General features: G+C 41.0%; 35 protein-coding genes, 13 long non-coding RNA genes and 4 pseudogenes across 137 annotated transcripts; 23 read left to right on the top strand and 29 right to left on the bottom strand.

The window, feature by feature from the left end:
• Positions 1-4,598: 4,598 nt before the first annotated feature.
• Positions 4,599-8,314, top strand: LOC116925065 (annotated as a pseudogene).
• Positions 8,315-8,459: 145 nt separating this feature from the next.
• On the top strand, positions 8,460-15,039 carry LOC116925062 (phosphatidylinositol 4-phosphate 3-kinase C2 domain-containing subunit alpha). Its single transcript, XM_045175644.1, is given in 14 exon segments — positions 8,460-9,776; positions 9,845-10,405; positions 10,408-10,527; positions 10,529-11,111; positions 11,184-11,455; positions 11,516-11,961; positions 12,029-12,342; positions 12,408-12,484; positions 12,550-12,684; positions 12,765-13,127; positions 13,197-13,514; positions 13,613-14,042; positions 14,116-14,387; positions 14,460-15,039. Coding segments are annotated over 14 exon segments (5,151 nt in total). The 5' UTR covers positions 8,460-8,645; the 3' UTR covers positions 14,589-15,039.
• Positions 15,040-16,361: 1,322 nt separating this feature from the next.
• LOC116925788 (SRSF protein kinase 3) lies at positions 16,362-31,756 on the top strand. 5 transcript variants are annotated; one of them, XM_045175648.1, is made up of 14 exons: positions 16,362-16,520; positions 16,664-16,796; positions 25,804-25,904; positions 26,273-26,381; positions 26,512-26,794; positions 26,887-27,049; positions 27,393-27,548; positions 28,235-28,330; positions 28,419-28,544; positions 28,613-28,746; positions 28,817-28,924; positions 28,998-29,160; positions 29,239-29,522; positions 29,617-31,756. In XM_045175648.1, exons 1-14 carry the CDS (start codon positions 16,487-16,489, stop codon positions 29,725-29,727), a joined length of 2,001 nt encoding a protein of 666 aa, XP_045031583.1. In that variant the 5' UTR covers positions 16,362-16,486; the 3' UTR covers positions 29,728-31,756. The 5 variants fall into 5 exon arrangements, 4 of the variants coding, with proteins under 4 accessions (XP_045031583.1, XP_045031582.1, XP_045031580.1 ...); XR_006648508.1 differs by lacking the exons at positions 16,362-16,520; positions 16,664-16,796 and adding an exon at positions 19,133-20,727 and having other exon boundaries at positions 29,617-29,839; positions 29,906-31,756; XM_045175647.1 differs by lacking the exons at positions 16,362-16,520; positions 16,664-16,796 and adding an exon at positions 16,860-18,272.
• A 1,777-nt stretch (positions 31,757-33,533) lies between these two features.
• LOC123466392 lies at positions 33,534-36,676 on the bottom strand (annotated as a pseudogene).
• A 91-nt stretch (positions 36,677-36,767) lies between these two features.
• On the bottom strand, positions 36,768-39,902 carry LOC116924309 (facilitated trehalose transporter Tret1-2 homolog). Its single transcript, XM_032930835.2, has 8 exons — positions 39,713-39,902; positions 39,366-39,424; positions 39,203-39,282; positions 38,845-39,068; positions 38,600-38,764; positions 38,398-38,483; positions 38,000-38,279; positions 36,768-37,928 (listed from the first exon to the last, which is right to left on the bottom strand). Exons 1-8 carry the CDS (start codon positions 39,785-39,787, stop codon positions 37,344-37,346), a joined length of 1,554 nt encoding a protein of 517 aa, XP_032786726.2. The 5' UTR covers positions 39,788-39,902; the 3' UTR covers positions 36,768-37,343.
• Positions 39,903-40,809: 907 nt separating this feature from the next.
• On the bottom strand, positions 40,810-67,848 carry LOC116924288. Its single transcript, XM_032930809.2, has 18 exons — positions 67,443-67,848; positions 60,229-60,489; positions 59,899-60,157; positions 58,953-59,352; positions 47,283-47,438; positions 47,085-47,167; positions 46,688-46,947; positions 45,145-45,332; positions 45,026-45,064; positions 44,549-44,604; positions 43,813-44,142; positions 43,392-43,694; positions 43,236-43,331; positions 42,584-42,691; positions 42,402-42,518; positions 41,851-42,321; positions 41,529-41,780; positions 40,810-41,462 (listed from the first exon to the last, which is right to left on the bottom strand). The coding sequence occupies exons 2-18, from the start codon at positions 60,477-60,479 to the stop codon at positions 41,307-41,309; spliced, it is 3,525 nt and encodes a 1,174-aa protein (XP_032786700.2). The 5' UTR covers positions 60,480-60,489; positions 67,443-67,848; the 3' UTR covers positions 40,810-41,306.
• Positions 67,849-69,795: 1,947 nt separating this feature from the next.
• On the bottom strand, positions 69,796-71,538 carry LOC116924304. Its single transcript, XM_032930832.2, has 3 exons — positions 71,418-71,538; positions 70,556-70,757; positions 69,796-70,045 (listed from the first exon to the last, which is right to left on the bottom strand). Exons 2-3 carry the CDS (start codon positions 70,743-70,745, stop codon positions 69,918-69,920), a joined length of 318 nt encoding a protein of 105 aa, XP_032786723.2. The 5' UTR covers positions 70,746-70,757; positions 71,418-71,538; the 3' UTR covers positions 69,796-69,917.
• Positions 71,539-71,551: 13 nt separating this feature from the next.
• On the top strand, positions 71,552-74,037 carry LOC116924293 (probable splicing factor, arginine/serine-rich 7). The gene is made up of 10 exons (XM_032930820.2): positions 71,552-71,692; positions 71,758-71,867; positions 71,933-72,069; positions 72,132-72,229; positions 72,301-72,456; positions 72,515-72,690; positions 72,771-72,919; positions 72,981-73,341; positions 73,416-73,707; positions 73,829-74,037. The coding sequence occupies exons 1-10, from the start codon at positions 71,645-71,647 to the stop codon at positions 73,937-73,939; spliced, it is 1,638 nt and encodes a 545-aa protein (XP_032786711.1). The 5' UTR covers positions 71,552-71,644; the 3' UTR covers positions 73,940-74,037.
• A 413-nt stretch (positions 74,038-74,450) lies between these two features.
• Positions 74,451-77,044, bottom strand: LOC116924418 (mRNA-decapping enzyme 1B). 2 transcript variants are annotated; one of them, XM_045174843.1, is made up of 8 exons: positions 76,845-77,044; positions 76,670-76,710; positions 76,041-76,168; positions 75,806-75,978; positions 75,441-75,728; positions 75,214-75,348; positions 74,904-75,149; positions 74,451-74,798 (listed from the first exon to the last, which is right to left on the bottom strand). In XM_045174843.1, the coding sequence occupies exons 1-8, from the start codon at positions 76,971-76,973 to the stop codon at positions 74,745-74,747; spliced, it is 1,194 nt and encodes a 397-aa protein (XP_045030778.1). In that variant the 5' UTR covers positions 76,974-77,044; the 3' UTR covers positions 74,451-74,744. The 2 variants fall into 2 exon arrangements, with proteins under 2 accessions (XP_045030778.1, XP_032786833.1); XM_032930942.2 differs by having other exon boundaries at positions 74,451-74,822; positions 76,845-77,042.
• A 209-nt stretch (positions 77,045-77,253) lies between these two features.
• On the top strand, positions 77,254-92,591 carry LOC116924285 (muscle calcium channel subunit alpha-1). 2 transcript variants are annotated; one of them, XM_045174840.1, is made up of 39 exons: positions 77,254-77,412; positions 78,450-78,756; positions 78,894-78,999; positions 79,964-80,103; positions 80,197-80,303; positions 80,699-80,851; positions 80,929-81,125; positions 82,229-82,332; positions 82,556-82,722; positions 82,789-82,897; positions 82,993-83,138; positions 83,193-83,266; positions 83,332-83,483; positions 84,022-84,229; positions 84,357-84,477; positions 84,549-84,855; positions 84,933-85,012; positions 85,694-85,907; positions 87,151-87,280; positions 87,349-87,515; positions 87,603-87,690; positions 87,756-87,863; positions 87,948-88,000; positions 88,072-88,218; positions 88,297-88,498; positions 88,564-88,773; positions 88,847-88,906; positions 88,969-89,052; positions 89,121-89,309; positions 89,392-89,536; positions 89,620-89,735; positions 89,793-90,017; positions 90,086-90,290; positions 90,373-90,620; positions 90,692-90,787; positions 90,849-90,997; positions 91,413-91,708; positions 91,862-91,908; positions 91,969-92,591. In XM_045174840.1, the coding sequence occupies exons 2-39, from the start codon at positions 78,461-78,463 to the stop codon at positions 92,245-92,247; spliced, it is 5,925 nt and encodes a 1,974-aa protein (XP_045030775.1). In that variant the 5' UTR covers positions 77,254-77,412; positions 78,450-78,460; the 3' UTR covers positions 92,248-92,591. The 2 variants fall into 2 exon arrangements, with proteins under 2 accessions (XP_045030775.1, XP_045030776.1); XM_045174841.1 differs by lacking the exon at positions 85,694-85,907 and adding an exon at positions 85,252-85,435.
• A 183-nt stretch (positions 92,592-92,774) lies between these two features.
• LOC123473680 lies at positions 92,775-93,215 on the bottom strand. Its single transcript, XR_006647806.1, has 2 exons — positions 93,074-93,215; positions 92,775-92,960 (listed from the first exon to the last, which is right to left on the bottom strand). It is a non-coding gene; the product is annotated as an uncharacterized LOC123473680 (long non-coding RNA).
• On the top strand, positions 93,105-95,791 carry LOC116924297 (probable ATP-dependent RNA helicase DDX20). Of its 2 annotated transcripts, XR_006647800.1 has the most exons (8): positions 93,105-93,389; positions 93,463-93,537; positions 93,596-93,769; positions 93,830-94,031; positions 94,091-94,372; positions 94,446-94,587; positions 94,647-95,368; positions 95,655-95,791. XR_006647800.1 is itself a non-coding variant. In XM_032930824.2 (7 exons), exons 1-7 carry the CDS (start codon positions 93,254-93,256, stop codon positions 95,301-95,303), a joined length of 1,668 nt encoding a protein of 555 aa, XP_032786715.2. In that variant the 5' UTR covers positions 93,105-93,253; the 3' UTR covers positions 95,304-95,459. The 2 variants fall into 2 exon arrangements, 1 of the variants encoding a protein (XP_032786715.2); XM_032930824.2 differs by lacking the exon at positions 95,655-95,791 and having other exon boundaries at positions 94,647-95,459.
• Positions 95,792-95,862: 71 nt separating this feature from the next.
• Positions 95,863-100,127, top strand: LOC116924295 (uncharacterized peptidase C1-like protein F26E4.3). 2 transcript variants are annotated; one of them, XM_032930822.2, is made up of 10 exons: positions 95,863-96,000; positions 97,803-98,084; positions 98,154-98,217; positions 98,443-98,650; positions 98,731-98,843; positions 98,910-99,092; positions 99,155-99,368; positions 99,488-99,518; positions 99,582-99,733; positions 99,799-100,127. In XM_032930822.2, the coding sequence occupies exons 2-10, from the start codon at positions 97,817-97,819 to the stop codon at positions 99,928-99,930; spliced, it is 1,365 nt and encodes a 454-aa protein (XP_032786713.1). In that variant the 5' UTR covers positions 95,863-96,000; positions 97,803-97,816; the 3' UTR covers positions 99,931-100,127. The 2 variants fall into 2 exon arrangements, with proteins under 2 accessions (XP_032786713.1, XP_032786712.1); XM_032930821.2 differs by lacking the exon at positions 95,863-96,000 and adding an exon at positions 96,998-97,019.
• LOC116924290 (nuclear pore complex protein Nup107) lies at positions 99,960-105,312 on the bottom strand. The gene is made up of 7 exons (XM_032930813.2): positions 104,971-105,312; positions 104,895-104,905; positions 102,422-103,186; positions 102,019-102,364; positions 101,609-101,960; positions 101,086-101,554; positions 99,960-101,019 (listed from the first exon to the last, which is right to left on the bottom strand). The coding sequence occupies exons 1-7, from the start codon at positions 105,212-105,214 to the stop codon at positions 100,216-100,218; spliced, it is 2,991 nt and encodes a 996-aa protein (XP_032786704.2). The 5' UTR covers positions 105,215-105,312; the 3' UTR covers positions 99,960-100,215.
• Positions 103,322-104,763, top strand: LOC116924299 (BRCA2 and CDKN1A-interacting protein). 2 transcript variants are annotated; one of them, XM_045174844.1, is made up of 5 exons: positions 103,322-103,840; positions 103,901-103,999; positions 104,083-104,246; positions 104,326-104,494; positions 104,542-104,763. In XM_045174844.1, the coding sequence occupies exons 1-5, from the start codon at positions 103,556-103,558 to the stop codon at positions 104,578-104,580; spliced, it is 756 nt and encodes a 251-aa protein (XP_045030779.1). In that variant the 5' UTR covers positions 103,322-103,555; the 3' UTR covers positions 104,581-104,763. The 2 variants fall into 2 exon arrangements, with proteins under 2 accessions (XP_045030779.1, XP_032786718.2); XM_032930827.2 differs by having other exon boundaries at positions 103,324-103,840; positions 104,565-104,763.
• Positions 105,313-105,961: 649 nt separating the features above from the next.
• LOC116924302 (SRR1-like protein) lies at positions 105,962-107,269 on the bottom strand. The gene is made up of 3 exons (XM_032930830.2): positions 106,927-107,269; positions 106,730-106,847; positions 105,962-106,666 (listed from the first exon to the last, which is right to left on the bottom strand). The coding sequence occupies exons 1-3, from the start codon at positions 106,943-106,945 to the stop codon at positions 105,997-105,999; spliced, it is 807 nt and encodes a 268-aa protein (XP_032786721.2). The 5' UTR covers positions 106,946-107,269; the 3' UTR covers positions 105,962-105,996.
• A 907-nt stretch (positions 107,270-108,176) lies between these two features.
• LOC116924296 (ADP-ribosylation factor GTPase-activating protein 1) lies at positions 108,177-110,614 on the top strand. The gene is made up of 9 exons (XM_032930823.2): positions 108,177-108,387; positions 108,475-108,866; positions 108,921-109,097; positions 109,174-109,193; positions 109,260-109,342; positions 109,420-109,530; positions 109,712-109,771; positions 109,868-110,013; positions 110,070-110,614. The coding sequence occupies exons 1-9, from the start codon at positions 108,328-108,330 to the stop codon at positions 110,401-110,403; spliced, it is 1,383 nt and encodes a 460-aa protein (XP_032786714.2). The 5' UTR covers positions 108,177-108,327; the 3' UTR covers positions 110,404-110,614.
• LOC116924303 (inosine triphosphate pyrophosphatase) lies at positions 110,574-111,588 on the bottom strand. Its single transcript, XM_032930831.2, has 4 exons — positions 111,372-111,588; positions 111,135-111,288; positions 110,837-111,036; positions 110,574-110,770 (listed from the first exon to the last, which is right to left on the bottom strand). Exons 1-4 carry the CDS (start codon positions 111,459-111,461, stop codon positions 110,615-110,617), a joined length of 600 nt encoding a protein of 199 aa, XP_032786722.1. The 5' UTR covers positions 111,462-111,588; the 3' UTR covers positions 110,574-110,614.
• Positions 111,589-112,158: 570 nt separating this feature from the next.
• On the top strand, positions 112,159-113,762 carry LOC116924300 (probable tRNA N6-adenosine threonylcarbamoyltransferase). Its single transcript, XM_032930828.2, has 7 exons — positions 112,159-112,362; positions 112,419-112,498; positions 112,585-112,726; positions 112,797-113,170; positions 113,246-113,318; positions 113,378-113,433; positions 113,506-113,762. Exons 1-7 carry the CDS (start codon positions 112,248-112,250, stop codon positions 113,668-113,670), a joined length of 1,005 nt encoding a protein of 334 aa, XP_032786719.1. The 5' UTR covers positions 112,159-112,247; the 3' UTR covers positions 113,671-113,762.
• Positions 113,713-115,392, bottom strand: LOC123466520. Of its 5 annotated transcripts, none has more exons than XR_006647803.1 (4): positions 114,910-115,392; positions 114,693-114,844; positions 114,336-114,629; positions 113,713-114,239 (listed from the first exon to the last, which is right to left on the bottom strand). It is a non-coding gene; the product is annotated as an uncharacterized LOC123466520 (long non-coding RNA). The 5 variants fall into 5 exon arrangements; XR_006647804.1 differs by having other exon boundaries at positions 113,713-114,135; XR_006647805.1 differs by having other exon boundaries at positions 113,713-114,132.
• A 907-nt stretch (positions 115,393-116,299) lies between these two features.
• LOC116915642 (transcription termination factor, mitochondrial) lies at positions 116,300-118,072 on the top strand. Of its 3 annotated transcripts, none has more exons than XM_045174838.1 (7): positions 116,300-116,620; positions 116,688-116,882; positions 116,951-117,135; positions 117,202-117,298; positions 117,357-117,507; positions 117,569-117,780; positions 117,861-118,072. In XM_045174838.1, the coding sequence occupies exons 1-7, from the start codon at positions 116,578-116,580 to the stop codon at positions 118,040-118,042; spliced, it is 1,065 nt and encodes a 354-aa protein (XP_045030773.1). In that variant the 5' UTR covers positions 116,300-116,577; the 3' UTR covers positions 118,043-118,072. The 3 variants fall into 3 exon arrangements, with proteins under 3 accessions (XP_045030773.1, XP_045030772.1, XP_032776672.1); XM_045174837.1 differs by having other exon boundaries at positions 116,303-116,620; positions 116,683-116,882; XM_032920781.2 differs by having other exon boundaries at positions 116,306-116,620; positions 116,683-116,882; positions 117,599-117,780.
• LOC116915672 (MKRN2 opposite strand protein) lies at positions 117,583-119,520 on the bottom strand. 2 transcript variants are annotated; one of them, XM_032920819.2, is made up of 5 exons: positions 119,315-119,514; positions 119,019-119,228; positions 118,811-118,885; positions 118,464-118,682; positions 117,583-118,364 (listed from the first exon to the last, which is right to left on the bottom strand). In XM_032920819.2, exons 2-5 carry the CDS (start codon positions 119,180-119,182, stop codon positions 118,145-118,147), a joined length of 678 nt encoding a protein of 225 aa, XP_032776710.2. In that variant the 5' UTR covers positions 119,183-119,228; positions 119,315-119,514; the 3' UTR covers positions 117,583-118,144. The 2 variants fall into 2 exon arrangements, with proteins under 2 accessions (XP_032776710.2, XP_032776712.2); XM_032920821.2 differs by having other exon boundaries at positions 118,115-118,300; positions 119,019-119,520.
• Positions 119,521-119,579: 59 nt separating this feature from the next.
• On the top strand, positions 119,580-122,148 carry LOC116915676 (tetraspanin-31). Of its 2 annotated transcripts, XR_004390183.2 has the most exons (7): positions 119,580-119,728; positions 120,164-120,295; positions 120,368-120,535; positions 120,597-120,677; positions 120,747-120,965; positions 121,423-121,616; positions 121,833-122,148. XR_004390183.2 is itself a non-coding variant. In XM_032920827.2 (6 exons), the coding sequence occupies exons 2-6, from the start codon at positions 120,236-120,238 to the stop codon at positions 121,896-121,898; spliced, it is 594 nt and encodes a 197-aa protein (XP_032776718.2). In that variant the 5' UTR covers positions 119,583-119,728; positions 120,164-120,235; the 3' UTR covers positions 121,899-122,148. The 2 variants fall into 2 exon arrangements, 1 of the variants encoding a protein (XP_032776718.2); XM_032920827.2 differs by lacking the exon at positions 121,423-121,616 and having other exon boundaries at positions 119,583-119,728.
• On the bottom strand, positions 122,119-123,990 carry LOC116915658 (zinc finger protein 830). The gene is made up of 3 exons (XM_045174839.1): positions 123,851-123,990; positions 122,577-123,699; positions 122,119-122,518 (listed from the first exon to the last, which is right to left on the bottom strand). The coding sequence occupies exons 2-3, from the start codon at positions 123,168-123,170 to the stop codon at positions 122,195-122,197; spliced, it is 918 nt and encodes a 305-aa protein (XP_045030774.1). The 5' UTR covers positions 123,171-123,699; positions 123,851-123,990; the 3' UTR covers positions 122,119-122,194.
• Positions 123,991-128,664: 4,674 nt separating this feature from the next.
• On the top strand, positions 128,665-131,651 carry LOC123473679. The gene is made up of 4 exons (XR_006647798.1): positions 128,665-128,801; positions 128,904-131,208; positions 131,276-131,423; positions 131,527-131,651. It is a non-coding gene; the product is annotated as an uncharacterized LOC123473679 (long non-coding RNA).
• LOC116924298 (protein hairy) lies at positions 130,974-133,397 on the bottom strand. Its single transcript, XM_032930826.2, has 3 exons — positions 132,483-133,397; positions 132,311-132,412; positions 130,974-132,155 (listed from the first exon to the last, which is right to left on the bottom strand). The coding sequence occupies exons 1-3, from the start codon at positions 132,552-132,554 to the stop codon at positions 131,226-131,228; spliced, it is 1,104 nt and encodes a 367-aa protein (XP_032786717.2). The 5' UTR covers positions 132,555-133,397; the 3' UTR covers positions 130,974-131,225.
• A 407-nt stretch (positions 133,398-133,804) lies between these two features.
• On the top strand, positions 133,805-135,682 carry LOC116924301 (zinc transporter ZIP1). Its single transcript, XM_032930829.2, has 4 exons — positions 133,805-134,324; positions 134,417-134,641; positions 134,709-134,938; positions 135,099-135,682. Exons 1-4 carry the CDS (start codon positions 134,197-134,199, stop codon positions 135,503-135,505), a joined length of 990 nt encoding a protein of 329 aa, XP_032786720.1. The 5' UTR covers positions 133,805-134,196; the 3' UTR covers positions 135,506-135,682.
• A 159-nt stretch (positions 135,683-135,841) lies between these two features.
• LOC116924292 (ubiquilin-1) lies at positions 135,842-138,687 on the top strand. Of its 2 annotated transcripts, none has more exons than XM_032930819.2 (10): positions 135,842-136,079; positions 136,179-136,464; positions 136,527-136,717; positions 136,777-136,956; positions 137,025-137,161; positions 137,250-137,506; positions 137,572-137,743; positions 137,818-137,965; positions 138,038-138,182; positions 138,247-138,687. In XM_032930819.2, exons 1-10 carry the CDS (start codon positions 135,981-135,983, stop codon positions 138,315-138,317), a joined length of 1,686 nt encoding a protein of 561 aa, XP_032786710.2. In that variant the 5' UTR covers positions 135,842-135,980; the 3' UTR covers positions 138,318-138,687. The 2 variants fall into 2 exon arrangements, with proteins under 2 accessions (XP_032786710.2, XP_032786709.2); XM_032930818.2 differs by having other exon boundaries at positions 137,025-137,182.
• A 3-nt stretch (positions 138,688-138,690) lies between these two features.
• Positions 138,691-143,638, bottom strand: LOC116924291 (cytoplasmic dynein 1 intermediate chain). 2 transcript variants are annotated; one of them, XM_045174835.1, is made up of 17 exons: positions 143,478-143,638; positions 143,114-143,220; positions 142,961-143,051; positions 142,790-142,889; positions 142,615-142,724; positions 142,417-142,449; positions 142,180-142,200; positions 141,648-141,695; positions 140,931-141,053; positions 140,641-140,869; positions 140,443-140,581; positions 140,133-140,366; positions 139,826-140,063; positions 139,599-139,759; positions 139,388-139,528; positions 139,198-139,323; positions 138,691-139,126 (listed from the first exon to the last, which is right to left on the bottom strand). In XM_045174835.1, the coding sequence occupies exons 2-17, from the start codon at positions 143,210-143,212 to the stop codon at positions 138,884-138,886; spliced, it is 2,136 nt and encodes a 711-aa protein (XP_045030770.1). In that variant the 5' UTR covers positions 143,213-143,220; positions 143,478-143,638; the 3' UTR covers positions 138,691-138,883. The 2 variants fall into 2 exon arrangements, with proteins under 2 accessions (XP_045030770.1, XP_045030771.1); XM_045174836.1 differs by lacking the exons at positions 141,648-141,695; positions 142,417-142,449.
• A 12,867-nt stretch (positions 143,639-156,505) lies between these two features.
• LOC116924287 (protein TANC2) lies at positions 156,506-174,871 on the top strand. 3 transcript variants are annotated; one of them, XM_032930808.2, is made up of 18 exons: positions 156,506-157,400; positions 166,705-167,115; positions 168,189-168,473; positions 169,131-169,223; positions 169,304-169,732; positions 169,809-169,967; positions 170,089-170,199; positions 170,311-170,750; positions 170,841-171,059; positions 171,125-171,318; positions 171,400-172,255; positions 172,339-172,920; positions 173,002-173,173; positions 173,286-173,467; positions 173,555-173,724; positions 173,793-173,997; positions 174,061-174,161; positions 174,242-174,871. In XM_032930808.2, exons 1-18 carry the CDS (start codon positions 157,328-157,330, stop codon positions 174,468-174,470), a joined length of 4,911 nt encoding a protein of 1,636 aa, XP_032786699.2. In that variant the 5' UTR covers positions 156,506-157,327; the 3' UTR covers positions 174,471-174,871. The 3 variants fall into 3 exon arrangements, with proteins under 3 accessions (XP_032786699.2, XP_045030768.1, XP_045030769.1); XM_045174833.1 differs by having other exon boundaries at positions 168,189-168,478; positions 169,133-169,223; XM_045174834.1 differs by lacking the exon at positions 156,506-157,400 and adding an exon at positions 162,944-163,072 and having other exon boundaries at positions 168,189-168,478; positions 169,133-169,223.
• Positions 174,872-175,435: 564 nt separating this feature from the next.
• LOC116924289 (exportin-6) lies at positions 175,436-180,251 on the bottom strand. The gene is made up of 17 exons (XM_032930810.2): positions 180,067-180,251; positions 179,800-180,003; positions 179,597-179,716; positions 179,296-179,539; positions 178,927-179,232; positions 178,665-178,839; positions 178,218-178,581; positions 177,862-178,148; positions 177,674-177,796; positions 177,290-177,611; positions 176,871-177,216; positions 176,619-176,793; positions 176,445-176,556; positions 176,294-176,375; positions 176,045-176,229; positions 175,748-175,978; positions 175,436-175,647 (listed from the first exon to the last, which is right to left on the bottom strand). The coding sequence occupies exons 1-17, from the start codon at positions 180,067-180,069 to the stop codon at positions 175,549-175,551; spliced, it is 3,378 nt and encodes a 1,125-aa protein (XP_032786701.2). The 5' UTR covers positions 180,070-180,251; the 3' UTR covers positions 175,436-175,548.
• Positions 180,252-180,865: 614 nt separating this feature from the next.
• LOC116924306 lies at positions 180,866-191,295 on the top strand. Of its 50 annotated transcripts, none has more exons than XR_006647795.1 (10): positions 180,867-181,686; positions 182,031-182,155; positions 182,434-182,479; positions 182,705-182,747; positions 182,812-183,482; positions 183,547-185,864; positions 188,041-188,421; positions 188,500-188,646; positions 188,733-188,933; positions 189,003-191,295. It is a non-coding gene; the product is annotated as an uncharacterized LOC116924306 (long non-coding RNA). The 50 variants fall into 50 exon arrangements; XR_006647789.1 differs by having other exon boundaries at positions 182,031-182,811; positions 182,991-183,114; positions 183,173-183,204; positions 183,275-183,482; XR_006647794.1 differs by having other exon boundaries at positions 180,866-181,686; positions 182,031-182,479; positions 182,705-182,811; positions 182,991-183,482.
• A 517-nt stretch (positions 191,296-191,812) lies between these two features.
• On the bottom strand, positions 191,813-193,860 carry LOC123466422 (annotated as a pseudogene).
• A 19-nt stretch (positions 193,861-193,879) lies between these two features.
• On the bottom strand, positions 193,880-195,939 carry LOC123473681. Of its 8 annotated transcripts, none has more exons than XR_006647818.1 (7): positions 195,646-195,938; positions 195,213-195,429; positions 194,981-195,122; positions 194,812-194,920; positions 194,658-194,724; positions 194,341-194,448; positions 193,880-193,973 (listed from the first exon to the last, which is right to left on the bottom strand). It is a non-coding gene; the product is annotated as an uncharacterized LOC123473681 (long non-coding RNA). The 8 variants fall into 8 exon arrangements; XR_006647823.1 differs by lacking the exon at positions 193,880-193,973 and adding an exon at positions 194,036-194,244 and having other exon boundaries at positions 195,227-195,429; XR_006647819.1 differs by having other exon boundaries at positions 194,812-195,122; positions 195,227-195,429; positions 195,646-195,939.
• A 2,892-nt stretch (positions 195,940-198,831) lies between these two features.
• LOC116925557 lies at positions 198,832-201,763 on the bottom strand. Of its 3 annotated transcripts, XM_045174932.1 has the most exons (4): positions 201,667-201,763; positions 201,477-201,538; positions 199,296-201,396; positions 198,832-199,110 (listed from the first exon to the last, which is right to left on the bottom strand). In XM_045174932.1, the coding sequence occupies exon 3, from the start codon at positions 201,378-201,380 to the stop codon at positions 199,329-199,331; it is 2,052 nt and encodes a 683-aa protein (XP_045030867.1). In that variant the 5' UTR covers positions 201,381-201,396; positions 201,477-201,538; positions 201,667-201,763; the 3' UTR covers positions 198,832-199,110; positions 199,296-199,328. The 3 variants fall into 3 exon arrangements, with proteins under 3 accessions (XP_045030867.1, XP_045030868.1, XP_045030866.1); XM_045174933.1 differs by lacking the exon at positions 201,667-201,763 and having other exon boundaries at positions 199,296-201,351; positions 201,477-201,616; XM_045174931.1 differs by lacking the exon at positions 201,667-201,763 and having other exon boundaries at positions 199,296-201,393; positions 201,477-201,582.
• A 172-nt stretch (positions 201,764-201,935) lies between these two features.
• On the top strand, positions 201,936-202,470 carry LOC123473700. The gene is made up of 2 exons (XR_006647937.1): positions 201,936-202,066; positions 202,127-202,470. It is a non-coding gene; the product is annotated as an uncharacterized LOC123473700 (long non-coding RNA).
• A 2,864-nt stretch (positions 202,471-205,334) lies between these two features.
• LOC123473755 lies at positions 205,335-207,381 on the bottom strand (annotated as a pseudogene).
• Positions 207,382-207,400: 19 nt separating this feature from the next.
• Positions 207,401-209,461, bottom strand: LOC116925631. 3 transcript variants are annotated; one of them, XR_004395551.2, is made up of 6 exons: positions 209,170-209,461; positions 208,751-208,953; positions 208,504-208,645; positions 208,181-208,443; positions 207,864-207,971; positions 207,401-207,767 (listed from the first exon to the last, which is right to left on the bottom strand). It is a non-coding gene; the product is annotated as an uncharacterized LOC116925631 (long non-coding RNA). The 3 variants fall into 3 exon arrangements; XR_004395552.2 differs by lacking the exon at positions 207,401-207,767 and having other exon boundaries at positions 207,781-207,971; positions 208,335-208,443; positions 209,170-209,458; XR_004395553.2 differs by lacking the exons at positions 207,401-207,767; positions 208,181-208,443 and having other exon boundaries at positions 207,781-207,971; positions 209,170-209,457.
• Positions 209,462-210,115: 654 nt separating this feature from the next.
• Positions 210,116-211,190, bottom strand: LOC116925653. 3 transcript variants are annotated; one of them, XR_004395650.2, is made up of 4 exons: positions 211,054-211,171; positions 210,863-210,990; positions 210,449-210,792; positions 210,116-210,365 (listed from the first exon to the last, which is right to left on the bottom strand). It is a non-coding gene; the product is annotated as an uncharacterized LOC116925653 (long non-coding RNA). The 3 variants fall into 3 exon arrangements; XR_006647936.1 differs by having other exon boundaries at positions 210,863-210,985; positions 211,054-211,132; XR_004395651.2 differs by having other exon boundaries at positions 210,449-210,795; positions 210,863-211,190.
• A 773-nt stretch (positions 211,191-211,963) lies between these two features.
• Positions 211,964-212,497, bottom strand: LOC123473743. Its single transcript, XR_006648045.1, has 2 exons — positions 212,365-212,497; positions 211,964-212,277 (listed from the first exon to the last, which is right to left on the bottom strand). It is a non-coding gene; the product is annotated as an uncharacterized LOC123473743 (long non-coding RNA).
• On the top strand, positions 212,207-212,866 carry LOC123473742. Its single transcript, XR_006648044.1, has 3 exons — positions 212,207-212,341; positions 212,402-212,591; positions 212,687-212,866. It is a non-coding gene; the product is annotated as an uncharacterized LOC123473742 (long non-coding RNA).
• Positions 212,867-212,998: 132 nt separating this feature from the next.
• Positions 212,999-213,616, bottom strand: LOC123473744. 2 transcript variants are annotated; one of them, XR_006648047.1, is made up of 3 exons: positions 213,464-213,598; positions 213,252-213,406; positions 212,999-213,193 (listed from the first exon to the last, which is right to left on the bottom strand). It is a non-coding gene; the product is annotated as an uncharacterized LOC123473744 (long non-coding RNA). The 2 variants fall into 2 exon arrangements; XR_006648046.1 differs by lacking the exon at positions 212,999-213,193 and having other exon boundaries at positions 213,260-213,406; positions 213,464-213,616.
• Positions 213,617-213,758: 142 nt separating this feature from the next.
• LOC123473709 lies at positions 213,759-214,879 on the top strand. 4 transcript variants are annotated; one of them, XM_045174962.1, is made up of 4 exons: positions 213,759-214,019; positions 214,077-214,226; positions 214,295-214,387; positions 214,525-214,879. In XM_045174962.1, exons 1-4 carry the CDS (start codon positions 213,906-213,908, stop codon positions 214,525-214,527), a joined length of 360 nt encoding a protein of 119 aa, XP_045030897.1. In that variant the 5' UTR covers positions 213,759-213,905; the 3' UTR covers positions 214,528-214,879. The 4 variants fall into 4 exon arrangements, 3 of the variants coding, with proteins under 3 accessions (XP_045030897.1, XP_045030896.1, XP_045030895.1); XR_006647960.1 differs by having other exon boundaries at positions 213,762-214,019; positions 214,295-214,459; XM_045174961.1 differs by having other exon boundaries at positions 213,768-214,019; positions 214,282-214,387.
• Positions 214,880-218,162: 3,283 nt separating this feature from the next.
• On the bottom strand, positions 218,163-218,847 carry LOC116925622 (probable pterin-4-alpha-carbinolamine dehydratase). Its single transcript, XM_032932369.2, has 3 exons — positions 218,662-218,847; positions 218,460-218,585; positions 218,163-218,392 (listed from the first exon to the last, which is right to left on the bottom strand). The coding sequence occupies exons 1-3, from the start codon at positions 218,752-218,754 to the stop codon at positions 218,219-218,221; spliced, it is 393 nt and encodes a 130-aa protein (XP_032788260.1). The 5' UTR covers positions 218,755-218,847; the 3' UTR covers positions 218,163-218,218.
• Positions 218,848-219,384: 537 nt separating this feature from the next.
• Positions 219,385-228,617, bottom strand: LOC116925549 (solute carrier organic anion transporter family member 74D). Its single transcript, XM_032932263.2, has 12 exons — positions 228,167-228,617; positions 227,553-227,911; positions 222,604-223,491; positions 222,351-222,512; positions 222,139-222,279; positions 221,718-222,074; positions 221,501-221,626; positions 221,368-221,434; positions 221,145-221,301; positions 220,855-221,074; positions 220,646-220,774; positions 219,385-220,582 (listed from the first exon to the last, which is right to left on the bottom strand). Exons 2-12 carry the CDS (start codon positions 227,569-227,571, stop codon positions 220,419-220,421), a joined length of 2,430 nt encoding a protein of 809 aa, XP_032788154.2. The 5' UTR covers positions 227,572-227,911; positions 228,167-228,617; the 3' UTR covers positions 219,385-220,418.
• A 1,340-nt stretch (positions 228,618-229,957) lies between these two features.
• On the top strand, positions 229,958-232,344 carry LOC116924283 (FAD-dependent oxidoreductase domain-containing protein 1). Its single transcript, XM_032930801.2, has 8 exons — positions 229,958-230,807; positions 230,875-230,988; positions 231,078-231,147; positions 231,203-231,298; positions 231,363-231,508; positions 231,623-231,709; positions 231,774-231,927; positions 232,050-232,344. Exons 1-8 carry the CDS (start codon positions 230,146-230,148, stop codon positions 232,302-232,304), a joined length of 1,584 nt encoding a protein of 527 aa, XP_032786692.2. The 5' UTR covers positions 229,958-230,145; the 3' UTR covers positions 232,305-232,344.
• Positions 232,345-232,671: 327 nt separating this feature from the next.
• Positions 232,672-235,822, bottom strand: LOC116924968 (intraflagellar transport protein 56). 2 transcript variants are annotated; one of them, XR_004395267.2, is made up of 16 exons: positions 235,676-235,822; positions 235,485-235,618; positions 235,320-235,350; positions 235,036-235,239; positions 234,743-234,941; positions 234,471-234,640; positions 234,251-234,403; positions 234,030-234,140; positions 233,887-233,962; positions 233,754-233,800; positions 233,615-233,689; positions 233,440-233,548; positions 233,302-233,373; positions 233,069-233,237; positions 232,825-232,990; positions 232,672-232,753 (listed from the first exon to the last, which is right to left on the bottom strand). XR_004395267.2 is itself a non-coding variant. In XM_032931596.2 (15 exons), exons 1-15 carry the CDS (start codon positions 235,676-235,678, stop codon positions 232,879-232,881), a joined length of 1,665 nt encoding a protein of 554 aa, XP_032787487.1. In that variant the 5' UTR covers positions 235,679-235,822; the 3' UTR covers positions 232,672-232,878. The 2 variants fall into 2 exon arrangements, 1 of the variants encoding a protein (XP_032787487.1); XM_032931596.2 differs by having other exon boundaries at positions 232,672-232,990.
• Positions 235,823-237,627: 1,805 nt separating this feature from the next.
• On the bottom strand, positions 237,628-238,692 carry LOC116924969 (calcium load-activated calcium channel). The gene is made up of 5 exons (XM_032931598.2): positions 238,452-238,692; positions 238,310-238,387; positions 238,062-238,236; positions 237,863-237,985; positions 237,628-237,802 (listed from the first exon to the last, which is right to left on the bottom strand). Exons 1-5 carry the CDS (start codon positions 238,510-238,512, stop codon positions 237,688-237,690), a joined length of 552 nt encoding a protein of 183 aa, XP_032787489.1. The 5' UTR covers positions 238,513-238,692; the 3' UTR covers positions 237,628-237,687.
• Positions 238,693-238,798: 106 nt separating this feature from the next.
• On the bottom strand, positions 238,799-240,067 carry LOC116924972. Its single transcript, XR_004395268.2, has 3 exons — positions 239,834-240,067; positions 239,519-239,770; positions 238,799-239,404 (listed from the first exon to the last, which is right to left on the bottom strand). It is a non-coding gene; the product is annotated as an uncharacterized LOC116924972 (long non-coding RNA).
• A 2,109-nt stretch (positions 240,068-242,176) lies between these two features.
• LOC116924973 lies at positions 242,177-244,788 on the bottom strand. Of its 2 annotated transcripts, none has more exons than XR_004395269.2 (2): positions 244,651-244,788; positions 242,177-242,525 (listed from the first exon to the last, which is right to left on the bottom strand). It is a non-coding gene; the product is annotated as an uncharacterized LOC116924973 (long non-coding RNA). The 2 variants fall into 2 exon arrangements; XR_006648163.1 differs by having other exon boundaries at positions 242,177-242,548; positions 244,651-244,778.
• LOC116924970 lies at positions 243,050-245,320 on the top strand. Its single transcript, XM_032931599.2, has 2 exons — positions 243,050-245,047; positions 245,181-245,320. The coding sequence occupies exons 1-2, from the start codon at positions 244,596-244,598 to the stop codon at positions 245,236-245,238; spliced, it is 510 nt and encodes a 169-aa protein (XP_032787490.2). The 5' UTR covers positions 243,050-244,595; the 3' UTR covers positions 245,239-245,320.
• Positions 245,321-246,684: 1,364 nt separating this feature from the next.
• Positions 246,685-266,049, top strand: LOC116924967. The gene is given in 20 exon segments (XM_032931594.2): positions 246,685-247,981; positions 252,902-253,005; positions 254,124-254,314; positions 254,316-254,336; positions 254,793-255,018; positions 255,699-256,292; positions 256,389-256,682; positions 256,759-256,974; positions 257,062-257,336; positions 257,409-257,542; positions 257,957-258,127; positions 258,272-258,474; positions 259,310-259,345; positions 260,021-260,183; positions 260,566-260,830; positions 261,101-261,178; positions 263,928-264,090; positions 264,168-264,289; positions 264,365-264,534; positions 264,956-266,049. Coding segments are annotated over 20 exon segments (4,578 nt in total). The 5' UTR covers positions 246,685-246,965; the 3' UTR covers positions 265,092-266,049.
• Positions 266,050-266,268: the final 219 nt, after the last annotated feature.

Raw genomic sequence — 266,268 nt, 5'->3', positions numbered from 1 at the left:
GAATTGAGAGACGGCCAGATTGTCCCTAATTTCCTGTACGTGCTCTATGTTCTTCACCATTGATGAAATAGAAAACACCGAGAATCAATATCGTAATAATAATAAAAACAGACAACAGTTTTTGTTTTTGTTCAGCATCCCCAAACTAACCAAATATCAAGGACATTAGACGTTCACATGGAGGCTTAACCAGAAGTCATCTTGTCTATTCAGTGATAAATACACAAGATACTCCCAAGCTTCAACCTCAGTACGTAAACGACTTTTGCCGCCATCTATCTGAATTAGTTCAAAGAAAATTTTTATTTTTTGATCTCATAAAACAAGAAAAAGTCAGAGAATAAATCCAAATGAGTCACCCCAACTACCGTTTGAAGAACAAATCCATACTGAAACTGACCGAATGTCGTGGATGTCATGTCGTTTACGTAAGAGCCCAGCCCAGGAATCACCTCGTAACTCAGTGATGATTTAGGCATTAATGGAATACATAAAGCTGCAACTCCATGAACGCTTCCATCATCACATCGAAACAAGATACTCCCAAAGCTTCAAGCCCAAACGTTAAACGACTTTTCATCCATTCCATACGATCAGCTCAGGTAGATTTGCACTTCAAACGGGTAGTTAAAAAAAAATGAACACATTTGTTTTGTTTTTGAAAGTCATACATTAACTGCATGTGGAGGGTGAAAAATGTGAGATATGCGGGATTTATTTGGGGGATGGCCGCGGATCTCTCCCGTTAACGAGAAGGTCGAAAGCTTTTCGGCAGTCGTTTATTCGGCCTGAGAGTTGTAGTTTCTCATCACGTGACATCGGGCGTCTGACGGAGACGAAGAATTCAGTCTCGGAACTTCGCATTTTTAGATGACGGAGTTGCCTTAAGTCGACGTTAGAACACTCGATCGTCACCGGCAGACCTTCGATAACTTCTTGTGCGGCAGCTCGACGTTTTGCGGGACTCCCTCCTGATATTTTCAAGTTGTAAAATTGGAGAGAATTTTGGTTTTGGACTAAGGTCATCATGACTCCGTGAGTCTCCTCCAGGCGTCTGACATTTTCACCTCCTCGTCCCACAATACGACCGTAGTTTCTGTAATGAATGTCCAAGAGTACCAATTTATCCGCACTTTGCAATTGCGGAATTTCTCCAGAAACAATGGTGAAACTGGCAGCTGGTTTAGCTGTGGCAGCCTTCTCCTTCTCAGGAGCGACAGTTGGCGCAGCAGTTGGCGCAGCCTTCGCTTGGGGTCGAGCTGGCGGATGAACCGATGTTTGGCCTTCGGACAGGTTGACTGTGTAACCTTCGATCGGCTTTTGTTTATATCTGTAATCAGCTGACTGGAAAACAACTGGTGGTTGTACATCAGCAGCAGGTTGTCGTGCAGGTCTGACATCAGCGGCAGGTTGTCGTGCAGGTCTGACATCAGTGGCAGGTTGTCGTGCAGGTCTGACATCAGCGGCAGGTTGTCGGGCAGGTCTAACATCAGCGGCAGGTTGACCTGGGGGCCTTTTGCCGGACAGCGGAGGAAATTGTGATGGAGAAATAACGTCCATCACAGTTTCGTAAATCGATACCAACTCCGCTGGAGTCTTGTCCTTTTCGGGTGCACGTTCCTCCTTTTTTGCTGCTGCTTCAGCCTGAAGTTTGGCCTTTTTCTTTCTAGACGAAACCTCCCGAAATTCTGTAAGTCTCTCACTTTCATCGACTGATTGTTTCCCTTCATCGGCAGACGCTCCTTGGATTTCTTTGGCAGCGGCAAGGGGTGCAAGGTCAACGATGCCACATCCAACGTCTTTTTTTCCAGCCTCAGGAAGTGATGGAAGATCATCAGTGTCGCACGAAACGTCTCGACTTTTAGGCTTCACAAGTTGAGGGAAATCGTCCGTGCAGCATCCAACATCTATTCCTTTGGCCTTCACGGGCTGAGGAAGGTCCTCCGTGTCGCATCCAACATCTCGGGTCTTCACTTCAGATTTACGCTGAACCTGTTTGGCCGATTTTCGCAATTGTTTCAATTCCGCGTCTTTCAAAGCCAAAAGGGCGTCTTTGCCTTCAGTGATCGTCTTCATTTGCGACTCAGCAGCGATCAAACGGTTCTGACATTGTTCCAACTCGGCAATGGTTTCCTTCGCATTCACGAGTTCTACCTTGACAGACTCCATTTCGCACTTGATGGTTTGAGTGTCTTTGATCAGTCGCTCCTTCGCGTCCTCGAGTTCTACCTTGACAGACTCCATTTCACACTTGAAGGTTTGCGTTTCTTTGATCAGTCGCTCCTTCGCGTCCTCCAGTTCTAACTTGACTGTTTCCATTTCGCACTTGATGGTTTGCGTGTCTTCGATCATTCGTTCCTTCTCATCATCGGGTTGTGAAAAGCGATACCAACCGTTCCAGGACGAGTTAAGTCCATTTGCGGCCGGACAACGCTAGGAAGAAAGATTTGTGAACGCCTCGATTTTCGCAACAGAAGCTTCGAGCCGCCAGATCGCTTGTCACACACAGGATCGCGCGCGCGACGACTAGTTTGCCATCCCAACCTAAAACGTTGCATCTGTTGGGTTGGTCAGTTCCAAGTCAACGATTCGATTGTCGTATCGTCTTGAAATTTCATGGTTTCAATCTCCTGCGGATGATTTCATCGACCTTTCCCGTTAGCCCGCAAGCCAGATGGTATTTGATTCAAAGATGCCAAGATCCCACGCGAGTTTGTCGGCCTTTCGTCCGATACCCCAACGCGGTGCGCCATTGAAGTTGGTCTTTAAATCAAAATCTCTTCCATCAGTTCTCTCGGGGCTTTTAATCTGGGTTTCAAACGCGTCGTCCGTTTGTTGGGATGCGCAACGTTCTGGGTTACCACCGGCGTTGGTTCCGTGTTCTCCTCGGACACGTCAACAGCCTCGGTGTCGGTAGACCCGTTCTGGGTTCTGTCCTGTAATGACGCGGAGAAGATCTAGGAGATACATCATCCAGTGGAGGAAAGCAAAGTACTTGAAAAATATTCCATTTTAAAGTTTGGGAAGTTGAGATTTGATTGAGTTCGATGAAGAATATTCAAGATCAATTGGGGATTGATAATGAATATGGAAGATTCTGAAACTCTGTTGGATTAATTGGGAATATCGGTTTGGGCTTTATTTATTGAAGCACGTTGACGGCTGGTTGCGGCCCTTCAAATTCCTCGTTAACTTCAAGTTTGAAAAATATTTTCGAGTTAAATCCTTTTGTAATTGGTTTTAATTAAAGTTTATGTTTTAACAAACATTTTTCAAATGATTTGAAATTACTATAAGTTGAGGGAAATATTTTATTTTGAATTTAAAAGATGATCTTGTTTTCACTGCGCATCCCACTCCTACATCCGTGTGACGGATAATAAACGATGCGCGGACTCATTCATTTTGGCATTACTGCATGGAAAATTTAATGTTTCCTTAAATATTTTTTTTTATAATGTTTGTATATGTTTGTTTGTTTTTTACACTCATTAACTTGATCATAGAGCCAAAAGCCATGAACATTATTTTTTATGTCACATTATTCATATGGCACTTGACAACTAATTATAGATTTGTTGTTAAGGGGTCATTGGAAGTCATTGAAGTATGGACTAGAAATGAGCTAATTCTAACGCGTTTATTAAAAAATAAATGCATAGATTTAAAGTGTGCCGTATGGACCTAAAACTTGCTTTATACTGCTGGCTGTTTGATTATGGCGAGCTGTTACGCTGAACGGCTAATAATCGTCTAGACGCAAGAGGGGAAGTGGGCGTTGTCGTGCATCTCGAAACCAAAGAATATTCCTAAAACCGCGGTGTGACCCGTAAGAACCGCGGTGTGACTCAACAAACCGCGGAAACCGCGGTGCGATCGGTTCCCAAAAATTGATAAACCGAACCGCACCGGTTTGGCCTTTTTAAAAAAAGGAACCGCGCGGTTCGGCCAAAATCGTACCCGATCGTCGCGGGGCCGAGCCCTAACTGCTCAACAATCTATAGCTGTGTCGTTATCAGCCTACAAAAACGCCCACAGCCGCATCCCCTGTTGCCGAAGGCCAGCCCCACCCCCTCCCATCCCCACTTTTCAAGCCAGAGGGTCGAAACTACTTCAGAAAGTTCCACATTCCATGTCACTTCCGCGGTTTAAAATTTTTGATCGTCAGTCTGTTTTGTTTTCCTTGCCATCATGCTTGCCATCCGTGGTGATGACTTATTGTCGTGCAGGTATTCAAAAAATAAAAAGTTGTTAATTTAAAAATTATATGTATTGATGCCTTAATTTCAATTAATTATTTTTTTCTTTTAGGCATGTACAACAATTACAAATGTGGACAGGGAACCATAATCGACTGAATGGTCGATTGAAATCGTACCCTCCATTAAGGTTTGGATTACTGGTTGCTTTAGTTAACTTGAATATCTAGTTATTAATCAATTTATTCTCAAAATTAGGTAACTTTAAGTGATAAAACAGTGAGCTCTTTTTTGCTCGTGACTTATATCAACATTCTACATCCACTCCTCATTCTATCACAATCAGTTGGTCACGAAGAAATCAACATTCAAATTCACTTTTTTACACTTTGAGTGGTGATGTGGGCTACGACTTCTATCTGTAAGCCTGTTTGACTTTAGTGAAGTCGAGTTTAGTTGAATGTCAAGTTATTAATCATTGTGATCAGTACCAGGCAACTACAAGTTATACCACAAAGGATTCCCTCGACTCAAAGGTCTCATGACGGATAAAAAGGGATCCACTTCTCATTCTAACACCCACATGGAAATTCAGAATTGTCTGTTTTCCTTGTAAGCATTATTGCTTTTGTTTGTCAATATAAAGTTATTAATCGTTGTGTTTGAATAACAGGCAACAGCAAGCTATACAACAGTGTGGACTCCACTTGGTCGTGGCTGAGATCAACACGGTAGATCAACTTCTCTATATAACACCCTCAGTGGTGATCTTGACTTCACAGTCATCTGTACCCTCCGTAAGCGTTATTATGGTTTCAATCGGTTTTAATGAATAGAAATTGTAATTTTTTTCAATGATTGGAAAACATGGATGAAACAGTGAACTTTGATAATTTTCACATCTATCTAGTATTTCCACTTCCATCCCAACGCCATCCCAGTTACTTTTGATTTTCTTATCTCTCCGTAAGCATCACTTGCTTTAGAATAGTTGAATGCAAAGTTTTTATTCATTGTGATTCAATTCAAGGCAACCACAAGAAACAACAGAATCCTTCTTTCGATTAAGACTTACATCAAAATTCTGTATCCATTCCATCTCTGTTATTTACAATTGTCTCTCTCTCCGAAGCATTATTTGCTTTATTTTAGTTGAAAACAAGTTTTTAGACATTTTGGTAAAAACAAATATTGTTTCAATTTTCGAATTTATTGTAGGAATACAAACAAATCTACAACCTATTTACTCAAGTCAATACCTTCCTCTTTGTGGTTTGTTGCAAACAATGACTTTTCGAATCGTACCCGAAATCTTTCCTCAGTCCGAAAACCGCAAAAAAACCTTTACGACAAACGTTGTCAAAAAGTACTAGATACATGTATGAAACTATATTTAACTAACACAATCACAATGATTAATAACTTTTTATTTAACTACCCTAAAAGCAAACAGCTTACAGATAGAAGGAGAAGTCGAGCCCACATCACCATAATTGAGTTAGAATAGTGGATGAGAATGTAAGTCACGACAAAAAGAGCTCCCTGTTTTATCACTTGAAGTTACCTAATTTTGAAATAAATTGATTAATAACTAGATAACAAGTTAACTAAAACAACCAGTAATCCAAACCTAATGGAGGGTACACATTCAATCGACCATTTAGGTTGTTAATGGTGTCCTGTCCACATTTGTAGTTGTTGTACATGCCTATAAGAAAAATATTATTAATGAAATTAGGCACATCAAAACACATCATTTTTATTATATTAATAACTTTAATTTCTTATGACAACTTGCCTTTGTGGAGTGATGTTTGGTAATTGAAAAATGGTAGGAATAGCATTTTAATAAGTCTTTAGTATTCTCATTAACAAATTTCGCTCGAAATGCAACTACAAATTCTCAAGTTATGGTAACCTTAAAATATTTAAAAAACCCGACAAAACTGTACTGAGAATGCCTTGAGCCACGTTTCCACAACATTCTCATCTTTAGGCCACGAAAAAAATGTAACTAGATTTCTTCCACAAAGTTTGAACTATGCAAAATCTACACACACATACACTTTGGCATTGTATTAAAGGAAATAAAATTACATTAAAAAAAACTTACTTAGCCATGCCCAAATACGACCATATATGACGTTAGCTTAAGGCTGCAAGGCAAACAGACTGACGATCAAAAAATTTTAAACCGCGGAAAGATACATGGAATGTGGAACTTTCAAGTAGTTTACGACCCTCTGCTAAAAAGTAGGGATGGAAGGGTAGGGGCTAGGAACCATTCGGCAACAGGGAGATAGCGAGCTGATGGGCCGTTATTTCAGTAGGCCATGGTCGTTATTAAGAAGGCATGTGTTCTTTTTCCTGCAAACCACAATGGGCTTCTTGGCAATGGCAAAAAGTGGGGTCAATTAACTATTTTTTAGTTGAATGTTAGGAAAACGCTAGAATTTTGAAATAATTTACACAAATTGGGAAAAGGCTAAACGACCCTAAACTTAAAATTGAACATGCTCTAAAAATATGACCCTAGCAATTTATTTTGAAACAAAGCTGGCTTCCAATGACGAGAAAATTCGTAAACCTTCACTGAAGAGATTAAGGAGATGAATTGCAGCACGATCAGCAGTCTCAAGTGGTATTTAGACACAGGGCTTCAAGCAGTAAAATTCTATTTTTAACCTAAATAGTTGAAAACTCACATTTAGCTTTTACCGATGGTGAACTTAATATGGAATGGTCTGTTCTTCTGTATGTGGATGTCAGATAAACCATTGATACAAGAGGATTAAGCTGAAACCATTTCAGAGCTTGTCTATTCCTCCGTTGATGGCATGACATGTCTGAAATTCATCACCACTGTACTGAAAACCATATGGCTCAGGATTGGTCTGGCATTGACACCTGGAGAATGGATAAGTTTTTAATGGTTAGTGATGGTAGGTTACCATTATTTGATGCCAATTTTATTATACAATTTTTATGCAGTTTGTGAGAAGGATTATTTGGCAGAGCCTACAGTATCTGGCAAAAGGTGGTTGGAAGGAAGAAGAAGTAGATGCCTACTCCAGAATGCTATCAGATGTAATCATCAATGTGAATGAAAGCACAGCTATATTAAATGTCCCCATTGGCCTTATTCAGCTTCATATAACAAACTTATTTCCTGAAGAGTTAGCCAAGGTAATGATAGTTGGTAATAATGTATATGCAACTATGCATGAATACCTTGTATGATTTCTGTATCTGCTTAGGCTGGAGGAGAAGATTTGAACTCTTCAACTATTTCAAAGATGTTTGAACCGTTTGCCATTATATGCCTTGCCACCAGCAATGACAATGGACTGAAAAAGGATGTCCACCAGCATAATTTTACTTACTTGATCAAGCAGAGTGACAAAAGCATTGGAGTATGAGAAAGTTGGTCTTGATAAAGAAGCTATATCATCTCTATGAGTGATGCTAAAGCTAAAAGGAAAAAAGCAAAGGAATCAAAAGAAAATCATGTAGTTGTCCAAAAGGAGCAAAATGAAGATAAGGAAGAGGAAATAGATGAAGGAGAAGATGAAAATGAGGAAGCTGTTTGTGAAGACATGGAGATGGAGGAATCAAATTTTGGTTGGGGGGCTAAGGATCCTAGAGCTGGTGGTGTCAAGTACCTCAAATCAAACCAAATTACAACCAAATAGCCATCTTGCTTTTCCAATTGGCATCAGAGAGACGTCAGTACGAGCTAAGAACCGGAAATCCATTTACGATATTGTTAAAAAGTTGGAAAACCGTTTTTCGTTTCGTATCAAACTGCTTAACCTCTCCTGATGTTTGTGTACAGGTTTCGTGATTGAGCAAGCGGAATATATCCTTTGGCTGTTAATTTCCCAACCGTTGGGCTCGGTCTGACACCTAGATATATGAAATCAGCCGCAAAAGAGTTCATCAGGGATCAACTATGCATGACTGAACAGAGGAACGCGGACAGGATAGAGATGAAAAATCGTCGAAATGTTATGTGTATGTTTGTGCATTGAAATGAACTAAGCAGGCAAATGGAAGTTACCGTAACTGTATTTTGCTAATCGAACATAAGTACACGATGTTATAAGGACTGTAAACTAACTTAACCGACGATGCACTTCGTTGTCTCATCGGGTCGGAGAAAAAATGCCGACCCGATCGTACCTTTTCCGGGGCGGGTCGGGGTCGATACCAGCGCTGGCGCCTGCCAATGATTTGCTATTAGGTCCACTGCAACGTCCAGGCAATGCGGCTATTTTTATTCCCACTTGACAGTTAAAGTGTGTATACTGTATAAGATTTTTAAGTGTCTTGGAAACAGACAACCCTATCAGTATTTTTAAGCTTTGCTATGCAGCAGAATCTACCCTATTCATCGAATGTATTGGCATGATATTTTAACCTAGTATTCTTCGTTTGTTATCAAACATGGATAGTTGTCACAAACTGCCAATTGATGAGGCCGAACGTCGATTTCAACTAGATTTGGAGAAAGCTAAAGCTTTGTCTTTGGAAACAGCTGCATTGGACAAATTCAGGCAAGAAAAGCTAAAAGAGTCGGCCACAGTCCCTCGTACCAGTCGAGAACCCAGTCCTGTCTATGCCACAGTTGGAGCAAAAAGTGTTAGTTCTTCTCGGAGTCCATCAATGGAATCATCTTCTCCCAGAGTTCAGATCAAACCCAGACCAAGACCTGGTGGCTCCAATTCCCAAAGTTTGGGACTGGTTCCTCCACCAATCCCCAGAAGGCAACTGTCACAATCCCCAATTTCAAATGATCTGATTAATCTGATGTCACCAGTCAGGGCCACATCCTCAGATCCTGAAGACTCATTTCTTTTTCAAGAACTAGATTTGGCCTTTCCAAACTTGAATGGGCCACCAAACAGATCCAGTCGTCATGCAGTCTTCATACCCAATAATCGTACATCATTTCAAAATATGCCTCCACATCTGATTAAGCCGTTACCAACAAGTCCAATACTCCCTCCACCTGTGCCCCCAACACCTAAGCTCAACACAGTCACAAGGGGACCTGTTTCATTTGACGAAAGCATCCTCAATCGGAATCTTATTGACCTAGCAGTCGAATCCACTCATCCTCGCTACAGCATCCTTCGCGCTTTTGACCCTCTGCTCAATTCCAACCCTCTACCCGAGCAGTCGGTGACTCCCGTTGCTTGTAGCACTTCTTCAACAGAAAAGAATAAGACAGACGACTTTTTTCTCGATCAAGATTATGACCCGTTTGACTATTTTCTCGGCTTGAGCCAGAGATCATTTGAAGATCCATCTACGGTTCACGCCAGTAGCATTCCCGAAACCATCTACGAAGTGCTGACGAAAGAGCAATCGCCTGTCAAACCAACCACGACGTCAAATAAAAGACAGTCTATTGTTCCACCAGCACATAAAAATAAGGATACCTCACTAAAGGTAATAGTGACGGGAGTTGACACCGGTGCCGGAGACTTGGGACTGGTCACGTTTGTCAACCTAGTTCGTGAAGTTCGAACCCGTTTCAGATATGATGAAACCGAAACCAATGCAGGTTACGTGGTAAGAGGATGCCTTGTTTTTTTTGGGGGTAACGCTTCTGTTATTTACTGTTTGCTGTTGATTTACAGACTAGTCCAATGGTGGCTTCAAGTTACACCGAATCCATATCGGTTAAATTGGCGGTACATTTATCAATGGACCATCCAATAATCAACTTCACATGTGATATTAGCAGTCAGGTGAATCACGTAATCAGCCACGTTGTTTGTGAGTTGGGTGCCACTAGCCAACTCAAACCGGAAGAATATGCGCTAAAAGTTTGGGGCATGGCTGAATTTTTATTGCCTAATTCGTGCCTTTGCGACTACGAATACGTCCACCATTGTATCAAGCTGGAGAAGGATGTGTTATTGTGTTTGCTCCACGTTGATGAAGTGCCCAAACCTTTGTTACGTACTGCTGAGGACGACATCAAGGATGTCCAAATCCAGGTTGAAGATCTATTGTCGAGACAACCAGCTGATGCACTCACTCACGCTTCGATCGCCGTTCTCATTGATACGATACACGGAGAGATCGACCGTCTCTTAGCAAACGTTAGCCAGACACAACCTAAAGGCTTGCTTCAATCTGTCAAAGGTAAAGCTAATTATTTTTTCAACGCTCCGTCAGTTTTCAATAATAAAGTTACGTCTTATTGTTTTGTTTTTTTCCCTTTTCAGCTCTCTGCTCGTTGCTAGGCTGTATTGAAACCATAGACTTGACAATGGCCTTAGACAACATTGTATTCACTTGTAACAACTCTAACACAAAAGGGTTCCAATCGGGCCGAAATCGTCGGTGAAGACGGCCCTTATTCCATGGTTGTTCTCCCTGGTCAAAATCGTTTGCGAACGAATTGCCTGGAACTCATCGTTGCCATTCGTAAACTTATGAGTGCTTACACTTACGCCTTCCGTGTTAATTTTGCTCTGCCGCCTGCGCCTGGTTCCGTCAAAATTTACGAATCGTCTGGAGTTCTAGACTGCGTCGGCTTCCGCGTAGGGGCGCTGCACCGGTTGGAATCCACCTGGAATTTCGACACGTATGAAGTGAGGATCGAGCTTTTACACGGCGTTACATCGGTCGGTCGTAGCCAATTAGTATTCGGTACAGCCAGTTCCAGGACAGCCGTTTTCTTCCCGAACCGGATCGTCTTTGACGAAGTGATTAGTTTCAGTAGCGTGGCAATTTGTACTCTGCCCCGCGAATCTCGCCTTGTTCTTACCGTCTATGGCCGAAGGAAAAGGGCGGATGGTGATCCAGGAAATGGATCAGAAGCCGAGCACGTCGAACTTGGATGGACGGCGCAGAATTTTTTCCGTTACGGTGATCCAAATTGGACTCTGGAACAAGGTGCAGCTATCTTTTAACTGGCTCAGTTAGTTTTTCTTGCTCTTATTTACGAAATCCGGTTCAATGGTATAGGTAATCGCCTTCTTCCTTTATGGCCTCCAGCTTCGGATAAACGCTCAGGCTACGTACCCACAGCCGGACGCCATCCTCGTGGTCATCTAACCCCATTGCTTAGCATAGAAATGCCTGATTTGGATGATGCCGACATCCAATTTCCTCAAGTTGATCCCATCCCGATTGGCGAACTTCGTGATTTTAGCGCTTTAGATGATAATACGCAACGCTCTCTTATGGATATCATCCAAAGTGGATCTTTTGCAAAGATGGATCTCTATCAACGCGAGGTACACCCATACATTTCCATATTATATATTAATATTGCCATAACACATTTTTGCCTTCAGCTTTTATGGGAGAAACGCCATTATTTGACGGAAGAACCTGCAGCATTGACTAAGGTGCTTCAGGTGGCCCAGTCGTGGGACTGGGAAAGTCTGTCAGACCTTTATGGCCTACTGCAATCATGGAAAGCCTTGACGCCCCTTGAAGCGCTCCAGCTACTTTTACCCTGCTTTCCTGACATTGAAGTCCGTCGTTACGCTGTGGAATGGCTTCGCCCCATCTTATCAGATGAGCTGGTCGATTACCTGCCGCAGCTGGTAGAGGCGCTAAAGCTAGAACCTTTCGATCATTCACCGCTTATGGTGTTTCTTCTCGAGAGATCATTAAGTTCACCTCAAGTGGCACATTCTCTTTACTGGCTCCTTGTCCAGCAGCTTCCTGGACCCAGTCCTCAGAATTCTGACTTCGCCGAAGCCTATTTTGAGGGCGCTGATCCACGGTATTCTGGGTAATTGAGTTTAACTGTTCTTATTGCATTCACCGTTTTTCAATGCTTGTTTGATTGACTTTTACAGCAGATTACAGTTGTTGTTGCGTTCAGTTCTGGCGACATGTGGAGCCGCCTTACGCCATAGATTCCTCAGTGAGCAGATGCTTGTTCAGCAACTTGATTCGTGCGCCGATGTAGTTAAATCTACCAAAGAGTCGCAACGCCTCAGCACTCTGCTTCGCGAACTAGAGCCAATTCACTTTTCACTTGGGAACAATCCCACCTCTCTTCCTATCGGTCCCAGTCTCCAGGTTAACGGACTGGAAGTCCGTCAATGTTCGTATTTTCCATCCAACACGCTTCCACTTAAGTTAGCTTTCCATTCGGCAGAGCCTGAAGGTGATTTTTAAAAAATGTATTTTTAGGCCGTTGACCGTTTGATTTCTTATTGTTTTTATTATCAGTGAATGAGAATTCTCTTGTCAGTGCAATGTACAAAGTTGGCGATGATCTGCGTCAAGATATGCTCACCCTCCAGATGGTACATTAATTGCTATTGAAATTATTAGCTCGGAACGAAAGATTTATGGAGCATTTATTTGTCAGGTGCGCATTATGGACAAATTATGGCGGAAGGATGGCCTTGATCTGAAAATGGTCACCTTCAGTTGCGTTCCCACCGGACCTAGGCGAGGGTTTGTCGAGCTTGTTACCGGCGCTGAAACTCTGAGGCGGATTCAAGTCAGTTTTTGGTTTCCTTTTGACCTTCATCACTTTCTGTCTGCCTATTATTTCCGTTGCTGTTTTTAAAATCATCGTAGATCGAACATGGACTAACGGGCTCGTTCAAGGATAGACCAATCGCCGATTGGCTGGCCAAGCATAACCCTTCACCGCTCGAATACGAGAGAGCCGTGCACAATTTCACGGCTTCCTGCGCCGGCTATAGCGTGGCCACCTACGTTTTCGGCGTTTGTGATCGACATAATGATAATATTATGGTCAAATCCACGGGCCACCTTTTCCATATTGATTTCGGGAAATTCCTCGGTGATGCACAGATGTTTGGTAATTTCAAACGGGACCGTACACCATTCGTTTTGACTTCTGACATGGCTTATGTCATCAACGGTGGTGACAAACCATCCCAAAAATTCCAACACTTTGTCGATTTATGTTGTCAGGTATGAATTGTGTTCCGTCCGTTACGCTTCAGCCAACTCATATCACCATTCAATGTTTTATTTTATTAGGCTTTTAATATAGTCCGGCAGCACAGCAATTCCTTACTTCACTTACTGGCGTTGATGGCCACCTCAAATATTCCGGGCGTCAATGCCGATGCCATTAGCTTCGTCCAGAAAGCATTGCTTCCAGACAAATCCAAGGCGGAGGCGGCGGCCGTTTTTTCACGCATGATTGAGGACTCTCTCCGCTCTTGGTTCACCCAATTTAATTTCTTCCTACACAATCTGGCCCAGCTGCGTTTTCATGGAGACCATAATGACGACCGACTTTTATCGTTTGTTCCGAAGACCTTCACTCTCGCCACCGATGGTCGAATAATTGAGGTTGTACTCGATGCACGATGCACCACATTTTTTTAAATTCTGGTATTGTTGTCCGTCGAATAACCATTGGGCTTTTTCGCCTATAAATCTAATTACAGGCGCGAGTGGTCGGCTTTCAAAAGCGCTATGATTCGGAAAAGTACTACGTTTTCATCGTCAGCCTTCGACGTGAAAAACAATCAGAAAATATGTATTTGTTCCGCACGCATCGGGAGTTTTCTGAACTCCATCAAAAACTGTGTCTCCGCTTTCCATTGGTTTCCAGCCGCATTTTGAGCTTGTCGAAAGGCGTCTATCTAGGTCGTAGTTCAGTCAAGGCTGTAGCCGAGAAGAGACGCACCGAACTGGACCAGTTTCTCACCAGTTTATTTCAGTTAGCCCCGGAAATCTGTCACTGCGATCTAATCTACACTTTCTTCCATCCGCTGTTGCGCGACCAGGACGAAGAGGCCAATGTTTATGTCACCAAGTGGCGCAACAAGTCGTCTTCGAGTCGCAGTGTCTCCAACGCCAATGGTCACGTACAAGGTTTAGCGATGTTTGATTCACGGCTCCTCTCTTGTCTTATTTTTTTTTTGAAAATCATTTTGCGTCTTTGTAGGCGAGTTGAAACTATCGATCCAGTATACGAGAGGCGAATTGCATGTCATGATCCAGCATGGTCGCGGTTTAGTAGGTGGCAACGCGGCAACTTCAGTCAACAATGCCGCAGCCGAGTTGCCATGCCCTTATGTCAAGACGTACCTATTGCCAGACATGCATAAGATCACCAAGCGTAAAACGCGCGTCATTCGCCGCAATATTCACCCCACGTTTATGGAAATGTTGGTGTACCGTATGCCACTTGAGAGTATACAGAAGCGCCTTTTGCAGGTAATAGAACGAGAACCATAAAATAAGCAAACGCTTTTTTTTAGCATGACTCTTCCCTTCTTTGCTTCTAAGGTGTCCGTTTGGAGTTACGACCGAGTTCAGGAGAACCAGTTCCTCGGTGCGGTCAATATCCCCCTCGAGTCGCTCAGTCTTACCGAAGAGCATGTTGCCTGGTATCCGCTGGGTCATCTTCACATGTGACAGACAGAAAACGAAAATCAAATTTTCTAGCTATAAATATTTGACGACCTGGTGGGCCGACTATTCCTGCTGCTTCTTCTGGGTGTTATTTCTCCGCTTGTTTCTATCTCATTAACAAGAAGAAAAAAATTGCGAGCCACCAAACTCAAAACATATTCACCGTAAAAAAACAAAAGAAAACAAAAAATATCTAATCCTTTTTCATTTTCTTTTCTTTTTTTTTTAAACTTCTAATGTATTTTTAAGGGTTGTGCAGTTCTGAATCGTATCTGCACTTTTTAGAACCAAAATTCTCCGCCGTTCCGTTCTTGCAATGAATTTGATAAAGATGTCTAGTTGTATTTTTCCCTCCTTTAGCGAAATCCTCGGAATCCTTCAACCCCCTGCTCTCCAAAAATAAAATTGGAATCCATGTCTAAAATAAAATACAACACAATAATTTAAAATGTTAGCGCTGCTTGTCATTATTTGATTTTGTTTCAGTTTCGGTTCTCTCTCTCTCTCTCACGTATCTCTCCGCATAAAGAAACGCTATTGAATTCTTGATTCCTATTGATCCAGAGGCAATAGCAGAAACGAGCTGGAACAGTTATGATCTCTCGTATGGTGGAGGAAAATTGGGTATCCCACCAATCTAATCGGCGTCGTGTTTCTCTGCCTCTTCGTTTTTGTCTCGATGTAGTAATTCTTTTTACGTTTCCACCAAGTATTTTGGCAGCCAGCGGTGGGTTAATGGAAGGGACAGTCGAAGCGCAGGGTGGGGGTCTGTCCCTACTCGATCGTGTCGCTATGCGTTAGACGTTTTCACGTGCACAGTATCCAAGGCACAAAATGGATTGCCCTCGTTCCCCGGTGGATTTTCCATCTGCCATAAATCTACTACGGTACTCTGAAAGGCTATAGTATCTGAGGCAATCCCCTTCACATATAGTACGACTAATTGAAAGGGCTTCTTCTACATCTGTTGAGAGACTTGTGTGTGGGTGAGCGTATAGGGCGAACTGCCTAAAAAGGGTCGAGGAATGGCGATTTCTATAAGGAATTGTTACCGAGTTGGAAGGCAGGCTGGAAAGCCCCACAAGGCCATGTAAGTGAGGCCTTTCCTCCACGGTATTCTGCCTTTGACAAAAGTTTGTGTGGGGGTCGCATTTTATGTTTCGTCTTACTACCCGCTTCTACATTATCGATGACGACTGGTGATCATTCGAACTCTAAATCCCAAACAAATGAAATGCCCTATTTTTTTGTGTCCTACTCGGTACAGATCAAATCTGAAAGAAATGTGTAAAACACCACTTCCAGTAAAGCCATAAACGCAGTGTCAGTCTGTAAGGCACTGGGCATGCTTAGTACTCAGTACTTTCATTTTGATATATCAAGTTCAGTACCTCTAACTCTTTTGTACTTATGTTCCTCTTCCTTGAACTTCGTCAAGTAATACGACTTTTGTAAGTGCTTTGCCAGTTGTCACTTTATAGCAATATCTAAGAGTACATTAATGAAAATACATTCCTGCTGTTTTTGGCTTCTCTTCCCATGGACCTCAACTGTCTGCAAATAGTTGTAGCAACTGTTTAGAGGGCCGGGAAATAACCCTAAATCCTGCTTTAAGCCATATTAAGATTTCTTTTTTTGTGTGACACCGTCAAGACAAATATATTCTGAACTACCAAACTACAATAAAACGAAAGAAACGTCGAGGATCCCTAAACTGATCGCACGTCTGCTTTCCCGCTGCATGATAAATTGATAATAAAGCGAGTTCAGAAAACCCAAATTCAAATAGCATACCATTTGGCAACGCAGCTATCAGTTGTTTCCCCATCGAATATGGCCGTCGATTGTTGCTCATTGTAAGCGTCCCAAACTCGTCCGGGTTCCAAATTTTTAAAACAAACATGAGCTCAATCAAGAGTGATACCAACCGAAGAGGTAAGTGCTCCCGTTTTCGGTGTACTTTTTATAATATTATAGTTTTACACCTCACAACTATATTCTTATTACCCTATTTTTTATTTCATGCCCTACCCTGGCTCGCTCACGCCTCAACGTGCTGTTTCTGTGTGATGAAACAGTGCTAGCTATCCAGGCAAAGAAGAAAAGATATAAAAACTCTAATAAAGGCAAGGGACGACCCAGAGAAAAGGAAACAAGAGAAGAAGACTCCACAAAGAAGGACAAGCGACCATCGGCAAAACCAACACCAAGGTGAGTCTTATCTGTCACATTTACAGGCAGGATGCTTTTCCGTTTGGTTAATCATTTGTCCGGGCTCCAAATTGTAAAAGCTATTCAGTTTTTCTGAAAGTAAAGGTTTAAGTTGAGGATTGCTGCAAGTAGTTGCACAGTCTCTAAGCTCTTTCTTGCAGCACAATTTGGTTCTTTTGTGTTGTCCATCTTCTCTAACCAAAAGTGGGTTTTAGTGGTGGTTGTAATTGACACTTGTGTCTTGATCTTTCCACTCGTGCCTACCCTTTATCAAATCAACCTTTGGAATAGAAGGGTATACGTCACGCTTATTCCATGCGTGTCAATAGGGCAACGTCAGAGGGTCACGCAGCAAGTTTTCTATCGTTGTTTCTTTTTCGACGTTTGTGGCAGACGATTTTTGTCTTTCTAGATCCTCTCGTGCTCGAATTGAAGTTTGATTTGTCGTCTCAAACCTTGAACGTTCTTATGTTGTGAGCTCCAAACTCTCACTTCCTTCTTTGTTCTGCATTGGTTGGGTTCATTTCACAAGTGGCTTCTTCAGTTTGACAATCTATTTTTTTCAGCTTCGCCATTGATTTTTCCAGAATTCTGATCGCGATGTTTAGGGGGAATGGATATTCTGTTAATTTTTCTGTGATAGAATTTGCTCCAAGTACGTTTGACCTTGGTCATCTCTGTAGTGGTCGATGTGAAATCGATATGCGTTGGAGCCCCAATTCGCGCCTAAACAAGGTAGACATGTTCCAATGCAAACTCATCTTTGACGTTGATCTGGCGACATGACTTGACGGTTGCTCAACGACCTTAGCATCAGCAGTTGCATTACCTAGCTCTGGTTTCGACAACGGGAGTGATAACACTTCAGAATCCCAATTTCTTCACAACAGTTTAACTTTTAACTAGTTTCTCCATTTAGCTAACAGCTTAAAGGAGGGGCGGTTGATTATTTTCTTGATCCTTGAAAGTCCGTGGGGTTCAGATTGCCGAAGGGGGCTAGGGAAAAAGAAAAGCAGCCTGGAGCTTTTGTGTTTTTTTTCCTTCTCTAAAGTATATCGTGTGTGTGTGTGTGTGTGTGTGTGTGAATGCTTAGGTTCACGTGACCGGCACATGGTATCTCACACCGTAGGGGAACATTGACTGTGGCGGAGTGCATTCCATCTATCTCAGATGGATGGTGTAGCTTTGGAATTGTGTACTTCGTAGGAACACATTATTTCGGTTTCTCTGTGTTTGGAATCGTGAGCGTTGCCCTTTAATGGATCAGTGGATCCTTTCGTGGGTACCCGGCACCGTTTGGGCTCTTTTGGTACCAGTCGCCACCTGCGCGATCCTCATCTACGCCATCGAGAGAGATGGTAATATTGGTGGAGAGTTTCGTCATTCCATTCGCAAAGAACGCAATCGCCAATTCGTCACCTCATCGTCGTTTATCGTCGTCGTTGAAGAAATCGTCACTGACGAGTGCGACGCCAAGTAAGTTTTCATTGTGTTACGTTTGGTCGTCTAGGCAACTACAATAATAACGATGCGGCTGTCATAGCGCAGAGATAAAAACAAAAAAAGAGACAAAGACGGCAAGACTTTGTAGAGATTTTTCGACGGCATCATCGTCCACGTAGCACGTACATATCGAGATTAAGAGGGGTCTACCATCATGAGACCCGCCCAACTCGCAACGTCTACACCCTCCGTATGTGTGGTATTGATTGTCCCGGATCAAGGAAAAAGTTTTTCTACCAGCGTTAGTTCCCACACACATACACACACTCACACGACATGGCAGCGTAGCGAAAGAGAAAAGAAAGAAACGTGTAGCGATTGTTGCAAATCCACAAAAGTTTTCACTTCAATTTTCCGGGTCGAAATATCTTTGAGCGGAAATCCTCTTTACCCGAGTGACGATGTTCATTCAAGTGGATCACAAAAATAAAAATAAATACGGCGATGCAGAGTTCATTTAAACAAACCTTTTGATTCTTTTTTTTCCCTTCACGCCTTTTTTCAATATTTGTTTTGTTAAAAAAACTTTGAGTTTTCTTCCCTCGTTGGCTACTGGACAACCCCCTCCCCCACTATTCCCTCGACTGACATTGGCCGTTGCTACGTTATTACTGTTGGTCCTTCGTTATTGATTTGCTACCTTGCTGTGTGCTCGGCCTGTAGTCGATCCCGCTGGAGTAAGGTGTGCTGGAGTAACGGGCGTTAGAGAGAGAGAGAGACGGAGGGAAGGAGCGCGTCAGGTCAGAGCGCACCCCTGCCCCACCCTCAAGGGGTTTGGCTACCATCCGTGCAAGAGCGTAAAGTCGGGAAGGAGCGGTTGCTCTCAGTCGCGTTCCGAGGTAGCCGTTCGTCAGTCGTGTGTGTTTTCGAGTGCAGTTGTGGCACTCTGGTCCGCTCAGATGCGTATTTTGGGTGATTGATTTTCTTTCTTTCGGTTACCGTGAAACCATTTTTGTTTTTGTTGATCCATCGATATGGATGAGTTTTCCGCTATGCCACCGTCCGATCGGTTCGGCGCTTCGTCGACATCGTCCTCTCCGGCCGACATGCATCGTCCCCGTCGTCATCTGCCGTCTCCGGCCTTGGCGCAAGCAACGTCCTTACTCAGACTGACGCAGACTTATGGCGGTAGTTTTGATATTTGCGACTTGAGCGTATTGCATTTGTCACTGACGAGTTCGCCGTCAGCACCTGTCGTATCTTCGACCGTTCTCCATCCATCGGGTCTTATCGGAGTGGCTGGCCGTAAGCTGCCCGTGCCGCGACGAGCTCATCCCGCCGATCACCACAGCAAATTGTCATCGCCGGGGCATCACATGAGTCAAAGCGATTTGATGATGGCGAGCGTTGCAGATGCCATGGATGAGATGGATGCGCTCATTCGTCCCTCGTCAGGATCGGCCTCTATCGGAACCAGCGGTGCAAGCGTTCGCGATTCGCCGAAACTTTCGTTGTCGAGGAAGTTGCCGGTGCCACCCGTATCCGCTGCGACCAAAGTTATCAACCAATCACGCCGCCTTTTGCCACGACCGTTGTCGTGCGACGTGCCCTGTGTTAGCGATGCCGATGTCGCTGCTGGACTCCAGCCGTCCGCCTACCTGCCGACTAGTCAGAGAGCAAGGAGCTCGCAACTGTGCCGACCCTTTTCCTTCGACTACTCTTCCGGCGCCGAGGCCGAACTGGAAGAGGCCGCTCTACTTTATCAGCCGCAACCGCAACAGGGGACGGCCGGGAGCGATCCCAGTCTTTTGTATTTCGAAACGCAGAATCGTCGTACTCTGAACCGTCAGTCCAGCACCACGTCTTGTCCTGCGTTGGTCCGTCCTTGCGCGTTGTCGCCACGCTCTCCAAAGTACCGAACGGATGCGTCCTCGTTCAACGGGAGTGTCAGTGGCGGAAGTAGCATCAACACGACCCCTAGTCCTTTGCCTCTTTTGCATCCATCCTTGTCCACGACCGATCCACCTGCCTACGTCCCAACCGCAGCCCCTGTGCCTTTCTCTAACCCATCACACCACACCGCCTTACCTTTATCGATTGTATCCAGTCAAGCGGTCGGGACAGCTGGAATAATCCCACCTCGTCCTTATTTGTGGCCGGCCACTCACGAGAATCCATCGTTAATGATTCCTTCGACCGGTTCGGCCTTTCGTGCCCCGCCACTCGCCTCTCAATACAGACAGGCTTCGTTGTCTCTCCCGCCAAGCGGACTTGATCCGACGTTCGATACCGCCACCGCGGCCACCACTTCTAGCATTGCTACAACAACAACATTGGCTATGCGTCGCCACCGTTTCCATCACGACGTCGGTGACGAAGGCGGTTCCTTTTGCGGGCCGTTTGGTGAATTTTCGCATTACCGATTGGACATGCAACGTCCGTCGCGCTCTCGTCAGCCTGTCCGCAATAGCACCATCTTGGCGGCCAGGTAATTTCAATGATTGCCTCCGATTCCTTTTTCTTTTCCCCCTCCAATGTTCAAAGGAAATTGAACACACACACACATAAAATCGAAAAAAAGAAAAAAACTCTTTGAGAATATGTAGCAGAGGCAATCGATCTAATCTGCATGGCATGTTAAGGTTTGGGTAGACTAAGAAATTGAAGGAGAGGACATCATCTTTATTTTTTGTTGCCTCAATCTCGCTGGGGGGGGAGGGGGACGAGATAGACCTGAATCGACCGACGGGCACAAAGACGTGGCTCAGAGCGGAAAAGGGGTTGCGTCTGTGTCAAGTTTCTTTCTCTTTCGGTTTCCAACTAGCAAAAAAACAAAATTTTCTAGCAACCTTTTGAATGATTGAAATAAGACTTGCTTGTGTGCGTGTGTGATATGCCTTTCCGGCCTCCCTTTCGTGATAAAAGTTCAATGAGGAGAGTTGGGATGTCGTTTGTCATTAGTTTCTTTGATGTCTTTCTTGCGCTCTTTCCGCTCGACGTGGACGCGGACGTGTGTAACGACAGCTGCATAGTAAGACTGCGAAAACGAGACGAGATCGATGGATAATGCATCAGCTAGAATAGTTGCAGCATTGGCCTGTCCCGCCTAATAGGGTCTTATTAATGGATGCTGATAATTGGGTGTGATGGACGAGTATGAACAACGTGCTCATCCTCGTCGGCGGTGAGTTGTATTTGTTAACCATGGCCTCGCACTTGAAAAGCCAAGATGCGAGATTGCAAAAGGCTCTTCCGTCGTTGTTGGCCAATTTTTGTGCGTGTTGACCTATCGGTGGACCTCACCCTGCGCCAACATGTTTTCTAAAGATTGATTATTTTCTTGTTGTTCTTTCGGGAGGAAAGTATCGAACGTAGAGCTCGAGTTCGTGTTTCTCGTAATTTTTCTTTCTTTTTTTGTGTATCCATTTTTGCCTGCCAACTCGATATCGTAGGGATTTGTGCTCCAGAAGTACGATCGACAGACCGGGTTGCTCGTGGTACTGCTGAAAGGCGAAGGGATCAGGAAAGGAGGGTATCGAAACTTTTGATTACGTATCGTGTTTCCTTGCTAGATGTTTTGGCGTGCACGATAACATCAACCCCCTACGCGACCAGGAGACATGCCCGGTTTTTTCTATTTTTTGTTTTGTTTTTTCTTTCTATTTATTCTCTGTGTTCGCTGTTTGTTCTCGCGAGTTTCTTTGTCTCCTGGACGGCTCCAGAGCCGCGATCAAATTGGACGGAAAGAGAGACGGGCTCAAAGCGGGAAGGAGATGAAATGACAATAGTGCTGTCAAAACAGATGGCCAACTTCTTTGCCTCCACCCCACGTTCAGTCATTCGCACTGGAGTACCTTAGTGGTTAGTTTCATGGTGGAACGCGATGTTGGTCCTAGCGTCAAACCTCTTGGGTCGGATGTTATGAAAACGATAAGCGAGTTCCTCATTAAGAAGCGAATGTCTCTCTATTCAGCTCGATAGAGTGGCTCGTCAACGTGACTAATCTCATGCGAGAAGCACGTCGTCGCTCCTCTTTGCCCCTCCGCCTTAGGCTCTCTGATACACCTTTTTTTGCTTTCAATGTTTGCGTCTTCGTTCATCCTCTTTTTTTCCATGGGTGAACGAGTGGAATTGAGTAATAATGTCGAGCATTTTTTTTTTCTTTGTTTCTTTATTCATCTTTTTTTCTTCATTTGTCGTTATCTTGTTTGTTTCTAGGGAAAAATGGGAAAGGTTTGCCTAATTTTTTTGTATTTTTCTTTCCTAATACTCTGCCGTCAGTCTTGGCTTTGCTTTTCTACATGTTGATGAACCGGAAAGCTCCCTAGACCCATTCCGGGATTCTTCTCGTTGTTCCACTAGCCTTCTATGCGTGCTGTTTATTGTTTGTTTGTTTTTGTTTTTTTCTTTGTTTATAGCATCCGAATTCCGGCCGGATATGCTACATCTCTGGGGTGTTATTTCTTTTTCTTTGTTGTCTCATATCTATTTGTGCTTTTGGGCCAATATTCATAAATTATTTGTCGTGCGTCATCGTAGTGTGCTGCTTATAGATGAGAGACGATGATACCAAGCCAAACTATACACGCCCTCCGTAACCCCTTCCACACACACGCACAAAAAAAGCGATCATCAGCGAGTGGCAAATTAAGGATAGATTTTTTTTTTTTTTTTTAGGAAAAATAGGCCCCAGCTGCGTATGTTGTTTGCAATCGATTAGTCCTGTCTCAAAACAGAGTCGAAAGAATGAATCGAATCGGAAAGATTGACAAAACGGTGTTGGATTTGTGTAATCGATTTGGATGGCCAAATCGATACAAGTGTGTCTTGAGGAGTTGTTGGGGCTGAATGGGGTGGTGGGGTAGAGAAGTTGGCTGGATTGATTGATACGCCATGCGAGCAGACGAGACGCAAAAAGGGTGCTCGGCCGCTGCCAAGCCGGGCCAATTCGGAAATAGCCACCGCCTTGTCCTTGAGATCTTTTTTTGCGCTGTCCCTTTGCGTTTATTTTGGAACGTTGGGGGCTAGCCTTTAGAATGAGGCGGCCTACATTCATTGCAAGCTTCCCATTTGCTCCCCCCCTACTCTCTCCTTCAAGCGAAACGCACGAGCGTCCAAAACAGTAGGAGAGCGATCGTGGCGATGCTGCTGGCATTGCAGCGCTAGTCTTCCGTTTTCCCTCCGTGAATTCACAACGCTGTCCGTCGTCTTACAACTCCGCCTTCTCTGACCTCCTCCAGCCCCGTTTCTCTAATCAAATTTTTTTTTTTGTATTGTCATTTATTTTTGGAATACGACTGTCGCCAAAAGAAAACAAAACACGAATGGAGTGGCTCGGAATTGTGAGGCGTTAGTCATTTTCGTGTGCGTGCGTGCGATTGAGTTTCGTGGACGATGAGAGACGATACGGCGGCGTCAATGTGCACCTGTCCCATCGACGCTTTTAATGATACGAGTATGGCCGAGACGGATCCACTTCCGCCTTGGCTGCTGTCAGAGCGGACGGAATCGTTGGCCTCTTTTACGCCAGTGGATCGTTGGCCGATCAGTCAGAGCCAGCGCGAGTGTTGGTGGACAAGTCGGTCTGGTAGCGTGAAACTCATTTGGTTACTCGACGAAGGAGGCGGAGAAGGAGGACAAGTTGAAAGGCCGGCCAAAATCGAGAAGCCAGATTCGGTGATTGTGGCTGCCCGTCCGCTTGTGGCCGCCATGTTGACAATGATTTTCGCTTACTTCATGATTCGTAATCTGATGGGGTGGCATCGTAGTTTACCGACGGACGGCCGTCATGGCCGGATGGCCACCAGCGGTGGCTTGCGACTCTATCGCCGACGATGGCGCGACGACGGAGACTGGATCGATTATTTCGCCGATGATTCGGATTCTTTTGACGCCATGGTCGTCGAAAACGATTACGATCGACTATTCATTGGACCCGTGAGTTTGCCCGCTCGTAAAGCGGCACTTTGCGCCGTCACGTATCAGGAAGAATTGGAAGAAGAAGGCGGAGACAACGTGTCGATGCAACTCTACGATGCGACTTCGCTCTCTTCCGATGGTTGGTCCTCGTCTTGTTCTGGCGAATCATTGGCCGTAACCGGGCAAGAACCTCCGCTCCACCATACGCTTTTGATCTGTTCGCCGTTGACTGCCTGTTATATCGGTCGGCCTGACGGAAGTAACGCGAGCGACGGAGAAGAAAATGAATTTGAATTTCAATCGATTTCGAGCGGCCCATCGTTCGCAACGGCCCCGTCATCCATGTCGTTTTCATTTGACGACGCAGTGTCTGATTGTTCAGTGGAATTCGACACTGCCAGCAGCGGGTGAGTTGTCCCTTCCGTCGGCCCGTCCCATCGCTCCATTTAGAATTCCAAACGAATCGATCCGTAGGCCATCGTTCGAGTCGGCATGTTGTGCTGGCTTTTCTCTGAGTGGGGTGGGTGTACACACGTCCTGATGGTAGAGCGATGATGCGTCAAAGGAACGCCTATTTTTCCCGTCAAACGCAACACACACACGACACACACGAAGAAATATCTACATGTTTAGATGTTTTTTTGCGCACACACTGCTATTTGTATCGATTTGTGCAACGCTTTTAGTTGACAACGTCCTCTGTAGATTTTATGTTGTTGACGCCGTGAAGTGCTGGTTGTTTGCTCGATTGTGTAAGGTCCCGTTTTTGTTGACGACAATCTCACCTGAGGTTGCTGGAGCGATAGCTGCCATTGCGCTTTGTTCGCCGTGCAAGTACCGACCACGGGCAGCAAGTTGATGTGGAAGGTAAAGAAAGCGTACATTCAGGTTATCGATTCACGAAAATTGTTTAAAGAGGCGGACATAGGCGAGTAGAATGCAGCATGGAAGAGACGAAAATAAGGCTAATAGAATTATCGAGTAATGCGCAGAACCTCAGCCACGGTCCCCACCAGTGTATTATCGTATGTGTCTGACGAAGTGGCCCCCCGATTGAGTATTTTATATTTGGTTTGGTATTTGACGTTTTTGAGAGAAAATGTATTTGTAAGGCCGAGTATTTTAAAATGAAGTAGTTAATTTTTTATATACTAATTTTTTATCAAATTAGATGCACTGGCTCCCACCGATAATGAACTCTTAAAATTTTTAGATAAAGTCTTTGAAAATCCCGATTTTTGCTAGTTTTCAGTATCTTTTCCGAATTTCTTTTTGCCATACAGCAACGACCTTCGCATACTGTTCGCCATAGCAACTCAATGTACAGCAGATTACAGAACGGCGACGCACGTGATTCTAGAAAATGGAATACTGTTCAATTTTCTACAAAGCGGGAACCCTGTTAGCGAGTTTGTCGAATCGCCGAATCGATAAGCGTATCCTTTTCGTTTTGCTGACTGTACGGCCAATCACGAAAAGCTGATGAGGTGACCGTCTGATATGTGATTAAACGATCTCTCTCCCGTGACGCCCTTATCTCGTTGGGCTGAGCGTCAAACCGCAAAGTTGATATTGGGTCACCAAGGGTTTGCATGATTTCTCTTGCGATACTCTTGATTTATTTATTTTGTTTCTTTCGTTGTAGGCACGATGTCAAAGGATCCATTTCTGAAACGCTTGATGAAGATGAGGAGATCCTGGGCTCTGATGATGACGAACAAGAAGATCCTAGGGATTACACCAAAGGTACAGTAGAAAGAGAGATTTCAACACACAAAAAAAAAGCAAGTAAAGACTAGAAAGCTTTATTCAGCTTCTCAATGCTTAGCATCGTACAGTGTGCCCAGCTGGTTAGTTGGTAGAACATTATCGATCAGTATCATTGACTTTTCTTTCCCCTTCCAAAGCCCCCCATCACCCATATATCCTTTCTGTTTGTTTCGATGATCCTACCTGATCCACCTCCCAAGTTTTACCGATGCTATCCCCATTGATTTTTGTTTTGTTTTTGTTCTCCTACTGCGAATGCCCCATTCGATCCGTTTTCAACTCTCCTCGTCTGTGTTGTCGTTGTCGTTACTTAGTTTTTTTACCCCCTTTCGTTTCTTTTCCAGGTGGTTACCATCCAGTGAAGATCGGCGATCTCTTCCATAATCGATACCATGTCGTGCGCAAGTTGGGCTGGGGCCATTTCTCCACTGTCTGGCTCTGCTGGGATTTAGTGTCAGTTCTTATTTTACGATCAGTCTTTTTTAAGTTTCATTTTGTTTTTCTTGTACAGACAATGTCTGCGCAAACTCCTCATAATTTTCACGGCGTGAACTCTTCCTTGTTTTTTTATTGTTTTGTGCAGGGCGAAACGGTTTGTAGCACTCAAGGTGGTCAAGAGCGCGTCGCATTACACGGAAACAGCTCTGGACGAGATCAAGTTGCTTCGTTGCGTTCGAGAGAGCGATGAAACGGACCGCAAACGGGAGAAAACGGTTCAACTACTCGACGATTTTAAGATCAGCGGCATTAATGGCACGCACGTCTGTATGGTCTTCGAAGTGCTCGGCCACAACCTCCTGAAGCTCATAATACGGAGTCAATACCAAGGCATTCCTCTGCTCAACGTCAAGACCATCATCCGCCAGGTTTGGTTTGAGCAATAAAATGATATTGAGAGTCGGAACGATTTACCGTTTTTATTCTTGTTTTTTTTTTTCCTTCCTCCCCGCATGTTTAGGTCCTTGAAGGTTTAGATTATTTGCATACCAAGTGTCGCATCATTCACACAGACATCAAGCCTGAAAATATATTGATTTGCGTCGATGAGCCATTCATCCGGAAGTTGGCAGCTGATGCCACCCAATGGCATAAGATGGGCATGAAACTTCCCGGATCTTTAGGTATTACTATCTGTTGTTATTATCATACTTTGGAATGAAACGTACAAGTTTGTTCTTCTTTCTTATTTAATTCTCTTGTCGTCTTGCAAACGAAACGTGCCGATCTCATTTGGCTGAGATGTCGAATGGTTCATTATGTCGCTGACTTTCTTGTTCTCGTTATATTCGTTCTTTGTCTCTCTCTCTCTCGTCTTAAGCCTTTGATTTCTTTTGTTCCTCTCCAAGTCGAGAGCAGACGCCTGTTGGAGAGACAGAAAGGAAGCGAAGAGGATGTGGGGGATTTCATTGTCCCATTGCTGTTCCTTGCCGTCTTTTAATTCCGTGTCGCTTCTTTCTATTGCAGTGAGCACAGCGCCGAAAGAACTTCAGTCTCCCAGCACGACCAACATGTCGAAAAGCAAGAAGAAAAAGATGAAGAAAAAAGCCAAAAAGAAGGCGGAATTGCTGGAAAAACAGCTTCAACAACTTGAGGAGCTGGAAGAGAATCTCCAGATCAACGGTACTCGTGAACTCCTTTGTCGATTCAAATAACTTTCCATCTTGTCTGTGCACGACGATAATGGGCAAGTGCCGGAATTGTGAGGCGAGGCGATGACTAGTAATGAAATGCGAGTGAGTTATGGCTATCATTAGCATTGGCACAATGAAACTGGAGAATGTGCGATGGCGGCAGCTGTCGTTTCTAGTCCTGGTGTTACTCACATATTCATTGTCTTTGTCTAGAAACGAATGAGTTGTTGAGAGAAAAGAAAAGTTGAGGTTGGAAATTTATTATTGACGGTACAAATTCAGGAGAAAAATGGCCTGATCCGCCTTTATAGCCGAAACGCATCAGCGGCTGCACGCGACACACATCGATCTCTTCGAGGTCTTTGTGCGTCGCGTGATTCCGCGTTTGTGCGCATCGCGGAACAGAGCCACTCTTAAAAGAGGGGCGCACCATCTCTAGAATATTTACATTTCATTTGCAATTCATATTTGTCGCATTATCACTATATCTCTCTGCCGAGTTTCCTCGTGTCAACTCCCTAAAGCAATGAAAGAGGCTGCAATCGACTTGTTGACGGAAATACTTAACAATATTTATTATTATTCTAATTTTTTTATTTAATTTCTTTTTTTTGGTTTTTTTTTGCTGTCATCGTCATTGATATGATCCGTGGGTGGATTGCGCAATAATTGCAGGATGTAAAGATGAAAAGGAAAAGAACGGAACGAGCTTCCAGGCTGCAGATGAAGCATGCGCGGCAAATCCCACTCTCAGGAACGGTGGAACAAACAGTAAAAAAGCGAATTGCATTTTATTCCGTGCACTTTGGAGATGATTTCATCGTGTGTTGTTTTTCTCTCTCTCTCTTTTCTCTCTTAGATGTGGAACACCGCAAGAGTTTCGCAGAAATGACTGAGGCCCAAGTTCATCCAGCTTCGTCCGCCTCTGCACCGGAGGGCTTTCTCAATCCACAAGATAATCCTAATGGCAACGAGAACTCGACCGGTAGTACGCGATATCATTTTGTTTGCGATTTTAAAAACTGTAACCGTTTTGGATTTCTCCTCCACAAGGTGAGAGCAGTATGCGCCGCACGTCTTCTGTTCCAGATCAGCGATCATTGTTGGATAAAAGACCAGATCCTGTCCGCGAAGTCTGGCCCGATATGTTGGTGAAAATTGCGGATTTGGGCAACGCTTGTTGGGTGGTAAGTCAGTCCCCTTAACGGGCACTTGCTTGCATTTAATTAATCATGTGCAATTTTCTCCGTTGAATAGCATCATCACTTTACCGAAGACATTCAGACGAGGCAATATCGCTGTCTGGAAGTTCTGCTCGGTGCTGGGTACGGAACTCCGGCCGATATCTGGAGCACGGCTTGCATGGTATGTCGCATGTTTCATTTTGCCGTCTTCTATGTTCGTTTCAAAAGTGACTTCTTTCGTGGTTAACATAAAGGCCTTCGAGCTCGCCACCGGTGACTATCTGTTCGAGCCTCATTCTGGTGAGGATTATTCGAGAGACGAGGACCATTTGGCTCATATTATCGAATTGTTGGGCGATATTCCAAAACACATTGCGGCTTCGGGAAAATATTCTCGCGTCTTTTTTAATAAAAAGGGTAATTGATATTTTTATGGCCCTTATCGAGATAGGAATCTTGGAAGTTATTTTTACTTTATTTCCCCCCCTGAAACAGGAGAGCTGAGACACATCACAAAACTGAAGCCTTGGGGTCTGTTTGAGGTGCTAACGGAGAAATATGAATGGGATGTCCAACAAGCGCGCGATTTTGCCGAATTTCTTCATCCCATGTTGGCGTTTGATCCCAACCAGCGAGCCACGGCAGCCGAATGCCTGCTCCATCCGTGGCTGACGGGTGTACCGCTTGACGGCCATCAGCAACAGTTGCAAGCCGAACGTCGTCAATGTCTGTCCTTCGTCCACCAACCGACCGAAGAAGTTGGTGATTTGGACGAAGAGGTACAGTACTTCTTTGTCTATATATTTTATAATTTTTTTAATTGCTTTCACTTTCCTGATTAATGACTTAATTTGTCGATCGTTTTATGATTAGGAGGATGACGACGAAGACGATGATGACGATGAAGATGACGACGATGATGATGAGGATGATGATGACGAGCCTGATGCAGAAAAACCTCGACAGGTCGTTGTTCCTTCATGACACTCTTTCGATTTGATTGGCATTTCGTCGCTCACTTTGATCAACCGCTCGACCACTTCACCATCATCAAACACTTCTTCCCCTCACACGAACATATACACTCATGAAACACGTAAATAATCATGTCCTTTTCCCAAAACTTCCCTCCCAATTACCTTTTTTTTTTTTTTTTTTATAGTCCATCTTTCTTCCTATTCGTTGGCTGCGTGTATTCCATCTTCCTGTCATTGAATCATGCCCGAGCAGTAAAAATCATATCCATTTGGTGAGAAAACAAGCAACAGCTCCCTCCACCATCGTTCCCCTTTTTTTTTTTTTTTTTCTCGGTTTTCAAACCAAATCAAATTTAAACTTTTATTTATTATTATTTTCTTGTCATAATTTGAAAAGTGAACGAAAAAGGCCATCGTAATGGAATTCCTTCACTTTAAATATCATCCATCCAGCAATCGCTAGGTCATATTCAGAAGAGAAGGAAACAACAATAACACAAACGGTTAAGTTAGCCCATAACGAGGAATTTCATTCCGTTTCGGGATGCATTTGCAAATTAATTGATATGCCGCCTCTTTTATCTTGATTTTTTTCCCACATCTTTGAGCCGTCGTTGTCTGATGTCATTTTTAATTTATTTTCTCTAAGTTGAAAAGAAGTAATGTGCGCGTTCACTCTCCTACTTAAGAGTTTGAGATCGGTGTCGCACGGGTCTTGGAGAAAACGAAAGATGCGATGATGCCGCCATCGCCCACTGAATTTAAATTATTCTTTGAATGTCGTCCCGACATTCCAGACTGCGTGACGGTATTTAAAACGTCAAGACGTATCTTGAAGTTCATCGTCATTTGTTCCCCCTTTTTTCTTTCTTTTTTTTTTGTTTGGCTTTGTTAATGAGCAAATTTGAAGATGTACGGAACTTGAGTACGAAAGATGGGTGACTGCGTAGCACTCATCTGTCTTGACAGGAGACAGAATGGAATTGGTACCTTATGTGATACGCCGTTGTCGAGGTTTAAGTCCTTTTTTTTCCCTCCCTTTTTGTCACTAGAATGTCTTTTATTTTGAAAATCTCCTTTTGCGGGAGGGGAGGGAAAGGGGGTTAGGGTTTCAAGTGTTGATGGAAGCTCCCAGGGCAATATATATCTCACTGAAATGGCTAATTTTTTTGTTTTCCTTTTTTTTTTTTTATTATTATTAATATTATTTCTTTTTTTTTATTAACGTTGGTGCGTGGTCTGTTGCACTCTATAATGGTGAAAACAAAAAAACACACAAAAAAAAAGAGGAAAAGCAGGCTACAAATAGGTAACTGGATTGCACGGTTCGATTAGTAGATTGACTTGCTCGCTCTCTTTGTACACCACCACAATCCTTAACTCTCTCCTCTTCTCTCTCTCACCCCCTCTCCCCCGTCCTCACCCGAACATTTATTATCCATTCTTCGAATTAAAAGTCAATTGTAGCCCCTGATAGAAGACAAAAAGAAGACGAAGAAGAAGGATATTGTTATCTTCCGAGTGCAATTCTACGGTTCTCTCTTGTATCTGTCCTTTCTGACGCAACCTATCGCCTCCCTCTCAGAATTCTGTCACATTTATTATGATTTCTATTTTTTCGATAATAGAAAATTTTGATCAGGAGAAGCAGATGGACAATTATTGGAATGAGAAGACGTTCAGCTGCGTCTCGTTTTGCGTTTTTTGTATGTATGGTCAGTTAACCCCTCAACCTTTATAATCGTCAGTCGCGGATAACGTCATCAACCCTTTCAAGAAAAAGTAACGAAAAACAAAGATAAAATAAACTCCCATGTTTATCTTCTTTTGTTGGCTTTTCGTAATTCTGTTGGATGGCCGAGACGTTGTTCTCATGTTTGTCCCTGATTGTTGAAGAAATGACACCCTTCTGTGTACCACCGTGTCCGTCTCTCCTCTCTCCCTCCACCGCAATGGACGACATCGACGATATACACATCTCAAATATTTTACAAGAGAAAAATAAATCGAGAGAAATAAAATGAACAAATAAATCATCGGTTTGGTTATCGTCTGCTTTCTCCAGCAAGCATTTTCTTTTGGTTCATTTAAACGAAAAATACTTGGAAGAATTTTAAATCTCATGGAAATCGATTATAATAAATCGAAAATCGCCCGACTTTTTGAATGTATGAATGCGAAGACAGAGAATATAACAGCGATAAAATAATCAAATGCTTTTTAGGTAGACTACAACTTTACCTACGTACAGCAATGTGTAAGAGCAGTAGATTTAAGATAATATCAGTTGTAGCTCAGTGGTAGAGCATTGACTGTATTAAGCTAAAGGTAGTGGGTTCGATCCCCAAGCAGCACATGGTAAGAGAATGAATACTTAGCTAGAAAATTTCAAAAAAGGCAATGTATATTCATACATCTGGAGTAAGTAAATGAAATTAGAACTAAAATCTGCAACGAAATTTAAATGAAGTTCCTGCATGAAATGAAGAAACGCAAAATTAATATTTTTAAGTATTTGTATTGTTTAAGTAGCAGTAAGTAGTTTAAAGCAGTGTCTCCGCTTGCCAGACACTGCCTGAATTGAATTTGAATCCCCGGGGAGATTACCCGGGGCGTGGCTAAGAGAAGCCGGAAGAGGATGGAAGGTATCGGACAAGTTTTTACGTGAGCGATTAACCGTTAATTCGGATTTGTGGGTAGCCTCTTCGCCCTCCAATGATATCATAGAACTTGAGGACCCCCACGTCCCCTTTCCGGACAGCGCACTCACAACCTTTGCTGCTGATCACAGTAGGGGCATGACCCCCTACGGGCTTATCATAAGTCAAGGGGAAACGGGGCCACAGAAAAGAAGGGAGCCCAGATATACACTTCAATTTATAAAAATAACTTATTTTATCTTCGAGATGAATCATCGACTAAAGGTTAGCGTTCTTCGAAATTTCCACATGCGCTTCCAACTGTTTTCATTTTAAAATTTCGTTTAACTTGATGCCTCTTTTGATTCAGTATGATTATTAACCTATATAAAGGAAACTAAACATGGATCAATATAAAAAAGTGTTTCTATCAATTTGTATTTTCAATAGGTAATTCAATAGTATTACCTCTCATTCTGGGGAACTCTCGACATCGTGCAACTGAAAGTGCTAAACCTCATGCAAAACACCCGATCCAATTGATATACTAGTACGTACCGCGCTATTCACGGAAGCATGGTTTAACAGTTTTCAGCGCCTCTTGTGGAGATAGATGTCATTCTATGAAATGCCATCTGTCAGTACCGTTACGCAGCGTCCAAAGCTGTTAATTTAAGTTAAAAAAAAAAAAAAAGGTTTAACTACGAGTAAAGAAACACTAAATTAACAAATGGCAAAAAGGGTATATAGGATGTCCATAACCTGTTTTTCCCATTGCACATTCGTACATTTCGCGGACTATGCTTGTGATGAGGATAAAGGATTAATTTTCGTTCGGAAACGCTTCAAATGGATGGCTTCGGATGGCGACCACACATTGAATTTCTTGGTGTCTCTTAATTGCTTCTTACATTAGGTCTATACCTAAGGTTATGAAAAATTAGAACTCACGAAAAGATATAAAGAAAAAATTTTACCAGGCATCCTCAGCCTCCAGTCGTTCAAAAGATGTAAAGATGTTAAGGCATTCCTCTAACTAAAGGAACAGCTTTTTGGCATTTACCCTTTTCTGTGACGACGCGTTTTCGTCATCGTAGCTAACTCCTTAACAGCAGGGTCCTATTCGCAAGGTAGTAACTTTTTGATGTCAATTTGAATAATAAAGGAAAAATTATTACCTAGGAATATCGAAGTTACCGGCAAGCGTAATTGGCTTTCCATTTTTCTTCATTTTTCCAAGTCTCGAATTTCCGCTCAAGTTGACGAGTTGGCGAAGCTTTTACAACAGAATCTATCCTTCGAACTCCAAACTAGGAAGTTTGAAGCCGTTTTCGTATGGCATATCGCCATCTTCGGTGTCCATTTTACTTTCACCGACGGTAGATTTTTAGACGATATATCTGTGATAACATCCGATGACAGTCCTGACAGAACCTGGTAATCTGACGTTTTTAGATAACGTTTTATACGTGTCACTTGGTATCGGTATAATTGATCACGATCCATTCCTTCGCGAGCCCCTTGAAACATGAAGCGAACATCGATTATGCAACCGTGGCCGTAACTATTCCTTGTTTTCTCTTCTTTTTACGCACAAGTACACGGTTGAAGGACACCGGCTACAATTGTGTGATAGGCTGGAATTCCGCAGAGCTTAGATAAGGCTTCAATCTAAACTGGGATTGTACCCATTTCTGTACAAAAATCACTCGATAGCTCATAGCCTTCTGCACAGAGTCTAAGGAGTCGGATAAAACCCAATTGGTCTTTCTTTTTTAGACTAGCATGAGCAGCGATAATTATAAAATCGAGTCAAAGATAACCGGGACCTTGTTGCATTCCGGATACGCCAAGGTCGACTTCAACATACCATGAAAGGGTTCTACTTTTATAGAATCGTTCGGTTTATGATAATTTTCCCAACGTTCACGTGCTACTTCCTGAAAAAGACAAGCAAGTTATAAAGATAAACGATTTGAACGAAAGGTACCATGGGAAACAATAAGCTACCGCATCTGAACGTCCCTCAGCGTCCTGAGTTGAATGTAAGGCTTCTTCAAAATCCGATTCAAACCTTGGTATAAACCGTCAATTATCCTTGAGGTGGGTAATTACTGCGAATCATATTGCTGGTATTCTGAAAAATGCGGCCGAATTTATAAATGTTTTATTGATAAGATAAAAACCTCGTTTTTTTAATGCAAGTAAACAGCATACCTTGAATTTCTGGGAGTGAATGCATGGTGTTGGCTAGACCCACAATGCTTTTAAGCGGTGTTTGAGACATTTTGCAATTTCAGGTTGATTGCCTAGTGGATTCTCCGCACAATATCGCTCTTCCAAAAAGTACCGTTGAATGGGTGGAGTATTTGACATGAACTAAAACGTCAGACATTACTACTAACGTAGATTTAAGTTATAAACGATTTAGCCTACTTGCAACACGTCTTACTTGCAATAGGTCGTTCATAAAACAAGTTTAGGCCAGATTTTGAGCACATGAAGAACTGGTCGAACGGAACGGAAACTTGAAGAACCTCCATCGTAATGGCGACTAAATAATTTAAAAGAATGGAAGAAAAAAAAACGAAAGTTATTTCAACGCAATATAATGTGTGAACTTAAGTTCTTACGGTGAGGAATAAGATGCCCCTCTAGTTGACCTGTAATATGATAAAGTGCAGCACCAATTGGCGGAATATACTTTATATCCGTAAACGTCTAATACTACCGATTTAAATATGGTGTCTTTCGCGTCGATGTTCCAATCTCATTTTGTCTTACAGCACCCAAAGTTTGGTTTTCTATAAGATTAAGTTCCTGGATTGATTGCTTTTTCATAGGTTATTCTTCTTAAGCTTGATTGCTTGATTTCAAGCACAGGTGTATGTTGGTACTTTCAGGAATTTCAATGTCACGAAAGAACTTTTACAACAGTTTCTGATACAAAATACATTTAGCTATTTGGTGAACTGATTTTAGAAATAAAACTTCTTTCATTTTACCATGAGTATCTCTTTGAAAAATTTTTCAGCATGTGTTTTAACAGTCTCAGCTCTCAAGATATTGGCCAATTTAAGCTCTGTCGAGTAGATTTCCACCCACACATAACTGGTCAGCATTCCATGATCTGCAGTCTAAAAATATAAAAAATGAACATTAATTTCGATAGTTTTTTAACTAACCAGAAATACCTTTCAAGCTATTGGTTCCTGCCCAGGAGCAAATTGGTACCACTGGACTAGTACCTTTCTTACTGGTTTAGGTAGTGAAGCAAAATCAATCTTCTGTCAAATGCTGTTTCATTTCCATGGTAGGCCTATTTCTATTTTTAAAAAAATTAAATATTCAAATAAACTGACAAAATTTTATAAACTTTCTCTTCATAACCTTTTAGAAGGCCTGAATGTCCTAATTTCTTTGATGACAAAAAAGATCTCCATTATTTTGCAGATCTTATTAATCCCACCCAACATAGTTTTTCTACAGATTGAAACAATGGAGGTCAAGAACACACTTGAAAAATTCAAAAAAATTAAGTATCTTCTCCTACCAAGTATCATTCATCACCCAGAATTTAGTCTGTCAAGTCTATGATCAGACTACACTACATACATACTACATTGATACTATCCAATTGCCCTGCAGCAGTAGTTTCTTAAGCCATGTTTGTAAAAAAAAAAAATTTATTAACTTAACAGTTTTACATGTTAGCTATCCTATGGCTATATGTGTTGCTGAAATTTTAATTTCAATTTTCAAAAGATAAAGCCATGCCATAATTAATAAAACATTTAAAAGATAAAATAAAACAGAACAGGTCCATTAATTTTTAGAATGACTGGTCTCTGACATACATTCTAAGGCCAATTCAAGGACATGACTTTCGGTAGGAAATCTATATTAATCTATCAACAAATCCCCTTTACCGTACACAGCTTGGCCAAGGTTTGGCCAACATATCCAATCACAACCTTTATACATAACACCACAGACTACGAAAGTACGAAGTAGTCTGTGATAACACAATGTCAGAAGCGTTGTACGAATATGTTCAACTAACCATCAGCAGGCATCTAAGTTTTCCCCTTAGAAAAGAAATTCGATTTTAAACTATCGCACTATGGCACGATCGACTCAAAGTCGAAGCAGTTCTTTTTCTGTCAAAGCGATTGGAGCAAGGCCGTGAATTTTCCTTCAGAATGTGTGGTGTTGGTGGTGCGTCACCTAGCAACAAACTGCTAAAAACGCGCTTTTAAAAAGGCGCTTCGTTCTCCAGATCATTTACAATATAACTCTTTTTTTCTCAAATTCTGCACACTTGTTACTTGTTAGTTCAATGAAACTACCTATCATAGTCAAAATTGAACTTTGATTCCACAACCATTACTCTGCCAAAACACATATATATGTTTTAAAAAATTTATTGAAGTATGCAAGAACCACAGTATGCAGCAAAATTTATTTAAATAAGAATGAAAGCGTAAAAATTACTCCTTCGAAAAGAAAATAATTAATAATATCATTGACCACTGGGATTAACAAACGAGAATCTGGTGTCAATGGGGAAATTTGTCATTAACTTCAAATAGAATTTAATGACATAAAACCAGAGTCATAGACCCCATATGGGATCTATGACCATGGCAAAACTAATGGGAGTTAACGTCAACTAAACGGAAAATGTTCGTGACATTTCATTTAAATTTAAAGGGGGCATTTGAAAGAAATGTACTGTCAATTACAAAATATTGGCTTTAAAAATGGCTTAAAATTCACAGTTTTGGTCTGAATTTTAGCCTAAGCTCCTCAAATTTGGCGTAACAATCCACAAATTTGGCTCAAGATCCACGAACATGGTGTAAAATTTCTCGTTTTAGCTTAAGATTCAAACTGATTCTTGGCTGGGACTTTTGAAACAGTTGCCAACCCCCGAACATAGCTTTTAGTCTAGTGAGCGATATGGGATATGGTGGATTTCTTCCTAAATTGAATCAATTTTGCAGTTTGGCTTTGGATCGTGCACTTGAGAATCCTCTTCGGAGCCATCGAGTTTGTCAGCAGACGACGTTATTTCATTTACTGACGGCTGACCAAAAATTTCGTTGATTTCTTCCAATGTCTTGCCTTTAGTTTCCGGCAAAAAAAATGCAACAAATAAAACGGCTACCAGACTCCAAGCCGCATAGATACCGTAAACACAGCTCAGTCCCAAAGATGCTGACATCTCAGGAAAAGTTTGTACCACAATGAAAGTGCAGGCCAGGCTGAAAGCTGACGAGATGGTACCCAGTCGATGACGGTATTCCAGTGGAAACACTTCGCCCATTATAAGTGGAGGTACAGCGCCGAAACCGATGGAATATGCAATCATGAAAGAGATGAGGCAAAGTAGAGGAATCCAGCCCAATGACGAAATGTCAAACGACTCCGCCCCGGTACTTTTATCGACTTCAAATAGCTCTTCCCATGCATTTTTCACATAAATAAAAGCACTCAAACCACCAAGCGAGACTGCCATAAGAACTCCTGAAACCATGAGCAATACACGACGTCCGAATCGGTCCACCTGTGCAAAGTAAAACGATAAACATCAGTTGCTAGGGTGCTTAATAAAAATGACGTAACAGCAATACCTACCAATAAAACTGAAAGCCCTGTAAAAACCACTTGCACGACGCCAATTATAATGCTGGATAAAAAACGATCAAGGCTGCTGCCAGCATCCTGGAAAACACTGGCCGAATAAAAGAGAATGGCGGTTATGCCGCTGGACTGTTGGAAGAACATGAGTGCCATTGTAATTAGCAGAGGCTTCATCAAATGACCGCTAGTCAGGATCTTAGCATAGCTGGAATTGTTCAACTGCGAGCTGGCGTTGGTTTTGATACGCTGAAATTCCACTTCAATATTTGTGTACCTGGAAAATAACATTACACGTTTTAAGAGCGTCATAACCAACTCCAGGTAAACGGAGACAACAAGTCTTTTGATGTTGTCCTTGGGTTTTTCCACTCAATGAAAGAGAAACGACTTACTTGCCACGAAGTCGATGAAGGGCGTCCTTGGCTTGAGTTTCGTGATTCCGTGAAAAGAGCCAGGGGGGTGTTTCTGGCATTAACATCTGCACAAAAAAAACGTTGAAAAAAGAATTTAGAATGAGACCAAAAAGGAAGGGCGTCAATACAAGCTCGTTGCGTTTAATAACAAAATGATATATTTTCAGCAAAAGATACTTACCATTGTGACACCCAAAACAATTGGCAGGGATCCAATGAGGAAGCACATAATGTGCCATTCGACAACAGCTCCAATAATGTAGGCGATTAAGATACCAATCGAAATAAAAGTGGACGTAAAAGAGCCCAATGCTCCGCGCACCCTAGGCGAAGAACATTCGCTCACCTTTAATTAGGCCGATAAGATTTTTTGAATTACAAATTTTATGGAAAGGAAGATTTTAAAAAAAATATATATATGATTACGTAAATCTGGGAAGGGAGCATGGAAGCTCCGATCATCAAGCCGGTGGCGATACGACCAACGAAGAGAAGTATTGTTGAATTGATGTAATAAGATAATCCCATTAGATAAAATCCCACGATGTAGGGTATCGAGATGGTGGCCAACGTGAGGCGTCGGCCGTACATTTCCATCGGAAATGCAATCAACACGCTGCCGAAAATGGCGCACAGTGGTGGCATGGAAGCTAATAAAGATTTTCGGAAAATAATCAGGCAAAGTAAAGTGAAATAACGGAACAATGGAATTCTAAAAATAGCTCAGCCTTAAGGCAAAACATGGTTTTAAATATACTATATAATTGTAGGTATTGATCCTTACTTAACCAGACAGCTTCTTCTTGTTCTAGATATAGCGTTTCATTATTCTGTACTGTCAGTTGCGGGATAGCTGACGAACTCCTAAACACAATTAAACGCCAATTTGTAACGATGCACGACGAGGAAAAATGAAATAAATGAAACTAGAAAATGAAGATTTATACCATCCACGAACAAGACCGGCACATAACATGGCCCAAGAAGCAGACGTGGCGCACATAATCTGAATGGCAAAAGAGACAAAAGAATGAAAAAAAACATCGCCTTATATGGAAATACGATTAACACATGTTCTTTTCTTTACGCACGGCGTGCAAATTCTTTTCCCTTTCATCAACCCACGTTTCCCTTTAATTTTATATCAAGGGTTTTTCCCAACCAAAAGCGAAGAGCAGGTGTTAATTTGTGCTTTTAGCAAAATTCAATTTAAATTTCACAGAGAATGTTTGATAAAGGTTTGTCTTGTTGTACACCACATGTTGAATTAAATATTTAAAAAAAAAAAACTTACCTGTGGAGCTACTTTTGGCCAGTTCTTGAACGGCGGTAGGTTCTTTTTAGTCTTCGCGATTGCCATGTCATCCATGGTTAAAAATAGCTGAAGTAAATTGGCGTACCACTTTTGCACTGTTCTCGAAGCTGGAGGAAAGCGGAATGATGTTTCAACGGCCACAGACGGTCTCTTTTACCACCTCTGGGGACTCTTATGTTGCACAGAGTACATTGGCGAAATACGCTGGATTTCCCACCTTTCTCTTTATTGCCGTTGCCGCATTACCGACCATGACCGCATAAACGAGTCACGAACTAGTTCTTTAAAACAGGAAATCGCTTAACGAAAATGTCCATTGCCATCAAGGATAACCTTACATCTTACTTTCAACTTGAATAGGAAATGTCAATGTGCAGATTCGTATCTAACCGGGAGGCCACCTTGTAAGTACTTAGTATTAGTTGAAGGACGAACACAAAGGAAATTTTAGAAAAATCTGCATTAATGGTTAGAAGATAGATTGTTACTAGATGGTGGCGCAAGTTCTCCATAAGGTTACGCAAGTAAAACTGATTCACTTGAGGACGGAAATTTCCGATTGTAAAGGGGGCCAAAGGGTACCGTATATGGTACGCCATGGTACGGAACACGGAACTCAATTTGACCCACTTTTTCATAGACAACCATAGTAATTGGGCAACAACAATTTTATTTGGAATCAACCTTCGAATTGCGTTAGAACAGGTTCGTTTTCATCGAATTCCGGGCTCCCCTTTTTTTTCCCGAATTTCCTCTTTTGCTGAAACCTCGATATATAGACAAACAATGCGTGAATTCGATTGAAATTTAAATTAGGATCACGAAACGAGATTTGTTTTTTTTTACGTTACGAGTTTTGAGAGCAAACTACTATTCTATTTGAAATCAGCGTTCGGAGAATTGTATACGAGATTCAGCGAGAGGCCATGCCTTCCTTAACATTAAACTTTAAATTCAAATCTTATGTTTATGATGATCTAATGAAACACGAAAACAGGAAATGTCAAAGAATGTTGGCAGGATAAAAAGTATATATATTTGTGCAAGGTAAACTGGTATAATAGTCGAACAGAATATCTTTGTAATATATTTATATTTATAAACAGTAAAGTAATAGAAAACAAAGAGATAACATCAACAAAAATCAGATGATAACGAAAATGGAGGGTATGAGAAGGTCAACTTAAGTTGTAAGAATCCGATGAATGTGAATGGATGACAGATTTCAATGTTTCTTTATTTTAACAAGAGGACAGGTAAAATGGGTAACAATAGAATTAAAAACAAAACAAAAAGTTGTCTTTAAAATTTTTTTTTCTTTTTCAATAAAACGAAAAGAGAAAGACAGACAAACATTGATGATTGGACAACTAAGAGCAGCATCTCTCTGATTCTTTGTTACATTCTCCAGTAGAATCACATTCAAGTGTAGGAATATTTATGTATTTCTATATAATATAACGGTGATGGATCCATTGAGTGAAGATGGAAGAGTAAACCTTTGGTGGGTGACAGTTTCCGATAAATTGGAGGAGAACGATGAGAAGAAGAAGAAGAAGAAAGGATAGTCTTTTCAAAACTTGGATGGCGCTGCGTTCGGCGACACTGCGTGCTGTGGAATAGTTGACGGAGACTGCGACAACGTCCTTCCTTGAGCTCGAAACACGGTCGTCTGTAACGTCCGCTTCCAATGGTCCTGAGTTTCTCTGATCTTCAACAGCCACGTTTGCTGGCAATTTCAAACGCCAAAAATCATAAATCGGGAACAACATTGGACCAAACGCGTTGGCTGTACCTTGACTTGTTCAGAGCTGGCCTGGAACGTATGGACGCCGATAATTTGCTGAAAGCGATTGAGACTTATAATGACGAAGCCGTTTTCTAATTTGGCAGCAGCCGCTTCGTGGACGTTGATCTCGTGCAGGAAGAAACGATCCAAAGACAAGGGTTGCTTGTAAACAATGTAGCGCCAACAACCCGACGGGTCTGACGTTAAGCAACTGCGACTACTGCACGGAGCTGTCCAGTTCTCACTCAACGATGATTTCTAGAAAGATAACATAAACGCACGATTATTTAGAATTTGAAAAAAAAACGAAAGGAAGGAAAGCGCGGACCTTCTTGCCGAGGCCCTTCTTTTTGCGCGTGATGAGGAGCATATCGTCAAAGAGGATGACGTGCATATCGATTGGTCGCCCCGTGTCCAGTAAGCTGAGTGGACCTTCCAACACGATCTGACGGCGAGGAGATACGATCAATCTTTCGCAAGGCTGTTTGGCTAGCGGTGTCTTGAGGAATTCGGGCACCACCACTTTGGGTTCAATGTCGAGCACACTGGGCCAGACGAGACTGCGCTGTATCTCGAGCAAGCGCTCGAAATTCTTGAGCCATTTCATTTTGTCGTCTAATTCTCGGAGACTGGCTTCCTCTTTATCCAGGATCTTTAATATGGCCTCTTTCTCCAGCACGTCTTCTGTCCGCGATTCAATTTCGCGCAGCAGCAGCGGCACTTTCATGATGTGCTGGACGGGGGCCACCAACAGATCCGTCAGTTGCAGTTTCTTACATCTCGGATCTCTGTTGCACCACTGAAATGAATACGCTACTACCGTTACTTTGTCTGATTCAATCTGATGTTTTTTTTGTTTTTAACTTTTTTTGCGTTTACCTTTTCAAATTCGCAAAATTCCATGTGCCTCCGAAGAGTTTCCAAGTAATTCAAGGCGTTTATATAATTGAGTGCGTATCGATGATAGGCTTGTGATAGAACGTGAGCTTTGGAACTCTGTCAATCGGGATTTTGAACAAAAAAATAATTAAATCTATGAAAGAAATTCAATGGGAAAATACCTTTTGAAACAGTTTGGTGAGGATGTGCGTCGTTTTCGTGTCACCACCTCCTGGCTGTGCGTGATGCAGCAACAAACTGATGAATTCTTTGCAGAAACTATACGTCACCTGTTGGATAGAGTCATTCATTTATGAGCGATTTTCAATATCAAAAATTCAGGAAGGCTATCGAGTCGGGGCGTGGAGGGACCCGAAAACCTCCAATTCTGACAAGTCGAGAATGGTAGACGAGATTGCATCGTGCAACCACATTCGTCTGGCTTTAAGCGCGTGATTCGCGTTGCAGTCCAACGAACGAGCCGAACGAACAAGTTTTCGTGAGAACCGTTCGTGATTCGCTGCCTGTACGTTCAACAAAGAGTACGCAGACCAATTGCAGTGATTTGCGTTCTCTTCGATTGAAATCAAAACTGAAATTGTTTCAGTGAAGACGAGCCGTGCGGAGTAAAAGGCAACTAATTCATTTGAGATACACGGAGTACGGCTCATTGCACGGCAACATGCAAAACGTACAGCCTTTACCCACGATGATATGGAAATTTCGCAAATCGCAATAATTAAGGCGATTACGACATACTCCAATTTCAAAGATGGCAGCACGGGAAATGGCAAAGACTTGATTAATGAAACATGATGGGAAAGCCAAACTTACACAGCACAATTCATCCAGGTTGCCGAAAAGCAACTCGGGTTCGGCAAACATGGCGTATCCTTCCACCTGGATCTTTTTGAGCGGGTCCATGTACACCTAAAAGATAACATTCCAAACTGTCGTGATGCCTTTAACTATTTTTGAAAGGTCGTTTACGTTTTTGAGGACCATAAGGTGGTCGTAAAGGAAAGCGCATTCGCTCTGGAAGAGATCCCAAAGTGCCTCTCTTCCCCTGAGTTCGCATTTCTGGCCGGAAGTGGGCGCGCAAGGCGGTGGCTGTTCGAAGGAGAAAGTAATTTCGCTGACGTTGGCCGTCGTGATGTGGACGTCCTTTTCTTCAGCCGTTTGCGTAATCTCTTCGACGGGAAGAACCTCTTGGATCACCGATCTACGATCGAGGCAACGCTCGCTCATCGTTCTCACTAATCCGAACCTCGCCCTCTTCTCTTGCGTCCATTCCTAATTGCAGAATCAAATGATTTTTCAGGAAACCTCAGGCCACATGGTGGAAATCATAAAGAAAGCAAAACAAACATCAAAGAATCTTTAGAGGAAAAGAGACAATTCGAGGAAGGACCTTGATTCGGGACGAGTAATCTTGATGAGTAGCCTGACGGACCAACACATTACGCGTGGGTTGGGTCGTTGACGTGCCGCCCGGAAACTGGATGATTGGTGCCCTTCCGGCGACTGGCGATGTGGCCGCCTCTTCAGTTGTCGAAGTCAGCGTCGATTTCGTGGCTTTATTGAGAGTTTTTTGCTGTTGGACGGTGGTGAGGAAGTCCGTCCAGCAGAGGCCTCTGTAGCGGGACAGCTGATCGTCGAAAAAATTGGACGGCTGCAGACAAGTCAATACCTCTTCAAGGCCGGAGAGACTCTCGGATTTAGTGCGGCCCGACCTGTCGAACTTGTTCCAAAAAAAATAATTTTTTTTTTGATTTCGTCGATATCAATTATGGCATTCTATTGGCCTCGCCGAGTTTTTGTGTGTCGCAAATCATTCAATTATGCGCATACAACATCCCGTGGAACTACGCACGAGTGCGTCTCTCGCAGCGCGATCGATCGGCCGTTCAATATTACACAGAGATCAAATAAAATCAAATAACAAAAAAATCCTGCTGGATGAAAAGGGCAGTGTGTGTGTTCGATATGCGCCCCATCGATTGCGATAGTCGTCCACTACGCAGCGGCAACAGATATATCATCGACGGACCAACTACAATGGGAAAAATTGCGCTCTTTTCGCGTGTGTCTTTCGCTTTTGTTTTGCAAACAAAAACAGAATGCCACGGGAGATATGTACTACTTACCAATTTGAGCAAGGACCAGCTGTTTTTTTGTTTGCGGGCCGCGCTGGAAGCAGCATCTGTCAAATCCCGAATACAATTCAAAAACACATACACAAAAAAGAGGCGATTGGATTAGAAAGACGCGCTCCAAACACGCTATATACTGTACATGTACGTACACACACACACACACACACGAAAATCGTTCAAACAGGCGGAATGCTATGGCGAGCAACAGACGCGAGTAAAAACATAAAAAGAAATAAATACGAAATCATTTGTTTTTCAACTGAGCCAAATGCGTCACAGGACATTCCGGAGCGCGTTGGCGTCGTATATGGGGGGCGTTAGATACTATTGATTTAATAACGATTTATCATCGACTGGCCGCAGCGCTTAGTTCTTAACTGAAACTTGCACATGAAAAATATTAAAAAAAAAAAACAATTTCTAAAAAAGGAGGGCAGCTGGACGTGTTTATGCTGCCCGTATAGTTACCCGTATCTCCGGCGAGGCTCTGAGTCGATCCGTCCCAATCTGCAACGAGGGAAAAGAAATGAATTTCAAAGACAAAAACAAAACATCGGATAGAATATAGGATTGGAGAAATGACTTACCCAGAACACTGTTACGCTGAGTGAGCACTTTGCTGTAGACGAGCAGATCTCCCGGGCAGATCTGCATGGGCGGAATGACGACGAAGGAGCTGCGTCTCTGGTGCGTCCGCGAATTGCCCGAACTTCCGGAACCGCACGAGCCTCCGCCCACGCTTCCGCTGCAATTGCCATCGTTCTCCGTGCAACTGCTTTTCAACGTGAAACGGTATACGCAATCGAACAATAGATACATGCCACTTCGTAACGTGATTTCATTGTTTCATTCACACGTAGACTACGCGAATCATTGGCGAAAAATTGCGCTAAAATAGGCTAATAATGGGACGAACGTAATCGAGAAGCGCGAGACACGGATGCTGGCAAATAGAGCAAGACGGGACGAAATCAATGGCTGCGCTCACGAGAGGTGGGACAAGTCAGGCGGAACCCATCGTCATGACAACGTTTTATGTGCCATTGGTGTGCAGTCGTAGCCAGTGAATATTGCACGTAATAAATCCCGAATTAGGGGCAGCCGCTTTTGCCGAACTTGTCCCCCCCCAACTTTTGTTTGCTTTCATCGGCAGAAAAAACAGTTTGGCACCACGAGTCCTGGCTACGTTTTTTCAAAAAAGATTTGCATGGACAACGGTCCAGCGTACACCCCAAAATGAATTTTCACTTGACATAAATCCCATCCTTGTGCTGAAACTGGACAGAAATGCAAAGATTGAAACGTCTTATTTTCAATTTCCCAATTTCGGCCGTTTGATCATGAAAAGCCGTGCGCCTCGGCCATTGAAGATGAAAGTCTATCGCGAAATCATTATTTTTTTTTCATGAACCAGCCACTCACTGCGAAGGATATAACAAGCGGCAGACAAAGAAGGCAAAAGGTAGAAAGGGGCGGCAGGTATACACAGTATTTATTTTGATATATACCTTAGGCAGTGGAGAGAAAGAAGACGGATTGTCCCCACGCATGATGCTTTGATCCCCGATGATCACTCGCCCAGGCAATCAAACCCACACAAGATGCTGCCTCTCTCTCTTTTCCGTCCTTCATCTCTACTCGCTCTTCTTGCAAGGAGTGCTAGAGTCTAGATCCTTCACAAGCTGATATTAGAGGAGCACCTTTGCGGGGTGCCCCATTTCTTCTTTATTCCCTTCTCATCCTTATAACCCGCAACGTACTGTACATATAAAACGACCGAGGCTTTCTTTATTTTTTATAGCCCTGTGAGCTTATCGAAGCTAGTGCTCTTTTCTATACTAGAGTGGATTGGATCCGATGCCGTCTGCTTGGCAAATGTTGAAGGATGTCTTTCTCGAAATCCCCAAGCGCAAAATTGTGTTGCTTCTAAGCGGGTTCGTAAATGATCGTGCGGCCAATGTTTCATCGTTTCTCGCTGATAACAATTTTTGAAAATCAATTGCCTCACCTATATTTCCTATGAATCGTTAAATAGCGTACGCGAACCGGCCAAGAGTCATGCACAGCCAAATGCCAACATCGATAGGAAAAATTGAAAGGTTCATTTTTTTAAATAAATGTGTGTGTGACCTGGTTGATGTTTCTTTGTCGGCGCTGTGCTCCGTGTCTTCGCTACTGTCCATGTTGTAAGGTGGAATTTTGGGTGGGACGAGCGCCCGTCGACGTGTAAGTACCGAAGCGGGAGGTTCAGTTTCTTCATCGTCGGCAGCAGTCGTTGTCATCGAACGCCGGCAGCCGCTCCCGATACTCCCGGCCATGCTACCACTGCCGTCCGGCGGCTGGTGATGGCAGTTGCCTGAAAGGGATTGTCCAGGAAACAATTCGTGTTCCTTTTTTTTTTCGACCATCGACGAGAAAATGTCCATTTGTGCGTGAAAACAAGACAACAACAAAAAATAAATAAATGCACGTTAAGGAGAACAAAATCGATGAGGATCGTTATGTCGTAAACAGCTGAGTTTGTTACATCGTCTTGGACGTTGGGTGATGGTAAATTGATGTAGGGTGGGTTGATGGACTCTCGGCTGCCATCTCGTCCACGGACTCTTCCTATTGTCCCCCCCCCCAAAAAAAAAAAACGAAAAAAAAACGAAAACGAGACAAAACAGAACGGCCATGAAAGATTGCTGATTCAACAAAACGATATTGCAGATGGATATGTTACCTCCAGAGACTATTTTGAGCCGATTGCTGTCGTGGATAGACAGGCTCGATTGATTGCTGCAAAAATGACAGGGCGGATCTGCGTCTGGATAGTGTAGGTCGCTCAAGTGCTCGATCCTTGTCATCTCAGGTCCGGATTTCAGCTGATCTTCCAATACTGTCGTTCGATATTCATCGTTTTATCAGACGCCATTTGCAACACGATCGGGGGGGAAACACGTAAAATCAAATTCCATCGGTAGGCGGGCACACACACAAAAAGAAAATGCAAAAACGATAGAGTGCTTTGTTCAAAGGCAGAGTTTGAAGCGAACGACAAAAGCTTGAAAACCTTCGAAAGGTACACACGTACATCTAATTGCATATAGGCCGCGTAGAGCCAGCGCAGATAAACCAGTTTTCACATTCGCTTTGTTTTCAATCAAAAGAGCAAGAATCAAATAAGAAAAATAAAAAGCATAGAGAAGGGGAGCATCTGAAATCCTTGGAGCTCTTTAATGTGCACCGCGCCGGCCAAGATATACGTCAACATCAAAGGGAATTGCCTTGCCCCCCTCTCTCTGTTTCACCCTTCACGTACGTATATAGATATATAGGCAATTCCCCGTGTTTATATATCTGCAATGGTCGTCTTCTTCAGAGTCCCATCACCAGCATCAAAATACACTGGGACTCATATTATCGATCGTTTTCCAGCATTCGACCAATGGCGACCGGCATCCTAACCTGATTTGCCTCATCGTCCACTACAATGTGTACTACATAACTATCGAACCAGAAACGAAAAACAGCTGATAGTGTTTTGAACGATAAGCCTTTTACACGTACGCTAATATTATTACAGTCCATACTTTTACATCATCGTCCCTCCTACATTAGTACGTTTCTCTATACCTGCGCTTCGTTGCTGATTGGTAACACGAAACTTTTTCCTTACGGTCCCCCCACCCCCTTTTTATTTAATACTGTATATGGACAACCGTAGAAAAAGAAAAAAAAAATCGAGCTGATCTGATTGTCATCGTCTCTTATTGATCGACCATAGCACCCAAAAAAAAAAGAGGAAGGATGTGGAGATGCTCAGAAAATCAAATCGCATTGTCCCTTGTCTAATAAGAGGGAAAACGAGTCGATACAATCTTATTGCATATGTGGGAGTCGTGTCGTTTACGTCAGCCAACGGATAGCGATGGTTAATGGCGAGCATCAAACAAAAGAGCGACAAGCCCACGAAAAATTCGTATCCTGTTGTGGATAGACGGACATCGTCGTCAATAAGACGCAGATAAATTCGAATGGGCAAAAGCCAAGATGATTGTCATTTGTGTCTCTACTTGGTGTGACAAGAACTGATGAGGTTAGATGCCAAATAACCTGATGGCACACGATCCGCGAGGGAATGAAAGCCAATCAAAATGTAGAATCAACTTGATGTTGTGTTTTTTTTTTCATCTTCTTTGAATTGAGTCAGTTTGTGGGACGGGTGACAATGGCAGTGGCGATCAATCAGAAAGTTGGCGTGCACATATCTACGGAATCTTTTTGTGCCCGACTCCATTTACTGCGTAGAGTATGTAGAACATACAATCAAATAAGAGGTACTGGATCGAGAAATGGCGGAGCAACACTCGCTCGAGCGGTGATTGATTTTAAAGTCAACTTTTGTTTCCGCTTAAGGCCTACAAAACTTGTTCTTCCTATTGTGTATTTTATACGAGCAACAACAATAGCTCGGATAGGAAACAAAGGGGGTTAAATAATGAATGCCAATACAACGAGTCAATGTAAGAGCAACGACGTACGCGTAAAATTAGCATAGATCGGTGTGTGGTACCGCGTAACTAGACAGCCGCCGTGGGTAGCACAAACGAGCTGTCGCCTGAGTAACTGAGAGAATCTTTCGCGCACTTCTTACCGAGTCTAACGTTTCACATTTCTTGGTTGGCTCAACGCAAAAAAAAAAAAATTGTGAGCTGGCAACGAAGAACAAATGAATATCCAAACATGTTTTTTTTTAAACATGATGAAAATGACAATTGACCGCTTACACCGCGGATTCAATAACGAACAAATGAAACGAAAAATGCTTCGCATTGAGCAGGAGGGAGAGCATTCCATAAGCTTAGCGCTAATGGCCGCGTAATGACTATACGCACAGTTTCTTTGCTTTTAAGAACATTACCGCGAATAGGTTGTTGCGTGGCGTCTGTCGGATGATGAACGCAAACAAGCTGTTGCTTCCAACCGATGGACGATCTGCCGCTACCACCACTACCGCAAGAACTGTGATCATTATCCGTTGTGTTGAGCATCGTCAACGGATGATGCTCCTACCGGCTGCAAGTAGATGGAACGATACGCATCCGTATGCGACACACCAAATGCATATACTTGTTTTTGTTTTCTATCAAAGATATCACCACTGGTAATTGAACAAGTCGATGGAAGGGACAAACAAAACGACGTCGCTGTGGATCTAAAAAAAAAATCGAATCTCTTTGGCGATGCGCGGAAGAATTAAAGTAGGGAATGATTTGAAAATGCGTTGTGCATGTGCAGATTTAATTTAAAAAAAATGGTGGCAACGTAGACCCAAAAGATTTGGCACGTGAAAAGTAACGAGAGGGGAAAGGAGGACTGGGATTGTGCGGATGCAAAACCTCATCTGAAATAGCAGCGCTATGGAGAGGCTTATAGAGACAGGCCAATAGGAATGCTGCGTCGCTGTTACGGCGCCAGAAGCGCAGCCCGACACACAAAAGCAGCGCCGTTTAATAGCTGCGCGTTTCTTCGTCGGGAGCTCTCTCTTTCCGTGTCTTCTTATTGGCACCATCACGCAGACTCCAACCGAGAAGAAAAGAAACGAGCTATTCGCGTGCAAGTCCCTCTCTTATGTGTGCATCCCAAGCATGTACTACTTGTTATGTTTGCCGCGCTATTTCTCTTTTTTTTACAAACTTTCGTGGCAGACAGAATGAGTGAAGCAGCATCTTTGAGGTTAATGGGCAACACGCACATCCATCGAAATCGGCTACTGTTATCGGAGAAAAGTTGCACCAATTCAAAGCCCTTGATGAATTTCCTTAATAGAAGAGGATCGGGTTATTATTTAAAATCAAGCGTCGCTTTAATAAAGACGTGGTCTTTGTGAACGTCTTATGGCCGTCATCAACACACGACAGCGCTTCTTGATTGATTTCCTTTTTTAACGTGCTCTACGTTAGTATTCCCTTGTTGGTTGTGCGTGACCTGGAGGACATTTTGAAAGAGAAAAAAACCCTAAAAAAAGAATTGACGATTTGATGACGTATATATATCTGTTGTACGCTGCCAAATGAATCCTGTCCCCGGTGGGTAATATCCTCGTTTATAATGACTTAACGATGATCGGGTCACAAAGGATATCGCCCGTGTCTGTCGTTTCCATCAAAACATGTGGACGCGGTTTTCATGCAGATGCGGTGCACGAGAACAGCCAGTCGCTTAGCAACGGCTCAGTCATACTACTAATGGAAACTCGAAATGAGTGTTGCAACTACATCTGCGTACGTCAAGGCACGGCAGATATTCGGAAATGAATTACAATTGCCCATGCCCGTCTCTATAATGGGCCACTATTGGAAGCAAAACAGGGACGCGTCGCATTGACGTCGACGTATTGTTTCCGTCTCATTTACTATGGGCAAGCAAAAGTATTGTGCATTGACATTGTCGCTTTCAATCACATGAAAAGGCCGTTGAGACAAATGATGTACCGCAAAGAGCAAGGCCCCACTATCTTTGCGTGTAGACCCACGCCACGATCGGGGGGGAAAGAAGTGCCGTTAGTTTATGGAGAAGGACGAGGGCCTGACAACAAGTCAACAAAAAAAAAGCCACAACTCTCCTGTATAGACCAATAAAACAAAACAAGACAGCAACGCGCAAACATTCGTACGTACGCTGAAACAAGGTCTAGCCTTTGATACGCGTCGAATATAAATACAAATTTCGATCGTGAGAACGTCACGCGGGATGAATCCATCGGTCACAATCACTCGCAGCGGGCCGATAGCGATTGCGCGCAGGCAGCCACTTGGCTCGCCAGATACACTGTTGTAAAAATGCGCTTGTTTCATCAGCGAAAAGAATTGGTGCAAATTAAAAAATAAAAAGGGAAAAGAAACGGCCGTGTGATGGCATCGAGCCATATCATTATCCAGTTCAATAGCTACACGAGACAGCGCGTGAGTCGAATGGAACGGTAGAAATGCTGTACGCTGCTCTTTGGCATGGCGTCAAAGACAAAAGGCTTTCATTTTATTTATTCCGTCAGGGCAGTATGTATCTGTGCACCAGTGAATCAAGACGATGAGCAGCTGGTCGGGGGTGGAGAAAAGAAGGGCGTGTGCAACGGCGCAGTATATCCACTACGTAGATATATATACACACACACACGCTGCTACATAGACAGCTAAGCAGAATGCATCCGAAGACGTCTTGATGGCTGTCGATGGTCTATTAAAGGCTTATACGAGTAGCGCAAACGGAATGAGTATAAGCTACAAAGGGGAGCTGCCGCTGGAAATCACCAGTGAACGGTAAACAGGACGAATAGGGTAAGCCAAAAAAAAATTTATAAAGAAGAATGCACTTTACGAGCTCGGATCGATATGTATACAATAAGAAGAGAGACAACAAACGAGCAGGGGATGAATGCAATTTTTTTTTGGCCGGCTCGATCCACTCGGATGCGCACGACCGTATTATGCACGGGCGGGTCCGACCAAACGGAACGCGGAGCAGCGTCCTTTTTATTGACTGTTAGCTAATGTAGACGCGTCTACAACGTTTCAAAAATCATCAATTAGCCTCTACAACTAATTTAGAACGGAATACACATCAGAGAGACGCGACGGGCTGGATGTCGCTCTCATCCAACAGCGTCTACCTTGTCGACCTTTACGTAATTTTTCCTGATTTTCCTTCCCTACTGGAGCGGCGGAACTCTATGGAATTCTGATCTTCTCATAAAAGAAGAGGAAAAAAAGGGAAATTGCTGTCGTCTCAAATGGCCACACGTGGACTCGAAAAAAAAAAAACAAGAGGTGCAGTCAAACAATTTTTCCTGAGCGAGTCTCTCTGATCTGTTCTGCCTATTATACACGTCGAAAATAAGAAGAGATCCACATTTGTCTATAGTTTTTGGTTTTTGTCCTGTTTCGTGCTCGGCCTATAATCCACTGACAAGAGGGCCTTTTGGCCTCCTTGTTCATTAGATTACACTCCGCCTACGAAAACCCCTGGATCCATTTTCGTGCTCCCCTTTTCCATTTCATTTTCCAACTTATATCTCGCACCGAAATTCCAAAAACAAGAAAACACAAATCCTTTTTTCAATATGAAAAAAACAAACAAAATTGGTCGACGTCATCGTCGATATACCTCTCTCCAGGTAGGCGAGTCCGCTACTCGATGGCTCGATTAGCCTCAAAGAGGCAGGCTCCGGTGAGACGCTTTCCGATCGCAAACGAGGCTGTAATAACAAGGATGCTTGTCCCGCGTGATGATGTTGGTAGTGATGCTGTTGCAGGTGGCGGGATCCTTCGATGCCATCGACGACGAGGAACGATTCACCGACAAACGATCCGAAATCCGACGGATAGTCTGACATCTGGCGTGAAGGCAAAGAGATCCAGTCTTGACTGCCACTTCTGCCGCTTGATCCGGCCTGCATCCGGACAGGTGAGCGACGACATAAACGCGACAGCCGTGAAACAGATGACGAGGCCGGACTCTTTGGGAGGGGGAGGGAGGCATTTTGATTTTGCGTCGAAGAGTTTTGTGCAGATGGGCGAAATCCATTCGCAACAAAAGAGGTGGAATGAAATGAGATTTCAAATTGCGTGTTTTTGACGTTGCTAACAAACTAACATTCGTCACATTCCAGAATAATTAAAATATGATACGTTTGCGTCCTATTTATGTTTCTAATCAAACACAATAAATAATCAAAGTTTGTAAAGTAAAAGGACTAACTCGTAGCGTCAACTGTCTACGTTTTCCCTTTTTTAAAAAATCCCTCCCTTTATCTAAAGAAAGCACGTGACATTTTTATTCCATGAGAAACGTTGAAGTCGATGCGTCGCTGTGGAAATGCCGCCCTTGATTAATAATGATGTAGCAGTTGGCCATAGTCGACTGCCCGCCAAGTCTGCAGACAATCATCTGATTGCAACATTTCTATTGATTTGTTCTAAATCATAGAATTTTCTTGACAGCTCCGCCCCCCTGTACACAACGGCAGTATTTCACTCTGAAAATGATTTTACTCGTGTCGCCTCGCTTTTCGTGTCGTAAAACACGGCGGACCATTCTTTTTTGCCGCTGCCCTTTCATTCGTTTTCATTGGTCACTGATGAAACGTATTCGACTGCAGACGAAAAAGATCCAACAGCAAATTGAACGGTTACATCTAACACGCATCACATAAATACAATTCATCTAAAGCCTATTGTAGCAGCTACGTAAGGAAAGCGTTCAAACTGATTGCATGGACCGCGCAACAACTTCAAGGCTCCCCTTCGTTTTGACATATCGCCCCCTCTGCATATTAGTTTTAATCCCATACGAACCCAATGATCATCTCTGCCTGCCCCCATCAATTCAAGTGAGGGAAAAACAAGAGTCGTAGAGGTGTGCAAGACTCACTCAACGATTATAGTGGGACATCCCTGCGTCTCATCGGACGGAAGAAAACAAGAAAAACATTGAAATAAAGCGCAGACCTCGATGCTGTTTTGTTGGCGGACGGTGCAGCCGGTAGCGGCCAGTGAATTACGGGCCGATTGGGTCTGCCGCGGTGTCGGTACTTCCAAACTGGACTGGTGCTGGGGCGACCACGAGCGTCGGGTCGTCACTCTCGGACCCCCCATTAAACTGCTAGCATTCAATCCCAATAAAGGACTCAGAGTCAGTCCCGAAATGGTGGTGGAAAGAGAACGAGCAGGAGACGGAAGAGCGGCATTCATCCGCCGATTCGAATTGGGACTGGTGGTCGTACTCGTCTGACTACTCGCGCTCTTTTCAGGCCGGTTTAATATCGGCGACAATGGTTTGCCTGCACTTGGACGTTGATCCATTGTCCGATGCGTTTTCTTCGTGAACGAGATCGACGGCTGGATGGCGCTGATTTTCGGCTGATGAAACGAATCGATTTTCGTGTTCACTACAATCGATGCAATCCGACACCGCACAACGGCACGAACGGCCACGCTTTCCGGTGTCAACACAAAATATAAGGAAGGAGCGAAAACAAAGTCTACGAGTGTCGTCTCCCGCGTGAAAAAGAACAACGAAAAACGAGAGGATGCTCGTTAATCACTACTCTTCAGGGCAGTCCAGCAATAACGGCCCGTGCGAACATTACCGGGACCGATGTTTGTCGATGCAATCCACATGTCGGTCGTCACCGTTAGAGCGAGGCAAGTCCAAGTGGCATGCCGACGTTTTGCTCTATACAAACGACAGTTGCGATGACACGAACGCGTTACGTACAAATGCGAAATGTAGGCAGCACTGCCTTCGTCAAACGAGCCCTTCAACAGGAGAACGGCCGTTGATGATGAACTCCACTAGACGATTCGTTTCCTGTTTCTGTGCATCGCTACCGTCTCCCTATCACTTGCTACTCTTTTCCCTTCCGCCAGTTGAGTAGTATTACGTGTGAGCTCACGGGTCGCTGTCGCTAGAGAGGCTAAGAAATGGAGACAGCCAGAGAGAAACAGCGTGGTGTACTCTCCAATCAATACGGAAAAGAACGCGAAGAGAGGTGGGAGGAGAGATGGATGTAGGCTACACACAGGAGGAGCAGCAGCAGCAGCAGCTCGCTATGTATATATATACAGGGAGAGAGAGAGAGAGGTCCAAGTGGGTGGATGAAGGTGGGAGTCTTTGTGTGTGTGTGCATAGGTCTTTTACATTATATATATACATAGGAAGCCTTATTTATATTTATATCCTCGGTATATGAAACTTGGGGGGTTCTCACTCCTTTCTCTGTTTCTATTCTTCCTCTCTATGTGACAACAAAGCTCCTTTTATTTTTTCAAATATTTTACAATACCCTATGCGTCTATATTGCCTGTATTTTAGACGACGCTCTCTTTGAAATTTCAACGATTTCCCTTATGACAAAGAAGAAGAATACGATAGTCCAAACGATTTTGGATTCGCTTTGATTATTCTCACTCGATATGGGGCAACGTTCAGTGCGATTCTGTTTGGCTACCGAGCGTGACATGACGCAATCAACGTTGACAACTGATGCAATGGATTCGACAACCTCCTGGGGATCACTTTAAGACATTGGCCGTGTTTAAGTGCGTTCAAATAAATTGAGAAACGAGTGAACTGGTAGATGCTGATGAGGTCTAATATTTACTGCGCGTAAGCCACGCGCAAGAAAATGTTTCAACGCTGTGACAAGCCCCGATTCATTTCTCAAACTCTATACATCGATTTGGTCTGACAACTTTGAAAATAGATTAGAAAATAACCAAAACTTGGATTTCTTTCTTCGTTCGCTATATCGCGTCTTTTAACGGCGCAATTCATTTGTCTTTATCGACGACCTATTCTGATATAATGCACATTATACGTATATAGCCCCCTATCGTTTATGAATGTGTACGGCGGTCTGGCGATTCTTAACGAGGCGCGACGTTTCAATTTTCCTTTAGTTACCTTTTTATTTTAAAATTCGGAGTGTCTCTAATAAATCGAGGATATAAAGCCCACACATATATCGGTTGGAAGGTAAAGGCGTGGGGAGGAAACGAATGAAAATGAAAGAAGGAAGTGCGATGGACGAAGGGGCAATCGCTAGATAGAAGGAGCCACACGCCGTCCCGCCGTACAAATGGATCGACACCGCCCACCCATAACGTCCTTATTTTTCGTGACCACCCCCCGTTGAGCAGACTGGACGATTCACACGCACAGATCGCACACAATTCACGAAATGATGCCAACAAGTGAACGGCAACGTATTCTAAGAAAAACAGCACAGCAAGGCTTTCTTTGTTTCGCGTATTTCTTCTAAACACACGATGGATCGATAGACATCACTTGTCACTCGAAGATTTTCTCGTATTTCACTCACTGATGTTCTTCGGCGTGTAAGAGAACCAATAGTTTTGCGAATAAAAATAAAGAGAGGGAAGAAAATTGATATGAGATGACTCACTAGAATACACTGCCTGAGGGATCAAGCTTGTTTGAGCTCTTCAAATGTATCCCGAACGAGTCCAGTCAAGCCGACTCCCGGTTTGATTCTTGTCCCGATATGTTCTTCTTCACAGAGTCGTATCCCTCTCTCTTTAACATCCACTGTCGCTCGCTTTTCTTGCTCTACACGATGGCAGCTGGATGCTGCGCATTGACGACCTAGCCTCTTTTTATCCCGAAATCGTTGCATCACTCTTCCAGACTAACTACGTCCGGTATTTTTAAACCAAACAAAAAAGTGAAACTGAGTCACTTAATTATTATTTAAGATTCTATGGTGCAATCAGATAGATGCATATCGGACTGGAGGAGTTGCCAAGAGCGTGCGTTCAAGGGTATTTTTCGTTCTAAGTACATAGAGGCATCACAGCAGCCATCAGTATGCCGAATGAATAATAGACTGATGGGTGAGGCATGCTGTTCTTGTCAGGATTGTGATGGGTTATTGAGGTGGGAGGCTCCGTCGAAACGAGCCTCCCTCTGGTCGTGAGACTATTTGATACGCTAGACGGTAACGTATAGATGGCTGCTGACGTCGTCAATGTCTACACAAAAGCCAAAGAGGCGTCAACGGGGAAACAAAAACAAAACGCTATTCCATCGAAATTGCAGACTATCCGATTTTGTTTTTTTTTCAAATAGCCGGAGGATGTCGGCAATCGGAGAAAAAGTTGCACGCCTTCAAACAGCACGCAAAAGTTCACAAAGGAGTCGAAAACGCACTCAAAACGGGCATCATTAGTGCGGCATTGCCGGCCATATTTTTCTTTTCAAAATAAAACTTTTACAAATTAAAAAAAACCCCTTTCAATGATGCTACATCCAGAAAGATGATCCAATAACAGCCTCAACAACAAAAATTAATAATAAAAAAAAAACAACACACGAGCCGGAAGGCATTTTCCCGGAGCCCGCAACTGGGAAAGAGATACATCGAGAGCAGCAACACATGTTCCATCTAAACGCTGATGATATATGTGGTATTGATTCCGCCGGTGTAGGCTTACAGACTAGGGGGGGACCCTTGATGGAGCTCAGCCGGAATCACGAAGACTCGCCATGCTCCAGGCGCAGAAAGGTAAAGAAAACGGATGGGATTTTCGTGTGTGTGTGTGGGAGTCACGCGGCCCACCAGCACATGGGCCTGTGGCTCCCTGTCGTACATCAATAAAGAGGGATTTCTATCCTTACTTTTTACTTTCGAAAGGGAGGAGTAGCGTCTTGGGAGTCGAAACTTTTCTTCTTGTTTTGTTGTGTCAAAAGATGTTGGCCAAAAGACCATCAGTTGGCACAACAAAAGAGTTTTTGTGTTGGACCATCGCGAGTACAGAGCGCAGCTTGTCGACACTCTTTTCATTTATATAGTTACATCTAATGTATTTGTTGTAACCCCTTTTCAATAGTTCCACAAAAAAAAAGCGTCGATGGACGAGCGTCGAAGAATTAAAAAGAGTTTGAAAGCGCGAAGAAAAAGTCCCTTTCCGCAAGTTCTGATGATATCGATTTTGAAAGGGAAATAAAAAAATTTGATTTCTAGGAAAAAGAAAATGGAGGAGTGAGTGGGAGTCGATGCTTCTTCTTTTGGGGGGGGAGGCGGAGAGAACAGGTAATAACTTGGCAAACGCAACCAGTTTTACATGCGAGATATCTTCAATTGGGGAGAGGCAACCGATCTTTTAGCGCGTTACATACGTTCGTGGATTCGTCAATAAGAAATTAGCTACCGACCGGAAGTCGAATCGATAAGAGGGGAAAGCTTCAAATTTGCCACTTTTTTTTCCCCCGTCTTGAATGCGTCAATGATGCAAATAGAAAATAAAAGGGAAGGAACGTGAAAAAAGAAATGCCATTGGAAGCAAAAAAGGTTTTCCGGAAGGATCGGAAGTTTGTGTCGTAAACTTAAGCAAAGGACTTGTCAAAGACCTTTAGAGGCAATTTTCACCCAAGTTGCCATCACATGATATTGTTATTATTCTCCTAAGTTGAAAACTTTCACGTAAAGCCCGGTCGTAAAGGTTTTAACAACCAAGTAAAAAAAAATGTTGCCCCAATCCTATCAGCGAGCATAAAAAGCCTGTAGTGTCTATTTCCTTTCTTTTTCCATCATCCGGAAGCGTGTGGGTGTGCACAACACTATCAATGTATCGCGCGGGGGGGAGGGGGAAATAATAAATAAATAAATAAGTAAGCAAATAAAAACATTTCTTTTCTGTTTAACGCATTGTGCCATCTAGCGGTCCGCAATGTAACTAAGATCAACAAAAAATACGACATTTTTAGCGTTACTACTGCTAAGATAGCCGGAAAACCATTGGAGAGCAGTCTCGTGCAGAAAATAAAGCACAAAGCTACAGAAATCAAATAATAAAAAAAATAATAATAATAACTTAAGGTGGGCACTTACGTTCGACGAAAGATGGCGGGTTAGTCTGCTGGAGTAGATGCTGATTGGCTGACGAAGCCTCGACGGAGCTCCAAGCGAACAGGGTCGATGTTTTCAAAGCCGCTTCCAGCCCACGCTGGATGGCGTGCTGGGTAGAATGGTTGCTCTCCACCGAACTGCTGCGCGATTGCTGAGAGCCGGACGGCGATTCGTCGTAAGAACACGAGGCCGAATTGGCTTTTTTGCGACGAAAGAGCCGACGGCGACGTTCTGCCGCCGCATCCCGTCCAGGTAAGCTTTCATCGGTCACCCGATGTCGTTCTTGATGTTGATGATGCGGCGGAAGGATCCTCGACGTGCCTAACAAATCCAGTGATTTGGATTTGAAGCTGGTCAGGACTCCACGTCGATTCCAGTTCACCTGTTTGATTAAAATTCAGATGGTATTACTCAATCGATCGTAGTTCATCAAGTGGCAACGAGTATCTCACTGTAAGACACTAAAAAAAAGGAAAGGACTATGTTACATGATCCACTCTCTTCCATCGATCCCACTGAAATTCGATGTGTCTCGGGAAGAGATGGTTCAGATACACGTGGATATTTGATTACCTTGGAGCCACTAGTATGCACGCCAATGATTGACGCTTTCAGAATAACGACTGCTCAGCTGAGCGAACACAAAGGATCTGGGTGGTGGTCAAGGGGGTTGTACGAAAATCGGAGGGTGAGCAAACATTTGCAGGTGGGCAATGAACAAAAAGGGGGTGAAAGGGTGTTGCTCAACTCCCATCGGAGTTGGGCAAGATCGGACAAAGTTAAACAAGAGTCTGGAAGATTCCAGACAATGTGGATCTTTGTTTTTCATCTCTCCCATATTCCAAGTATGTCTTTCTCCCAAACACACAGATTGAATTGAGATGTATACAGTAAGACTTGGAAAAATGGAATAAAACGATATCCCTACTTTACTGCTGTTGTAGAGATAGGAAGGTTCGACGACGAGATCGGCCTGAAAATCGTCCGACATTTGGCGGACCTGTTGGGCGCCGGAAGAGGCAGTGGCTGCGGCCAGGGAAGCTGCTGACGCAACTGCAGACGAGATGGCGCAACTGTCGACTGGATGTCCAGCCGTGGGTGTACCTGGCCGACTGCAATGACTTCGCGGATTAGTCATCATCCACGAGACGGAAGACGGCCGCTTCTCGTTCGATTTAATTGACGTCCTTTGTTATTAGCAATCGATCCGCTATTAATTCATAATGTCATCATCTAAAAGCGGCTCTTTAGTTGTCACCTGGATGGAGAAGGACTTTTGCTTCCGGCTGGTGTAGGCACGTCCGAGGATTGCGGTCTTAACGAAGCTACAGCATCGCTTCCGAGAGCCGTTGTTTCAGGCAGAAATTGGTGGTGGTGATGCGACTGCCATCTAGTGGCAGATATCAGTTGTGACGCTGACATGGAAGACGACGTGCCCGTACGACTGTCGGCGAAGCGCTGCCTTAACGATTTGGCCCGGCTGATGACCTCGTGCTGTCTGTAATCCATTCCTCGGAACCTTTTTGAAACCGAGACGACCAGAACTATTAGTCAGATTGAATTTCCTTGACTCAGGAAGCGGAACGAGCTTCCTTGTCGGCAGATGTTGCATATTGACTGATGTTCCAGTACCTCCAGAGTGGTAACACAACAGACACTTTCGTGCGAACGTGTCAATTACAGAATAGTAAAGAAAAATAGAAAACAAGTATCTCCCCCTTGGCCAAAACTTAGCGATTGCAGAAAAGATTGAGAGAGTGCACAATTAGTGAGCGCGTTTAATTACACGCTCGCTTCCTTGCGTGTAAATACATACAGCAGTGCCGAGACCCTGCTCACAAACTTCCCGGTTCTCCCGGGCAACAGGCTTTTTGCATCCTCATTATGATATAATAGTGGGGGAAAAAAAACGAAAACAAAACAAATGCTAAATTAAAAACACTAAAAACAAAAATGAATTAGTCTGTCTTTCTTTTTTTAAGAAGAAATAATTGATACAGCAATTGGGAAAATGAAAAAAAGATGGAGACGTTTCTCAGGCCAATGCTCTGACTGAAATCCGATCGCTAATTCAAATTAAAAATTTGGTTATTGTATACAGTCGCTGTTTTAAATTGTTTTTTCATTGGTTTGGCAGAAGACGGATGAAATTCCATATCGAGACGATGTAAAGAAGCTGATAAGTTTTAATTATTCCCTCATTTTCGCATCGAAAATCGTTTAAAATTGCAATTCTTTCATCTCTTCGATTGCGTATTGATTCAATGCAGAGAGTTCCTTTTTAGGATCCGACTGAAAATATTGATAAACAATAATGCATTGAGTGAAAGAAAAACGTGAACTAAACTCGAATTCCAGAGGCTTTCAATTCCGGGAGCTTCGCGGGAAACTCTTGGCGTGAATCGTTAAGAGTGTCGCAGTATTGGCAAAAGTTGAAGAACAAAAATAAAATGCCACTGACGTACGACAGATCAGTTTAAATCGTTCCAGGACTGGGAAGCACAAGGGCTTGTGCATCCCTAGATTTATTCCACTTGTTCCCAACCGTTTAGTTATATACATTCTGCGGCAACCCAGCACGAATCATCGCCTGTGTCTTGAAATATGCACGCAAACGTGGGCGTGCCGTTCTTGTGAGCCACTTGTGGGCAACACGAATCCGTCAACGATGATCAATAGCAAATCAAAAAACAATAACTCATTTTTCTAATGGTAATATGGACCCATTTCGACGATACGTCTGAATTCCACCTAAGCAAAACAAAAAATGTAGACATATACACATGGAAAACAAATAAACAGAAGACAAGGAACAACAATAACAAAATCGAAAAAAAAAAATGATGGAAAAACGCATTCTTTCAATCAATCAGCGATGGGACGTGGATGATTGTACACACAGCAGCTTTATAGGCCATATTGGTTTTCGATTGGGTTTCCCGACAGCCCACATTTCTTGTTGGATGCCTCCTCCGCGTTTCAAATTTTTATACTGCCTACATCAGCTCTGATTTGAGTGGATATTTTTGGGGTGAGGGGGTGGGCACTATTTTATTCGATGTTTTGGAGTAGCTATAAACGACGTATTGCATCCGAATGAAACACTTTGGATAATGATCAGTTATGATAAATAAATGTTGTAGGCGTTGCTGGAGGTTAAACGTCAAACATAAACTGGAAACGCGGTAATTTTAGCTATTGCGGTTTATAGGCTTCCCATCCTAACCGAAAGTAATTGATTGACCGTTCGACTTGGGACTTGCCAGGTATACAAGAAAACTATAGAAAATAAAAAAGAGGGGACGTTGAATTGAAGAAGCCTCATCTGATTTCTCTTTGGCTTACGTAGTAGCCAACTATAACGCCAAAGTTCTTTTAAATTGTGTTGTTTAAATCTCCATCAGCCGTTGCTATATAGTATATTGAACAGCTACGATTTCTTTTTCATCGTATAAGTATAGAAAGGCTGTATATATAAGCTTTATCCAAGACTGTTGAAATGGTCAACAGGATTGCAACGCGTGTATATTGAACAAATATACAGTATACGCACAGTATATATAATATAAATACAAATAGATGTATCCAAACGCGAGTATAAGCACCGCGTGCTGTAGGGCAAGTCAACCGGATGTTCTCTCGGGACAAAAACGTCAGAGCATATATCTCATCTTTGGTGCAGCATAACGCTCTGCGAAACATTTGCATCCTCGAGTCTAAAATAACTCTACCACCGAAATTCTCGGGAAATCTATAAGACGGTATTTATGATAAGAAAATGAAATCATATCGGGTTTCCCTTGCTTTTCTCTGAAGTATATAAACTGTCACCGAAGATGGCTGCCTAATCAATTTATAAAAACTGGCCAACTTTATACGTGTCCTTAACAATGAAGCAAAACTGTCTGCGCGATTGAATACATAGCGAAATACGAGAGAGTAAATTGTGGTATTCAGCTAAGCGTCTTTTTGTCGCTGCTACGATTTCCAAGGAGGACAATCAAATTATAATGAGATATAGCCTATCATCAGGTGTCGCTTTCTCATGAATCCGCCAGTTACGTATTATACAGAATGGAAGATACATAAATAATAAATAAAGGGGATGGTCTTGATGCATATTATTGGCCGGATAACTCATCTACATCTGCGATAAAAACTAAAAGTACAAGATTGAAAAAAGGACGACTGTACATATAAAGACAGTGAAACTATCAGAAAATGCACGCGTATACATAAAATCGTTCAACTCCATTACTGATATATAATCCACTGCAGCTCGTCCGTAATGAGACCGTCTTATTTCGAGCTCGACAAGATTCGCGCTTCTAGCTGATTTCGAAAGGGCGCTGGGAATGTTAGACAGCAGGCAAATGCACGTATATACATGTTAGCACTTATTGTAACTTGTATAGAAAGACTACATCTATGTGCGAGAAATTACGAAAGACGCTAAATGATTAGCCTATATACTGTGCTGCGCGAACAGCATCGTTATATATCGATCCGGCAAGGTCTACAAAAGTCGATTTTCTATTCTTTTTTTTTTTTCATAAAAAAAAATATGCACCGTGTTTAATACGGGCAAAACACAGTAGTCGTGCTGACATTATTCAAGCAAAAAAAAATGGGAGTATAAAGAACCAAACGAAAATGTTTGACTTTTACCGTATTACATCTGACAATATTCGTCTGTGTGTTTCACTCTGCTGTGTATAGCAAATGCTTTTAACGTCTATATACGTAAAAATAAACGTTTTTTAAATTCTTTTTCCCAGGTCCTTTTTATTTTTTTGTTTCTCTTTTCTTTTGTACAGCGGCGAAAAAAATGCACAGACATTGATGCACTTCCATCTTTCACGCACTTCAATCTATACGGCGAGTTTAATCATCTCTTTCTTTTAGCTTCCTGCCTTTTTTTTCTTGTCCTTTTCATCTTTCGGGGCTGTTTCTCCGTTTCACGTGAGCAATGTAATAATAGCGGAAAAGGGAACTCGTTCATCTTTCACGGCGCAGTAAACTAAATCATTCCCATCTCTTGGTGGATCCCTTTCACAAACCAAACTCCGAGGTCTATATCTACGTTCATAAATGCGTACATTCAGCAATAAATACAGTATAGACGAACACGTATAGAATGTAGTTTGACACGACGAACCTTATATAACGTTACGATACTTCCATTTCTATATATTTGCTGAAAATAAACAATGTTCATCATCTACCATTTCCTGAAGATCTTTATATATCGATTTGAAAGAAACCTCTTCAAAAGAGGATAGATATAGCTTAAAAGCAAAGCTATTATGTAACTAGTTGGACGAGAAAGAACACTAGAGAGTTATGTTGTTTTCTTCTGTTTTCGAGGGAGAATCGAATAGCCGAGAAGATGACGGCCAACAACTGCAGCACACGGTGAACGCTCCAAAGAGGATCGGCCCCAGAAAAGAGAGTGCAAGTCGGTATGGCCATTAAGGAACCCTCTTCTCCGGAAAAAAACAAAAAAACAAAAAGAAGAGAAAGGACTGTACGTTAGTATAGCTTAGAATCTGCTCCATATCTAAAGATAAGTCTATATCGCATTGGAGTTTTTTTTCTCCCTCCCTCTCGACGATGGAGTGACGGCGCCCAGTCGAGCGTTTCCGTGCATGGGCACGTACTACACCACAAAGAAGGAAGAAAAACAAATAGACACTAAGCAAAAGACAGGCAGAGTTAGAAAGAAAAGGCTTATTTGTACGGTACATGAAGAGAGAACGAAATCCTAAACCAGCTTACTTATGTAGACTATATATATATCGATCAATTTTTTCGTCCGTTATATTATGTTATAGCATTATGTATCAATGGAAAAGTTTGGGTCGTCATACATACACAGGCCTAATGGGTGTACATAGAGAGTGCTTTCGCATCGGTGAGCCTTTAACTCTAAGAAAAAGAGAAACGATATGATTTTGAAAAATGTTAAAGGTGAGGTCGCCATGACGTTGTCAATAACTTGGTGGCGAAGAAGACACGAACTACTTTGTGCAGCTTTGCATGTTATAACTGTTTTATCCTTATTCGAGAGCTGCTACTCCATTGTGGAGCTGGAATGGCAAAACGAAATGAAGATTAAAAAAAAAAAATGGTTTGATTGGATTTCTGTTTCTCGATCCCATCCATCTGTACAAATATGGAACGTCAATCCATCAAACAGGAAAACGCCCTGGCTATCTGCTTCTTGTTGTAATAAAAATATCCCATATCAAATATGTAAAGAAAGATCAAATAAGAGAGAGCGAAAAAAAAATGCATCTGGCGAAAGCAGATCAAACTCAAAATTGATTTACGGTCGCTGGTATATTCCAATCTGTTTGAAAATCGCCATAAAAAACCCTAAAAATCAGCACACGTTCGTGATCACTATATGATCTCTTTTTCAACTACACCATTCCCCCCTCGGGAGATTCCCCCCCACCCCTTTTTGGCAGATATACTTCAATCTTCTTTCGTATTGATAGAAAAAAGCTGATCATCACCTCCCAATCCCTTCACCTTTGGCGATCGCGCACGCCCACGCGCTAATTCAAATGGCTATATACGGCTTCTATGACACGCTTTTGCTCCATCTTGTGCGCACATGTTGATTCGTGACAAACTACCCCCCTCCAAAAAGAAAAAAGTAAACCATGTTTTGTTTTTGCAAATCGGTTGTCAATGGGCCTGCGTTGCGAGGCCAAGTTGGTAACGGGGGCAAGGGCGCAATAAAAAAAAATTGCTATTTTTAAACGCGATGACGACGAGTATACCGTGAGCAAAAAAGAGGCGTATAAATGAACGCATAATACACGCAACGTTTTTCTAAGGCAAGCGATTCATCAAATAAAAGGACAAGTGGGAAAGGGGCCCAGATTGCGTCACATGAAAGGCTTTTCTCTTCTACTATGCTTTTGTGTTGTTTTCTTTCATCGCGGATGTCTATAAATGTTTACCCGGCCCTCAAGTGCGGAGCAAAGCAAAAGGTAGGCGGTGTGTGTGTGTGTGTGTCTATAAACAATGGGATAAAAGACGGAGCGGGGTGTGTTGTGTGCGTGAACGGTGGCGCATTCCAATAAAAGTGGGAGACTCCGCACGAAAAATATAAAAAAAACTGGGTCGACCCCGTTTATAATAATCACCCTTTCTCCACACATCGTCAGTGTACAACAGTGTGTGTATTTGCGCTGTTGTTTGGCTTGCGGCCGTCTAAGACGTATCGTTCCTCTTTTTTTTTTTTTTTTCGAAGGAGTTGAACGTCTAAATTTAGCCAACAGGAGCCAAAAGAAGAGGACGAGAGAGAAAAAAAGGGCGAAGGCCCCCGTCCTATTCAACTGTACCGTGCCACCTGCCAATCCTCTGGTCCGCTCGTCTTATCAAAATGCTTTTCGTTATATATGTAGAATAAACAGCACGCGCTCGCTATATACGCCATCAAATTATTACTTGGCGAGCAACGCCTTTTGTGTCCTCGACTCTATTCCTTACCCTTCTACTTTACTTTAGCCTCTTCTTCTTGAGTTGAGGCAAATATCTAATTAAAACAAAAGAAGAAGAAAAAAAAAACACAACAGGGTCGAGATATATATAGAAGGCCTACATAAAGTGGCCATCGGGCCTGCTATCTACTTACGTCAACTAATATGCCCTTCGGAAAACGCACGTGCGTAGACTCCGGGAGCCATTCGGTCCACTTTCGTGCAAAAAAAACAACAACAAAGAAACAGACACATCAAAAGATGGTCCTGTTTCGTTTCTATGAAAATAATTCGTGAGACATGGACCAACAGATCCTCTTAAAATGATGAACATTAATAGCAATCGTATATGCCGAAGGGCAAGGGACAAGCTTTTCTTCCCGTCAAGGCGTGCGTGTTGGTTTATTGTTACGTAATGGGTTGTGTTACGACACTTGAGTGCGCGCATAAAGTTCATTTCTCCGACTGTATAGTGCCGAATAAACATTATAAAAGTTTGAGTCCCGCCTTCAACTTGGTTATTAGCCAGTAAAGTGGTACCAGCGGCAACGTGTTTTGATTTATGCATCTGTTGCCGGCCCTTTTTTCGGTTCTACCTCACTGCCAACCAACAAAGTACGCAGAGTGCAAAGAGACGCTTGTTTTCCGGCAACTACGGACACTCATCAGAAATACATTTGAGTCGATTTATTTAGCGCGTGGGTTGACGTAAAAGATCGCGCAACTTTCACGTCTGTCGGAGTTTACCTGGCGTCTCGTTTCGCCCATTTTTTGTTGTTGAAAAGAAATTTTTTAAAAAGGGACAATTTGATTTGCGATGGCGTTCGTGGCTCCATAATCAATACATCAGCGAAAGAAGGGAGGTTTCAATACACCTTTACAACTATATTGTGAGTGGATAAGAATTGACGGGCTCATCTCTTATTCAACGCTGTTGGTGATATTCAAAGAAAGGTTTATTTTGTGCTATTGTAACCTGTTAGCTGGGAGAAGTTGCGATGGCAGAAAAATTAATCAGTCCGAAAGAGTTGTGTTCAACCGGATGAAAATTGTGCTGCGTGTGTGTGTGTGGATCCGATTCGATGTCTTCAACTAATAGCGAACTTCCACATTGAAACGATTTCAACCAAAGTAAAGTTCTAATCGCGCCACTAGCAATGACTCACGTTCTATCTGGTGTTTTCACTTACAGACTTAGTATGTCTAATTGAAAAGTTGGCGTTCAGAGTGACCACGAGTTCGCGTATAAAATAGCACTTCACCTCTATTTGTAAGTGGCGGAGAACGCACGGAAGAGGCTTCACTAGACGACAACGTCCTCGACAAACGGAAGACGAGTCACGACTGAAGGCGCCAAAAGCTCGGCACTACGAGGTGTATGAACACAACTGGCAACGGCAGCTAGCGCAAGAGCAGCACGATGAGAGGAGCTTCAAAAAGGGCAAAGAAACAAAACAATTTTAAGATGCACACTACGAGACACGACTGGTAAGTATTACATGTGTTCCTTTCTTGTTTTTTCTTTATCGTCTGGTCTGTTGAACTTGGCCGTTGGCTTTGGTGCGTAACAATTGCACACGAACCCTATTATAGAACGTGATGGAAAGCCGTCCCGCAATTGCGAATGCGACCACTTTAGATTTCCACACTCAGGTATAGGAGATGTATATACGAGAGTGGGTCACGTGCTGTGAGGGGAGGGCATCAAATATTGATCCATCTTATATGAATTTGACATGCCCTTTGATTTTACATCAATTCGTAGTTTGAAACCTATAGACATCGTCTGGCTAAATCCAAAAAAAGAATTTGAATTAATCTTTTGATTTATTCACAGGGGAAGAGTCTTGCTGCTGCCAGTGGATGGGAATAAATTTCTTTCGCCCAATTCATTCTTGCGATATCGAATTTTTTAGTTGAAAAAAGAAAACTGGCGAGATCAAGTATAAGAAAACAGGAGATAAAGTAAAAAAAAAAAAGAACTGTGTAGAGATTATGGTTCATTTCACGATTTAAAACAGCAGCAAATCCTGAGTTCTACGGTACATGCTGCATGCTAGAAAAAAAAAATGCTGATTTATTCAAAAGCGTGTGGATCAAGTCACAATCGAAACCCGAAACACTACATTCATCTTTTGTTTTTCCTATTTTGAATGGTGAATGCTACGCACACAAGCAGCGGGCATTACTTCGCCACCAGACCAAAGAAAATAATAAAAAGATAAAGAATATTATTAGGTTAGCAACGTTCTTTTAAAGAGCAGATGTCGTCCTTTGCATACCAAACTGAGCAACATTAGTCATGTGGAACGGAATTCTCTCGATTTTTCTCCCCTACTTGTGTTTAGCTATTTGCTTCGCCCATCTGCATTGTAAGACGATAAAAAAAAAATTAAAACTACAAGTTTTATGCCTCAGGCCCGGTCATCTGAAGTCAATTAAAGGAAATGTGTTAAAATTAGGAACAAAGCAACAAGGTATATGTTTAGTTGCTGAAACCCTTAACGCATTACGTATAACCAGTACCTCCATTAGTGGCACCTGGACGCTGCCACCCAACATTCACATCGCAAGAGGCTTTCCAATTACAGATCAGATATCATTACCGGCATCGGCTAGCACCACTCACCTTCGACGCTTCGTAATGATGTACTACAGTGGTCTAATTCTAGTTAATTACATTAAAAGGAGTCAATAAGAGTGACGGTGGTCTCAGCCTTCAGGATGTACGCGTAGAGCATCAAGTACACAAACAGAGACGACGAGAACGCGTCGCTGACGTGATTGGAACTTTCGGAAGCAACAAGATACCTGCTTTTCCCGTAAACTTTTCTTGATACCGTGGACCCTATTGTTTACAAAGGAATTGTTGATTTCAATTAAAAGTTGTTTCGTTAGTTTGGCATGTCGAAACATTGCAAACTTTTGCGACGAGTGGAACCCCTTTCAAGCCACCTGTCAGCAACATGATTCAATCGATTTTAAAGACCAAAACGAATGGGCACAGTGGCGGGGAGGGTGACGCAGAATATAGGACAAAAACCGGCAGTCGCCCATCTTTATGAGCTTTCCTGTTTCAAAGTTAGTTTTTCACGTTGTTGTAGAAAAGGATATAAAAGTTACTCGGGAATCGACTTGGATTTTTAAGACCCCGCGTTCTATAGCGAGACCGCCCCGTTCAACATTTACTTAACAGAAGGCACGGTTGCTTTTGTAGTCCTATCAATCTATCACGTTGGCATGGTGCCTAGACACGCTTCCGGTAAACGTCACGAATCGTCGTCCTTACACTTGTCCACCTTCAACGAACTCAGCCAGTAGACATAATAGGCAGTTAAATGTGTTATTTAAACGTTACTCACGTCAAGTAGCTCTACCTGTGAGATGAACAGTTCTGTAGATGGCTTCAGTGTTGAAGATGTTTCAAGAAAATAGTTTGAAATGATTTGTGTTAATGGTGATGTTGAGTTTTCGCGACGACAGCAGCGCAGGCGCTCTCTTCCACTTGCAGCATGTTGTATTTCCATAGATTTTCCAGCATTAGTTTGGCGCTTTCCCAGCGCAGTTGTTTTGCTTCGTCTGAGAAAAAGAACAAAAGATATGAATTAATAAATAAACGAAATTAACCTTTTCTCTCGTAGGAAAGTTACGGGTCATCTATTCTTTTCTTTACTCAAAGCCCCATAATGGCTTTGCATCTTATAAAAGATACCTTTAGCTCATACTGTCAGACATCAAAGGAAGAAGCTGCAAGTTGAGCAGCTATGGTTTGTCTTTTGTTTCAAGACAATTGCCATTCGATCATTGATCTTGGTATATGTATACGTAGCCGTAGTCTGAAGATGTGCAGTCGGATTCTAAATCCAATTAAGGCAAGGCGAATCAAAAGTTTTCTGATGCTCTATCGCTGCAGAAAAGCTTTGTATCTGACATTCGACTTGTCCTCGACGCCAATTTTCTCATCATGGGGAGTGGGCTCACACGAGTGAACATAAAGAACTTTGTAACGATCACAGTGTGTCTTATAGGGGCTGCTACACCTTTACGTCTGTTAATCTATTTAACGATTCAATCAACTATTTTTATTACCAGCCATCTTCTTCATGTCGACCCCAACAGTTTTCATCATCTTCTTTTTGGCCTCCAGGGAAGTTATCTTCCCATCAATGTCAAAGCAGCAATCGATCTTGGCGATGGGATATGGCTTATTATCATTGCAATCGGTTCCCGCAAAGATAATACCATTCTTCTTCTTTCCAGCATCCATAATGGCAGACATTAATTTAAAAACCTAAAATGAATGCAACATTTATTCATATTCATCTCAATGTCTATTATTGGAATGCATTATACTGATGTCATCTCCTCGTTGGTTTCATATTTTATCTTATGGTGTTTTAGCTGCACAAATGGGTAACACCCAAGAGAGCAAATTACAAGCTACCTTAGCAACATGTGTATAATCTTTCTGACCCTTGGCATACAGAATCTCAAGTAATAATCTTTTATTACAAAAGATTATATTTTAACTACACCTGGGGTATTAGGGGAGAGACCTTAATGACAGAGGGCCAACAAAGGATGTTCAGTCAGGAAATGAAAAGTCAGATATAATGATGAAAATATGAATATATCAAGATTCTGGTGGGCAACCACCAGCATATCCTAGCAACCAAAAGTAGTTTCACGTTACTATGCCCACGTAGAACATCGATCGATTCCCTTAAACTAGGCATCAATTGTTGAATTATTATTTGTTCCTTCAAAATCAAACATAACAAATAACTGGACAAACCACCATGAGAAACTGTCTACGGTGCTATCTATAGACCGAGAAGCTCTCAGAAAGTATGTCATTGTGGCGTATTATTAAAAGCCAAAAAACAATACTTAATTCTTCCAAAAAACTAAAATTATTTGCACAGACTAGAAAGATATACCACGAACTTACTTGAAGTTGTCTAAAGTCAACGAAAAAAGGCTAAATACAAATTTCGTGGTAGAAACAGCTCGATTTGTACGAATTATCAATCGATGTTCACTAATCACTATCGATCTTCATTTGTACCGGCCGGCGTTTGGGAAAGTTGTTGGCAACGTTGTACTTTTAGCGTCAAAATGGAACTCGACGGAAAATAATATTAACGAGGACATATTCCGTCCGTAAAAAAAAAAAAAATGACTGGAAGTACCAGCAGTAACAGTAGCAACAATGATGGTTATGCAGTAAGTACAGTATTTTAGGTATTACTTCGGAAACACTTGACTTCATATTCTAATATACGATTCAGGATAAGATTGTTCAGGTGGCAAATGTCGCCCCTCAGGCCAACAAAGAGCAGATGCAAACATTATTTGGAATAATTGGGAAGATCGAAGATCTCAGACTTTACCCAACTTTGTAAGTAGAGTTTTATTTTGTACACATTTTACTCATGACTGAGTTGTATTGGGAAATCCTTATAGACGGGACTTAAGCGCTCCAGTTCAGCTTCGTATATGTTTTGTGAAATATGCAGATCCTAATGATGTGCCAGTAGCACTTCATTTGAGCAATACAGTTTTTATTGACAGAGCTGTAAGTGTGACTCTTTACCATGGAAGTAAGTCTGATACCATTCATTTAAATATTTATAGCTTTATTTCTATTTTCCACCATTTCCAGATGAACTTCCCGATGAAGCAAAAGGTGTAGAAATTCTGAACTCATCAAGTGGTTTTGGGTCAAGTGAGCCTAAGCTTCCGGCTACTCTTACTAATCAGGTTCATTCTCAATATTTGGGTTTTCCATGTGTTTGTATAACAGTATTGTCTTCTGGATTCCCCTTAAATAGATTGAAGGCAACCCACCTCATCAAGTTATTCGTACTCTGGATCCAAGATTATCCATTCACAATTTGCCAAATTACCCCTTACTACCTGCCTCGACAGATAGCCGACGGTTGGAGGAGATTCGTCGAACCGTTGTCGCCATCAACCTAGACCCTTCGGTAAAACTGGTTATCCTGAAGTCAATTTATTTTTTTTAAATAATCGCTTTTGAATTAGCGTTCAGCCAAACAAGTCATCGACTTCTTTTCTTCTGCCGGTGAAGTCAAATATTTCCGACTTTGCACGAAGCAAGGGGATGATATCCAGTACGCAATGATAGAATTCGTTGAACAAGAATCTGTTGTCCCTGCCTTGAAACTAAACAACAAACAGTTTGGGGACAACATCATAAAGTAATTGTTGCAACAACAACTAAAATCATAATAATTAAAAAATCGAGATCGAAGCATTGATACTATTTCTTGTTTCGTAGAGTTCATCATTCCACACAGTCTATTATAAAACCCGTGCAGCAAACGAAATCCAATGAAGCTGCTCAGAAAGAAATAGAAGAAGCCGTCAACCGTGTTAAGGAGGCCCAACAGTTGATTCCCGTTCCCTTGTCTCAAGAAGACGTAACTGGTACTAGAATTTTATGGCACTTCATTTACAATTATAATCGTAATAATTTATTCCTAACTAGAAAAAGAGAAGGAAAAAGAAAAGGTTATTATGGAAGTCGAAAAGGAAAAGCCGAAAATTGTTGAAAAAGAGAAGGAAAAAGTAAAAGAGAAAGAAAAGGAAAAGGAAAAAGAGAAGAGTTCAAAGCGAAGTCGCACACGTAGCAAAAGCCGTTCTCGATCAAGGCACCGGTCATCTTCCCGCTCACGACGTCGTCGCTCGCGCTCTAAATCGCGGGAGCGTAGGAAGAGATCTCGCTCACGTTCACGTAGGCGGACACGCTCACGATCAAAATCAAAAGAACGACGAAAGAGATCACGCAGCCGAGAGAAGAAACGATCCCGAAGCCGCGATCGTCGTCGCCGTAGCCGTTCTCGTTCACGGTATTGCAATAAACAAAATATTATTGCCTTTGGGTGAACATGATGGCTCATTGTATAAAAAATATTTTCGGTAGTTCAAGGAAGGAGAAGAGTCCACGTCCGACAAGGGAGCGTCGTGAACGGTCACCGAAGGAAAGGACAAAAGACAAGGATAGAGACAAATCCCATAAGGACAAAGACAAGGATAGGGACAGAGACAAGGAGAAAACACGCGACAAGGACAAGAGTCGGGACAAAGACAAGAAAGATCGTGAAAAGAAGGAAAAGAAAAGAGACAAGAAGGAAAAAGAGCGAGAACGTGAAAAGGAGAGAGAAAGGAAACCGAAAAGTCCAGCTAGCAAAGAAGATTCATCCACCGACGAAAAAGTAAATGATTTGCATTGATTTAAGCTCATTCAGAACGGCAATGAGTCGGGTCGTTCCGAAAGTCCTTCAAGAAATCCGCATACCAAACATTACAAAAATTTTCTTGTTTCGATTTTTCTAGGAAATCAGTGAACGTAACAGTGCTCGACGATCTACTCCTCCATCACCTCCACCATCGAAAAGTAAGAGTCGACGTCGCTCAAAATCGGGTAGTCGAGGCCGCTCGCGCTAAGTAGGGCGCACTTCATGTCTTTTTTTTTTAAATGAGATAAATAACCTCTTTGTCTAGAATCCATTTGGAATTTCATCAATAAACTCATTCAACCCTTAGTTGAACTATGGTTAGAAGCATTACCAGGTGCGAGTCCGCGAAAAATCGCTCCTTGGGACGTAGTAAAAAAAGAATACATTAAACCAAAAATTTTATGAGGATTACCACTGCGCAATGTTTAAAATAATCGTGCATGGAGGGTTGAAGTATTGCTTTCTCTTGTTGTTCCACTTCCATAAGTCTGGATCCTACTTTCTGCGTAAAACAATTCCAAAACACTTAAGCAAGCATATTTAATTAGTCGACTTAAACGGTTTAATGTTGTCATAGTGAAGGAATGTCACGTAGCCGAAATTTATAAACGGGAAAAAAAGTTCCCTAGGGCGCTTTGATTTGTTAAGCTACTAGTTCTAAATTTGAGTAGCTTTGTTATCATTAACGAGCGAGAAAGTTCAGACGATAGGACACAAAGTAGTTGATAACTACTCCTTGCAGTTTGGAGCATTTCAGTGTATTGACATTTATCTGCGTCGCACATTGACGGCGCTCGCTCAAAGCAACGTCATGTTTGTCCGTAAAAAGAAAGATCACAGCTCTTTCGACACGGAAAGAGAGGAGGAGATGGAGAGTGAATTTTGGTGGATTGGAGATGAGGTTCAGGAACACAAATTTGTTGGTTCTATGTTTAGTGTACGGTAGGGCAGCAAAAGCAAATGCCACTTGGACATCGGCGCCAATATTTCTGGTGGTAAATCTCTCATTTGTATCAGTTACCGGTTTTCAAACTCTGTTTCAACGATTGAACATACGCGTCGTGGAGCTGGGTGATGAAATTTGAATCGTTCTAGTGATCAAATATTAGCCCTTTAATGTCTGCTTTTGAAGATGCATTTCAATACTTTACTTTTATTTATTTTATGTTTACCTTGAGGAGGTAGTTGAAAGCTTGCATGAGCTGAGCTTTAGTTAATGGCGTGATCTCGTTATCTACTAGATAGGGATGGTGCGATTCCTCTCGGGACTGGAAGGCTGGGCGTTGAACTGGTGTCTGTACGCGCACTGTTTCCACTGGTTGTTCACTGGTTCCAGACGCTGACGTAAACATCATGGGAGACATCAAAGCTACTGACTGTAAGCCCGTGTGACGAGGAGGGGTACCACTGGTGTTTTTCTGAGATGAGGTACAGCTAGGCATAATATTTTGACGTTCACAAGTGCTACTGACTTATCATTACCTGCATGACTTCAGCAATATGAGGATGGGTAAGGACCGCCGAGTTTTTTGATAATCCACCCGGTTTGATTGGGACAGATGGATGCATTGGTGCCGCATGCGGCAAAGGATGCTCTCCAGTCCCATTGGCTTTCAACTATTTTGAAAGAAAAAAAAAAAAAATGCACTTTATTTATTTAATTATTTTTTTTTTCGTAACATACTTATTTAAGTTAATTTTCTGCTTACCTTTTCTTTTCCTCGTAATTCTCTCTCCAGGCTCTGAGCTGTATGCAACTCTGCGTTTGGAAGGGGTGGTGGTGGGACACCCGTAGGAGTCCCAGCCGACATAAGCCGTTCAAAAAGAGATCCACAATGATGAAGGGGCATCTGCGTGGACTGATGAATCGGTTCCATTCCGAACAAGTCTGCTACGCTAAGTAGGGTAGATTGGGAGTTACCGCCATTGGACGTCGGACGCAGGGCGGTAGGACGGACTACATCAACGCTGTTGGAGGCGGACATTGGCTTTCCTTTCTTTAGGAACAACAAAAAAACGACCAAATTAATATCCAGTGCAGATTTTCTACCATAAATATAAAATGCTTCACAACCTGTTCATACTCCTGTCCCGCTTTTGTAAGCAACGACATGATATCAACATTAGATTTTTCCTGAACAAGATTGGGCCGGCGTCTTTCGGTCTCTTCTTTAACTAGCGCTTCCAATTTTTGGGCTATTCGAGTACATTCTGATTCCTCATAAAACCACACTCCTGTGATCGACACTGGATAAAAATAATTAATTAATAAATGCAACCTTCCAGTTAGGAAGAGAAACTGTACATACATTTGGCATTTTTGTATAAGAGGAAAGGTGCTTGGAGTTGGATCTCCAAGTCTCTGGTGATCGGTTCCACGAGATTTTCCGTGCTCAGGCGATTCATGACAACAAAGCCATGCCTTGGATCCCCTGACCTAAAAAATAAATTTTCCAGAATCAGCAATAGATAGCGTAGCTATGCAAGAGCAAAAACAGTGTAGTTCCAGGTTAAAAATAGAACAAAAAGTATCTGGGACTATTAGGGCTGGGGAAAAGGCCCCAACTGCCAGATTTTCAGTTCCACATTTCCTTTGGCTGGCTAGTTTACAGCTGTGAGGTTATGCACAAAGAAAATATTAAAGTGAGTTGCAATGCAATGACTAAGGAATTACACTGAAGTTAAGAAATGCTTAAGTTTGGGTGCGAGAAATTGGCTTTACAATTTTAGTTGCTCAACCACAAAAATGTTTAGAATCCGAATGAACACCAGTAAAGTGAAAAATGTGGGCAATTATAACAACAAAGTTTTGTTCTGAAAGTTAAAACTCATCTATGATCCACATATCAAGACAAGTGCGAAAAACATTCGTAACAGCTAAGAGGATTGTTGTGACAACCTTAGGATTTGTCACAGCAACAAAAACAAAGAAACAAACCTTGCATAGAGGAATAAGGTGCCTTCGACATCGGTTTTCTCCTATAGTACAAAGGTAAGAATGTTATCATTCACACAACGAAGCTGTAGACATAACTTAACCGGTGTTTTTGCATTATGCGTAACCGTATAGGGTAGGTATGACAGGAAGTGGTGACAAAGAAAACCCATCTTACCCATTCGTTGGATTGAGAATTGAATTTATAAATAGCAACTTGAGTTCCGGTTTCGACAATTTCCACTGCGTAGGGGTCTACCCGTTTTAAGGCAGCCAGATTAACGCGAGTGTCTGCACCGTCGGCCATCTTAAACTTGTTTTTTAAATTTTATTTCTGGAAACACCACTACGAACGAACCAAAGGCATGCTTTAGCAGCACCCTTTGATTGCACTATAATCAATTGTCTATCTTATTCGCATTATAAATCAGCAAAATTATTTATCATTTAAACTTTTATTTTAAATTCTCTCACGAATTATGAAACCTAAATACGTAAAGTTAAAAAGATTTAATTTTTTATCTAGTTTGATTTGACTAGCAGAGTGTTCGCTTACCCATCCCTTTACGAGATCGCACTACTGCACTAGTCGAATGGTTGGCGGGCTCTCGCGCGGGCGTGAAAGTCTATAGTTCCTAAACAATCTACAATGTGCTTGAAAATCTGAACATTCAACAAACACTCAGGCCAAAGTTTCTTCACGAATGGCTCGCAAACTTCAAAGTCAATCTTATATCTACATATAAGTCAGTATTCGTTTTTTCTGCCAAATTTCCTCACATAGCTACACTGTGTGTTAATTATAGCGAGGGGTAAGCCGGTTTTTCCGCCAAAATTGCATGGCCATGTTGTCGAGCACGTTTTTAGATCGCTGAACATCTGATCAAAATTCTTTCTTTGGCGGCTGTAAACGGTTTTCCGTGCTGAAAATGTTTTCTCTCTATAGTAATATGGCCTTTGTTGCTGCTTCATTAAGTTGTTCATCGATCTTTATCGTGTGTGTCTCATTCTTTTAGTAAAAGGAAGACAAAAGATGCAAAATGAACAATCGCTGCCTAAGCAAAAAGAGATCTTCTAAGAAGAAAGTAGATCCCCCACATTTCGTCAATACGTTGCCATCAGTCAAATTTATTCGATTGTGTTTAACTGTCTTGGGTGGGGGGCTTTCATATTGTTGAAGAGACGAGGGTGGGGGAATCGAACAAGTCGTCAACTGCTGAAGCCAGGCGTGACTAGCGTCAATAACGTTTCATGCGCTTCGTTCCATTCGTCGTAAAATAAGGATGTCGGTGGTAGAATACAATATCCTTTTTCTTCGTCTGTTTCGCCCGATTCATCCTATAAAGATCGTGATCTGTGTTGAAAAACTACATATACAGAGTCCAGTGCCTTAATCGATATAGAAATCTTTAGCTGCTTGTTTTCAGCGTTTTGTTTGTTTTTGTTGTCACATGTTCTCACCACGAACCGGAATGAGCTGGATGAGGTGACTTATTCTACGTATTAAAAAATTTATCAACGTGAAGTGAATTTCCCCCACTGAATTCCGTGCTGTATTGCAATACGGTTTACACACCGGCTGGGAAAAACCTGTACCGTATACGTATTTGTTAAAGTAATGGAATATCGATCCTCTGGTTGGAGCGTGTTGTGTCTACCTTCGTTGGAAGGGCAAACAAACCGATGAATTACTAATTGGCAACATATTCTGACGCCGAGTCCATGCCATTCCATCTGCTATTTGTTTAATTCTTCCTGACATGTTGCATTTTGTTTGTTGCAGAGCCGTAGATCATGATGGAGAGTCAAAATGGGTTGGCTACGTCTCCGGAGACCGCGGTTGTGTCTGCAACTCCCGCCGCCGCGGCTTCAGGCATTGCCGCCCCAGTGACAGCACCACCAACTACTGGCGGGCCGGCGAAAAGTCTGGCAGAAGCCGAGGCTGCCGCCGCCGCTGCCGCTGCTGCTGCCAAAAGAAAAGCCATGAGTCGAAGAGGAAAACCTCCTCCAGAACGACCGCAACGAGCTCTCTTTTGCCTATCGCTCACCAACCCGGTGCGAAAACTCTGCATCAGCGTCGTAGAGTGGAAATATCCTTTTGATTATTAATAACGAGCTCGTTAACTTTGAGCTCGAATACTTTCGGTTTCTTCTGTTTCTTTTTTTTTTTTTTAGCATTAAGTTATTGTATTGGCTATAATATCCTTAACCCATTGTCGTTGTGCACACCGTTCGAGTATTTGATCCTGTTGACCATCTTCGCCAATTGCGTTGCCTTGGCCGTCTACACGCCGTATCCCAACGGGGACTCTAACATTACCAATGCTTATTTGGTGAGTACAGTTGCCCTTGCTCGACTGACGTTTTTCACTTGGCTGCGCGTAAAAATGTTGGTTTCAAATTGCTGGCGACGCCTCCCTTTTGGCCTTGTTTTGGCATTTGTCTCGCAATGTTTGCGCTCGAGAAAGAGAACAAATTTTTTTACCTCCCCCAAAAAAAGAAAGGGGAATGAAAAAATTCCCTGGCGATAGACGCATTGTTGTGCAAAATCGAGTTAGTACCAAACTCGTCTATAGATTGATTCTTAACCGATCGAATTATTGATTTTTTCACGCCCCCTCCCGTTTTTTTTGTTCCGTTAGTGGTCGAAGAGCACCGCCGTTTTTGTGTGTCCCATTAGCTTACGTTTTAATGCGTTAACCTTAGTCGGATGACGACATCTTTTGTTGTTGTTTGACACAAGGTGGCATATTTCTCTACAAATTCCAGATGAAGAATGGCTAAAGTTTTCGATGTCTGATGATCGATTATATCAACCTGTTGGTTGATATCGATCCAGCGTCTAAAACATTACCCTTCGACTACTTGTAGCATTCTGAAAATCAAGTGGCAAACTCACGACTTTGTTCCAAAGTTGTGACAATGGCGTTCCTCTGTCGGTTTGAAATCTCCCTTCTACTAATGCAAAATTGGCTAGGATCTCGCGAGCGAGTACCAGCCTCGCTTGTGATATGTTACTCTATTTGTCGGGTCTCTATTTTATTTAAAATAATCGAATGGAGAATGGCGAATCGATAGAATGTACGGGGGCAGCTGGTGGGGTGGAGTTGGGAGGCAGGGAATTCTTCGGATCGATACGGCGTGTCTTTCTAACCGCTTTTATCTTCCACCTCGGTCGGAAGTTCTCCGTTCTTGTCATCATTCATTCGCCCGATGAAAAGACGGTCTCAATGGATGTCTTTTTTCTTTTTCGCTTTTCTACTTCATTTCAATCATTCTGTACATTTTTGGTGACAGGAAAAAGTGGAATATGTCTTCTTGGTTATTTTCACCATTGAATGCGTTATGAAAATCATCGCCTATGGTTTCGTCGCACACAGCGGGGCCTACCTACGCAATACGTGGAATTTTCTCGATTTCACCATTGTCGTCATTGGGTATTGACACACTGTTCCTATCCTCCTTCTGTCTGTGCAAACACATGTCTACTTGATTAAACTGTTTTTTTTTGCTCCAATTTTTTTAAATAGCGCCGTGAGCACGGCACTGTCTACCATGATGAAAGACGGCTTCGACGTCAAAGCTTTGCGAGCCTTTCGAGTTTTGCGACCTCTGCGTCTAGTCTCCGGTGTTCCTAGTAAGTGTCTGTCGTAATCGATTTTTTTTTCCCTTCTGCTTTCTCGGACTTGTACACCATGTGCGGAGCGAGATGTATGTGCAGGATGCGTGTGTATATATAAATAGACAGGAAGTTGGGGGTAAGTGGAGAATGGCATCTCTCAAAAGAAGAGGATGCGAGAAGGAGTTTGACGGCTCGTCAATGCGGAAACTTTTTGTATCTCTTTAAACATGAGAAGTTTCCCGCTTCTTCGACAAATCTATCCCTGGAGGCTTGTTCTCTGAACAGCTGGCTATAAATTACAGCATGCTCTAACGGCATTCTTGTTGAAAGAAGAACAAAATAGGATTTTCTTTCATTCCGACCTTCTGATGGTGAATAGAATACAGTTTAATCTCTTTCCTTTTGAATAGGTTTGCAAGTGGTGTTGAATTCCATATTGAAAGCGATGGTGCCACTTCTTCACATTGCTCTGCTGGTCATTTTTGTCATCATCATTTACGCCATCATCGGTTTGGAATTGTTTTCTGGCAAACTACACACAACTTGCTACGATCCCGAAACTGGTGAGACTATACTTATCAATCATGCACGTAAATGTTGTCATTTTTTGTGTGTGTTTTTTTTTTTACGACCCGAAAAGGTGACATGATGAAAGATCCTCATCCGTGCTCTAATTCGAGCGAGGTGGGATTCGATTGTGCCACGATTGGAATGGTCTGTCTTCCGGACTGGGAAGGACCCAACGATGGCATTACTAATTTCGACAATTTTGGACTGGCCATGCTCACCGTGTTCCAGTGCGTCACACTCGAAGGCTGGACGGATGTCTTGTACCAAGTAAGTTTTGGTCACGTGCCATTTACCCTTCCTTGTGCTTTGCCATGCACACACACACACGAAGAAAAGGGGGGGAAAGAATCGTAGATATAATCTCGCATTTCATCGGAAGAAAAAACACTCTTTAGGTTCCGAATTTCAGTCCTAATAAACTAAAGAAAAGCGGAGATCCTTTTTCAAACAAACTCGTTTTTCGACGGTATGAACGAAACCCTTGCGAAAGGCTCTTGTGCAGGGAAAACTTTTCCGTAAAACGTGTTGATACACATGCATGGTTTCATAATTGACTCGCTTCGCCTCGCCGTTTCAAAGATCTACTACGTATTTCTCTCTCGTAAAGCATCACGAAAGCGCATTGCCGTTGTGGCTAACGATTTGGTGCAAGCCTTTTCAGAGTCATTAGTGTATTTGCCACTGTGTGAAGGCGATATTGACGTGCCGATGACATAATGAAAGCTAAAAGCTGCCAACTAGTCGGGGTCAAATGACAATGGTTGAGAATCTCTTGAGCTCGTGATCGTTCAAGCGAAATGGTCTTTAATCTCGTGAACTCGGTAATTGACACGAGTGAAGGATCGTTGTTTCAGCTCGTTTGTCCGCGTCCATCTGGTGACCGGCTCCTCTATACAGTCCTATCGATCGCTTCGTAAGCCTCTTATTTTATTTTATTTTTTTGTCTCCTCAGTTCAAGAGAAAGCAGGGGCTGGTTACACGCATTACATTGTATATACAAGAGCTAAAGAGTCACGAAATTTTTGTTTTCAATGCTTGTTTGTAGGTTAAAGCAAGCCTGGTTGTTTGTTTTAGTGGATCGAGGCCAAGTGCTTTGCTCGCTAGTAGGTGGACGGTACTAGAGACCATCGTTTGTTTTTCCCCTCGGACAGATTTTTGAGACTAGAATCATTGAGGACCGAAAGCTCGTTATCTTCGTGCAGACGGCGTGCGGTTGTGCCCTAACAACTAAGATATCGAATATCGATTCTGCGATCACTCTAATACCTTATTATGTTCTTTGGTGGTTTAATATGTTGACTATTAACCAATCCGCGGGCCTATCGATCGCATCTTAACATCGTCTTTTCATTTTATGTTCTTTCTTAAAGATAGAAGATGCGATGGGCAATTCCTGGCAATGGATCTACTTCATCTCGATGGTTATTATTGGTGCCTTCTTCGTGATGAACTTGATTCTCGGTGTCCTCAGCGGGTACGTAAACATGACGACATTGATGATTTGATTCGGTTCTATCCCCCTTGACTTGGGATTATACCATCACACATTCTTTGCCTTGTCTTATCCGTACCACTCTGATTCGCGATTGCCTAGTCGGCCATTCAATCCCAATTATAAGGAAGACACCGTACAGCCGCCTAAATGATATTGTCAATGACAGCGGCTTGAAAATGTTTGTATTTCTCATTTGCTTTAGAGAGTTTTCAAAAGAAAGAGAAAAAGCCAAAGCTCGCGGTGACTTTCACAAGTTGCGCGAGAAACAGCAAATCGAGGAAGATTTGCGAGGTTATCTAGATTGGATTACCCAAGCGGAAGATATCGAGCCGGAAGGGGAGGACCGGCAACACGACGAATCCAAGCACGGTATTACAGTAGTAGCTGTCATAAAGATGTCATCTTACGCTTCATTGCTCCATTTGGTTTTTTAAGCTAAAAACAAACGAGAGCAGGATAATAGTGTCGACAAGACGGAGGAAAGCAGCAACGCTGACACTTCGCAGGATTCGTGGTGGACGCAGAAAAAGCGAAACTGGGAACGGTATACTGTTTGCTCACTGAAGCTTGACAGCGTCTTACGTCATTCCTTATCCTCTTCTGTTTTTGTTTGTTTATTCCATCCCCCTACTTGAACAGGAGCAATCGTCGTATGCGTCGAGCTTGTCGCAAAGCTGTCAAATCTCAGGCTTTTTACTGGCTCATCATTATTTTGGTGTTTCTGAACACTGGAGTACTGGCCACGGAGCACTACCAACAACCCGAATGGCTGGATTTCTTCCAAGGTAACATTTGCATTGACATTGTTTTGCAAATCTAAACGTCACGTGTCTCGACAGATGTGACCAACATCTTTTTCATCGTGCTCTTTGCCTTTGAAATGTTGCTGAAGATGTACAGCTTGGGATTTCAAGTAAGATGGGAAATCACGGAGAAATGTTTTTTCTTGCCAATGAAGACATTTGCATTCGAATTCAGGGCTACTTTGTTTCTCTGTTCAACCGGTTTGATTGCTTCGTCGTCATCAGTAGTATCGTCGAGGTGGTTCTTACCAAAACGGATCTGATGCCCCCGTTGGGCGTGTCCGTGTTGCGTTGCGTCCGTCTCCTCAGAGTTTTCAAAGTGACCAAGTAAGACTCTGAATTATCACGAAACAATGTGCACGGTTTTCCTGCATGATTATTGGAATTTGTAAAAAAATTGATTGTTTGGCATGATTCACTCTGTCCTCCCCATCGACGGACGGCTCCAACCAAACAGGTATTGGTTTTCACTGGGCAATTTGGTGCGAAGTCTGTTCAACGCCGTCAGGTCTATCGTCTCGCTCCTGTGCGTCCTTTTTCTCTTTATATTCATCTTCGCACTGCTTGGAACACAGCTTTTCGGTGGCCGGTTCGAGCCCGGTCGCCGTAGTAATTTCGATTCACCCTGGGATGCCTATCTGACCGTTTCCCAGGTACCGAGCCTAGTAGTAGTAGGTAGAGGTAGTTTAAAAACATATTTTTCGTGTCGTAGCTTTATAATATTGGCTTTTCTTTCCCGCTGATCCTCCGTGAGATGCTTTAGACTAACGTAGTGGCTGCGTGTTGAAGATTGCGATTAGCAAAGGTGATGTCGTCTATAAGGGATTAATCTTAATTGAATGGTGGGCCGGTATTAATAACGCAGGTATTGGCGCTCACTTTCCAACTTGGTGGCGTCGCTGCTCAACTCGATCCAATCAATCGCCTCTCTCTTATTGCTCCTCTTCCTCTTCATGGTCATCTTTGCCCTGCTGGGTATGCAAGTCTTTGGCGGCAAATTCAACTTTGAAAATCAAGAATTGCCGAGAAGCAATTTCGATTCATTCTGGCAGAGTTTACTAACTGTCTTTCAGGTAACATGATGGGATGGCCAGTTTTTGTCCTTCTTTAGCTTATTTTTCTTGGTGATGGTTTATACTTTCCCGCATTTTCCACGCTCTTCTCTAACAAATGAGCTGATGTTTTTGGCCATGTTTCAAGATTTTGACGGGCGAGGATTGGAACGTTGTTATGTACGATGGCATCAAGGCATACGGTGGCGTCTCATCCTTGGGCATTCTCGCTTGCATCTACTTCATTATCCTCTTCATCTGCGGCAATTGTGAGTTGTGCTAGTCTGTTGAATTCGAACTTTGAACCAACTCTTCGTTTTTCTTACTTGAATTTCGGCAGACATTCTTTTGAACGTCTTTTTGGCCATCGCCGTCGACAACTTGGCTGACGCGGAATCGTTGACTGCCATCGAAAAAGAAGAAGCAGACCAAGCTGGAGCAAAAGCGGAAGCTGAAGCTGACTTAGATAAATCGGCGACCAGCGATTCGGCTACGAAAGACGGTGACGATCGAAGTCAAGAAGAGTTGGACGAGGAAGAAGAGGACAACATGGACGATAACGGCAAAGAAGGTGATGGCGATGATAACGCCCAAGCGGATGGTAACCATGGCGACATATCGGAGCGGAAACGATCTTCAAAAAAGAAGTCAGTTTCTCCTTTTCTTTCGTCCATGTGGTATAGTCAATTCGATTAAATCACGTCGGTACGATCCGTCTCTATAGAAAGTCAGACGGTGGTTCTACCAGGATTGAAATTGAACAGGATTACGACGACGAAGGCACAGAGGACGCCAGTAAAGACGGTAAAAAAAAAAAATTACACGCTGAATGCTTACCTAGACGGTAGGTCTCCCCATCGTTCTTTGCAAAATGTGGAGGTTGCCGAATTTCTGATTAAAGCAAAAGTTAACCGATGGCAACTTTGGGGAGACGTACCGACTGAGGAATATAAAGGGGGTAGTAGTGACACAGATTAGAAACGCAATGAGTATGATTGGACACAATGGGCACGGTTGGTGTGGACTGTGGAATGCCAACGTAGAAGAGGAGCCGAGAACGAGCGATGGAGACGGACGTGATGGAACCGATGAGCTAACGGTGAACACTAACGTGCAAATAACGGCCCGACCTCATCGGCGGCCGTCTCCTGGGTTTGACGAATCACCCACATTGATCAAGCCCATCCCGAGAGGGTCGAGCTTCTTCGTATTCTCGCACACCAACAGGTTAGCGCAGTTCGCCAACGGCCAAACTAATCCGATTTCTTTTTCTTTTTTTTTTTTTTTCTTTTCCTTTCCGTGTGTGTGTGTGTTCGTGACGTCCGCCAAAACCCTTCCGCCATTTTTTTTTTTTTTTCAAAATTATTATTCCAACTCCCCTGCCACCCTTTTGTACATATTTTCCTTTACGCACACCATCTCTGCTCTTTGTTTCTCTATCTCTGCCCCCCTCTCCCCCAACTGCTGTAAATTGGCTTTAAGCAGACGAGGGCTTGGGTGACGATCAAGGATCTTATGATGATGATAATAACGGAGAAGAGGAGGAAGCCGAAGTCGGAGAGGAGGAGGAGGAAGAAGAGGATGAAGACGGGCAGCCGGGGACGTTGCGTCCGCGACGCGCGTCTGCCGCCGCCCGCTCCAACAAAATCATTCCCATACCCCCATACACTTCCTTCTTCATACTCTCCCACTCCAACAGGTAGCCCCCGAATTTCGCCAACTCTATCACTTATTAATCAGACAATCATTTTGCATTTTCCTTCCAAATGCTCTTCTTTTCTAAATTTTGTTTTTAATTATTTTTTTTTTCATGTTTATTTTTTGGGGTACTGTCACATTTTGCTGTTTTTGTTTGCACGTAATTTTTTTTTCAATGCCGCCAGTTTGGCCGCACAGAAATCGCACCGTTCGCAAAAGATATCGATGGATATAAGCCCTCGCTGCTTCCACCACCCCTTTTTGTTTGTTTGAAAATTCATGTGTGAATGTGTTCGTCTGTCCATCTTCTCCTCCAAAAGAAACCCGCTCCCTCCCGCCCGCCTATTGTGCTTCACGGTTGGTTGTTGAGTGAATGGACAGGACCCGACGACCCACACGCATTCCACCAACAGTATCGGCACAATCGATTTATCGGAAATATGATCGATTTTGAATCAAGCTTCTCCCGCCATTAGCCAATTAGCCTATTCCTCGTAGAGAAAAGTATTTTTGGGATTACTACATGTATTTAGAGCAGAATGATTCGCAGCCTATAGTCGTTCTTAGCATGATTGATGTCCTGTAATCTTATTGGTGCACCACTCTTACGTCAGTTCATTGGGTGCGTTCGCGTGATCAACTGTCGGCAGATCGCACCAACAGACTTAGTGGGGTTCTCCCGTAAATGTTGCGGGCTTCTTGCGCTTTTCGTGTATACCTTTCTTAGGCGGCGTTTGATGACATCATCCGCTTTAAAAATGCGTTATTAGTTATTCGTGAATTTTGTTTTTCGGTACGCGGTTGCTAGATGTCAATTGTATGAAAACACGCCAAAAAGGGAAAGCTTTCTAGAGCGTGCCTTATGTATTTTTGATTGACTGTTGCCGTGGATATCGCTGCCGCAGGCGTCTTCAACAGAACAATAATATATGTGCAATCTATTACCTAGTATATCTCGGTGTGGCAGCATACAAGTAAAAGAAGTTGCTTGACGCACGTTAGCGACAGTTTCCTGGACAACGGGATCTTTTATAAAATATGAAATGGGTTTGGTTAAGAAAATCTATTGAACTTTCAGATTGCTACACTATGTCTATAGTTGCACTGCTAGAATGTTTCCAATTCATGGGTATATAGGATATGTACAGCATGTGAGCCAGCTGATCCAATCGATTTTTCAATTTCTGAAACCCGGATCGTCTAATCTTTGACTGTTTTTGGTCTCTTTCCAAATAAATGTGAAGGTTCCGAGTGTTCTGTCACTGGTTTTGCAACCACAACTACTTTGGGAACATAATCCTCGCCTGTATTCTTATTTCATCGGCTATGTTGGCCGCAGAGGATCCACTCAGCGCTGATACGGATCGCAACAAGGTTTCTCTTGTTACTTATTTTTGCCTACGGTTTGTCCACCTATTATCGATTTTCTCTTTTTGTTGCAGATTTTGAATCATTTTGATTACTTCTTTACAACTGTCTTTACTATTGAAATTGCCTTGAAAGTCATCGCGTACGGATTGGTTTTCCACAAGGGAGCCTTTTGTCGATCGGCTTTCAATCTTCTTGATTTATTGGTCGTTTGTGTGTCGCTAATCTCTTTCGGATTCAGGTAATTTCGTCATGCATAATTTTCCATTTCGGCCTGTGGCCTACTGTCGTTTGGTTTTCCATTTGTACCGCCATTTTTTAAAAATAGCTCTGGAGCTATTTCCGTCGTTAAGATTCTTCGAGTACTTCGCGTGCTAAGGCCTTTGCGTGCCATCAACCGAGCTAAAGGACTTAAAGTAATTCGGTTTTTAACAAGCCTGTTACCGATCTTGTTCATTTATTTTTAAATTAATGATTGCAGCATGTCGTCCAGTGCGTCATTGTCGCTGTGAAAACCATCGGTAACATCATGCTGGTCACGTGCCTTCTCGAGTTCATGTTCGCTGTCATCGGTGTTCAACTCTTCAAAGTATTACGTTGTTTAAAAAAATAAAATTGTTTGGACTCTAGCCCAAAATGATTTGCAACATGATAACGTGATTTATGCTGACAGGGCAAGTTTTTTAAGTGCAACGATCCATCGAAAATGACCAGGGACGACTGCATGTAAGTTCGATTTCGTTTCAATCTATTTATTGCCAAAGGGTTGTTGAGATATTGAACCGATTTATTTGCAGAGGGACGTTTATCCAATACGAGGACGATGATATTGAACGTCCAGTCGTATCAAACAGAACGTGGGAAAACAATGACTTTCATTTCGACGACGTTGGTAAAGCCATGCTGACATTATTCACAGTATCAACGTTCGAAGGATGGCCGGGGTAATTGAAAGTTCTGAATTTATTGGATTTTTTTTTAACCCTTTTTAAAACCGACATTTCCTCCGCAATATCTGTCAGTTTGTTGTACGTGTCTATCGACTCGCACACAGAGGATATGGGTCCGATGCACAACTACCGGCCAATGATCGCCTGCTTCTATTTTATCTACATTATTATCATCGCCTTTTTCATGGTCAATATCTTCGTCGGTTTCGTTATCGTTACTTTCCAGAACGAGGGAGAACAGGAATATCGAAACTGCGAATTGGATAAAAATCAGGTTTTGCTCATATTAAACTGGAAGTATCTATTTTGTATTATTATTGGATTTATCTTTTGATGCAGCGAAACTGTATAGAATTTGCATTGAAAGCTAAGCCCTTCCGGCGCTATATCCCCAAACAGCGATTTCAGTACAAAGTCTGGTGGATGGTGACGTCGCAGCCCTTCGAGTATGTCATTTTCACGTTGATCATTACCAATACGATTACGCTCGGAATGAAATTTTACGGCCAACCGGAGGTGTATACACAGGCTCTGGACGTTTTGAATATGGTAATTATTGGTTCATAACAAATGTGTTTCCCATAATTTACATAAAGTTTTTTTTTATTATTTTAACATTTAGATATTCACGAGCGTCTTTGCCTTGGAATTTGTTTTAAAATTGGCTGCATTTCGATTCAAGGTAAGATCTGAAAAAAAATTCTTAACTATTCTTTACCATAGTTTGTTCTTTTCTTCCTGCAGAATTATTTTAGCGATCCTTGGAACGTATTCGATTTTGTTATTGTCCTGGGAAGTTTCATCGACATTGTCTACTCCCAGTTAAATGTAAGCAAAACCAAATTTTGTGCCTTGGCTCACGTCCGTTTCGATTTATATGCAACTTATTTCTTTAGCCTGATTCCAATCTCATCTCCATCAATTTCTTCCGCCTTTTCCGTGTCATGCGATTGGTCAAACTACTCAGCCGCGGTGAGGGAATCCGTACGCTTCTTTGGACGTTTATGAAATCTTTCCAGGCTTTGCCCTACGTTGCCCTATTGATCGTGATGTTATTTTTCATCTACGCCGTCATTGGCATGCAGGTAGCTGTAAACCACAGACGAAAAAGAATTACATTTGAGAATTCTTTATTTTATTTTATTTTTTTCGTCATAAATTTTTAAGGTTTTCGGCAAGATTGCCCTGGACAACGATACAGCTATACACCGAAACAACAATTTTCAAACATTTCCGCAAGCTGTCCTTGTCCTTTTCCGGTCAGCTACGGGAGAGGCCTGGCAGGATGTTATGCTCGGTTGTTCATCACAGAGTGAGTTGAATTGCCTTCTACAATTTTAAACGAGTTAACGACCCATTTTCCCCCCTTTTTTTTTCTCGTAAAAACAAAAATAGAGGCCCCAGCTTGTGATCCAAAGTCAGATGAATTTCGCAATAATGCAACGGAGCATTGTGGCACAGAGTTTGCCATCCCATATTTCATTTCCTTCTACGTCTTGTGCTCATTTTTGGTAGGACTTACGCTTCATCGCACTGACAATTTCCTTGCTAACTATTTATGTCTCAAGATTATCAATTTGTTTGTCGCCGTTATCATGGACAATTTCGATTACCTAACGCGTGATTGGTCCATCCTGGGCCCGCATCACCTCGACGAATTCGTCCGTCTTTGGAGTGAATATGATCCGGACGCTAGAGGTCGTATCAAGCATTTGGATGTGGTAACGTTATTGCGTAAAATATCGCCGCCACTGGGTTTCGGCAAATTATGCCCACATCGCGTGGCTTGCAAGGTATCATCTTACTTTCATGAAATTCACTTTTCTTTCAAATATCAGCTGCTTCCATGTTTCGATAACAGAGGCTGGTCTCGATGAATATGCCCCTCAATAGTGACGGTACTGTCATGTTCAACGCTACCCTGTTTGCAGTGGTGCGGACGTCGCTCAAGATCTATACAGACGGAAACATTGACACGGCAAACGAAACACTACGCGCTGTCATTAAGAAAATCTGGAAAAGAACCAACAGTAAATTACTGGATCAAGTTGTGCCGCCACCTGGAAGTAATAGCTTGAAAACCCTTAACAATTATAATGAGACTGTGACTTGATATTCGTTTTCCCTTGCTTGACATTTTAAAATCAGTCGACGACGAGGTGACAGTTGGCAAGTTCTACGCTACCTTCCTAATTCAGGATTACTTCCGTCGCTTCAAAAAGAGGAAAGAAATGCTCAACAAGGATGTTACTCTTGACGGTGAAGTGACCGGAGTTGATACGGTAACGCTACAGGCCGGATTGCGAACCCTGCACGATGCTGGGCCTGAACTGAAGAGAGCCATCTCTGGCAATCTTGACGAGCTGATGGAACGTGACCCAGAGCCTATGCACAGAGTAATTATCTTCTGGGCGAAGAAGAAAGCATCTACTGTTTTTATTGAGTTTGTTTTGTTTACTTCTCGCAGAGGAATCATACTTTATTTGGTAGTGTTTGGTCCAACATGCGACGAGGAGGCGGGCCATCGTCAAGACAACGACCGACGGAGTCATCACCATTAAAAGTAGGAAACGCCATAAATTTCAAACTTAAACTACAATTAAAATTAATTGCACTTTATTTAGCTATCGCCGCAAATGTTAATGAAAACGGCCAACGCATCTAATGGGCAAAGCTTACCGGTTTCCTCGTCCAGTGACGAGCTTTCGGAAGCTATGCCGCTCCGACCACTGCGACTCCGACAAAATCAGACCAACAACAACGGAAGTCTGCCGTAAGTATTTGTTTTATTGTTTATTTGTTTTCTTGTTTTCGGTTGTATACAATCTAATCGTTTCTGCATAAGAAGCTTAACTTTCATTTTTGTTTAAATACTGATCGTAATCTGTACTTGAGATGAAGTCCAGTAATGAAACACAGAGTCACGTTGCAAGTCCCCTATGATGATGTCTTTATAATAATTGTTAAAATTATGTAGGAAATACGATGAGAATTTCTTACATCCAAGCTACAACGGTAAGAGTTAGAAAAAAAAGTACCTTTTCCCTGTTTTGATTGATGATGGCTTGGTAATTTGCTACTTTTCTCGTAACTTACTAATTGGCTAATGGACATGTCATAACAAGCTACCAGTCGTTCTACATTGGTTTGTCTGTTTTCATTTTCTTCTTTGTTCACTAACGCACCAGTAGCGATATGTTTCATGGCGTCCTGCCAACGACAGACCTGGGATCTGCATCGACACTTCCTCGCTGCTTTGCTAGAAAGAGTGAACGTCGATTAACTGGCGGACTGTGGCTGGCTCAGGCTCACGCGTACGCAATGGCCCTGGCCGGCGTTCTACCTGGAAGCACGGCATCCTTTACTCGCCGTTTGAGCTTGAATAGTCAAACATACAGTCGAACACTTCCATCTTTCAAATTCGAAGAATGTAGTGAACCGCCTAGAACAACGTGCAGTCTAACTTTGCAACCTTGGCCGCCAGGTCTTACTAACTAATGAACCTCTAGTTTATTTAGACAGAAGCTGCATGAATTCTTGTTTAACTAGAATATTCTTCTTCCTCTCAAGTTCTTTCAGCTAATGTGTTTTTCTTATATTATTATTATTTTTTAAATTGTTTGACGCCACTTTTCAGCTCACGAGGAGGCCGTCGCTGGATCGGCTGAGAGCTTGGTCGGCAAGGTACATAAGTGACTGGAATGTCTGTGTCGAATAAGCTTTACTATTTTTCTTTTGTTCTAGGTTCTAGTTGAGCAAGGCCTTGGCAAGTTCATTGATGACGATTTTATCCGCACGACGTCACGTGAAATGCAAGAGGCCATGGATATGACGAAAGAGGAGATGGATCGTGCCGCTCATCATTTGCTAATGTTGACGCAAGATGAAATTGGTACATCCCGATCTCCCCAAGCGCTGTCGGGTGCGGCCGTTCGACGACCGGGTGGCCAACCGTTGACTTTAGCGCTCAATTCGGCCTTCAGTGAGGTTGACCACGTCCCGCAGTCTCGTCACAACTCCTAGCCGATCTTTGGTATAGGTAGAAATAACCTAAATTTTTTAAATCCTTCACCTTTGGGTAAACGAAAGGCTTTTGGTGAATCGTTTGGTAATTTTGGAGATTTGATGACTTTGCCTTTTGGTGTCGACATTCGTCGCCATTTTGCCATTTGTGAATTTTTCCATTCAAGTTTGAGATGTTTTTTTTTTGGTTTTTTTTTTGTTTTTTTGCCAGTGAACCAAATCCTTTCCCTTTGCAACAAGTGCCTCCCCTCTCATCTTTGTATGTCGATTATATTCTGTAGTTGTAATCCTTATCAGATCTTTTGTCTCTTACATTTTTTCAATACATCCTCCTATAATATTTACTTAAGATTATACGTACATGTACATTAGTTATTCTTCAGAATTTCGCAGATTAATGAATTTTGGCAACTCGGCGGTTCTACGCCAGTCAACAGCGAAGTATTAATTATTTTGTTAGCGCCAAAATTTGCTGAACGGAAATTTGGTTTGCATTTTTGTCATAAACAACTCGCCCAAGTCATCCGTGTTTGCCATTTTGTTTAATATTTTAACTTTCCAGCTGAATATTTTGTACTGCTGAATCCATTTTCTTATATTTCCAGTAAAAAAACAAACAGGAAAGACGTATAGCCACCTGTACCATGGTTTTCAACGGCTGGTTGTGGCTCTTCTGTCTTCTGCTTCGTTTACATTATATGGGACACAGTTTCCTATGTAGAAAAAAAAATGATCACGAATCTTAGTTCCTGGTGACTCATATTCAGACTTCCTCTATTTTCTATTTATTTGTGTAACAATTTTTGCAAATATTGCAATCGCTTACGCAATGTCGCTGGCTGCCTGGGCGCTGGGCCTGACCCGTAACTTTTTATTCTGCAATCTGACAACACGAAAAATTATCGTCTGCTGGCTGACATCTCGTGATCTCATTCAAATGGAAGATGGAGATTTTTCGTAACTAGTAAAGCGTTTTTATAAGCCGGGGCAATTTGCAAAGTCGACAATGGAAGGTGAATTTCAGAGAAAACCAAAAAAGCCCAGCGCCCACTCATTCACAAGTAAAGAGCGAACCGAAGATGTAAACATTCAAGAAAACCTTACCTTTTCTGATATGCACATTTCTAGCCCAGTGTTAAAAGGTTAGCTCACCTGTTTCCTAGCTGTTACTAGTTTTTTTTTTCTTATTTCAGCTGTAATTTTATGGAATGCTAGGTCTTACCAAAGCTGGATATGTAAAGCCATCACCTATACAGCTGGATGCAATTCCAATCGGAAAGTGTGGAATAGGTCTAAAGTAAATTTAACTGCAAAATATTGAAGATATTAACTTACTTTTAAATTCTAGATATGGTAATCCAGTCCAAATCAGGAACTGGTAAAACCCTTGTTTTTGGTATTGTCATGCTGGAGTCTATTGATCTGGAAATCAGTACAGTGCAAGGACTGATTCTAGCTCCAACAAGAGAAATTGCCTTCCAGAATGCACATGTCATTTACACCATTGGTTCAGAGCTTCCAGGTGACACAAAATCTAGCAATTAGTTGATGTATTGAATTACATCAACTTTTTCTTTTGTAGGCCTCAACGTTCAGGTATTCATTGGAGGGCTCCCAGTAGAAGCTGATCTGGCAAAATGTAAGTCATGCCATATCGCTGTGGGGACTCCAGGACGTGTGAAGCAATTGATAGAAAAAGGAGCATTGAAACCCAAAAGCATGAGACTTTTCATTTTGGATGAAGCAGATAAATTAATGGAAGAAAGTTTTTCTGATGATGTGATGTAATAAGCATGTATAACTTAGTGTTATGAATTTTATAAATTAAATTGTTTGCCATTAGGTGGATATTTTCTCAGATGCCGTTAACTAAACAAGTATTGGCAGTGAGTGCCACTTACCCCGAAGTGTTAGCAAATTTGGTTTCACGTTACATGAAAAAGCCGTCATTCGTGCGTCTGGGCCATCAACAACCTACTTTGCTGGGCGTCAAACAGTTTGTATTTCGTGTTGCTTTTCACCCGATGGCGCAACAACAAGCGAAAAACAAGTTTGAAGTTTTGTTGAAAATGCTCAAGGTTGTCCAGTTTGGCCAGTGTATGATATTTACAAATGTACAAACCAGGTGCCAAGACGATGTAGTATGCAGCATTACATGCCAACTAATTTCTATTTTCTTTTTTACATTTCACTCACAGAGTCGAAAGCCTGGCAGCCCAGTTATCAAGTTGTGGCCATGCAGCTTTATCGATTTCGGGAAGTCAAACTCAGACAAAACGATTGCAGACGCTCCTAAAGCTACGCCAATACCAATGCAAAATTCTAGTTGCCACAGATTTGGTATCTGATTTTGTATTTGCTTTTAGATAACATAATTTGATTTATTTCATAAATCGTAGGCGGCACGTGGAATTGACGCTGAGCACATCGATTTAGTCATTCACATGGATGTGCCTCGGGACGCAGCCACATATTTGCATCGAGTGGGTCGGGCTGGAAGATTTGGAGCGGCTGCCTTGACATGCACAATCGCATGCGAGGGTAATGAATTGACTGAATTGCGATCCATCATCACTAAAACAAGAGCCTCCGTCCGAATCTTGGCTTGTGACCATTTGGCACCTAAAGATCACGACTCGAGCCAACCAGATACCCTGCTGACGATTCAGGCCCTCGATTCTCTTTGGCTTACTTTACCCGAGTTGGAGGGCACTGGTCTTGAGGGAGAAGGAATGGCTGACAGCCTTCTCGGTGATATCGAACACGATTTTTTACCCGGCCTGCAAGACAGTACTCGAGCACTATTACCACAAGGGAAGAAGCGCAAAAATAAACCACGAGCAAAAACTGTTTTTAAAACAAAGGATACTGAAGAGGTGGAGATGGAACAGGCCGTGGCGCAGCTAAGCATTAGCGCTAAAGAAGAACAACCCATACGGGCGACACAGCAAGCGTGGCAAGATTGGTACCAGTATTGGATGGATCACATGCGACGCAATAAGGCTTTGATTGAACAGCAAGAGTACTTGACGTTGATGTGCAGTGGCATTAAGTAAATTGTCGCACGCAAAGTCTTTGCGAAGATGTTGCGTCCAGGCATCCACAAAGCTCCATGATCTTGGTAATAAAATGCATTGCGCGGGCGTCGTCAAGTTCATTTAAATGACGATGAGGTCACCTACACCACCTTTCCGTGCAGTGTCGCAATAATAGCCTTTCTTATCTTGTTATTTATTTTATTTTTTTATTATTTTATTTTTTTATTATTTTATTTTGTTTGTGTATTCTTAAGATCCTCGTTACGCATTTTATCATTCGTCGACTCGCTTGGAATTCCAAATGTCCCTCCCGTTTTTGCTTTACTGGCCGTGTGGCCTCAAGCCCCTTCTTATTATGTATCCTTTCAGTTAAATTTGGCTATAAGCCTGTAACCACGAAGCCGCAGTGGTTTTCCGTCAGCGAAATTCCACGCCTAAGAAACTGGGAAGGCGATATGAACGATGGTCAGCATCCGGATTCGTCATATGCGTGTTTTACCAAACGCATTCTCTTGCGAATTATGCGGTCGCTGACGCTTAGTTTCGGTAGACGTCATACGCCCGATCAAGAAGAAACCCATCACTAGCTGTGTGGGCGTGGACTGTAGGTGGCGGCGGCGATGGCAGCAAGGAGGTCTTGCGATTTTCCACCCGCTGGCATTTATTAAAGCTGCACAACTTGTGGACCGCCTTAGCAGAACATACGGAAAGTAAGGTAAGCCCACACACAATTTTTCCTTCCAGTTAAGGGCTCCTAAGTCGTGCTTTATCGTTTTCTTCTATTTGCATCTGAAGAAAATGGTACGTTATTTCTGTCAAATGATTCATAAAAATTGCCTTTCTGATTTGCGTGATCGAAACGATTTGTGGGCGTCCAAACAACTGGTTTATGCTACTTCCCGTCTTCATTTTTGAAGGATGATGGCCAAAATCTCTTTGAAACTAGCAAATCAGAATTCGGCAGACAGCGGCGCCAGTGCTGTTCATGATCAGCATATTTCCATCTGAAGGTTGCAACTCGTGACAGTGGGTTTAGTGAATTATTTCTAGCTGTCGCTTCTGAATCCGATCCACCCGAATGCGCGTCGATGTTATGGGAGTAAGTGTCAAGTTGTAACCGATCCAAATATGTTTTTTAAGAGTACGGCACGAAAATTATTGTATCGTGTTGCCGCGCACGTATGCCTCTAGAGCATTTTGTTTTGTTTTTGTTTTTGCCGATATTTTCAAAGAAACTTCATCAAGCCGTAGTCAGATTGCGTCATTTGGGCACGGCGGTAGAGAATTTCATCATAGAAGGAATCGAAATTTAGCATCGACTTTTTGATGCATCTCCTATTTTTCTCTTAGTAAACGTAACGTGAAACACGGCTGTAAATGCATAGGCGTCAAATCACGAGGCGATTGGCATTTTCCTTTTTGCTATTCTCCAACGATCTGATTATCTAAGCTCACGACGGCGATTCTAAAGTGTGTTCCCTACCTGTGACTGTTTTCCGTTCTCTTCGTTCCCATAGCGACCTTGAGTCCTGCCAAAAAAAAAAAAAAGCTAAAAAATAATGCCAAAAGGAGAAGCGTGTAAATGTCATTGTTCTCTCTCTCTTTTTTTTTCTTTTCGTTTTGATCTTTTTTTATCTTCTGGGTCCATTTTGACAGAGGATATTGTAGTTTGCACGCGAGGGCACGCTTCACGCAGGGGAGTTGGCATCATCACAGACACTCACACACACAAAAGTGAGCACCCATTTCCGTTTATTTTTTACGCAATTATCGTTTTGATGGAGTGCCCGTGTAAGACGTTGGGATTATGATGGCGAGGGGATCTGCGATGAATTTTTATTGCGGTGATATCAGCGCGCGCTTAAGTTTTGTTTTAGTGTGGCAGCTAGTTGATAAGCGTGTCAGACGAACCCCATTGCTGAATTGGCGACCACCCACGATCTATTCTCATGTTTTAAAGACTTTCCACGTCGTATTTACAATACGATTGCGATTTTGTGGCGATATGCATTGTGGAAAAGGCCATGACCAGTCAACCTTGATGGCACATGGGCCTATTCAGCCATTCAGCTCAATAGAGGTACCAGTGATGGCCGTTGAATAACGGGTTGATGACATCGCAATTTATTTTAATTGTCTGTTCTTCGCGGCGCACTCCTCCTCTGTCAGTACAAAAACAAGGAGGAAGCCCTTTTTTGAGTGCGTTCATATCCGGGTCCTCTCCCATATCGTGAATATATATTGGGCGAGAAGAGAACGGAGAGAAAGAGCGCGAGAGCATCATTAATGCAATACCACCTGAGTTACCACGAGCAACAGTGAGCATAAACTCTTACGCCTTTGCGATAGGCGAAAAGGGGCTGGCCTTCCGCTATCGGATGCTGCGTGGTGCAGCTATTTAAACCGCTCTCGCACGTCTTGTAGCTGGCAATTTGGTTTTCAACTTGCTGTTCGTCAAAACCGTTTTGTTGTTGTCAAGTTTTGTTCATCACACGTAGTTTATTCTCAACGTCTCAGGTGTATTTCAAACAATGGAGCTGGTGTGGAAATGCTCCTTATTCTTGATTTTGTTCACGAGCGGACTGCTGGCCCAATTTGAAGACATACCAGGTGACTTCTGCGGAGGACGCAATCAGCGCTGCTGCGATGGACGCATCGACTCGTGCGCAGTCCCGATACTAGGAACGCTTTGCTATTGCGATCAGTTCTGCAATCGCACGGATTCCAGCGATTGTTGCCCAGATTATTGGAACGTCTGTCTTGGCATCCGACCTCCAGAGCCGCTCAAGTTGCAACTCGGTACGTGTCTATTCTAACCTTACTGATAACGTTCAATTAACTTTCATATAATTTTTGTTTGTTTGTTAGGATGCTATCACGAAGGTCAAAGATATCCTTATGGCCACACAGTGCAAATCAATTGCAACAAGTGGTGAGTGCTTGATACTTATTATACATAACGATTTTCAACGGAACACGCTGCAACGGCATTTGAATTTGAAATGCGCGGTAGGCGATGAAGATGATATCATTATCACGCCTCCCTGTCGTGCCGTCGAAGATGGATCTTGTTTTACTGCATTATTGATGAACAATTTCGTTTTTTTTTGTTTTGTTTTTAATGATACTGTTATTCTCTGGAATTGAATGTGAACAGTGAGTGCCTTCGGTCGCTATCAGATTCAAGCAAAACTGAGTTCCTTTGCGAGGCGGACGCGTGCCTTGTAGAGCCAGAAGCAATCCAAGCGATCAACGGGAATTCGGCGGAATTTGGCTGGTCAGCCAGCAATCATTCCGATTTTTGGGGGCGTAAGCTGGAAGATGGGCTTGTGTACCGTCTCGGAACACTCGAACCTGAAAAATTTGTAAAGCTGAAATCGATTTTCGTTTTTACTTTATGTTACTCACGCAGATATGTCATTACATTTGATGGATGTTCTCTCAGGTGCTGAACATGAATCCCATCAAGCAAAAATATGACCGGAAAGCTCTTCCTGCGAGTTTCGACGGGCGGATCGAGTGGCGCGATACCCTCCAAGACGTGCGCGACCAAGGATGGTATGACTCAGTCTGATCCATCATTCCTAAGCGTTTGAACGCATGTCGTATGGTCTGAAATTTCAGGTGTGGAGCGTCTTGGGTCTTTTCGACATCCGCCGTGGCTGCCGATCGTCTAGCTATACAGTCGCGGGGCACTGAAGTGTACCCGCTTTCCATGCAAAACCTATTGGCGTGCAACAATAGAGGCCAGCAAGGTTGCAACGGTGGCCATCTTGACCGTGCCTGGAATTACATGAGACGTTTTGGGTATAACATGATAATGAAGTCGTCTGATTTACGAATTGTGTTTAAGTATACGGGAATGTCAGGGTTGTGAACGAAGAGTGTTACCCTTACATCAGCGGTCGCACCGGCCAGGTGGAAAAATGTAAAGTCCCACGTCGAGGAAATCTAGCGACTATGAAGTGTCGACTGATCAATGCTGCCGCTAGATCATCGCAAGAAACCGATAAGCCACAACGTAAAGGGTTATTCCGTACGCCCCCGGCTTACCGTATAGCTCCATTCGAAGACGATATCATGGTATGAACTATTTCCAGTTTTAAAAATAACTTATCGTTTGCATGCCAAGGCTAAATTCTTTAAAAAAATAATGTTCACAAATATTTGTTAATGCTCTATTTGAAAAAACAAAACAAAAGAATGAAATACTTCAGCACGGACCCGTTCAAGGTAATCATTTCATAATCCATTTGTGTTGAGTTCTGCTCAAGGCAATCTGATTTGTTATCACAGCTACCATGAGAGTCCATCCTGATTTCTTCCTATATCGTACTGGTGTATACCGCTATTCCGGCACCAACAGTCAGCAGCGAACCGGTTATCATTCTGTGCGCATCGTGGGTTGGGGAGTAGATTCATCTAAACGAATTCCTGTTAAATACTGGGTGAGTCCAACTTAAATTGCATTTTGTATGGTTGAATTTAATTTGTATTCGTTTTTTTTTGTTAGTTGGTGGCTAATTCGTGGGGACGTCAGTGGGGTGAACAAGGATACTTCCGCATCGTGCGCGGAGAAAACGAAAGTGACATCGAAAAGTTTGTCTTGGCTGCTTGGGCAGATCAAGAGGATGAAGATAAATAATTCAATAAGCAAGAAATAATATTTTGTTGTTTCTACGATGATTTCCTGTTGATTTTTCTATGCATCTCTGGTGCTGTGTTCATTTCTTGGTAATCCTTTTTTAAATTTTTTGTCCATGAATTCGATTTTGGGATTTAGTACCATATTCACAATTGCCTTGCCGCTTAAAAATAACAAATCGTTCAAACAACCAGTAATTCAATTCTTTATTATTTTAGGATTAAAAAAAAAAAAAAAAAAACAGGAAAAAAAAGATTGGATGAATGAAAGAATTTCAAATTTTTTTTAGGGACTTTCTCCGAGGTCCAGCAATTTAACATACGCTTGTCGCAAATGCTTGGTCAGTTGACCAAGCTGCTCAGCCGAGCAAACTTTGTAAAGCGATTGTTGTTCGCTGGCTACGACATTAGCGAGCTCAAGGCATTGGCTATGGCGATGCGTACTGGTCAAGACGTTGCAGAGCAGTAGAGCCGCATGCGGGATGCAACTTTGTCGTAGCAATTGCTGTTGCTGTTGACGAGGAGTATTCTCATCTTCGAATTGGACGCTATCTGCCATCCAGCCCCCATCGGGAAAGAGAAGGACGTTGTAGAGCTTGTCAATAGCCGTCTCCGTCAGTGAATCCACCGCTGCTTGCCATCGAAGCATTTCTACTTGATGTTGCTTTAGATGTTGTTCTTTCAGTAAATTTTCAGTGAAAGACAGCTGGGCACTCGCTCCTCCTCGCTGTTGCTGGACTGAAGCTTCAGTTTTCTTGGGTTTGGAGTGGTGAAAGCGAGTGAACCATTCTTGGAAGGCGTCTAAAGCGTCAATGTACGCCTGAATAGAAAGATATTCGCGGGTTGCGGCCGCAACTTCTGTTGGCAAGTCCGTCAACCCTGTTCTGGATTCCCATATTTCACTTAATATTTTAAGTGTGTCGGGAGGAATTAATTTAAAAGTAAGCTTCACAGCCTCAATTTGACGACGGAGAAGGTATCCTCGCATGAGCGTGTTGGCTTGAATAAGCAGCTGACTCCGCATAGACGGGTCCATTAACAGCCAGCTTAGTGAACGAATTCGACGTTCATCCTCTGCACTAGTCGCTACCTGTAGATTTAAGTGAAAATGTATTGCTGCTGCTGAAATATTATCCCAAATCTCGACTGCTACTACCTGGAGGGACGCGTCATTGATGTGCTGAATATTGCCACCTTGGTTGCAGAGGGTGATAACAACTTGTTTTGCAATGGCATTCACGTCAAGCCCCACTTGATGGGCCAAATAGAGGAGGCGCTGGCGCTCTGTGTCTTCACATAATTCTTGCTGTTCTTCTACCATGACAAGACATTGAGCGTATAGGCGAATTTGATCTTCGGGCAAAGGTAACTGTGCGACATACACAGCTGCCAAATCGGTTCGCCCAAGATTGACCAGTTGCAGAACATAAGCTTCGAGAATGGATCCAATCAAATCCTCTGACGAGCCACGACCGATGCGCCGGAAAAAAAGCGCAAGATGGGCCATTAGTCGCAGCATGTGTGGTCGTAAATGGACGCTCCAGCTATCACCTTTACTTAGCCACGAGGACATTTCTTCTAGTAGCCCGTCCACGTCATCCATGATAAGATAGCGTTGAATGATCCTGGAATTTGAATTTATTAGCTAAAGATTATGTGGTAATGCAAAATTGCTATACCTATATTGGTCACGGCCTTGCGCTACCAAGGTTTTGTCTCTAGAAGCGGCTAACGTGGAAAATATGGATTCGACTGTCAACTGTTGATTCCAATATTCGTCTGGCAAAACCTGCAGTTGCCGCTTGTAATTGACACAACGACGAAGTTCTTTTTCAACACAATGGTCGATCATAGCCCGTAAATGAGCCCACAACTGATCCTCCCAGCTAGGACAGGCTGGTAAAAGTGCTTTTAAATGTCCGCAAAGAAGAGCCAAGATTGAACGCTCCTCTACCGATAATTGCACATTTTCACATTCTTTCCAACTCATCGTCTTCCAAATATCACGATACGGATTTCCCGATGGTGATTCTGCATTTAAAATATCTATGTTTACAAATTTGTTTTCGATCATGCGGAGAGCACAAACCTTTCGTGTTCGCAACATCAGTACGAGATTTCATATTGGGGTCGTGAAACAGTTTCCATCCTTCCAAAATAGCAGCACGAAATGGTTGGCCTGCCCGGAAGCACAGCTGCTGGGCTTCATCCAGTTGGCCGCAACGAAGCCGAGCAAACACGGAACGGAGCAAACGCATTTCATCCTCTTTGTCAAGTGGGTGAAGACGCCTGCTTTGATCGCGGTTGGGAGCATCTGGATCCATTTGAGTTACCAGATTTTGTTCAGCGTTATCCGTGCTGATTCCACGCTTTTTACTTATCAATGAATGAAGCGTATTCTCCCAGCCGGTAACTGCATCTCCATAAAATTCCGCCTAGGGATAGCATTTTATAATTGTAGAATTAATCGTCAATTTTAAGCGTTAGTTTACCTGGCTATAATGCGAATCGTGGTAAACGTCAGCTGCTCGTTGTTCAAGCCAATCAACTACAAGTTGAGCCTGCCTGATAATTGCATTTTTGTCATACAATTGTCTGACTAAATCATCCTCACTAGTAGCATCATCTAATCCACTCCAAATTTCTTCTGATTCCATTTCACTGTCTTGAAATTCAGAATTTAGGCGATCTTGGTAAAGAGAAGCAACCAATCTCCAAGTGTCACGCTCAAATCTTAGCTCTTGTTCTAGTTCTTGTGCTTGGGCTAATTTGCTATGACCCTGTGGGGCCATTTGAATCAATTTGTGTAAAGCCGTTACTTGCTCCCCACACTTGGATTCATATTCAGCACACTGGTTAAACACTTGATGTTCTGCACCATAAGATTGAAATGTCTGGAGGAAGCTCTCAAACAATTCTAAGGCATTTTCTACTCCTGGAACTTCTTCTTCCAAAAGTATGCTCATAAGCTCTTCTTTGTGTTTTTTCCGTGACAAGTTGTTCACTGTCAAATCTACTCTGGTTTCATCAAGTGTTTTTCTTTGCCCAGCTAATCCAATTCTTGTAAATGTAGGATCGCCTTCAAAAATGGTGTGGCTCAGATCGTCAGACATTAGAGACATTGTATGTCGATTAGGAGAGGCAAGGGAAACGGCCCCCATCATGTTGGATGACTTCTCCAGTGAGAGTTTCATTCTTCGGCTAGGAAGATTTAGTCTATCTGTTACAGATAGATCAGAGCCCGATATTATGGGAGACTGAAACTCCATGACGTTTAGTTTTAAAAGATACAATAAAATCACTGTTTTTTGGGCTGTAGTTTTGAAAGGTTTGAAGTTTTCCGTTCAATTGTTGGCGAAGCAGACTATGCAAACAACAGTGTTGCCTCTTGCATATTCTACTGAAACTGAAATTTGAATTTTCAAGAATCAATTCAAGACTTCTATACAAATAAAAAGTTTGTTTGTTAAACGTTGCAGATTTTTTCGTGAATTATTGTAATGAATAGTTTCACAGAACCCATAACTTGAATGTTCACTACTTCACTTTCCAGTTTCTACGGCTTGTGGCAGACGAAACGCAGTTTGTTTTTGACTTCTTGACACGTGCAAAACCCGTAAAAAAGTATGGCGAATTTAAATCCAAAACGGCCGATAGAAGAGGACAGTAGCAGCGATTCTTCTGGTGAGGAGGAGGAGGATGATTCTCAGGATGAAGAAATGGGAGAGGAAGAGCAACTCGGAGAAAATGATAGGGAGATTCAAGTAGAGTTTGCAGGTCAATCTCCTATTGCTGAAGATTTTCATGGTATTAAGAGCCTACTACATCAGCTTTTCCTGAAAGCTCATATTAATTTAAGTGGTCTAACGGAACTAATTATTCAGCAAAACTATATCGGAAGTATATTACAGGTAACAAGTTCATTGCAACTGTAATTAAGTAGCATTACATAATGTTTCCATTTTAATCAGCAATGTGTAGATAATGAGGATATAGATGGTGAGGAAGAAGCAAATTCAGAGGATGAAGTTTTTGGTGTAACCTCTGTCATCAATTTGTCACATCACAAGGTAAGACTACTATTTGACCTTTACTCAGGTTTTTGTTCAACATGTTTTGCTTTTTTCTTCTTTTGCCTTTTTTAAAATGCAAGGATGTGGAATGTGTAAAAGAAGTGAAACAATACCTGTTGGAAAAAACACAAAAAAAGTTAGCAGGGTTGTTCAATAACTCATCTAACCAGATTGGACTTCTATTCAATGAAAGATTTATAAACATACCGCCTCAGGTATCAGTGCCTCTAATGGAAAATCTATGGTAAGCAAAAATTTCTTTGGTAGATTAAGGGAGAAGATAAGAGATATCTTTATGTATATGAAGTTTTCCTTTATAATAGTAAGGAGATTGTGGAGGCAAAGGAAGCTGGAAAACCTTTTGATTTCACCCACTTCATTCTAATATCTAAGTTGCATGAATCTACAAGAAAGGATTCGGAATCAAAAAAAAAGAAAGCCAAAGGATTAGACATACTCTGGGTTAATGCAGAAGAGGAACCGATCTCAGAGGTATTTCATGAGACACCAGTCATGAATGATAGTCATATTGGCTTAAGCTTAAGGAGACTTCATTTAACAGATGGGGGAGGTATTAGGAGAATATTCAGTCCGAAGTGAGTCAGATTCAGCTGTCTCTGGTACGTGGGATGAAGATGATGAACAGTTTGATCCAAAAAGAAGAATAGTCTTAATTACTGCAGCTCAACTGCCAGATATGTTGACTAAAATTAAGGAATTCCTACAGTGAATACAATTCAGAATGGTTCAATTGCAACATATTATTGACTTGGAGCTACTTCTTCATTGTCATTTTTATTAGCACTTCCAACTGTATCATTATATTGTATACAATAAATTATTTAGGGTCATGTGGTAATTTAAACCCGACCATGTCGGCCGTGCTACGCACTGTGCGCTCTCCTAAAAGGAAAGAAAAATACTTTAAAATTATAAACACTCAAATTTTTAACAGTACACCGTACAACCTTGTCCGTGAAACTCGTGTCTCAGTTGTGCAGCTATTCTCGAGCTTTTTAAATAACATAGGTATGTGTCCGCCATGTATTGACTCTCTTGTTGAGCTTTGCATGTTTGCTCAGCTGTAACCTGGTTGCGACGAAAGTTCTTGAGGATGAATTGGTACGCTGGAGATTCCCATAGATTTCCGTAGCTGTTGTTGGTAAGTCGCAGCTCGCGAATCAATTCTTTTAGCAGCGTTTTCGCCGTCATTTTTGTTTTTGTTTTTATGACTCACTGGGGCACCTTACCTAAGCTGTGGATGGAAAACGTCTAAAATGCGGGACTCCCTGCAGAAGAGAGGGCAATGTTTTATCTGACCAACTGTTACGCGTTTCAACTTTTAAGAGCATCTCGGCCAGTGTTCTGTCGAATGAAATTTTTCAAACAAAAATTTTAAATGAGAATAAAAAATCATCGATTTTTAAATTATACTATAAATTTAGCATTTTTGTTTTCTATGCGATTTCTTATAGATAAAGCAGTACCGGATGCTGAGTTGCAGAATCTTAAAATTCAGCCGGAAAAACAGGGAGGAAATTTAGCATGTGTCTGGGTCTAGATCTCGAGGAGCCTGGGAGGAATAGGGGCATGGGCGAAAGTCGGAGGACAAAAAAAAATTTATAAAGTGTTGAACAAACTTCAAGAGTCAAAAAAATTTCCTCAGCAAATAAAGGATAAGAAAATTATTTCTTTAGCTTTCCCACTATCACCTTATCCGGCTGTCCCGGCCATCCGTGTTAAATTTTTTTGTATAAGAACGCACATTCTCTAACTGTAATAAAATAAAAGGTGGAAAAACGGGTTTGATAGACCAATTAACTAATTAATCTAGAAGATTTGGTGTTGCGGCAGAATTATTTTACTTTACTGTTTATCGTAATACACGAATAGCGTTGTAAAAAATTGCTCGTTCATTTAAAAAAAAAAAAAGAAAGGGGGGGGGGGAGAGAAGAGAAGTAGAGTATTTTGTAGTGTATTTTGTCACTCGTATTTTAGCCACTCTCAACAATTTCTGTTTCAGAAGCAGGGTAGTTAGGCTCAGGTGATTCCCAGAACGAAGATTGAACGTTACATTTTAAATGGCTGGGGAAATAATGCAGACTAAGATCGTTGAAAATGTCAAGGAAGTGGAAAATATTGGGCACTGACACTTCTTCGACGATTTCTTGGGATTGTAGCAGATAGTGATAGCTTTTCAAGAAACGAAAGGGTATGTCGAGTCTTATTTTTTCAAAGCTGTTAGAATACAGAATACAGTGCTCAATGTGTCTTGGGTTCCAGTTGGTGTAAAGAAGGTTATTGCTAAGCTCCTTTGGACAATGAGGGAAAACAAACAATGTGCAGCCACCTGACAAAACTGGCTTTTTTTTCCCTTCACAATTGGTTGGTGATAACTTCAATTTTAACTCCTTAATGACATTTTTCTCAAGTGAACTAAAGACAGGATCGAATACTTCAACAGGGCATTGAAACTGTTCTCCCAAGAGCAGCAGTAGTCCTAGCTGGTGTTGGGCTGCCTTACACAATGATATACGTCCAAGACCAAAACAGACTATTTCTGCAAGAGATTTTTCCAGTTCCTTGGTAACCCCAGCTAAAACTGTTATGAAGCTATTATAGAAGCTTGAGGACTCAACATCTCTTTTGGCTTTTAAAATGCTCCTAGTAAATAAAAAGTCTTAAATATATATACTTAACATTAAGATGGAACTATTCAAAATTTACTTTAAACAAGTATCCAGTTCAACCGATTCAGCCACAAGTGTTGTGAGAGGACAGTTGTTCAATAAACGCTTCGCTTTGACAGATTTCTTCTTTGCAACCGTCACAAATCCGTCAGAATCTGTAGGGAAGAAAAGCCCTTGGCGTTACCGTTTGAAACCAAAATGTTGGCATTCGAAAAGCTTACCTAAAAGTCTTACCGAGAATAGAATTCGCCATTTCGGCAAATAGCTGATATTTCGATAAAACTAGCAGGCGAGAGGCGAATGAGTGCAGTATCAGTATCACGCCTAGGTTGGTTAAGCTAAATAAACACAGGATTCTAACTTCTAAGCTAACAATACAAAAATGGCAAAATAATAACGGAACGTAGACGTTTAAAAAACAAACAAACAAACAAGCTTAATGTAAACAGCTGGCACCGAGAACATTTTGAACTATAAATAATTTCAAAATTTCTTTAGTTTTTAGGTTGAGGTTGAAAGCATGTCAGGAGTACCATGGGAGTACTAAGTAACGCCTACAAAACACCTTGAGCTACGATGTTAAGCTCCAGAGATGGCGTAGGGGCTATTCCGTACCCAATCGCCAGTACGTTCCGGTATTGTACAGTTTTTGCTCCAAGTGCTCTAGTAATTGATACGTTGTTAATACACTGGCGCTATTAAAGATGTCAAATACCGGAGCATACTGGCGATTTGGTACGGAATGCAACAGAAATTTTGGACCGCCCACCAAACATAGCGGGGTGTCCGTTTCAGAATGAGTAGGGCTTATGTCTTTATGTGAACTTAAAAATTATTTATGCATAGAAAAACTAGTTTTTAAAATAAAACAAAAATACCACTGAAATTAGCGTAAAAAGTGCTATCGACGATGTGCATCAAACGTATTATTTTTTCTCATGCAACAAAGCTACACCTTTGCATTAAGGATAGTGAAATTTTGCGTGTAAAGATAAAAATAATTTCTTAAAAGTTCATTTTTTTCATTTATAATTTTTTTCATTTTTTATGTTTTATTTACACCGCAAAACAATAAAAAAATTTACATTTAATTTAATACAATTAACTTATTTATTCTGCGGGAGCTTTTCAGGATGACATAGCCCTTAACCTGGTCTGCAAAGTCCACAACATAATTTTTATGTGTCAATTAGTTTGTGCTTACACAACTTTTTTTTACTGAATTGAACGGACTATCCCTTCTCTTTCCTCTTCTAGGCTCTAGATGTTTGCAGCCGTTTGCAAGGGATGGCGCTGTCTAATGGATTATCGTTCAAATTCCTCTTATATTAAAGCAATGATAATTAATAAAACTCTATTTCTCAGCTGAAAAAAAAAACATTATAACAAAGTGTATTCCAATTTTGACGAGTAAGAAGGTTATTTTGTTGTGCGATTGAACTATTCAAGAATGCAGGAAAACCCATCGGTTCACCCTCTAGATAGAGCAGTCGTCGTTGTTGCTCGATGATGGTTTGACACATCATCCCAAAATTGGCACAACCTGGCACTCGGATATTACAGTCTTTTCTTTTAATCCAGTGTAAACTTGCGAACCTGTTTCCTTTTTAGCGAGAAACAAACTTTGCTTTTTTGATGGCAAGTCCAAGAACTCGAAGGGTTTTGCAGGAAATAAGACCAAAAGATGAAAATAGTGTAAGATTTTTTTCATTTTTCTGTTGTGTTCTAGTGCAAAATCAACGTCTAACGTAATTTGTACTTTCTATATATTTTTCTTCAAAGACATGTTTTGAGTGTTCAGTCCACAACCCACAATGGGCTTCAGTTACATATGGAATATGGATCTGCTTGGAATGCTCTGGCAAACATAGAGGGCTGGGTGTTCATTTATCTTTTGTCCGATCAATAACTATGGACAAGTGGAAGGATATTGAATTAGAAAAAATGAAAGTGGGTGGGAATTTGAATGCCAGACTATTCTTTGAGACTCAAATGGATTGGAACCCATGTATGCCACTTGCACAACGATACAACACTAAAGCAGCTGCTCTTTACAGAGACAAAATCTCTGCCTTGGCTGCTGGCCAAACATGGAACATAGAAGCATCTGAAGCAAAAAATTATGAAGCAAGCAATATTTCTAGAAGTTCTTCTGTTTACAATGCTGGTTCACAGTAAGAATATTATGTTATGTGATAAAGAAATGAATAAAGTTATTCTTGTACTAGGTATGAATCTAAAATGAACAGAAGCCTTCACAACAGCTATTCTACACCAAACTTTGAATCTGGTCAAAATCTGCATTCAGAATCTGTGTCTGGAACATCAGGTGGATATCAAAACTTTAAGGATCAGAAGGAAGCATTTTTTTCTAAGAAACAATTGGAAAATTTTGGACGTCCTGAGTAAGTATTTCTTTCTTTGAAGCATCAACATAATTTAATTTAGAACCATCAGAGAATAACAATCATTCTTCTTTAGCAACCTACCCCCCTCACAAGGTATAGAATAGATGAATATGTCCATATTCATTAAGAATAACACAAGATTTTTGCTCGTTTTCCAAGGGGGAAAATATTCAGGTTTTGGAAATTCTGCATACACACCTTCTCGGAGTTCGAGCACTGAAGTTTATGATTCCCTTGCCACAGTATATAACTTTGATTTCTTTCTTTTTTTGTGTCTACTTCAAATTTTAAGTAAAAAAATTTATTTTTGACTTACTAGGGGTGGTCAATGTTTTCCGTTGGAGCGTCTAAACTAGCTGAAAGTGCACTAAAATTTGGCGAAATCGCTTCCCAAAAAGTAGTCCAAGTTTCGGAAACTGTAGGAGAAAAGGTAATATGATATTTTCTTTCGTTATCTTACGGACATTCATGTAACAGGTTTATTTTATAAAATGGACCAAGTTTTTCTTTGATTGGGACAATCCCTTTGTTCACTTTAGAAACAGAGTCCTTGCACTAAAATGAATGTCTTGAATTTGTTTCTCCGTGCTCTTCCCGTTTCCTCGTTATAGGTAAAAGAAGGGAGACTGTTGGATGATGTAGCATCATCGGTGACTAGTGTTGCTACAAAGGTTAGTGGTTAGTTCTCTTATTTGCCAACAGTTGATGTACTGATGTAGATTGAACAAATTTAACAAATGCTGTTTATTGCAACCAATGTACCATAGGTTACCGAAATGAGTCGTAAAGGTTGGGCGAATGTTACCTCTGCGCGTAGTGACTATGACGAACCACCTCGAGTTTCGGGTGAAAGGTCTTCGCTTCTATCTGGAAATGTTAGCGGAGGAGGATATGCACCCTTATCTGGTGGATGGTAATATTTTGCGAAGTTATTTAATTCAATCTATCAAAACCAGTTCTTATTTGTAGTTCTCCTGGCTTCCAAGAGAATTCTTTTGCACCACCTCCTGTAAGCCAAGGATTCAAAGGGCTTGGCACTGATGAGTATTTCCCAAGCAGTGGTAATGTAGAGGACTCTGGTGAATGGGTCTGGTCGAATGCCGCGGGAAGTAAAGACAAGGCTGAAAGCAGAAATGTTGGAAGAAAGGGGTCAAGCAATGAAATTAGTGACAATTTACTAATTGATTTTGGCGATAAAAAGAATACTGGTTCCACTTTGGGCACTAAAAGTTCCACTAGTGCTTTAACTGCAACCAAAACTAAAACTGCAGAGGAAGAGGCATGGGACATGTTGAATAGTTGAGTTTGCTTCATGCATTTAATTGCATTCCATTACTCTTTTTTCTATTTAGCAGCATTGTCTCAGAATATGCTTTTCATTAAATGTTTTTTAATGTTAGGTTAAGTTATCTGTAAGTTAACCTTCACTTAATTCATATAATGGGATGGCCCAGATAATATCTTGGCAAAGTGTTCAAACTCAACAAGTGAAAAATATATTGCTTATGAAAGAATTAAAGTGATACATCTGTTTTGTCACGTAGCATCTGGATGTCACTGAAATGGTTTTTCATTGCATTGAGTGCTTTACTACGGTGTGATATGGAATTTTTCATATCTTTCTCCATTTCAGCATAAGTTAAGGTGGATCCATTTGGTTGAAAACAGGCCTATATCATGTTGCAAAAAAATTTATATCCAGTATCGAAATTGCATGATACAAAAAAAAAACTTACATCCCAGCCAAAATCCTGGGGTCCTCTGGGATTCACAATTATACCTTCTGTCTCACCACGGAAAACAAAAATTTTTTCATCTATACCTTCTGAATAAGCAAACAGACATAATGCATAGGCAGATTTATCTTCCCAGCTTGACAGAAGATTGGCAAGACCAGAAGGACCAATTTTACCAAGAAACCATTTTACATATGGTCCTATTGACAGAAAAGCGGCATTAAAACAACAATAAAGTACTGCTAACGGGAAATCCTTCAAATCCTTTAACTTTATTTAGTGATCATTATTTAAGTACCTGGCAAACCTTTAAGAGCATTAAAGCAAAGACAGGTGTCTTCCACAAGGGTAGGTCCCTTGGTTACTCTTATGGCAGAAAGGCATTTTTCTCTAACAATGTATTCAGGGTCAGCACCTTGGTATTCTGGCAAATCAAGGTCTTGTCTAACCACCTGTAAAAACAAATCAAACATGATTATCAGGATAAATTAAAGATGGTGCATAATACAACTTGTGAAATGGAAGTGTGGGTTACCTTAAATAGAGTATTTGATCCTAGGATAGCCGTTACTTCTTCTAACTTCTTGACATTCCCAGTAACGAACGTTATCGGCCTTAGAGACATGTCAGTACAATATGGGAACCAAGCAACCAACAATCATGCAAGGTTACCTCATCGACAAAAATATTTTCATTCCCCAAAGGAATAAGGAAGTACCGGCAGCTGCAGTACAAATTCTGCTACAAGGCGTTTTCAAGAATCGATCCCCATTACCGGAGTCATAGAACCCAAAAATTTTGGGTTCTATGGCTTCTGCCATTACCTAAGACCCGTAAAACCGCACCGACCTACCCGTAAAATGGCCAATCGGTTGTGTTTGGTGGGAGCCACTTCCATTTCAGGTAACTGAACCGCAGAAAACGGGTGTTACTAAAGTATGAATTTGGATAGTCCAAAATGGACTTCTAAAATATGGGCTTCCCGCGGAAAAAATGTATTCGCCAGATGACGTTGCTTGCCAGTTTAGGTTTTGTTCATTAACTTATATTTTTTAAACATATTACTTTTTTTTTTACAACTCAGTTTTCATATTACTGTCAAAATCGCATAACTGTTCATTTCAAAAGCTTAAATTCCTATTATCGTTCCATCTTTATTCACGAGTAACAAGTGTTATAGTTGTTTTGGGAGTGTTTTACCAACGAGGTAACAGTGCGAGCGCCAGATGGTGTGATAACCCATGTTTTTCTCTGATTGGTTCTCAAGTAACGCCTACCTGCCGTAGGAGATATTCAAGTTTGCATGCCTTAACCATAAAGCAGGCCTTGACGGAAATATGGGGTCCGTAAATTTTAAATTTTCACGGAAGCTGCCTGTAAACGTGCTTTCAGTGATATCAATACGTCAAAAATGGTTGTTTCGATAGGTTTCGAAGGTAGTGCTAATAAACTTGGAATTGGAATAATTAGAGATGGAATTGTTTTAGCAAATCCAAGACGAACTTTTATTACACCCCCAGGAGAAGGTTAGATTTCAAACATAAATGAGTTTACAGAATGATTTAATTATCTTTTAACATAGGGTTTAAACCTGTTGATACTGCAAATCATCATCAGTTGAATATTGTTCTTTTGCTTAAGGAAGCCTTAGATGAAGCCAAGGTCTTCTTTTTAGAATTCCATATTGAATAGAACATGTTATTTTTTAACTTGAACTAAAACTGTGTTATTTTATTTTGTTAATTCAGATTGATCCTCAAGAAATAGATGTTGTGTGCTATACCAAAGGGCCTGGCCTTGGCTCACCTCTAGTATCTGTAGCTGTGTTTGCAAGAACAGTATCACAATTATGGGGAAAACCAATCATTGGTGTAAATCACTGCATTGGCCGTACTATTTTCTTAACTAAGATAAATGGTTTGCTATGATTGAAATGAATCTATATTCATTTTCATTACAGACATTGAAATGGCAAGATTGATAACTGGTGCCCAGAATCCAATTGTTCTGTATGTCAGTGGAGGAAATACTCAAATAATTGCCTATTCCCAAAAGCGATATAGAATATTTGGAGAGACGGTGGATATTGCTGTTGGAAATTGCTTAGACCGATTTGCCAGACTCCTAAAGCTATCAAACCATCCAAGTCCAGGACACAATATTGAACAGTTGGCAAAGAATGGCAAAATCTATGTCCCATTGCCATATGTTGTCAAAGGAATGGACATGTCCTTTTCTGGTGTTCTGACATACATAGAAGAGTTTGCTACCACGCTACAGGAGTACACTGTTGAGGACTTATGCTTTTCACTGCAAGAAACTGTTTTTGCCATGGTATGAATAACTAACTGAAATATGACAACTAAAGAGGAACATTGATTCAAATTTTTTTTTAATATTTTTTGTTAGCTTGTTGAAACAACTGAAAGAGCCATGGCACATTGTGGCGCTCAAGAAGTTTTAATATGTGGTGGTGTTGGCTGTAGGTTTATTTAACTAAACAATTCCTGATCCTAGTTAACTCATTTTTATTGTATCTAGGCAATATACGACTTCAAGAAATGATGTCTGAGATGTGCAAAGAAAGAGGAGCCAAGGTTTTTAACTGCTGATATAGGAAAGGAACTACCATGTATAACATTTTCCATTATTTTCTCAAACCGTTATAGGTTTTTGCAACAGATGAGAGATTTTGCATCGATAATGGCGCTATGATAGCTCATGCTGGAGCTGAAATGTTTAGAGTTGGCGTTCTTACTTCTTGGGAAGATACATTTTGCACGCAACGTTATAGGACAGATGAAGTAGAAGTAAAATGGAGAAATGACATTTGAAATTTGACATTGATAGTGTTGAATAAGCTAGTTGCTATAGTGCTGTTTCTCAAAACATTTTATTCTTTGCATACATTGCTTGTTCTCTGTCATGTATTACTTTTAGAAAGGAAAGGATAAGGGCAGTAAGTTTGTACGCCTTCTTGCACGAAAAAAAAATGGCGAATTTGTGCATGACCGCATAATAAAAGCAAGTACAAGAATTACTGCGTTAGCAGTGAAGTTATATATCAAGACGTATAGATAGGACTCGGCCCCACGTAGATCAGAGAACTTTTTCGTCGATTCGGCGCGGAGTTTTTTTTTTTTTTTCATCCAGGGATTGCGATGCTCAGTGTTGCCCACGATAATTTACACGATATACTGTTCCACCTTCCACGCTCCAAGCATGGTATAAGAGCTTAATGGAAGGGACACTCCTATCCCTGAAAAGTGTCGTCGTTTTCAGGGATGTAGTTGGCGCTGCTAAACAACGTAGTCGAGATTGTTAGGGAGGTATAGGAAAAAAACATGTTTTTCGATTTTTTTTTTTAGTTGTAATGTTTTCATAGCTACCAAAATTTTTATTCCTATAGAAAATAGCTTTATATGTATTGTTCATTTTTCAGAAATGAATTAAAATTAATAGTAAAAAGTTATGAATTTTGAAAAATCGCTACTTTTACCAACGGGGTTTTGAACATTTTTGGCGCGTATATAAGGGAAGCTGGGTTGGGCAATTTTCCCCATAAGCCCGCCAAATGGTTACGGAAATGGGTTCCATGGCTATGGGCTATGGGTTCCATCGAGTTGAAGCACTTCGCCATAGCGTTGATAAAATCTTCTTTGCTCCGACAATTGGACGTAAATGCATTTTATTTCCCCTTTTTCGTCAGAGGTTACGTTCACGATGTTTTCTGTATTGCTTGTCAAGTTAGCAAGTATTTCCGTAGTAGATTGCCACACTTCCGAAGACAATCCTAATGTGTATAACATAATTCGTGATAAATAAATGAACAAAATTTATTTTTCATAGCTTTTACCTGTCATTGCCTGTTTCATGTTTTGAAGGTCCTTCCTTTTCAAGAAATGGCCCCAGGTTTGGCTCATTTCTTTTCTAGTTAGCGTTGCATTCCCTCCAACAGCTAAAGCGGAAGTGGCAAATTGATACGCAGCAGGGTTTTCTTTAAGCTTCCTAGGAATGGGAATAAGATTCGGATTAGGAACACATGAGAAATGACAAAATAAATATATTCTTACTGTTTTCTACGGTATAGTTCGATATGATCCTTTGAAATAGCATGGTTTTTATGCTCCAAATTACAAGAAGAAACCTTAAACTTGCCAAGCAAGGGAAAGAAAACTACCCTGAAGTGGAAAGGGCACCCAACTGAGTAAACGCTTTGATTCGGCCTAATTCCAGCTGATCTAGACTTGTGCTTGCCAAAATGTGAGCATTGTACATCTACATGTTTGTACCGCCACTTTTCATCCAATGGCTTTTTTATCTAAAAATAAATTATGGATGGCGTTTACCTTTATTACCAAAATGTAATTACTTACCGATTTGTTGTATGCAACTATAGTTTTTGCGTCACCAAAGTGCAGAGGATAGTGTCACACGAGTTGTATTTGGGACAAAGAATACACGAATACAACAAGTGATGACTTAAATTCTAAACAATGGTTTAACTCAAACAAAAGGGATAACCATTACCAAAAGTTGGAGAAGCGTCTGAAGAACTCTAGGGAAACCAGGGAACTTGTCTTTTACCGAATTTTACACTTGCATTTATACTGCTATGCTAATTACGCCCCTTCCGGAGCGCATGTCTCCGTATCTACTTCTAGCACTGATTATCTGCAATGATTCATTCCCACGGTCGCAGCGTAGTTCAATGAGCGGGTGAATCATCTCTGTAAAGAGATAAACATTTACCCCTTTTCACCCGCGACAATAGCAAAGCACTGTTTCTAATTCCTTTATTGTTTTCTCGATATCCTCAAAGGTAGCAAATTCCTTGTCTAACGGAATACTGTCTAAAATAGACATGGTCACAAAAAAAACAAAGATGACAGAGTAAATGTCGATTGTAACGTACGATAAATGTCAATAAACTGACGAAAATTAAAAAAAAAAGCAATGAGAACAATGATAGCCGGAAGGAAGTGACAATTTATTGTTTTAAACAACAAAAAACCTAGGCGGGAATTCATTCATAACGCGGGAAAAATTTGAAATATGGGGATGCATTTAGGTCAAGAGCTGTCGAGGAAAACAAATAAATATAGTTCCATTCTATAGTTAGAAATTAAAAGTTAAAAATGTAGTTAAATTTGAAAAAACAGTGTATTTTAAACATAAATTAATACAGTACAATACATAATATTGACAGTTACAAGATACAACAGCCATTTACGCATATAGTTATAGTTAGAAATTAAAAGTTAAAAATGTAGTTAAATTTAAAAAAACAGTGTATTGTAAACATAAATTAATACAGTACATTACATAATATTGACAGTTACAAGATTCATTTAATGCCATTTACGCATTCCGCCGACAGCGTCGGTGCAATAGCCATATACGCATACGAGCACCGACAGGCTGTCGGTGCAATAGCCATTTACCTCTTCGAGCACCGACAGTCTGTCGGTGCAATAGACCCGACCCATCAGAAAGGAAACACTGAAATCATAGAATGAATCTGAGATTGCTGCTACCATGTTTTTTTCTTCATTCAAAAAGTTGTTTTACATTTCGGAACTTTCAAAACTTCATAATGAATAAGAGTAATTGCTCGAGGGTAGTTTTACCTCAGAGGATACACACAAATGTCTTTAAAAATGTAATTGTTCGCCAAATCTCCACATGTTACCAGTTATTACAGGATAAAACTGAAAAATCCCTCTGCCTCACTAAAGGTGATGAAAGCTATTTTGATTTCAAAGAACTGGAATGCAATTCAAGGTAATATTACATCTTGTGAACAATGCCTACCTATATGCACCTTAATATGTATATTAATCCAGCGCAGAGCAAAGAATGGGACATTTTATGGCATTAATGTGTGAAGCATTTAAGCTGTCAGAAGAGGAAGCAGAAGATATTGTAGAATGCTATCCATTCTTATGGAAAGAATTCTTTCATAAATCCTTTACCCATTTAAAATCAATGGGATTAGTAAAGACAACATTTATGCAGTATCCATGGCTTATTTCCATGTCTCCTGGTACGTCTGGCACCTGGCTACAAGAAGTCAACTTAAAATCCCCTATTAACTATTTCTTGACATCTTAGAGGAAATTGATTCAAAACTTCAAATAGTATCAACATCCTTTCCTGACATGGGAGATGTGAACACCTGTGCATGTTTATTCAAGTATCCAAATGAAAAGATTGATATGCTTATCTCTAATTGGAAAAAAGAGGCTGTGGAATTCGAACAACCATCGAAATTTCATTTTCTGGCGCATGCTTTAAAGGTTGTCACCAGACATTTTTTAAAATTACATCAGTAAAAAAAGTGTATTGATAATGTTTCCTTTCAGGTTCCTATAGGAAAAATTATGAATCAGCTAGAAACTAAGAGCTTCCTTTTGAGTTTGTCTTACTCAAGAATTCAGGAAGGAGTAAATATTTGTCTTGGTATGTTGACAGTCAAGTCTGTTGCTAGCAGTTCATAGTGAATCTAAGCACATTCTAGATGCCGGAGTGCAGAGAGAGGATGTTTTAAACGATCTATGGGTATTGCGTAACCGTCCCATAAAGATACGGAACAGAATCGAAACTCTATTACAATCCAAGATTCCTGTAAAACCATGGGTTCTAAGAGCCCGCATTCAGTCGTTTAAGACGTAAGTAGATGGCTGGTAACTCACATAATTTACTATCATAATTTTTTTTTTATTATTAAAGAAAAAAAAAATGCCTTACATTTTCTTATAGCTATATTGAGGAATATTGGGAAGAGAAGCAGGACATGGAATATGATAATAATTTATCTTCATACTTGATGACACGGTTGAAATGTGAGCTTTCAGTTGTTGAAAGGATGATGAAAGTTTTTCCCAATTTACAACGGGCTACGATACGGAAGGTTAAGCCAAATATCGACTACTTGTTAGTAGGTAAGAAATCAAGTTTGTCCAATACTGCAATGTTAAAAAAAAACTAAAACATCGGTGGTTAACTTCCTCTCTTTTCATAGTGAAATGTATAGATCCCGGCCTTGTTATAATGACTCCGCGAATTTTATGCCAAAAACTTGACACCGTGAAAGACCGCATAGAGATATTGGAAACAACCGGCATTCAGTACTCTTCACTATGGATGGTAGGCAGGAGTCAGCGTGAGTTTGATGATTTTGTAAAACGTTGGAAGACCAAATAAGATGAATTAAACCCATGGTCGTGAAAGTCACAAGAAGAATCTCTCAGTAACTAGATGAGTAGACGGTATAGATGTGGTAGACAGGCTGTTGTTATTAGGACATCAACTGCTTACCGCCGGCTCGGCAAGAGTTCTTTGGAGGAAAAAACCATTATCTAATACGTTTCTGATGATAGAAAGTAAACGAATAGTTTTATTGATTGCTGGAGAAATGACGTCTTGAGTCAATTGAAGCTTCGTCAATTTGAAACTGGAATTCTGTAGAGACGCATTTAACACGGAAATCACATAATCGAAGCAGTTGTTGTGTAGGTCATCATACCTAAATATACACAAATAGCAGTAGCAGGCTTGTCAGTTACACAGCAAAGAAATAAAAAATTACATCATTGTCTGATGCTACAAAGTTATCCAATCATACCTTTCTGCAGCCCAAATATCCATGACCTTGGTAGTCTCCAGAATTTCATCTAAATCCTCAAATCTGTAGGGAAGTGCAGAAAGACTGATGCAAAGAAAATTTGTCCAATTCAAATGTGAACTAGCACTGGAAGAGCTTATTCCATTTTCATTGAATTCAAAAATTATGCTCTTTGAGTTGGAGAGTGCTATGTGCAACAAATCACCTCGTTTGAAATCCCTGTTAATAATAGAATTTGCTGTAATATTTTCAACAAAATGTACAATCAAGAATTTTATTTTATCAACATAAGTATGACCATGTCATATAGGGGCCATCTGACCAAACTAATTATTTGGAGTGCAAACCTTATGAAACTCCCAAATGTTGGCTTTATTACCAGGCTAAAGTTGTTTGGTTCACATGTAAGGGGATTTGGTATTCTGGATAGGGAAAACAAAAAATATATACATATATTTATCTGTTCACACCTCAGACTAGTATGTCTGTATCTTAAACTTAAAAGAGATAAATGTATATGGCATGCTGCTTCAAAGGAATGAAACATGTGTTCACCGAAAAGGTGGTATAGCCATGTCTGTGCCAGACAAGTCACTTCTGCATTTAGGACAATTGTATGGTACCATGAAGCAGAATATGTTCACTTTCTCACAGTGCTGAAAACACAACAAAGAGTCAGAAGACGTTGACATAATGTTTTTGTTTTGTTTGCGTGTCATCAGATTCACGCAGCAACAGCTAACGATCAGAGGATATACTGGAAGTCTGTAACACAATCAAACATCAGGCGGGGCGGTATAACTAAAATTCGGGAAATGCTAAAGCAATGGATTTTGGTATTGTAGATTTACAGTGTCAGTAATCCATTTTGGTCCGCTCAGTCGAAAGTCGATATACTAACGAAAACAGGAGAAATGACAATGTAATCGAAAGATGGATAAAACAGTGTTCCTCCATGCTGTTCGTTTTCTATACAAAGGTAAATTCGTTATTTGTTGCTGTTGCTGGGAACGCTGGGATTCATTTTTGCCCGCATGCAGTCCAGTCAGTGCCACTACTGCCACTGTGGTTCTAAAATTTTATCTGTCTATGCGTAATTGCGTATGTCGTAAGCGCGAATGGTTGGCAACGTCTGCTTTGTCACTTTGTCAGAGCAGCTGGCTTTCCTTCCAACTTTCACAGTCATTTCCAACTGTGAAAATTATAAGCTGAGGTTGCTTTCAGATCTCTATAGGTGATCATCAGTTTTAGCCGAGTTTGCAAAGGTAAATATGGATTATTTTGTTAATGTACCTATTTTCTGTTGTAAATTATGTTTTTACAGTATTACTAGTTACAGATTAGATAAGTTTTTTTTTTTTTAGACCAAGGTAAAACGACGTCAGTGGATATGCCAGTGTGGTTGTCACGAAATTATATTCTTTAAATAATTGAAAATTCTTGCAGTTGAAAGTGGCTATACTTAAAAATTGAGTAATTTCTTTTGCTGATTTTTCTTTTGAAAAACAAAACAATGGCTGAAAAGAGATGTTGCAATGTAGATATTGCTAGTGCTTAGCCTCGGCTTGCACAAGATAACATTCCTTATCACTAAGCAGACATTAGTAATCATTAACATTTTCTGTTTGGTGAACATTGAAGAGATAATGAAGGGATATTCAATTTAAGGCACTGATGTCTCATGCTCTTTCACCATTCAGGAAGTGAATTTAGCAAGTGTTATTCTGTGAGCTGCACCAAGATCAAAGCTTTGACAACTATCATAGTACAAAATGTGTGGTGGATTTAAATTCTCCAAAAATGCTCTTATTGCTCTGAACATTCTCTACATTGTAAGTTGTATTACCACTTTTTAATTTTTTAAAATTATTACCTGAAATAAATACTATGTTATTTCTTTTCAGTTGGTAGGCTTTATCTTAATTGGAGTAGCTACCTATGGGAAAGCTGCAAATTTGGTTACCAGCTTGCCAATTATTGGTGGCATAGTAGCATGTGGCATTTTTCTTTTGGTAATTGCCATAATGGGCTTGATTGGAGCTGTGAAACATCATCAAGTTCTCCTTTTCTTTGTAAGTCAAAATTAAAACAATTCTTTGACGCTGAAGGGTAGTAATGAAAATTTCAATTTAGTATATGGTGGTCCTCTTCATCCTCTTTGTCGTTCAATTTGCTATTGCCTGTGCTTGCCTTGCTGTAAATTCAGAAACTCAGGTAAAATATGTGCATTTTGGATGTAAATTGAACTGATTAAATTTTATTGTGCAATCGTGCCCTTTACAGAAAAAATTGGCTGAAGTGGGCTGGGATAACGCTGACAACGCTACCCGTGACGATGTCGAGAAAGCTTTTCACTGTTGCGGATTCCGCAATGCAACTGAAAGTGCAACCTGTTCAACCAACTGTCCTACTTGTCCGACATGCGAAGATCAACTTGAAACTATGATTAACTACGGTTTCCGCGTGTCTGGTGGAATTGGTCTTTTCTTTAGCTTCACTGAGGTATGAGTTTAAAGTAGCATAGCAAATTTTTCCCTTGGTTTTGGTATAGATACTGTTTCCAACTTCCAACTTCCACTAACACTTTTTACAAATCAATTCCTAAGATGCTTAGTATGTGACATAGAAAATAACACTTACAAAAAAATAGCGCTTTCGGAAATGTGCAATATGTGAAGGATGGAAACACATGCTTTTCATTTCACACTTTAAGGCCTTTATGGAATTCGGATGCCTAAATCGTACTATTCAAATTTGCTTTTAAAATGTAATTTGTATAGTGTCCGAAGGAACAGTGCTGTTGCTACTTTTTTAACACCCTGTTTTGTTTGACATTTTGGTTTCAAATTACCAGAACGTTAATCCTTAACGTTTTAAGAAGCGGTCGTCATTGGGTTAAATTTAAATTTTTTTTCTTTTCTTTTCTCGTGTATCATTGTCTCCATGTTGCGTTCCGCAGTTCGTTGGAGTGTGGTTGACCGTGCGCTATCGCAATCAGAAAGACCCAAAGGGCCACCCCGGTGCTTTTCTCTAAATTCTTCCTACAAGTCCATCAGCAATTCAATTCCTCTTTTTTCTCTTCGTGTTTACCCTACCTTTATCTTTCTCCTTCACATTTACATCCTTGCATAACACTCATTCCTAGGACTCAAGGTACTCGTCTCCTCCATAACTAAACATTGTCATCGTTTGTGGCTTATTCGTTGTTTGCTTTGAGCTTATTGGACACTATTCTAGTTTCAATTCGTTTTAGGTGCAAGCTTGTAGCTAGGCTTAAATTTAACAACAGTTGCGATTACGTTCTTTGATTTACGCTCTAATTTTCTTTGAACTTCGAGAACTGGATAACTTGTTTGATTTTTATTGCAGCTTCTGGGATTCTCAGTCGCATATCGCTTCAGGCATATGGCTGCTGGAATGAACGAGGTGCAGTAATCTTCTCAGACCTGATTGGAAACTGTTAAAGCGCTCCCTACGCCAGAATTTTTCATCTGCTTCATTCCACAGTTTAATTTTTTAAGTGTCATGTGTGCTCATCGTCCTTGGACATTGTGTTAGCGAAGTTTTTGTTATTTTTTGTTTTTTTTTTTAAGTGAGGAAATGGTGCGGGAAAAGCGTAATATAATTATGTGGCAATAAATGTTATTCAGTTAACTGAAATACATTATGAGTCTATTAAACATAACATCACACACAATTAATACGCACACCGTATTATACAATCATATAAATCATGAGGTGGCTTTAGATCGCCAGTCAAAAAATTTATCCATGGCCGCATCGTCATCGTCACTGGAACTTGTGCTCTTGTCTTCTACCATTGATTCACGAAGGGCTCGAACTCGCTGCTCGTACAATTCCTTCTTTTGTTCAAGCTCAAGAACTCGTCTCCACTTCAACATTTGCTCCTCTATTTCCTCTAGCTGTCTTTCAGCTGTAGATTCCTCTTGATCTTCTTCTTGAATTGCAACAGATGCAGTAACTTCATCATGAATTTCTTTTTGGAATTTGTTCCATTCCTCTTCTACAGGATCTTTAAATTCAATTTGACGGACCTACAGAAAAAATATTTTGTTAAGCACCCAAAGCCATCATTGATTGTCTTTAACAAACCTTTGCATCCATCTTAGGGTCATCAAAGAAGCCTTCTGGTATAGCATTACAACTGATAGTGTCTACTTGATGTAAAGTCAACTTTTCATTTTCACTTGGTATTTTATTGGATGTTTCAAATCCATCATCAGTTTCCATATCTTCTACCGATTTTGATACTTCAGCCTTTACCACATTGGGATCATGCTGTGGTGGCTTTCTTGCATTTTTGAGAATACTTTTGATGGCCATTGGAGCAGACATTGCACCAAACATACGAGGCTGGTTATCAAAAAAATCTCTAGGTACTCCTTTTTTTGCTGGCATATCGACAGAACCATCTGAGGTTGTATGGGATTCTGCTTTCCGTTTGATAGCTGGAATCTGTTTAGGCTTCATGAACTGGTTTTCAATTACAGGCTTTTTTAAAGCAACAACTTTTTCCCGATGCTGCCTGCCGTTGACATGGGCAGTCCAGACCAACTCATTTTTGACAACACTATTACAGACAATGCAAGTCAGTTGTCCAACACTATTATACTTGGCTAAAGGTGATTCTATTTTCTTGGCTGTCCCTATTAGCTTTATGGACGACTTGGATGAACTTGACGCCATTGCGTCCGTAAAAACGTTATAGGTTTCTGTTCCGATTACGGATTCTTCTTAATAGTTTTAAAACTTGTTGAATTTTGCTTTTAAAATCTAGTTCCCGATCAAAACAACTGATGACGGCTACAGCAGCGCACCTGGCGTAACAATTCACTTCCCCCATAGGAAGCGGGGAGGGGGGACTGGGGGTGCGCATTTCGGAGTTTCGGGGCAAGGCACCGTTCGGGTTTCAAACGGGGTTATCTAAAAGCAATAGATTGTTTACCTTAGCGTAATCGATATTCTAGATGAATTGTCAGGAGATCCTTCATTGGTCGGTAGGCCTTTTTTTGGTTTTTTTTTTTATTTTTATTTTTATGTGGCACCACTTAATTTTCCATCTTTTAAAGTGGCATTGGGGCTATCGGGGTGACCCCGAAAGTGAGTCCGCTCAGCCCGGCTTGAGAAATAGTCCCAGGTTGGCTTTTTGAGGGCGGGGCAGGGGCCCCGATTACAGCCAATTGGGGCCAGCCAATCAGCTAGGGGCCTTTCATCTCTGAGCAAATTAATTTCGAAGTTAACTTTCATTCAATCTATTCTTATGTGTAGGCAACGTGAATTTTGTTGTTATACTGTAGATTGGTTTCATTAGTGTAATCGGGTTGCTGGCAAAAAGTTGTGTTTTTGGAGCTATCGGGTTAACTTACTTTTCAACTCTGGTCATTAGGGGTGGTTTTCGAGTAACCCCGGGACGAATCCATTAAGTTGAGTGTCAGACGAAACAAGACTCGTTCAGGGTTAAATCAGAAATTTCCATTCAGGAAACCAATCAGGAAATACGTTTGAAAACTTCAACAGCCAATCACAACAGTGATAAAGGAAACGAACAGAGCAGACGATACCAGAAAAATTGAAGCTCGAATAGAAACTGAAATGGCCGTTGAATAACTCAGTTTCTCTCGACAGATGACTCTGCTTCTAGTTTCCACCACTTTGCTCCGCCCCAAAACCGTCGAAATTTTAGACATTCAGACCAAGGAAACGCGGTACAGGGATTCCTCTCAGCGTGAACCAGCCAGGGTTCTATGACTCTGGCTCTTACTAGGGAACGCCTACCCGCCAAAGGAGGTATTTGAGTTTACAGGCCTTAAGCATTAAGTAGGCCTTGCTCTCTTACCCCCTGACGCCAACTATTTTCCAAACAAATTTGCTTCGTTACCACCTTGCGTTTAAAACTGAAGGAGCTTGGAGTTGGACATCACAACTCATACCGCTCAGAGTCAAGTTGGCCTTGTGAAGGTCTATCAGAGGTTCAGAGCTTAATTGACTCTTGCTTTTAATCGGGCATTATTCGTATGATTCACGTAATGTAAGTTCTTTTGTCCTTTTCGCATGGTTACATTCAAACTGGACTTCCTTCGTTCATAGTTAAAACCTGAACTACCTTAAAAATGTTTTCTTTCTTCTGATAACTGCAGAAAAGCAGAATGTCAAAGGGAATACTAAGAACAAATGCTGGGAGGAAGAAAACAACAAATTCTGCATTATCAAGTTTGTCAAATGCTGGTGCGAATGTTATTGTGGATATGAAATCAGATGAAAGTGAGGAAGAAATCCATACAACAAAAGGAGTGTTTACTCCTAAACGTACATTATTTCAAATTCAGATATCTAGTATGAATTAACTAAAATCTTCAAAATAGGAACAAGATTGAGCCAGTCGAGAGAAGAAACCAAGAGCCCATCATTATCAAATGCAAGAAAGAGGAAATCGTGGATTTGGTTACATTTTGATGAAATTGGCAATACCAGGACAGGCAAGTGTAAATACTGTCCAGCCAAGTTTGTCATTAGTGGTACAGGAACAATGTCAAAACACATTCATTCCAAACACTCAACTATACTAGCTCACTCCAATCGCGGCACTTCAAATCCAAATGGGGAAGTTGGGAAACTTGAAACTAAAACTGAAATGTCAAAGGGAATACTAGGGACAAATTCTGAGGGACAGAAAACATCAAATTCACCTTTATCAAGTTTACTGAGTACAAGTGGTATTGTGACTTTTGAATTGAATGAAAGTGATGAAGAAGGGGAAGAAATCAGCTCAAAAAAAGAAGTGAAGGCTCCCAAGCGTAAGTTATTTTCATTTTTATTACCTAGCATGAGGTAAATAAAAATTTTACAATAGGCAAAGCAACATCTTTGGGTCAGTCGAGAGAAGAAATTGAGAGTCCATCTTTTTCAAATGCAAAGAAGAGGAAGTCATGGATTTGGATGCATTTTGATGAGATTGGTAACACTCGAACGTGCAAGTGTAAGTACTGTCCAGCTAGTTTTGTCATTAGTGGTACTGGCACAATGTCGAAGCACATGCGTTCGAAACATTCTGCTTTGCTCTCTCAGTCAAATCAGAGCCCTATGATTTCTACAGGGGAAATTATGCAACAATTTAAGGTTACAGTTATTTTGTAATAATATCTGTGTTACTTTTATTAAGATCTTTTAAATTTTAGTATGATGTTAACGCCGCTCATAAAGCATATGACGAGTTTGTTGTGTCCGGTGGTCATGCATTTACGCTAGGCGAACAACCCGCATTTCGAAAGTTTATTTCTAAACTTCGTCCGCTGTACAAACCTCTTAGTGGGACGGCAGTGAAGGATAGATTAATGGAAACTTATGAAAGATTGCGACACCAAGTCATTGGAAGGCTCAGTAAAAGCAAAGTGGCCCTAACTACTGATCTGTGGACTTCACCCAACAATTTGTCATTCATGGGCATCACTGCTGCTATGTGGAATGAAAGGTCCACACCTGTTGAGATCATCATTGGCTTCAAACAAGTAATTGGAGACCAGGTTGGCGTCAACTTGGCAGAGAACTTCTGTGAGATTGTTACGTTATACCAGCTTAACGACAATGTACTGATTTTTACTAGTTTAAATTAACCATGTTTATACTAATAAGAAATGTTCCTCTAGATGTTGGCTATCACTACAGACAAAGCCACTTCGGATCAAACGTTTATAGATCACATAATTCAGTGGACTAAGGATACTTCCCGTCCTTTCAACAAAGACAGTTGGATCCGTTGTTTTGCACACATAATAAACCTTTGTGTAAAATGTGCGCTGGAAAACATGTTTGCACTCCTTCAAAAGGTGAAAAAAAAAATCATCATAAATGTTTTTAAACTATTTCTTATTTCATTCGTATTATTTGTTTGTTTTACAGCTTCGTGATCTCATTGTTGCCATCAGAGCTTCATCAGAACGAGTTCAACAATTTAAGGAGATCCTTAAAGAATGCGAATTTGAACTTTTTGAATTAGATTATGAAGAAGACGAACTCTTTTCTTTCGACGGAGCTGTAATTACTGATGATCTACTTCCATTTTTGGATTGCCCAAAGCAATGGAGCTCAACATACTTTTTCCTTAAACGCGGATTGAAACTTAGAAGGGCCATTGACGAAATTGCGAAAGATCAAGAGCTCTGTGAGAACGAATTGAAAGAGGAGGAGTGGCTAATTCTTGAACAAGTGTTTTCTTTTTTGGAAAAGTTCGCACTAGTAACAACTTATGTTGAGACAAGTCACTTTCCTACATTGTCTCTTGTTATACCGATGTATAATCGGTTATTGAATCTTCTGGAAGAAACTTCGCGAGATGAAAGTAAGCATCCGTTAGTTGTAAAGGGCGCCGCAGCCGGATTACAGAAATTATCCGCGTACTACGAGGAGGCATCTCCTTTGCTTATGGCTGCCACCTTTATGGACCCCAGGTGTAAAATGCAATATTTCGTCGATAGTGGTTGCAATTTTGGTGTGGAAATCGGTGAGGCATGCACCATAATAGAAGAAGATCTAATGACAACTAGAGTTAAGCCAGTGTAAGTGGGATAGGGTTTTTGAATGTGTGTTTCCTATTTTTACTTATATTTAACATTTTATTTCCAGGGTCGAGAAGCTATGGAAGAAATATAACGTAAGAACCAATCCATGCAATCCTTCATCCAGCAGCAATCCCGACAGTGCGCAAAATAATGAAAGTTCAAGAAGCTTACAAAAAGGCCTCACCACCACCAAAACTCAAATTAACAATTATATTGCAAATGTTATATTTGGACGGAATCGCACGCCAAATATTAAGCCCGAAAAGGATGAAATGAAAGAGTATGAGGAGGAGGAAACTGAACCAGCCGAATGTAATCCGACGGCCGTTTTCGATTATTGGTCGAGTAGGTCTACGCGATGGCCACGATTGTCTGTCATGGCTAAAGACTTGCTATGCATCCCTGCCACGAGTGCTGCTAGCAAGCGGGCTTTTAGTGCTGGGAGAGATTTATTTGGGATTGCAAAAATGACCCTGACTCTGGAAACTGTAGAAGCTCTGGTGTGTTTACGCTCTTGGTATAAAGCAGGATTAGTAAAAGAAATGGACGTTCAAGAATTCATTGAAGAAAATTTTGGCAGTCACAACAATTAAGGTTATTTGTTTAGTGGTTTGCACAGGAACGGTTACGTTGAAAATTTCAACTTGTTGTGACTTTATTTTTTTATTGCCCTTATCTCCTAAATGAAGAAATACATTTTCTAACATGGAAAAATAAATAATTTTGTTGGTAGAAATATGGATTCGTAGTCTAGATTTGACGCCCATCGGTAAACCACGATGTAATAGTAAGGTAAACGATCGCCTTATGATAGGGCGATCCCCCTCAGAAAAGGGGTACCATCTTGAGGGGACTACTATACAAAAAACCGAGGGTTTTGGGTGGGGGCGGTCGAGGCAAAAGAGTGATTTTCCGCCCGGTAGGAGCGCTTCTTGCGAGTGTTGTTTTTGTTTCACTCCACGCAGAAACTCATTTGTCGACAGATGACAGTCCCACCAGGCGGGAAATTCGAAAATGTAAAAATTTTAAAAATGATTATATTTATGATTTAATTGATTAATTATTTTCGAAAATTTTTTTTAATGCCCATAAAAATTCTACGGAGTTAGTTATTTCTCCCCTAGATGTCTTGAAAATATACCGGAAATGTCAGCTGTTCCATGGTATAGGAGTTATATGGTACGCGTACTTCCCAGAGCCAGAGTCATAGAACCCAAAAGAAGAAAGTATTTAAACATGAAAATGCTAAATGCTAAATATGAAAATTAGCCATAACTCCTCAACCGTTAGCCGCCCTTTGAAAATATTTGCATGCCGAGCTCCCCTCCTCCTTCCCGATGAAGCCCTCGAGTCAGATTCACAATTTACCTGAACGAAAAAAATCAACGGTGACGTCTTGCGGCAGACTTGTGTAAGAAAAGATTTTTTAAAAAATACAAGAAATGTGATCTGGAAACAGAAATTGCTACACATACTAACTAAGATACGTAGCAATTAACTGACACAAAAAAAATTGAAAAAAATTAAACACTGATTCACAAAATCCACTTTGTATTGGGAAATAACACTTTCAGCCAATACAGACAACGCAAAACATGACATGAACAACCAGAGAAAATGGCGGACATCGAAACAATTGACACGCGAAACCGCGATGCGAATTGCCTCTATTAAGTTTTTTTCAATGTTCCAAAGCTTGCTGCGATGCCTATCAGAACAGATTTTCGCCAAGCTAATTTCCACAAATTTTGAAAGATTTTAGGTAACGTTGTAAATTTAGTATTGCATTTAGAAATTTACGGTAAATGACGAAGAAAGTTATTCGAATACCAGAGAACCAGAAGAAAAATTTCAATTTCTGTAGATCTCCATTTTCAGTTTTCACTGCTATCCCTGCTATCCGGGCACCCCTAAAAGGCGAAAGCGAAACGCGAAACGAACAGCGACTAAAACGCGGAAGGCGGAACGCTGTGCGAAACAACCCCCATGCAATGGGCTGCGAATCACTCAAATATCGCCTAAAGGCAACCTAAATAGCGAAACGATTTTGCGAAACCCTTATTTGAAATGCCATTGAATTTGGCATTTCATTTAGAGAAATAAGAACCGTGTGCTATTCTTTTTTGAGAACATGTAAGAAGTTCCCCAAACAACTGTTGTTTAATAAAAAAGATTGCCTACTAGATATGTGATAAAATGTGTGTCTGTGTCATAAAAAATTTGAAAAAAGAAGGTAGGGATGATAAAAAATTACGTATTTGGCTTTGCATATTTATGTCACTAATAACTTAATACATTTTATTTTCTGTTATCTGGTTCAAGAAATGTTTGCGTGTTGTAGAGGAAAATTTTTTTTTGCTCTCGCTTCCGGTTATAGGCTTATACTTTGCTGAGCTTTTTCATTATCGACGAGGCTTAGTTATCTTGCTGCGATAGCAGTGCTGACCATCGACAGTTGTATCATGTGCCATATTCATTCATGGTAGGTCTACGCCTATCTTTACATGATTTAAACTGCATTTCGACGTTGATAAATAATTCCATGATTGCCATGTAAACGCTTTGTTTAGCGGTTGTATCGAGTAAGCCTGTATATCGTTTGCTGGAACCCACAAAAAAGTGACTTCCAGATAGGCAAATGACTGACATTAGTACAATACATTCTAGTCTACCTAGATATAAAAAGGGAGACTAAAATTTGCTGTGCATTTTATTTTGTTTCTTATACCAAGCGCGTCGTAAAGGACGAGCGTTAAATTTGAGAGTCCGCAAGTTCTTGGGATCTTTTGTTCGCTTGCTCATATAGACGTTATCAACGGTTTTTCATGTCCGGTTCAACATTTTGACAAGAAGAATAGCTTGGAACTGTAAAGGGGATTTTTTTCTTTCTATTTCCAGTTCCCTTTTTCAGCACAACTTAACTTTCCGTTTTTTTTTTTTTTCATTTTTCGTATTCTATATGAACACGGTTAAACCTCAGGCTCATCTCTGTGAGTCTTTTTGCTTAAGAGAAGGGAAAAGGACAGCTTAAGTAATCGTTTGCCACTTCCGGCATGTTGAAATCGGATATCTCATTTGATTTCGTTATCACCAGAGTGGCTGCGCAAATAGCAGTACGAAGTGCGCATAGGGATCTTTCTCGACCGGAGAGACCTTTACCAGATTCAACGGTCATGACCTCAAAGAGAGGGAGAGAATGTTGTTATCTGGGTAGATCTGGTTTCTCATTTTCAAGAGATCGTTTATATAGGGCGTCTTTTGTGAAGAGGCCTTTTAGCCGCGCAGCTCAATTGAGCATCAGGTTGCTGCTGCCGTGAGAGTGAAAAGGCGTGTACTCGACGAACGAAATGAAAAGGACGAGCTTCTATTTCCCTCTTGCTCCTCTAGGGCTAACATTTTTTTTCTTCTTCTGTTGGGTGGGTTGAGAATTCACTGCTGCTAAAGACACTTTGAAACATTTCGTATCATCTGCGTTTTTTATTTTACCCATGGTTAGTCGTTCGCGATTATGTTTAACATCGGCAACCATGCTCATTTGTTGTTGTTTTATTCTTATATTATAGCTTAATAGTTTACTTGATGTATATTTAAGATATCAAACATCTTTAGTAATTCAAAGGGACTGCAATAATGGGGGAGGTATGTTTTGGATATAGAAACATCTAGAGATCAGGTAACGCCCTTTTATTTAATGGGGAAAAAAAGATAAGGTGTATACGGTTATATTCCTTAAGACGGTTTCAGCTGACTTGATGGTGGAGCTGAAGTTTTGAGCGTAAAGTAGGAAATGAAAATGGATGCAAGCATTTCAGACGCTATGATCGCTCTCTTCCGCTTTTTGGCGAACGTTGTCCAGAAGGTCGGGGTTCGCCCCAAAGACCGAGGAGGATTGCAATCTTATCGTAAATTAAATAGGGTAATAATGCAAATCAAATTATTTATGCGATTGTATATTTCCGCTTTTTATATACATTGCCTAGAACAACTACACATCACGAGGAATGAGCCAGGGAATGACTTTGTCTTTTGTGAAAAGAAGAAATAAAAATAACATTGGGGCAGTAATAAATACAACTTTGTTATTTGATAAGTACGAGAAGGATGACACGTGACTATTTTCATAGTAATATTGGAAATAGACGGAATGTCACACGATTGGATGAAAATAGGTAAGGAAAATAATGTGTTACCAAGGTCTCCACACCATTGATTTTTCTGCCTCTGGTTTTGGCAAAGAGAATGAAATGTGATCATCATACGGACTAACTCCCCGCCGACGTATAATTTCGGGTGCATAGTGATACTGAGTGGGAGAGGAGACTAAGGAACTGCATGAGCTACCAGGTGGAGAGGTGCTGGTAGCAAGGAAACCGCATGTCCACAGGTCGGTGTTATTGGCATCATTCGCCTTCCCATTGCTCTCAGATGGCATCGAAGAAGGCATAATCCTGTGTCTTGTCAACTGGCTATTTGTTCTTTGATTCCAGTTATCAGCCATTGAATCTGGTGACCCATGAGGAATGGACTTGAAACCGCAAGTCCAGCGAGTTGATGCAATATCAGTCCTAAGCGCATTTACTGGGGAAGGATTCGGTGTTGACGTAAATTCAAAACAATTTGTTTTGTTTGAAAAAGATCGTCGATGGCATGAATCCTGGCTCTCATCTGAAGCTGATGATGACGAACATAGAGCATGGTTTACAGGTGAAGATCGATGGGGGAGAAGTTCGGGAGAAGACACGAGCATGTCCTTTTCTTCAAATGAAGAGCAGGAATCGCTTCCCAATGACAGTGAGGGGGATTTTCGCTGGATCTGATCAGGATCTATATTTGCCAAGAAGTTTTCTAAATGCCAGCTGATTCTTTTGAGTAAGTTTTCTTCAACTGTCTGCTGTTGTTGATGGCGCAATACTTCTCGTACAACGCGAGCACACTCCTTGAAGCCAGCTTTAAAATTGAACGAGTCACCTGACGGAGACGAACATGTGTCAGAAAAGCTGGTGCCGTGTTCGCCCAGGCCATTCCGCAATGCAAGCCGTTCCTTGTGGAGTTTTTGAACGTAGTTAACGGTTAGTTCAAGTACGTCGGCTTTCTCCAGTTTAGATGGTCGGGAGCCCTTCATTCATAAAGTAAAATTGTTTAGTTTTTGTTACTATTGCTTAATAACGTTTCATTATATCTATTATCAATGACACTAAAGTCAAAACCGATGTATGCAGGACCATGTCTTTTGTGAGATCTATAGAGAAAAGATAGAACGTGCAAACAAACCTCTTTTTTCACGTTATCCGTTTCCATTAGAAGCCGTTTTAGATCGTTGAGACTCTGATTAATGCGAGCTCGTCGCTTCTTCTCCATCATTGGTTTGCGCACCTATTTTCAGGAAGAGTTACAGATGAAGTAAACCATTTTCTGGCAAAGCCGACTAACATTTAAATCATACCTTTCTGTTTTCGGAGACACGTGTTTCAAACCGACTGCCTTCTACCAAACATGAATCCCGTTTTCGGTTCATTTTCACTTTTTCTTAGCAGCAAATACAGAACCAGAAACACGCAAGAGATCAGAGACTACGATCGACTATGTTTACGGATACGAGCCGAGCTCTAGGGTTGATGTGTCTACTGCAGGAGTTTGAATCCAACTGAACTAATCACAAGGTTTACAAGGGATAGTCTAAATAATCCTTGGATGTACACCTTGGGAACTTTTTAAAAAAATGAACAGGTTCGCATGCCTTATCCCAATGCCGACAAACTGCCATCGAAAATATGTTGAATAAAGAACGATTGCAACCGCACACCGTGCACCTCCCATTTCGTCTACCACCCCCATTCTCCAGTATATCCGTCTACCATAGAACTCAATGAATGGTAGTTCTTAAGACCCCTCCCTCCTCCCCATTTTTATTTCCCTCAACCGTTCTTTGAGAATACAACAAGTTAGATTTTGCATCGCATTTTTCTTTTGTAAACGTGCCGCAGTCAAGTCTTTTTACGTTATGATTAGCTCTGTCCCGTAGAAATGTGTTATCATTTGTACTGCATGTTGTCAGAATGTAGTAGTGTCACTCTGCGCATATTAGTTTTATCAAAATCAGCGTTCAATTTTAATTATACTGTGTGATTTTTATCGTATTCCAAGAGAGGTCGTTTTTTGCAGATTTTGACAAAAGTGGGAAGGCTATACCCTTCCCACTTTTTCATTTTTGGCAAAATTTTAGATTTAGTTTAAAATGCATGATTTCGATTTGGAATGGAACGGAAATTATGAAAATCAAGTTTTTTTTTTCACTGGGCTAATAATTTATGAAATAACTGCAAAAAACCAAAAAAACAAAACAAAGTTGGTGCGCTAAAAGCAATTTGTTTTCGTTTATTAAAAAAACAGCTGGTGTGATTAAAAAACAAAAAGCTTTATCAAAATCAGCGTTCAATTTTGATTATACTGTGTGATTTTTGTCGTATTTCAAGAGATCTCGTTTTTTACAGATTTTGACAAAAGTGGGAAGGCTATACCCTTCCCACTTTTTCATTTTTGGAAAAATTTTAGATTCATTTTAAAATACACGATTTCAATTTGGAATTGATCGAAAATCATGAAAATAATTCAATTTTCACAGGATAATTTTCAACGACAATTCCAAAACTTTTGGTTGGGCCTCTAAAGCTATAGGGAACTTCGCGAACACCGGGAACCGTTGAGTGGTAAGCGATAAAACCATTTGTTTGAAGCCATTTTGTACAATTTGATGAACGGATATTTACGGTAAGTAAATGTTACCAGTGCATAAAAGAAATAACTCAGATTGTTTTACCTAAGCCTGCTCCTATTCTAAATAAGTTTTACACTGCCGTTGTTACACCGCTTATACGAACATATGAAAGCGGACGTGTAACTTGATTACGATGACGAAATTCGTTTAAAAATTTCATCATCAACAAATGTGTTTCACCGTAAGATGGTGTTTGTTGTCGTGAGTCAAAGCTGATGGGCGTCTGCTCATGTGGGAAATACGGAAACAAAAGCGGCACAAACCACGAAGTGAACAAAACATCCTCTTTGTAAATCGTTAGTCAAACGCCTCACAGCTATTCCTGCCCGACCGATCAAGTGGTTTCGTCACTCGATGTCAAAAACTGTTTTTTTTAACTAGCATGGACATCAACAAAGCAAAAAGCATTATTTTAGCTACGTTATTTGTGGTTACATTATTATCATGCTTACTGCCACTGAAATTAATGGATACCATCCGTCATGTTGCAGACCCTGTTCGTAAATTAAGGTTATATCATTCTAAATTCCAAATAATATGCTATTTCATTCTAAATTCCAAAAAATATGCTATTTCATTATTGTTGTCTTGTGAACATAAAGGTATACACGGGTAATCAGCCTGCTGAACTGTTTTGCTGGTGGAGTTTTTCTTGGGACCTGCCTGTTAGATTTATTTCCAGAAGTGCAAGACAACATAGATGATGTCATGACTGCATTGAAAATTGACAGTTCATTTCCTGTTGCAGAGTTCTTAGTTGTCTTAGGGCTTTTCACTGTTTTAATTGTAGAACAAATTTCTCTTGAGTGTAGATCTGAATCCACAAGGTAGTATCTGATTATATAGTAACTTAAAAATCTAGCAAAATTTGGTATTCTTACTTCTCTTGCATAGGTTAGAGGAGGAAGAAAGAGAACCTTTGCTTCAAGGTTCTGTGCAGGATGCAAATGCACCCAGTGGAGATCCAGAAGTGACATTTCAGTATGGAACTGTACAGCCTATCAATGAAGCAGCCCATCACAGTCATAGCCATGATAATTCTAATTCAACCAATTCTTCACTTCGGGCACTGTTATTGTCAGTAGCTCTGTCCTTACATTCCATTTTTGAAGGATTGGCAATAGGTAATCTTTTACTTAACAGCTTTTAATTTTACTCTTCTAGATGTGTTGATTATTTATTTGTTTATTTAATTTATTATTATTGTTGTTATTTTAAAAAAATCATAGGATTATGAGTTTTTGTTATAATGGAATTTATTTCTTTTTTTCCACAAAATCCTAGGTTTACAAAAAAACGTAGAGGCGGTTCTCCAGATTTTTGCAGCTGTAGTGCTACATAAGTGTGTGATAGCATTCGGTCTCAGCCTTAATCTCGTTCAAAGCAAACTTCGAACAAGAGTGATAGTTCAACTGACTCTAATATTTTGTCTAGCCGCTCCGATTGGTATGGGAATCGGAATGGGAGTCGAATTGCTCAGTAATTCTCTCGAAGCTACAATACTAAGTGGTATTTTGCAAGGCATGGCTTGCGGTACATTCCTTTACGTCACCTTTTTCGAAGTACTTCCACACGAATTGAATAGCAGTGATCTAAGAACGCCAAAAATGATCTTCATTATCCTTGGTTTTGCTGCGTCTTGCGCTATTGTCTTCCTTGATCCTGATACGGCAAAACCGAGATGTCCCTAGCCAATAAAGTTTCCTTGTTTCTTTTATCTCTCTAGAGGAATATTCTCAACTCGACATGAATATTTAAAAAATATTCTTTATATTTGTCGAAAACTTGACTCATTTCCGAAAGATACGTGTATTTTGAAAACAAGCCGATAAGCATTGTTCATAAATAAAACCTGTAAATAAGTTGTATTTTCATAATGTGAAAATTTTTATTCCTTTTCAACTACTGATGTTGAATAAAATGAGTGAGCAAAAATGCGAGATGACTAAGCATAATACGAATACATCAAATTTCAAGTTCTCGAAAGAAAAGTAATGTAGGCGAAACTCGCTAGGTAGCGCCTTGGTGCACGTCAGCGTTTACTGAGAGTGGTAATCAAGAAGACGGTATAGTGAAACTTTCGAACAAGTTCTGGAATTTGTCTAAACATTTGATTTTTCAAATTTTTAATTTTGAAATTCATACGAATTGGGTGATTCTTATAAAATGGCAGAATCAAGTGAACCACACAAAATTAAGTTAACTGTGAAAACCCCAAAGGATAAGAAAGATGTAGAGGTACCAGAAGAGGCCTCAGTTAAAGAGGTAAGGAATGAACCACATTTCTTGGAATTAATTATAATGAATTATTTTGCGTTCTGTTTCGAAGTGTGGTTTAGCTAATAACATTTGGTTCAATTTCAGCTGAAAGAAATTGTAGCAGAAAAGTTTGGGGCAACTTCTGAACAGGTGTGCCTTATTTTCGCTGGCAAAATTCTTAAAGATCAAGAAACACTGAAAGGACATAACTTGAAAGATGGCCTCACAGTACATCTTGTGATCAAATCAGTAAATACAAGCAGGGCTACACAAGAAACAACTAGTAATGTTTCGTCAAACACAACATCCCAGCCGTCTACAACTCCTAGCAGACCCACAGAGCCAAGTTCTTCATCACCCTTTGGGATTGGTGGGTTGGGTGGACTTGCAGGTTTTATCATAAAAATAGGTTTAGTTTGTTCTCTTTTTAATTAATGGTTTTTGTTTCTATAGGATTGTCAAATATGGGGTTGGGTTCAGGGAACTTTATGGAAATGCAACAGAATATGCAAAGAGAATTACTTTCTAATCCAGATACATTACGCCAAATGATGGACAATCCACTTGTTCAATCACTCATGAGCAATCCTGATTACATGAGACAAATCTTAACATCTAACCCTCAAATGCAGCAGTTGCTAGAGGTAGACTTGGGAATTTGCTAATAATCCAGAAACTTATTCAAAGTAATGTTCGTTTTTAGCGTCATCCGGAAATCAATCATGTTATGAACAATCCTGAATTATTGAGACAAACAATGGAAATAGCAAGGAATCCTGCAATGCTACAGGAACTTATGCGTAGCCAAGATCGAGCGCTTTCCAATTTGGAATCGATTCCTGGAGGATACAGCGCGCTTCAAAGGATGTACCGTGACATTCAGGTTTTTGAAAAATTAAATGTTTCTTGGAAGTTGAACGAGTAATGGATTTTTCTGGTCTGCAATTGCAGGAGCCTATGTTCAATGCTGCTCAAGAACAGTTTGGTGGCAATCCCTTTGCCGCTTTAGTAAATAACGCGGGCTCGGTTGCTGGATCAGCTAATCCTCAGGCAGGACAAGAGAACCGTGCTCCGTTACCAAACCCCTGGTCTGGACTATCATCAACTCAGTTTGTTGAATGCCAATACTATTGGCATCAGTTTAATGAATAGTACGTTTTCGTTATATTTAAATAGGTCCAGTGGAACTAGTTCTGAGGCAAGAACTACTGGTGAAAATCGCAGTACGACCACTCCAGCTACCCAGGGCATGCCGGGCATGACAGGAATGCTTAACTCTCCAGGGATGCAATCTCTAATGCAACAAATTGTTGATAATCCGCAGCTTATGCAGAGCATGATGAATGCTCCTTATGTCCAGAGTATGTTCCAGCAAATGGGTTCAAATCCACAATTGGCCGAACAGATGATCCTCAACAATCCGCTATTTGCGAGTAAGATTTTGCTATTTCTTTTTTGCAACTAGATGTCTTTAATTGCGAATTTGTCGTGTCGTTAGGCAATCCAGCTATGCAAGAACAAATGAGGACAATGCTACCAACATTTATGTCTCAGCTCAATAATCCTGAAATCCAAAGTTTAGTTACAAATCCACAGGCTATGTCGGCGATGATGCAAATTCAGCAAGGAATGGAACAACTCCGACAAGTGGCCCCATCGTTTGCAACTACGTAAATTGTTTGCATTATGATAACAGCGGAAAAAAAAGGCAATTTGATTATTTTTTTTTTTTAATGAATTTTAGACTTGGACTTGGTACACTTCCTCCGCCTTTGAATCCTGCTACGAGCACCGTGCCAACTTCTTCGGCTACAACGTCGACAACATCGCCTCCTGCACCCACAACTACCCAACCCGGTTCTGATGCTTTTAGCAACATGATGGCAAGCATGGTAAGGGCATGATCAATAGCATTTTTTTTTTCGATGAAAACTAATAGAATCATTTGCTTTTTAAATGGTTAGCTCACTTCCCTAGCAGGGCAAGGTGGAATGGGAAGTGGAATTGGGGGCGTCGGTGGCTCCACCCAACCACCGGAGGAGAGATACCGTTCTCAGCTGGAACAATTAGCGGCTATGGGATTTATTAATCGGGATGCTAACCTTCAAGGTAATTTTATATAAAGCTTTCACCATTGGTTGTGTATTCTGAATTGTGTTGCATTCGTTTACAGCCTTGATTGCTACCTTTGGTGATGTCAATGCTGCTGTGGAAAGATTACTGCAGAATCGACCTATGATTTAAATGTCGTCAGATGATTCTTTGTTCTTTCTTTCTTTATTATTACTTTTTTCCCTACCACTCTTGCCATTCTTTTCCTTTTACCTAGACAATTCCTTTCTAATTCTTTTTGGGTTGATTACGGAAACGGTTCCCTGTTCTTGTCGATTCCAACCGCATTACTTTGAAGACTGTTTACAAGGTACTTTTTTTCTTGTAGTCAGACGGGTTGTAACAATGATTTCTTTATCTTACACCTCTCGTCCACCTAACCATTTTAAGTTTCCCCTCCCCAAGGTGTTTCCAGACACATTTCCAAGCCTATCACTTCTCTCTTTCCTTGGTTGTATAATCAGAGATGTTAGAATCCATCCAATATATAAGTGATCAAAAATTCTTTGTTGGTAAGGTTTTTGTTATTCAGTAATTAATGTAGGATAGAATTTCAAGTACCCACCGTGCATTCTCGCACTCCAAAAGCAAAAAAAAAAAAAAGGCGGCGAGAAAAAGCAAGCCGGCAAAACAGATTCCTCCTTTGTAGAGGTACTTGGATTAACATGTGTACAAGCCTCGATTTGGCAGGTATGGTACTAGCGTAGAGGGGCAGAAGAAGAGGAAGACAAGCTCCCTAAGCTACTCGGCGGAGAAGTGGTGCCAGCTAGCTGCGAAATGCTGCTTCCTATTCCTAGGCTAGCACTGGCAGGTCCGCTACTGAGACTGCTCCCTACTCCGAAATTCATTTTTTCCATATCTTCATCCAACTGGTTCTGATGCAACTCTTGAAGTGTATGAACCAAACGGGTCCACTCATCGGCTCTCGGAACAGCCAATTGCTACGATTGTACAATTTATGCATGTTAGATAAACAAAGGGGAAACACGGTACACAAAATATGAGCTCATACCTCTCCAACTTCATACAACCAAATTCTTCCATTGTCATCACCAACAGTAAGATTCATGCCAGACTGGGTCCACTTGACACGATTGAGGGCGGGATTTCCGTCAACATTAATACTAGTTACTGGTACCTAAGCAAAGACACACTCAAAGTCAAAATAGTTTTTACAAATTGAAACAGATTGAAGTAAAAACCTCCGTGTCCTGATTTAGATTCCAAACGTCAAGGCGACCCATACCGTCTACAGTGGCGAACACAGCGGGGTGGATAGGAGACCATGCTACGTCGTAAACATAATCACCATTGTCTTCAAACGAATACAATGGCTTATTCTCCTATTGCACCGAAGGAATATAGTTGGTTAGTAATGTGATTCATGATACTAAAAGAAACACAAATTCTCACTTTAAGACTCCAAAGCTTGACAGTCCAGTCAACCGAAGACGTGAGGAAAAGATGCGAAAAATCGATAGGTCCTTGTGAGTTGTGACAATCCATGCCACGGATTGGTCCTTGGTGCCCCTCGTATGTATCAATGATACCGGCACGTGGCCCGTGACGACCGGCTATAAATGGAGTCACTCAGTTGATCTCGCCACGGAAATTAAATCTTAGTTTCATTCTAGTATTACCGGAGTAAATGATGCCTTCCTCACTACCAACAATAAAGTTGTTGATGTCGGATTGAGGCTGTGGGAAGGCCATACAGGTAGCCGCCACTGCGCGGCTTTGGCGCTGTTGCAAGTCCAGCGTTTCTTGCGGTTGTGCTAGCATGTCGAGGCTCCACGAGCACATTTTCCCGTCGGTAGAAATCGAAATCAAACTATGAGAATTTTGCGTTCCGACGACGCTCAAGCAATAGACTGGGTGCTGTAAGAAGAAAAAAAATAGGTATATTATTATATCTCAATCAAACTATTCGTCTATCAGATGTTTTACCGTGTGGGCCATGGCGGAGAGGGGACTACGCTGGACGGGTGTCCTCTTAGGACTGCGGTTATCCCAGAGAACAATTTTTCCGGAATAGGTGCCTCCCAGGATTAGGTTAGGATGGAATCGTGCGAAACAGCATGAAAGAACGGGAGATTGACAATGAAAGATATACTCGGGTGTAGACTTCTTAAAGCGCGTATTCCAAACGAGACAGACGCCATCAGGATCATGCGGTGAATCCTGCAATGAACATTGGTTAAGTACCATAGTTTTCGAATGGCGAATGGAGCAAACATTGTATCGTGTGAGTCTTTACTTCGTTATTATGATATGACGCGACCAGCAGCTCTGGAAACTGAGGTGACCAGTCCATGCAGGTAACGCAACGGTTACGCGACCAACGTTCGTCATAGAAGCAACGGTTCAAGTGAATCTTGTAGCCGGAACGGTCATCTCTGTACGACATACACCTTGAATTTATATCAAGAAGGTTATTGTGAAATAATGGAATTACATGTTGTTGTCAGTTTCCGAGGCTCCCGTATAGTCCATAAATATGTCGACCTGTTCGCTGAGCGCCCTTTCAACAATACGAGAGGATTGGCCGAAAAATCTTTGAAAATCCTCCGTCATCAGAATCATCTGCTTCTCTTCTTCGCTCAGTTCTCGAGGGGGTTTCATTTGATGTTGAGATTCCTGTTTGAATGCAGCTTCCTCTACCGACGTCATGGCCGGTTTCACATCTAAAAGACTTGCATTGAAGTTTACGCTATTAATTTTAGCTATCGTAGCGTTCATTATCACCTTTAACTTGGGGCATTCCGTGCGGAAGGATGCCAGGTGGCAAAACAGAATTGCGCGAGGCATAGCTGCCATCTAAATTGGGTAATGAGCTGTCATCTTCCTCCGTTCTGTCATAAGTCAGAACTAAAAGAAAACAAAAAGAAAACCAAAAATGAGAGCAGGGATTAAATAAAATAGCGTTTTACAGTTTAAACAGTGAGGTGCCAACAAAAAACTGAATGCGTCAAAGCGACAAAAGAAGTCATGCACTGCGAAAAAAATAAAGGAGTCCATCTTGCGATTGTGATGACGGATTGTGAAGAGGTACGGTTACAAGAGTCACGGCAGGCGGATATCGAAAGAGGCAAAAGAGAATGAAACAAGAGAAGTCTCTGGGAACAGCATCAATCAATAAGGTTGGAATTAAAGCACTTCAAGCAACTGATCATTCAACGGCAAACTATCTGGCATTATCGCCTTTTTTTTTTTAGTTGATTGTTAGAACGTCCGACTTGAATCTACACGACAGCCTCGATCAGGGATACCAATCACCAGACGCTGGTAAAAACCAACAACCAACTTTTCGAACTAAATCGACGGAAATAACCGAAATTGAGGAGAAACAAATAAAATAAAAGAAAAAAAAAAGTGTTTGGATCGAAAAGACGATGGCGTATACAAGAAAAAAAAAATCAAATAGTTTGATTTGAATTTGGGCGAGGGACCCGTGTCACCTACCTGGGAACTCATCATCCCACTCTAAAGCCGGATTGAGGTTATATTCATCTGAAGATACAAAAGTTCAAAAAAGAAATGGTGTCAAAGGTCGGAGAAGGGGGAGGCCCACCAATCGAGAGTCGAGAGAAATATAAAAAAACGGAGAAAAATGGTATTAGGTAAGATCCAATTAAGTTCGCTTCAACATGAAAGCTCTGGTATTGAACAGATACTACGTCATTGAAAGTAATCTGCTGATGAACAACCTCAGTCATTCAAGAGATCATTAAGCAATTTGGGTACGGCATTGCATGCAGATGGCTACCAGGTTAGGACACGTGACCCTCAGTACTTTGGATCGTATGGGAGCGCTCAATGAACTGTGAAGGGATATTTCAAATATGTTAAAACCAAGTCATGACGGATGGGAGATATGACGGCGTCGGAATATGAAAGTAAGAAGCCCGTTATTTGGTAACATACGTACAAGTGGCATCGCAAGAAAACGCTAGAAAAATAAAACAATGGAAAAAGACAAAAAATAAAGACTCACCGTAATAGTCGACTTGGTGTGCTGCTCAAAGAATTACATGAAACCAAAAGATACAAATAATATATCACAGATATTCATTAAAAGGAAAAATAGTGAGCTTATATCTATCTTGCGAAGCCAAACTGAATACTACTTAAGATTGTGTTTCACGTGGGTATGGTGTTTTTTTGTAAAAAAATAAAAATAAAATAAAAAAATAAATAAAAAATGGTTAATTGGAAACGAATTGTTTGTTACCTTTGCGCGCTCTCCATAGATCATGGTAGTATCCTTGACACAGAGAGCAGCAGCAAAGAATGGATAGGGTTACTTAATGTTAAAAATTAACCATCACTTGTTCTAGCCAACAAAACAGGTTAGGTTGAATAGCCGTACAAGGTTTCCAATTTAAAAATACAGAATTTAATGTAAAAAAAATAAAATAATGAACCATACCTCCTCTTTCTGGGCTAGCAACTGTTTGGGTTTGCTTGGCATATGTGACAATCTCTTTGGGTGGAATGTCAGTTGTTTGGACACTCACTTTGGTTAACTGGGGTTTCTTCCTGCAGTCATTCAGCAAGAAACAAGTGAAAAGGTGTAATAGTTTATAAAGCAATAAGGTTCAAACCTGATCTTGCGTGTCATAAGTGGTGATTGGACTAGACTAGAATCTGGTGTTGATTGATTACTTGGTTCTTGTGTTGACGGTACATAAGTCGATAACACATCTAGTTATTGACAGAAATGTTATTATAATACAGCACTTTACTTAGGTATGCAATGTTTTTGAGATGCTTACCTGATACAGGTTTTAAACCCTCCCGCTTCAAAAGTTCATCCATTGTGACATTCTGATCACCTTCTCTAAGGACTCGATGAGAATTTTCCACCTTTGGAATATGTGTAATCCCAGTTTAAAGGAAAATGTCGGAACTCGGTTATAATGTTTTACCTCTTGACGTTCTCTTTCCTGTTGCCTCCTTTGCTTCTCCTTCCTCAGTTCTTCTAGTTTGGCCTTTTTTCTTTCTAGTTCAGCTTTTCGATCTGCCATTGTGACACCTAACACAGGAGATAATTTTCAAGTATTGCAATACGTACAATGTTGGATCTAAATCTAGCTTTTAATTTATCATTGGTCACTTGCCACAATGGTATGTTTGGTGGTAGGGATAGGTAAAACAAACACGTCAGTACGAAAAAGTATGTTATGCAGTTTGTAGGTATGGGTGTGCCTGAGCTGGTGTTGGCATAAGTTATAAAGCTGTGACGATATATAATAAGACGAACTACCGAAATTACAAATACGTAATACTTACAAAGAGCTTGTAGGATGATATCACAAAAAAATAATATTAGAATCTGTTACAGAAAAAAAAGTCTCAGCTCTCAGCTGTCACTCGTAAAATGGCCGGATGGTGACGAATCCGACATTGACAGTTCGAGCGGTGGTATAACTCGGGACACGCTGTATTTTGAAAGAAATGTTTCCATAAATCGCACCTTTGTCATTTTCTTTCTAATACAACAATAAAACTGAGAACTACTTTGGATATCCTGATAATACCTGCTCCATTTTAAAACGAAACGTTCAAAAAGAAAACATTGTAGGTTAAACAAAGCTGTTAAAGCGCTCTTGGTAGCCCATGCCAATAAAAAATCTAAAGCAAATAAACAAATCTAAACCACTGTATATTATCACGGGCGTAGAAACTTTATGTTCCGGGAGTTACTTGATTCTCGAATGGAATTTATAATGAAGTCGATGAGACTATCCGTTACATAAAGAAACAACCTTGTCAATAGTCTTGTTTGTATCCAACAATCTTAATAAGATAGGTTATAGATTTCCAAAGAAATAACGTGGCACGATGCACTTTTCCAAAAATAATTTGTATTGAAACGCAATCTACATAGTTCCCTCAAGAAGTATGCGTTTATTGCATAAAATAAATGAGCCTTTGCTAGTTAAAAACAACAATATTGAGATTCCGACAGTGCAATCCTGACAGGCTGAGAGCTACGCCATAAAAACGAAGCCAAGATAAAATTAAAACATGAACCTTTTTGACGAGAGTTCGAAAGGCAGCAACTCTGATAACTAAATACCAAAGTGAGTTCATATTGGAGATAGAAAAGCAGATGCACCCATCGGGCCAGCGAAGCGGAAGGAGTATATACGACTGTCCCAGTAAGAATTCCTGGAGAGAAAAAAGTCACGAAAACAATTTCAACCACTAAAACAACACAAAAAAGAAAGTTAAAAAAAAAATATTTATGGAATGCCTGAACATTCTGATCGCTTCTCTGTGATCAGCGATCGCGACTTTGATGTATCGATACTTTTGAGTCTTTAACGAAGGCCAGGTTCCATCAGGTTATTGCGCACTGTATATATATGCGAGAAGGGTATAGATATATATACGGACGGTGGGAATTGTGAAAGCAAAGCTCTTCCGTTTGTCTACATATCTTCTTCCCCCCTCCTATGTTTTCTTCGTTGCTCGTTGGTCAAAGTCGTGCAGCATGACTTGTTTCTCTTGTGCGCGTCTGGCGATGTTTGGAAATGCTGGGTATCATCTCATCAGCACCGCCCTGGCTTTAAAAACTAAAAATAAACCATTGAAGGCGTATGGGCCTACGGATGGTGTGTTTACATATATATACTATACGTACAACGGTGTACTGTATAGAACAGTGGGGTCCTGCTGGGGCTGCGTGAGAGAAATCTGGCATACCCTATACTGCCTTTTTTCTTTATGGCACTCTGTTCGTTAATTACCTTCGCTTCAAGACATTTTCAAACGGCGAGTCGCCTTTTTTTGTTATTCATCATTTCCCTCCCTTTTTTTTAATATATATATTTTTTTTCTTCTTTTGAGCATTGAATTTCACGCTTCAAAAGCAACGGGTTAATGACACGCACTTCACTTCAGCTAATGAAATTCGTGTTAGGAAACACTTTGATTCATCGGCCACTTTCGCGAGATATTGCAACCGTTAAAAATGCGCATAAAATCGAGATTTGAATATCTCGTATTCATGGAAACGCAACAACTGCTGGCCCAACTGTCTTACGAAATAAACGACCATTTTTTTGTTGTGTGTGTGTTCCCGGTTGCTCACACACAAAAAATCTCCATACCAATGCAAATGAGGCGGAAGCGAGAACGGAACACTTCCGGTATAACAAGTCCGTCCAGGGATAGATATACGGAAGATGGAAAAGGGCACATGGAACAGCGGTAAGAGGCAGAACTGCTGAGCGCTCTACTGGTTACGGAAGAAGATTAGAAAGAAAGAAGAAAAAAAAAAAAGGGGGAAAAGAAAGAGGGAGCTGATGAAATGTCGTCGAGGAATGCGCTCTGTTTCTTTTTCGTCCCCCCCTTCTTGTATAATGTTATTCTCTATGTCACTCCTCCACACCCATTCTAGGTAATCTTCTTTCTTTTTTTTTTTCTTTCTTTCTCCCGTCGTCGTTTGAATGAATCTAAAGTTAGCTAGGGCTTAAGCTTTGCAGCTTCTTTTCGGGTTCAGCCAACGACGTAACAGTCGTCACGACGTCGCGGTGCAGTCTGGTCGATCACGTCAACCGGCCGATGACTCGTGTCATCCACCCGGTGTGCTGAGCGTGGAGCCAGTTGCGCATTTCGATCAATCGTTGGAAGATCAAGATTTCTGATAAAACTTGAACGTCTGGTCTTCATTGAAATTCTGTCAATCCATCAAAGATCTTTGAACGAAGTGAACGAATCTCTTCCGCCGCTGTTTGGTTTTAGTTTGCCCCGCTGCAATCGGACTCGATAATATAATTTCATCGTCGGTAAGTCCAAACGAAAAGGAACAATTTCTATTCTCTCGCATGTGCCCACATTCCTTATTGTGTGACCAAACGCATACATTGATCGATATAGCCAATGGGGTCATGCCCAATAAGGGCATAGAGAAGTTATGCAATATGAGGTTCGAAAAAGCACGTGGCTTTCGTACCCCGACTGAACTCGTGATAGTATTCAATCACGAGACGCGCCCTATGGGATGTTTGATTGGTCTAGCCGGAATCGTGGCGGGTTAACGATCGACGCGTGATCAATTCCATGTAATTTTGAAATACATTTTTGTTTGTTTTCTAAAATGTAGGGCAGGATCGTAAAGACAGCCGATTAATCGCATTTTTTGGGGGGCTTCCGTTATCGACTAAATATTTTTTTGACCCACCACGCCCTGCGGTGTATCCATGATGGGCCGAGTTTGTTCGAGGAAGATCTTAACTTTCACCCTTACATGGAATTCCCATTATGTTAGTTAACCTCTGAGGCGGCCTCCCCCCACAAAAAAAAAACGAGCGTTGGCGTGCAGCTCATAAGTAAAAAAAAAAGAAATTGCTGGTGAGCTCGCTAGATGTCGTGGCAATGTCCTTTTATGAATCACACCACTAGATGGACGTGTTTTCGCCAGAAAAGGGATTTTTAATGCTTTACGGGGTTTACAAGTGGAGCGTGCTCGACGCAGAGGCTTGCCAATTAAGCGTGAAAATGAAATGAATATGGCCAGTCGCATATATGCGCGTGATTTATCACCTCGCATAGTCTTCGGGCAAAGAAAACAAATGGTGGCCGGTAAAATCTTGATCGCCTGCGGTCCCGAATCACGAACGCTGGTTTTCGTGCGCAGTTTTACCTGAAACTGTCAGTCACGTCGCCGAAAGTTATTTTTTTTTTTTATTTATCCCCGTTCGTTTTCTCTGCTTTTTTTTTTCTCTTGTTTTGAACAAAAAGACACAAATGTTTCGGTCGTAGTTTGCATACATTAAAAGGTTTGATGAATGAGCTCATTTCGATTGACCTTTTTTATTTCTATATATAAAAACAAAACAAAAAAAAAATTAAAGAATTTTAAGCGCTGATCCACTGAGTGCCAGATGGCGCATTTGTTGGTGAATAGCTCCCATATGAATACGGACAATGTCCGCGTGAAAAAGGCAGCCGTCAGCCGCGGAAAACGGACGGTATAGTGTGCGAGCAACACCCCCCTTTCGACTGTTTTGTGCACACGCTATAGGGAGGAGTGTTCTTAAAATGGATAAGAATTAAGGGAAAGTGCTTTTTCTTTTTAAATATTTTAACCATCAGCAGCGAGGAAAGCTATCATGAAAAACGGTCAAGCGTACAGTATATGTTATACGATAAGTGCTTGACCATTTTGTTCCATACCGGTCGTGAGTCACGATTGAAGCGAAAGGTGAAAGACGAAAATTATTCACGTTAGATTGAAGCCCATTATAATAAATGAGCGCTGCATACGAAAAGAAAAACGAATTTTGTCATCAATCGGGTTAATATATAGTTTATATAAGCTGTAACATTCTAATAGCCTCAGAGAGCAAACAACCGGTGACTATGGTCGCCATCAATAAGTGACACAATCCATCAGATAACATAAAATTTTGGATTTTGGAATATGTAAAAAATAAAGGTCGTAAATAGTCGTTAGATTTCCCTTTGATGTCATCTGTTATTCGTATGTACGTTTCACAAGTGGCCGCCCATTTTGCTGTACACGCAATAACTTGCGTTTTCCCTGAATGGATGGAACAGCTTTGCCAATTAGCGTGGCAGCAACAGGATATATCGCTGGTATAGACAACATTCTTTTTCATTTCAAGAATGAAAGTTAAAAAAAAAACAAATGAAACGCATCAACTAGTATTTGTATATCTATACGGTTCAAAACAGGAAACCGTAAAGCGGTGCGGACTGTGCGTTCGATATGTATCGAACACGAAGATCTTTGCCTCTATAAGAATGGAGATCTTTTGCCGACGTTGCCGATGAATTTCGTCGACGTTTTTCTTTTTTGTTTTTGTTTACTCATTTCAATTTAAAAGCAAAACAACAACAAAAAACGATGTTTTCTTTGTTTGTTATGTTGGCCCTGTTCTTTCACTTGTTGTACCGCAATAAAATGGAACCAACCCGCTATACAGAGATAAGAGAACCAGAAAAAAAATGTCGAGTTTTCTGGTTTTGGTCTCCGTTGAAAAGCCCATCGTCCAAAATAATCCAACATCACGACGATGGCAATAACGTAAGATGGCCGACGATGACGGCGACGAACGAGCCGTCCAACAACCCTTGTTAGACTAGTTCTTCTGAACGTGCGTGTCAGCTGAGTGCGGTCCTCAACGTGGCGCGTTCTGGGAATAATAAACAGCCCAGGGGACACCCACCAAAAGAGGGAAAAAAGATAAAGAGAGAGAGAGTGAAACTTTTATTTATTTTTCTCGGGCAAAAACGACAGCAGCGACATCGTGAGCGCTGCTTGTGTGCAACTGGACATCGAGGGGAGAATGAGTCATTGATGAAAACCGGTTGGTCGGTTCTCCTTGAAAGGAATAAGCGAACAGACCATCAAACGGCGCGCCATCCTTTCCACTGTCTCCCTCCTTTTTCTTTGAATTTCTTTTACAGGTATTTCTTTGTTTGTTACGTTGATCAAGAGAGAGCTCGGTTACGCTCGTTTTGAGTTTCACGTGGCCTTTAATTATCTCAAACGAATGGAAACAAGGAGGAAGAATGGAATAAAAAGAGAAAGAATAAGCTGACAGCTGGACGTGAGATTGACAGAGACGGATTCTCAGGAAACGAAATGTCCATTAGATAATATGAACCCGACGTCGGTGAAAAGCGAAATCTCAAAGGAGAAACTGCGCACCGTTGTGTGTATTATTCAATCGATACCAGCTAGCCGTGAATGCAGCAAGTCTTCAATTTTCAAACAAACTCTTCGATGATGTTCAAATCTTTTAACTCGGTTTTTGTGTGAAGGTGGTGAACGTGTGCCAACATCTCGGCCAACACCCAACCAAAGCCCTGGAAAATTCCAGACATCGGCTATAGATTGACGGGTATAAATCAACGTCTTCAAAAAATAAAAAAAAAAAATCTTTTTTGATGTTGCAGTTCTTTCTTTTGGTCGTTGCATTTTCAATTGAATTTATACATTTTATTTCGTGTCTTTCTCACGGGACGTCAGATGGATGGAGGACGGTGTAATGAGAAGGCATATAAAGATCGTCGTTGCCCTATATAGAATTGAATAGTGAAATAGGAGTCGAACTAATCTGCCATCGGATATAGGGATACAATCAGGTGCTCGAGTTATTCAAGTTTCTTCCATCGATTGGCGCTGTACTATAAAGCAAACATGGAAATCGGAGACTTGTCTTCCTGGGTGGGCACAGCAGTGAGCCACAAGGTTATACGTGCACTTTAAAAAGAAAACAACTCTGTCCAGGTGGAAATAATTTTCTCTTTTTTTTTTTTTTTTTAAATAATAGTCTAATTATATTTGTTTATTTAAAAAAAAAATAAATCTATTGACAGAAAGCGATAAGAGTCAGGTGCGTTTGCGATCAGAAAGAGGCAAATTTTTTGTTGTTGATATTTTAATTAAAAATAAAATATGATGGGGATGGATATGTATATATATTTTAAAAAAAAAAGAATATATCAAAGGGAGAAAGGAGATACCGCTGCAGGTGATGTGACATGTTGCGCTCCAGTGACTCGGTGAGTCATCGCTGGTCTTTCTTGGCTCCAGTTCAACGGCTTCTTCGTCAACACCAACCTTCACCTGCCCGACACACACAAAATATTCATTATTAAAATCAAGTTTTTCTATTATTTATTTTTTTTCTCTCACCTGTCCTACGCAAGAAGACGAAATCATTAAACAAACAAATAATAATAATTAACTATACGAAAAAAACAGAGAAAGAAAACCAGCTCAACTGGATTTTGACTGTTCGACATTCTCTTTCGCATACGTGTCAACCCCAAACCCAAGGACTATTCCATATGTGCGTGTCATAGCAACGGAGAGATGTCGGTTGTCTCGTTTTTTCTTGTGTGTGTGTGTGTTGTTGTTGTGTGTTTTGCCTATTTCAACTGCCGCCACCATCGCCCCCCCCTCCTCCTCCCACAGCAGGTGTTGTTTGTTCCGGCTAAGAAGCAAAGGAAAGACAAGCAAACGGTCTTGTTCTTTTTGTTTGAATGAAGCCATTCAATGTCAACATTTTTTGTTTTGTTTTTTTATGGAAGAAAATGGGAGATGGACATATCAACGAACTATTGTTGAATCGTTTTCTTTTGAAGTATATAAACGTTAGTGCTAACCTTCTATAATAGCAGATGACTCGATCTACGGTAGAGATCTTTCTTTTTCACCTTATAAAGACGATTGGTTTTCGCCAACCGTGGGCTTTTAAATATTAAAAAAAAGGAGACAGCCGAACGAGGGGAAAAGAACAACAATAACAAAAGAGGAGCGTTGATAGGGAGAAACAAGTCATAAACATAGCAGTAAAACATAAAGGGAGAAATGTCTATTTTATATAGAAATGGTTGGCCATCAGTTTCAACTGGACACGCTAAAATGAATGGAAGAATTCGTATTTTGGGAGGGACGCAGTCTGAGACGGGATTTTTTAAAAAATGACAAGGACACGCACGCACGCGAAATTCAACAAGAAATCCATGCAAATCAATCGATGGCGGTGTGGCGTTGAAACGGGTGGACCGACAATATATAGACGCGGCCAATGCGACTTTGATACGAAAGGGCCCAGCCCTCCCCCCTCCACCTTCAAAAAAGGGAACAGGAGGAGTTGCAAGTGATTGAAGACGAATTGCTTGGCAGGTAGCCGACAATTGCCTCTTTCCAACTGTCGGTGCGCCAAAATTTTCATACTAAATTCCATGGCCGGATTCTTTCGACACGTTTACGATGTCGAACTTATTATGATTCTCTGTTGGTCGCTTTCTTATTTCCGAAATTTGTTTTCAATTTCTCTTGGTGTCCGTGTTTATTTCACTCTTTTTTTTTTTAAGTGTGACCTCAATGAATCGAAAGCTTTTGCCCAACAAGAATCTGTCCCTTCTTTTTCCCTATCTCAAACTGCATCTTGAATGAAGAGAGGACACATCACACTTTTTTTTTCCTATATGCCGGGGAGTTCCTTTTATTATTATTTCCTTTAAAGGCTGTAAAAAGAAGAAAAAAAAGGCACAACATTCTTTGAGTTCAAGAGTGGGGATGCGATTCCACGTTGATTTTATATATATGGCTATATTTAACGGCGAAAAACGCAAAACTATTTTCTCGGCTCTGAAATGCGCAGCTCTTTGTTTCTTTTTGTGTGTGTTTGACTTGCAAAATAGGTCGGCAGGCACCAACGGTCTCTAGTCACGGTAGTGTCACGTCCCCTCATATATCCATGTAGGCACCAACACAACGGTAGAGATAATACAGAAATTAAAAAAACCAGAAACCCACACAGAGGAGATCAACAAAAATTGAAATGGGCCATCAAAAGATGCAAAGTGTTGTTATACAAGCGTATTATATATAGGGGAAAATGATACCACATAATAACATCCTTTCTCGTTCTATATATTTTTAAAAACAAAACAAAACAATCGATCGTGCAGGTTGTTGCTTATTTTGGGGTTCGCGTGTGTCCCTTTATTTTTTCTGGTCTGCTGCTCTTGGTCCTTGGTTATTCAAACATGAATCTTTATATGATGTGTATATACGTAAGAGTATATATACGATGACCAAATAGTGCAGCCTTTTAGCCATGCCCGCCTTCCCATTCTATTTAGTTAAACGAATAAAAAAAGAAAAGAGAGACCCCATTTTTATTTGAACTTTAAGGAAAAGTTTAAAGAAAAAAAGTTCGGGACAAATTTGGTCATCTCTCCGGCAGGTCCTTTTCTTCCTATTGCTGAGCTCGCTGACTGAGTTAAAGAAAAACCGAACGAGATGAGACAACAAAGATGGGGGGGGGGGGCACAAATTTATTCAAAAACAAACAAACAAACAAAACAAAAGACAATCAACAATTAGAAAATAAATAAAAACAAACAAGAGAACAATGGAACACAACGGACTGACGGAGAAGAAGGTGTTGAATTTGTCGGTTATAAGAAAGGCAGCCATGATGACGTCATTCTCCAATGATTCGGCGATGATTTTGTTTTTTGTTTTTTTTTACCTATTTTTCTTCTTGATACCTCAGTTCGTTCATCTCCATTAGTTTCTTTTGCTTCATGCGCGTTGAGCTTGTCAGCTGTGCTCCCTCGTGCCGGGGAGTCTCTCATTTGAAATTCATGAATTGTACCGAACGCGATTGATTCCCACAGTTTAAATGGCCGTAAGGCCTACGCAAAAGCTACTTACCTTTTTATATCTACACACACAGCACACACACATCACCTTTGTGGCGAATGATCCATTGAGCGGAGGCTTCTCTTTTTTGATAAAGGAATCTATAATATTTAAAAAGCCGAGATGGAAGATGAAAGTGATATAAACCTTCACTGGTTTTTTTCATTATATTACGTAAATCGACGTTGAAGTTGATCGAACGCTTTATATACGCTCACTGGCCAACGAAAATTTAAACGTCACCCGCCGTGCGTTGAATCACTTGGAAGGCCGTGAAAAAAGAAAAGAAACGCAAAGTGCCCGTATATGCGCTCGTGATTGTGAGTTTCACGCATCCCGCGTTTACTTCTCTCCTTTGGAATGAGATGGAACATTTTTTTTAAACGTCTAGTCTCCCGTCTAAATCTTCTCATTTATTTTTTTTATTCATTGCCAGCGTTGCTTGTAAATACCGTGACAAGATGAAATCTTTCTTTTAAAAGATTGCCAGATGCGCACGTGAAATGTTAGCCCCGTGTGATTGCGGCCTTTTCAAGAATCGCGCAGGGCTCATTTCAACGCTGCCCTTTTTGAATATTTTTAATGCTGATGATAATGGCGATCATCATCATTATTACAGTCATCAGAAGTCATTCATTTGGAAAGATATTAACGAAATTGCGCACAACATTTCGCACTGTGAGATGGTTATTTATATACATCTCTTTGGTATATTATATACCTATATACCTTTCATCATTTCTCGCCATGTTTACAAGCACAAGAGAGCCAAACAAAAGCACTGGCGCATTTCAGATCTTTCCAGGCATTTTATGCTTTGAAAAAGAAGAAGAAAAAAAAAAAAAAAAATCAAATAAAGAAAGCGTTTACAAGCTGAGAAGATTTGGGTGTGGCAAAAATAGCGCCCTGTCTTCATAGAAGTCTGGCCAGTTGCTTTAGGTCCGTCTGATTATTCCACCGACCGGCTTAACACACTGTCGTGCGGATAACGAAATATTGGGAAATCGGGAAGGTTTTTGAAAAAAAAAGAAGAAGAAATTTATAAAGAAAAAAGGTGGAGCCGTTCAAGTTCTATATCAAACACACCGTACATGAGCCAGACACGCTGCTGGTCGATGATTAAAAATAAAAATAGAGGGAAAAACATTCCTAATCGGAGTTCAATAAGAGCCGTGCCGTCTGTTGCACAGAATGCGGCAGAGTCTATCTATAATAAAAACCACAAGATCCTCTCCCTCTCTCTGAACAAAGTCGATGCTCGATTTCGTAAGAGGTGCTTAATATTCGTGTCGATAACATATATATTTAAAAGAGATTTGGAAATGGCGCCACCGTCACTTCCAACTGGATTCTATATCCACATTTTTTTTTTTTGAAATTTCTAATAAATAACAAATTTGCATAGCGTCCGGGTCAATGAAATAAAAAACAAAACATAATTTGTTTAAATTTAAATAAGAGCCGGTTATATTGTCGCGTGTTCATTGGCGAAAGGGATATATACAATATAATGAATCGATGTTCAGTCCCTACATATAACGACATGAAGAGAAGACAGGCCCCAAACGGCGGGGGGGATAGACACACTAAAATAAAAAACTGGGTCGTGTAGAAAAAAGAAAATCATGTGACAAAACGCAGACGTTACGTGTGGAGACACACTCGAGCACACACACACACACAAAAAAACATATAATATAATAAGAATAATAACAACGTCGTTTTTTTGTTGTTGTTGTTGTTAGAATAACGAAAAACGATCCCGCCGTCGATGTCCGATTTGACGAGACGATTGTATTGTTATGAAGCTGGTTCAATTAGAAACACGAAAAGTTATATAGTATCTAAAACTGGTTTTCTTTTTACCTTCCTATATCCAGCTGGACTTGTTTCTCATTTTTTATTATTATAATAATTATATATTTTTTTTTTGTGTGTGTGTTCCCTTTCTTATTCTTTCTCTCCATCGCGCGCCCTGTCTAACGTGTAAAGGACTTCTTTGAAAAAAAAAAATCCCATTCCGTTCATGTCACGAATGCACTGTGTGGTGGTTCCGAACGGCAAAGATAGAACAGAACTCTCTCTGTCCACTTTCCACGTCCGTCTCTTTCCACTCTGCTCGTCAAACCACAATTTTCCCATTGGTCCTTATAACATTGCATTAGATATACTACACACACATACGTTTAAATAATAAATAAATAAAAGGAGGTACATCTCTCGTGGATTGGATATGTCTCATCCATTTCAGAAACATTTAAAAATCACGTATAGAATTTGAATTTGTTTTTTTTTTTCTTTTTAAAACCCCCGCAGCCGCCGCCTTTCCCGTGGCCCATGTTTGATCGCTTGATTATACTTGTCATGGCCGGCAGGGCGGCATTTAAGATAATCCTCTAGCGTATGGCCGCAAGGTGATGCTTGTTCTATACTATATAGGCATATGCAGGAAGAAGAGAAAAGACGTGCAGCTGCGTGAGGACAAGAACGGATGAGGAAGGCGGACGATGAGGTAATCTACCGGCCCGTTGTTTTTATTTTTCATTTTTTTTTAATATTTTGATGCAAAGAAAAGTAGTCGGAGGGACGGACCGGGGTTCGAACCCGGCACAGCATTCAAAAGAAAAAGCTCCGATCGTGTGAAACAATGGCGTCAGGAGTCCCGCTCACGGCTGTACAACTTCGTGAGACGATGACGCACCATTTCTTTTTCTTTTGGCCGCCCATTTTTTGTTCCGTCTGTCCGCCTATCTGAAAAGATTTCGACGTCACGCGAGTATTTGCACAACTCAATTCTCTGTAATAAAAAGAGACGGCCAGGTACATATACAGGATGGCCATATGTGAATATTCCATTGGCAGGAAAATATTTAAATTGGCCGGCAGTATAAAAAATAAAATGATAATAAATTTTAAAAAATGTAGATCCATAGCACACAAAAAAAAAGAAAAAAGAAGGCGGAGTTTTTCCTTTAAAAAAGTGTTACAAACCATCTACTCTTTTGTGATTATGTAATTCACCTAGAAATAGACGGAAGGAGTGGCCTGGCGCTGTTTGATGTCGGCTATAAATCAATCGCTCTGTTTGATGATTCATTGCTCTAAACGAATAAGATGACGTGTGTGTGTTGGTCTTGGTTTCCCATTTTCGGGAGCGGCCACGTTTCGATTGGGAACCCTTTTGCGAAGCCTCTCAAGTGGCTGCTGGGCTGCATCAACGTGCACGCGCATATTTCACCCGATAGCCGGCCAGTTCGCCTCTATTTGACATGAAACATGCAGAGCTCGTGTCTCTTTTTGTTGTTTTCATTTTTATTTTATTTTTTTTTTAGCTGTTGTTGTTTGCTATTGAAATCAAGGGTTGCCGTACCCTTTTCGAACCGTGTGCCGCTCGATGCCGCCTTTTCGTGCGGGTCACGTGAAACATTTCCTTTTCAATTTTTTAAAAGGAAAATGGTGGTTGTATAGAGACAACCAGCGTTGCCCATCTTTTCAATTTGTTTGATTTATTGCTGTTGTTTGATTTTTTTTTGTTTTTCGTTTGTTTGTTGTTGTTTTCTTTTGCTAGCGTAGAGAGAGAGCGAGAGAGAAAAGCGTGAGGTTGGAGAACCCAAGCTCGGGGCCATGTGCGTCTCATTTTTGTAAAGAAAATAAAATTTCGAATAATCATAGTTGTACAAACGAATAGAGTGAGATGACGAAAGATGGAAGAAAAGAAGGAGGGAAAAAAAAAACAAAATTTCGAAGAAGGGGGGAGGAGATTTTCATCCTCTCTCTCTTCTTTCTGTAGAAAAGGAAAAAAAAAAAACAGGCAAAAATCTCAGCAGGCTTCGTTGGTTCACTTCAAAAAAAGATGGAGGCAGACCAACGAAGTCCTTCACACAAAAAATGAAGAAGAAAAGAAATATAAAAAGAGGGCGGGTGGATAGAATCTTTTAAAAGAAGAAGCCGATCTTACAATGTATTTTAGAAAAAAAAAAAAAAAAATGAGGGTCTTTTTTTTTTTTCTCTGACCGTCTGTAAGCGAAGAGAAACGACCATAGAAATCAAAGAGAGGAGGCGGCAGCCAGTGGGAGGCGCTCTAGTGTCAAAAACGGCCGTCTGGTGGTTCACGCTGAGTCAGTTCAGCTCGACCGAGTCTGAGGCTACACGTGCTTGTGTGCAGCTCGTGTCTCAGCTTTTCGTTTCAATTCCATTTGTTCGATTACCATTTTTATGTGTGTGTCTGTGTGTGTGTCTGTGTGTTTTTTGAAACTCGTGTGTGGCTCACTCTATTTTCCCTTTTTTTAAAAAAACCGAACTGTGATTAGCAACGTGCAATTAACCCTGACTGCAACGTGGAACCAGCCCCACTAAATTCCAAGTGCTAGTGATCTCTCTCTTTTTGCTGTTCTTTTATTTTTTAAACTTTTTCTATTTCTTTTGTGATTTTCCAATTTTTGAATTGGACGTCTATTTGTTGGGGTGTTCGACGACTGCCATAAGCAGCTGTTTATTGCCTGATCGCAACTGGAATTTCGCACAATCAATCACTAAGAACTGGCGCCCCCCGTCTCCACGTTCGTTTTTCATCTTTGGAAAGTTTTGACGTTCACTTGACTTTTACATGGCCGTTCAATCACAACAGACTGGCCAAGCTTAAACTACGTCTGATTCAGTTCCATTTGTTGGTCTCGTTGTTATTGGATCGTTTTTGATTGGCACTGATCAACATGAAGGCACCAGCAGTGCCATGGCAAAGTGCTCGTTTGCCATGTTTCACATGTTAAAAGGCCATTACGTCCAAAACGCCGAAAGAAATTTCAAAAACGAATCGAACGCGTTTCATTGGCTGAATAGATCAGACGTAAAAGGCCCGTGTACCCAATACGTCTGACAGACAAAACTCGTGTGATATTCAATCATATTTTTTTTTTTATTTTGGAAAAAAAAATAAAAAATGCCTTCTGAAACGAAAAGGATTGGATTACCGCCCGCCAGAGCGTCTCTGCCCTCGTCGTTTCGCAGTGTCGGTAAGATTTCAAATCGGCGTTCGGTTTCTTTTATTTTTAAAACAATTTCGATGAACTGGCGAGGAAACGTCTGCGATCAACGTCCAAATATTTTCGATGGTTTCGAATGTTTTCTTCTTTTCTTTTTTTAAATATTCTGGTGGACAAGAAATGACGAAGATCCCGCCCCCCCTTAGGAATAATTAAAGACAACCAAAAAAATACCTGTGTCGCCATTCGGACCTTTCTTCCTCCCTATACCTGCTCGTATGTAGTAAATAGGCGTGGGGTAGTTGGCGGAGTCATTGACGGTGTGTTTTCTGCCATGGGTTGCTGGCCAGGCTATTGAAACAGGTGACTGTTTGATTCGTCATGAAATTGTTTGCCTTCTTGGAAACAAGCCATAACTTGCTTTGATGGTGAAATGCTTGTTTTATGGGTCGTTTCGCCAACGAAAGGAAAACAAGAAATGTCCCTTCTTTTCTCCCCTTGCTAACCAACATGAAATGACTTATCGTCCGCTTTTCTCGGGACCTTGTCAGGAGTGTGGGGAGGTTTGTGCTGTCCAGCTTTTTCGATAGCGAAAACGTGTGTAGCCCGTGGGGGGAAGAAAATGGGAGGACCGTCTGGTCCAGTCCGGCTGTAGGTTTCCCTTTTTCTGTGTTTGGCGCCAGCGAGATGACAGCGCCCTCATAGTTCCAAATCTCTCCTGTGTTGCTCAATGAAACGTGTGTGTGTGTGTGTGTGTACTAATATTTGCCTATATGTGGCCCCGGCTCGAGGAGCCTACGAGGTTGTACAGTATCCTCCACAAAAAAGAGGCACCCCCCCGGTAGCCCAAAAAATAAAAATTACTTATGAGCGCTAGATGGCATAGTTTTTAATTGCAAAATACAAACAAAAAAAAGCATGCACTTTTTTTTGTGTTTGTTTTGACTGCAAAAACGAGACGGTTGCCATGATTTCAGTATGTTTTGCTGCGAGCAAAATTTGGAAAACGGAGAATTCGAGAAAAAAGTCGGGGAAAGGCTAACCTCTGAATTGTTACCTTTCCTCCACCCCGACTTTTTTCTCAAGTTTTCCGTTTTCCATATTTTTTCGCGACATGAAAACTTATTGGAAACCATGGCAACCATTTGAAGCTGTGTTATTTCGACGGACGCGAAAGATTCCCGAAACAAAGAAGAAGATTTTGCCCATGCACAGACCGCTTGGCAAAATCTTACTGAAAAAGACGCTTATCGTAAAAAATTAGCGAATGTCAAAAAGACTTAAATTATGCTTTGAAGCTAACGGCTGGTGGAAGAAATATTAAACATATTTCATTTGTCAGTTTGTTTAAATTAAATAAATGCTCTTTAAAAAAAAATTTTTTTAAATGTTTTCTTAGATTTATTTTCTAAATGCTATAATTTTATCCGTCTTTTAAAATCGTCTGTAACCAATAAGTTTTCATGTTGCGAGAAAATATGAAAAACGGAAAACTTGAGAAAAATGTCGGGGTGGAGGAAAGGTAACAATTCAGAGGTTAGCCTTTCCCCGACTTTTTTCTCGAATTCTCCGTTTCCAAATTTTGCTCGCAGCAAAAAATACTGAAATCATGGCAACCGTCTCGTTTTTGCAGTCAAAACAAAGAAAAAAAAAGTTGCATGCTTTTTTTTGTTTGTATTTTGCAATTAAAAACTATGCCATCTAGCGCTCATAAGTAATTTTTATTTTTTGGGCTACCGGGGGGGTGCCTCTTTTTTGTGGAGGATACTGTACATACGACGGGGACTTCGTTATCGCCATGCTCCCGCATTCCCCAACAACTTTCGTCATCTTGAAATTTTTGTTTTTCACGTTTTTATGAACGAAATTCTTTGGGATTTTTTGTTCGAGTTTGGGACAGATGAACGAACGTTGATAAGCCCCACATTTTTTCTGGTTGGAAATGAACGGTTTTTAATCAACGCAAGGGATTTAATCATTTTATTTTTAAATCCGCTTTTTTTTTCAAATTATTTTTTCTAATTATTTTTTCTTGGGAGACATTTAAAAAAAATGATTTGTATAAAGAATTCAATAGGCCATCACAAGGTTCACTTGTTATCGTGAGGCCGAAAACACGAGGCCAACGTCATTACGAGTAAAGTCAAAAATAATTCAAAGATTGCAGCCTGTTTGAAACATGTAACATAAACAACACAAGGGGGCATTGAAAACAACGCAGAAATTGCTTGATCATTCACTTGGGTCACGAGATGCATCACGAACTGGTTGTGTGGAAAGCAGTTCTCTTCATCTCTGACGTGGGGGGGAGCTGGGCATCATTTACACAGGCTGATGAAATCGAAGATAAGAGAGGCTGCCATCGCGTCCCAGCCATTTTCACGAGCTAATCATTTCATCGATTTTTCCTCGATATTTCGACAGTAGATTTACATAGCGGCGTCGGTTGTTCATATTTAAATCGTGACTTGACTTTGCGCACGACTGCGGGGGTGGGCTCGGCTTCTGACCGTCGCACCGGGGTCTTGTTTTCAAAAGCGACCTGAATCAAAGACAATGCACCGCAACGAGATTCAAAGTTCGATGTCGAGTCCATTAGAACATTCATTTCCCCCCGCTGCGTTTTTGTTTTTTATTCTCACTTTCTCGGCTCTCAAATGAATCGGAAAGAAAACGAATGGAAGCCGGTCGGGTCCCGACTTCTGGGGCCAACACCCACGTTTGATTGGTTTTTATTCTTTCTCTCAAAAATGGGCATGAAACTAAAAATTACAAGGTCCCTCTTTTCAAGCGCTCCATTCAAATGTTTCGTCCGTTTTTATTGGAATTGAAATGGCCAACCAATGGCGTGTCCATCAAAATCTCTTTTTTTGAATATAACACCCTCCCCCCCCCAAAAAAAAAGAAAGAAACATAAAAAAAAAATGAAGAATAAACGACGCCCGCCTATAAGTATCAAAAGAAGATCGTGATGGCATCATTAACACGCGGGCCATTTGTGAATGATGGGCGTGGAAGCGTTTTCCATTTGCTTCTTTTCTTTGATTCCTGCAGACGTTTACCCAAATGAAGTGGCTCCAAGTGTCAGAAAGTCTATGATTATGATGGTCTTTTAAATGTGCTGGGCGTTCTATACGACGTATCGATTTGAGAGTCCATTCAAACGTCATTTTTCAGAGCTTATCCCCTACATTTAACTATTGTTCAGCACTCCTTTCAGGTGGTGGGGGGGAAATGAAACTGGAGAAAGGGCCGATAGTGGGCAAAAGTTGTCAATGGCTCGAGATGTTCGTGATATATTCCTGTTATCAGTAGCCTCACCTTCTTGTCGGCTGACCCTTGGTGAAACAATTCAAAGTTTGAGTGGGGGGGGGGTAACAAAAGGATCTCGTTGTAATAAGGCCCGGCCACAACTGGACACTGTTACATACGTAGATATATCCCCGTTGAGTCGGGAAAACGGAGACAAAAGCAAGAATTGAAAAATGAAAAGAAGAGAAAAAACTGGTAGAAAGAAAGAAAGACGAGTCAAGTTACGTGTTGTTGGCCCTTTTCTTTATTTCTTTTTTTTTTTTAAAGTCCCTTTTAATTTATTTTCCTGTCTTTCTTTCATTCCTCTGCTGGTTTCTCTCGGGCGGACGGGGGCAAGTGGAGAAGGGCCATCGGCATTTTCTTGTTGTAAAAAAAAAAAGACAAGGTAGAAAAAGAAGGGGAGAAACAAAAGATGGTCGAGGCACAACAAAAAAAAAAAAGAAAGTAGGGAGCGAAAAAAAAAAAAAAAGATAACGCGCTCGGGCTGCTGTGTTAAGTCTTGACACGTTTTGTCAACCGTCCTACCATGGGAAGGCAACAAGTTAAAAGGGCCAATGTAATTTTTGTGTGGGATGAAAGAACGATGGAATATTCTTGGGCTATAACGCATGGAGGGGTGTGGGGGGGGCTTGTTTAAAAAAAAAAATCCCCTTGTCTTGTGTAGTTTGATCTTGTTCTGCCATTCTTCACCCTCTTGTATCTCTCATATGCATACAAAGAAAATGCAAACGATGGGGGGGGGGGATGATAAGGGAGGGGAAACTAACACCCGGAGTCCATCAGCTGATTTGTCTTCCATTTTATTTTTAAATTTTATTCAGTGTCCAATTTTTTTTTTGTTATTATTAAAGATGAAAGAAAAGTGCGGCTTCGTTAACGTAAGGAAACCCACTTGCCACTTCCGCCGGAATTATACCCTCTTAATCCTGTAAGAAGACCATCAAAGTGAGCATAGAAATAGGGGCCCAATCCACTCGCCTGTTTGTTTTTTTTTATATTTCTTATTTGCTCTTATCATCAATTGAAATTGATTTTTTTTTGTTAAATAAGAGAAAGGGTCATCCCCCCCACGTGAGAATTGATGCAACTCTAAAAGAAATAGGATATTATTCTTGTTACCTTTATATCCGGTTAACGAACGAGTCCATTTCTTTTATTTTTTTTAAACGAAAGAATTTTTTTTTCTTTTCTTCTTCTTTTGGGCTGTTGTTTTTTTTAGATTTTGAAAGAGAAAGAAAAAAGATGTTCGTGCCTGTGTGTGTTTGTATATATAAATAAAAAAAATATATGCAAGGCGAGACGGACTTTAGTTGTTGCCGAGGTGAAAATGCCAAGACAATAACAACAACGAGAGGGACGTAGGGGAAGCTAAAAAGCCAAGGGAAAATGATCCTTATATGTAGAGAAGAAAAACAACAACACGAAACGACGTGCACGAAGAAAGATACAAAAAGGGATGGGGTAAGAAAGAGAGGAGTGATGTCGGTTGTTTCTATCCATTCATTATATCATCCCCGCGTATACACGTTAGAGCAAGAAGACGAGAGAGAGAGAGTAGTAGGTTTTAAAATAAAATATAAAAAGAACAAAAAAACAAGGAGACTTTATAGACGCACAAATCCCGGCGGCTATAACAGCAGACGAATGAAATGACTTTCGGGAAAAGAAGAAGAAAACTTGTCAATGAAAATAGCCAGTAAGAGAGAAAGAAAAAGGCCATGGCCTTTTAAGGGATGCAGAGGCAGTTGGCGTTCAAACTCTCCACAACAGTAGAAACGAGCAGGAAGAAGAATTTGTTTTTTGTTTTTTGTTTCTGCTGCTTCACTTCCATTTCTTGTTTTTGTTTCTCATTTTGAACATTTTCAATTCTCTTTCCCCCCTCTCCACGCACACGCAAATTGCGTGAGTCTACAGCGTCGCCGAACGCTCGGGCAAGTCTTGACACGTCCCCAACAGGTTCCTCCTCTTTCGTCTGCTTTGTGTGTGTCAGGTGCTGGCCGCATTAGAAACAGCTGCTGCGGAGCTGGAGCACATTCAACAGTTCCAGTCGTCTTTTTTCTTTTTCGTGTACAAAATGGGAAAGAAGGGGAGCCATTTTTGTTTTATTACCTTATTTGGCTGCGTCCAGCACTCACGTCTTTTCTTCTTCTTTTTACCCTTGTCTCTTTTTCACGCTGGCCAAATGTTTGCCAGTTTTGGTCTTTTTTTTTTCTTCTATTGTGACGTTGCTTTCAAATATCGGCGCCTGTCGTGAACGTTCGTTTGTCTTGTGTGCGAGATAGACGCAATTGTATTCAAATGAGAGGTGCCAAAATGTTGGACGCTGGATCACATGTCCCTTTTCCCTTGTGCCACGCAGACCATTGTACTCATTCCGGCTTCGGCATTAAGTAAGTAGCTATTAGAAAGTGCTGCGAACGACGTGTTTTTTTTTTAATTCTTTCGCTCGTCGCATTGATTCAGAGAGTTGGGGACCGCCGCACGCCCTTTGTCGATGGCGTGTGTCAACGGGCTACACAAAGTGGGTAGACGGGGGGGAAGGGCAATCTTCTTCGAGTCTTTGATGAGTGAAAGTTGGCCTTCTGTCATGCGGCCAGTTTCGTTTTTTTTTTTAAACACTCTGATTATTATAATAGGGAACGAAGACGATGGCCCTGTGTCTCTTTGGGTGGGCCATTCGCCATTTATATCTTGAAGCCGCTTTCATTTCGGTGGATGAAACAATCTCCATTAAAATGTTTTCAAAAAAAAATCTCGTCTAATGGATCCGGCGGCGTCATTTTGAGTTAGAAACAGAAATTTTGTTTTTGGACGCGTGATTTGTCGGGACACGGCCGAGTAAGAGCCGTGTCGCTATTAACGAGTGTGTAACGCCATCTGCGCATCGAGTAGCCGCAGCAAAATGGCTGACTTGACAAAACGTTCGTAGAAATATGCACAACAACAACAACAACAACAAAGAATTGAAGATTTTCTTTCTTCAATTTCGTTATCTAACGGGAGGGCTGGAAAACTTTCCTTTTAAAAAAAAAAACGGCCCTCGTAGCTGCGGGGGAGGCTGCAACAGCATCTGTCCCGTCCGTCCGAATTTCTTCAACAATTTCTCAACTACAAAATTCAAAGAGGCCAGTAATAAAGAAATAAAAATGTAGCGTACCAACAACAAAAAGATGAAACTGGGAACTCAAGTGGCCCAATGGCCGTAAACCGACAATGAGGGTCATATAGTGACATCTGTGTTCATTATTTGCATGGCAGCGCTTTTGGTGTGCAGTGAAATTGCGGGACTTTTTCGTTAAATAGCGTCGCATTCGAACGAAGACAAATAAGAAAAGCAGGGACTCTTGAAGCCGTTGCGCTTTGCATACGCAATGAATTCTTCGGTCTTTTTTTTTTTGAACCTGATCGTCGAAAGAAAGAAGATAAGAAGAAACAAAAAGTCTGAAAGCCATTGGGACTTTTGTTTTTCATTGGGAGGGTCTTCCCATCTTTGATTTCTTGCCTTTGAAATTTTCTTCTCACTTTTGGGAAAGTTAGAAAGGCGACAAGACAAAAGACGGAAACGGTTGAGAAAGAAAAAAATATCCAAATCAAACAGCCAAACCTTTTATTTTTTTCTTCTTTTCTTTTATAAATTTTTTTTTTACCTTTTCGGTGTTTGAGGTTGGCCTCTTCTTCTTCTTTTTACGGTGGCTGACCAAGAAAAAAAAAACTTGAACCACCTTTCAAAAAGAAAGAAGAAGAAATCCTTTTCACATTGTTCCAATCGTCCGTGGGGCTGAAGGCATTAAGGGAAAGGAAGGAGAAAGAAACTGTAATAAAAGACAACGGGATGATAACAATTAAGCAGGCCACCAATAAAAAGAATACTAATGCGCGTTGTCTTCCAACATTCGGCCGGCCTTTTTTTATGATTATTTCCAGCCCTTTTTTATTTTTATTTTTTCGTTATCGTGGTCATTCAATATTTGAATTCCTCCCTCCCCCCCTCTTTTCCAAAGGCTCGGTCCAGCCGGGTTAGAAACAACAACGAAAAAACATCGCGTACAGTATGTTATTTTAACTATACACACACACACCACTATCGTATACACTGTGCACCAACTAGAAGATCTTGCAGACCATGTAGTCATAGCAACGGGCTGTAAAAAAAAAATATCTCTTTCAATTTCTCTCTCAGCCAACTGCTTTTGTTGTTTGGACCTGCCGGATCGCCCCAACTGGCCTGCAGCGGTTCCAGACGTTATGACTCATATCATCAATTCAGAGCGGTTCTTATTCTCCCCTCTTTTAATCTTCTGAATTTTTCTTTGATCTTTCTTGTTGGAAAATATTTCAAAAAAGAAAGAGAAAAAAAACCTTGCGTGCGTTTTCACGTTGGGACGCACGGACAGGGCCCCGACGGGCATCCGTACAACGGGGGCCCTCCGTAGAAGCTTTTCACTGTGGGGGATCACGCCAGCACCTTAGCTATTGTGTACACACAATAAGAAAACGGGGGTAGATGTAACATAAAAATGTGCTGTTTTGACGATGATCCGTACAGTTTTTGTTCTAAAAGAGACGGGCCGTCGTGACCTCGTCGTGACCCTTTTTTCAACCGATTGTTCCTCTATGTATTGGTTTGTTTTTTTTGTTTTTTTCTGGGAGAATGGCTTGTAGGACGGTACAACACCTTTGCGGTTTGTTCATTTGAATTTGTTGGTTTCCTTTTGCAACGGCGTCCCGTTGCGTCCGAACACCGGGAGCGTGTCAACCAGGTCATCGTCAAAAACAGTTCCAGTTCACACTGTTTTTGTGTGTGTGTGTGTGTGTGTGTGTCTATTGCGCCCTCATACGGAGAATGGCGCACTTTTGATTGTTTTCACGTGTTTGTTCTTCTTCTTTGAATGGGATGCAAATGCTGATTATTTAATGATGCCAATTGTTGTGCTCGTGGAAGATGAACGCAATCCTTTTCTTGCGTGCCGCCCATTTCTCTTTTCATAACCTCCCATTTTCGCTTTGCGTTCCACAATGCGTACGTTGATTAGTGATTTATGCATACAGCAAGAAAAGAAAAGAAAAGGAGGAGGCGCGATAGAAAGAAAATTTCATCCCCCTCGTTTTCCATGTAGCAACGGTGGGCTGGCGTGATGTGAGAGAGATCACGCCAACTGCCAGGTGTGCTCCGTGCGTGCAGGCATCATTTGCCTCCTTCTTCTCTTTCTATGTGCGCGCGCAGGGCTCTTTGATTTTCTAATCATCTCGCTCGCTAATCAGATGGAAAGAATTATACTAGAAGAGCATCCCCTTCTCATTCGAAGAAGATGGCGCTTCAATCGATTGATATTCCAACAACATCCATCACGACGGTGCATATGCTTTCGCTCCCAAGACCAGTAAACACATTCAAACGAAATTCTCAAAAAGTAGAGGGGGGGAAGGAATATTCATAAAAAATATTCAAAACTATTGGAAACGGATCTCGTTGAGCCACTGTGACGGGGGTGGGTGGGGTTGAAGAGAAAAGGGCCTCAGGTTGTTGCAAGTCAAAGAAATTGGAGAGAGGTAAAGAAATGTTATAAAAATATTTTTGAAAAAATCTAACGAGAAAAGAAGATGGAAATGAAACGGAGAGAAGTAGATAAACGGTGCTGGTTATATCCAGCGATACACGCTTTCTATATGATGAGGACGGTCTATCTGTATCCGGCCATCGCATATAATGGATGAGTCCGATGATGCCACTGATACCAGTCGATGCTATTCCTCCGTCTAACAGGTCGGACAAGCAAACAAGACTCTTTGGGAAACCTCCGTTCTATTTATCGCATTTGACCGATCGTTTCAAGTAGAAAAAAACAAACATTCTTTACACATTCACCTTGTCATTTTCGACCGTGAATTTCTTTTTCAAAATTTGAACATCTTCGAATGTTCATTCGGCCGAGAAGAAATCAAACGCCAAACTCATCCATCATCAGTTTTTCTTTGAAAAAAATGTTGAAAATGTTTGAACTCTTCGTTTGTTTTTGACTAGATTTCGGCAGTTCAGTGCGGAAGTTGATTGGATCGAAAACCAGTTCGCCGGCGGCGCACGACGTTTCTCAACTTGTCAACGGATCATCGGCAACGCCGCCGCCTAGACCGTCTGCGGCCTCGAGTAAATTGAGCGGCTACTTTCAACGCTCGTCGTCGGCCTCATCGTCGGCGTTGCGGCGCACCAATCACCCGCCGTTGAGCAGCAGTTTGAGCGGCAGCAGCGTCGCATTGAACGGCCGCCTGAATCAGCCATCAGCGCCACCGCCGTCGGTGCTGCCCAGCGATTTGTGTCCCAGTTGCCTGATGCCTTTCGACAAGAACCGCAAGCGGCGATTGATCGATTCCTGCGGCCACGAGCGCTGCTACGCCTGCCTCTTCTCCAGTGAACTTTGCCCCCTCTGCTCGCCAGGTAGCAGCACACGTTTTTGCATTTCTTCTCGTTTGTTTGTTTGTTTGTTTTTGGCCTGGGGGCGTCGTGAGTCACGAACACCGTGTGACTTGAAGTTGGGCCCGCGGGCGGGTCGGGGTATCTTGGTAGCTGAAATTTTGAAAATGAAGAAAGGGTTTCTGCAATCTGCATTAATAGTCCGTCTGAGTCATTCACCTAGAGAGCCCCGTTGGCTAGTTTAGTGTGTCAACCTGGCCATTCATCTTATCACCTTCTTTGGCCATGTTTTATTTATTATTTTTTTTTATTATTACACACTTTGAAGATTTAAAAGAAAGAAAGAAAACAAATAAGGACTGGGTTTGTTTTTCTTTGATATATATTTTGTTTTTTTTTAAATAGAGGGTTGGATGGAAGATGGTCATTGACGAACGTACGCCCTCCTATCTAAACCTCTTATAGGAAAGGCACATAAGGAGCCATAAGATGATGTGGACGACATCCAAATTTGGGGCAATGCCTTGGTTGAGAGAGAGACGGCCAGCAGCTGTGTGGCATTCACAATGAGCTTATCTTAACGTTTAGGTTAGGCGAGCAGATTAGTGGCAAGTAAGTAGCAGAAAGGAACAACCATCTACACGGATTTATAAAAAAACAAAACAAGTGCATTTGCCTATCGTTTTTCACATTTAAAAGGCGACTGTCCTTGATCGTGTTTGGGCGACGGGTTGCCATGACGATTCGTCACAGGTGGTGGTCGTTTTTGTTTCCCTCTTTTCCGTGCAATCATCGGTGGCATTTTTAAAATAATCAGATTGGTCGTGATTTGCACGAGAAATGTTTTGTTTTTCTCCCTGTTTTGGCTAGCGAGAGAGAGGACGACTTGTGTTGAATACTAATTTCTTGTTTTGTTCTTATTATTCTTTCGATCGCCATTTATTTTTGAAATGTATTTTAATTTCTTATTTTTTTTATGGTTTTCCTTGATTTCCTGTCTGCCTCGTCCTGCGTTCTGGATCTCACCCAACCAACACCAATGAAAAACGACCCAAAAAAACAACAACATAAATAAAAAATACGTTTGAAATGTGAAGGCCATCCACCAGGTAAGAAATTAGTGGGCGGCAATCAGCATGGCCGTCTGGCGCTGTTGAAATCGAGGACGGTTGGCAGCAGCCACGAGTTGAATGTTAAACATGACGCAACTAACTGCAACGCGGACGCCCTCGCAGCATCGGCCGCTGCAACTGGCCATCATTCGTCGTTCATTCTTCATCAGCGAGATCACGATGCGTCGTCGCCGCCGCCTCCACTCCGTTCCAAAGTCAAAACCAACGGACATTTGATCCCTTACATGCAACAAAAACAACAGCAGCAGCAGCAGGTAGCTTATCGTTCAGTCTAGTCACGTGTGTCCTATAACTCTCCAACTTAAAGGGGACCTTCTTTTTTTTTTTAAATTTATTTAATCGAAATAACATCTCAAACTCATCCATTATACATACGTCTCTCTCCTCCCCATTTTTTATTTCCAGTTCAGTCGTTTTTCTTTTCTTTCTAGACACACGGTCCTTTTATACCAACTAAAGGGGGATGGATGGGAGGGGGGAATGAGCTTGCATGAGATATTCTTCAATCTGCCGTCATGCATTTCTAATCGTTTGGGGAGGGGATCGTCCATGTTTTTCTATCTGGCCCCGGACATTTTTCGTATGGGACTTGTGCATTTTTGATGATGCTATTCATTAAACATTTGAAATGAAAGAAATAAGAAAAAACCTGTTGATCCTATCATTGACCATAAGTGGGTCCTTTTAAGAAAATCCCCCGTTTGTCTCCTCCAAGTTTTTGTGTGTATGTTTTGGTAGCGAACGGAAGGGACATGCAAATGAAGAGACATCAATAAAAAAGTTGGGTCTCCCCCTCCGTTTGATATCATTCATGAAAAAAAAGGTCTGGAATTTTGTTCTCATTCATTCAAATTTTGTTTCCCTTTTTTTTCTTTTTTCCTTTTTATTTTGGAATTAAAATCAAATAGATTTACTCTGAAACGAGAAACGCATCAGACAGAGTGACCGGTTTGCCTCCGGCGCTAGGCACTTCCTGCCGTTCTCCGACTCCCGCAACAGGTAAAACTTAAAAAACAAAAATCAAAGTTTGATCGAAATCTCTCTGATTAAAAATATCCACAATTTTGAATTACGAATAGCCGTCACTTCGCCATTTGTACGCCGTAAAGCGATGCCTTCTAGTCCCTCCGTATCTCCGCGTTCCAGCCGCTCCATGTGGAGCTCACGACGGCTGGTCCGTCACGTTCACGGCAGTTCGCCGTCTCCGGCCCGCTCTTGCGCCGCCACCGACTCTTGCGACCAGCAACCACCGGAACAGCAGTCCGTCTACGGACAGTGTTCGTCGAGGAGACGTCGTCCGTCTCCTTCGGCCGGCAGCGAGATGATGAGCCGTTTGGGCTTACTGTTCGGAGCCGAGGCGCGAAATTCGCGCAGCCCATCCAGCGGACGCGGAAGCGCTACGCTAATGAGCGCCCGCAGTCAGGACTCGTCGTCGTCGATGAAAAGTCTGGATGTTCCAGCCAACCGGGTCACCTCTTCCAACGCCAGTCCCGTCTCTACGCTCACCGGTAATTCGCCGCATCATCTAACAGTGTGATTGGATTTTTTTTTTTAATTTTATGTGATAACAAAATGGCTATTTAGGATCGTCCGAAGCCGAAATGCAATCTCAAGCTTTGAGGGAGGTGCATGACCATTCATCCGATAGCTTGGGATCGTCGCTGTCCATGTCGCTAGGTGGCCGAAGCGCTTCCGTTTCTCCCGGTCCGTGCTTTGCAGCGTCACGACGACACTCTTTAACTGGTACGGCAATTATTTGACGAGTTTTTTAAAAACCAAAGAAATTTAAATAAATAGCACTTAACAAACATTTGCATACGTTCTCTGTTTAATTTAATTTTATTTTTAAAACTCTCGTTGTTAGTTTCTCAAGCGGCGCACCAAGCAGACGATTCGCAAATGTTTGGCCAGAGACAGGCCGTCATGCGCCGATCCGCCCGCAACGGAACGGTCCTCGGCCCAATCGATCCCAAAAGTAAATGGATAAATCAATTTTTGTTTAGTTTTAAACATTTAAAAAAATCAGATAATGACCTCATTATATTAAGGAATTTTTTAATTCATTTATTCATTAATTTTTTCGCAGTTCGATTCGCCCAATTCCGGCCTCCGCTGTTGGCGCTCAAACCGCTTTTCTTCCAGGTGCCACAACAAGAAAGCGCCGAATCGCAATTCTTTTGGGGCCGGTCTTGGATTTTCCGCGACATGGCCTCGCAATTGCTTCCGGCCTCGTCGTCCGGACAGCAATCGGAAACGGCCGGTGCGAATCGACGGGGTGTCATCATCAGTGGCGCCACTGGTAGCGGCAAGACGTGCGTAGCTCTTCAACTGGTCGAGTACAGCTGCTTCGGTCGATCTCGCATTCCCATCGCGTCCGCTGCCAATCGAGTGGAATGTATTTACGAAAACCCTTACTCTTCTACTTCCGGCGAATCCGTTTACGGCCGTTCTCACACTCCGCTTCCGCCGGCTGCCGAAACGATTCAAGCGCTGGCCACCAGAGTTGTGGCCTACCACTTTTGCCAGGTAAACATAACAATAACTCTTGGTTATTTCAACGATTCTAATGATTGATATTTAATAATATTTAAAAACAAAAAAACAAAAAACATGTAGGCTGATAATAGTAGCACGTGTCTGGTTGCGGATTTCGTCCATTCAATTGCTGCCCAGCTGTGCCAAGCGCCTCAATTGGTGGCCTTTAGGCAATTGCTCTTGTCCGATCCTCACCTTCAATCGTTGCTCAGCTTGAAGGAGTGCGTCGCCAATCCGCACAGCTCGTTCGTCAACGGCATTCTGGAGCCGTTGTCGTCTTTGAAACGGTCCGGCGAAGAGGTGTGTTGTTATTTTTGGATTGATTCATAAAGAATTCAGGTCAAATGAATGACGCATTCTCTTAGGGTGGTTTCCCAACGTGCCTTATGGTGGTGGACGGCCTGTGCGAAGCCGAATACCATCGACCCGATTATGGCGATACAATCAGCAGCTTCCTTGTTCGACACGCTCTCCAGTTCCCGCATTGGCTGAAGGTGGTCGTCACCGTCCGCTCCGGATTGCAGAACATCACGCAGCTCTTGCCTTACGCTTCGATTTCGTAAGTGGCCCGTTCTGACGACGAGAGACCTTAAGACACACGGACGTTTCAATGAGTTTCTTCATCGTTTCTTCATCTCAGATTGGATGCAGCTGGTGCCGGCGACTGGCCAAACAAGGACCTGATGGACTACACCTGCCATCGCGTCAACAATTGCCCAACGATTCGAAGTAACGTGGCCATGGCCGGTGTCAAAAGCTCTTCCGGTTCGGAAATCTACGGCACGGTCGGCAATGCGGGCGGCGGTTCGCAAGGCCAGGTGGCCCGTTTCGCTTCCCACCTGTCGGGCCTGTCTCGCGGCAATTTCCTCCACGCCAAAATGGCGCTCGATTTGATCGAACAGGGTCATTTGGTGACCAAATCGGCTTCGTTCAAAGTCCTGCCCGTCACGCTGTCGGAAATCTTTTTGCTGAACTTCAATTTGCGCTTCGCCAGCCTGAGGGCGTACGAACGCGTCCAGCCAATCCTGTGCGTCTGCCTGGCCAGCCTCAACCCGATGAGTTTGCTGGAGATCTACCACTCGGTGAACGCGCTGCTCGGCGCCGAGCCGCTCACCTGGGAGGAATTCATGCAACGTGTTAAGCTGCTCAAGGGCCTCTTAGTCCAGCGTTCCGATGACACTTACATGCTTTTCCATCCGTCGTTCCGGGAGTGGCTCGTCCGTCGCGAAGACGGCGAAAACACGAAATTCTTGTGCGACCCTCGCGCCGGCCACGCGGCCATCGCCTTGAGGCTGTCGCGATTGGAGGCTCCCCTGGACGCTGAGAAGACGATGGAATTGGGCCATCATATCCTTAAAGCTCATTTGTACAAGAGCTGCGCACCAGAAATGGCCGTCCCGCCGCGTGATCTCCAGGCCGTTTGGGTGGCACTGAGCGCAGACGATGTTTCCGCCTCGCTCGGGTCCATGCGCAATCTCTTTAGTCCCAACGTTAAGGTACTGCATTGGTCCCTTCAGTTTTTTTTTTTGGCCGTTTTGGCGCCGGAATTTCGTAACAATCCAAATTTGAAATTGTCCAGGTGTCTCGGCTGTTGCTTCTCGGTGGCGCTTCCGCCGACCACATCACTGAACTGCGTGGAAACAGTCCGCTGTTGTGCCTCTACGCCCAGGAAGGTCTCACTGAAATGGTCTCACTCCTCTTGGAATTCGGAGCCAATTGCAACGTCACCACCAACAGCGGAGTGTCGGCGCTGTCGTTGGCGGCCGAGCGCGGCCACTGCGACATTGTGCGCATGCTGGTGCAGAACGGCGCCCAGCTAAGCCAGGTGGATAATGGCGGCTCGTCGGCTCTGCTCTACGCCGCCCAAATGGGCCATCTCAACGCCGTCGGCTATTTGCTGTCGTGCGATTGGCCGGCCGACGGCTTCAGCGATAACGAACTGACCCTCTCCGAAGCGGCGCAACAAGCTTTGATCGTAGCCGCCGGACAGGGCCACGCTCAGGTCTTGGAATTCTTACTGGACATGGCGGAAGTGAGAGTCAATTTGCCGGACAGTTTACGCGGACACACAGCTCTGACGGCCGCCGCCACAGCCGGCCATCTTGACATTTGTCGGATCCTCATTCGACGCGGCGCCAGTCCCGCTGTTACAAATCTAATGGTACGTTGCATGTCAATTGAAGCTGTTTGTCTGTCCACTTTGAAACGAATTGAATGTTCTCTTTAATTAATATGTCAATAGGATGTGACTGCGTTGATCTGCGCCGTGCAGGAGGGCCATTGGGAAGTTGCCGAGTCGCTTTTACAGGAATCGACGGCTTCTGTTGATCAGACTGATGGCGTAGGCCGTACAGCTCTGATGGTGGCTGCAGCCGAAGGCCATCTAGGTGTCATGGAACTGCTGCTTACCAAAGGTGTGTTTCGTTTTGATTTGTTTCTTATCTGATTGATTTATTTGTTTAAAATACTGGACAAATGTTTGGCATAGAGATAGCGGTGAGTACATGTTCAATTTATTGATTAAAGGAGCTGACGTCAAGAAGACGGACAAAGAGGGTCTGACAGCTTTGAGCTGGGCCTGTCATCAGGGCCATCGTCACGCCGTCATGACTTTACTGGACAAAGGGTCTAATATCAACGCCATTGATAAGAATGGACGCACGCCGCTCGATCTAGCGGCCACCTGCTCCGACCCGAAGATTGTACAGGTAAATGAGATGGGGAGATATTTGTAGATCAGCTGTCGTTTCACAAGGCCGGTTTTCATTCGTTTTTTTCCTTTTTTCTTTTAATAGATACTCTTGGAGAAAGGTGCTATCCTGGAACACGTGGATTTGCACGGGATGAGGCCGCTCGATCGAGCCATCAGCTGTCGCAATACGCCCGTCGTTCAAGCCTTTTTACGTCGCGGTGCCAAACTTGGACCGGCCACCTGGGCTCTTGCCGCCGGCAAACACGACATTTTGTAAGTGCAAGATGCGCATTGAAACAATTGACGTGTCAATTTCATTTGTGCGCGTCTTTTCGTGTCAGGTTGATTTTGATGGGTAAACTGTTGGACGACGGTAACACGCTGTACAAGAAGCAACGACTGCAGGAATCCACGCAGCGTTTCCAGTACGCCCTGAAAAAATTCCCTCCGGCCGAAGATTACGGCGGGGCTGAATACCAGTCGGCCTTCCAGCACTTACGGATTCATTTGACTCTCAATCTAGCTCGATGCAAGCGCAAAATGGGGGTAAATATTTGCTTTTTTTTTTTTTCGATAAAAGAGAAGGGTTGAATCTAAATCTTTGGATAGGATTCGAACGAAGCCATTACGATTGCGACAGAAGTTCTAACGTTGAAACCGGATTCTTATGAAGCGCTTTATGTTCGGGCTAAGGCCAGGCGTGACGTTGGGTAAGTTCATTCATTTGTTGTTCATCTCTGGGGCACGTCATACAGAAATGGGGGTTCACATCTCTGTTTATTTGGAACAGACAAACCGAACAGGCCCTATCGGATTTGAACGAGGCCATCAAAGTAGCTCCTGCTGGCCGAGACGTACGAAAAGTTTTGTTGAAGGCAATTGAAGAGACCGAAAGCGTCCAACGATTGCCCGGAAATGCTGGTGGCCTGACCTTAATGGAGACGTCGTCAGATACGATCCAAGATTGCTGCAGCAGCGGGGTCGGTTCTAGTTTGACCTCCGCTTCCGAACGAGGGTAAAGACTCGGTCATTGCCATGTCGTTTATTTTGTTTTATTTTTGTGCTTCTAGTGAAAATATTTTTACACGGGAATTCTTTGACTTGAGTTCCCGTTTTCTTTGTACTTTGTAGATTGTAAGTCGTGGTTTTATTCGAAAACAAATTGATTTTTTTTTTTTTGTCTTCGTCCGCCTTGGCGTCGGATCAAATTCTCAGTAGACGCCTGCTAACCAAAATTCAATCCATTTCTACTTAGAAATAGTTCTTGATCATTAACTTATTGGCGATTCAATCAAATGACAGTAAAGAAAAAAAAAAAAATGCAACGTTCATAGAAACAAGACCGTTTATGTAACCATAATGTTTTCACTAAGTGACACGTAAAAAGAAAATCAATATAAATCTTTAGATATACCGCTAACGATCGACTCGTTGTTCATTTTTAACGGCACGGATTGCGCAAAAAGTGAATCACAATTAGCAGTTCAGAAACTCGACATTGCAAATGAAAATCTAAAGCGCCCAGCAAGACCGAAAAGCTCCACTACGGGTTACAGCAGGACAAGGGAGGCCAGCAGCAGGAAAAAAAAGCATATCATAAACAGACTTCCGTTTCAATTGGATCGACCCGAAATGATTGACATTGCCAAGGGAAGCTGGACATCTGCCTTCAGGCCAGTACACAGTCCAACACTGAAAATTAAAATGATTAACTTGCGTCTAGTCGCTTAACACATGTGGAATGGAACTAGTGTAACACTATCACAGTCACAGCGAAAGACGATACGTTTGCTTCCAAACGACTCACGTCAAAGCAGTTTGAAAGCGTGTCAGGATTTAAGGGAGACTTCAACGCTAGGGAAGAAATGAAGAAGAAAATGAAGCAGCTAGATTCAAAAAATCATTACCTGAAAGCCCATTTTAAAAATAAGTGTGAGGAGCAGAATGGGTAGGTTACGAAGGTCCAGCCAGATGTCGTCAAAAATAGAATTACGAATATGTATTGAAACGGAAATTACGGATAAGGCCAAAATGACAAGTGAACCCTATGAGCGACGTAACAAGTATGGGCAGTTAACCAGGCCCAATTTAGATCCTTCAACATTGGTATAGGCTTGCGCTGGAAATGTTGGTTGAACGGAAACATCGGAGATCATTTGTAAATCGATGGACGTTTTGCGTGAAAGACGGGAGATCCTAATAAACAATGCAGCGAAATGAATCAGTAGCAGCTGGCAAAACGAAAACATCGACCAAAAAATAAATAAAAGGGAGAGAAACGATAGAAAATGCTTACCGTATCGTTGGTAAAGGCACTTTTAAGTGCGATTCTCTGATAGTCTTCAATCCCTTGGCAATTGAGGAGGTAAGTCGGAAGAAATTGCTGGAAGAAAACTTCGAAATCGGGAGAAGCCATGGCATAAATGGCTAACCCTACTTCCTCTCTCAGAAGCTCGTGCGATCCATTTGTTAGTACATTCAGTAGAGTACTCATAAACTGGCTGGCAATTCCATCGCGGAAAACAGCCTTAACAACAAAACAAAAGAATCAGCGATTGTTCCATTAAAGTACACTCGATCAAATTGAATTTACCTTGTGATATAGTTTCCATTTTGATTGAAGGCTTTCGAGGGCCTCGAGATTTTGCTTAAAAATTGTTATATCAGGCAATAAGAAGGACTGTCCATAGGAAGTCATGATGGCGATAAACTGTGGTCGGTTGTCCATTTGTTCGGCACGATCCAATTCTCGTGACCCATAAGTCGTCAACACAGATCCTTGGGAATACAAATTTATAGTTTAAAGCTTGATCGACATACGCAACACACAATACGCTCATACCTTTGAAAAAAGAACGCCAATGGTGACGCAGAATGAGGGTCAGCAAATGGTAAAACGTCTCTTTGATTTCAGATGAATTTATCTGAAAATGGAGAAGATACGAACGACGGTCAATCAAATAGCAGAAACTCAGCGGAAGAACACTATATACCTGTGTGATACAAGGATGGATGTGGTCCAAACACAGAGATAAGGTGTTGGGCAAAAAACGTTTGAACGCGTTGCCTGGTTCTTGTACGACAATCTGCAAAATCCGCAGGAGCCTGCAAATGACATTGCAAATTTACAAATAACAATCAAAAGACATAGTGCTATGGAAACCTACTGTTCCACAGCTCGGATTCCATGCAAGTTATCTTGCTGCAAGATCACTTGGATATTCTGTTGCTGGAATATTTCCAGAAATGTTTGAACTGCTTTTTCAGCGCGCGCTATTCCAACCTGGCTTAACAGGCTATCGAATACGGCCACGTAAAATTGGAAAATGGTTTCCGTCACCTCTGAAGGAATGAAAAAAAAAAAAAAATTAAAATTGATTTCCTCTTAAAAAAACTAAAAGTGAAGCCTTGACACGTACCAGCATCGTGAATATAGTACGATAGCAGAATTAGGGTTGGCTCAATCCACGGACCTAGAGCCGAATACAAAGCGGCTTTTGAAGCAGTAGTTTCATCCCGAGCTAGACCAGCTAAGTCGGCCAGCAAAGTAATCGTCGATATGACAATGGGCTTGCCTTGTGCTAGGAGCGCAGTCAATGGCTCTCTTCTTAATTCTTGCACTATTATCCGAGTAGCCTGGGTTACTCGCTCTAGAGTCAACTGAAGACGTGATTGCCGTTCTTCCCAATGCTGTTCTTCAACGGTGCAGTTACGCCACGTCACGATGGCAGAACCCAAGACGCAGCGTGTCAATTGCCGATGAATCTAGCGAATACAACATCATCCCGTTAAATAACTTGTTAAACATTTTAAAAATCAAATAAAATGGGGGACATACGGCAGGCGGAAGATAGTCGATGTCGTAGACAGAATGATAGATTTCGTTCCAAGAAGGACAATTCCATAAATTCGATGTGCGTATGACACTGACGACAGATGAGAGCAATTGCAATCCGGCCTGATACACTTTTTCCCGGCCATTCTCTTTTAAATTTCCCGTAGCGACTCCCCTACTAGACCAGGTTGGACTAAAAACATCGACTGCAGAAGCAACAAGCGCGGCGACTAGTGAGTTTACAGGCTCTTTGGGACCATCTCCGTGAGCCCAGATCGATATCCAATGGCACCATGCCTGCAACGATGACAAAACTTGTGCATGTCTATAAACAACACATAGTTAGACGAATTTAGAATATCTAATGCTGTCAACGGTATTACTCACACAAGCGACAAGGTTGACTTAAGCTCATCTCCAGGAAGACCAACAAAATTTAAATTGATCATCAATGATCCGTACGTTGCCAAATCGACAAGCTTTCCAACAAGCGCTTTCCCCATTTCGAAACTAATGGCAGAAGAGGAATATTTACAAAATCTTCAGTTATTCTTGAGTGACAAGTCCATACTTACTGAGTGCAATAGTCGGGCCCGGTATGTAATTCAGAAAGGCGCCCGATAAGTTGTATCAACATGGCAAGGTCACTCAGGAGCATCAGCATCTCTTTGAGCTGATCTTTTGATTCCAATCGAACTACATTGTTAGTCGTGGTAGAAAGAGATGTCAATGACCGATAGGCCGAAGTGCATCGCTGAAACGGTTCATTCAATAACGAAAGGGTTTGATTTCGGACTAATTCTCCGGCCGTAACAAAGATTTCTATGGACTGAAGTTGAATTTTTTGGCGTTCCGTTTCCATCTGCACGAAATGAATCATCACAACATATAGCAACGCAGTTAATGCAAGCCGAAACGGAAATATACGTACATTGCCATCTATTGCCTCGTCATCTAGTTCCTCTAGTTGAGTGCCGTTGCTAGAAAAGAGTATCTTGCGGAGAACGTGTTCGCTGAGAGTTACCAGGGAATCTTGATACCGTACAGCTAGCGTATCTCCATTTAAACTCGGTTGGCTTCCGCTGGTATTCGACGATTGCTTTACATAACTAAGAAAAACTTGCCAAGTGTCAAGGCAAGATGCGTAACGACCCCAGTCGGCCTGTTTGAATGTAAAAGTGAAGAACAGCGAGAGAAACTGTGGGACGCTAAACTGTGGGAGGAGACGACCTTCCAGCCGGCGTAAGTGATTCGACATCAACAAATGGACAAGCTCCACAAGTTTCTCCATAAATCTAAAGAGCAGAACATAAGAAATGCAACGGGTGTTAGTTTACCCTTAACGGATGAGGTTAAAAGCTATCAGTGCTGAACTTACTGAGGACGCGGTTGCTGAGGTAAGTGACCATTGGCTAAATCGTTCACGAAATGGTGAAGAATGATACAACAATTGTTGAATAGAAGAACGACAAAGTTTTCAAATTCAGCCGGGACGCAGTTCTTGTAAAGAATTTCGTTTATCGTTCCCAACGCAACAACCGGGACACTAAGTTCTGACCAAGAAGGAGAGAGAATAAAAATATATAATTAATAAATTTATAAGACAACACAGATGGTTTTGAGCAGATTGACCACTATACCGTTGCATGTACTCATGACAGGTAGAGACTCCTCAGTGCCCATGCCAACAAAGCGGAAAATTAACTCCATCAGTTGAGGGGTTACATGGCTTGAAAGTGGAATCCATGTAAAAAAATGAGTCAGACATTGGAGGGCAAGGCGAGCAACAGGTTCCATTTCACTGTTCAAAGAATGTGAATGATTTTTTCCTGTGGGTAAATGCTGACGCGGAGAAGAAATTTCGGTTGGGAGAGAATTGGTAGGTGATGGAGGTGGGGTACTTGTTATGGAATGGGGTCGCTTTTCCCAAATAGTTTGAAGTAATCCTGAAAAACAATGAAATTTTTGAAGTAATGAGGACATCGTTCTAATGAGGACAACGTGAATACCAGTTAGAATTGCCAGTGTATTGGGAATAAGTTGTAAAAGTCTTTGCTTTAGCTCAGCTTTCCTGCTGTAGAGAAGGCCATCCCTAGGAGTACCAAGCTCCTCTGAGGCAGTTTGAAGAAATAGAAGACCAAGAATTGTGGATGAACTGTTGGAAGATGAAACTAGCATGAGGACATCATTTAAAAAATCTGGATATTTCTGAGGCCAATCAGATCGTGCAATGTGAACCACCAATTGCACAGCCTATAAAATAAGAAAATAATATACAGGTGGCATTAAGTAGTAATTCTGAAAACAAACCTTGTTCCGAATGAAATATGGAGCAAACTGATGCTTTTCTAATAGCCAGTGATAAAGAGTTGTGCGCAATTCAAGTTGTTCTTCACTAGACAGTCCATTCCATCCTTTTGTTATGAAACCCTTTCAAAATCAAGAGAAAAAAAATATTGCCATTCATGGATGCAAACAGCGAGTGAGATTTTTAAACAAAATTCTTTTTATACCTCCAAGACAGTCAAGGAGTACATGGCAGTTTGTGGGTTTGTAGTTTGATTCAAAAAATATAATGCATCTTTCCATGCTCCTTTCTGTCGGCTGAAATTATCCAAGGCCTCATGAATTTTTTGTATTTGCTCTTTGCTTGCATTTCCCGAGAATAGTTCATTAACATAAAGTTCCAGCGCAGCTAGCGACGATGTGCTCCCATCCTAAATAACGAAAATTTCAAATGTCATCAATCTGAAATAAACCAGACAGGGATTTCAGTATACCATTGCAGTAATAATGACTTTTCATAAGTAAACAGCATATGTAGCATAACAGCTAATAATCACTTCATAATGTTTATCATTAATTAATTTCTAAACCTTGATACTCAAAACATATTTAACAGAGGAAATGAATTTCAATCCTACGGTCATGTTACGGCTTACGAGATACTATCTAGTAAAAACTAATTCAACATTGCCATTTGATATTTTGTTTATATTTTTCCAACGTTGCTTCCTTTGCTTCCCAAGACCAGAGTCTAGGGATCGGCCCCGATTTCCTGAGACCACTTTACGGAAGGTACTGGCGCGACACATGTAAAATATGCCTTTTCAGCTATTTTCAGTTAACGCCAGTACCTTCCGGTAGTAAACTGGTTCTCGGCTAATTGGGGCTGATCCCTACCAGAGTCATAGATTATTTTAACTAATCTATTACTCTACTAAGACTAAGTTCCTATTTCCAAGAATATTAATATTATTTAGTGCCATTTTTTATATATTTTTAAATTGATATTTGCTCAGCCGCATATTATCAAGTCATGCAATCCTGTAACCCAGCTATACCCACCAATTCTCAGTTTATTGCTATTTGCTATTTTTCTATGCTATTTTTTAAAATTAAAGCTATTTGCTAAAATTATTTTCTATCGCTGTCCCACCAGCTATGCTTCCATCTAGCGGTAGACGATACAAACGGCCTCAGAGACTACGCAGATCAGCGTCTGTCTATTTTCCAAAGTAGACCGTAGATACCGTAGTGCACTGGCGCCCTCTAAATAAAACATATGGCAGGTTTAGTTCAAGTACTCTATTGTCGATTTCGGATGGCTGCACTTTTTTGCACTGGTGCAATTTCCCCGAGAAAAAGTTGTTCGAGTGGTAATCTTAGTGCAATCCACTTTTTCGGTGCATCGAATTTGTACGTTCCAGTGGCACTCCGGCACCGCCCGAGGTCACTCGAAAACTGCACTTTCTTGCCCGACCTTTTTAGTCAGTGCAAGCGGTGCAGTGCAATTTCTAGCAGACGAATTTAGAGAGTGTGTTGTTTAGTGATAGGAGCCATTTTTTCTTTCGTCTGCTACTTCCTCCAGGGCGTAAAAAGTGAAAAAAGTGTTCGAGTGTAACGTTTATTTTCTGACAACCCAGTGGAGTGCATGACGTCACATGACCCTTCTCGCTCTGAGCCAGTGTGCACTGGCTACTGCACCGAGTGCAGCCATCCGAAATCGACATATGTTAAACGCCTGTAAAAAAGCCACGCTCCACGTTACTTTTCACGAACCAGATATTTTACACGCTTACCATAGGCTCACTCACTCCGACAGTGCTGCACCATGCGGAGACCTGGTGCACTACCATGCAAAACGCTATCCTTTCCAAATCCGCTTGGTGCAGCACTTTCGGAGGGAGCAAGGTTCGCGAAGAGTGACGTGGGTCGTAAGGAGTAGTTTGACCATCTCTATGATACTGCAGCAGCGGTTAGCGGAATGGCCGATGGCGGAATCAGCAAGTAGACGGAGACAGAGACAGAGACTGAGAGACAGAGACAGACAGTAAAAGACAGCACTTCATCATGCTGCTGATCACCAGGTGCTCTTTCATCGTGAATGGAACCAATAAGTAAAGTACATTTTGATATTTTTGCTGATCGTTTGAAAAATAAGAGTAATGTAAAAGAATTCTCACATTGTCAACTATTGTATTTGTCATTGCCTCTGCATGCTGTAAGTGGCGTCACACGGACAGAATTTGATACTGATTGCTGATACAAATGAACGGATTGTGATACTGATAGCAGTATCACAATTCAGTTGGCTTTACATAGTACCAAGTGTATTTCTTGTAGAAATTCCTTTCTTACAAAACTATATGGTTTTTTAGTGTCTCAAAAAGTAATTGATTAAAGCTTGCGTAAAGTATCTCTTTTTAGGCTACCCTCATTCCCTTTCTTCCTGTTGTAATAGATGTTTCTGCTTTCTGCCAATCACACCTGTCTAGCCTGTTGCTTCAATTTCAACACAAATGGCACTAAATAATTGCCATAGCGTTGACAGTTTACCCATTTCAATATATCATCTGCTGGGATTTGGTAAGCGCCATGCATTTCGAATTATTTGCATTTGTCCTGTAATATTTTACTACTATGGCGCCAAGTATCCCAGCAATTGCTGTTCACAAAATAGCTTGAGCTCATACAAGATTGCTGTTACGAAAAAAAAACAAAAAACTAATGCATAACAGATAAAACACTGTTTTTTATGAGTTGGTCTCATGCATACAGACATAATCACATAACACTGATGAGTGATGACATTGTGTTTTTTCTTATATTCTTTATGTGTTTTGTGTATTTGTTATTTTTTAAAGATCATGATTGGATATTGCCTAATTGTGCACAGGAAAAAATTTATTGGTAGGTAAAAATAGATTTTTGACCTAAAGTAAGTGCATTGAATTATCTTAGAATGCAAGTCAAAGCCCACTCATTTAAAAAGTGGTTAATACCTTTTATGTTGTTAAAGTGTTTGTTTGCAGTGTGCCAATCTTTGGAAAATTAAATTGGAACAAATTCATTGACACACATAGCCCTAAAATAGTTAAAATCTAGAAATGTTAAGTTCATTATTTTCTTTAACAGGTACGCAAGAATGATCGGTTGGTAAATCACAATATTACACTTGGTGGGAGAAGAAAGCAGTTGGAATGTGTGTTGCTTAGTTTACCTCTGTTGGTTGTTTCTATCAGGTATCTTTTAAACCTTAATCAATCTGTGGAAAAAGTGTTTGGTGGGATAAAAGAGATGCCAACATTGTTGGAGATCCATGATGTCATCCATCAAATGATATTTCAGTTCTCTGAGATTGTTATGAACAAGAAAGTTTTTTTAATTTGTCAGTCTTCTTTAAATTTGTAATATTTTTTAGAGAAATGCCATGGAAATAAAGCATTTGACAGAATAGATTCATTTGGGTTGGTACCTAAACCAGTATGGAAGTTACTTGTTCAGTGTTACCAGCTTGCTTGTAGACTTGAACCAATTGCCTTAAAGTATTTTTGATTAATCTTAACACTGCAGAACTTTATATCTACTTTTTATTTTTGTTAGATTGTAGAACACAAAATTCTGACCAGTTATCTGTGAGTGGAAATCTAGTTGACAGCCCAAATTGGCCAAATATGTGTAGTTTCAGTTTTTATAAATGTTTAGTTTCAGAAACTGTTGTAAAAGTTGGAAGTGACATCCTTGGATTTCCTGGAAATAGCAACATACACTTATGGACAAAATCAAGTTAATGGAAAATTGCCTATGAAAATGCAGGCAATCCAGGAAACGAGTCCAATGGAAAGCCAAACTTTGGTGGCTGTAGTACAACACCAGAATGGAACATCTCCGCGAAAGACACCATTTCAAAACGGTAGTCTTAGAATTTTGTGGTTACCAAACATATTCCGTTAATTGCTCCAATTTTTATTTTACAGGTAACCAGCAAGAACATCTTATTCATCATTGTAAGAACTTAAGTTCCCACTTTGTATTGCTTTGAAATAGCTTTTTCCCCTATCCTTTGAAGATTCTTTAGTCCAGGTTTCGTTCCACCGCGTCTTTGCGTTAACCATCTGGGTAACACTTGTTTTATGAACGGTGTTGCAAGTAGGCTGAATCATTCTTAACGGAAATTAACGTTAGTATTAATAACTGACGTTTTGGTTTATGTCAGATAGTTCGCCCATTCAACAGTACATTTGGAAGAGCGACATTGTGTTAAACTGAACAATGAAAATGCTCTATGCCATCAAGGTGAAATTGCAAAAGTTTCGCTGACTTCTTAGAAGCTATTTCGTTTGGCCAACACCATGCATTCTCTCCGAGGACATTAAAGGTTTACTGTTTATTTGTATTGAAAAGGTCAGGTTTTTAGCTTGTGCATAAATACCTCTACTGAATTGGATTAGTTGCAAGTCGGTCGCAGTTTTCCGGATCCTAGTAATGTGACTCACAGGTACTATTCACGTTTCTCCTTGACCATTTATCCCAAGATTGAAATCTGATATTTGGAAGCATTTGAACTCAAGCGTTCAGATGCGATAGCTTATCGTTTCCCACGGTACCGTTCGTTTGCCTTCAACCCGTTTATCCTCAACACTAAATTTAATTTTTCAGGAAATACCACGTGAACGCTGTAAAAATTATCGTAAACAGATTAATGCTGTAATATTAACTCTCCTCCATGAGATGCTAAAGTCGACCTTAGTGTGCTGCTTGTGCAACACGGTTTCAGCTACCTTTGACCCAGCTTGAAATTTATCGCTCACAATGCTAGTAAAAAAATCTACGGCCAATTGAGTTGTATCTTGCACGCCACATTCGACCATCAAGTCCATTACGTTTACCATCAAGGGATTTTACAAAAACAAAATTTGTACAATCTTAGATTAATTGAAGCCGTATTTAAGCTTTTTGGAATTACAGCTGATAACATGATTATGTAGCTAGCTTCCATTAACATTAGTTTCACGATATCTTCACGAAGGGAAGCAGCATTTCTCAAATTAGCGAGCATAATTTCATGTATAATAACTTGTAGTTATTGCCATGGATCTACTTGATATTGGTATATTCACTTCCCATATTTAGATCATTAATTTCTACATTTTATCCCATTTAGGTATGAACTACCATAAAGGCTTGGGACACTGGCTGTTATCCGAAAGAAGAGTAGACAACGAATAATTACGGTAACGATGTTCGGTGTTCCCTTCATGCTTCCAGTGTCTTGCGAATGAATGGATCGTGATAAATCATACCAATGTGTAGGAACATGTATGAAACTTTATCTTAAAACAGCAAATGATCAGGTCTTGGCAGGCCGATCATCGTCTGATGTTATCACACATATTGTCTTTTAATCAAATCGCCTCAAAACTTTACAGGTTAACTAGGTTAGCGTGATTGTATGCTAGCGATACAGTGTTAGCGTGCTCCATCAGAATTATTGGAGATATATTTTAAAAAACGACTGGTTTGACGAGAAAAGAAACCAGTTACATGAAATTGACGCTTAATTTATAGTTTAATTTTTTATTTTCATCGGATTCCATAAACTATTTTTTTGCGGATTTTAACAAGAATGCGAAAATTATTTGTAGCCTTCCCACTTTTTCATTTTTGGCAAAATTTTAGATAGTTAAAAATATGTGCTTTCGATTTAAAATTCGACGAAAATGATGAATATCAAGTTCATTTTTGCATTGGGGTTAAGGTTTTTTATCTTAATGAAAAAAACACTACTTTTGACGTTCGTTGCGGATTTTTGAAACCTTGTGTCCTGCAGGCTGCAGCGAGTTTACCTTTCATGTTTACCGGTGAACAGAGCTCGTTATTGCAGGAAAAATTTCAGAAAGAGAAAAACTTGAATAAAAAAGAAATACGTTGTTTTTAGAGAACAGTATTGTGAACCTGAATTTATCAAGCAAACGTAAGTTTTACCCACTTTTCTTACTATCTTTAGTATTCTTCAATTCTAGACGACAACTTATACAGCACAAAAAATAATTCTTTTTTCCTGATTAACACAAACATCGACTGACGATCCTTCATTTCTTCGAAAGAATTCCTGGTGAATATTTTTAAACTTTCTTGTTAAATCCTAAACGTGGTCTGTTCCGCAAATTTGCGTCCTGCATGCTATGCTCCTGTTGCCATAGATTTGAGTGATTTTGGTTTGGTTTTCGTGATTCGATTTAAATTTTCAATCGAAATTATGATTTTTAAACCAGAAATAGAATTTAATTCAAAAGTGAGAAAGCACAACTTGGTCTCCGCGAGACGGTCTCGAAGGGTCGAGACCGTCACCCGTACATCCCAGTGGGACTATCCCGGCCCTCTGATTGGCTCTCTTCACCCTTACATCCTTCTATGTCTTTCTGCTTTCCGCTCCCACATTTTCCTGATGTACACAGTGTGGTTTTCCGTGGGGCTGCCGCTTTGATTTGTTTGTTTCTTTCGTGTATTTTTATTATTTACATTTATTGTTTGTTCTTTATTAAGTTTTACAAATACAATATTTTTACTTACATTAATTGTTTTTTTCATTTTATATAATAGATTGAATTAATTACCGGTGTGTTTTCTTAAATAAGTGTAAATTGTCATCCAATGGGCCTTGGGTTGGCGGTTCCAAAACCCGATCTTGTAATGATCGGGGAAACTATAAGTCCAAAACTTAAAAACTTATAGGAATGGATATATCTGGATAAGATCTGTCCATTTCTGCAAAAATATTGCTTACAAAACTACTTATTGGAAGAGTAACCCGATTTGCCATTTTTCCGGTAGGTCGGTGCGGTTTAGCGGGTATCCGGTAATCCCCACCCCCGAATAATACTTAATATTTAAATAATTTTTTGCGGGAAAACTATAAGACCAAAATTAATAAATTTTACAGAAATGGATAGCTCTTATCAAGAGCTATCCATTTCTGTAAAAAAGTTAAGACAATTTTCATAAACAAAAAAATTTTGTGCAAGAACTTTTTGTAGTTTTTGCGCTCTAGAGATATACTCGATCCTATAGACTTAAGTAATAATTTTCATTGTTTTTGAAACTTTTTAGTGTATGAATATTTTTTCATAAATTATAGAGAAATAGATAGCCCTTATCAAGAGCTTTCCATTTATATAAAATTTATTAATTTTGGTCCTATAGTTTCCCCGAAAAAAATTATTTAAATTTCCCGTATTACTGGGAGATGAGGGTTAACTTAGACCCGCTAAACTGCACCGACCTACCTGAAAAATGCCGAAGCGGTTTACTTCTCCAATAAGGAAATTTTGAGCAATATTTTTACAGAAATGGATAGATCTTATCAAGATATATCCATTCCTATAATTGTTAAAACTTTTGGACTTATAGTTTTCCCGATTGTCCCAAAATCGGGTGTTGAAACCGTTTTTCTCCAGCCCGCACCAACCCAGTTGCCCATGAGAGTTCATTCACAATAATTCTGATGGAAACACACCGATGTTTAATTCATTCCTGTTTTATAAATTGAAAAGCGATTTAATAAAGGTATAAGTAGTGTAATAGCATAAATTAATAAATTAAAAACAAAAATCCAACGATAACGAAAAAATATTCATACACAAAAAAGTTTAAAAAAAATTTATATTGTTACTTAAGTCTATTGGATCTAGTATATATATCTAGAGCGCAAAAACTACAAACAACGTCTTGTCCAAAATTTGTTTGTTTATGAAAATTATGTTAATTATTTTACAGAAATGGATAGCGCTTACTAAGAGCTATCCATTTCTGCAAAATTTATTAATTTTTTCCTTATAGTTTTCCCGCAATAAATTATTGAAATATGACGTATTTTTATGAGGGGGGTTCCTTAGCCCCGCTAAACCGCACCGACCTACCCGTAAAATGGCGAAGCGGTTTACTTTCCTAATTAGTACACCTTAAGCAAAATTTTTGCAGAATTGGATAGACCTTATCAAGATTTATCCATTCCTATAAGTATTAAAACTTTTGGACATATAGTTTTCCCGATTCTCCCAAAATCGGGTTTTGAACCTTTTTCTCAGACCCGCACCAACCCAATTGCCCATGGATGACAATTAACAATAGTTATAATGAAAACACACCAATATTTAATTTATTCCTGTGCTATAAAATTTAAAACGATATAATGAAGATACAAATAGTTTATTAACAAAATAGTAAGTTAGAAACAATAAATATAAACATAAATAATCATAAATAAATAAACATGAAAAACAAACAAATGAAGGCGGCAGCCCGACTACTCCACACACGCCACAGCCCCACAGGCCACACACCACAAGCAGAAGGGGTGGAGGGGCTATAGGGTGAGGAGAGGGAGAGAGCCAATCAGAGGGCCGGGATAGTCCCACTGGGATGTACGGGTGACGGTCTCGACCCTTCGAGACCGTCTCGCGGAGACCAAGTTGAGAAAGCAAACTAAGGTCACTCGTTTTGTTTTTCAGGTAACGTTGCTCGTGTGATTTCTTCTTCCGACAGGTGGCATCTCTTGTTTCCGGCTCCTCGTGTGTTGTGTCGATTCAGTCGAAGTAGTCGGTGTCAGTCTTATCCCTAAAAGAAATTCACTACTTTTTATTCCAAACTTTCGTTCAAATAGTTTATGTAGACGCAATTAATTATGTAACTTTTTTTTGTGTTTTCTTATCAGTAGGCTATAGATTAAATCACTTTCATCTAGTAGAACTGACCCTTCCAATGGTTAACATATCTTCCCTGGTATGTTCACCAAAGCAGGGCTTACGGTGGATTTATCCTAACCAGTTGCTTACAATCCCACAAAAACCAAGGTAAATCAAAGTTTTAGGTTTCTGAGCAATGATGTGAGTGTACTATTGAAACACTAACTGATTGAGAATATCCAACAGGCCTGTTTTATGACCTGGGATGTATAGAGTGTTAAGCAGATGATTGTCACTCGCTGGCTGTGACTATTTGATTTCTCTTGGATTATGCAATGAATCACTACAACCATGCCGTTTTCCATGATCAAAGAGTTGCTGCCTTGTTGGAAGGTGTTTAATATTTCTTGTTCCTGAACTATTATGTAAACATTTGTCACTTTTTTTCTTGCTATGATGCTTTGCCAATCCGTCTGAAGAGCTTGAGCTATATCCATACGCCTTCCATCCTTAATTAAACCAACAATCTTATCAATAGCGACATGAAATACCAAATGAAGTAGAGGAAAGTAAAACAATTCTTAACAATACGCGTAGTTGGAAAGGATTTTGAATCCTTTTTTAAGGAAATATCATTAGATGCCTAAAAACATGTCGTTAGCTGAATTTGTACTGAACTGGTAAGTTAATCTGTTTTGTTTAACAATTAGCATTAGCAAATGTATAAAAACAAATTTGTTTCCTGATAGGGTTTCTTGCGAAACTGATCCTCACTAGTCATCGCCGACCGGACCGACCCCAGTTTTTCTGAGATTTCCCTCCACAGATGGCGCTAAAGGAGGAGCGATTTTTCGCGCTGTCATCGCCAATCGGACCGACTCTACTTTTTTCTGGTATTTCTCCCCACAGATGGCGCTGGTGGCGGGGCGATTTTTCGGTATGTCGGCAGTAATCTCTTGTTCGTATTTTTTTTGTGTGTTTGATTGTGTGCCGCTGATATTGGTATCATTTTGAGGAAGAAATAACGGAGCAGCTCGGGGTCGAGTTCTCGTGTTTATCGGCTGAACGACACAACGAGTGCGGAGCAGTTTAGTCGGCCAACTCGAGTCGATCTCGGGGTTCTCGTATGAATGCTTTACGGGTTTTCTTATTTTAGATGGTGTGTCGAAAAAATTGACGTTGTCTTGTAGAGTAGATAACGCTTGGTTTCCGGAGAGGTCGTGTTAATTATCGTATCAATGGTACAGGAATGCCGAGCAATCTAAAAGCGAATTGAGTTTCAGCCGATTTTTATCCAGAGTGGATGGTGCGTTGTTTAAGTTTGTTTTGTGTTAGTGGGTGGTTGATTGTTTAAGGCGGAGCTTTGTGCGTCGCCTTGCAACGGACTTCATTTTAAAGGCCGTGTATACCTGGGGGACTTCATTAAAAAGGCCGTGTAGATCACGTGTCTAATGTAAAAGAGATCATGTGTCTCAACGAAACTGGTTCTCTCCGTTTGTGACATCAGACCTCCCTAGTGCCATTCTAATTCAGAGCTCTTGAAATCAAGTTGAACGTTTTGAAACATCTCAGGTCAAATCTGAAATTCTAGGTCTGTCGGTTTGTTCTGCTTGTAAACTAATGATTCAACCTAATTGAAGTGCAATTTATTGTCTTGTTTGCAGAGGTATTAGAAAAGTCGTCGATTTTTGGTTAGAGTTTCTTCGCCATCCGATGCATCAATTGGAATGATGTTCACTTCCTCGACGTCATTGCTCACGTAATTTAATAACTGTGCTTCGAAAAAAAAAGTAGTACTGACCTTCAATTTTAAAAAGAAAACTGATGCATTTTTCTTATCTCGAGGTTATATCGATTCGCAAAGGTAAATCGGAAGAGGGTATTCTTTTCCTTGACATAAGAACGGAAATTTAAGTATTAGCAAGTCATCCGAATCCAAACTGATCAAATGCACGAGATATTCCGCTTCGTCCGGCAACTTACTATACAGCAACGCATCCATCAACAAAATGTTTTTTTTTTTTTTTTTTCGTTTTTATTGTTCGATTTAGGTTGTAATAGGTGAGGTGTAACCGCATTCCATGCCCGACCTTTCCTGTTTTCATAAAAAGTAGACTTTGAAAATTAAGCCCGACTTTTGTACAACAACCTGTGATTAAGTCAGGCTACGATTTTTATACCGTTTATGGATCAATGGTTACATCGTCATCATAATGAAATAGAAGGTTAGCGGTTCGACCTCCATGAGTGTGAACTGGTTGAACTAAACATGATTTATGTTGATGATTCGTGTTATCGTTACCGTTTTCAACCGAAAATCATGACATCAATTTTCACTCAACACAATTTCTGTTACTTATTAGTGTCCACATGTTGCAACTACATAATATAGAAATACAGTCAATATGTTCATGAAACTCATGGCTCTATGGTTGAGCGCAGGTGTGGTATGCAGAAAGTCTAGGATCGATTCCCGACAGAGTTAAAATGCTATATGGTTACAAATTAGTCAAAGAATCTTGTACACGTGACGGTGAGCACTTTCAATTAGTGTAAAATCCTGAAATATCACAAGACGCATGCGAAGAAAGAAAGAGAATATAAAAGCGGTTAAAAAATCAAATTCTTTTTATCTACAATTTCACGTAGGTACAGTTCAAGAGCAGTAGATTTCATAATAATATTAGTTGTAGCTCAGTGGTAGAGCATTGGCTGTATAAGCTAAAGGTTGTAGGTTCGATCCTCAAGTAGCACAAGTTGAATGAATGAGTATTTAAATAGAAAGTCTCATAAAGAACAATGCACGTTCAAACTTGTGTAGTAAATGGAACTAAAATTAAAATCTGAATTCAAATTCCATTGAAAAAAGAAACACAAAATTAATACTTTTAAATATTTGTATTGTTTAAGTACTAGTAAATAGTTTAAGGCAGTGTCTCCGCTTACCAGACATTACTTCAATTGAATTTGAATCCCCGGGGAGATTACCCGGGGCGTGGCTAAGAGAAGCCGGAAAAGGATGGAAGGTTTCGGACAAGTTTTTACGTGAGCGATTAACCGTTAATTCGGATTTGTGGGTAGCCTCTTCGCCCTCCAATGATATCATCGAACTTGGGGACCCCCACGTCCCCTTTCCGGACAGCGCACTCACAACCTTTACTGCTGATCACAGTAGGGGCATGACCCCCTACGGGCTTATTACGAGTCAAGGGGAAACGGGGCCACAGAAAAGAAGGGAGCCCAGATATGCACTTTAATTTATAAAAATGTTAAATTTTTTATCTTCGGGGCGAAGCAGCGACCAACGGTGATGTGGAAGTAGCTTTCTTTGAAAATGCAGCATCTCTTTCCGCGTACAATTTTCTGACACGTGAAAATACAGTTATGGATTGGAGTGGTGTTGTACCCAATCATTGAAGAGAGAGGACTGGTGAAGAGGTGATACTGGATTTCTCAGCGAATCTAGAAATTTATTACACTGACCATTATTCAACAAGTGTAGAACAGCCAGCATTGATTGATTACCTAAACACAAACATACACACAAATCAGCATCCCATGAATTTAACACGCATTTTACTTGTCATTCGTGATCTTTATCAAAGTGCACTCAAAGCCATCTAGTTTTTCCTCCTGAAACCCAACGAAAATAGATTTTTTTTAAATCAGAACAATTCTTGCTTTTCAGTGCTTGAACTTTACTAACCTCAGACAGACAGATGATTCAAATATTAAATTTAAAAACCTAGAATATCAACTACTAGTTGCAAGACGAGGCGCTAAACATTTGTAGCTAAAACTTTCGTTGCTCGTAGGGTCAGCCTGTACTGTTGATAGCAAGAAAAACACGGAATAAAAGCTGCAATACCCTAATACATGCAAGAAAAAATTTGAAATTTTTAGAATAATACAGCTCGTTTTTTACTTTTTGCTAATTGTCACGAAAATTATCCGGAAGTAGCCAATATCTCCGGAAATAATGATCCCATAACAAAAACGAGTAGGATTTTCGTGATCCTTATCAAATTTGACGAGGATCACGAAAATGTAAATCTTTTTCTGATTCAACCACCTTGTCTACAACCTAATAAGCGGTATCCATGTTAACAGCAATATCAGTTTTTAAAATGTATCATTTTTTACGTACCTCTTGGGGCAGATGAGTATCAGGAATTTCAGGAAGTCCAGTCATAAAATCCTGTGAAAGAAACGGTCGAAAAACGACTGATCGCTGGCATGATCGAATGCGTTGACTAAAATAGCGATAAAAGTGAAAAGGGATCAAGACGATTGCCACCCGGGCTAGCTTCTTATAGCAACCCGAATCCCATAATATTTTATTTGCCAAATAAAATCCGCTTCCCTCAAAGTCGACAAAATGTTACTCGTTAAGTAGGTAGGTTTAACGTTTGTCACCGAATCACGCACAGGCTTTCCGAATATGTAGCAAACACGGTCGAGATCATTCCAGTTTGGTTGTGTCTGATCATAGCTCAGTGGTACGCAATAGCTGTAAGGTTCTCCCTGCAAGGAAGAGAAAAATCTTTATAAAACTCCGCCAACAAAACTTCTAAATTGCGAAGCTCTTGTACCTTAACACCGACAGCGCGAATAGACAGTAGCGTAGCAACATACTGTTTGCGACTAGACAGTTCTTCCAGAAGAAAACGCTCTTCTTCCAACGTCGCGATTTCCATCCGATTGAGCAAGGCACGTTCTTTGGCTGCCATGTTGGCATAATCGACCATCAGACGAATCAGCGCTTGCGTCTCACCGAAATCAGCTTTCATGAACGGTTCTTCGGCGCTAATGATTCGAATTGACAAACCGCGTGAAGAAGCCATGTGCGAAGTGGACTCAGATAAATCCGGCCTCAAAGTACCTGTAATATTTTCATATATGATGACAGGCAATATAGTCTATTACACGCAAAAAAGAGAAGGTTGATACCTTGTTCGAGAAGTAGATTATCCCAAGTGAGATTTAAATCGTTAGCCGTTCTACCTGCCACTTTAACAAACGTATCGCCTATAATTCGACTTTTTCCTTCCGGATTAGCAGTCCGACACAACGACAAAGTTTGGCGACCATGCACGTTGGTGGAAGCATCGTAAGAAGTCAAACTTGCTTTAACAACCTTAAACAATTCAAAACATCAAATCTGATTGCTGGTATGAAGAAGAAATGAGAAGCCATTGTCTGTAAAAGAACTCGGTCAAAGAACAAGAATTATAAACCGTAGAATTTGAGATGTGACAGGACGATGTACCAAGTAATCTCGTATCACATTCGGCCAATCATAAGATTCTGAACGGTCAGAAAAGTATCTCAAATTACCCGATGATTGAGCCCGAGTTGCTGAAAGTTGCAACGACCTGCTCGACTTCATCTTTACGCAGGAAACCGTTATCGATATTGATGATCTGCACTCGCGACGAGTCATCACCCTGTAAAAGTACATGGAGAAAGGCAGCACAAACGGTGGAATCGACTTCGCCGTTTACCAACAGGAGCACGATCCTATCACGTACGCCGGATGTAATCGATACACTGCTGCTCGCGTTTCTCTAATGTGAAACCTCCTTGCAATCCACAGATGTCAACAAAAACAAGAAGTCATGCAACATCGTTTGTCCAGTAATTTTATAAGATCAATGTTTCGAACTCAATGGAAAGGAATCCAACATGCCGTTTTCAGTCAAATCAGCTTCAGGATGTAACTAGACTCCGATAAAACGGGGATGGGAATGGGTGTGAGTGGAAGAAGAAAAAAAAAATCAGCCATCTACCATTACTGTATACATGGACGACTGAAGGCTCAATTTGAGCGTTTTGATCAGAATTGCAGTATCGGTAGCGTTACATTTCTACCGAGGAAATGCAAATCCAGTCATAGCAATAACGTATTTAGACCACACTTTAAATATTATGTTCAGTTCCTGTCGAATTTAGACGAAATCGTTCAATAGTCATTCTGAATTCCTGTTTTGACTGTAGAATTTTCACCGAACATTAACACGCGGCAAAATTTAGACAGCACTTTTCTACAAATGTTTCTCCGAAATCTTTCGAATGGGATGAGTTTACCTGGTATATACGTCTGTCGCCAATTTCAGCCCGCACTGGTCACTGCAGTAGCTACTTCCCGGAAGCGATGCGTTCATACACTGTGGTCCGGGTATAACAGTGGATGACCTAAAATCGTTTCAAGCAACGGTCAGTTAAAATGTGTTATCTCGCTCTCCTCTGTGTCAACTTGGTTATTAAAGCAGAGTAGTAGAAGAGACGACAAGGCTACAAGGATATGATCGTGTTTAAAGAAATTGCGCAAGATGGCTGTTATTATGAGTAAGGTAAATAATAAGGTGGAGATGCCACGGTGATGCCAGATGACGACGTAGTACCTAATGACAAATACGGAACCTCAGACAGGAGAACTTTCTGAGAATCCGGACAAAGGCATTGTAGTCACTGATGCCAGTCGCAACGAAGGACCGAATGAAGAAACCCCAGATGAAGAAACTGGCGTGGACGATAAGACAGAAAGCAATGTAGTACCTAATGAAGGCATCGCCGTGGCATCTGTCATATCCTATTGTGAAGACAATGGTAGAGACAACACAATCATCTCCGTATGGTAGAGAAGCTCCTCACTCATCTACTGCCCCTGGATGACCACTGTTGTACAAGATAGATGGAAAGAATAACAATTAGAATTAGAACTAACCTCGAAAGTGTAGCTCTAAGGAATTTGTATGGGTAAGGTGAAGAGTCCACGTTAGAACCTAGAAGCATAGTTGACTACAGAAGCTAATGGCAAGGACAAGGTGAAATATTTTTCATTCTACAACATAAGGCACCTTCCCGACCTTGTTAAGAAGAAAAGAAAAAAACAACAAAAACATAAGGTAATTTTTTAAGTTACTTTAAGTCAATTATTATGGATACTCATTTCTTACAAGAAATCGCTCACCTAATTCAGGATATCGCAGCCTCAGGACTTAAATCTTGAAATAAAAAGTCTGAACCTTTGGCTAGGTAGTTCCAACGAACTCATCTGCTAGGGGCTAGTTGCATATTTCACAACAACTTCAACATTAATTTGTGGATTGGATTGTATATGATCCAAATACTCGTAATTGCTCTAGGGTGACTAATCCATCAACACAAAGAAACCTGGAGGGTGAAAAGATTATCATGAGATGAAAACAAACATGGATGTTAAGGTTACCACAAGAACTACAATCTTAATCTTTCAAAGATTCAAGTTTTTTATCCATCTCAAAATTTATCAAATATCAGCTTTCTCTTCATTCACAAATAAAGGTAAGTGATAAGATCAGTAATAAAAGGTTGCTGTGGAAAACTGGAAATTGAAGTATATCTTAGTACCTACAAAAACGAATCGTACTGTGTGCTTTCCCGATGATATTTCTGAGCCATGTGCTCCTACCGTCCTACGATCTTGTAATAGTTCCTTAAGGAATTGAAATTGTGACAAAACGTTTTATTGTTTTACAATATACTCCATTCTTTCCCTTCTTAGCGTTGCTTGTAAAATGACTAGATTAAAAGCCAAAAATCGATAAAAACTACGAGGTCGAAGAGTTAAAGCTAGTGAAGACGAAAGCAGACAGCACACTGTACGCAAACAAGACGTCAGTCAGACTGCCGGAACGATGTCTGATAGAAAGGAAAATCGAAAATGCAGTTGCAATTTGCAAAATTTTCAGAAAACATTTTTTGTTTGTTTTCTGTTTATCTCAAATGCACACTAATTCTTCTTAATTTGAATAAAAAACAAAACAAAAAAAAATCGATAATGTACTTTTCAATTATGCAACAAAAAAAACTTTTTTGAAGACTGATCAGAATTCAGTTTAAGCATCTATAAAGAGGTTCTTTTTCAACTCCATCTCGTTCAGGGGCCTGAACGCTGTCAGGCAAAACTTGACGACAACTCCTGTTAGGGTTCAGGTCCCTGGCCTCAATTTGCAGCAAGAGATAGGCAGCTCAATTCGCTATACTAGCGCAACTTGCCTTTCGCATTCAGTTGCAACTCCATCTCGTTCAGGGACCTGAACCCTGTCAGGCAAAAACACAAAACCCACCAGCCGTTATTTTTTTGTTTTGTGTTTGTTATTATTTATGTTTATTGTTTATTTTTATTTCTGTTTCCTTTCCGTAATACAATGCCTTTTAACTTTATAATTTTGTTTTCATTTATTAGAATATTACTTAATTAAGAAACGGTATAATTTCATTAAAATTACTGTAATAATTGTGAATTTCCACTCATGGGCATTCGGGTAGTGGAACCGGTTCCAAAACCCGATATCATTACTGTGTACCCTATTTGACTTGTTTTTTGCAATACATCATAGTTTTATTTATTTTCCTTCACTTGCACATCCATTTTAAGTTAATGCTGGGCCATATCTTTTAAAGTGGGTATTTTAAACGAAAGAAAACCGCTTGATAAGCACCTACCCGAGTAATGACCCATCAGCTATTTTTCCGGTAGGTAGGTCGGTGCGGTTTAACGTGTCTCGGGTAATCCCTCTATCACAGTACGCAAAATTCAAATAGTTTTATAGGTAACAATATTAAGTCTAAATAAAAAAATTTTACAGAAATGGATAGCCGATGATGAGGGCTATCCACTTCCGTAAAATTTTTACTTTAAAAATACCTAACCGAGTAGTAAACCGATTGGATATTTTTGTCGGTGTGGTTTGATGGATCGTGAACTAAATGAATTATAATCGGTAAACCATAAGCTCTATATTTGAAAAAAATTACAGGAATGGATAGCTCTTGATTAGATCAATCCATTTGTGCAAAATTATCGCATAAAAAAATTTTACTAGGGTAGTAAACCGATTTACAATATTTTGCTTTGGTCGGTACGGTTTCACGGGTATCGGGTAACCCCCACCTCCCCGATATAAAACCAATAATTTTGGAAAACTATGAGTCCAAATTAAATAAATTTTACAGATATCGATAGCCCTTATCAAAAGCTACCTATTTCTGTTAAAAATTTTGAACAAATATTCATAGAAAAAAAAATTTTTAATGGATTATATTTTTTACTTTTGTCAATAGGGTCGAGTATATCCATAGAGCGCAAAAACTATAAAAAAAAGTCTTGTCTCAAGTTTTTTGTTTATGAATATTTTTTCATAATTTTTACAGAAATAGGTAGCTTTTGATAAGGGCTATCGATATCTGTAAAATTTATTTAATTTGGACTCATAGTTTTTCCGCAAAAAATTATTGAAGTTTTACATATATCAGGGAGGTGGGGGTTACCCGATACCCGTGAAACCGTACCGACCAAAGCAAAATATTGTAAATCGGTTTACTACCCTAGTAAAATTTTTTAATGCGATAATTTTGCACAAATGGATTGATCTAATCAAGAGCTATCCATTCCTGTAATTTTTTCAAATATAGAGCTTATGGTTTACCGATTATAATTCATTTAGTTCACGATCCATCAAACCACACCGACAAAAATATCCAATCGGTTTACTACTCGGTTAGGTATTTTTAAAGTAAAAATTTTACGGAAGTGGATAGCCCCCATCATCGGCTATCCATTTCTGTAAAATTTTTTTATTTAGACTTAATATTGTTACCTATAAAGCTATTTGAATTTTGCGTACTGTGATAGAGGGATTACCCGAGACACGTTAAACCGCACCGACCTACCTACCGGAAAAATAGCTGATGGGTCATTACTCGGGTAGGTGCTTATCAAGCGGTTTTCTTTCGTTTAAAATACCCACTTTAAAAGATATGGCCCAGCATTAACTTAAAATGGATGTGCAAGTGAAGGAAAATAAATAAAACTATGATGTATTGCAAAAAACAAGTCAAATAGGGTACACAGTAATGATATCGGGTTTTGGAACCGGTTCCACTACCCGAATGCCCATGAGTGGAAATTCACAATTATTACAGTAATTTTAATGAAATTATACCGTTGCTTAATTAAGTAATATTCTAATAAATGAAAACAAAATTATAAAGTTAAAAGGCATTGTATTACGGAAAGGAAACAGAAATAAAAATAAACAATAAACATAAATAATAACAAACACAAAACAAAAAAATAACGGCTGGTGGGTTTTGTGTTTTTGCCTGACAGGGTTCAGGTCCCTGAACGAGATGGAGTTGCAACTGAATGCGAAAGGCAAGTTGCGCTAGTATAGCGAATTGAGCTGCCTATCTCTTGCTGCAAATTGAGGCCAGGGACCTGAACCCTAACAGGAGTTGTCGTCAAGTTTTGCCTGACAGCGTTCAGGCCCCTGAACGAGATGGAGTTGTTCTTTTTTCAAACATTTTTATATCCTTTACTCCCCTTAGAGTTTTCCTTCCCGTTTCTCTACAATATACTTTTGTCGCTTGATTGATTTTACTTCTATCTTCTTCAATCAAAAATCGTAATTTTTATTAATAATGACGAAAATGATGACGATTTCCAACAACGCAAATCTGAAAGTTTTGCGATTGGCATACAAATGATGGTTTTGGCAAAATAATAAAGTCAAATCAACAATTGCAATCGCGTATTTTTAAATGAACACATTTTATTGATCAGGAAAAAAACAGATAAATCTTACACCTTGTTTGATTTCCCCGTACACGCACTTCCAGAACTGGACGGCTCATTTAAGTATCAAATACCCCGTAAAGGTAGCTGATCACTGTCATAAGTGAAAACTACCTGCACACTCTGCCATCACTGCAAGACAATCAGCTCTCGCAGTGGTCTCTTTCCGGCGGGTACATGCAGTTGAGAAATGACAATGTTGCTCATCATCCCGTCACTTACATGCAAGCTTGTACCTGGAAAAAGACAATTGAAACAGAAAGAGTTCATAACTGGTAGTTTCCAAACATGGCATCGAACAACGACCTAACGGGTTCGTCGACCAGTTCTTCGTATTGTAACTTAAGAGCACGCGAGTAAAAAGTTTGATTTTACGTTTTTGGCAACACACACAAAAAAAAAATAATAAAAATAAATTTACCTATATATCAATTTGAGATACCGAGGTAAACGTTTACTTTTTTTTTTTTTTAAATGGATTCTTCATTTTCGGAAATGACTTTTTCAGCGAATTTGCCCACTTCTTAATTTTGTCATTTACTTGTTCGGCTTTTGCCTTTGCACGTTGCTTTACGTCGTCGACTTTATTCTTCAGGTTCTTTTTTAGTTTTTCAGATTTTTCATTCGCTTTAGTTTTCAAATCTTGTGCTTTATTCTTAGTTGCATTTATTGCTGTGTCTATGGCTTTTTGACGTTTGTTGTCCAAATTATCCGCAAATGAATCAATCGCTCCCTTTCCCCTCTCTGCCGCTTTGCCAGCTGCGTCCGAAAGCTTATTGCCCAAAATAGAACCAAAGGTTGACGGTCTTCTCTTTTGGGATACCTCTGGGTTTGGTGAATAATCATCTGGCAACGCCGAGTCGTATGGCATCTCGTCTCCCCCAGCTTCTACTTCTGGGGTTTCTTGTTCGTTAGAGCTGTCATGAGCAATTACAACTTCTTCTTCCGGAACCTCAGGAGGTTGCAATGTTTGAGAGTCTGGGTCACCTTCTGGTTCGTGACGATTAAGGTCTTCGTCTTCTTCCGGAACCTCAGGAGGTTGCAATGTTTGAGAGGGTGGGTCTTCTTCTGGTTCGTGACGATTAAGGTCTTTGTCTTCTTCCGGAAACTCAGAAGGTTGCAATGTTTGAGACTCTGGGTCTTCTTCTGGTTCGTGACGATTAAGGTCTTTGTCTTCTTCCGGAACCTCAGGAGGTTGCAATGTTTGAGACTCTGGGTCTTCTTCTGGTTCGTGACGATTAAGGTCTTTGTCCTCTTCCGGTGGATTATCGTCTTCATGTTTTCCCTCTTCGCCAGTTCCGTTTTCATTTGTCGGTTTGCTGTGCGCATCGCCTGAATCTGGGTAAGAATTTGAGTTATCATTTCCAGTACTCCACGGTTGGTCTGCATATGAAGCTCTTCGCTCGTCTGCTTGTTCTGGGTTCCCGACAGTTCGTGATGCTCTGCCGTGGTGATCTCCGGTAGCTACCGAGATCTTTCGACCCGGTTTACCCTTTTCACTTTTCGTAATCGGCACACGTTCCTGAGATCCCTGCGAAGTCCTTCTTTCCGTTCTTCCAACGCCATGTGTACAATTTTTGCAGTCGCAGTTTGAACGATGAACAATTTCTTTTGTGATGCATTGCTGAAATGACGGAGCTGGTGGGGCTGGATCCTGGAGATAATCGCACCGGTTACGAGTCGTTTTATGACGTTGAACAACTGCCGTTTGGTCATAATCGTCGTATTGATAATCACTTAATCGTGACTCCTCGGGAAACTGGCAATGCCGTGGTGGGTGATGGTGCCTTCCAGTGCATTCATCACAAACGTCTCTTATAAATTCATCGGCTAGGCAACCATTTGGCCTTCGCCTTTTTGGGTGATGGCATGCACCAGGCCTATCATATTCGTCTCTGCGGCAACTTCGATACTGGATTTGGTGTTCGTAATCACAGTCAGGATGGCAGTGCTCTCTCCTGCATCGGCAGTTTCTTGCATAACTGCAACCCATGTGTGCATCTGCAGGATGGTATCTAGTATCGCTTCTTGGATGACGATTAAAAGCCAAGTCCGCATCTCTGCGAAAGCATCTTTCCTGGTGGAAACTTTGGTCTTGGTAAATCTGGTCATCTTCAGAATACCGTACGTCATCGATTCGATGACGGTTCAGTGGTCTTTGCTGGTAAGGAGCACCATGAACGTCGCCGTAGATCCTATTTTGAATCCTGACTGGTGCATAGACAAATATATTGTCCCTCGGTTCATCAAACCAGGTTTGTGGCATCACTTGCCTTGAAACCAAGTGCTGGGTTTGCTCCATCATTCGCCTTGGAACCAAGTGCTGGGTTTGCTCCATCATTTGCCTTGGAACCAAGTGCTGGGTTTGCTCCATCATTCGCCTTGGAACGAAGTGCTGGGTTTGCTCCATCACTGGAGTCGGTACTCCAGTACCGTTAATCGTAAACCCGTCACTAAATGGAATGCCGCCATTCTGGCTAAAAGGTATCACATTTCGGTCATACATTTTTCTTCAATAGCTACTAGAAATTAGTAGCATTAGATTCAGAGCTATATCCAATCGAATCACGTCCGTTCCTGAAGCAAGTTATTGAACACGTACCAGATCGACTTTAACCAAATTTGCTGAGTATTTCTTCTACTTCATGTTTGCATTTCCAGCATCTATAAATTATTTAAAATGATGATCAACGACAAATATATTTCTAAGAATGGTAATATTCCTTCAAATTGAGATATCGAAAATCGATTGTGAGGGGATTAAACCAGGATTGAAACTAAAGGATACTTACCGATTAGCGCCACCTATGAATATTGTAAAAGTGGGACATAACGCCATCTATGAGTGAATAAATAAATTACAAGAGCAAAATAACCGTCAAAAGATGGTGGATCGATCGTTGCTCACGACTGTAATGGCCCAACTGGGAAATTCTTAACACGAAATCATTTTGCACTCAGAATGAAAAAAACTGTATTTTAGCAGGGAAATGAATTGTAAATTCAAATTCAAACGCGGTTATCACAAACAGAAGAAAATTACAAGGTTTAGATGAGCTTGACCAATTTCGAATATTTGACTTACAGGATATTACAACAGGCAACAAATCTTTATAATAACATACTAATTCGTCGTTTCTTACGTAAATTTCTATGTTTTTTTTGTTTGTTTTTTTTAATTTACTTTGAAAGGTACGTAAATCTTCAGTTGTATCCCAATTAACTCCCATTTAACGTTCTCTTTTTGTGTAGGGTCAATACTCACACATGAACTTTATGAAGATGCCACCCATTTCTATAGTAATGTAAGAGCCTAATAAAGAACCGGGTGCTACATAGTGCGTGCAAAAAATATGTGCCAAATGGACTTTGGATACAAAAGATCAAGGAAACCCCATAGAGGTGTAAGTAATGAAAAAAAAAATCGATATTTTTCTTGCAATCACGCCACTTATGATCGCCACAGATCCAATGTGAATACCGTAACATGACATAGACTAATATTTATTTAAATCATACTAAATTCCAGCGTTAGAAATCTTTAATGATTTCCTAGCTCTTTATGAACCCAGAATAACATTCTGATCGCCACATTCGCTGAGAAAATCAATAAGTCATTATGCTACAATTTGTGAACTTAACTGGTTGAGTGAAACATTAGAGGAAAGAAGAAATAACTTCAAAGAATTCATGAAATGGATTAGAGATGAAATAGTTCTTTTATTTTTTACCTTCAGTTTGTACGTTTTAAGTTTCGTAGCAATGAATGCCGTCGTTGGCGTTGGAGTTGGTAACTGGCAGCTACCGATTTGGAATGATACGCTGTAACATATCGTGTCATCCAGTCCTGTTTTCCCTGTCGATCGTGTTCTTCGCAGAAAAGATGCGCATGCGTTTATAGTTGGTTTGTTTTGGAATAAATCTTGTTACAAAGATTAACCAGATAACACCCCAAGAAATGGTATAGAATAGAAACAGGCATTTTATCCGCACATTTTATTAACACAATTCCTTGTGTTAATAAACTGATTAACAAAGATTTCAAAAATTTTCCGATAGGAATAGGGTGTGATCACTTTTTTTCTTCATCTTATCCGATTTAGAAAATTCTGTTGATCATTGCTGTATTTTTGTTTTATTTAAAACTTATTTTTACGTCACTCTTCGGGAGTGAAACGTAAAATTTTTGAAATTAGGTACCTCCTCTTCTTTTTCGCTAGGTTTTAGTTAGAGGTGCCAGTGGTCAAGAGAGAGAGAAAGAGGGTGGATTTGGGGTGGCGAATTTCAAGTTAGCCATTTGGCATCTGAGGCAATTTGGCAAATAAATAAACACAGTTTTCTGTGCACACATAAGCTGAAAATAAGGAAAAGTCTATTGCCCCTCAACTTTTTATCTTGACTGAATTTCCGCTAGATGGCGATACAGTACTTTTCAAAAATAATGGGCAAAATTGAGGTAGTCAAATAGTTCGTCTGCTTCGGAAATAGTTTATCTGCTTCAGGAGTGGGAAAGCACGTAAGTTTCTAATTAATCACGTAAGTTTATAATTTTTAGAAGAAAATATGGTTTATATAATTTAACATCTCGTTAAAGAAGTAAAATCCAATGTTTTTTCTACCGATTCGGGTAGAATAATACTCTCCCCTTGGAAAGTCAAGTGTTTGACCATTATGATCTTGCGATTCATAATTCTAAAGGCCTTACTTTTATATTGTCTAATGTTTAACAATGTTGGTAGTGAAACAAAACTTTGTTGTGGCTTTATGAGGAACCAAGATCCCTTTCCCAAATAGAAAGAGACTTAACTTGACACAAACATATCTACTTAACACATTGTGTTCTCATGCAATTCATTATAGTATATTTTTTAATCTTACTACATGTTTCCCAGATGTAGATTGATACTTGTAGGATATTGAAAGAGATTGCACTTTTTTTTTTGCAAATTTTTTGAACCTTTTCCTTGCAAAAACTCTTCATCAGGCCCTTGTAGTTATATCATAGTTGTCTATCTTGTGGCAGCCAATTGTGACACCTCCGTGGTTGACTGCAGTAGGTTGTATTTGTAGTCTGTGAAAAGAAAATTAATACAAGCAGTATGAAAAAACAAATAGCAAACCTGTATATCCTTGAATTTAAGTTTAGGGGTGATTAATTGAATATAGTTAGATTAGTAGTTGAGTCGCAGTTGATAAACTTGATTCCACGTTTATTCTTACTTTTGATTGATATTTACCATTTCCATGAGTTTGATATACATCTCATTTTCTCTAGTTAAGTAAAAAGGCAGCTCTTAACATGCCACACAAACAGTCTTTAATGTGAGCCAAATTTTATCCATTTACCTAGGAAATTTCCATTTGATAATATAGTTCTAATTGTATGTAGTCTATGTATATTTACATCTAAATGTACACACACCTTAAATCACATAGCAAAACAGTGAAATTACAATGTGACTCATGGCTCAGTGGTTGAGCATCGGCCAGGTATGCTGTAATATAAAGGTTCGATTCCTTACAGAGTCAAGATGAAATAAAATATGAATTAAAAAGAGTATTCTAATGTCAATATTGCACTTTCAAACAGTGTATGCTTAAATTAATTAATTCCACGAAAAGTTAACTATCTAGCATGCGATGCTTACAAAGTATCAATTGAATTATGATACACTAATGAGACTTAGTTGTCTCAATCTGTAATGTGGTTCAACGAAATTTTACTAAGACACGCAAAGTACATTATACGAAATGAAAAACTAAAATATGAGAAAAAGAAACATTTTTAAAAATTTTTTAAAAGCATTTTGTATTGATATATAACCTTTAAAATAAACCAAGATAGGGGTAAACCCTATCTCAATTGAACCGGGCCCCCGGGGAGATTACCCGGGGAGTGGCTAAGAGAAGCCGGAAAAGGTTGGAAGGTTTCGGACAAGTTTTTACGTGAGCGATTAACCGTTAATTCGGATTTGTGGGTAGCCTCTTCGCCCTCCAATGATATCATCGAACTTGAGGACCCCCACGTCCCCTTTCCGGACAGCGCACACACAACCTTTACTGCTGATCACAGTAGGGGCATGACCCCCTACGGGCTTATTACGAGTCAAGGGGAAACGGGGCCACAGAAAAGAAGGGAGCCCAGATATGCACTTTAATTTATAAAAATGTTAAATTTTTTATCTTCGGGGCGAAGCAGCGACCAACGGTGATGTGGAAGTAGCTTTCTTTGAAAATGCAGCATCTCTTTCCGCGTACAATTTTCTGACACGTGAAAATACAGTTATGGATTGGAGTGGTGTTGTACCCAATCATTGAAGAGAGAGGACTGGTGAAGAGGTGATACTGGATTTCTCAGCGAATCTAGAAATTTATTACACTGACCATTATTCAACAAGTGTAGAACAGCCAGCATTGATTGATTACCTAAACACAAACATACACACAAATCAGCATCCCATGAATTTAACACGCATTTTACTTGTCATTCGTGATCTTTATCAAAGTGCACTCAAAGCCATCTAGTTTTTCCTCCTGAAACCCAACGAAAATAGATTTTTTTTAAATCAGAACAATTCTTGCTTTTCAGTGCTTGAACTTTACTAACCTCAGACAGACAGATGATTCAAATATTAAATTTAAAAACCTAGAATATCAACTACTAGTTGCAAGACGAGGCGCTAAACATTTGTAGCTAAAACTTTCGTTGCTCGTAGGGTCAGCCTGTACTGTTGATAGCAAGAAAAACACGGAATAAAAGCTGCAATACCCTAATACATGCAAGAAAAAATTTGAAATTTTTAGAATAATACAGCTCGTTTTTTACTTTTTGCTAATTGTCACGAAAATTATCCGGAAGTAGCCAATATCTCCGGAAATAATGATCCCATAACAAAAACGAGTAGGATTTTCGTGATCCTTATCAAATTTGACGAGGATCACGAAAATGTAAATCTTTTTCTGATTCAACCACCTTGTCTACAACCTAATAAGCGGTATCCATGTTAACAGCAATATCAGTTTTTAAAATGTATCATTTTTTACGTACCTCTTGGGGCAGATGAGTATCAGGAATTTCAGGAAGTCCAGTCATAAAATCCTGTGAAAGAAACGGTCGAAAAACGACTGATCGCTGGCATGATCGAATGCGTTGACTAAAATAGCGATAAAAGTGAAAAGGGATCAAGACGATTGCCACCCGGGCTAGCTTCTTATAGCAACCCGAATCCCATAATATTTTATTTGCCAAATAAAATCCGCTTCCCTCAAAGTCGACAAAATGTTACTCGTTAAGTAGGTAGGTTTAACGTTTGTCACCGAATCACGCACAGGCTTTCCGAATATGTAGCAAACACGGTCGAGATCATTCCAGTTTGGTTGTGTCTGATCATAGCTCAGTGGTACGCAATAGCTGTAAGGTTCTCCCTGCAAGGAAGAGAAAAATCTTTATAAAACTCCGCCAACAAAACTTCTAAATTGCGAAGCTCTTGTACCTTAACACCGACAGCGCGAATAGACAGTAGCGTAGCAACATACTGTTTGCGACTAGACAGTTCTTCCAGAAGAAAACGCTCTTCTTCCAACGTCGCGATTTCCATCCGATTGAGCAAGGCACGTTCTTTGGCTGCCATGTTGGCATAATCGACCATCAGACGAATCAGCGCTTGCGTCTCACCGAAATCAGCTTTCATGAACGGTTCTTCGGCGCTAATGATTCGAATTGACAAACCGCGTGAAGAAGCCATGTGCGAAGTGGACTCAGATAAATCCGGCCTCAAAGTACCTGTAATATTTTCATATATGATGACAGGCAATATAGTCTATTACACGCAAAAAGAGAAGGTTGATACCTTGTTCGAGAAGTAGATTATCCCAAGTGAGATTTAAATCGTTAGCCGTTCTACCTGCCACTTTAACAAACGTATCGCCTATAATTCGACTTTTTCCTTCCGGATTAGCAGTCCGACACAACGACAAAGTTTGGCGACCATGCACGTTGGTGGAAGCATCGTAAGAAGTCAAACTTGCTTTAACAACCTTAAACAATTCAAAACATCAAATCTGATTGCTGGTATGAAGAAGAAATGAGAAGCCATTGTCTGTAAAAGAACTCGGTCAAAGAACAAGAATTATAAACCGTAGAATTTGAGATGTGACAAGACGATGTACCAAGTAATCTCGTATCACATTCGGCCAATCATAAGATTCTGAACGGTCAGAAAAGTATCTCAAATTACCCGATGATTGAGCCCGAGTTGCTGAAAGTTGCAACGACCTGCTCGACTTCATCTTTACGCAGGAAACCGTTATCGATATTGATGATCTGCACTCGCGACGAGTCATCACCCTGTAAAAGTACATGGAGAAAGGCAGCACAAACGGTGGAATCGACTTCGCCGTTTACCAACAGGAGCACGATCCTATCACGTACGCCGGATGTAATCGATACACTGCTGCTCGCGTTTCTCTAATGTGAAACCTCCTTGCAATCCACAGATGTCAACAAAAACAAGAAGTCATGCAACATCGTTTGTCCAGTAATTTTATAAGATCAATGTTTCGAACTCAATGGAAAGGAATCCAACATGCCGTTTTCAGTCAAATCAGCTTCAGGATGTAACTAGACTCCGATAAAACGGGGATGGGAATGGGTGTGAGTGGAAGAAGAAAAAAAAAAAATCAGCCATCTACCATTACTGTATACATGGACGACTGAAGGCTCAATTTGAGCGTTTTGATCAGAATTGCAGTATCGGTAGCGTTACATTTCTACCGAGGAAATGCAAATCCAGTCATAGCAATAACGTATTTAGACCACACTTTAAATATTATGTTCAGTTCCTGTCGAATTTAGACGAAATCGTTCAATAGTCATTCTGAATTCCTGTTTTGACTGTAGAATTTTCACCGAACATTAACACGCGGCAAAATTTAGACAGCACTTTTCTACAAATGTTTCTCCGAAATCTTTCGAATGGGATGAGTTTACCTGGTATATACGTCTGTCGCCAATTTCAGCCCGCACTGGTCACTGCAGTAGCTACTTCCCGGAAGCGATGCGTTCATACACTGTGGTCCGGGTATAACAGTGGATGACCTAAAATCGTTTCAAGCAACGGTCAGTTAAAATGTGTTATCTCGCTCTCCTCTGTGTCAACTTGGTTATTAAAGCAGAGTAGTAGAAGAGACGACAAGGCTACAAGGATATGATCGTGTTTAAAGAAATTGCGCAAGATGGCTGTTATTATGAGTAAGGTAAATAATAAGGTGGAGATGCCACGGTGATGCCAGATGACGACGTAGTACCTAATGACAAATACGGAACCTCAGACAGGAGAACTTTCTGAGAATCCGGACAAAGGCATTGTAGTCACTGATGCCAGTCGCAACGAAGGACCGAATGAAGAAACCCCAGATGAAGAAACTGGCGGGGACGATAAGACAGATAGCAATGTAGTACCTAATGAAGGCATCGCCGTGGCATCTGTCATATCCTATTGTGAAGACAATGGTAGAGACAACACAATCATCTCCGTATGGTAGAGAAGCTCCTCACTCATCTACTGCCCCTGGATGACCACTGTTGTACAAGATAGATGGAAAGAATAACAATTAGAATTAGAACTAACCTCGAAAGTGTAGCTCTAAGGAATTTGTATGGGTAAGGTGAAGAGTCCACGTTAGAACCTAGAAGCATAGTTGACTACAGAAGCTAATGGCAAGGACAAGGTGAAATATTTTTCATTCTACAACTTAAGGCACCTTCCCGACCTTGTTAAGAAGAAAAGAAAAAAAACAACAAAAACATAAGGTAATTTTTTAAGTTACTTTAAGTCAATTATTATGGATACTCATTTCTTACAAGAAATCGCTCACCTAATTCAGGATATCGCAGCCTCAGGACTTAAATCTTGAAATAAAAAGTCTGAACCTTTGGCTAGGTAGTTCCAACGAACTCATCTGCTAGGGGCTAGTTGCATATTTCACAACAACTTCAACATTAATTTGTGGATTGGATTGTATATGATCCAAATACTCGTAATTGCTCTAGGGTGACTAATCCATCAACACAAAGAAACCTGGAGGGTGAAAAGATTATCATGAGATGAAAACAAACATGGATGTTAAGGTTACCACAAGAACTACAATCTTAATCTTTCAAAGATTCAAGTTTTTTATCCATCTCAAAATTTATCAAATATCAGCTTTCTCTTGATTCACAAATAAAGGTAAGTGATAAGATCAGTAATAAAAGGTTGCTGTGGAAAACTGGAAATTGAAGTATATCTTAGTACCTACAAAAACGAATCGTACTGTGTGCTTTCCCGATGATATTTCTGAGCCATGTGCTCCTACCGTCCTACGATCTTGTAATAGTTCCTTAAGGAATTGAAATTGTGACAAAACGTTTTATTGTTTTACAATATACTCCATTCTTTCCCTTCTTAGCGTTGCTTGTAAAATGACTAGATTAAAAGCCAAAAATCGATAAAAACTACGAGGTCGAAGAGTTAAAGCTAGTGAAGACGAAAGCAGACAGCACACTGTACGCAAACAAGACGTCAGTCAGACTGCCGGAACGATGTCTGATAGAAAGGAAAATCGAAAATGCAGTTGCAATTTGCAAAATTTTCAGAAAACATTTTTTGTTTGTTTTCTGTTTATCTCAAATGCACACTAATTCTTCTTAATTTGAATAAAAAACAAAACAAAAAAAAATCGATAATATACTTTTCAATTATGCAACAAAAAAAACTTTTTTGAAGACTGATCAGAATTCAGTTTAAGCATCTATAAAGAGGTTCTTTTGTCAAACTATTTTATACCCAAGCAGCACATGTTGAATAAATGAGTTCTTAATTAGAAAGTCTCATGAAGTGCAATGCAAATTCATACGTGCGAAGTATATGAAACTAGGATAAAAATCTATGTTGAAATTCAAATCGAAGTTCATACATGAAATGAATTTACACAAAATTAGAATTTTTAAATATTTGTATTGTTTAAGTAGTAGTTAGTAGTTTAAGGTAATGCCTCAATTGAATTTGAATCCCCGGGGAGATTACCCGGGGCGTGGCTAAGAGAAGCCGGAAGAGGATGGAAGGTATCGGACAAGTTTTTACGTGAGCGATTAACCGTTAATTCGGATTTGTGGGTAGCCTCTTCGCCCTCCAATGATATCATAGAACTTGAGGACCCCCACATCCCCTTTCCGGACAGCGCACTCACAACCTTTGCTGCTGATCACAGTAGGGGCATGACCCCCAACGGGCTTATCACAAGTCAAGGGGAAACGGGGCCACAGAAAAGAAGGGAGCCCAGATATGCACTTCAATTTATAAAAATAACTTATTTTATCTTCGAGATGAATCAGCGACTAAAGGTAACGTTTAGGTAGCGTTCTTCGAAATTTCCAAATGCGCTTCCAACTGTTATCATTTTAAAATCTCGTTAAACTTGATGCCTCTTTTGACTCCGTATGATTATTAACCTATGTAAAGGAAACGAAACATGGATAAATGTATAAACGTTTTTCTATCAATTTGTATTCAATAGAGTATTCAATTTTATTACCTCTCATTTGGGGAACTGATGGTATTCATTGTATTCAGCTAATGGTTTGACATGACATAGTCTGTTGCAACCTGCTCACCAGATCTCCTTGGATTTATAACACTCATTTTGCATGGAAATCATAGAGTCGGCATTTAGTCAATCACTTTAACATTTAACAGTCAATTAATTTACAATTACAGACCTAGAGCTTCAGCTTTGGCCTGAGATGTTTCAAAACGTTCAACTTGATTTCAATAGCTCTGAATCAGAATGACACACTGGGGAAGTCTGATTTCGCAAACAGAGAGATCCATTTCCGTTGAGACACATGATCTCTTTCACAGTAGACACATGATCTAAATCTGCTGTCGAATGAAGCAAAGAAGAAACATAATTCTATATAAAATTTTAAACATGACATTTTTGTTATACCTGTTTGGCTTTGTAAAAGTGATAACAATTTACAACACAGTCGTGCCTACTGTGAATAACATCTATCACCCATGACTTTGTGGATGGGTGTCTGCCTGGGAAGCTGAAGATTATGGAATGAATCTTCACTAGTTAAAAAATTGATCTAAAGTAATAGGTCATGTGTACGTTGTTTCATTTTACCAATTTACCCTTTGTTTACAAAACTAGTAACAAGAAACAATTGTATCATCCTCCAGTTTTAGGTTTTTCTTGCTAATTTAAGAATAGACCAAGATCGGATGCTGAGTTGCCACCGCTGAATTCCGACCTGCGGTATTTTTCCTCTCGGGCCCTATAGGAGGGAAATGAAAAATAATATATTTAATTAAGTTGTAGTTAGTTTTATTACAAAATCTTTTGGAATCGTGTACTATACCTCTGTGCTGATATAATACAAACAATTTTATCTCCAAAAAAGCTGTTATTTTTCCAGGAAACTTTTTGAAAGGTACTTGTTTACAATGTACCGTAGCAGACGTAAAGTGATTGACTGTGACTAGTGACTGTAGTGTCAAACTGTTTTCGTTTTTTATGTCATGAGTAGTGTAGTTTGTGATGTCGGTAATGAGTTATTTGACACAATTAGTCTTTTTCAGTTATCTGATTATGCTAAAGGACTTATTCATAAGGAAACAGAAATTTACTTAGAAAAACGTCTGCTTCTTGTTCTACAGTTGTAATACGGGGAGGGGGTGTTGTGGAAAGGTAAACAAGTACCTTTCAAAAAGTTTCCTGGAAAAATAACAGCTTTTTTGGAGATAAAATTTTTTGTATTATATCAGCACAGAGGTATAGTACACGATTCCAAAAGATTTTGTAATAAAACTCACTACAACTTAATTAAATATATTATTTTTCATTTCCCTCCTATAGGGCTGTTCGACATCTTTTTTAAGATTTGTTGAAATCGTGAAACGCGGCAACTCATGTATTTTTTCGTCTGCTACGAGTGACTTGTGTAGTTCTGCGAAATATAAATTTTTTTAAAAAACATTGATAGAAAACGGGGTTGTTTTGAAGTTCTGATGTGTTTTCTTTATATATTAGTTCGTTATAGTGTTAGTGTTTAACTATGTCACTGTCTAATTATGCCAGTGGACTTAGTATTGAGGCCAAAACACGTTATTTGGAAAAGTTACAAATGTTTAACAGTGATTGTCCATATTGTATTCCTAATTCTCTGTGGAAACACGGTTTAGACTGTTGTCCAATTGTTCCAAAAATTGCTCCCTCAGATATCTTCATATATCTTGTTGAAACAAAAAGCTATCAAAATCATATTCCATCTATGATGTAATTCTTATTTCTTTCGCAGGTTCTCAGTGACTACGACTTGAGTGTCCTTCGTGTCTGTTACCCTCAGATTCTGCCTCCTGAAATTTGCAACATTTTATGGGATAAAATTCTTCGTGCCTGTTACCATACACTACTTGACGGGTATTCGGCCTTATTTTACGCACCTTTATGTAAGACCGTATCCAATTTGAAATTCTTTAGATTTTCCGCTGTAAGAAAATGCACGAACGAAGGTCGTGCACTAATGCAGTTAGACTTCAGGCATTTTCAAGTCAAAGTGGAAAGCTTGACACGTCTAAGACCTCTTCCTGACCCACATATTGTCGAAACATACATAAAGGCATATTATTTACCTGAAAATTCTTTGGAAAAATGGATTCAAGAACAAACGGTAACTCAATCAAATTTAGTATTAATACCGTTGTCATTAATTTAAGAAATTCGCGTCGTCAGCAGCTAATAATTTTGTTTATGCCTTTGTTGAAGGAATATACTCCTAGGCAGATGATGAATCTTCTTCAATGCGTAAGTCAAGGCAGTAAAAAGATTCGGCTGAACTTAACTTACTTCATGGAAGATTTAGATTTGAATCGTCGATAAAGCTCTTTGTTATGATTCAAGTGATGAAATTTTTGTTAATTGAGAAATATACATGACATTCCATTACTTGTTGTCTGGCTTTCAATTTTGAGTTTAGATAAATATTTACAAAATATTACTCGAGATCTAGAAAATTAGCTTAGTTTCACTTAATTATATTTTACTTGCCTCAATTTGATAACCGTTGTATTGAAGGTCGATTGCTTTACGCAGAATGCATTTACTTCACTTTCACTGTCTTCCCAGCCTTCATGTCTGATATGAATTATTGGTCAAATCGAAACATGCAACCACATGAATGGATCCGACATCTTACTAGCAAATGCTTAGACCAAGTTCCTTCATAACCTGGAATCTTCTTAATGCAAAATTATAATTCCCTTCGTACACAGCCTACTAACGTTCCATACAAATAATCTTAATACTGACAATTTTTTTATGTAAAAATAACCCTGAAAGTATGCGTCAAGGAATGGTGTCAAGTTTAATGCAGTAACAATTGTACAAATATAATGGTCATCGTTTATTACTTTACAGCAAAAACGAAACAACGGGGAGACGAACTTATTCCTTGTCATCATCATCATCCTTTTCCTCATTGTTGATCTAATAAGGTTCATAATTAGTAATGAAGCCGACATTAAAAACAGTATTGTTACTTACATTGAAGTATCTGAGTTCATAAGAGGTCTTAACCCCCTTTTCTATCACTGTTTTTTTAAAAAATTAATATTTCGCAGAACTACACAAGTCACTCGTAGCAGACGAAAAAATACATGAGTTGCTGCGTTTCACGATTTCAACAAATCTTAAAAAAGATGTCGAACAGCCCTATAGGGCCCGAGAGGACAAATACCAACTTGATCTCGGTCGTCGGGGCGAACCCTACCGGCTTTTCGGGGGACAATAGAAAGTGGTAGGGTTCGCCCCGACGACCGTAGGCACGGTAGCGCTCGTGGTGGCGAAGGGCTACAACACATTATAAACACGAATAGGCTACATGCAGTCTGCAATGGATTAATTTTGTTGGTTATCTTTTCTTTTCAGTATTCTTTTATGTAGTTGTAGTTTTAGATTAGAATCTTAGATTTTCATTATTATTACAATGACAAGTGTGCCATCTGAGGAAGAAACGGGAAATCCCATCGATGATGTAGCCGAAACAGAAAAGTTTGAGTTTGGGAAAGGATACGATTTAACTTATTTTAAAGATATTAGGGTATGTTTTTAAGATGTATATGCTTATAAGTTACTTAATTTAATTCTTTTCTTATAGGAGAAATATCGAGGAAAAAGAAAGGCAAGAAGAAGAACTGCACAAGGCCTTGTTGAAATTCCCAGTTATCCAACCCGCCCAGCCCTTTGGTTGGATTTTAAAAAGTCCAAAGGAACCTGCAGCTCCAGACGTACATCCATTCACAGCATTGTAAGTATAAAGCTACCATATTTCTGACACATATTAACACTTCACAATTTTAAAGCAATCTAAAACAGCCTTCGAAAATGGAATGGACCATTTTACGCTGTCTGCATCCCAAAATGTACAGGAATGGTCCACTGACGTCAGTGGGTATGGGAATCTTGCAGGTGAGTTTATGAAAACACCAGAATGTCATGCTGCAGTAGTCGCTTGGACTGCGTTGGTTAAAAAATACCAATGTAAGTAGTTTAGATAAGTAACATGTTTTGTTCATTAGACTTTAAATTACCTGTATATTCTATAGTGAAAAGGGAAACAGATTCAGGCTGATGTTGAATCCGACTTTTTGGATGAAGACACGTTCGCCTACGACATTGAAAATGGCATCGAAGACCTTCTATTAGATAATATTCAAGAAGATGGTGATGAGGAAAATGAAGCATACGAAGAAGATAGCGAAGAGGAGACTGCTGATTACCAGGATTACAGCGACGAAGAGACAAACGATTATCAAGACTACGCTGACGAGGACAATGAAGGAAACAATTAATATCGATCGTTTAAAACTCTCTTATATATAGTTATGCTAATCCTGTAATTAGGGCTACTTTTGAAATGGAGCTATTGATGAAAGGGAATAAAAGTATAATTATGAGGTTTTTGATTTGTTTCATTAACATTATTCGTCATCCTTATAGGCCTATCCGAGTGCGCGTGAAAATAAAATTATTTCGCAGTTAATTATACATGCCTATGTTGATATCAGACTTAATCTGACATGATATTACGATTCAGCGTCAAAAGTTGAGTTAGAGGTGTAATTTTTATTAATGTTAGTGGTTCAGCCGCATAGTAGCGTGCGTGAAAATAAAAATTCGTTCACGGTTAATTACACAAACGTGTGTTCATTTAAGGCTTATTCTGACCTGATATTCCGATTCAGCGTCAAAAGTTGAGTTAGAGGTGTAATTTTCATTCATTTTGGTAGTAGCCTGCGGGATTTAGTTTTTAGCGATCAAATTTTTTACTGAAAAAAGTCCGCCCTGTAACTGTAAGCGAGTTACTGCGCTTTTTTCCTTAAAAAAAAAGTGTCGTAAACCAATAACTCCCGCAGGCTACCACCAATATGAATGAAAATTACACCTCTAACTCAAATTTTGACGCTGAATCGGAATATCAGGTCAGAATAAGCCTTAAATGAACACACGTTTGTGTAATTAACCGCGAACGAATTTTTATTTTCACGCACGCTACTAGGCGGCTGACAACCAAAATTAATGAAAATTACAATTCCGACTCAGATTTTTATGCTGAATCGAAATATCAATTCAGAATCAGCCTAATATGAACATACGCATGTGTAATTCACTGCGAACGAATTTTTTATTTTCACGCGCGCTACTAGGCGGCTGACAACCAAAATTAATGAAAATTACAATTCCGACTCAGATTTTTATGCTGAATCGAAATATCAATTCAGAATCAGCCTAATATGAACATACGCATGTGTAATTCACTGCGAACGAATTTTTATTTTCACGCGCGCTACTAGGCGGCTGACAACCAAAATTAATGAAAATTACAATTCCGACTCAGATTTTTATGCTGAATCGAAATATCAATTCAGAATCAGCCTAATATGAACATACGCATGTGTAATTCACTGCGAAATAATTTTTATTTTCACGCACACTATTATGCGGCTGGCTAATAATTCAATGAAAAAACGCATAAAAAACTTTTATTTACTTGCATGCGGTAAACGACTTCCCAAGAAATACTTGATCGGAGCTAATGATTTTTCCCCCCACAAATTTTACGTGATTGTGATGGGATTTGTACTTTTTATATTGGTGAATACGTACTTATATCTACGTGACTACGTTACTTATTTTGATTGAATTCTTCATTTATCAAAATATATTTTAATGGAGTTACAATGCATACATATCGTTTTGAACCCACCACAGTTCTGATGGAATGAACTTCATCAATCATCATGGCGAAAAATCCTATGTTCATCACAAGTTAGTAAGACGGTAAATTGTTCAAAGATAGTTTTTCCTTCTTTATGCTCATCACAGTACATTGGGTCAACCTGGGGGGGGGGGGGGTGGGGGGCCAACTACTTATGTAGCGTTGAGACTAAAAATTGGCCAGGTCTGAACTAAACCAGCAATAAAACCTGAATTGACACTTTTGAACTGCTTTGTTTACCTTGTTTATATTGACAGTATGTTGTAGGACAGTGTGTTGTAGCCCTTCGCCACCACGAGCGCTACCGTGCCTACGGTCGTCGGGGCGAACCCTACCACTTTCTATTGTCCCCCGAAAAGCCGGTAGGGTTCGCCCCGACGACCGAGATCAAGTTGACAAATACCGCAGGTCGGAATTCAGCCTTGGCAACTCAGCATCCGATCTTGGTCTATAGCAAAACGTCACTTATGACTTTCAACTAGGCCACATCTCAATCTGATGAACCATGCATTTCTAATTCAGACTATCCACTAAACAGTGTAGCCATCTATTGATCAGATATCTAGTTTTACTTGATTAATTAAGCCCGACATTTTAAGACCAACTTATTGTATGAAAAATCGGCTTAGAATTTGATTTTGACTTGGAATTCAATAAAACTTAACCTATAACAGTCAAAATGAGAAGCTAATTCCGAATAAAATATGAGTTTTCCACTCAATTAATCAATTTTTGTATAAAACCCCAAAAACTAAATTTTAAAAAGAGCATCACTTGTATCGATATTTTTACCAGATGCTTTAACGAGAAAACCAAACATTTAAATCGGAAATCAACGTTCAATTTGGATTGTGCCGTGTGAATTTTGTCGAATTCCATGAGATGTCGTTTTTCGCAGATTTTGACAAAAGTGGGAAGGCCGTACCCTTCCCACTTTTCCAACGCCGCAATATTTCAAAATAGGGTGAATTTAAAACATAAATAAAAGACTCCCAAATTCACCGTCATTTCGATTCTGGTCCCAAAAAATTGGGAATGAAAAGGAGCCCTAGTAGATTTACTTTTCTAGCACACGAACTGACAATTAAAAATTCTAAAAATAAAAAAAGGTGTTTTGCCCTATCACCCCTGTAGACGACCAGCCTGCTAGACTAACAAACCTAGCGGCTGGAACCACTTAATAAACACCCCGCCGGTTTTGGGATAGGCGATAGTGTATTTTACTATTGTATCGTGCTATTACAAAAACCATTACAAGAAAAGCCATCTATTGAACGAAAAATATGGTAAAAAACGGGGTTTGTGTATATCATTATGTATATCATCTCATCTAGACAGAATTCCTATCGGAAAATTGCGCAGGGAAATAGCGCAAGAAAATACCCGATAGCGATAACAAATACCTATAGCGAAATGCTTCTAATTTTAGAAATAGCATAGGGAAAAAGAAAGTAACAACAGCTGGGTAATTTCCTATACAGCTGTGTTACAGAGTAGAGTGACTGATAACATGCGGAAGAGGGGAAGAAAAATGGCACTAAATAATTGCCATACCATTACGGCTTCGTCACTTTAAAAAGCAACCTGCTTACTAACGGAAGATGTTGACACTAAAATAAAAAAAAACCAAAAAAAAACACTGAAAAACCCACATTTTACTGTATCGGGCCAGTACCTTCCGGTAGTAAGCAGGGTCTGTAGTAATTGGGGTCGAGCCCTACATACCATTCAATCCCCATCGTTTCATTAAACACGATATCAGTTTTCTTTTCGTTGATCGACTTAAACCTTAACTTTTCTTGAGATATCTCATATCTTGAATTGTGCCATTAAATTTTTTTTTTCTGAAACAAGGTTTTGTATGTATTTTTTTGTGCTGTAAGCCTGTAAAGAATATAATGTGAAGAACTAAAGAAAAATATTTAGATCATTAACAGAAGGAATAAACCCAGGCACCAAACAATAAAAAGGTGGCAACCATTTCTTGAAGAAACTCAGTATATCTTACACTAAGATTACTTCTAAGTAGATTTGACTTTTTCTATGAAACTGGCAAGTTTCACATCTTTTTGGCTGAGTCCATTAACATCATGTGTGGAAAGGGTGATTTGGATTTTGTTGTAGACATTGAACCATTCAGGGTGATGATCCATCTTTTCTGCTTGTAGTGCAACCTTGGACATAAATCCCCAAGCCTGTCAAAAGTAGAATATTTGGCAATGTGTTAACGTGCAACCAAAAATTAAGTTTGAATTACACTACCTGGTTAAAATCTTGACAAATAAATTCTTTGTAAATGGCATCTCTGTTGCTAACCAAAGTCCATCCAGCTTCATGCAAGGGAGTTAAGTACTTGGTTCTTTCCTCCTCGGTTAATTTAGTTGTTGCCTAAAAACCATTAGTTAATAACGTTTTTCGTAACGACAATAAGTATAAAGGAACACATAAGCAAATTCGAGGTTACCATTTTCTTTCCGCGTTGAAACGTAAGTGACCAACTGATGGAAGGAGAGAATAGAATAGACCTCTTCCACAAATTTCGGGTCACTATGCTCATTTATGGCCTAGCTTCGAGCAAAACTAAATTTTGCCTCGAATTTTGAGATCAGACGTTTAGGTTCGCCTTCTGGGCTTTTAGCGCAATATTTTGGTAGTTTCAGTCGGCGTTGCCGGTTTTGAAATAGATTCCTTATGTGAAAGTAAGAAAATTTGAAAATGTCTTTTTTTAATGCAAAAAACAAAGAGGAAAGCCTAGAATAAAATTTTTTATTTTTAAAGAACACTCAAAATACATACTATGGTTAAGCATGACATTTATGACTCTACCTAGTCTACTACCGCAGGTCCCTGTGGTCCCTGAATTCCCACACAGAAAGGATAAAATTCAAGCAAATTCATATTTACGTGATACTCCTTCTCACGAAGAAATGTTCATTGTCGTTTCTCTTTAACATGTATTCATTTTGAACCAAAGTTATCCACTTCATTTCGACAAACAACTAAAAGTTTTTGATTACCACCACATCGTTTTTGGCGCTAAAATCGAATTGGCATGATTTCGCGATGGGATGTAACCTGACACTTTTCAAATGAATAATACTTTATGCATGGTTTGCTTTACATCCCCAGACCCTGAACAGGGATTAAAACGCACACCTTGAATAAATGGCAAAAAAAACAAACAAACTTGCATTATATATCTTTTGTATACTGTATATATGTGTGTATGTAAGAGCATGGCACTTGCCCAGCAGCAACATTAACGAGCGCATCCATTTCATTTTCGTCATTTCAAAACACGAAACCAAAAGGACGACAAACTCTCTTAGGAGGAGAATTTTAGAAACATTGTGCGCATGCTTGTTTTTACAACAACAAACCCCTCGGCTGCTGGTGAGAAACGAGGAGACGGAGAGAACAGGTTAGAAAAGAGCGAAACAAAAAAAGAAAAAGAAAAAAACAAAGAGAAAGAAACCAGGGCTCGCGTTACATGACGGGTATAGTGCCTTACATCAGAGGGACTTGTCATAACAACCGAAACGACCACGTGGTTTAAACATTTCATAACCTTTCAGCATGGGCTCGCTAACAAATGGAGAGAGATACACAAGTTTTATCGAAATGGTTGCAGCATTTTTACAGGCATGAAGCGTTGAGATAGATGGATACATAACAGGTTAAGCCATTACAATCCACCATCAAAGTTTTCAATTACGATCGCAATGGAGGGCAAATAAGCCCACAGTTTAACACAACACGAACAACAACAAAATGAAAAAAGAACTCTTAAAGAGCAGCCACCTTTGATAGAATGTACCTTTTGATAAAAACAAAAATAATAATAATAACAATATTATGAAGATGAAAGTCATGTCACTGCAGTCCTTTGGTCACAAACACAGGATTCAAAGATTGCCTGCAGTATTGACAAATCACTGGCCACTGGCAACAAAACACACGTAAACACACTCAATCATCAGCACCGAACCAGGAGATTTGAAGGACTCGTTATTGTTTGCCTCTAGAGATTTCTTCATTATCTCCGCCATACAGCCCGCTTAAAACGCTGACCCTCGTCACTAATCTGCGGTGACCGGAAGTGGTATAGGGGAGACGTTATTTTTTCTTTCTTTTTATTTGGGGTGGGGGGTAGCGGGTTTCTTCTTGGTTTCAATATTCATTGTCTAGCAAAGCAGCATGTTGAGGAATCGTTTACAGTCATCACAGAGTGCTTTCATATTGGACGGCCAGTGGCGCGGAAGGAGCTAGCTGTTCCATTTCGACGCAAGATGGCGCCTCGTCCTCGGGAAAAGTTATCTTGTCGGCCTTATACCATACGACTAGATCGACGAAGAATGCGCAGAGCATCAATGCTCCAGTCGTGCCTGCAAAAATAAAAAATAAAATCAACAACAAAAAAACAATAAAAGTCAAATGGAAAATGTTACCGTGAAACGAGACTCGGAACGTTTTGGCGTCGTAAAGCCAACATGCCCCTTGTTCGCCGCACGTTTTTTCCCACACAAAGCAGGCCGAGTCGACGACAGCACCATAAATAATCGGGCACGGGACGTTGGCTTCACAAGAGAAAAAAAGAATTAACAATGCTGATCACTAACGAAGAGCGTTCTTTTGTTTTTCTTTGAAAGCAAAATACCGAAAAGTCCGATGGCAAACTGAATCAGTCCTAGTGCCATGGCTTTATCTTTGGCGTGAACGCATCTCAGCGTAAGTAGCATGGAACCGACTTCACTTGTTGAATGGATCAGAACAAAGAGCGAAAAGATTCCAATGTACCAAATGTAATTGTTGCACTCTAGATGGCAATAGCCCGACCTGGCCGTTACGCCTTGATCGAGACATTCACAGTTGGAGTACTGTAAAAATGTATGAAAATCAGTATACAATAAGATTATTGTAATTCCTAAATGAATAGTTCTCGTTTACCTCAGTGTTTCCGACTTGTCCACCGATGTGAGTGAGATTGGCGCAACCGGCGTGACAGGCTGAAAAGTAGGTTTCACCCGTCGATGTGCATATAGGAGCAAACACGCTACTGTCACACTCACACGTCCGATTGCAAGGTATTTTGATTGTCATTCCGCTATTCAACAGGACGGAAGGATAAATGTGTTTTATCTAATTATTAATTCTTTCGTCTTTAGTTTACCTGTCGGTTTGTTCCAAACCAGAGAAATCGCTCATGGGACACCCCAGTAGCATCAGCAGAGCCATACCTTCAACCAAACAAAACAAAAATTCATTAGGAGAACAGCAAAACACGAATAATAGTGATGAAGTACCGATGGCATATAGAAGGGCTGTTAGGGCTATCCACGCCGCAACAAATTTGGGACTGGGTTTTCTTAGACGAATGAAAACTCCACTGAAAAAAATGCCAATACCCATTACTCCGATACCGCCGATACCTAAACGTAGAAAAGGGGAGAAGCCATGAGCGAAGCAGGAAATGGATGAGGTTAATGTCACATCAAATAACGAATGAAATAAACAACAAACCAGAGATCATGTTGGCGGAGTGGGCAGCCATTCTGAATTGCGATTCTAGATATTTCGGTAGAAAAGTGTAAAGACCCGCCACTGGTAGAATATGGAGGACGCTGCTAGCAGTTCGAAAGAGGAGGATATCGTTCTTCAAGAGCCGACGAATGGCTTTAGGAAAGTCTTTTAAACTGGGGTTCTTGCTCCGCATCGCGGACACTTGTTGCACTTTTGGCTTTGTTTCTGGCGATGCTATTTTACCATTGACTTGCTTCTTACGCTGGCCACTCCGCTTGCCCTTCGTGGGCAACCTCCGCGGGAACGCAAACATGGAAAGCGAAGCCAACAAAATGGTGGAAGCCACGAAGATCATTCCTGTTTTAGCGATTCATTCGTTAGACGATAAAATGACTGAAATTTTTGAAAATTAAAATTTTACCAAGCCACCACGCCCCGATCCAACGCGGATCTTTTGGTGTGACGTCAGGCTCGACTAACGGATCCACATAAATCGACGTGCACAACGAACCCAGGACGAAGCCGAAAACAGGTCCCAGTATCTTGACACCAATGTTTATAGCTAAATTTAAGAAAACAAATTAAAATTGTATGCATTCTAAAATGGGACATCGTTAGCGTAGGATTTTATACCGAAATAGGTAGGAGATTCTCGATTTGCCACATTGTCATCCATATATGGGATACCGAGGGTTTCAACGGCAGTCCGGCCCATGCCGATACCCAAAAGACTCAAGAAAAAGAAAGCCAAAACAACTGTCGTCGTTCGTGAAATGGCCTGTTGTTCGCTACTCTCTGTAAATATGCGAGAAATTATTAAATAATCAATGAAAATCAATGAATCATTTCTTTAAATAACATGAGCACGGAGGAGTGTACAACTTACTGGCGCACTGCTCGTTCCGTTCAAGTTCAGAAATTTGCGGGCCGAAGCTGAGATTGGCATTCTCCACCTGACGGCAGATGAGATCCATTTCCAGTTGTTGTGGACCTGAAAGAAGAGAAGGCTCCATCGGTTCAGCTAAACTGAGTCCGCTTTGCAGGTCGGGCGATAACATAGAAGAGAGTGACGAAGATGACGCCGTGTTCGGTTTGGTCCTCCAGAACATAAAATGCGGTAAAGAGCAAAGAGCTGCCGAAGCGCCGAACAGGACCATACCCCAACCGATCCATTTGGGACGGTGGCCCTGACCGCCGTAATATGTGAGAAGGAGCGCCCCACCAATCTGCCCCATTTCCGTCGCACTCATAATGATACCAGTCGTTTTCGATTGAATTTGGAAGAGCTTTTCGATAGTAGTCAGCACACTGACAAAGTACGTGTAAAACATGCCTTGGAGAACGCAAGCTAAACAAAAGACGGCCAAAAACATTTGTTTCGAGGCGAATGGCTGCAGCCAGGCAGGTGAGAAGCATGGACCGAGACCGCAAAGAAGGGCTTCATCTTCATCTTCTTCGCCATCTACGTCCATATTAGTAGCGGGATGAACAGCGTCGCTGCCGCCATTTAGCCGTTTTATGACCGGCTGACTGACGACAGCCAACCTGTGAGATTCGTCGTCTTTCGGACTGAAGGAAGTGCTGGCATCCAAACCATTTTGCCCCATTAGCCTGTCTGATCCGTTGGGAGTTATTGGCCAATCCGGTCCGCCTCCACCTCCGCTGCTACCTTCGATCGTTCGGTGACTCAGCAGGGCAGGATCAGAGTCATCCGATGTTGGAAGCGGATCGAAGCGGGAAGAGCCTCGCTTCACCATTGTCACAACCGATTGACCTGTCAACAAAATTTGAAGCAAAAGAAATAATCAACAAATAGATTGAGTAGCTGAAAATCAAAGTGCCGCTGGTAGTCGGCAGCGCTGACTAAATTTTCTGAGGGAGATCAGCGAGTTTCATGACCTAATAATCAAATGCTGCTCGAAAATGCGGAAGCGAAAACGAGACGATAGTCAAGGCTAGCAATCCACGTGATCCAGCATTTTCTTAAGGTCGAACAAAAAAAAAAATTCGAATAGAGAACAGTTGCTAATAAGATTCGCAACCGTCTATACAGTGAAGAAAACAACAATGTGCAGTCAAGGGTAATGTTCCAGTGTCGGTTCACTATGGTTCCCCGCACTTCGCACAAGAAGACGCATCCTCAGTGGGCCAGCGCTAGCACAAATTGAATTACCGCCGAAAGAGCCATTCAAATTTGATAGTCTGAGCCGTCTCCGTTTACATAAAATTTAGGAGGGCAAGAGCAAGGCCAGTAGTTCCCATCGAATGAAACCAGCCATTCTGCGATCGACTGAAAGCTAGAAGCCCGTTTTTCTTGAAGAATCAAATGGCACGTATGCGTATTAGCAAGAAAAGTTTTGTTTTAAAAACGGATTCAATAGACGAGGAAGAAAGAGGAGAAAGAAGAGAAAAGAGACAGAAGAATTCAGGTCAAGGGTCATTGGACTTTGGTTGGGATCGTCACCGGAAAAGGAATTAATCGGTAAAAACTGACGATGCACACTGTACTACTTCTCTTCGGACAAGAATTTGAATCTACACATGCCAATCGGAAGGAGAGGGGGGGAGAATAAATAAAAACGAAATGACGCGGCGAAAAACGGATCAAATTACGTGCTGACTATGTGTGTGTCCCGGTCGCTTTGTAAAAACGAAAAAAAAAAGCCGAATGAAACAAATCCATTCATAACGGTCGAGAATAACATGTTTTTGCATGATTGACAGAAAAAAAAAATAGTGCAAGTCAGAGGTTAGATTGAGAAGGGGGAAAAAGAAAAAGGCCTGAATGGCACAGCATGGTGGGGGGTTGCGCTAATTCGGACGATCGGCTGCCTTATAGAGAAATCTTGGCTTGCGACTCAATTCTTGGTCAGCTGTTGTGGGTCGGGACTGCCCGGGTATTTTGATGTGGAAAGTATTTTTCACGCACCAAATAGCCCCTCGTGTCTCGAGTGATAAGTCTTGGCCTCAATTCTTCGTTCCGACAGCCGACACCGAACGGAGCAAGAGGAGTGCACGGCGGCCAGTTAAAACCAGACAAACGGAAAAGACAAGGGCCTCCCGACAATGGCGCGGAAAATAAAATAAACGACATGCAATTACGATGCACTATAAATACAAAAATCTAACTGAACACATATTTCTACCCTACAGCCATTCTTCAGCTAACCTAGAAAAGAAAAGAAAAATTGTTCGGAGCCGCCATGGTAGCAGTTTTCTCCGCTGCTCTCTAGTTTTCTTTTTCGTTATAGGTGCGCCCCAGCAGCTAACGATAAACTTGGTCAGCTGTTTTTTCTTTTCTTTTCTTTTACGTGGGGCGATTCTACTCGAATGTTTTAACATTCGAGCCCTCGGCTTGGCAATCAGCACCGACCGTTGACTAGCGACAAACACATGTTGGGAAAGTTTACAATAACAAAAACTTTTTGGGATGTATGGGCATCGTCAGCACGATAGTCCTGAGATTTGACCTTACAAAGACGGAGAAAAAGAGACCGCCAGCAGACGGGATCAATTATGTATGTTTCGACAGTGGGATTTTTTTTTTCTTGGAGGAGGAGGAGTAATCTGGACCCAGAGATTAGCCAGCGGCCGCTCTTGTTCGAACGAGTGAAAACGCAGTAGCAACAAGAGCGACATCATCGACCTTGGCTTTTCCAATGGATAATGCACCCCAAATCGGAAGGACCCCACAAGAAACGGTGGCTGGCTGATCCAACGTTTCAAATGAAATTAAAAAAAAACAAAAATGATATGGCAAAAGAAAAAGAGATACGTAGTTTAAGATCATTTATTCATCGAGTGAAAGTCCCATTCAGACGATGACGTCAGAACTAAACCTACTGCATCAACTAAGGAAATCAAGAGTTTTCACAGCACTAAAACCGCCATTTTTTTTTTTTTAAAGGCACGGTGGACTGGAAAATTTTCGCGAATCGATCCTATCTGCGTTCCTCAGAATGATCTAAAGAGAGAGAGAGAGAGAAAGGGTTCGCACGCTAACACGTTGACGTTGATATCCAAAATAATCTTCCGATCAGCCGGTACGCCCGGCTTCAGGTAGAATGAGGTCACATAAGTCACCTGACGCAGACCCCATTTCTTTTTTTCTTTTCTTCCTCTTTCTGTTTTCTTAAAAGAGACGACATCAAGATAAATTCCAACACGAACTGCTCTTCGACAAGTCAGTTCTACCCCCACCCCAAGAAAAAAAAATCGGCTATTTGTTCTCCTTCATTTCTACTAGGTCGTTGTTGTTTTTCGTTTTTCTTTTGTTTCTGCTTTTGTTTAGTTTTTTTGGTAGAAGAAAGGTATTGTTTATTTTGTTTTTTTTTTGCTAACTGCCAAATAACAGCGTGACTATCGTTTGCTGAACCTTAATTTTTTTCCCTCTCTTTCTCCCGGAGACGGTGGTTTCTTGCCATTCCAAATACAACGAATCGCTAGCCAAAAGAGAAAGGATAAGAAGAAAAAGAAATCTCCTACCCCAAAGGGAAGGGAAAACGCAACGTCTGGAGAATAACACACACAAAAATAATAACTAAATGAATGGATTCGTCTCCGCAACACACACCCACACACTCTTAAAGCAGACGGAACAAGACAGGTGCGGAGGTGGTCCAATCTGGGAGGAAAAGCAGTCCGTGATTCCTCAAGAAAAGCTTCTGGTTTCTCGTCCGTATTTATTATTTTGTTTTTGTGTTTGTTTTTCTTCTTCAGACAGACAGCACAAACTTCATTTCACTGCACATTGAAAATAGTCTCAACTTGAAAGGAGTCTGGCTGGTATCAACTCAAACGCCTGTATGCGACTCGGGAGGATTTTCGGTGAGCAGAGGGATGGGACTTGTATGAATCGAAAAGGTGGCCTTCAAAGTCCTGTTATATGCCTGGCGGCAGCAGAAAGCAGGCAAACTTACCAGCCCTCCTCCCCCCCACTGCACAACTCCTCCCAAAAATGATGCCGCGTGAGCAACAGAAACACAGCTGCTCGCATGTGCCCCCCCTCCTTCAAAGACACACACTCTCTCTCTCTCTCTCTTTGCGTTCGTTTTAAACAGCGGGCCAAGAAACGTTTTAGCCGACTCCTCCTCTTCTCTCGCAGACTATTTATCTATTCTTTGGTTGTCAATAAAGTAAAAAAACAAAAACCAAAAAAAAAATAAATAAGAAAAGCGAAAAAGCAACAAGCACACATCGAAGAATTAAACCATGTGGATAAATCGATTGGCTAATCGGAAGCTGACTTCTCCGCCGGAGGAGGAATGACCTCTTTGCCTTTCTTTGGTGCGGGAATTGGCACGCGATGCTTTTCCTTCGTCATATCCTCTTAGCTCTTACGTTCTCAATTGACCGATATATGCATCCGCATACTCCTCGGACACTATCTGTTTCATTGATACATGCTGTTGTTCTCGACCTGCTTCTTTCTATTGCGACCGATAGTACAACAGCCCCCATCATATTAAACTATAATAGGTTGAATGCTAAACGTTTTCGTTCAGACGAACACAATGGCGAAAGAAAGACTAAAAAAAAAGAAATGTTTTTCATCAAACCTACTAAATCACACTCTTTACGAAGATAGCAAAAGAAATTTGGATGTGCTTGCTAGGAAAATGAAGAAAATGCTGCATAGTTTTTTAGTGTTCCTGTCAGTCATTCTGTAAGAAAAGGAGTGAACGGGGTCAAAATGACAAGTTTTCCTGATGATCAGCTTTCGCACCACCTCACCAGAATCAAACTTGTTTGTTATGTATTCTACTGACTTGGGTAACCAAGCATCTAATATGAGCTGAACTAATTTGGTTAATGTCAATCATTAAAAACACTGACCTTGCTGTGGGTGATCCATTTTTTCTGAACTAGTTGTGTCGCCTTAGGCAGCAACGAGACAAGCAGAAGTAACCAAATGCAGCAATTGTGCTCGAGATTAGTATTGGAACACAGAAATGTTCTGGTGAGATTCCAGACAGTTGGATGTGATGTGTAATTGGCAATGAAAGCTCCTTGAAAGAATGGACCATTTGCCAAAACGTGTCACTGGTTGTTGCGGCACAGCAGTTGAACAATTCAGCCATAGCTCACTAAATCTTGTATATATCTAGTTAAGCCCATGACCTATTGGTCTATGAGTTATTTAATGACTTGTATGAAGAGTTCTGGTCACTTCTGCAAATGCTTGCATAGAATATCTAAAAAGAGACATTAAACTAAATCAAATTTAACACAACTGACTTTTCACTGTGAATTACAAGCAGTACATGAAAACTACTATAAATTCCAGAATTCCCTGTCATACTAAACAATAAACTAACATCAACATGTCAAAAGGCTGTTTTCCCCTTTTCTTTTTTGCATCAACATGCCTGGCAATACGGGCTGGCCCGGCTACAGGTCATAAAAACAGGCAACTGAGGCAAGTAAATTGATACGAAGCCTATTCTTACCCAGTATTTTGTGGAAATCGAATGCGCAACGCCGCAGGGCAGATCGCAGGCGCAGAATCCGGCAACAGGCACTGCTGTAAAGCTATGCACCCATGCCTTTGCGTCTACGCTGTAGAAATTTCCAAAATCTTATTGAGTAATATGAGCAATAAGAGCACTGACCAGCGATTGTCTCCTGTGTACAAAATGAACGTAAAGTATTGCTTTCAACATCACTATAACCTACGTTGAACAACGATTCTTGACCTTCCAGTGGTTTCATCATCGCACGAATTTGTTGGGGATCTAATAAGAAAGAAAAGATTTATGTTTCCCAATAAGAAAACATCAAGTTCACACACTTCAAAAGTCAGACCAATGAACTCTTTTTTTTTAAGGGGCGTTTATGGATTCGCCGAATCGAGAGTTATTTCTGTTTAGCAAGTTGTCAACTCCGTTGTCAAACCGACCGAGATTTCATGCTTTTCTCCGAATGTCTGACTAGAAAAAAAAAAACTTTAATCAAGACCCAATCTCTCATTAATGCCTTGTATTCTAGTCGACGGAATGGAGGCCATACGGGAGAATGACTATCGTACTCTCACACGTTTCATCGGAATTTTCTAACAGCTTTCCAGAACGAGTTGTCTAGCTCAAAGACCAGCTCCATTCCAAATCCTTCTCGAGCGACTACTGATAATTACTGTGATGCATTTTCAAGTGCTAGTCTCAGCGATTATTAAGCATAGCTTTAAGACAACATGTGAAAAATTAATTCGGTGGAAAGGAAAATTAAAAAACGAATACTTGGCTCTACTGGTGCCACTACAGGCGAATTTGAATTCATGACTGCAAGAGTACAATTACTATTCATGAGCACCTTGAACTAGACCTTCAAACTTCCCCTTGTGAGGAGAACCACGGATTCAGCCTGAGAAAACGCGAACCCACCTAGTCTGTCAGCCTTCTATGAATCTGGAAAAAAAAATTTATTATTGACCGCATTGGGCATCGCCCACACTTTCTCTTTCAGAAGGTGTAGAGCAACGAAAAAATCGCGAAAAACACCGTACTTTACAGTCTCAGCATAAATCAAGTCCAACCATTCGTGGCATTTCCCTTTCTTCACTGTACCCACTATATATTAATAAGCCAAAGAACTTACACAACCTTTACTTGATGGTGAAAATCTGCAGAAAGCACCTTTCTTTTACATTTCCTATACGTTGGATGTGGCATAATCCATGACCATAAACAACGGTTCCTAATCACCATGTTGAATTTTCCTTAACGCTAGTCTCTAGGGCGCCCTCTGTCCCACTTTTTGGCCGAGGTTGACTGTACTTTACGCCATCTATGCACAATTTCCATCGCATTATATTGAATTTTCAGTTGCCATAAGAGCACTATGGAAAGGAAATGGCGGTTGCTGTTCTGTTGACCGTCGGTGAAAATCATTCTCGAAGCCGTGTATTTGCTGTCTTTATCATCAAGCAAGGCCAATTCCACAAAACTTAAAGCTCTATACCTGTTGAAAATAAAAGGACCATAAAGGGGAAACAAGTCCTACTTTAGAGGAGAAAACAATTTCTACGTTCGATGAAATTGGGGGAGAAAGCATGTAGTTCACAGTCGGCACTGATTGGTGGCGCTACGATACAGTCGACCTGAGAGACATACTAAGTGGACAATATCCTTACAGGAAATTTAACATGGTGATCGTGAACCAACCATTACCATGGTGGAAACTGCGAATTGGGAGCAAAATCAAACTGCATTAAGTTATGTAAAAAAAAAAATTTCTTTTATTTGTTTTAGTTCACTCTTAAATGTTAGAGTTACTAGCGCAGAGATATCAATGTAAGCGACGTTAGAAATATCCATCTGTAATTCTGGTTGTCAGAAATGATTTTAAACGGTGTTAGCACGACCGCCTTTCCTACGGTATTGGCCGTTTGTTGTTATTTTACTTTACTGCCTACCTTCAACACGTGAGAGAGATGTTTAATCGTGCAGTTACCGCCGCCCAGTTAAAGCCATGGCTAAAGTTCAATTATATTCTGAAAAATGTAACTTTTACTGTGAGGTCATTTTGCAACAGTTGTCCTAGATATTCAAACAAAGATGATGAGCCAGTGAAACCTTCTATTCTAGTTCCTGAAGATTTCCAAGCAGAACTTGATGGAGAAACATATTGCCCACCGTTAGCTCAGCCTATAAAACCTCATGTACACCCTATAAAAAAATCATTTGATTTATTGGGGATTACTGGCAGAAATGACCCAAAAACACACAATAATCTTTACTTTCCCCGACATTGTGATATTCTTATTATTGGGGGTGGAATCATGGGTTGCTCTATTGCCTACTGGCTGAAGCAGCGAGGTCATGACAATGGGTTAAGAGTGATTGTAGTTGAACAAGATCCAAGTTATACCAGGGCATCAACAGTCTTATCTGTTGGTGGTTTGCGTCAGCAGTTCTCTTTGCCAGAAAACATTGAAATGTCCCTTTATGGAGCTGAATTCTTGAGAAAATCAAAGAAATTGCTTTCAGGTGAAGGTTTGGAAGGTCCTGATGTTCAGTTTCATCCATTTGGCTACTTATTTTTAGCCACAGAGAAAGGTGCAGATCAGCTTATTGCCAATCACAAACTTCAAACGTAACTTCTAAAACATTTATTAGTAACATATTTTATCCATACCATTAATTTTTTTACATATTTGTAGATCTTTAGGAGCAAAAATACAACTTTTATCTGCCAACAAACTTAAGCAAAAATTTCCGTGGATCAATACAGATGGTGTTGAGTTGGCTTCTTTGGGACTAGAAAATGAAGGCTGGTATGATCGTATCCTATAAATTGCCGTAATAGTCTTTTACCAAAAATTTTCTTATTGTGTTTTTTTTTTTCCTTTTTCAACACTTCTAGGTTTGATCCATGGTCATTGCTTAATGGTTTCAGGAATAAGGCTCTAGAGATGGGAGTTGAGTTCGTAAAGGTCTGCAAAATAGTTTAAATTCTGCATCATGTGTTAACTTTTTCTGTTTATGAAGGCGGAAACTGTAGGTTTTGAAACTCAAGAAACGATAGTACCCGAACAACCTGGCATCGGAGACAGTGGCTGCTACCATAAACTTAAGCGGGTCCATGTACGTAGAATTTAGATGAATTCAATAACATCATATTTTAGATTATATTATAGTTTCCCTGCAGGTTCGGTTAGTTGATGGCGATATAAGAACGATTGATTTTTCCAAGTGTGTAATGGCAGCTGGTGCCCAGTCCGGTAAAGTCAGTAAATTGGCTGGAATCGGATTGGGAACAGGCTTACTGCGCAATGCCCTACCCGTTGAACCTCGGTAAGTTCAAAACCCATAATTTATTATTTTTCTTCTTTCTTTCTTTAGGTATTTCTGACTAAAACTGAACTTGGTTTATTTTCCGGTTGTCCTTCTGTCATGCCCTTTTTCCAGAAAGCGTTATGTTTATTGTTTCCATGCTCCTGAAGGTCCTGGACTTGATTGTCCCCTTACAGTAGATACGACAGGATCATACTTCAGGTAAGCCTTCATAGAAACTCTTACTCCATCCGAAGAATACAAAATAAAACTTTTAACAATTCAGACGAGAAGGCCTCGGAGGACATTACGTAGCTGGAAAATCTCCTACTGCCAATGAAGAACCCGGAGTTGCTAATTTGGATGTGGATTACACTTTTTTTGATCAGCAGGTCTGGCCAGACGTAGCGCTGCGTGTTCCTGGGTTTGAAAATATAAAGGTACTAAGCTTGATTGTTTATTCACATTTTTTATGTGTTTTTTTTTTTTTTTTTCAATTTATTTTGTTGAAATATTTCTCATATTCTCTGTAACGTTGATATTCACTTTTCCCCCCATTTAGCTGAAGAGTGCATGGTCCGGTTATTACGATTATAACACTTTTGACCAGAACGGTGTAATCGGAATTCATCCATATCACACCAACTTTTTATTCGCTACCGGTTTCAGCGGACATGGATTACAACAAGCACCTGCTGTTGGAAGAGCTATAATGGAACTTGTTTTGGAGGGCAAGTTCCTCACGATTGATTTGTCTCGTTTTGCATTTGACAGAGTGATAGCGAATCAACCAGTTTTTGAGCAAAACATTGTCTAGTGTAAAATAATAATTGACTTCATTACAATTGAGCCACATCCTTTCGCCCTATTGATTATTGATGGAAGAATCATAGGTATTATCAGAAACCGCTATGCGAGTTTCAGTTGAATGTTGGTTGCCAATAGCAGCCCACTTTATAATTTACAAGCTTGACATGTTCTCGATGAACCGAGAAACTAATCTAAAAACAACGAATCATTTTTTAAAAACCGTCCTATATGGTTGAGCCATAAAATATAAAAGTTTCGCGACTTTCATCCTGCGAACAAAAAAAAAAACAACAAAAATAGGAAATTCTAGCCAGAGAATTTCACCATAGTATTTTCTTATTCAGCTTTATCTCCGTACGATAATAGAGAAGGTGTTATGAATCAACATTTCTGTGTATTAGTTAGATTATTAATTATGTCGGTCCATTGTTTCATATAGCTCCTTCAATAGGAATTCTAAAATGCAGGTAATGTGTTTTACAGTTGGTGGGTAATCATTCGTTTGATTCGCAAGAACCATAACATACTTATTGTCATTTAGCGATGTAACGCCGATAACTTGCACGCCATGGAAGGCTATTTTACATTTTAATTCGATTTTCTTTTGCCCAGTTCATTATGACTCTCAAAATATGATCCATCTGTGGGTCAGGAGATCCCCGCATTAAATTTACAGCTTCACTTAAAGCCTCCCTTCACGTGGGACGAACACGAAATGAGAATATTTATGTTTTCACGACTTTCGATGGAATTGTATAGGATGAAGTTTACCTGTGTTCTCGTCCTGCTAAAACCATTTGAAGTAAACCTACACATGCCCCACGTTTTGCCGCAGCGTGTTCTGGATTGGGATCGTATTTGTCCAAAACATCGAATGCCTTTGCAGCGATGTAAAACTGCCCAGTACGATAGCAATCATTGGCTAACAAATGGAGAATTCCTGAGAACAAGAATGAATTCCTTTCGTTATTCATAGGAAAATCTTCCGCTTAAGCTTTGCAAACCCAAAGATTCTGCAGATGTTTCCATTCTGGAATATATTTCCCAGGCCTGGACAGCTTTGCGATTCATCACCACTAAGAAATGAAACCGTTTGTAACATGTTTTAAGCTTTCATTCGTCTTGAATGCCCATATGCTTACGGCAACGCGTTAAACACTCGATGTAGTTGTACTCGCTACGGTACTTTGCGCTCTGGATGGTAACAAGTTCCTCTTCAGCTTCTTTGTAGTGTCCTAATATTGTTTGCACCTGCAGAAGAAAGGCTTATTGTTTCTTTTAGAAAAAAGGGCAGCAAGCAAAAAATATGTTATACACCTGTGCCAGATTGAACTTGAAAGTATCATCATTACTCAGATAGGATTTAATTGAATTGAAGTACAGCAAGACGTCCTATAAATTTCCGTTTTCAGTTTTGTGTCTGTCATTTAAAATACGAAAATATTTCTTACGCTACCTCGTATTGACGTTGAAGGAAAAAGGCTGAAGCGACACACTGACGCCCTGTTAAGTGAATAGTTTATCTTTAATTCTCTTTCCCAATCGTGGTGGCAGCATAAAAATGTGTAGTTATGACATCTCCATCTTACCAGGTATTGTGTCACACTCACTCGCGCTACCTCCAACGAGATGCAAATACTGGATTGCTGTATCCAAGTACTCTTTCTAAAGCAAGGAAAGAAATTTGAAATTTGTTATTTTATTGTGACCCATTTCCTTCATTGTACTGTACGTTGTTTGTTTCCTGTCCAATAAGCGCATACACGATTCCTTTCAAAATGTACTCGGCCGGCAAGCTTGGATTGACATCTTGCATTAAATCGAAAGCTTCCTTTGTCTCATCCTTTATCGGAAAAGAAACAACGACGTTTTTGTTTAGTTATAAAGCTCGGTACTCCTGTACTATTCGGGGATTTCGTTTTTCATTTTAGGTTAATTTCATTTAATGTATACTTGTCGGAGATAGTAAATGATCAAGTTAAGTTTGGCCTCTGGAATGACATCGACCAACGGCGGCAGCACTTGAAGAGCACCATCTCCGTTTCTGAAAATGACGAGATTGTGATTTAATAAATCCTTGCCGAATGGACAATTGACTTGAGCCTCCTATTGCAATTGAAATCGTTGATAAGGAATTTCTGTTTTTCTGAAAATAAAATACAAATACACTCACCAACAGCGGGCGAATCTCAGATTCGGCACTGCGGCCATTATACAGTCGGTAAATGTTGCAAGCTTTCAAATTAATAGCGATTAGCGAATCTGGATTCTTTTGCAGATAAACAGACAACACTTCTTGAGAAACATCGTAGAAATCCAGTTTGTAGTAGCACAGAGCAATATCTAAACAAGGTAAATTATATCGCTCTTTAACTGTTGAAGAATGTCAACTTTTTCGGAAAGTTTAGTTATTATTGTAACGAAAATGAAACTGTTGTGTATTACAGACATGAAGGGCCATGAGATCCTTGTTTTGTAAAACAAGTCGCTTGTAGATGTCGATTGCTTCTTGGTAGTGTGCGCGTAAAAAGTGAACAGCCGCCAAAGACAGTTGGTCTTCAGCAACATCACGTAGTTGCCTATGGAACTCTAGTACGCTTACTTCATCGCCAGTTTTGTGAGCCAAATGAAAAGAAAGTCTAACCTAATTTTCCAAGAATGATAGCTTACACTTTTAGGCATGAAACTGGAGAATGCGAGACATGGGCAAATTGAAAATTGGTCGAGAAATCTTTTACCTGCAAAGGACATTTTGGTGATTTGAGAACTAATTCGCGCGATTCTTGATACATCCCTAAATAGAAATAGCAGCAAGCAGCGTAAAGCGAGTTGTTCATTGTCTCGTATTGCAAAAGGGCCTGCTTGTAGTTGCCACGATGGAATTCGCAGTATACTAACCACAAATCTGTTTCCGAGCTAGCATTTTCGTTTTGTTTTTGGTACTTTGACAAATTGTGTCAGAATTTGAGCGTTCCGACGTGTTATTGAAAATCAAAAAACAGAATTTCTTCAATTTATTTACCTCTAAAAGAGTAATAGCTCCTTGGAAATCTCTGTATATTGACATTGAGAAATAAAATAATAACAATATTAGTTTGATTGATTAAGTTTCTCGCAATGTCGTGGTTATCGGTGGCGATGAAGGAAATATTAAAATTTTTAGTTTAAAAAATACATTTTTCCGTACCGATTCTCTACAAATTTAGTAACCGATGGCACTTCCTGAGGTGACACTGCCATTCGTTGAGCTTTGGTAATTTCACTTAGATTCACTAAGGAATGGTTTTTGTTACTAGCTGCAGGTTTTGTTCGTGACAGCAGCTGAACAATTCGCATATGAATAAAATAAAAATTGCATTTCATTCTTTAAAAACTTACCATTTTCTTTCTCGTTTCCGATTCGTCTTCTAGTAAAATGTTTTTCTACAGTCTTGTTCTTCCGGTTTTTGTTGTGATTGCGCTAAACAAATTGAAAAAGCACAGGGATAAGTTGCTAGGCAACTATGTAGCTCAACAGTACCATACGCAGAGATGTATAGATCGGATAGGTTATCCACTATCCAGGTAGGTCTATCACGGATAGACTGACTAGTGACTACGACGTCGTCTGTTGGCAAAGGATGGAATGGCATTTAAATGAAAAACGGAGTTTTAAAAAGATCTAACCAGCAATAGTTGTTACACAGAAATAGCGTTCGATAAAAGAAAACATGTGAAAACCATATGTCTACAATATTATTCAAAGATAGTAAAGAAAAAATTAATATGCTGCCGTTGCCGCTCTTTATATCCATTGTTTCATGGAAGTCAATTGAATTTCTAAAGTGTAATAAAAGCCTGCTAATATTGAAAACGGGTATCGGTAAATCAGCCTTGTTTTCAATAAGAAGAAAAGACATTCGTGAAAAATCAAATTAGAACCAGATGGCAGGTAAGTAGCAAATGAAATAAAGTATTTCTCAACGTGTGACAACCCTGTATTCGGCCTTCTTTTTTCTCTAGAGGTTTTGCTTGTACCCAGTCTTTTTCACGTGAAACCGTTTGGGAAAAGTAAGTCGTTGCTTGGTTTGTTTCATTTAGTTTTATCTGTCTTCATCTCATCTTTGGTACAACAAGCTCATTCACCAATTTATTTATTCGATGCCAAATTATTCAGTGTTATTTTAAAAGAATATTTTTTTTCTATCCCAACATAATTTTTATTTTAATTTAACAGGGCATAGACTTGTCACCAAGTCAGTTCATACTATCAACCTCCCAAAATGGTAAGTTAGAGAATATATACTCTTCGTTTATGTATATTAAGTGAAAGGATTCATCATGCACGATGCTGAAGCTGACATTACAAATTGTTTTTCTCATTTCCTCCTTTCAGCCCAAACAAATCATGGAGATCAAGGACTTCCTTCTGAAGGCTCGCAGAAAGGATGCCAAGTCTGTCAAGATAAAGAAAAATCCTGAGAACACCAAATTCAAAGTGCGCTGCTCCCGATTTCTTTACACCTTGGTTATTACCGACAAAGAGAAGGCAGAGAAACTGAAGCAGTCCCTTCCTCCTGGTAAGATTTATTATCTTGATATGTTGACTGCTGAAATTGACAACTTGTGATTTGATTTTAGGTCTTCAGGTCAAGGAACTCAAGTGATTCTCATATTTGTTGGAAGATCAATAAATAAGAGGTTCCTCACATTTGTTTTAGAATGGTTACTTCTTTCATCGCACCCGCAGCATTCTTGTAAAATGAGATGTAGTTTCAGTCAAAGTTTATCTTGTCAGCTGAGCTGACAGAATTATTTGCTTAAAATAGCAATAATAGTTGAAACTACGAGCATACATTTAGTAAGTCATCATGTTGAAAACAGCTGACATGGACTGTGTCAGCGATATTCTTAGCTTGTTTGAATTGAACTAACATTCACAGGTAAAAACTACTATGACTCATTCATCATGAGGTTATCTAGATTTGTTATGTGAACAAGTTAGTCTAACAGTTTTATGTGGGAAAATTTTTACGTTTGATGCTGTTAATTTGGGAGTTACTGTTAAGCGCATCGTGGTGTAGGACGGATTTCGTACTGAAAGTCCTCCAGATTATTTATCGTAAAATCGTTGTCGGCTGTTCACAAGTTGCACAAATGTCATTTTACTTCGATAAGGGTAGGATGGTTTAAATAAAAAGTTTACACTTCTCATAAAAATGGTCTATATTAGTAAACTTCATGATCTTATAAAATACGGAGTATCGTCAACTTCATAAGTTCACTCTGTGCACAGAGTAACTATTTTCCTATATACATCCTTCGATGAACCACTATTAATTTTCAAAGACTCACGTCAAAACGGGTGTATTACCATTGAGACCCATTGTAATATAATCTATTTAAATCAATCATTTTAGAGATGGTGGTTGCTGTCCAAACAACCCACCACTTTGTTTATTTGCTGCCCTAGAGGGTGCAAATCCTAGAAGTTTCTGGATGTTTTGCCTGATAGACATAGTACATCTAGAGGAAAAACAAATCAGGATATAAGATTTTTTGGTCATTAAACCCTATTATACTTACAATATGTAAAGGAAAATAAAGCTGCAGTCAGTGTAATCCTCTCCAGATAAATTTCTGTGAGAGAGCCCCTGCACCCATGAGATTGGTGTGAATGGTAATTTGGCAACAACTCTACCATCAAATCTGGAAAAAAAAATTTTAATTCATTAGATGGATAATTCTTTCATAAAAACAACACATTTTAACAGCTTTTGGTTACATTGAGTTGAACATTCCCAGAAGAGCTGTAAATGCAAAACCTATGGCCAGCATTGATTTCATTTTGACTAAAGACAAATCTCGATTATTGTTCTTTAGTTTTTCTTCTTCTCTGTCTATTTTTTTCTTGAGGCCCTTGTCCAAAGTGTCGGAACATGTTTCCTTAATTTTTTCAACTAAGAAAAATACAGACATGCAAATTAATATTGAATTGCCATTGTGCATTTTCTCCTAAGTTGAACAACTTACGTTTTTTGCTCTGTCTATCTATCTCAGCCTTCAACCTTTGGTATTTTTCCGTTTTGTAGACTAAAAGCCACGTAACGCCTGAAGTAATGAACAACAAATATTTCAGATCACGATAAAGTTGAACTCAAAGATGAATCTATACCTTCGCCTAAAAGGGCGGTGAAAACTGATATTCCAACAATTAAAAGAGTGTCGGCCCACATATTGTAAAGAGTATTAAAGTAATTGCAACTTGATTGTTCTGGACAGCAAATTCCTTCAACAGCACTTTGTGTTGTCCAACAGCGTTAATTAGATTTGCCGATTTTCTGATGTCGGCGTTGAAGTCCAGTTAAAGGGATTAGCAGTCGATGTTGACTTTCCAGCGGAACAAGCCATCTAGCGGTTGTTAATGCTGGCACTACGAGGAAGTTCACGATTGACACGAGCAGACAGTTAAAAAATAAAAAATTCTTTCACATTAGTTTGGAAGATTGATTTAGACTAGAGTTGGTCTTAAAATAACTGCTTTTATTGTTTTGTTGAAAGTCAGTTTCAAAATCAGCACCTCAATTTATTTCCAGGTTCGTTTAGAATGTTGTTTATTATATTTTCTTTTTTTGTTTTCTTGTGACGTTTTCTCATAAAAACCCAACAAATGAAACGCAGATGGAATGAAGAATGAGGCAGCGTACTGGTTAGTCGATAGAGATATTCCACGCACATAACCAAGTTTGTTTTCCGAGTAGTGTTACCGCGTGCTGAGTTTTACCGATCCGCAATGGTAGAGCATCTATAGCTTATCTATATGGCTCCTCCATGTAAGTTGAGTTGTTGTTCATTATCAGGCAAACACACACTTGGCCGGGGGGGACAATCTAGATATGAAATGATCCCGTTGTTGCACTGACTTGGTTGTTATGGCACAGTCAGGGGAATTATTCTTTATCAGACGAATGTTGCTATGTATGCAGTAGTAACATGCAAAGTGTGTGTCACTTTTGAAAATTGTGAGGGGACACAATGTAAATTCTAGACAAGAATTATCCCACAATCTTTGTTTGGTCAGCCACTTTTTTGAAGCCCTAGTAGTATTACGTGCCACACAATGTGTACCTGTGAAACAAAACAAAACCAGGGGAAGAAAATAATTTGAAGTGATGGTATTAGGAAGGTAGTTTGTCTCCCTCCAGAGAGGGAGTTAGACCAACTGACTTTTTCATTTCCTACCAGACTTGGTGGTGGGTCCACTTGGCAGCGGTATCGCGTTTAATGCTCTCCTCTCAACCGCGAAGTAGAGTCTCGTTATTCGTCTAGCACGACAAGTCTAATACCGATTTCGAGTTCAGTTCCATTCGGAATTGGCCGCCCTTCCAGTCCAGTCCACTCAATTCCACTGGTCTCGTTGCACTTCAATTTGTATGTATCGACCCTTCTGTCGAATTGTGCCATCGATCCCACCCATCCGTGACTATCCTGTCCCTGGCAATTTAATCAACTTCGTCATTTGGTATTGGTAGAATTGCCACAAAAGCACACACTTACATGACGATGGCGTTGAACGATCTGCTTGGCTGCTGTTCAAATATTGATTACTTATTACCCGTTTCCAGTCGCTCGCCACAGAAAACTAGTGTCCAACAAATTGTGTACGAGATGTGACCAATAAAATGATTCGTGGAATTATTGACAAAGAGAAATGGACACTACGTAATCTTATCGAGATAAATGTCGCGTTCCTTGTTGGCTTAACTGGAACACGATTGGACTGGGGGGCACTCGGGTCTTGTGTCTGTGTGTGTGTCTGTACGTGCGTGTGCGCGCGCACATAGACATCCGGCTTTATAGGTTGCCATTTCCTATTCTCATATTGGCTTGGCCTGGCTTTCCCTGTTGTCTGGCCAGTTGTACGACATCTAGAAAGATATTAAGTATACGTGGCTTGCGTCTCACTTTGCTGAATCAATCAAAGCCCATTTGTCATTCAAAACTTGTCTGCTTTGCTTTTTAAATGATTTGAAGGATCTTATAAAAAGGAAATGGGAAATGGAAAACCGTAAAAGACATTGTTGGACTGCTGCGTCGTTCAGTCAAAAGGGGGGGTAGAGTGGGTCATCGGGATTGGGTTTCCGACCGGTTTGCCAACGATCAATACCTTCCAAGACCCCCCCACCCAACTCCCCTTTCCCACCCCCATACGCACATAGAGACACACACATTGGAGCGTGTCGATTAACGCCCTGTTGACGTTCCAGAATCACATCCAGATTGTCGAGTTCTGGCGGACTTTTTCCATCGTTTTACTGGCAACGGGGGCAAAGAAGACGATGTCGTCGATAATTAAAAAACAAAACAAACAAACTCAGGGTTGATTTGTATACTTTAAAGCTCGTTATTTCGGACTAACGGAATATCATTGATTACCGTCAATGTCGCTGTTGTTTGTTGATGAATGTCCCCCTTTCTTTTCTTTCCCTTTTGTATGTTTGTTTATTTTTGCTGGTTTGTTTGTTGTGATGGTGCGTGACCTGCCATGTCTGAGCAGGAGGTGGGGTAGGGACTTTAGGTGAAGCCGGATCGGAGGATTGCCGATCGGTTGATATCCTGACATTGGCTGTCTAGGAGCTCCTTGTGTTACGGGGGGTAACAAACTGGCAGCGAAGGGACACGAAGATGTGGGGAGGAGGAGTAGCAAATGGCGAAGAGGCGGGAGCAGGTGATGCGCTTGCGTTCTCTACGCTCGCGCGCGGATGTTACATACTATCACGCTAGACGAATAAAATCCTCTGGCCGGATGTCAACATCGTACCTGTACTCTCCGGGAAGCCATCGTCGTCGGATTGCTGTTGTATTTCTTTTGTTTGGGTTCACGTTACGTCTTTAGTTTGTTCAGCGTGAAAACGGCCGAGGCAAACAACATTTATTTATTTAATTTAATTTTTTTTTTTTAAATTGTGGTTTGTTTTTTTAAATTTTATTGTTTCCGGCTGCCCGTAAAGGTAGGCAGTGCGTTGTTCATCGAAAAAAAAAAATTATCTTCCGTCTCTTATCATTCGGTTATGCCTGTTGAGTTAAAGGGCTAATCTATTAATGTGATGCATCAAACGTAGTGACAGGACAATTGGTTGCTGTATGTTGTCCTTCTTCTTTTTGTTTTTTTTTTAAATATGAAACTAATTTCTTCATTTTCTTTCCCCCAATTTCCTATAGAAATCCGCCTGGTAGCCGGATCGAATGGGTATTCCAGGTGGATTGGTGTCGCGCGGAAGAACAGAGGTGTAAGGAGGTGGGCGGCGGAGGTGTCGTCCGAACGACAAACGGAGGGAAAAGCATAGCCGTCTTCTCTCTTTTGTGTGTGTGTGTGCAACAAAGGCCATGACGTCGTCGGATGGATTGACCGGCCCTCATCGCCAACGATCCATCAAAGACAGACTCAAGGATGGCCTCTCTTCGTGGCAGTAAGTCGAACTACAACAATCTCTCTCTCTCTCTCTTTTTTCGCGTCGTTTTCATTATAGAATTCTGTCTCTCCGAACGACGCTTCTTTTCTTTTTTTGAAATGAAGACGAGAGTGGAAAGCATCTAAATTTTGAAGAGCTCTCGGGGCCCTATTGACGACGACGCATATGTCCGGCGATGTGCTTTTCTCATCCACTGGCGGCGCGCCTTGCATTTTCATGAAGGATAATGTGGATCGGCGTTGCGCGCCAGTCGTATATTCCAATCGATAGTCGTCGGATATTGTATGAATTCGACACATGCACACAATCAGAAAAGAAAAGAAAAGAAGAAGTTGATGACGAATGCAATAATTTCTTTGATAGGGAGTTGTTTGGTTTTCACTCGAGTCTTGCAGAAGGAAAACGCCCAACGCTCGCTATAGCGATATTTCATTTACCGGTAATTTATTATTCGGCATGACGGCATCGATACACACACACACAACAAAATGGCCGAATGACTTCTCTTTTTCTTAATCTTTTCGTTGTTGTTTCCTCGTTACGGCCAATTTCCATCGCTCATAGCCTCGTTCCTCTTACTCTCTTTATTGAACGCCAATCGGCTGTACGTTCACCACCAATTTTTTATTTCTCGTTGATTTATTTATTTATTTTTTTCGTCCGATCTGGAACGTAGACGTCTGCTTGTTCGGTTCATCCATCAGCGCACAGGAAACCCAAGTTTTTTTTTAGTTTTTCTTTTCTTCATCTATTCATCCGCCTGTGCCTTCCACCTACTGCAGAGAAAGAAAGAAAAAAACTAAAACAAAATGGTTACTTTAATTATTTCGTGTCAGTGTGCAGGGAAGATGAAGGAGAGTAAAGAGAAGTTTTGATCCACCGTGTCTTTATAAGAGTTTATCATGCCGGATCTCTCTCCCCCCTCCCACCACCTATTTTTTTTTTTAACGAAGAGTTTTGGCTTCCGTCGACATCTCGGATGTATCGATCGACTAGCATCCAATCTAGGCAACTTATTTTTTCCTGTTGTTGTTGTTGTTGTTGTATGAGATCTTTGGCTCTCTTCAGCAGCCGATAGAGAGACGCACCTCACTGGCCCGTCAGATGCAGTCGAGTTCCACGTCGTCGCATAAATGGATGAGGAAACTTTCCATTTTCTTGTATTTTATTTTATTTTTTCCTCCCATCTTGTCAACTTTCTTTTAACATTCAAATTTCAAAAAAAAAAAAAATCTCATTCTTTCTCTATCTAGCCAAGATTTTGTATACATGCCCCCCCCCCCTGTGGTGGTGGTGGTATTGAACTTTGGCGACGATGGGGAGAGAGCCAAAAATTCGCCGATAGCTCTTTAACCTCTGCAGGCACTCACACGCATCCGGCCGTGTGAAATGCAAAGGGATCGATGCGTGTTCGTTGCCGCCTGCGGTTTGGCTCCAAATGCCGCCGCTCTAATGCTTCGTACAACGCGCATTCCATTTCGGGGCGAGGTTTATTCCCTCCTCTCCCCCTGTACGGTCGTTGTAGTGTTTCTTTTCGATCGGCAGTTCGTCGACATTCATGATTCGATTTTTGCCTTCGATAACATTTCCGATCTGTTCACTTTGATAGTCAATTTTTACGGTGACAAAGACATTTGGTGCCTTATCTTTGCTGGGTTTAATCGATGCGCATTGTAAAACCCAACATTTTGATTTGATTTGATTTGTTTTTCCTATTTTGCGCAACAGTTCAAATCGGTTGATAATTGACAAGGAAACCGCCCACTACCGCAGGGCTCCCCCCCTTCCTATTTTAATGGTTACGTGGCCGCTAAATAAGTCTACGAATAAAATGAAAACATTAAAAGAGAAAGTCTTGTGCACTTGATGTAACAAAACGTAAATATAAAAACACCCAAGAAAACTACGTGGATCGATGTCATGGAAGTTGTGGCACAACGACTAGGGACTGAATGCATATTTAAATCCCCGTCCCCCCCAAAAAAAAAATTGAAAAAGAAATACGTAACATAGCTAACGGGGCCAATGTTAGTGCATCGTAATAAATTCAGTGTATGCCAGTTGCATTTGAATCGAGCCAGGCTCTTGTGTCCCATGTCCCCCCCTTTTGAAAAGGCAGATCTCGAGGTCACGAACAGAATATCGCTCTCCGTCCATATGCTAATCACTCGGGAAGACGTAGAAACAATCGGATGGTTGCACGCCATTCGACGACCCCCCATACACCTGCGTGTCCTGGCCTGTAAGAGCCATCATTTTTGGGGGGTTTCATCTGTTCTAACTGATGTAATTCAAATGCAAAAGAGAAACAACAAAAAACAGAGAGAGCTTGTCGCAATCAATAACGAAACAAATGAAAACAAAAGTGGTCAAAAGTCACAATGACTCAAACAAATGTTCATTTCGTTTTTTCTATTTGATCCGGTTATGATTTGACGCTTACACAGCTGGGTCCAACAACTTTGTTTCTCTTTTGAAACGATGACCGTTGACGTGATACGCCGCTGGCGCAATCTGAGCTCAACGTCACACACGCACACACACACAGAGAGAAACCGGCCTTTTGGACCTTTCGGGCTTGAAGTTGCCCCCAATTGCGTTACCGCTCTCTCACTTGTTCTCCCTTTAAACAAAAAAAGCTAAACAAAATAGAAAAATGGGGGAGATAACGGTGGCTGGCCAGCCGATGAAATAGCGTTTTTATGGTTCGATATTGAGCTAGTCTTTCGACGATTGCTTCAGTGGGCAGCTGCTGTTTGTGTTCCAGAGCTCTTGTTTCGCTTTCCCTTTGTTTTTTGATTATCGTGTGTGTGTGTGTGTGTGTTTTTCGCTTGGGTGGGGAAGAAATGGCTGCCAAACCGGCCAGTTTGGCGAATGCAACCAAGAAGCCGAAGTACGTACCGATCCCGAATACGTTGAGAGAAGGATGGGCCGAAGTGACGCGCTCGACGCCTTGTTCGCCCGAAAGTTGCAGGACAAGTCGGTTCCGCGTAGCCGATGAGCTGAGTCGTTCAGTCAATTTGCTGCTGGATGTTCACGATCGACGGGTGGGATCGACAGCGAGCAACTCGTCCGATTCGGTCGATGGCGACAGGAATTCGGCCCAAGATTGGGGCGAATGCCAGACAGGGCCCCGTAAGGCCAGCCTTCAGCCCACGCCCAAAGTGGCCTTGCACCAAGATATGCCCAGGAGATCCTCGACTAGCCGCCTGTTCGATTCCGGCGGAGGCCGCCGCTCACCGCACTCGAGTCTTGGCAATCTCTTGACGGCCGTTTTGTCCAAAACTCTGCGCAAAAAGTAAGGCCCCTCCCTTTCTCCCTTTATCCCTTTGTCCCTGTCCTTGTTCTTCAAGATTGATCGTTTACATTTCTCAATTGTTTTTGGATTTCATGGTGATTGTTTTGTTTGTTTTTTTTCTTCTTCTTTCCAGTGGGAGGGAGGTAAAACAAAACAAATTGAGCCAGGGAAGAGCCAGCTGGACGTCTTGATGAATTCACATCCAGCTGGCCGCTCTCCCACGTGTCATGGGCACGATAGCGGTTTTTCTATGAAGGACGTAGTAAAAAGAAGTCGGTATACCGGTCTTCTTTTTCATCCGTTTGTTTAAGACTTGAGCACACACACACACACACACATAAAACAGACATTGATTTGTATTACGGGGTGTGGCTTGTTTTTTATGGGCCGAAAGAAGTTTGGAAAAACTATTTTCGATTGAAATGTGATCTGACGACGGACACGTTACTCCGAGAACTTGATGATCAATGCAAAAAGGAATCGAGAGCCCAATCAAGACTTGAGAACAGAGTAGTCGGAAATCAATAGAATTTAGAAGCTCGTGGCGGGAGTGGGGGGGGTTACATTTGCCCGTTTCTCCACACCAACGCCTCTTTTGTTTTTGATTTGCTGATTTCTTTGCTTGATCATGTCGAGGGGGATGTGCTCGTCGAGATTGAAAGCTCTTGCTTGATGCGTGCAACGGATTGTGGCTTTTCCCTCTCTCGTCTGCCTCCATCCTTAGCGCCCGTGATTGAAGTACTTTGGCGAGCAAGTACATCTGAGCCTCTGCGTTTTGTTTGCGCAATGAACGATTATGTCAAAAAAACGCTGGCTAAAGTAGATGGGCAACTTCTTCTTCCATCCTTCCAAAGTCCCCCTATTTTGTGTGTGTGTTTTTTAACATTTGGAATGAGGGGGACGAAGGGAGAGATAGAAAGGAGAAAGAAAGAGATTTAATTAAGCCCTCTGCTGCTGCCGCTGCTTCGTAATGATCGGATTGTAATTGACAGTCTTCCTTTTCTCTCCTCATCTCTCAGTGGCGGACAGTTTCCAAGGTAACGGCGCTGGGATGATTATCGGGGCTGTGTCTTTGGACGGAAAGCGACGATTCGCATTTCAGAGCTCGTCCTCCAACGCGTTATTCACGTCGCAAGCGCATGACGATTGAAAATGACGTCGAATCGCAAGTCGATTTCATTTGAGACGAATGGACAAAAAAAAAAAAGAAAATGGCGAAAAAAATGTACGATGGGATTTTCCCAATGGTTGAGATTTAAACAAGAAAAGAAGAACGAATTAAAACGGCCCATCGCAACGGAGAAGAGCAGCGGTTGGCGTGCTGACAAATGTCTGCTCGTGACGCTCATGACGTATTCAAAAAGCGTCTTTGGGGATCATCACGGGATCGCAGGATTTTCCCTCTCGTTCTTGATTGGATGATTATTATACGGAAACCGTCGTTTCAAAAAAAAAAAAGATTTTCTTCTATTTCTTGTTCTATCTTCTCGATGATTCGTTCATTAGAGTGCGTCTTGAACAGTGTCGACGCCGCGTCATATGACCCCAAAGTTGTGCATTCATGATTACATCTGCCTCGAAAAATGGATATACCTGTGCGTCCAGTTGGCTTTTCGTGCCAGTTGGCCGCATCACGCCGTTCAACGGCCGCCAAACTAAACAACGACAACAAAACAATCATAATCATTAAATCCGATTGAATTTTGTGCGCGCTAACGGTGGCTTGTTTGTGAAACAATTGATGTGTATATGCGCTGTGCGCGATTCGCTAACAATGTCCGGATGAGTTTCTTGTTTTGTTTGGTTTTTTTTCCGAAGAAAAAGTTAACTTTTGTGTGCGTGCCACTGTAGACTAACGAATTGCGCGAGCGATTGTATGCAGAGCGAGCGCGAACTGCCGGAACAGTAAGGAAAGGAAATGGCGTCGGCCAGCGGGATGCGCTCCGACAAAATGAACCAACAACGCAGACGCTTCTCGCTGCAAACGTCGGTCAATTTCATCAACAAGATGGGCAGGAAATTGAGCATCGGTAGCCAGCACAGCGGCCACTCTTCGCGCTCTTCATCCTGCACGGGGAGTTTGAACAATTTGAGCGATCAGCACGTGGCGGAGAGGCAATTCAAATTCGGCGGCCACAGTCACAACGAGCGCACGGGTCGCAGTCGATGGCGCAAACCGATTGCGGTCAGCGTTGGCGGCAGCGAAGAGGAACTCAACCGACGGTTTGCCGACTTCGACACGTACCTCGGCGGATTCGACGACGGGCCAGCTGCCGTCGGCCGGCCCGCCCCCGTTCCCATCATTTTGCTCCAGTCGGCCGACGAAGACGACGAGCAAAACGAGGCGGGTGGTCGGCAGCGTTCGCGCTCCGAAACGAGGCCGCCGTCGCATTTCTCGCGATTGCTGAAATTCCATCGACGTCGGCCCAGCCAGTCGGAGAATTCGCCGTCCCCGACGTCCGTCTTGGCTCAATCGCTGGAATTCCCCGTGCCCTACGAGAGACGGGGCTCGTTCCAGAGTTCGTCGACGCTGGGCGTCGCCACGCCCGTTCTCAAGTGCTCACTCGAACAGCTACCGGAAGGCGTGCAAGTCCACCACGCGACGCGAACTTGCAGCCCGTCACCGGAACCTTTCAACGGCCCCTGCTCTTTGTCCGTGCCCGTGAATCACAACGAGGAGCTGCCGGACAAGCTCGGATTCAAATCGACGTTCCGCGATCGGTCGGCCACTTTCTCTTCAACCGACGGCCTCGATCGCAGGAATCCGTCTGCGGAATTGACGCGTCCCGTCCAGAGGGAGCGCAGCGTTTCGTTTTCCGCTACGCAGGCCGGCAGCCCGTCTGCATCGCCTACACCGGCCGATGATCGCACCAAAAAACGTCGTAGTTTGGGTTATCTGTTTTGGCCGCCATCAGGCTTGTTTAGTCGTAGCAGGTAATCATTAGAGAGAGAGAGAGAGAGATCAAAATAAAAATAAAAAGGGGGGGGGGCAATCAAAATGCGTGCATGTCCACACGTGTTTACTCCACCCAGTCCAGTCTTTTTTCTTTCTTTTTTCTCTTTGACCTGATTGGCTGTCTCACATTTGCACCCGAACGAAAAGAAATCCGGGTCGCATTGAAAATGCCCGTCTCGTTGGTCGGGACTTTGCCCGTTAGTGCATCACGTGGATAGCACGTTCAATTACTTGATCTGTGATGGCAACGGCGCATCTCAATCTTTTTATATTTTTGTTTTTGTTTTTGTTTTTTTATTTGATTTCACGAAAAAGGGACATAATTACGAGCTGAGCAACACAAGAAGCAGAAAAGTTCTCTTTTTTTTTTTTTTTTTTTTTTTGAGTTAATGCCTGCTGGGGTCAAAGTAGAGTGGCCCTGCTGAGAAAAAAAAGGCCTGTTTTCGCCGTTCTATATTTTACGTGTATTTGATCCAGTTGCAAGCGGAGTGAACGGCTGCTGTTTCCGCCTGCAGGGGGTGGGCTGGGCGTTAGTTGCGGCCTGGCAAGCAATTTTTTTTTCTCCTCCTTTGTTAGCAATTTATTTTATTTATTTAGTTTTATTCACTCTCCGATTTTTTTTTTCCTTTTCTTTATCGATGCAATCTCAGTAACATATCGCAACCGTATATCACACTATGCGCTGGAATCGGCTAATGCCGTGGCGTCGTCTGCTTCAGTGTGTCACCCGAATTTAGCGATACAACTGACTTTATTTTTTTTTTTTTATAAATAAAAGTGTTGGGTATAGGATTGATTTTTTTATCGTTTCGTGCTATTAAAGTAAAAAGTACTAATGGAAAAAAAAAAAAAGGGTTCCATCAAAGTGATGGATTGCCGTGTGCCCCGGTGGTAAACGACTTTGACATTCGAAAAAAGGAGAGGAAAGAATGAACGAGAGAAATAAAAAAAAGAATTGTCAGATAGAAAATCGTAGTGATGTGTTTGTTATCGATCTCCGAAAGAAAAAAAAGAAAAGAAGAAGAAGAAGTCCGCGTGTACAGGTTGCGCGCGCCTCCAACTTTAGATCGAGTCGGCTAAGAGTAATGGCCGAAAACTGTTGCCAGCCGAATACAATCGGCAATCAATGGACGCATCTTCTTTTCAAAATGCAAAAATCAAAAATCAAACAAATAAATACAAGAAAAGAAAAAAAGAAAATAAAAAAATAGGCCAAGGGATTTAGGAGCCGTGGAAGGATTTGCCACACGTTGCTGCTACTCAGCCTCCCAAAAGACTACCGGAGCCTGAATAATAAAAGACGTTGTGCTGCCTCCTTCCCTTTCCCCCCCAAAAAAAAAAAAGAAGAAGAAGAAGAAGAGCGTATCGTGACTGCGTGAGTGCCGGTAATTGCGCGACGACGTTCGTCGAGACAGAGAGCCAAAAAAAAAAAAAGAAGAGCGGACAGGGCAATTCCATTTTCCTTACACAAAAAAAAAACAGGATGTTACATTTACACACACACACATGTGTATGTGTGGGTGTGTGTGTCGCTCGTTAGACGTTATCTCCCCCTTTTTGTGTGTGTGTGTGTGTGAAGAACCCGACAAAAGTTTGCAGTACGTATACACAAAAGAACCGCCCAACGCGCTTCCCCCTTATTTGCAAAAGCTTATTAGCTAGACGCCGATTGTCGGCTGCTCGACACCTGATCTTCCGTTGATGATTTAAAAAAAAAAATTATAATAATGCTGGGCTAGCTCTTTTGATTGGTTAGCTCTTGATTTAAAAAAATACTTCCTTCCGTTTATGGGTTTCGGCAAGTCATTGCGATGCGCTTTTTTATTGTCCTTTTTTCTTTGTGTGTGTGTGTGTGTGTGTATCAAAAGCGAACCAAGTTAACGGCAGGAAAACGGTTTATTTATATGTTACTTTTTTTTTTTGATGACGATTGTTTTTTTATTTCGGGGGGAGGGGAATAGATTTTGTGTGTGTGTGTGTGATTTATATCTCTATCTAAGCTGCCAAGTTTTTCAGTCGTAAAAAGAGAAAAAGAAAGTGATGGCAGCCGAAACCAGGAGCCAAATCAATATCCAATGACGACTGAGTGCTGAAAATGTTGTTGAAAACTTTGATCTCGCAAAGAGCCGCACTTTTTCTTATCAAACTTCCCTCCCCATTATAATGTACACAAAAGTTCTTCTCTTTTAGCGTACACGTCTACTATATGAGTTTGCGTAAGGTAATCCCCGACGGTTCGTCAGTACCGACGGTCCCTCCACGTATCGTTAGTAAAGAAATTCAACAAAAAAAAATGAGGTGGGGGGGATTTAACGATTAGTTATTTAGTGTGTACAGGTTTTTGTCCCCGAATGGGTTGAATCCTGTCATTCGCTTTTCTTTTAAATTAATTAATTATTCTATGGCAGTGATGCGATTTCGGTCGATTTCCGTCGCTTCACTGCGGTTCTTTTTTTTTCTTTTTGTTGGCGGGTTTCGTCAGTGGGGGTGTGTTGTGTGTTGTGCACCGCAGAACACACCGAAACGAAAGCCAAGGACTATCGATTGATTTCCCCGAGATGCGCCAACAACGGCCCGATTAAATCAAGAGCACGACGGATGATAACAAACGTAAAAGACAATGTTGCAAGGTCAAAGGTGCACGACATTCGTTCTCACGGGTTATACGTATTCCCCTTTTTACGCGAGACGTCTCAAATCCCCCCACCCCCCACTCCCTTTTCTTTTTTGTTTATTTAAGATTTTGTTTTTTTGTCTGGCGTCATTGTTTCCTTCCGGTTTTTTTTTCTTCATCTTGACAGTTGTTATGATTTGCCGCACGGATTCAGTCATGCCACCTCTTCTATATCTGCCTCTCAATAAAGAGAAGTTTGCGCAGCCGGGCGTCGCATGTCTTCTGCCTATCGAGTTGGTCTTCACGCCGAACAAAATCTCTTGAAAGAAAAGAAAATTATTTTATATTTTTGCAAGAGAGAAAAAAAAAAAAAAAAAGGGAGAAGGAAAACTTGAGTTTTTTTTTTTTTTTTGGGGGCTCAGCGGGATTTGCATGCGAAGACTGTCGTATTCAAGTGAAAGGAAATGAAAAGACATGCCAAAGCCACATTTCCCCCTCTCCTTCAGCTTTACTTTTTCACTTTGTGTGTGTGTTCTACTTGCTGCATTTTGCTCTCAAAAAAAAAAAAGGGAAAATGGAGACTGCCGTTAATTCAAGTCTATGCCTTTCATCACATTTCCTCTCATCTTAAAAGACCTTTTTCTCTTTTTGCTCTCTAGCTTTCACTTTTCAATGATTCAGTAGGGTATGCGTCGGTGAAAGCCAAAGTAGAAAGTCACTCGTGTAAAAATGCGTAGCACTTGACTAATACGCTTTAAAAAAAAAACCCAACAAAAATCGTAACGTTTTTTCTTTAAAAATTTAATTAATCAGAATCAACCAATGGCTTTCAAAATTAGACGCTAGATGGCGTTTGATGTTTGATTGGTTTGTTTTGGGTTCGATGGCTGCCGCCTGCCTGCTACATTTCGGTGGGTGGGGAGGGCATTGCGTATTGGAAGATGTTCGAGCTCGATGTTGTCTCCCTGGAATACAACATTCTTTCAGCACACTGCCCATCCTCTTGATCGGGAGTCGGTACGTTCTTTGCAGTGGGACAGACGTTTGTATAACGAAGTTGCCATGGTGAAGTTGTCCACCAATCTCATCGTTTTTTGAAGGAAAGCAGGTTGCCCCTCCATTTGCTTTACCTTGCTGCTCGATTGATTTCTTTTTTGTTTAGTTTTACTCATTTTTTTGTTTGTTTATTTGGCTGATTACTATTGTTATACTGTCGTTTGGTGTGGTGTTTGTTTCGTTTTGCATTGTTACGGGCGTGACGTGAACGATGGACGCATTGGGACCTGGCTTCCAGGCCTTTCGCTTCCAGTTCTGGTGAGACATTGCCCACCCCAATTAGTGAGTTGTTTTGTTTGTTTGTTTTTAGGGACTGGTGTGTCTATCTCGTTACGACAGCAACAACAACAAATTGTCTTGCCAGTCCCTAACTGTTTCGTGTTTACCTGGTCGGCTAAATGCTTTGCAAAGTGAATCAGTATGATTGCTTTCTAACGGTTGGTGCGTTCAGTCGTTCAACAGCTCCTTCCCAAACGAAAATATCATCAATAATAACGTGTCCCTCTTTTCTTTTTTTTTTGAGGGAAGCCACACACAAAAAAAAAACCAAACAGCAGGATGGTGCTAGAATGGAGTAGTTTGCATTCTCGAAACAAATCTTTGTGTGTGTGTGTGTGCGTACCCTAAATTTTGCCTTTGGACAAGGAATAAGCGCGCGCGCGTGTGTGCGAGAGTCTTCTTCCCCTTATCGATTTCTTCAGCCAGACCGTGGAGAGAGACAGAGATCGTTACTACCCCATGCGTTCGTTTCTTTTTGACTATTTTCTTCTTTTTTTTGATGTGGTGGGTGGGGTACCTTCTTTGTTGACTGTAGTAAGATCTTTTGAGATCTCAATAAGTTGGCGTCGACTAGCATCTCTTTTCTTGTTCCGTTGTGCCTGCCGCATGTTTCTGACACAGCAAAATGAAGCGCCAGGGTTCAGCACGTAGAGCTGCCCCGTTTGGGGCATTTCTCTTTAGCCGACTTTGAAGTGTAAAAAAATATGAAGAGAGAGAGAGAAAGAGAGTAAGAACTTGATTGAAGATGAACTGTAGCCTGTGGCGTGTCAAAGTTTGGACAGCCGGACCGAAAAAACGCGGATGCGCTTCCTGATTGAGATGTGTGCTGTAATTCAATTAACGTTGGGCACTCGATTTCATTTGTTGTTTAATTGATTCAAATGTTTTCATTGTTGTCTAACGGATCAATTTTGTTTTGTTTTTGTTTTTGTTTGATTTGATGAATCAGGACCAAGAGCCGGAGTGTGGATCAGAGTTTGGCGGCCGCGTTTGACGTGGATGTCATTGGCGGATTGAGCCGTTTAGCCGGATCGGCTTTGGGCAGTAGCACCGGTACATTATTTATTTATTTATTTTATTTTAAAAATTCGATTCTTTTTTATTTTTATCTTATCGATTTTATTATTTTTTTTTTTGGGGGGGGGGTTTGTTTGACGTTTTAAGGACGTTTGACAATGTCGAGATGTTTTTAAGACATGAAATTCTATGAATAAGTGACTTGTTGAAACCTAAAAATGGAACCTCTCGAAAAGGAAAAAGGGTCACGCGCGGCTCTTCTTACAAGTTGATTGACCAATAGGATTTGCTCTTGTAACGTCGCAAGTTAGGAATCAATATAGGGGAGAACCCCCCTTTTTTTATTATATATTGAACGAAAAAAATTTGCCTTGGTCGATAACGTCTGGCGGAGGAGGGGAGGAGGAGGGCTAACAATAGATTCGTGTCCACTCACGGGAAATCTTTGCCATCCCTTCTATACATATTTTGTTAAAAATTGAATCAAACATTCTTTTCCCTTCAATCAGATACACCGTTTTTTAAAAAAAAAGGATTTTCAATGAAAACTCGTATTGTTTAGCGATTGTTCGTCGCTCGTTCATTGTCTCAACGCCCCGTCATCATCTTGTCTTGATGCCCTCCCCAAAACTCTGTTCGTTCTCTAACTTGAAGAGCCTCGCCCTCCGCCAAACAGTGCGGATTACTTTGAGCTATTGTTTCATTTAATGGCGCACGGATGATTCAATGGAAACGTAGAAAGACAAAAAGCAACCGGCAATTCGCATTTCTTTTGTTTTCCTATTTTTCTTTCTTATTTGTTGTTGCTTCTCTTCTATGTTTCCTTTTTTTTTCTCTCTCGCCTAGGAAATAGGAATCGTCGTTGGTTATAACACAAATCTATTCTGATTTTCATTTGTATTTATTTGATCGGGTCGCTGTAGTCGATCGGTTTAGATTGAAATCCCCCGATGTGTGTTAACGTCTCGCTGTTAGCGCCGCTTCTATTTAGACATGCCGCAGGGAATAAGACGATCTAGAAGATGAATGGATTGTTTTTTCATTTTCTTTTCTTTTTCTCTTCTAATTGATTAAACGTTACAGCCTGCACTTGTATCGATTGTTGTTGATGTGTTCGTCTTGTGTGTGTGTGTGTGTGTGTGTTGGAACGGTAGACAGTGGCGGAGGAGGTCGTCCTGGTAGCCCCATCGGTGAGAGACGATCAAGCGGAAGCGGCGGCAGCAACAGCCGCCTGACGGAAGACACGCTGGCCTATACAGTTCAGAGCAACGACACGCTGACCAGTTTGGCCGCTCGCTTCGACACGACACCGTCGGAGCTGGTCGCCATCAACAAACTCCATTCGAGGTCTGATCTTCCCTGGACAGGTGATTGATTTCATTTTAACGTTACCTCGTTTCGATTCAAGGGTAGTGACGTCTCGTTGGGGAATTATATGAATATCAAGGATAGGGAAGGGTAATTGGTGAATTAATTAACGGAAAAAAAAATAAAATTAATTAGTTAGGGAGGGAGAGAGGGGAAAAAGAAGCGCCTGGATGAGTTCCGGCTTCACGGAGAAGAGCAGACAAGTTACAGCAATAAATGTCAGGTTGGGTCAACTTCCAGCATTTTTTTGCTTGAGCTGATTCTGCATAACAAGTGGCGCATAAATTCGTGGAAAAGAAAAAAAAAACATAAGGGGGTGAAAGAAAATCGATACAAGTCCTAATTGGTTTGATCTACCTGTTTGATGAATGTGACACGCTTCTTTTGCCTCGCAGCTCTTGAAGCGTTTTTTTGTTGTTGAAATAATTGAACTGAATGCTTTCCCATATTTTTAGGTACTGCTAGTTCCGCGTAAAGATGCCGACGCGAGTAGAGGAGCCGCAGCGGATTCGGAAGGGGCTGGAATGTCGGCCACGGGGGGCGAGTCGGCCACCGTCGGACCGCACATGTCGCTGAACGTGTCCATCAGGTCGTCGACGAGTAATACCAACATCAACGAAATCGGTCGCGACAGCAATGGCGGCTATGCGTCACCGACAGCAGAGCGCCCCATCGAGCACGGTACCAAATACTACACTCCATTCCTCCCCCTCCCCCCTCTCCCTCCTCTTTCTTTTTTTTCTTCTTTTTTTTTTTTCTTTTACTACTCGGCTGTGTGTACTGCGTAGTACCCCATTACCCGCTAAATCACATCTTAGGATAACTGGATCAACGTGCTGTACGTAAGGGGAGGGACATGATGAGTTTTGTTTCCAGGAAGAAACAACGTGGTGTTTTTGTTTTTTGTTTTTCGGGAGCGTGAGGACGATTGTTTTGGGAGTTTTAAAACGAAAAGAGTTACCACCCCGCCCCTGATTTCAAATATGGAGAAAACTCGTGGCTTTATCTTAGAGTTACAATGAAAATCGATAGAAAGAGGACTAGAATCAAAAGATTAAAAAAAAAAAAAAAGACTGATGGTAGACACAGAAAGAAAGAGAGAGAGACCCCTCCCCAAAAAAAAAAAGGGGGGATACCTAACTAGTGCACGCATATAAGATCAGGAAATGAATAAAATAAATGTTGACAAAGCTGCAGGGCTTCTAAGAATTAAAGCGAACACAAAAAGATGCTTCCCTTTCTTTGCCGTTCACGTCCCCCCTCCGTTCACCCATTTCTCTTTTTCAATCTGATGGATGAAACACAACAAAAGTTGGAACTCGTTTTCATTCTTTCCTTCTTTCTTTAAAAAAAAAAAACAGCATTTCTCGACAGTTTACGACCTCCCGGATCGCCGCGTTTCAACAGAGTGGATTTGTCTTTTACCAGCCCAAAGAGCGGAGCTGGACAGACGGGCACTTGCGCCTCGGATTTGGCCAACATCGAACGTGAAATCAACAACGAAGAAATCTTAACCCAAATGGACGAGGAGGCCGAACGTCTGAGGGATCGCAGCGCCTACGAGAAGTTCTTGAAAATCCACGTCAGGCACATCACGGACGGCCAGGGCGTTGTGGCCGGCGTCCTACTCGTCACGCCCAACACGGTCATGTTCGATCCGAACGTGTCCGATACGCTCGTCATCGAGCACGGAGCCGAAGCTTATGGTGTCATTGCGCCCATGGAATTCGTCGTCAACGCGGCCCTCTATCCGGACATTGCTCACATGAGGCTGGCCGATTCGAAGGGCCAGCCCGACCAGCCCATCACCGACCCAATCTATTTCCCGACCAATTGCCCGTTGCACCGGAAGTACGCCCTCCTGAAGGAGAGGGCCCACCTCAAGCAGAAGGAGACGTCCAATCCATTGGACGTTGATGATCTCGATCCGGCCGCCGGAATACTCGCCATTGCCGGTTCGTTTCGTTTCGTTTCGACATGGCCGATGGAATCAAATGAAACCATCCAATGTTTCTCTTGTTTTTCTTCCTTTCTCTCAACGAAACGTATAGGTGACATTCAGCGTCGATGGAGCGAAGGAGAAGACGCCGGAGGCGATGGAAGCCAGGCAACAGCTCAAGGGGATGCTTTGGCAGAGGCGGCCGCATCTTCAGTGCCGGCCACGTTGGAGCCCGTGCGAAGTGATGACGAAGCAACCCAAACGAGAACCAGCTCTCTTAGCCACGATAGCGTGGACGGTGCTGTTGTGACAGTCACCTCTAAACCTGTTTGTCCAATCATTCCGCCGCCGTCGGTGGTCGAAGCCGCCCATCAAAGTGGCCACGTTATTCGCCTGCACGTTAAAAGTATGAAAGATGAAGAAGAGCGCACCATCATTCGGAGTGTATTGACGTTTGATTCGATTATCTTATGTGCCTTTAGATGAAACTTCAGTTCCGGCCAGCGTTGCGGATGCCTCGGCCGGTGGGCCACGCAAAGGAGAGTTGGATCTAGTTGACAAATCATCGCTGTCGTGCGATCATTCATTGGTCAGTGGCATGCGGCTTGCCTCTTCGATGGACAAGACACCCAGTGGCGAACGCGAGGATGAATTGTGCATCTCGGAAGAGCTCAACGTCACCGACGATGATGACAAAGGTGATTGATTTCTTTGCTCATTTACAGCAACATGAAATGAAAAATGAAATGAATTGGGCCATGTCGTGTAATGGATTGGATTTACAGACGAGGCGTTCCACTCTTCCACCGGCTCTGCTTATGAACAAGTCATCAATGAAGCCATGATGGATGACTCGGAGAGCCGGCCCCGCCATGGTAGCACTGGGACAACATCGGCCATGGGTCCCCATCAGAGCGGCGCTGCCCGCAGTCGGGCAATGCACTCGAGTTTTCATCGTCAGCCGCGCCACGCTTCCGGATCTGAACCCATGGCTACCAGCCGGCCTCAATCGAGTTCTCCGGCGCCAATCGCATCATCGCCCGAAACTCGGGGACAAAGAGTACGTTCGTATTTTTTTAGATTTTTCTTATATTCAATGAATTTGTCATTTGTTTTTTTCTTTTTGGAACAGATGCTGAAACGCTTGTCTTATCCGCTCGTGTGGATGGGTGAGAGTCTGACGGCCGATTCGAAGGAAAACAGTCCAGTCTTGCTGGCTGATAAGGACCCCAACGCCGAGTCCGTCTTCTCCAAAGTGTTTTCCAGGTGAGGGGAAATTGTTTGCTATTAGCGTTGAGGTTATGGCGGTTTCATCGAACAAACGTCCATGTCATTACCGTCAACGACGTTTTCAGGTAATGTATTTTGCAAACAGCCATTTGGGTTTGTTTTTTTTTTTTGTTATTGATGGTACATCATTTGCATGATTGCGTGGTTATGGCAAAATAGGCTCGGATAATTTGATTTCGGCTTTGGCTTGCGACTTTTGTTATCTTTTGTTTTGTTTTGTTTGTTTTTTTAATATTTGCATGACTCGCATGATTTCTTTTATTTTGCCTGGTATTTGTTTTTCATTTGCGGTTTTTCTTTTTCTATTTTTTTTTAATTTTTTTTTATTGCTTATCGACTCACTTCCTACCTCTAAAACGCACGCTTTGTGGCGGGTTGGGCACGCTATAGTAATCACGCCGACCAGTCGGTGGAGTTGAGCTGCGACAATTCGATGGCGAGCCAAACCACCGACGACAGTTGGGTCGTTGCCGACGTGACGGAACATACTGGCGCGGAACGTTCGGCTATTCTGATGGCTGCCGCAGCCGCCATCGCCATCGGAACCATCGACGGCGCGAGGTACCGTATCCATCACGAAACACATCTAATCATTAACTCGCAAAAGGGAGTTAATTGTTTATTTTAATTGCGCGGCAGAGTCCCTTTTCCTAATTGTTGTTATTATTATTATTTTTCGTTCGTTTTGATTGTTGTTGTTTGCAGGAGATTGTCGACAGAAAACAGTTTGAAATTGGATAGCCGTTTGGTGCCGAATTTATTCCGCGGCAAGGACCAAGGACATCAACAGCAACAGCAGCACAATGCGAATTCAAGTGGCCAATCATCTGGTGGTGCTCAACCCAAACTCGGTTACAGGAGCATGGTGTCGGTCGATGACGTACCCGAATTGTTTGCCTCGCTAGACAGTAAGTCGAACAGATGATTGCTTTCCTAATTGATCAACGCTCTTTGTACTCATCACATTTTGACCTCAAAAAACAAACACAAAATGAAACAAAACAAAATGAAAGCGCAGGACTATTAAAGGTAACAACCGTTGCTCATCGTGAATGGTCTGAACCGAACGTGAGTTTGTCAGACGGCATAGAAGATGCCCTTGGTTTTGCATGTCCCAACAGCTGACGTCAGTTTTATTAAATGATTATTTCGGTAGATAATTCCCTGAAAAACGTGAGTTGTAAAACAGTTTGTAATGTGGCCAAGTCCCGCCCCTTTATTGTTATCATTTTTTCATTCATCGAGACGTTGCCGCTCTTGATTGGCGTGAAGCGAACATTCGTGACGCTTTTAAGGTGGCACGCTTGATTTCAATTGTAGGGCGCCGTTGCCATGGGTTCATCATGAAATGCGGGGTGAATGAAATGTTCACGGCAAGCTGCTCGATTTTTGTTGCCGTGAAATGTCTTTTGACGATCGAAACATGCTTGGTTGGTTGTTACACTTAACCCCAGTCAAATTTGCGAATCACACGTACACGTTAACATCACGTATTTCTTTTCTTTTTTTTAGATCGCACACACATCATTCACGTCATTGTTGTTGCATTTGTCGAATTAACATGTCCATGTTTCCCTCTTGTTCATTCAAGATGGCAATTTGGCAAGATCATTTCCCCTCCCTCGATGAACTATTGGCTAATTTTCATTTTGCATTTTCCTCTTTTTTTTTTTTTGGGATTTTTTAAAAATTCTTTTTTTTGTATTTCACCTTTCTTGAAAATCCGTTGATTGTTCAACGCAGTCCTGCACTCGCCGTACTTCGAACTTAACTTTATGGGTAAGACACGCGATTTAAAACAAAACCAAAAAATTCGACCCGAAATCGGAAAGAAACCAAACATTTTCTTGGACGTTTCAAAATGTTTCTTTTTTCTTCTTCTCTTTGCTGCCCCTTTTTTTTTATATTTAAAAATTAGATAATGTTGTTGCGACATGATTGTTTCCGATTAAGGAGATTTGCAGAAATCGCATTGCTATGGAAATTGGAAATCGCTAGAACGTTGCCCTCCCCCCCGTAAAAAGAAGCAGGAAAAGCTTGTCTCGTTTTTGTTTTTGTTTTTTTGTTTTGCTGTTTCACCAGATTTGTGTGCATCTGCGGTCGTAGCACGATAGATGGCTTGGCATGCGGGGCTGTGCAGGAAAACCGGACGAGGACAGTAAGACCGGAGTTCGATGCACGAGAAATCATTTTTTTTTCAAATTCTTTTTTTTTAATAATTCTCTTTTTTTTTCTTCACTCAAACTTTCTCTCGTTGTCGCTTTATCACACAGTTGGCAATGGATTTCATCATCATAAGTGTTTTGTTTTGTTTTTTCCTGACAGATCACGTTTACTTTTTCTTGATTTCTTTCTTTTGAATATTATGGAGGAATAATATTTTTATATGTGTATTAATAATGCGCATTGCTTCTTTTGTTTTTCGTTTTTTTTTTTTTTTTCCCTTGCAAATAGAATTGATTCCCAAGCCGGCGCAGCCATGCGATGCTCCTCCACTCTACTTGCGACTGCGAATGGGAAAACCGTTGAACCGCAAGGGAGCCATGACCACACCCATCATGTCGTACGGAAAGAAAAAGATGAAGCCCGAATATTGGTTCAGCATCCCGCGAGACAAGTACGTGTGTGCACCCCTTGTCGCCATGACATGGAACCACCTTTAGTCTAAAGTAAAAACAACCGTGTCTAATGGGTGGGATCCATTAGAAGAATAGGCGAAGGACGAATGGATTTGTAATGAGCGTAGGCGGAGGGGGGAAGCAAAAAATTGCGCTCTAAATAACAGCAAGTTTGGGGAATTAAAGCGAACGAAAACAATCGGATGAAAAGCAACGAGGCCTTGATGTATCGATGGCGGATGCTTTCGCGTTAATCCGACCAAAACCAGATTTGACATTGAATTGTTTTTGTTGCTGTTATTCGCCCCCACCCTTGTCAAGTACGGCGTTCTACATGAATATTAATAGTTGACACGTTGTTTTGATTGGAATTCATTTCAGGGCGGATAGTTTGTGCCGGTTTTTCTTGCTCTGGTCACCGGATGTGTACGGAGAACCGGGAGATGCTGAGTGCGTAGCTAAACGCGGTTTCGAGCTCATCACGGAAGATCTCGAATGGGAGGAGCCGAGTCCCGTTCGAAGGCAGAAACCTGCCAAGAAAAGCAAGGGCTCAAGTGGCGGCAAAAGGAGTGGCGAACATGACGTCACCGAAGATGAAGACGACCCGCACGGGGTCACGTCAGATCTGGCTAAAGAATCTTGGGAGGTACGGCCATTTTGTTTTTTTTTTTTTTGTTTTGTTTTTTTGCATTTCCATCGTTCCGTAGATTTCGTTTCATTGAACGATTCTATTTCATTTTAAATCTGCCCGTCAAACATTTTGACTCTTTGCTTTTCTCTCTTTCTTCATCATCTCTTCTCTTAACATCTTCTACTCGATCGGTCGATCATCATTCTTTGCTGGTGAACAACACAACCAAACATTCTAATACTTAATCGTTAACAAATCGATCTAAACAATCAAACGAAACAAAAGCGTGCCAAAGCCCCCTATGTCCGCTTGTTCACCATTCTAAAGACGCAGGCAACGCTTTTCGAGAGCGACCAGGATGAGGTGGGCAAACATTCCGCTATTTTTTTTTTATTTTTTTTTTTTTTTCACCCACAATTGTTGTGTGTCTTGTTTTTTTTGGTGTATAGAAGCTGTGCACCTTTTAGTTTTCGAATTTGGTAGAAAAAAAGAATTTTGTTTTTTCTAATTTTCTAGTCACTTTGCTCGAAACACACGTGCGAATTCACAGTGCAATTTTCTCTCTCGCACACGGGCACATTCACCAAAACGTGTTGGCTTTAGGTGACCTTGTTTCGGTTATTCACCTGCATCTGCAGTGAATCATGACGACATTTTCTTGTTTTTTTTCTGTTTCGTGGTTTTTTTTGGGGGGGGGTATGCCAAACTTGACGGAACGTGACGTCAGGTTGAAACTGCGTCGTTTCATTTATAGTTCATATTGACTTTTTTGTTTTTGTTTGTACGTTTAATTTGAACTAGATTTCATTTGTTTTCGTTTCTTGAATTTTTTCCTTCTATTTTTGTTTATTTTTGTTTATCTATTTGTTTTTTTTGTGCGTCATTTTGTGTGATGTGGTTAGTTTTGGTGGGGATTTAGGTGCGATGCGATTGTAGGTGCGATGCGATTGTCCCGTTCTTTTTGCCCTGCACAGTGCACACATGTCATTCAGTCTGTTTCCTCTCGACCTACAGCTGCTGCCATCTAGCGACAAAGCTCCGCCCCTGACAACCTCGTTTTTATTTTTGTTTGACTAGAGAATACGCGATAAAAATGCGAAATGAAAGAAGATTTTGTTGAAACAAAAACCAGAGATAGAAAAAAAAAATCTTTAAATAAAAAAAATATATAAAATTCCGTTTTGGCACAATGAGGAGGCAGGGATTGGCCTCGCCCACTTTTCGGTTGGTTTGCTGTGTCAGTAAATCCTGTTCGACTCCACCCCACCAGGCGTACGGTGTACACACACTGTACAGTATAAAACATTCTCACACACTTATTGAGATCGTTAGTCCACTACACAATTCGGTCCCTGCGTTCTCATTTTGTTGTTTCTCTCTCTTGCTCGATTCACGTGCATTGGAAAGTTGGCCGGCATCGTCTGCTCAGCCGTCGTGAACCGTAACTCTCCAGTCTTCATTCAGCCTTCGTTCGTGTGCCATCTGCTGTGCCAAGAAACGAAATTTTCTTTTTTCTTTTTCGATTCGTGTGTCGGTTCAGTTTGAAACGAACTCGTAGCTAAAAAAAGAAAAACAAAAGAAAACATCCAGATGCTTTTTGCCAGAAGAAGATTGAGCCCACCATCCACCGTCGTGACGGCTTCTGTAGGCCCATTTTCTTTTTCGATTCAATCCATCGTCCCGTGTGTCTCCTGGGCGTTTTCGTTCGTTTTCTTTTAACAATTCGTTTTCTCGTTCCTTGGCTCATTGCACCCCAGTCCATGTGTGTGTGTGTATGTTAATGTGCCTTACATTTCAAACTTTCCGAACGTGGACAACTTGATCGGACGAAAACAAGTTCAGAAACGGGTTTTTTTTTTTCTGTTTTTAAGAATTTAATTTTTTCTTGGGAATTTCGTATTCAAGTTTGTGATAGCTTTCGTGCCACGTGATGAACCAATGATCAATTCCTTTTTTGTTTTATTCTTCCCGTTGATTCGCGTCCTCATTAAAAGCACAACTCTTCCTCATCTGGCTCATCCTGCTTCACTTGTCACCCACCAAGAATTTTTGTTCAGTTTAGTTTTTCTTTGCCGTTTTGTACCATTTTGGTTTTCTTTCTTTCTCTCGTTTTGATTGAAAACGGAAGATCTTTATTTATTTAAAAAAACGAATATTTCACGAGCAAAACGAATTTAAACAAAAGAAAATGGCTGAAACTTCCTCGGTAACCAAATTGCCCTTCCGGAGTAAATCGAGCAGCCATCATTCCAAGAAATTCGTCTCGTTTATCCAATTCTGCAATCGTATCAAAAAGGTTGTGTTGGAATTCTCCGCTCATTATTATTTATTTATTTATTTCTCTCGCTATTTTCAACTTCTTTTCCTACTTTCAAACATTTTTTTTTTCTCGACCTAACATCGCAAACAAAAAGAGGGCGTGGACAGGCAAAGAAAAAAGGTTCACCCTGTCAATTAACGGACGACCTTGTCTTTGATTTCTCCGACGAAAGTTTAGGGAAGGGTGGTCATATTCTTAAATATGTTTTTTTTTTTTTTGTACCACACAAATGTCGCACATAGACATCCTCAATGCCCTATTTTTTTTTTTTTTTATGTTGTTGCCCTGGAGCTATTGCGGCGTACTCACCAGTAGCAGGACACGTATCATCCCTAGCTTTTTAATTTAACTTATTTATTTTTTTTACACATCTAGACGGTCGTTTTGCATATCTGTTTCCGACTGACCTTGTGTATTGTGTGGCCATTTACGTCTCTCTTTATTTTTCTGTCTCACGTAGGCATCGCCTACCACTTTAGGCAATGTTGTTTCTCAATGGTGGTTTCCTTGGTATTCGTCACACTGACCTTCCCCTTTATTTCTTTTCGTAATACCCAACACGAGAATCCCTATAGTATTTTCTTTATCAGAAATGATATATATATATTTTTTAAATATTCACTTTTGTCTTACACCACCTGGAATGTTATCGATGTTGCTCTTGATGCATTCATTCATTTGTCGGTGCCATTGTATTCAGTTCGGCTTGCCTCTTTTTATGACGAACGCTGACGTGTACTCATTAATTATTCATCTGTTTATTTTTTTTTTATTTATGCGCACCATAAATAGATCGTTTCTCTGAATGAAGAAGTGCGCAGGGCATTGTATGGATCGGAACGTTTGAGCGCACTTGATCTGGACTCGTATCTGCCCGATTTAATTGGCCCTACCGAAGTGCTGACTGACGAATATCGCAAACAGCTGGCCAAACATTTGCCAGCGCGAGTTGAAGGTATGACGACATTCTCGCCAACTAAATCAATACATGTTCGTTTGTTTTTGGTTTTTAACGAGTTGCACCTGTTTCAGGTTATCCGTGGACGTTGGTGTTCAGCACGTCGCAGAATGGATTCAGCCTCAGTTCGTTGTATCGTAAAATGATAGGCATCGATAGTCCCATTTTACTGGTGATAGAAGATACGCAGGGAAACGTAAGTCGCTTCTCGAATTCAATTGTTTTCGATGCCGTTGAAATGAATTCTCAACATGATGTCTGCCGATCGCAGGTGTTTGGCGCCATCACGTCGTGCGAAATTCGCGTTAGCGAGTCGTTTTACGGCACAGGCGAGTCACTCCTCTTCGCCATCAACCCGAAAATGCAAATTTATCCGTGGTCGGGCGACAACTCTTATTTTATTCAAGGCAACAACGAAAGCTTGGCCATCGGAGCCGGAGAGTAAGAGATTTCACTTTTCCTTTTCTATTTCTGGTATTCTATTGCGCCATATTTGTTTGTTTGTTTTTTTTAATTCCCCCCCGTCTCGTTTTCATCACGTAGTGCCGATGAATTTCCTTGTTTTAATTGGGCAAAACATTTCATGGTTTAATTGCTCATGGCGATGCTGAAATAGCATAAGCTCGGCGTGTATCCATTTGAAGTGAACGTCCTCGCGTAACGAGGAAATCTCGCTGTCGAATCAGTTGAAAATGTGTTAGCCTTCAAAGAATTGTTTGCCGCCCAAAAAGCTGGACGTTTCATTTGACAACCATTTACGATAGTGCGTACACGCTCAGTGTAGATTTATGGCCATGAATCCTCACGTAACCATTTCCTTATCGTCTCATTTATTTTTTGCTTTCCCTTGTACTACTCACAGTGGCCGTTTTGGATTGTGGCTGGACGGTGACCTGAACCAAGGCCGTTCGCAGACGTGTAAGACGTTTGGAAATGATCCGCTCAGCCCGGATGAAGATTTTTGGGTCAAGACGCTCGAATGCTGGGCGTTCATGTGAAAACGCATTGGTTGTTGATTGTACTCTCAAATCTCTCTCTCTCTCTCTCTCTCTCTCTATCTATCTATCCGTTCTCACTCACACACTCACAGACATACACATACACACACATTCCTCACGTACACACCAATGTAACACGAGACCTCCCCCTCTTTTGTTTTCTTTATTCCCTTTCCCTTTCTACCTCCTCCCTTCATCTGCCCCACCTTCCGTAACCTGCATCACTTATCCCTCGCGCCAAAATAAATATCTTAGCTCTATATATATTATATATTCTAACCAATAATAGAAAGAAAAAAAAAAAAAAAAAAAAGCAAAGAAAAATAAGCACATCAAGATATTTATCTTGTATTGTTGTTCGTTAGTGAGAGCGGTTTCGTTGCGATCCGCTCTGTACATCATTTTTTTTTTTTAACCGTGTTCGTGTTAATAAATACAGCTCTAGAATGTGAGCCGAATCGGCGCCCAACCTGCCCGTCTCTTTTTTTTTGGTTTTTTTTTTTGTACAGATCAATTTCTACATAAAACATCCTTCTTTTCTTCAATTCTTTTCTTATTGACGGGCTAAAAAAAAAATGGTTGGGTCCGTCTAAAAGAAAATTGAAACCCCTCCTCAACTTCCAACGTCCATCAAAACATGTTGTTTTACATTTATTTACATGTTATTAGTTGTTTTGTTTTTCCAGTTGATACAATTGGTGGAGCAAAACAAGAAAAATCAGACGTCGGAAAATCTTTTTCATCCCCAGCAGTCCATAACCTTGTAGCCAGCCACAAAGTATGCATCCCCATCGAAACAATGTTGAAAAAAAAATAAAATTAAAAATAAAAATAAATTAAGGCATTGAAAAACGGTTATTGTTGGTATAATGTTGATGTCATTTAATTGTTTGGTTGCGCATATACTATCTCTTCTTGTATAAGCAATACACACACGACATGGCTTTCACAATCAAAACATTGGCTTATCTTCTATTTCAAAATCGTGCAACGTGACATGCTGCGTGAGGCCATGTGTCTCAAATTAAAATTCCTTATCTTCTGACTGATCCCCGTTAAGCCTTCGCACTCCCGTGTTTTATTATGTTGTTGACAACACGTTAGTTGATGTATGAGCAATGATCAAGACGGCGGTGATATGCGTTTTACAAGGGTTTTATGCCAGCCGTGTAATAAA

Source organism: Daphnia magna, linkage group LG6, assembly GCF_020631705.1.
Source record: "Daphnia magna isolate NIES linkage group LG6, ASM2063170v1.1, whole genome shotgun sequence".
NCBI lineage: Eukaryota > Metazoa > Arthropoda > Branchiopoda > Diplostraca > Daphniidae > Daphnia > Daphnia magna.
Note: the sequence above shows the minus strand (reverse complement) of the source record. Positions and strands in the feature narration are given on the sequence as shown.

Excerpts from the sequence above, each read along its gene's own strand:
- LOC116925788 (XM_045175645.1), top strand. The coding sequence starts at position 19,274 with ATGGATGAGTTTTCCGCTATGCCACCGTCCGATCGGTTCGGCGCTTCG. Across the intron at positions 20,728-25,803 it reads AGCACCATCTTGGCGGCCAG|GCACGATGTCAAAGGATCCA; the intron begins GTAATTTCAATG and ends CTTTCGTTGTAG. Across the intron at positions 26,382-26,511 it reads TGGCTCTGCTGGGATTTAGT|GGCGAAACGGTTTGTAGCAC; the intron begins GTCAGTTCTTAT and ends TGTTTTGTGCAG.
- LOC116924309 (XM_032930835.2), bottom strand. The coding sequence starts at position 39,787 with ATGGATGACATGGCAATCGCGAAGACTAAAAAGAACCTACCGCCGTTC. Across the intron at positions 39,283-39,365 it reads GCCGGTCTTGTTCGTGGATG|GAGTTCGTCAGCTATCCCGC; the intron begins GTATAAATCTTC and ends AATTGTGTTTAG. Across the intron at positions 38,280-38,397 it reads CTTCATCGACTTCGTGGCAA|GTACACAAATATTGAAGTGG; the intron begins GTAAGTCGTTTC and ends GTTATTTTCCAG.
- LOC116924288 (XM_032930809.2), bottom strand. The coding sequence starts at position 60,479 with ATGGATTACAGACAGCACGAGGTCATCAGCCGGGCCAAATCGTTAAGG. Across the intron at positions 42,519-42,583 it reads TCACCAAACTGTTTCAAAAG|AGTTCCAAAGCTCACGTTCT; the intron begins GTATTTTCCCAT and ends CCCGATTGACAG. Across the intron at positions 41,463-41,528 it reads CCAGCTCTGAACAAGTCAAG|CAAACGTGGCTGTTGAAGAT; the intron begins GTACAGCCAACG and ends TGAAATTGCCAG.
- LOC116924304 (XM_032930832.2), bottom strand. The coding sequence starts at position 70,745 with ATGTCTGCCATTATGGATGCTGGAAAGAAGAAGAATGGTATTATCTTT. Across the intron at positions 70,046-70,555 it reads CGACATGAAGAAGATGGCTG|ACGAAGCAAAACAACTGCGC; the intron begins GTAATAAAAATA and ends TCTTTTTCTCAG.
- LOC116924293 (XM_032930820.2), top strand. The coding sequence starts at position 71,645 with ATGACTGGAAGTACCAGCAGTAACAGTAGCAACAATGATGGTTATGCA. Across the intron at positions 72,070-72,131 it reads TGTGACTCTTTACCATGGAA|ATGAACTTCCCGATGAAGCA; the intron begins GTAAGTCTGATA and ends CACCATTTCCAG. Across the intron at positions 73,708-73,828 it reads ATTCATCCACCGACGAAAAA|GAAATCAGTGAACGTAACAG; the intron begins GTAAATGATTTG and ends CGATTTTTCTAG.
- LOC116924418 (XM_032930942.2), bottom strand. The coding sequence starts at position 76,973 with ATGGCCGACGGTGCAGACACTCGCGTTAATCTGGCTGCCTTAAAACGG. Across the intron at positions 76,169-76,669 it reads ACCTTATTCCTCTATGCAAG|GTCAGGGGATCCAAGGCATG; the intron begins GTTTGTTTCTTT and ends TTTATTTTTTAG. Across the intron at positions 75,150-75,213 it reads ATATTGCTGAAGTCATGCAG|AAAAACACCAGTGGTACCCC; the intron begins GTAATGATAAGT and ends ACCTCATCTCAG.
- LOC116924285 (XM_045174840.1), top strand. The coding sequence starts at position 78,461 with ATGATGGAGAGTCAAAATGGGTTGGCTACGTCTCCGGAGACCGCGGTT. Across the intron at positions 84,856-84,932 it reads AAACGATCTTCAAAAAAGAA|AAAGTCAGACGGTGGTTCTA; the intron begins GTCAGTTTCTCC and ends CCGTCTCTATAG. Across the intron at positions 88,219-88,296 it reads ACGTTCGAAGGATGGCCGGG|TTTGTTGTACGTGTCTATCG; the intron begins GTAATTGAAAGT and ends AATATCTGTCAG.
- LOC116924297 (XM_032930824.2), top strand. The coding sequence starts at position 93,254 with ATGGAAGGTGAATTTCAGAGAAAACCAAAAAAGCCCAGCGCCCACTCA. Across the intron at positions 93,390-93,462 it reads TTCTAGCCCAGTGTTAAAAG|GTCTTACCAAAGCTGGATAT; the intron begins GTTAGCTCACCT and ends ATGGAATGCTAG. Across the intron at positions 94,588-94,646 it reads TTCTAGTTGCCACAGATTTG|GCGGCACGTGGAATTGACGC; the intron begins GTATCTGATTTT and ends CATAAATCGTAG.
- LOC116924295 (XM_032930822.2), top strand. The coding sequence starts at position 97,817 with ATGGAGCTGGTGTGGAAATGCTCCTTATTCTTGATTTTGTTCACGAGC. Across the intron at positions 98,651-98,730 it reads CACTCGAACCTGAAAAATTT|GTGCTGAACATGAATCCCAT; the intron begins GTAAAGCTGAAA and ends ATGTTCTCTCAG. Across the intron at positions 99,093-99,154 it reads AATTACATGAGACGTTTTGG|GGTTGTGAACGAAGAGTGTT; the intron begins GTATAACATGAT and ends CGGGAATGTCAG.
- LOC116924299 (XM_032930827.2), top strand. The coding sequence starts at position 103,556 with ATGGCGAATTTAAATCCAAAACGGCCGATAGAAGAGGACAGTAGCAGC. Across the intron at positions 103,841-103,900 it reads ATATCGGAAGTATATTACAG|CAATGTGTAGATAATGAGGA; the intron begins GTAACAAGTTCA and ends CATTTTAATCAG. Across the intron at positions 104,495-104,564 it reads AAGAGGAACCGATCTCAGAG|ATGGGGGAGGTATTAGGAGA; the intron begins GTATTTCATGAG and ends TTCATTTAACAG.
- LOC116924290 (XM_032930813.2), bottom strand. The coding sequence starts at position 105,214 with ATGACGGCGAAAACGCTGCTAAAAGAATTGATTCGCGAGCTGCGACTT. Across the intron at positions 101,961-102,018 it reads TGATGTTGCGAACACGAAAG|AATCACCATCGGGAAATCCG; the intron begins GTTTGTGCTCTC and ends TTTTAAATGCAG. Across the intron at positions 101,555-101,608 it reads CAAGGCCGTGACCAATATAG|GATCATTCAACGCTATCTTA; the intron begins GTATAGCAATTT and ends TTCAAATTCCAG.
- LOC116924302 (XM_032930830.2), bottom strand. Across the intron at positions 106,667-106,729 it reads GAACTGGATACTTGTTTAAA|GAGCATTTTAAAAGCCAAAA; the intron begins GTAAATTTTGAA and ends TTTATTTACTAG.
- LOC116924296 (XM_032930823.2), top strand. The coding sequence starts at position 108,328 with ATGGCAAGTCCAAGAACTCGAAGGGTTTTGCAGGAAATAAGACCAAAA. Across the intron at positions 109,531-109,711 it reads CGGAAACTGTAGGAGAAAAG|GTAAAAGAAGGGAGACTGTT; the intron begins GTAATATGATAT and ends TCCTCGTTATAG. Across the intron at positions 109,772-109,867 it reads TGACTAGTGTTGCTACAAAG|GTTACCGAAATGAGTCGTAA; the intron begins GTTAGTGGTTAG and ends AATGTACCATAG.
- LOC116924303 (XM_032930831.2), bottom strand. The coding sequence starts at position 111,461 with ATGTCTCTAAGGCCGATAACGTTCGTTACTGGGAATGTCAAGAAGTTA. Across the intron at positions 111,037-111,134 it reads TGCTCTTAAAGGTTTGCCAG|GACCATATGTAAAATGGTTT; the intron begins GTACTTAAATAA and ends TTCTGTCAATAG. Across the intron at positions 110,771-110,836 it reads CCCAGGATTTTGGCTGGGAT|GCCTGTTTTCAACCAAATGG; the intron begins GTAAGTTTTTTT and ends AACATGATATAG.
- LOC116924300 (XM_032930828.2), top strand. The coding sequence starts at position 112,248 with ATGGTTGTTTCGATAGGTTTCGAAGGTAGTGCTAATAAACTTGGAATT. Across the intron at positions 112,363-112,418 it reads TATTACACCCCCAGGAGAAG|GGTTTAAACCTGTTGATACT; the intron begins GTTAGATTTCAA and ends CTTTTAACATAG. Across the intron at positions 113,319-113,377 it reads AATATGTGGTGGTGTTGGCT|GCAATATACGACTTCAAGAA; the intron begins GTAGGTTTATTT and ends TATTGTATCTAG.
- LOC116915642 (XM_045174837.1), top strand. The coding sequence starts at position 116,352 with ATGAATCTGAGATTGCTGCTACCATGTTTTTTTCTTCATTCAAAAAGT. Across the intron at positions 116,621-116,682 it reads GAACTGGAATGCAATTCAAG|CGCAGAGCAAAGAATGGGAC; the intron begins GTAATATTACAT and ends ATATTAATCCAG. Across the intron at positions 117,299-117,356 it reads AGGAGTAAATATTTGTCTTG|ATGCCGGAGTGCAGAGAGAG; the intron begins GTATGTTGACAG and ends AGCACATTCTAG.
- LOC116915672 (XM_032920819.2), bottom strand. The coding sequence starts at position 119,182 with ATGACACGCAAACAAAACAAAAACATTATGTCAACGTCTTCTGACTCT. Across the intron at positions 118,886-119,018 it reads ATGGCTATACCACCTTTTCG|AATACCAAATCCCCTTACAT; the intron begins GTGAACACATGT and ends TTCCCTATCCAG. Across the intron at positions 118,365-118,463 it reads GATATTTGGGCTGCAGAAAG|GTATGATGACCTACACAACA; the intron begins GTATGATTGGAT and ends GTGTATATTTAG.
- LOC116915676 (XM_032920827.2), top strand. The coding sequence starts at position 120,236 with ATGTGTGGTGGATTTAAATTCTCCAAAAATGCTCTTATTGCTCTGAAC. Across the intron at positions 120,296-120,367 it reads CTCTGAACATTCTCTACATT|TTGGTAGGCTTTATCTTAAT; the intron begins GTAAGTTGTATT and ends ATTTCTTTTCAG. Across the intron at positions 120,678-120,746 it reads CTGTAAATTCAGAAACTCAG|AAAAAATTGGCTGAAGTGGG; the intron begins GTAAAATATGTG and ends TGCCCTTTACAG.
- LOC116915658 (XM_045174839.1), bottom strand. The coding sequence starts at position 123,170 with ATGGCGTCAAGTTCATCCAAGTCGTCCATAAAGCTAATAGGGACAGCC. Across the intron at positions 122,519-122,576 it reads ACCCTAAGATGGATGCAAAG|GTCCGTCAAATTGAATTTAA; the intron begins GTTTGTTAAAGA and ends TTTTTTCTGTAG.
- LOC116924298 (XM_032930826.2), bottom strand. The coding sequence starts at position 132,554 with ATGAACCGAAAACGGGATTCATGTTTGGTAGAAGGCAGTCGGTTTGAA. Across the intron at positions 132,413-132,482 it reads GTGTCTCCGAAAACAGAAAG|GTGCGCAAACCAATGATGGA; the intron begins GTATGATTTAAA and ends TCCTGAAAATAG. Across the intron at positions 132,156-132,310 it reads CGGATAACGTGAAAAAAGAG|GGCTCCCGACCATCTAAACT; the intron begins GTTTGTTTGCAC and ends TTATGAATGAAG.
- LOC116924301 (XM_032930829.2), top strand. The coding sequence starts at position 134,197 with ATGGACATCAACAAAGCAAAAAGCATTATTTTAGCTACGTTATTTGTG. Across the intron at positions 134,642-134,708 it reads TGTAGATCTGAATCCACAAG|GTTAGAGGAGGAAGAAAGAG; the intron begins GTAGTATCTGAT and ends TCTCTTGCATAG. Across the intron at positions 134,939-135,098 it reads TTTTGAAGGATTGGCAATAG|GTTTACAAAAAAACGTAGAG; the intron begins GTAATCTTTTAC and ends ACAAAATCCTAG.
- LOC116924292 (XM_032930818.2), top strand. The coding sequence starts at position 135,981 with ATGGCAGAATCAAGTGAACCACACAAAATTAAGTTAACTGTGAAAACC. Across the intron at positions 136,957-137,024 it reads GGATGTACCGTGACATTCAG|GAGCCTATGTTCAATGCTGC; the intron begins GTTTTTGAAAAA and ends CTGCAATTGCAG. Across the intron at positions 138,183-138,246 it reads TCGGGATGCTAACCTTCAAG|CCTTGATTGCTACCTTTGGT; the intron begins GTAATTTTATAT and ends ATTCGTTTACAG.
- LOC116924291 (XM_045174835.1), bottom strand. The coding sequence starts at position 143,212 with ATGGCAGATCGAAAAGCTGAACTAGAAAGAAAAAAGGCCAAACTAGAA. Across the intron at positions 140,870-140,930 it reads CGGAATGCCCCAAGTTAAAG|ATGTGAAACCGGCCATGACG; the intron begins GTGATAATGAAC and ends CAAGTCTTTTAG. Across the intron at positions 139,324-139,387 it reads ATCTAAATCAGGACACGGAG|GTACCAGTAACTAGTATTAA; the intron begins GTTTTTACTTCA and ends GTCTTTGCTTAG.
- LOC116924287 (XM_045174833.1), top strand. The coding sequence starts at position 157,328 with ATGCCTTCTGAAACGAAAAGGATTGGATTACCGCCCGCCAGAGCGTCT. Across the intron at positions 169,968-170,088 it reads ACGACGACACTCTTTAACTG|TTTCTCAAGCGGCGCACCAA; the intron begins GTACGGCAATTA and ends TCTCGTTGTTAG. Across the intron at positions 173,725-173,792 it reads GCCGGCAAACACGACATTTT|GTTGATTTTGATGGGTAAAC; the intron begins GTAAGTGCAAGA and ends TTTTCGTGTCAG.
- LOC116924289 (XM_032930810.2), bottom strand. Across the intron at positions 177,217-177,289 it reads TCGACTATCTTCCGCCTGCC|ATTCATCGGCAATTGACACG; the intron begins GTATGTCCCCCA and ends TGTATTCGCTAG. Across the intron at positions 176,557-176,618 it reads GGAATCCGAGCTGTGGAACA|GCTCCTGCGGATTTTGCAGA; the intron begins GTAGGTTTCCAT and ends TGTCATTTGCAG.
- LOC116925557 (XM_045174932.1), bottom strand. The coding sequence starts at position 201,380 with ATGTATGACCGAAATGTGATACCTTTTAGCCAGAATGGCGGCATTCCA.
- LOC123473709 (XM_045174960.1), top strand. The coding sequence starts at position 213,906 with ATGACAAGTGTGCCATCTGAGGAAGAAACGGGAAATCCCATCGATGAT. Across the intron at positions 214,020-214,076 it reads CTTATTTTAAAGATATTAGG|GAGAAATATCGAGGAAAAAG; the intron begins GTATGTTTTTAA and ends CTTTTCTTATAG. Across the intron at positions 214,227-214,281 it reads GTACATCCATTCACAGCATT|CAATCTAAAACAGCCTTCGA; the intron begins GTAAGTATAAAG and ends ACAATTTTAAAG.
- LOC116925622 (XM_032932369.2), bottom strand. The coding sequence starts at position 218,754 with ATGAGCATAGTGACCCGAAATTTGTGGAAGAGGTCTATTCTATTCTCT. Across the intron at positions 218,586-218,661 it reads TTCAACGCGGAAAGAAAATG|GCAACAACTAAATTAACCGA; the intron begins GTAACCTCGAAT and ends AATGGTTTTTAG. Across the intron at positions 218,393-218,459 it reads TTTGTCAAGATTTTAACCAG|GCTTGGGGATTTATGTCCAA; the intron begins GTAGTGTAATTC and ends TACTTTTGACAG.
- LOC116925549 (XM_032932263.2), bottom strand. Across the intron at positions 222,075-222,138 it reads GATCGGGGCGTGGTGGCTTG|GAATGATCTTCGTGGCTTCC; the intron begins GTAAAATTTTAA and ends TCGCTAAAACAG. Across the intron at positions 221,302-221,367 it reads GGTTTGGAACAAACCGACAG|CGGAATGACAATCAAAATAC; the intron begins GTAAACTAAAGA and ends CCTGTTGAATAG.
- LOC116924283 (XM_032930801.2), top strand. The coding sequence starts at position 230,146 with ATGTTTAATCGTGCAGTTACCGCCGCCCAGTTAAAGCCATGGCTAAAG. Across the intron at positions 231,148-231,202 it reads TGGGAGTTGAGTTCGTAAAG|GCGGAAACTGTAGGTTTTGA; the intron begins GTCTGCAAAATA and ends CTGTTTATGAAG. Across the intron at positions 231,710-231,773 it reads ACGACAGGATCATACTTCAG|ACGAGAAGGCCTCGGAGGAC; the intron begins GTAAGCCTTCAT and ends TTAACAATTCAG.
- LOC116924968 (XM_032931596.2), bottom strand. Across the intron at positions 234,641-234,742 it reads TCTCATGGCCCTTCATGTCT|ATATTGCTCTGTGCTACTAC; the intron begins GTAATACACAAC and ends TACCTTGTTTAG. Across the intron at positions 233,238-233,301 it reads AACATCTGCAGAATCTTTGG|GAATTCTCCATTTGTTAGCC; the intron begins GTTTGCAAAGCT and ends TCTTGTTCTCAG.
- LOC116924969 (XM_032931598.2), bottom strand. The coding sequence starts at position 238,512 with ATGTGGGCCGACACTCTTTTAATTGTTGGAATATCAGTTTTCACCGCC. Across the intron at positions 238,388-238,451 it reads CACCGCCCTTTTAGGCGAAG|GCGTTACGTGGCTTTTAGTC; the intron begins GTATAGATTCAT and ends TCATTACTTCAG. Across the intron at positions 237,803-237,862 it reads TTTATTTTCCTTTACATATT|ATGTACTATGTCTATCAGGC; the intron begins GTAAGTATAATA and ends TTTTTCCTCTAG.
- LOC116924970 (XM_032931599.2), top strand. The coding sequence starts at position 244,596 with ATGGCTGCCAAACCGGCCAGTTTGGCGAATGCAACCAAGAAGCCGAAG. Across the intron at positions 245,048-245,180 it reads TCCAAAACTCTGCGCAAAAA|TGGGAGGGAGGTAAAACAAA; the intron begins GTAAGGCCCCTC and ends TCTTCTTTCCAG.